Source organism: Malaya genurostris, chromosome 3 (genome assembly GCF_030247185.1).
Source record: "Malaya genurostris strain Urasoe2022 chromosome 3, Malgen_1.1, whole genome shotgun sequence".
Lineage (NCBI taxonomy): Eukaryota > Metazoa > Arthropoda > Insecta > Diptera > Culicidae > Malaya > Malaya genurostris.
In genome coordinates, this window is record NC_080572.1 from 510,667 (window position 1) to 799,024 (window position 288,358).

General features: G+C 38.0%; 6 protein-coding genes across 13 annotated transcripts; 4 read left to right on the plus strand and 2 right to left on the minus strand.

Moving 5' to 3' along the window:
• The first annotated feature begins 7,840 nt into the window (after positions 1–7,840).
• LOC131439265 (ecdysone-inducible protein E75) lies at positions 7,841–147,626 on the plus strand. Of its 4 annotated transcripts, none has more exons than XM_058610069.1 (6): positions 7,841–8,432; positions 11,382–13,610; positions 75,362–75,450; positions 116,415–116,559; positions 137,403–137,638; positions 143,009–147,626. In XM_058610069.1, exons 2-6 carry the CDS (start codon positions 12,845–12,847, stop codon positions 145,322–145,324), a joined length of 3,552 nt encoding a protein of 1,183 aa, XP_058466052.1. In that variant the 5' UTR covers positions 7,841–8,432; positions 11,382–12,844; the 3' UTR covers positions 145,325–147,626. The 4 variants fall into 4 exon arrangements, with proteins under 4 accessions (XP_058466052.1, XP_058466053.1, XP_058466055.1 ...); XM_058610070.1 differs by lacking the exon at positions 7,841–8,432 and adding an exon at positions 11,303–11,319; XM_058610072.1 differs by lacking the exons at positions 7,841–8,432; positions 11,382–13,610 and adding an exon at positions 56,626–57,536.
• A 3,608-nt stretch (positions 147,627–151,234) lies between these two features.
• Positions 151,235–152,128, plus strand: LOC131438143 (uncharacterized). The gene has a single exon (XM_058607974.1). The coding sequence runs from the start codon at positions 151,235–151,237 to the stop codon at positions 152,126–152,128; it is 894 nt and encodes a 297-aa protein (XP_058463957.1).
• A 9,665-nt stretch (positions 152,129–161,793) lies between these two features.
• LOC131434437 (roundabout homolog 1-like) lies at positions 161,794–200,180 on the minus strand. 3 transcript variants are annotated; one of them, XM_058601152.1, is made up of 7 exons: positions 200,002–200,180; positions 199,141–199,402; positions 181,747–181,933; positions 180,005–181,691; positions 179,808–179,949; positions 179,700–179,751; positions 161,794–167,621 (listed from the first exon to the last, which is right to left on the minus strand). In XM_058601152.1, the coding sequence occupies exons 2-7, from the start codon at positions 199,217–199,219 to the stop codon at positions 166,475–166,477; spliced, it is 3,294 nt and encodes a 1,097-aa protein (XP_058457135.1). In that variant the 5' UTR covers positions 199,220–199,402; positions 200,002–200,180; the 3' UTR covers positions 161,794–166,474. The 3 variants fall into 3 exon arrangements, with proteins under 3 accessions (XP_058457135.1, XP_058457134.1, XP_058457133.1); XM_058601151.1 differs by having other exon boundaries at positions 199,141–199,407; XM_058601150.1 differs by having other exon boundaries at positions 199,141–199,589.
• A 17,322-nt stretch (positions 200,181–217,502) lies between these two features.
• LOC131436110 (transmembrane protein 145-like) lies at positions 217,503–232,831 on the plus strand. The gene is made up of 7 exons (XM_058604605.1): positions 217,503–217,664; positions 217,763–217,912; positions 217,984–218,483; positions 218,546–218,670; positions 230,985–231,373; positions 231,443–231,891; positions 231,945–232,831. The coding sequence occupies exons 1-7, from the start codon at positions 217,578–217,580 to the stop codon at positions 232,687–232,689; spliced, it is 2,445 nt and encodes an 814-aa protein (XP_058460588.1). The 5' UTR covers positions 217,503–217,577; the 3' UTR covers positions 232,690–232,831.
• Positions 232,832–240,116: 7,285 nt separating this feature from the next.
• On the minus strand, positions 240,117–241,344 carry LOC131437971 (mitochondrial import receptor subunit TOM20 homolog). The gene is made up of 4 exons (XM_058607684.1): positions 241,060–241,344; positions 240,892–240,976; positions 240,515–240,635; positions 240,117–240,451 (listed from the first exon to the last, which is right to left on the minus strand). Exons 1-4 carry the CDS (start codon positions 241,184–241,186, stop codon positions 240,323–240,325), a joined length of 462 nt encoding a protein of 153 aa, XP_058463667.1. The 5' UTR covers positions 241,187–241,344; the 3' UTR covers positions 240,117–240,322.
• An 18,592-nt stretch (positions 241,345–259,936) lies between these two features.
• Positions 259,937–285,132, plus strand: LOC131435614 (mucin-2-like). Of its 3 annotated transcripts, none has more exons than XM_058603681.1 (2): positions 259,937–260,751; positions 283,433–285,132. In XM_058603681.1, the coding sequence occupies exons 1-2, from the start codon at positions 260,551–260,553 to the stop codon at positions 284,798–284,800; spliced, it is 1,569 nt and encodes a 522-aa protein (XP_058459664.1). In that variant the 5' UTR covers positions 259,937–260,550; the 3' UTR covers positions 284,801–285,132. The 3 variants fall into 3 exon arrangements, with proteins under 3 accessions (XP_058459664.1, XP_058459665.1, XP_058459666.1); XM_058603682.1 differs by lacking the exon at positions 259,937–260,751 and adding an exon at positions 260,803–261,032; XM_058603683.1 differs by lacking the exon at positions 259,937–260,751 and adding an exon at positions 277,859–278,320.
• Positions 285,133–288,358: the final 3,226 nt, after the last annotated feature.

A 288,358-nucleotide genomic window follows, 5' to 3' on the forward strand; every position in this document is an offset into this window, starting at 1 on the left:
GGAAAAACTTATTTATTTTTACAACTCGCACGAAATCTTTCGATAAAAACGTTTATCAGGCACATTTCATATACGAGTCGAAATAAAAACTAATTATCTAGAATTGTACGTTCTTAGAATTTCCGTTTTCTTCCCCGTTCTCTCGCAATTTTGAGTAAAGCGCGTTAAACCCCGGTTCAGGCAGCGAACTTCACCTGACCACGGCGATGTGCTACCTTAATTACCGATCTTTATAGTTCTTTAGATAAAATTTCGAACCATTAGAAGTTTTTACTGATGATGATGGGAGAACTTCACCTCGACATCCAGTTCCGTCTGAAGCACTAGAAGAAATGAACGATTTTCAATCAAAGTTTACCTTTTATACTCGCCCAGTGGATAATCGGAACTGATATGTGCTTGACTACCTCAAAACCGTCGTCCGGGTGCGAAAAAGGCAAGCAAGCGTGATGAATTTACCTCATTATTTCCAAAAGTTATAGAAAACGTTGTTTTTCAATTATTTATGGTTATCTCGCACTGTTGAAAATTTAATCACAAATTCCTGATCATATTTCTGGTAGCTTGTAGAAACAATTATGTTGATGGGTTAAGTATATCAAGGGATGTTTGCGATAAAGTTCTGCCCATTCTTGTACAGGGTAAATTTTGAAAAGGCGCCCCATAGTGAAGTAAGTCGTATTCACGACAAAAAACCGCGTAACTTCGGATATCCACGTAAAAAGAAACTGTTTAAAAAACGCGTAGAAAAGACCCTAGTGTATGTAGGATTAAATAGTTTGTATTCTCATTCGTAACCGAATGTTCGAAGTGAGCACACGCGTTTTTTTAACAATCGACATCGGTAAGACGAAGGTGCCTATCACAGCAGAGGCTGTAGTATAGGCATTAAATAAAAGTGATAAAAAGTAGCATCCCCGCAAGTGAGTTCTGTCTGTGCACCGGTTTTGTATCGGTATCAACAGTAGACGCTATTGTGCTATCCTCGGGCAGCAGTTATTTCTATTGTTTGCTACCCGCATCGCAGCAGCTAAATCCTGAGTCAAGGTCACGCTGAAGCACAACGAAGGAGTGAAGGAGCAACTCACCTAACAGCTTACCGTGACATACTGTTAAGTATTTTCTCAAACTTTTTCTTTCAACTTTTACTATTCATATATTTTCTTTTCATTTTATTTCTTTCTTTCTCATTTCAAGTGCGGGAGACGTCTTTACTCCCGCACTTTAAATATGAATATTGATGACAGTGGGGGTGTCTCGGAGGAGGGCGAAGCTGAACGAATGAACGAAGAACATTTAGAGGCTGAGTTTGCTTCCGAGATGCCATCTACCCCTCCTATACCATCTCCCCCTCCGATACCATCTCCCTCTCCAATGCCATCTCCCTCTCCGATGCCTCCATCTCCCTCTAAGATATTGCCTGCTCGCCAAAAAGTTTACCAAGACGATGGCTCGGGGGGTCCGTGGGTGGTATACTTCCGGCCCAAATTAAAATCTCTCAGAGTTTTAAATATTGCTCGGGACCTGGAAAAACATTTCTCGGCAATAAAAACAATAGATAAGGTTTCGCCAAACAAGTTACGCGTTGTTGTGTCCGACCTGAAGCAAGCAAACGAGATTGCTACCAGCGAGTTGTTCACGAAGGAGTACCGCGTGTACGTCCCGTCTCATGTGGTGGAGATCGACGGTGTGGTCCGTGACGAAAGTCTGACAATCGAAGATCTGATGAAGGACGGGGTAGGCCGTTTCAAAAACCCCGACCTTCAACCAGTGAAAATTTTGGAGTGCAAGCAATTGCACTCCAAATCGATAGATGGTAAATTTTACCAATCGGACTCATTTCGCGTGACTTTTGCCGGATCTGCACTTCCAAATTATTTGGTAGTGAGTGGAGTTCGTCTACCTGTTCGGCTGTATGTACCGCGGGTAATGCATTGTACAAGCTGCAAACAGCTAGGTCATACGGCAACCTATTGTTGCAACAAACTGCGATGCGGCAAATGCGGAGAGGCCCATGAGGACGATCTCTGCAGAAGAGCAGTGGAAAAGTGTTGCTACTGCGGGGAGAATCCTCATGATCTTTCGGTGTGCCCTACGTACATACAGCGTGCGGAGAAATTGAAGCGATCCGTGAAAGAACGTTCCAAACGTTCTTATGCGGAAATCTTAAAAAGAACCACTCCATCGACCCCTGAGAACCCGTTTGCAATCTTGCCAGTTGAAGAGGATACCTCTGACGACCCAGGCGAAGGACCTTCCTACACACAGGTTGAAGGAAGCAGGAAAAGACAAAATCTGGCTTCTCCCAAGCTTCCTCGTAAAGGCCTCAGACTGTCCTCTTCGTCACAAAAGAACCAAACGGAAACAAAAAGTGCTGACTCAAAACCGAAGCAAACACCTCCTGGGTTCAAAAAACTTAGGGATGATAAGGAGTACCCAGCACTTCCTGGGGCATCAAAAAACCCGAATGACCCCAAAGCACAACCAGAAAATCCAACAAACGCTGGATTATTGAAATTTTCTGATATCGTGGACTGGATATTAACAGCCTTCAATATTACTGATCCTCTGAAAAGCTTCCTAACTGCTCTACTGCCAACAGTAAGGACATTTTTAAAACAGTTGACTGAACAATGGCCCCTCCTTGCAGCGATCGTATCTTTTGATGGATAATTTACCACTGAGAATCGAAGATATGATCATTGTGCTTCAGTGGAATTGCAGAAGTATCATCCCAAAACTTGATTCTTTCAAACACTTAATACATACTCATAATTGCGATGTATTCTCCTTGAGTGAAACTTGGCTTACTTCTAACATCAACCTCGACTTCCATAATTTTAACATAATCCGCCTGGACCGAGAAGACTCTTATGGAGGGGTACTTTTAGGGATTAAAAAGTGCTATTCATTTTATCGTATTAACCTCCCCTCGACACCGGGAATTGAAGTTGTTGCTTGCCAAATTAATATTAAAGGCAAAGATCTATGTATAGCTTCTATCTACATTCCTCCCAGAGTCTCGATAGGGCATCGTCGGCTTGCAGACATCATAGAACTTCTTCCTTCACCGCGGCTGGTTTTAGGGGACTTTAACTCGCATGGTACAGGATGGGGCTGCTTATATGATGATAATCGTTCTTCGTTAATTCAAGATCTGTGTGACAACTTCAATTTGACAATTCTAAACACGGGAGAAATGACACGGAACCCTAGACCACCAGCACAACCAAGTGCGCTGGATTTATCCCTTTGCTCGACTTCGCTACAGTTAGATTGCAAGTGGAAGGTAATCTGTGATCCTCACGGTAGCGATCACTTGCCGATCATAGTTTCTATCACCAACCGTGGAAGACCATCGGAAACAATCAATGTTTCGTACGATTTCACACGAAACATTGATTGGAAACGTTACGCGAGCTCGATGTCTGAGAAACTGGAAACATCACAGGAGCTTCCTCCGGAGGAAGAGTATACATTTTTGGCTGGCTTGATTCTTGACACCGCAATTCAAGCTCAGACGAAACGAGTACCTAGCGCGCAAACTAGTATGCGTTCTCCCAACCCATGGTGGGACAAAGAGTGCTCAGAGCTGAAAACGAAAAAAGCTTCAGCCTTCATCTCGTTTAGAAGGAACGGAACTCCAGATAATTATCGGAAATACGCGGCGTTAGAATTTCAAATGAAAAGTCTGATTAAAGCTAAGAAACGCGGTTACTGGCGAAGGTTTGTTGACGGATTAACGAGAGAAACAGCAATGAGCACTCTTTGGAATACGGCCCGTCGCATGCGCAATCGAAATCACGCGAACGAAAGCGAGGAATATTCTAACCGCTGGATATTTGATTTCGCTAAGAAAGTATGTCCTGATTCTGTTCCGGAACAGAAGATATCCCGCGTCGCGACATTGAATACAAACGAAACACCGTTTTCGATGGTAGAGTTCTCACTTGCGCTCTTGTCGTGTAACAATAGAGCCCCGGGGTTAGACAGAATTAAATTCAACTTGTTGAAAAATCTGCCCGACTCTGCCAAAAGGCGCTTGCTGAATTTATTCAACAAGTTCCTCGAGGGTAATATTGTCCCACACGAATGGAGAGAAGTGAGAGTTATTACTATTCAAAAACCTGGAAAACCAGCCTCCGATCACAATTCGTATCGGCCGATTGCTATGCTTTCCTGTATTCGGAAATTGTTGGAGAAAATGATTCTCTTCCGTCTAGACAATTGGGTCGAAACAAATGGATTGCTTTCAGGTACACAATTTGGGTTCCGCAGGGGCAAAGGAACGAACGATTGTCTAGCGTTGCTCTCAACAGAAATTCAAATGGCATTTGCTCGTAAAGAACAAATGGCATCAGTTTTCCTCGACATCAAGGGGGCATTCGATTCAGTTTCCATTAACGTTCTATCTGAGAAGTTGCATCAGCATGGTCTTTCACCAGTTTTGAACAACTTTTTATATAATCTATTGTCCGAGAAACACATGCATTTTGAGCATGGTGATTTGACGACAAAGCGATTCAGTTACATGGGTCTTCCTCAGGGCTCATGCTTAAGCCCCCTTTTATACAACTTTTACGTAAATAACATTGATGAATGTATCAACACATCTTGCACGCTAAGACAACTTGCCGACGACAGTGTTGTGTCTATTATAGGACCCAAAGCTGCCGATCTCCAAGGACCATTGCAAGATACCCTCGACAACTTGTCGACATGGGCTTTTCAAATGGGTATCGAGTTCTCTACGGAGAAAACTGAGCTGGTTGTATTTTCAAGGAAGCGAGAACCTGCGCAATTACAGCTTCAACTAGGGGGTGAAACCATAGCTCAGGTTTTCACATTTAAATATCTCGGGGTCTGGTTCGATTCCAAAGGTACCTGGGGATGTCACATTAGGTATTTGAAACGAAAATGCCTACAGAGAATCAATTTCCTTCGTACAATAACCGGAACTTGGTGGGGCTCTCACCCAGGAGACCTGATCAGGTTGTACAAAACGACGATATTGTCAGTAATGGAATATGGATGTTTCTGTTTCCGCTCCGCTACGAATATTCATTTCATTAAACTGGAAAGAATTCAGTATCGTTGTTTACGTATTGCCTTGGGTTGCAAGCAATCAACCCATACGATGAGTCTTGAAGTGCTGGCGGGCGTCTTACCGTTGAAAAACAAGTTCTGGGATCTCTCATATCGACTGCTAATCCGATGCGACATTTTGAATCCGATGGTGATAGAAAACTTTGAAAAGCTCGTCGAGCTTAATTCACAAACCCGTTTTATGTCCTTGTATTTTGACTACATGGCTCAGAATATAAATCCTTCTTCGTTTGTTCCCAATCGTGTTCATTTTGTGGATACTTCTAATTCTACTGTGTTTTTCGACACATCCATGAAAGAGGAAATTCGTGGAATCCCGGATCCTGTACGCCCTCAAGAGATCCCAAAAATTTTTAATAATAAATTTAAAGAAGTCGACTGTAATAAAATGTTTTACACTGACGGATCATATCTAGACGGGTCCACTGGCTTCGGTATATTCAATGTAAATTTCACCGCTTCCTATAAACTCAGTGATCCAGCTTCAGTTTACGTCGCAGAACTAGCTGCAATTCAGTATACCCTTGAGATCATTGACACTCTGCCCACAGATCACTACTTCATTGTATCGGACAGTCTCAGTTCCATTGAGGCTCTCCGTTCAGTGAAGCCTGGAAAGCACTCACCGTATTTCCTGGGGAAAATACGGGAACAATTGAGTGCTTTATCTGCAAAATCATACCAGATTACCTTGGTTTGGGTCCCTTCACATTGTTCCATACGGGGCAATGAGAGGGCGGACTCACTAGCCAAGGTGGGCGCACTAGAAGGTGACATTTATGAAAGATCAATTTGCTTCAATGAATTTTTCAGTTGTTGTCGTCAGAAAACTTTAGTCAGCTGGCAATATACTTGGAATAGTGGAACTCTGGGACGATGGTTACACTCAATAATCCCACAGGTATCGACGAAAGCTTGGTTCCGGGGGTTGGACGTGAGCCGAGACTTTATTCATGTAATGTCAAGGCTCATGTCTAATCATTATATGTTCAGCGCGCATCTCCGTCGTGTGGGGCTCGCTGAGAGTGGTGTCTGCGTTTGCGGTGAGGGTTATCATGACATTGAACATGTTGTTTGGACATGTGTCGAGTATTGTGATGCCAGGTCCCAACTCATAGGTTCCCTTCGGGCCCGAGGTATACCACCCTTCGTACCAGTCCGCGACGTCTTGGCAACTCGAAATCTTCCTTATATGACTCTCATCTATAACTTCTTGAAAACTATCAATGCTCAAATTTAGTGCTCTCCCTATCTCTTTCTCGTCTACAGCTCTACCGCACTCTTCTTTACGTTGCTGGAAGTATGGCCTGTGTAAACGATGCTTCGGAGCATGCACCTGCCTTGAACTGACTGAGTTGCTGGAAGCTACCCAAAAACGTCACATCAACGTCAGAACACACCAACGAAGCATCCCAATCCAGAATAATCTCTTCATTGCTACAAGCTGAAAAACATGAAGATTCATCGAACGCAAAATGTGTCTAAAAGATGTATGCCACAAACCAATGATGTATTCAAATTTCAATTCAATACTGTGTAGGTCCCACCCTCCCTATGTCCCCTTACTAACTGGGGAGTATGCCGCCCCGTAATACGGCATCCCTTTCTCTCCCCCTAACAACAAGACAATCGGCCACGTTAAGCTAAAGCAAATGAGCCTAATAAAAATTTTATTTGAAAAAAAAAAAAAAAAAATAGTTTGTAAAAAAGCAATCAATAAAAGTGTCTGATTTCGTGAGAGGCCAGCGCCCCTCGGGCTCCGCTCTGGGTCATGGGACCTTTGCAATAAATGTAATGAATTAATTCCAATACCTAATATATCAGTATATTGATTTAAAAAAGCGCCGAATTCGAGAATAAACAAGCATCACAAAAATCGTTTATACCAATAATAGTAAAAGAGAATTGGGCAACAATTAGCCATGAAGTAAGTTGTCTAATTATCCACCGAATCAAATGACCTTGAATCGCATTTTGCGGAATCGCCCGGAGCGTTGCTTTATGCTAATCTAGTAACCGTAAGTTATTCGAATCATTTCGAAAATACTGCGCAATTCACACCTATCATACCCACCTAGACAGCGGCTAGAATGAATCGGCGCGGGCCAAAACATGAGAGCAATTCAATCTGCCGAATGTTTGTAAACAACTTCCGTCTCGAGACAATGCGTGCGAGCAGCACACTGTCAGAGATTGGCCCTCCGCATCAAAGTAGCCATGGACGCCAATCTCAACATGCGAAGTAGGCATAGACAAACGCGCAGCGTATTATCGGTCTGTAGTATGCTCGTAGTTATGCAACATCAATACAACAGGAATTACAACATTGTTCCCTTTCGCTTTCTCGACAAAAGAAAAGTAAATTTCACTCCACTACACGCTCGTGATGAGGAACGACTCTCGGACGGTGAGTTTCATGCCACTTTCCGTCTTCCTACCAGAACGGTTAAGTGGTGATAGTTGGATCGGGTGGATGTTAGTGCTCCCGAAACCCCCCTTACTAACAGTGGGGAATCATACCACCGTCACTCAACGGGTATGGGAATCGGTCTTATGTATTGTGACTGCTGAGAACGGGAGAGCCGAGAGAATACTTTCCGGAGTACTCTCCGTTTTCCTTGTACATACATATTGTTTTGCCGCCGTCATCTCCGAATAGTGCCGGGACCGGAATGTTTGTTAGGTCGGTCAGACTGTGTGGTGGTACATCACCTATTCATTCTCAATGAAAGCGACAGTAAAGGGAAATCTTTTGGGTGAATTGGATGGAATTTTGGTTAGTCCTGCCCTGATGACGGTACGCGGCTTAGCCCTACTCTGGAAAATTCTCACAGAAGCAGACTTCTTGACCGGCGTATGATGTTTGGTTTCGTGTGTTTGACGTGAGACAATCCGATACTAGGAACCCAGGATACAGTGATCATTGCTACCAGCAAGGACTGATTCGTTCCTTTCCCGGGGTGTACACAATTTCCCGGATATTCGGCAACGCTGACCGTGGTTTGGTGTTCCGTGCAGGAAGTGTGTGTCCTTGGACTTTTTATGGACTGTGCGTTGGAGGATTGAAATCAGTTCCTATCCCGCACACAAGCTTAGTTGTTCTGGAGGGTGCAGTGTGAAAAAAATCGACTGGTCAGATATGCTAATGAGGCAAGTGCGATTGTTATAGTTATACACACTAATCCGCGCATATGTCGACGTCAATTAGTGTAAACACACCGATAGTCGATAAAGTGTCCGACGGATCCATGGGGAGGAGAAGGGTCCGGAAAGTTCCTGCTTTGATCGTTTGCCAGTTTGCTCTATGAAGCGCCCATAGTAGAAAGGTGATGTGTGCTCGATGTTATTTTTTACATTACAATGTATGAGACACGGTGCGAGTGTAGGTGGGGCAGGAATGGAACGCGACCTGTGACAAAGTCAAATGCCAAAAAATGTTTCACTTTACGGTGCATAAGTTTGTCACCAGGGTCGTAGCTGAGTGCTGCGATTTCCGGGCTTTAACAGAATGATGAAACTGCATTTAAATTGTGGAAATATTTCTCGAACCAGAAAGTATACCATTTGAATAAGGATTACCAGGCAGAATACCATTTGAATTTGGATTTGGAACTCAAACTCAAAGTTTGAAACTGTTTGACTCAAGTTGCAAACGTAGCTAGTTTTATTGTAACTGTAAATAATTCTGAAAAATTAACTATGATATTAGAATTTATTTAGAAATGGACTATTCGGAGAAATAGACCTTGGTGTACACAAATATTGACATCATCAGATCTATTGGAATGTTTGTAAAATCTGATCGAATTAAAATCTGGATTATCAGATTTCACAGACATTTCAATAGGTTTGATAAATCAATTTTTCCTGTACAGATGTGGATTTTGAGGACGTTGCAAAGGTTGTTATAATCAGTGTAGTTTTCTTTCTATAGACAATTTCTTTCGGATCTACGGCTATTTCACTCGGGTTGATTCGTAAATACGCTCTATCAGCAAATAAGACTTATTTAAAGTAATTAGGTAGTTAGTGTTGTCAATATATGGTCATGATAGTTTTATAAGTTTAATTAGAGAATACTTGTAGATTCGAACACTGTCTTCGAAGTATACAATGGAATATGGAATCCTTCCTGGTCGGGGTTCGCACATATAACAACTGGCTTGTGAGATCAGCGCACTATGCATTAAACCGCTAACCCGGGCGAATAATGTCCAGTACTATTGAGTATAATGACGCTTACTTCAATTTCGTCCCGTTCATCTCAACTGCCAGTGCAATTTTTTTTTAAATCGCTTTGCTAACATTTATGTATTCTCATGCGATCGCTGTTTTTCATGCATCCATTGAACTGAACTGAACCGACTGAACTTTACCGACAATATTTACTGCTATTTCGATTGGCCCTCTGATTCCGACACTAAAGAGGTCTACAAGTAATAGACGAAATACGTATTTGTCCATAATATTTGGGACAAAGAATCTACTTTATAAAGCATTCTATTAGGAACAAACGAAATTATTCCAGCGGAAGCTATACTCAAATCAAGTTAAGGGTTACTTGATCAAGAAATAGATCAAATAGTTGACTAGGTACAAACTGTGTTTTGAGGAAATTTATGTGGAGTAATCTAAAATGAAAAACCTAAATAAAGTTGCATATTTACTCGATAAATCAAGGGTTGCGTCATCCAGACAGTACATATTTAAATGTTTAATAACTTCGTCACTTTTCTCAAAAATGTTGCTCGCTTTTTTCACAAACAAAAAACTGACATTTTGCTCGAAAATCCCACGAATGAAAAGCGTGATTACTGCTTTGGTGTATTGACTAATGCCTGATAAATTATGTGATTCTATTTACCATTTATAGGTTATTTAAAGGCCACGGGTTTAAGATTTCGATTTGCGTGTGAAAATTTACGTCTTTTTTCGAATAGCTTCTTTCGCATTTTCTATTCAGCACGTAAGATCGTCTTGTTGAATGGCAACACAAGTAGTACTATAAGACTAATAATTATTGATCAGAAGTATTGCACATTTTCATATCCTTTCTACTTTTTAAAAACTCATACATTGCCCCCGAATTCATCTTAATCTGTTAATTTTAGATCAAGTAGTCAAGTAGTCATCAAAAAAAAGTATGGATGTTTGAAAAAACGTTTGGGTTATTGTTTGTTAAAAGATTAAATGAGCCCATTAAATAAAACGTAGCTTTGGAGATGCGATAAAGTTTAAAGGCCTTTTGATAAAGCAAAACAGTCAATGGTTTCGTTTCATTTACATTTTCAAGTATGATATTTTTAATGAGTGCAAAGACCCACGAGTTATGCTGTTTTCTATACGCAGAATATAGTTTGTAAACGCCGTTAGATTAGCAGTACTTAGAAGCGAGACTTTGGTTCAAAATAATGCATTGGGTGATGTTCAAACTTAGATTTCATGCAATATAGGCTAAATTTTTTAAAACCTATATGAAAACAATAATTTCCATTTCCCGATAGTTGTTTACTACTAGCAGTGGTTAAAAAAATCTCCGATGATATCAATGAAATATCCAAAAGAGGGCTATGATTCTTTTAAAGTACCGGAACTTTTAAATAGAGTGACTAATAAAATAAGGAGCAATTTTTAAAATGAAGTTTGGAACTTCAGAATGGATCTTTTGAACTTCAGAATTCAAATTTAACTTTTTTTAAATCGCTTAAATTATGTTCAATGATAAAAAAGCAAAGCCTTGGTATTACATTCCTGTAGAGAAATTTGACCTTCTGTTTGAACAGACTTCGCAGCCGATTCATGGTGTACAGAACCATTGCATGGCTGGTGCTACGATCCTACTGACACTGTTCAATGATAAATTTTATTCAATTTTATCAAATATACGAACCGATATGTCTCGATCTCTTATAAAATCTGATCATGACATTATCTTGGGAGAAAATCTGTCGGTCTGGAACTCTCAGTGACGCACAGCTACATCCATACACTCCAACACAGCTGATTCGACTGCAACCCTAGTTCAACTCGTTCACTCATAGAGTGGACCTGCTACGGTAACACAGCAACACTATCGACGACGATACAGGCAAAGTAGGCTTTGGCTGAATGCCGTACCCACCTCAATGGCTAGGTATTGCTAGTTAGTTGACTGTGCCGAACTAATTCACCACGGCAGTGCCCCGTCTACTCTCGCACTCGCGAATCATAAAAGTAATAAACTTATTCAAGGTGAAATGCTGACCATGAAAATTATTTTCCGTGTCTTATTTTAGAATTTCGTGCCATATTGTGCCATCCCCTGTAGAGCAATGCATCAGCAGAAGTGAAGAGTAATGATCGAGTCGAGATTTTTGGCTGGTATTCGTGAATCTACAAACAGAAAAATATCACGAAGTGCAAAAAATAAAAACAAAAAATCCAACAACAAATCATAACAACACACATACCGAGACCAATCAGTCATCGTTTGTGTTAGGTACTGGTATATTCCTGAACAACATTCGATCAGTCAGTGGTGATTTTATTCAGCAGAGAATATTAATAAATCACAGTAATGTGAACTTAAAGAATTTAAGAATACGGCGTAATAGCAGTGGTTCTGAAAAATGTGTATGAAGAAACAGATTGATATTGGAAAAGAAGAAAAATTTAACTGACATTGAACGTGAAACGAAGGCCCAAGGACAGTAGTCCTACGTGTGAGCAATGTACAAGCAAGTAGCGGTGGATACACGAGGAAGGCAGTGTTTGAAGCGAGTGCACATTGGTATGCAGGTAGGCCTTGAAGCAGGGTCCCGCTAAAGGATACAAGTCCAAGGACTAACGACATAGCAACGATTGTGCTTGAGGTGAGAACCCTACCGCTCGCTCTCTTGCACGCTTTCTCTGGAGGTCACTCATGGCATGCTGCATGTGCCAGTAACCTACAGTGCACTGTGCAAGCTCGTCCTGTGCCATAATCGAACAAAATGTTGGGCGAGTCCTGATGCCTCAGTTTATAGCTAATGCCATTATATGCGATCGTATTGACTGAGCCGGTATGGGTGAGTGCTCGTCGTTCGCACACCAGCGGCATCTGACGAGTTGTTTTCGTTTTATGAGTGGCACTCTCTCCCCTAGTGTCAGTGACATATATACTCATGCGGTTTCGTTCTATATGTAAACGCTCCCCTTCGACCGAGTTCAACACAGTAGGCTGGGCGGCTCAGTGTGTTTATGTGCTGGTTTTATTTTGGTGTTAAAATGCGTGATTTACAAGCCAACAGCACTCGAACATCGGTGTCTATGTTTCGGTGAACATATACTAGAGACTGCAGATCTTATTTTTGAGTTTCCGAAAATATTGACCTTGAACTCGCGCGCTCGGTTCGCACATCGCAGCCAGTTTCGATCAGGAAGGGCATTGAAGGAAGGAAGAGAAAACAAGAGCGGTACAGAAAGTATAGTGAAAATATTCGATTTATCCGTGCTTGTTGAGATGTGGTGGTGAGTTGGGCGAAGAAAAACTCGTAATACTTCGGCAAGAGTGTGTTTGAATGTTGAATTATATTTGCCGAACCGAAACGGAGGCCAAGTTCAGCTCCATTTCATGCAATGCCTCTAGTTTATCAATAATAATATTCTTTCGTTTTCGTGGAAGTGACAGGAGAAAAGTAAAATGTAGAATAGTGTGTCGCTCGGTCAGAGCCAGTTTCGATGTTGTAATAGTCGAGGAAAAAGTTTAGGAAAACAGAAAATGCAGTGCTTGAACAAACTTGTCAAGGAAGAGAAGGATTCGCTGGAAGTCAGGACTTTTGTGATCGGTGACAATCAGCGTATTATGTATTCACCACGTAGTGTTGATACAAAGAAAACTGTCAAACTTGCTATCGCTGTTCCGCAGTCAGTATCTGCGACATCCAGTTCCTCTCCGGTGACCAGTCATCATCAATCTCAAGACCGCGCTCGGATACAAATTATTGCTAAACCTTCCAATAAGCCGTGTGAAAATGTAGTACCAATTCAGACCCAGGAAGTTCATGTAATTAGGGATGGGCGCTTTTATGACCTTCATCATAACCACGCTTCTCCATCCCACTCACATCAGCAGCCGGAGTCGTCCCCAAATAGAAGTAACCTAATCGTAACCGCTGCTAGCGGAGACGGTAGTTCCATTCAACATTCACTACACCAGCATTATTCTGCTGGAGCCTCCTCATCCAGTACTGTTCTGACAGATGGTTCTCACCATTCGGTAGTGTCATCTAGTAAACAGCTTTTACCGTCACCGTCACAGGCTACTATGATGGTAATTCAGCAACGGCAGCAACATCATTCACAGCAGCCGCAGCAGCAACATCAGCAACATCACCACGTGACCTCAATGCAACCACCGCCTCCTCCACCACCTACTGGTATGGTGAGTAGTGTCACCAGTGGCACTGGGAGCGGGGGAACTGCGATGATGTCTAAAATGATGAAAAATGGTCACGAGGAACCTTCCAGCTCAATGCCAGATTTAGGTAAGTAGATTTGGCTTTTTTTGTTTCGATTGTGATGGAGTGCTTAGGTGCTTCGTATGTAGCGTTCAAATTTTTTTGTGTTATTTGGAAAATATGAAAAACTTTTGTAAAAAGCGTCATTTTGGAATGTGCTGGGAGAAAATTATATTATTTTAATATCATGCTAACTGTAAAATAAAATTAATGAATTTTCATTAGCCTTTTTCGGGGGTTACGTGAGTTTTTCGTGTTTAAATAACTTTTATTAGTTCAAGAACGCGCTCGAGATCATTCAGCATAGTGAGGTGCATATATTTTGATAAATCTTTAACCTAGAGTTTTAAACTTTCAATGTATCTGCTTCCAACTCCAGCAAACGCTGATATTCAAGAGTTCTCTTAAGAAACAGAATGGCTTGGTTGACTGTTTGGAAGAAAAACCTTTGGATTTACAATTCACAGACGATCATTTCCCAATGAACTATGTTGAGTTTCACGATCTACAAAATTGATGATAATAAAACTGAAATTTTTCAAATAGATTATGACTATCTATCGCAATGCTCGATACACTTTCGAGTTTGTGCTATTTTACAAAAAGATCGAGGAGTTTTTGAAAGTTCCACTAGGGTTTTTTTTTTCTATTTCTAAGTCGTTACCGTACTGTCAAGGTCCGCATGAATCTTGTGCATACTTCATGTTGCCAAAAGTTTCACGTACACTTTTAAGCAACGAAAAAGGTTAAATTATTATCATTTTGAAGCCAATAATTCAGTTAGCATGAATCCGTAACTGCATATATCTCCATCGGGAGCTGAATTGATATGCCGTGAGTTTTGGTCTATATCTGCTCTGGTAGTCGTGCTAGAACTCTTGATTGCGGGGCTGTCATGATAACTCAGTAACAAATTGCAGAATCGTGCGAAACTGGTGACCTACTAATGTTGATCAAGAGGAAATCCGGGATTCTTCATTAAATATTTTTGTTGTGCCATTCGATGATGGGATGAATTTATCCGTGAACTACTTGTAGTGTATACAAACCAATGCAATTCCAAGCTAACGTAATTCAGGATTCTAAGAGTTTCTAAGCGTTGTACTTTTGATAATATTACATACAACATAGGGAGTTTGGAGTGCTTATTGATGAAGAAAACATTACATAAAATACAACTGAATCATCCTAGATGGTTCTCAGCCTTACTTGATTCTGACCACATCTCGAAATATCCCGATCAGAAGCAACAAGTTTATGAAAAAAAAATTTGTATGTATGTATGTATGTATGTGTGAAGCCAGCATCAGTTCAAGGCATTACCAGTGTGTGCGGGTAGACTTACAGTCAATCCGAATTTGATTATCAGATAGCTTTCATATAACTGCTGTTAAGAAGGCCAAAATGGGTTTTGAGCAGCCGGCGCCTTCCAGCAATAACATCCAGCCATATAATAAAGAATTTCGCTATACCAGCTTAAACCCGCCTGATGGTTTGTTTGTTAGAAGGGTGCGTCTTACTCATTTCAGGGAGAAACACAAAGCTTCCTCCACGTGACTCAGGTTGGCAATCCACTCCATCATCCAGTCATTCACTTGTAAGATACCCTGATGCACTCCCTGCCCCTCCCCGTTGTCGAAATAATTGAGCATAATACAATATAATATAGATTAATATAAAGAAACATAATATAATACAATACAATATAATAGAATATAATACAATATAATATAACATAATATAATTCAATATAACATGATATAATATAATATAACTACAGAGAACAGACATCCAAGCTAGTACAACCTTTTTAAGAAGCTGTGTAAAGCATACATGTGAAAATCCGTTAAAAATGACCGTTCCACACGACTTTGCACGCATGAATGTCTGTTGGATATCTGTTCTCTGTGATATAACATAATAAAAAATAATATAATATAATATAATATAATATAATATAATATAATATAATATAATATAATATAATATAAATTAATATAATATAATATAAGACGATAATTTATGAAGTCATATGCTATGATACAATATATAACAGTTGATGTCGCAGTGTAAGTTATGCTCTTCTTTCGTCGCAGTACTGCAGGAAGTGAATATTAATTATAGCAGTTTTTTAATAATAATAATAATAACAACAACAATATATAATACAATGTAATATAATTCAATTCAATATATAACAAATCATGCAATAAACAACAAAACCACATATTGCAATATACTATGATAAATATTGCACTTTAGGAAGGGCTTCAACCTACAAGCCATTTCACACCTCTCATTCTGCTACTAACGCAGAAGGCGATAGCACCCAGTCGACACCGTTCTATTGACCAAATGTCATCATAGACGCTCGGGGAGGCATGAGATAGGAACTTGTGAGGGCTTAGTTATCTCACCATTTGACGACCAATTTGAAGAAAGAAAATATTTTTTGTAACAAACGCTGTTATAAGTCTGGCGTCATTAATAGTAAAAATATCCAAAATTTCTAACAAGTATCAAAGAGAGAAACAATTAAAAAAGTCTGGTCAAAGCCTAGTTTCTCTTTCCAGATTTTAGTGTCACGCAAAATCGCAATCATCAAAATCATAGTTTCAGTATTGCATACTCAAACAGAAGCCCACAACCCCTGAACTCTGAACTTCGGCTGTGTTTGATTACCCCGGCGTGACAAGTTTCTATAACACTAAACCTTTCTCGCATTCGCCGGTTCGCTCACTCGCAACCTTCAACGCGGTCAATGGACAACGGTGGTAGCCTCTACAGTGAAAAAAAAAATGTTTTTTCGACAATGCCCGTTCTGCGTCGCACAATTGTTGTGACGTTGGCTGACTGGCTGGCTGGTTTGGTGTGCTCTGACAAACTTCTTCCCCCAAAACATAAGCCATGGTGCTGGTAGTGGTTTATAAACGGGCAATAAACACAGTCGAGCGTCGCACACCGTTGCTTATTTATTTGTTTGCTCCGTCACCTTCATTTCCATTTGCCATTTTTGGGTCCAGTTAGACCACCGCAAGTTGTCACCTCTTAGAATGTTATATTCGCGGTTTCACAGAACAGCTACATTGAACGTGTATTTTTATTTCTGTCGTCGTTGTTGCAGTCGGCCATGCCATGCGGAAACGTTTTCGGTTCAGCATCGATATTTGATCTCTGAAGCAGCAAAGCCTGCTTTTGTTGGGTTGACGTACGAACAACTGGTTATGGGATTTGTTGATAAAGGTTTTTTTTCTTTTTTCTGCAACGCTGCTATACAACGACGTATCTATCTCTCTCTCTCTCTCTCTGAATATGAAAGGCCCTGTGACCTTGTGACACAGACATAGAAAACGGGTCCCAGTTTACCGGTATAATCGACGCCGCCAGTTAGTTTATTTGTGAGTCTATATACAAATGCGTCTACTTTAACACTCTCTGCTGCTACTGAAATGTGGAGCAACTTTGGCTACAGACTATAGACTATACTATAGACTACAACACGTTACTCTCTAGAGGAAGGATTCGAACTAAAAATCTTCTTCAATCAGTGGAACAGCACTGTTATTGAGCTACTCAGAATTTTAGAGAATGCATATTCGAGAAAGCAACACACATACAGCATGAACGCGTAACGTACGCTAGCACTCTCTATACAATCGATGAAGATCTAATATAAATTTAATTAGAGGGACTGCTCCATTATTAAGCTTCTTTTGATACATTTCGATGCGGCATTTCATTTCCAACAAGTTGTTTCAATATTTGATCTGTTCCACCCTAGTACACCTTTCTCTGGTGTTAAACGAAACAAGACAGTCAGAGCTAGCACTAAAAAAATTATCACGAATGTACGTAAGTTTAAATTTGAAATAAATGCATCCAGTTTCGAGCATATTTAACTACTGAACTGAAATTTGAATAATTTAATATCTGGACACAGTATTTATTACTGAGGCGCTCCTATCAGTCGGATCGGGAATGTTTTGACAGTAGTTTGTATTGAAATGTTGGGAAATTCTTCACGATTCATTTTGTTGCAAAATTACTCTAAATGGAAACCGCAAAACAGTTTTGGGTACCAACTTTAACTGAAACACCGTCAGAAGCATTTTGAAATATGACACTAGAATAAAAGTTGTGCAATGAGGTTCCTAGGAAATACGAAGGATGATTCATCATGGACAACAAAATGTACGTGAAGATTGATTATGAGAGCTTCCCGGACAAAAGTTCTACAAATCCTTCGTGGTGTCCCTAACAAGTTCAAATACGCTTTTGAGTTATATTCGCAAATAGACCGTTTTGATAAAAAATGTGTTCACTTAAATTCCTCTATGAAGAATTTTAACTATTTCGTTATAATGCTAACGTAATAGTGACAGACAGTGGAATTTTTACGGGAACTTTCATATTTTCTCAAGAACGGGTTTGTTTCATTCCACTAAACCACTCATACCCCAAAAATTCGCAAATAATTTTTTTATTCGATAACGTATTTGCAGTTGCACGAGCATTAGAGATCGCCTGTGTGTTGCTACTCCGTCATTGCTCAGGATATAAAAACAATAAAAACACGAAAATATGCAGATATATGTAGAATAACTTTATGCATCTATAACAATGTTTATCTAGTATGTGAACGGTATACCATGGAAAAGTTTTCTATTTCTTTAACGAGGACGGTGCAAGCTAACAAAAGATAAGGCGAGATTCTATTAGATTAATACAAATCTATAACAGAGATGCATCACAATGTAGTCGATGGGATCAATATACAATTCGGGCGATGTAATGATGATCTGAAATACAATTTAACTATACCGAAAACCAAATCACTCGAAACTAAAGCGTTATTCGCAAAACTTTAACCAACTGCAAAACAAAGCAAAGTCTTGGCATTACATTCCTGTGAAATTTGGTTTTTCTGTTTCAACATACTTCGCAGCCGATTCATAGCGTATAGAATCTTTGCATGGCTAGTACTACGATACTACTGACACTAAGCATCCTTCCAGGTCGGAGCTCGAACATACGACAGTTGACTTGTAAGAGCAACATCCTATGCATTGAACCGCCAACCCGGGTTGACCAACTGCATAACTTTTTAATTATGACTAAATTAACGGAATATGCTAATTCTCGGTTAATTTTTCAAAAGGGCGTATAAGCAAGTGACAGTTTCTCTTTGTTTACTTTCTCTTCTATTAATTACCAAGCGGTTTCCACGTTTATCATCCAACTCTTTGCATGAAATGATACCCGAAACTTTCGACTTTCAAACAGAATAGTGATATCAAAGAAAATCTTTTTAATCACATCGCAATAATCTAAAAAGAGAGTGATTAAAGAGAAACTGTCACTTGCTTATACGCCCTATTGAAAAATCAACAGAGAATTTAGTCATAATTAAAGTCAAAGTCAAAGATTTGGTGTAAAAATGAAACGGATGATAGAGAACATGCAGATTTTGAATAGAGAATGTTGTCAGTGCTCCCAACTATAAATCTATTTCATAAAATCAAAAATCTTTCTACCATTTGAAATGAATAAAGTTATTTGTGGGTTTTTGTGCTTTGGAAACATAACTGATTTCACTATTCTTTACGTTTCGTTAACGTTAACGCTATTTGCGTTTTTTTTATATTGTGCCGAAGCACTGACGAGTCGAAGACGAAACGTAAAGAATAGTGAAATCGGTTATGTGCCCAAAGCACAAAAACGGCTTTTAGCCAAACCCCCAAATAACCAAAATCTGTGGTCGGCCAATTCAGTCGCTTATTCGTTTCGCTCGGGACGTCAGAAAAGACATTGCGCTTCGGCGCAATATAAAAAAGTGTTTCACAAATAGCGTTAGCTTTACGTCTGTTTATCGGTTCAAATTGAACTGTTTAAATTTTTGCAGTAAGCAGTTCAATTTGAACTGCTCTGCACTGATGAGTCGAAGACGAAACGTAAAAAATAATGAATAAAGTTAATAGAAATTTAAAAAAAGGCACTTAAAAAATTTTCTTAGTTTTACAGAAATATTCATTAAAGAGAGATCAGTCGGTGACTCAGAATATGTAACATTCGTGAATATGGTAATTCAGAACTCAACCTGTACTTATTGGATGTTGTTCTATATAATACAAGAGACCGACAAAAACAAATGGTGTTTTTTTACTACTTCGTTGTGGAATTCGTATTGTTGATCAAACTCTTAAATAAAATTTTACCAGGCTCCACTGACTGAAATTCCAATTCTTCATAAACAAACCTTTCTCATATTACTTATATTTTTTAAAATATCACTAGAAGATTCTGTAAAGAACCTTTTTTTCAATCTTGAATAAAATAAGAAACTTTCTTTGAGTATAAACTAACATAACCTTTTTAATTTGTAAATAGTAGTGTCGAGTTAATAAGAATTTTTCTTTATTTTGCATCGTCGCAATAATTAATTAAACACACTTTACCCTATAGTTCTGGAACCGGAAGTCGGACCCGGATGAAATTAAACAGTAACCTATGAGACTATAAGAACTTTTATTTGAACCTGTTTGTGGAAATCGATCAAATCATATCTGAGAAAATTGAGTGAGTCTCGTTTTAAACTTTTTGACTACTATTTCCGGTACTTCTGGAACCAGTATATCCGAACCAGTATATCCGAAGTCGATTCGTTTAGTATATGATATGACATATACTCAGACACATACACGCACAGACACATACATTGCTCAGCTTGATGAACTCTGTCGAATAATATAGAACACTTAGCCTTCTGGGCCAATTTTCACTAGTCAATTTTTCAGGTGATTGCATAAACTTTCTATATGAGAAAGGCAATAAGTGTACTTTTATAGAAAAGCATCGTTATCATGATCTTGTAATAACACTAACAAGTGGGTACAAATTGAATAAAAGAATTAAAAATTACCATTTTTTTAATGTGGCAACCCTGCACGCTATACAAAATTGAACATTGAACTCATTGTTTTTAAATATACTGTTCCGAATTTTGTGATCGCGACGAACTGTGTCGAATGGTATATGACATTCGGCCCTCCGGGCTTCGTTTGTAATGTCGGTTTTCACAGCGATTGCATAGCCTTTGTATATGAGAAAGTCAAAAAGTTGAATATAGTATGTCAGACTTTCCGTATTATGCGACGTATCGTGAGGAAAACGATTGAATCAATCTTGGAAGTAAATATTGAACACTCATGCTTTTTATTATAACTGATTAATATCTTTATTTTTAAATATTTCGCGTATCAGAAAAAAAACTGACGCAGTGTTGCCACTCATTCCTTTGTATATGGCAAAGTATTTGCAGTTACGGGCAAAAACTGGTTTTCGTGACACAAGATTATGTACAATCATTAGTTCCTGAAAAACGCTCAAGTTATCCCACAGAGTGCGATTACGCATCACACTTCCCCACACTAAAGCGTTTAATAATAATATAAATAATAACAAATTCGAAGTCAAATTCAAGTTCGTTTTGTTTTACTTCGCGAAGATCAAGTAATAAGGAGAAGTCACTTTGGCCGTTTGGTTGCGCAAGCTTCATCCTGATCCGACCCCTCTGCTTAGAGAAGAACTGTATTTATATTGCATTGTCAGTTTTGTGCAGTAGAAACCTCGTACTTTGTTTATGTTAAGGGCCAGAGATACCTGATAGTTGAATCTTATCTCCTACGCACATTCACTGTTTAACTTCGGATATGAATTATAGATTCGATAGTTGCATCAAACATGGCAAGGTTATTTAATAATTCGTTTCTTCTCAGAACCCAAAATCAATCCCAATGAACTGATCTTTAATTGAAATGTCAATGTCAGTATTAATGTTATTCGCACCGTGTGCAGTTCTGCGGTAGGGCATTTATTTTCTCACTATCGTTAGTTCAGCATTACTGACTAAACGCAGTATATAAAGAGAGCCCTTGAACTCAGTTAGTATAAGTATTGACTTTATTCGCACGTATGTAGGTCGGCAGCCGGCTAATTTACTTTCTTATGCTCCACCATGTTGTATTCTGTGGTTGAATATGGTCGACTTGAATAAGTTTAGTATAGGTACAATGCTGGAATTGAAATTCTCATAGATAACACAATTCACACAATCAATCAACTAGATGCCAGATTTTTGTGTATTTATGTAATCCTGTTTTTGCTCTGACATTACTCATCCATCTTTTTCTGAACGAAACGCGAGATAACCACGAGTATGATTTTATTTTTGAATGTATAACAATTTCAACGCGTTCGAAAAAACTTCAAAAAACCTATATAAATGATCATGGTAGGATTTTTTATGTCAGTTAGTGAGAGTTTACATGGGTCACATTTAGATTACCCTGTTGTATCCTTTTACAATTGTGAGTTTCGTGATCAAGTCTCATGATTAATTTTACTGATAGTTAAGTGTTATTTAAGTAACAGACCGAAAATTACAAAAACTTGTATTGCGAAAGGAGATTTAGTTCAATTTTTTGAGTCCTGAAACGTTATTATGATTACATAGTTACTCAAGCGGAAAATAGACATAACAAGTTTCAAATGTTTCTATTGAATGAACGATTGGAAAAGAATTTTTATGATATTTGTAGTTAAAGGACTGTGTAGACTTGGAACGACGCGCCCTCTCTCCTCTTGTAGACAAAACTTTTTCCTTTTCTCCAGGGGCGTCTCGTGACAAAATTTACGGTTGTGCGCTGATTATGTGGTGTGACATATGATGTAACAGTTCGTTTTAAGTGAAAAATAAAGATCGAAGAATGTCTACTCGATTGTGTTTTTCAATACAATGAAATAACGATATACTTTTGGATGGGATTTGTTGTTATTTTTGTCAATAATAATATTAATTAATAATCGATACAATTGAAGAAAAACTTCATCAAAAAATCGCTTCGACGTTACAACTGAAACAGCATTTTGTTTTCAACTGCCATAAGCATAAGCCACTGAAGCCTCTTCTGAAGGTGTGCAAACAAGTTCTCATAGAGTCAAACGTGACAGAGAACAACAAATCTCAGAGCTGAGCTGAGTAATTCCGTCTGTATTTGAATCCGTGCAGTAGCTCATCTGTACGGAGAAATAAAGATGCAGTTGGATGCAGTTAATATCTTCACTTTGACCGGTTGTGCAGTGCACGAGGTGCACATAAGGACGGGACGCAACTGCTTTTCTCTATAAGTCTAAGTGGTTTATTACAGATCCCTAATGCGAATCGATTTTGCTATAATACGGAGTTTCGTTATTGAATTCTAATGGAGTGTCTCGTACACGTTGATAACCACAAAACCTTAGTCAGAAAGCAATAATGGAATAATTCCTAGTTTTTATCATCAGCGTAATTAGAGGAATCACGGCAGCTAAAAATTTAATATTTTTTTGCTGAGTACTTATGAATCTAAATCTTTGTAGTTCAGACTCAATTTTAAAAATATGAATAGGAGCCATGGAAATTGATAGAATCTTTAGTGAGAGATTAAATTTTCATTCCAAATATATCGTAATTTATATACAAAAAATTATCACTGATGATAATTGCGAATGTTCAATAGAAATCATATTCTAAATATTTCAGCTGTGTCGTTGTTTGCTAATGACACAGAGCAGGTTCAGTATTCCAGTTCAAAGTTTTTATTTTCGTTAATTAATTAGTCAATGTGGCCATCAATAGAGGTGCCTGTTGATTGTTTTCATTTGTATTTTTACTTCTTCTTGTTATATCACACATAAAATGAAAAGGCAAGTCGAAACAATTAACAGGGATCTCCAAGATAACGACGGTGATTAACCCACTGACGTGTTTCATAAATCACCTGCTGTGTCATTACTGGATTCCGTCCTTGTGGATTTAATGTTGTTATTGCTTATTGTTAATTGCTAATTACTATTCAGTAGACATTTTTCTGCGAACTTTGCCCAAACCACAAATAGAAAATTAAATAAACTGCAAAAACGCTCACGTACCGTTTTGAATGACGTACTACTCCTTAAAAAAGTAAGAGCATTATAAAGCATTGTCCCTAACAGTTCTTCGGACCCGTTACAATAGTACAGAAAATAGTATCACCACCTAAATATTATGTCTAAATGAAACCCGTGAAATTTGTCTGCATGACATGATTAGCCAACAGTGAAAGAAAAATAAGTATTTAAACTCAGCCTTTCACCTCAGATGTCCTTGGGCGACAATGTCATTACTGAATCGCCGACCGTATAAAAACAGTCCACCAACAGTACAGCATGGGGCAGTCGTGTCAAAACTGTCAATATTTACCAGCAGGTTTCGTTTTCACTTAATTTATATGTCCATGCCAGGCCTAGCCAAAACGGCAAAGGCTTTTTCTTCCTAATAACAGTTCGCACCTTACCGGTAAGTAGAAATATAAAAAGTATAGTACTAATAAAAACAACATGTCTGAGCGGGTATTTTTGTGTGTATGTATGTGTGTCCGTTTAAAAAAGAGTAAAACAACAACAGCTTCACTTTTCTACGTATGAAAGTGTTCAAATGAAAACTTGAGCTGATTATCAGCAGCACGAGGTAGTGGTCGGTCGGTTGGCTGCGCAGTTCGAACTTTCTTCCAAATTTATGTACGTATTAATAAGCATTAAAATGCATCAATAATAATGATAATGAAGATAAAAACATGAAAATGAAAGAAACAGTGCGGGCTCACGTTCGGCTTTCATTTTCCATCAGCTAGTTTCCATCAGGAGATTTGCTCACTTTAGGTAGCAGCACATTGCTTGTTGTTAACATCGTAGCAGGCGGACCGATTGAGATAAGTGTATGTTTGCATGGCGGGTTCATTTCTAGTCAAAACTAGAGTGCCTTTAACCAGAGTGACTACAACTGTTCGTTTGGAAAGTCACTCTAGTCAATACCATCAATAACGGGGAAAATCCATGGCATCCATCAACAACAGTATGATTGTACACTGCCCTGCAACGTCGAAAATTCATTCGAGCTACCCGCTCTCAGCTGTCGTCGGAGTCGGAGGTGAAGTTGAATGAGCTTACTTTGATGCATAAATGTATTTTGTATCTCCGGTGGTAGCGATTTTACTCGAAGCTGGCATTTCTGTCGCCATCTTGCGCAGGTCCGTTGGATGCTTCCCCTTTGTGCCGGTGTCTGCTCTGATGCTATTTTCCATTAGATGGCTCCACCGGTTGCTACATTTAAGGGAACAACTCAGAAGGCATATTACTGGATCATCCTACGACTAACATAATACAAACTTTACGTTTTTCTTACCCATCCCGAGTGTGTGGTTCCTCCCATAAGCATCGCGATGACCCTGAACTGGCTCGTTTGACTCGCCGGAGTTTGTTTACAATGCTGCGTGCACGTAGAGCCGTACGACCTGGTCGGTGCACATATATATTAAAATTACAAGGAAATATATTAAAATGATTCCTCGAGTATCTGACAATCGTTATCATAGTCGTAATAATTCAAGTCTACTTTAAATGGGAAAACATTCCAACGTAGTCGTAAAGGAATTATTCCCAAAATATTTTTATGAACAGGAAAGAAATAACTAAAAATTATGGTTTACTTTGGAAAATATTTTAAATTGTGCTATCAGATCTTTTTTGACCGTAGTACCTTAGTTTTTTTTCTGCAAACAGTACCAAAACAACACTGTTAAACAAAAACTACACGATCTCGTCTGGAATCCGTGGAAAGAAACCTGCCGTTCTCGCAAACCAGGAACACAAAATTCTGAGAGGAGGGACTGATCCTCTCTCTCTCTCTCTCTCTTCCTCCCTTTTTCTCTCTTTTCCTCTGTTTTTCCGGTCACGATCAATTCTCACCAAGCTTACACCATGCGTGGTGTGTAAGTGTACGTATCAGAAAGCAGCTGCCTACCTGATTTTCCAGTACCGCCGAACACTTCACATTTATATTAATGCTACTCCATCCGTGGATACCCACGAACTTCGATCAGCCAGGATACAAACACCATCGGCGGCAGTGGCGATGGCATGGCTTACTTGGATTCTTCCTTTACCAGAAAGTTTGTAAAGAACAACACAACAAAAGTCAACGTTCTTCAACTACTGGTTGGTATGCCTTCTTTTGAACGGAGCTCTGAGGTGGATCAGAGGTTTATGACCTGAGAAAAAACGTGCAGAGAACACTGAGAGTGAGACCCTCGATATCAACGATATAACACAAAGGGGAGCATAAGTATAACGACATGAACTACTGAACGAAAAAGAGAAACTGATGTAAAATATGGTGAAAGAGGGTGAAACAATAATGTAGTTGATCATCATATTTTTCCTGGCATTCTTGGGATCGAATCTCTAAAATTTGGCCAGTATAAATTTGCATAAAAAATGTTCAGAATTTTTAGTTTACTTGATTCTGAGATACACATACGAATACACTCGCAGTCCAGTAGTCGAACACGAGCTTCGAACGGAAAAAAAACAAATCTCGCCTGCTTTGATGGACCGTGTTCCAATCTTGGAGCGGTGAGATTATAGTCGATGTAACTTTTTGTATCCTATTTGAATAAGGAGAGCGGGATTTAATTCACTTCATTTGGCAACCGGTTGGTAGTAATCCTTCTGAAAATCAGTTACTCAATGCGCGGGGTTAGTTCTACCTAACAAAGAATCAATGTATCGTGAGGTACAAGAGATGTAGTTGAAGTATGTGGCAACTCAAATCAATTCGTAATTGAATCTTGTGGTATGAAGATGAAATGTATTCTGAAAACATTATTCAAATTTTTTCCAGTAAACCAGTTAGCTTTTTGTCTTTCCCGTTAGACTGTAGGGTCGAGTGTCATTCGAGTCGGTTCGTCGAGTACGCAAAATGCCTGTGTGTGTAACATTTTTGTGCACTTGTGCAGATGGCTGAACCGATTTACTTAAACTCAGATTCAAACTTAGGTCTTCGGACGTCACAAAAAAATTCTGAACTTCATTTTGATTCAGCTTCTAGTTTCAAAATTACAGGATGATTAGCGTAAAATTTTCAGTTTCGACTTACTCACCTTCCTCCGAGATGGTGTGATTGATTTTCACAAGCTTGAATTCAAATGAGAGGTATTTTGGTACCATGCCAATTCTATCTTGATTCGACTTCCGGTTCCGGAACTACCGACTTCGGCTATAGCGAGGCTCGGAATCCGCTTTCGGATGTACTGAAAATAGTGGTTAAAAACTGCAAGAAGGAAACTTTCCTCCGGATCCATTCTGGAATTACAGAGTGTTTTTTTTCTAATTTACGTTCGAACAAACTCCTGTGTTTCTATTAAATGAACAGTTTTTACCTAAAATATCCACAGTAATATTCATGATGGTATGAGTAATATGAGAAGGGGATCATTGAAATGAAGCAGGTTTTTTATTTAACGTAAATCCATATTTCTTGATTTGCACATTTGACATAACATGAGTATTTCTTTGCTTTTTTGCCTCGCACAAATTTTTTTTTGTTCATTCTTACAAGACTTAAGATACTGAGCGCTAAATAGAGCCGTTTGGTCATATTACATTGTATGTCGATAAAACCATTAACAACGAATCACTTTGAGTGAATCGAGGGGTTGTTTGTTCGCAAATCGCATCTTCGTTCATCTTATCCTCATCAGTATTGTATTTTTGATGATTTCTCGATTAGATCCTGATTAGTTTTTTATTTCTTTCGTAAGAATACTAATACCTTAGTATATTTCGTGTCTGCACATTTGAAAGTCTCCAACTATTAATACCTACCAGAGTCACGTTTAAACGCTTTTTCATTATCAAGGCCATTCTAATTGCTGATTAGACACACGCACGTCACGAGCTTCTTGACTGTTTCTCTAGCAGGCACTCGTACCAGAATGTTCGTTATCGATTTTGTCGTTTGAAACAAATCCATACAAGCGTTCATAAACTGTTTCAGTATGTCATGGGAGCGTACGCATGTTCGAATATTTATATTTCCAGCATGGAAAAGTGGTTTCCCGAAAATGTTGTTTTCTAGTGACCTATTTCCCTCCCGCAAACTGATATAAATGAGCGTGTCGCGTTTCTCCGACTCCTGTTGTGTGAAGAATCGTTATATTTTCCATTATTTAATCGCCACGATCTAATTGCTGTGAATGTTACACATACATGCTGGCGTCAATCGAGTCAACAAGTCATATTTTTGGTGACCAACCGGGTAACCTTCCCAACCGCGTTTGACGTTCTTATGTGTGTTTTTTGCGCACTCTTCTCCTGATACCAAAACTAATGATGATGTTGATGGGTATCGCGCACTCCACACAGCACGAGCGTACAGTCAGTCAGTCAGCCTGTCAGTGTTGGGGTTGCCTTTATATAAATTCAAGGTTAGTCGGTCATTGACTTTACCTTCTCGGTGCGCGGCCTGAGTAGGCGGGTGGCACGGGCAAGCAGAAATGATCGAACGAACGAACCAGCTCTCGCACACGTTTATAAAACTTCTATACGCTGGGCGATGGTTGCTGAGTTTTGATAAGATTCCATGAATCTCTTGGGGCTGGTTTGGTGTGAGACGCTAAGGGAGAAGTTTATTGGGGAGGTCCACTCAACACAACAAAACACACACTGCCTGCTTGGATGCCGCTGAGGAGCATTTTTGTTCTACTCTACTTCTTTCAGAGATGTGTGTTTTTCGTCTCGGTTTGCATGTCTTCCTGGCTGACACCCAAACAAGATGGATTGGGGATTTGAGTTCCCTGACGATATTGTGTGAGTTGCTCGTGCTCGTGTGCGGGAAATGGGAAGCGGTATTTCATGGACCAGGATGTGTTACGCGAATTATCATATATACCCGTGTTTTTGCGTAATAAAAATTCGAGATGTTTTTAGCGCGTAGGAAGTCAGGGTAATTATCAGGGAAGCTCAAGGAGAATGACAGATCATAAATATAGTTTTTACTCGAATCATTTTAAAGCAATCACCAGACAGCTGGTTCTATTTCATCTATACGGTTCATACGAGTGTGTCATTCTTATATAATCACAAACAGCTTACGATGTCATCATTGTTTCCCTACTAAAATATTGAAGCTCGCATTATCTTTTAAAGTTAATGTGTATCAGTCAGGTGAGCATGAAACCGTTGAATAATATCGAAAAACATTTCATGAATCTCTTAAAAAAGACCATTTTCATTAAATTTTGTAAATTTTATATAAACGGAGAACCTCTCAATAACACACACGAGTAATAATTTCGACCGAACATGTATGTTCTTTCTGTAAATCTTCATTTTTGCCTTTCTCATATAGAAAGGCTATGCAATCACTGTGAAAATCGACTTTTCAACCGAGGCCCGGAGGGCCGAATGTCATATACCATTCGACTCAGCTCGACGAACTGAGCAAATGTCTGTGTGTGTATCCGTCCGTGTGTGTGTGTGTATGTGTGTGTGTATGTAACAAAAATATGCACTCACTTTTCTCAGAGATGGAAAAACCGATTTTCACAAACAAAGATTCAAATGAAAGGTCTCATAGTCCCATAGTCTGCTATTGAATTTCATTCCGATCCGACTTCCGGTTCCGGAGATATAGGATGATATGTACCAAAAAAGTGAAAAAAATATGCACTCACTTTTTTCAGAAATGGCTGAACCGATTTTCACAAACTAAGATTCAAATAAAAGGTATTATGGTCCCATAGCTTGCTATTGAATTTCGTTTGAATGTGACTTCCGGTTCCGGAGTTATATGTTAATATGTGAAAATTTGAGAAAAAGTTTACACTCAATTATCTCTGGAACAACTCAACCAAGTTTCGCAAACTTAGATTCAAATGAAAAGTCTTATAATATCCTAAAAAATTTTGGAACATTTTATCTGGATCAGACTTCCGGTTCCGGAACTAAAGCGTGATAAGTGGAAAATTACCAATTTTATTAGTATTTTTCCACGAACGATGGTTAAAAACAGGTACAAATCCCATAAAACTGTCTGATAAATTCTTCTAGTTTGCAGAGCTTGTTAGTTTGTGGGTATAAAAACTTAATTCGGCACTACTGGTCCCCTCTTTTCCTGTTCCGAGAGCACCAAAAGTGGAGAAGAAAAACTCCTAAAACTAAATTAACTTCGATTTCTCTGCAATGCTTGAACCGATTTTCACAAATCTTGATTTGAATTGAAGTTCATACTGTCTTCAAACCTACTGGGAAATTTCATCCGGATCCGACTACCGGTTCCGCAGTTACAGGGCGATGAGTGTCAAAGTTTTCAAATCGCCATATAGAGTGACAATATGTACAACACCGAAAGAAGAAGAAAACACAAAACGAACAAGGCGTGCTTACGTACACGTTGTGTAGTGATGTCAATAATAATAATAACAATCCTACTACATGTTTCATGCTGCTGATTCATGCTGTTTAGCACGCAGTAGTAACAGAAACGCAGGTTCGTTTCGTTAGATTTAGTTTAATTGGCTTATACGAAATAGAGCATGAGATAGTAAGTATAAGTTTAACTACGTTCAAAACTGTTCCAATTTGTAGGTCATATTTGTTGGTAGTAAACGAACCAACTTCGGCTATTCCGTTTATCTGAATCCGGTTTCGGAAGAATTGGAAATAGTGATCAAAAACTTCAAAAAGGATCTCACTCACTTTTCTTGGAGATGGCCGAATAGATTTTCACAAACTTATAGGTTCAAAAGAAAAGTCTTACAGTTTCATACGAAATTCCTTAATTTGTTGTGGATACTACTTTCGGTTCCGGAACTACAGGGAAAACAGGTTTTATAGAGTTTGTGAGATTAGATCCGAACAATTTATCCTATTTATATTCAATAAACAGTTGTTTTTGCGAATTTCACGATTATATTTATGATGTAATGAGTAATATGAGAAAGGCATCATTACACCACTAGGTGGATTAAAATAGGTTTTTCTTTTCTTTACACAGTTCGAAAAAATCTTGTGAGTTTAGATCTTATAAAATATTCGCAGCCTTATAACGCTGATTAAAGTTCAATTGAACGGACGATTTATGAGAATTGAGAATATGTTCCCTACTGTGCATAGTTGAACTTTAACTACGCGTGTTTTCACTCACAGCTAAATTTCGTTATGTTGGCCGAAGGACGTAATCATTTATCGTATTTCGGGCCTGGGGGAATGCAATGTTACGAGCCCCTTTACATGGGAAGTTTCATAACGATTTGCGGGCATGGAAATATGATCGAATTAAGATATTTTCAAATACTTTAACATAACAAAATAATTCTCATGTCAAATGTGGTTTTGATTTCAAAATTTACTTATTATTATTTTAATTGAAAGAATAAAAAACAATTTTAAATCTTCGAATTTCCGAGCCCCCTGAAAAAGTCCTTGTCCGGAGGGATTGCCTTCTTTCCCAAGCAAGCAGTCCTCTCATTTTTCCATAAATACGTTTATATCATAGGAAATATACATAAGTTTTTCTTCGCCGTGGCATCCACAATGCATAGTACTTCAAACCAAATACATTTCGAATATCATATTAGTATGTTGGTATTCATTCGTTAATCTAAACACTGTTTTTATCAAACGAGTTGCTATTATAAATTACATTAAATAAAATACATTTATTTTGTACATGATCTTATAACAATTTCATGTTTGTTTGAGTCAGTTCATCACTTTTATTCAATATCATATAGTTGGCTATTGGTTGAACTCATGGAAGAAAAAGCAGTCTAACGTAAAATAAAATTTAAATTGGAACTCCAATGGACTTAATGAAATGATAAAGAAGTTTCATGTAAAGAAGGTCACGACAAGCCAGAATGTCGCGAACTGGGACATTGGATAGTCTACCTTTGGTACGCAAGGAATTTATTAGTTGAGATCTGATATCACGATACTCCACGCATGTCCAAACGACATCATCAGTATCGCGATAACCTTCCCCACAAGCACAATGATTAGTCTCGGAAAGTCCAATTCGAAGGAGATGTGCATCTAACGTGTAGTGATTGAACATGAGTCTGGACATCACACGAATGAAGTCCCTACTCACATCCAGTCCTCTGAACTATGCCTTTGTCGATATTTTAGGAATAATTGAGTGCATCCACCGATCTAGATCATCTTTATCCCAAGAAGCTTGCCAGTTGACAAGTGTTCTTTGGCGAGACGTGCTATAGAATTCGTTGAAAGCAACCGGTCTCTCATAAATTTCACCCTCAATAGCACCACGTTTGGCTAAACTATCGGCTATAAAAACAGATGCAGGTTCTTCAAGCCTAAATGAAGCCGAAACATTATTGTTGAATATACCAAACCCTGTAGCCTCTTCAACTCACGATCCGTCCGTGTAAAATATTTTCTCAGAGTCAATGTGCCTGAACCTAATTGTAAATATTTTTGGGATTCCCATCGAGCGTAGGTGTTCCGGGATTACACGAACTTCGCGCTGCATGGACATTTTGCGTACTCGACGAACTGAGTCGAATGGTATATCGGTTTTCAAAGTGATTGCATAGCCTTTCTATACGAGAAAGGCAAAAATAGAACTCAGCAATGGCTGTCAACGACATTTTTGTTTGCCTTATGCTGAGATGGATTAATTCTGCCACAAAATTAATCGTTTTTTTTTCTATGCGAAGAACTACACTATAATTGAACTCCTAGAAAATGCGGAAAAATATCATATTCCGAAAGCCCAGTTCGATGAAGCACCGTTCGATTAACGGATGTGTAAAGTTTTAATTATATCCAGCCTACTAAGTCACCTCACCTCGCAAGCAACGTTTACAACTATATAAGTTTATTGATCGTCACTCACAGTGCAGAGATATTTGCGGTATATTGGAACGGTAATACGGCAAACTTCGATACTCGGATCAAATCCAAAAAACCGGTATTCGATTTTATTCTAAATTCAAAATACCTTACTACTCCGAAATAGTTGTGTTTTTGCCTTTCTCTGTTGAAAAGTAATAAAATTGCTGGAGAAATCGACTTCTGATCGAAGCCCTGGAGATCAAACGGCTGTCACTTGCGATTCCGGAGGTATGATCGTAGAAGTGATGTTACAGACAAACCGCACTTTTTTCTGGTGGTATTCTCGGAGATGGAATAACTGACTTCAATAGACTTAGGCTCTTTTGAAAGCTACTATTAGCCTATTTTTCAAGTTCGATGATCATATGACTAACACTTCCGATTTTGGAGATATAATCGTATGAGTGACGCAAGCGACAAATAGAACTTTTTTCTATGGACACAATTTTATTAGATTTAACCAATGATCAAGTTCAAAAACATTCGGTTTAGGGAATGTTGACGAATATGTGCCGTAAGCGCTGAAGCATGTTTTTGTGATCTACCCGAATCAATCATAATGAGCTAGGGACCCCTGAACTTTTCGTAGTGCAATAATATTAGATTAGATGTTAAAAGTTAAAACAAGTTTCATTCAATTTTAATGATTATAGACAAAAAGTTGTTGTAATGTTCTATAGTAGTGGTTCCCAACCTTTTTATATAACGGAAAACAGGTTGGGAATAGTTGCTCTATGATAAACATCTTCTTTCGTTGTTCCATTTCCGGTAAAAATATGATTAACATACAATTGTCAATGTAAAAAATACTCCAAATTCATTTCACAACTTGTACTCGTTCCTGCAGTTTATGTACTTGCTGCTGTATTTTCTGTATTCTTGGGGGAATGTAAATGGAAGCAATGCTAAGGTCTTTGCCTTTGATTGTAACATGACACGCGACAATTTCAATGTCTGGTGTCGAGGGAAGGTTAATTCGATAAAAAGAGTAGCACTTTTTGATTCCCAAAAGTACTCCTCCATAAGGATCATCTCGATCCAGACGAATAAAGTTAAAATCGTGGAAGTTTAAGAGTATTTCAGAAGTTAGCCCAGTTTCGCACAATGCGAATGCGTCACATTTTAGATTGTTTACTAATAGTTTGAAAGGGTCTATTTTTAGGATGATACTTCTGCAATTCCACTGTGATTGTATCCGTGACCTCGGTGGGTGACTCAACCATCGTATCCTTCGATCGCTGAAAGAAGGGGCCATTTTGCAGTCAACTGCTTGAAGAATGTTTTAACTGTAGGAATGAAAGCCATTAAATGGCTTTTAAGAGGTTCTGAAATATTGAAGGAAGTCATAATCCAGTCCACGATATATGAGAATTTAACAAACCCAATATTTGGTCAATTTTCTGATTGATTTTTAGGGACTTTCGGGAATTTTGAAGTCCCAGGAAGTGGTGGGTATTCTTGCACGGAATTTAATGTTCCAAGACCTAGAGCTTTTTTCTCCGGTTTTTTTTCACCACTTTTTGTTGCTGTAGTTTTAGGAGCCCCCTCTAAAGACATCTTCGAACCCTTACTAGGGAGCTTATGAGAGAGAGGATATATTTCTCCTATTTCTGATTGGTGAGCTATGAGGGACAGCCGAAGATGTACCTTCATCATATTTGCTTTCGTCAGTTTACAATTAAGCTTAAGGATTTTCGGTAGGTGGCGTAGCACATTTTAACATTTCCGCAAATGAGCGCTTGGAATGTTGCTTGAGTGAACGCTTCATTTTATCCTTACGCAATTTGTACACGGGACAATCAGAGAGGTCATGCGGCCCCTCCTTACAGTAGAGACACTTTTCAATGTCTCCACCGGAGAAGTTATCAGTCATGCGGACACTTTATACAACGGGATTTATTGCTACAATGGGATGCTGTATGTCCCAATTGTTTGCATTTAGTGCAGTTCATGACCCGCGGTACGAAAAGGCGAACAGGTTAAGCGGTTCAGAGGGGTTTTTACAGTCGCTTAGCAACGTATATTAAAACAGTAGAATTGTTGTATCTCTGAAAATTGTGATCCATTGTTTCCACCCCCTGGTTCTTTGTCTCCACTCAGTTACGCCTGATTTCAAGAAAATCGTAATTTGAGTAGGTTTAGGGAATTATACGCATTGAAATTATGTTTATTGAAAAACAATGTGTAGAATAATAATTCTATGGTAATAAAATTTATAAACTTTTTTTACGGTAGTACTAACAAAAGTGCGTTGTATTTGAAACCCATAGCTAGAAAAATATTGTTCAGCAAGTCTGTGGAAAAATTCAGGAAATTGGAGAGTTATCAAAATCGTCCAATTTGTAACAACAAATCTATTAACAGTCTTTTCATATACCGAGCCGAACTTGTACCGGGTGTGGAGAAGACAGACCCGCATCTATAAGCCCGGTACAAATTTGGGTACAAAAAATTAGTGCGTTACACAACCTGAAGTGTCAACAAGACAACTTCTGCTATACAGTAGTTGTCTTATTGACACTGTACATATCGTCAAAAATCGAGAAGAAACATACCATTAGGTAACCAAAACAAAAACAAAAGACCAAGAACCTTTGGAAAAATAACGTGAATTAACAATTAGCTTTTTATTTAACAACTAGCGGACCCCTGCACACTTCGTAGCGCAATAATATTAGATTGGATGTAGTAAATCAAAACTACTTATCAATTTTAATGATTATTGAAGAAAAAATTATTATAATGCTCTATGATAGTGGCCCCAACCTTTTTATATCGCGGACAACAGGACGAAATATATAAAACCGATGGTTTGCCGAAACGCGTACATACGGCAGCATACAATTTTCCATCTGAAAAAAACTCTAAATTCACGCTTCAGACTCATAACGATTGACCACGCTACAAACTCCTAACGATTATTGACGGTAACATAAAAGTTAAACGGAGAAAATTAGGAACAAACTGAAATGACATATCAGTGGGCATCATTAGAATGCGTGGAATGAAATCTTTTTCTTCTTCAAAACTGCCATTCAAAATTGTTGCCTCGACCACATTTGCGATTTATTTTTGAACTTTAAACTTTTTTCTGTGCATGTTCCTCTATTTTCTGCACATTATTTTGTGTTTTGTGTGCTTGTTCCTGTAATTTGTGTGTTTGTTCCTGTACTTTCTGTACTTGTTTCAGAATTTGTTCTTGTACTTTCTGTACCTGCTCCAGTATTTTCTGTATTTGATCCTGTAACTTCTGTACTTATATCTGTACCATCTGCACATTCTGTACCTTTTTCTGCACTCTATGCAATTGTGCCACTACTTCCTATACTTGTTTCTCTCATTTCTGTACTTGGTTTTGTACTTTCTGCACTTGTTCTTGTACCTTCTTTGTTTTTTCTCGAACTTACCATCTGTACTTGTTCATCTTATTTCTGTACTTGTAGCTGTCCCGGTGAACTTCTCACAGCTCAAAAATTATCTTTGGATGGAAATTATTTCGAATATTCTAAAGTCAGAATAATCGAACGAGCCTCATGTTTGCTCGCGATCAGTGAAGTTTTTCTCACACAGTGAGAAGTATGTTCCGTAAAAATGAATCATCTGACAATTGTTTTTTATTCGATCTCAACATTTTTTCCCCAAGACCCCCAGTTTTTTCCTGCTCTTGAACGTCCCAAATGACCCAAGCAAAATACAATCAAAATCAGTTTGACAGTTTCTGAGCAAAAGAGTGAATCGTTCGAATAGGTAACACATGTTGATGAGTTCCCAAATCTCGGTTCCATCGATGTAATTTAATAACATGGGAAATGCTTATGAAAAAACAGCAAACATCCCTTGAATTCGAATGGAATTGTTCCGAAAAGTAGAGAGCCGAACAATTTTGGTGTTTGAGTTAACGGTGTTAATTTGAAGTGGCAGCACACCTCAATCCTGTTGTCTCTGAATAAAATTTCAGCGCATTATGACAGCAATAATTATATCTATCGTGAAGATAGGATTCACATTTCTGGAGTTTTACGAAAACAACGAATCATAAAAAACGTTAATAAATTTCTTTTCTTATAGTCGTTCTATAATTTGACTTCACGGCATTGAACTCAAATTTATATATCGAAAAATGGAAACCTGTATGCTGTTCGTTTGGCGCCCTTACTTAATTGAACATGTGAATCGAAATAAAGAAACACGCGAATCAAGTAGGCTCAGTGAAAGTTTTGCACAAATCAGCTCGTTGGGCGCCAAACGATTTTATAATTAATCTAGTATTCATATTTTGCTCTCCAGCGGGCAAGCATTACACAACTCGATATGCGCCAAACAATCATCGAAGATCTAGCATGCATTGAGCGGAAAATTTCCAAGTTCATACAAAACATTTTTCAAGATTTTCTCCACTTTCCCGAAGGATTTTACTTATGTAATATAGCCTAAAACCTCCGCATAAACGTCACCTTTCGAACAAAAAAAATCATTTGTAAATCTTTCTACGCATATCAGAGAACATTAGCAACACACACTTTTTCCACTATTATATATATATATATATATATATATATATATAAAGGGTGATTTTTTAAGAGCTTGAGAACTTTTTTAAACAATAAAACGCATAAAATTTGCAAAATCTCATCGGTTCTTTATTTTAAACGTTAGATTGGTACATGACATTTACTTTTTGAAGATAATTTCATTTAAATGTTGACCGCGGCTACGTCTTAGGTGGTCCATTCGGAAAGTCCAATTTTGGGCAACTTTTTCGAGCATTTCGGCCGGAATAGCCCGAATTTCTTCGGAAATGTTGTCTTCCAAAGCTGGAATAGTTACTGGCTTATTTCTGTAGACTTTAGACTTGACGTAGCCCCACAAAAAATAGTCTAAAGGCGTCAAATCGCATGATCTTGGTGGCCAACTTACCGGTCCATTTCTTGAGATGAATTGTTCTCCGAAGTTTTCCCTCAAAATGGCCATAGAATCGCGAGCTGTGTGGCATGTAGCGCCATCTTGTTGAAACCACATGTCAACCAAGTTCAGTTCTTCCATTTTTGGCAACAAAAAGTTTGTTAGCATCGAACGATAGCGATCGCCATTCACTGTAACGTTGCGTACAACAGCATCTTTGAAAAAATACGGTCCAATGATTCCACCAGCGTACAAACCACACCAAACAGTGCATTTTTCGGGATGCATGGGCAGTTCTTGAACGGCTTCTGGTTGCTCTTCACTCCAAATGCGGCAATTTTGCTTATTTACGTAGCCATTCAACCAGAAATGAGCCTCATCGCTGAACAAAATTTGTCGATAAAAAAGCGGATTTTCCGAATGGACCACCTAAGACGCAGCCGCGGTCAACATTTAAATGAAATTATCTTCAAAAAGTAAATGTCATGTACCAATCTAACGTTTAAAATAAAGAACCGATGAGATTTTGCAAATTTTATGCGTTTTATTGTTTAAAAAAGTTCTCAAGCTCTTAAAAAATCACCCTTTATATATATATATATATATATATATATATATATATATATATATATATATATATATATATATATATATATATATATATATATATATATATGTATAGATAGATAGATAGATAGATAGATAGATAGATATATTAGCTACTAGATGACCCGTCGAACTTCGTCTCGTCAGAAGAATTGTCAAAAGACTATGTGGTCAACGTTTCTCTCCATTATTTTTCTGATTACTTAACCTACAATCAACGGAATTCGACACACACTCGCTTTAGCTCCAAAAGAAGAAACATCACCAAAGATTAATGTGAAAATATGAAATACTTCGGTTAATCGAAAATTGTACAAATGCACAGATTTCTATTCTGAACAGTCCGTTTTATGGAATTCCTCATACGTGAATGTTTACCCGACAAAACAAACTTTGAAGCAGTTTCTTATACACAAAAAATTTCTATTTTTGTGTTCAGTAATAATTTTTGCGGCAACGATCTGTAAAATATTATTTTTACTGAAAGATACGTAAAATTTATCCAACTCCTATGTAAAAGTTACGGTTATTTATTATTTACTGACACGGTCTGTGAACTCTGAAATGTCATTTCTCTTGACGAACTCAGTGAAAGTTCCACCAATATTCGGAAAATTAATAAAAAATAATGAAGAATTTCAGTAACCATCACTATACATTCAGCAGAAATACAGATCTGTCAAATAACATAATTTTCGGACGTAAAAATGTGAAAATTTCTAGATTTGTAGAGTAAAAATAGTGATGCGAATTGATTGCCTGCGAAAAATAGATAATGCTGATTCCTAGCGGTAATTTTTCATTTAGTGAATATATTCAAAAAACCTTCTACAACTTTTTATTTCAGCACTCTAAAAATATGATGGGTGATTCCATACTTTACTGAATTGCACCCGAAAGATATTTGATCATTTTATTTGAATAAATTATTTCTGGAGAGCAAATGTAATTCAATTCATTCATCACACGCGAATAAATTAATTAATCGGATGGAAATATATTTTGAAAACTAAATGGCTCCTTCCTTTCCCAGATCTCTAATACAATTTACCAGAAAACAGTAATACTTTACGGGTCAAGACGTTTACATATTTTTGGAATTGTTTTGTAAATTTCGCCGAACGTCGGTATTAAATGATAAAAAAGTCATTAGAATTATGACAGATCGAAGTTCAGTGGAACTGTACCGATCATTCAGCAAATAAAACTTTTACTGAACGGATTACCGAATGTACAGCTGTTTGAAAGTCAGTAAAACTGTACCGTCATCCGTAAAAATAATTTGGTGTGTACAGCTTTTAAGCAGCGAGAAATTTTTCTCAGAATCTGTTCTGTACGTTCAAATTATCAAAAAGTACCATGCGTACTTTAGAGCTTTAATAAAGTGGATATTTTCTATGGTACTATGGAACTTTTGATTGCTTGGAGACGACGCTTAAATTGTAATTTGATATTGATCTTACCAGTTTGAACATTCTTCACAGAATATGCAACATGAAATAACAGTCTCAATTCATTATGGTAATCATCTTGAACATTGATATCTAATAACCACTTAATGTGTGCGCTTAGTCTAATCTAAATCATTAGAAAGAAAAATGCAAGGAAAATCTTTTAGTTTGACCCTAGCGCTTCTACAGCACAATCTTTTCATTGACTCATTAAAAAAATTTCTGATTTGTTAATCGTGCCCCCGCAATGACCAATACTATTCATCTGACCCCATTGAACAACTGGTAAATGATATCAAAACTTTTTCTCCTGCCTACAACGGTTTTCTAGAACAGTCATTGAGTCATTTATGTCGTTTTCGCTTGATACCAAACCTAACCCAGTTTCCACTCTAACTGCTGTCAAACCGTTTGTTTGAAGTCAGTTTCGAACCTAGTTTCAACGTTGTTGAACTGAAAATCGAGTCAGTTTCGAACCTGGTTTTAAAGACAGTTTTTCTCAAACCCCCGTTGCTAAGTGCGAAATGAACACAGTTTCGTGAAAAGTGTTTGTTTGATGAAACTACCTTGGGTCAGTTTCAGTTTTTTCAAGCGAAAACGATATTAGTAAGCAATAATGTTGAAACCCGATTAAGAACGTGGCTCGGAATGACAAACCACATGAATCAAATATGCATGTGAAAACTTCACACAAAACAACTCGTTGCGCGCCAAACGATTTTTCCAACGATCTAGTATTCTTTTCTTCGACGGTCAAACACTTATGCAACTCGTTGCGCGCCAAACATCAATCGTAGATCTAGTAAGCATTGGTGACTTTTTCAACGGAAAATTCCATTGTCCATACAAAACAATTTTATGGATTTTTCCCACTTTTCCGGCAAGTTTGCATAATTTTTTTGATGTACAAACCCGGTGGGGGTAAAAACTGATCAAACAAAAAAAGAATCATGTAAATCCGTCCATCCGTACTTACGTGATGCGATTACAAAGAATGATCTCTGCATTTTTATATATATAGATACTAGCTGACCCGTTGAACTTCGTCTCGCCCAAAAAATTGTTCGAAATTATGTTTTCGTACATCAAAATTGTAAAACGACTAAGTGGTTAACGTTTCTCTTCATTATTTTTCTGATTACTTAACCTACAATCAACGGAATTCGACACACATTTGCTTTAGCCCGAAAAAAAATATCACAAAAAGTTAAAGTGAAAATGTAATACTTCTGTTAAGCAAAAATCGAGCAAATTCACAGATTCTCATCTCTAATTAAAGAGTTTCTATTCTAGAGTTGTTCATTCGGTAGAGTAAGATATATTTACAATTAGTATACAGCCCAAGTAACCAAAAGTTCGTAAAAAAGATTTGGCTTAAGCAACATACAAAGCATTCTGAAAACTCCGTTTTAAAGAAGTTGCTCATACTTGAATGTTCACCAGACGTGAAAAAAAACTTCACAGAACATGACACAGAAAATTGCAGTCTCAATCCTTTATTGTAATCATCTTGAACATTGATCTAATTGTAACTTATTATGTGCTTATCTATTTCATTCGAAAGCAAAATGAAAGAAAAATCTCTTAGTTTGCCTTTAGAGCTTCTACAGCTCAATCTTTTCAATGATTCATTAAACAAATTTCTGATTTACTAAACTCACGCTCACAATGGCCAATATTATTCATCTGACTTCATCACACAAAATCCTTCAACTGGTAAACGAGGGGCTGGGGTCCACTAGGAGATTGATAGTACCTATTAGCTCTCTCCGGACAGTACCAGCCTAGATGCCGTTTGGAATCCGGTGGAAAAAAAATGAACCAAGAATAGATCCACTGGGTTTCTGCTTCCATGTCGTAAAAGGCGACAATTGAAGGAGTTTCTCTTCCTTTCAGTTATCAGATATTTTCAATGTTTCACTTCTGATTACTCTATTTTACTAAATTATCTCTTTATTCAACCTATCAATTTCCGTCTAGCTTCGGAGAAAAGTTTTATTAGGAATGATTTCTTCTTCCATGTTATTGATTGTCTTTCAGGATTATAAAATGAATGATAAAATTCAACCATTGCGCAAATCCGTTTATATCACAAAGTTAATAACAGAGATAACATATATCGGTATATTGAATACATAATAAAAACACTTGATATTAATATTTCAAACAAATTAATAATTTTAATAAATAATTAAAATAATAAAGCGGAAATAATAAAGAAACAAGACGCATGTGAAATCTGTTGACCTTTGTTTGGTGATTTAAAATGATTTTATAATAACTGTTTAGAATATTGCAATGCAATGAATCAACTTTTTTGTCTAAATCCTATTCGCTCGTTTATTTTGTATCACGTAGTTTCATTCATAAAAAATATCATCTTGAAACTGGAACATACTGAGTCGCGCGCGAATAATACCAATACTGAAATTTTTACTAACAAATATCCTTCTCCCGTGACACTTGTGGAGTGCGCAGTAGTAACAACTACTGTTGGACTAACATCCCTTCCCATTCCTTAGACGATCTACGTTCGGGCCTGGCCGGTGCCGGTACTGATCAATTATATCTGGGATTACCAGAAGATGTACATTGAAGGATGATTTACCAGTCCCAGGTCGGATCATCTAAAAACTCCCTGTACAATTTCAGCTAATTCCGATCAGTAACGTAGAAGCAACCAGTGGTGGTCGCTCAAGCTCAAGCTCAAAATCCTTTAATTGGTAAACGATATAAGAACTTTTCCTTTTGCCTACACTGTCCATACTCGCATATCAGTCCCATATCGATTTTCGCCAATTTTAAGTTATTTTTAGAAATGCAATCTATCCTCAATATACTCTCAGAAATTGCAATGAAAGTTGAGGGTTTGTTCAGCAAAATGTGAAAAAATATTAACTCATATCAGTCCCATTCAGTGCAAATTTCAATAATTTCATTTGTTGCAATATTGGAATAGCAAAGTTGTATTACAGATATTTCATGTAATAATACCATGATTTAGCATTAGGTATCACAATAAATCAAAAACATTTTAAATAAAATTTTGATCGTCTTTTTCTCGACATGCCGATTTTCCATATGAGACTGATATGCAAGTATAGACAGTACAGCGGTCATACAGCCATATGCATTCCGATATTATTTCATTTATGTCGTATTCACTTGATTCTAAACCTAACCCAGTTTCCACTCCCAGTTTTGTAAAACCGTTTGTTTAAAGTCAGTTTCGAACCTAGTTTCAACGTTGCTGGACTGAAAATCGAGTCAGTTTCGAACCAGGTTTTTATATCTGGTTTGCTCAACCTCCGTTGCTAAGTGCGGACCCAACACAGTTTCGTGAAAAGTGTCTGTTTGATGAAACTCCCCTGAGTCAGTTAAAACAGTCATGTGTATTCCGCCATCCGGTAATCTTTCAAACAATAATTTCGATACCCAATTAAGCACGTGGATCGAAGTGACAAATCGCATGGATCAAGTATGCATCCACACAAAACTACTCCTACGCGCCAAACGATTTTTTTAACGATCTAGTATTCTTTTCTTCGACGACCAAACACTTGTGCAACTCGTTATGCGCCAACCATCTATCAATGATCTAGCAAGCATAGGCGACTTTTTCAACGGAAAATTCCATTCTCCATACAAAACAACTTTATGGATTTTTCCCACTTTTCCGGCAAATTTTCCTAATTTTTTTTATGTACGAACCCGGTGGGGGTAAAAACTGACCAAACAAAAAAAGAATCATGTAAATCCGTCCATCCGTTCTTACGTGATGCGATTACAAAGAATGACCTCTGCATTTTTATATATATAGACATAGATAGATAGATAAGATATCGAGGGTATTTCTTAACAGTACTTAAGACTAGGATAATTTCTTGAATTATAACATTGTTGTATTTGGGTCGTATTGTCGTATACTGATCACCACAACTCTGGGGGGAACAACCAGTTGACGGGGATAGCTCGAAGGCTACCATATTTCGATGATCTGCATATTGTAACACAGAACAATTTTTTTAATACCTATGATTTTCGGTAGTAAAAATAGAGAATAATTAATAAAGTATAATTATTGACGTTTTATGACCATAGAATTATCATTCTACACATAAAATTCAAAATTCATAATTTTCAAAATAAATGAATAAATAATGTCAATGCGTATATTTCCTCTTTAAACCTTTTCAAATTACTATTTTCTTGAAATCAAGTGTAAAAAAACTGGGTGGCGTCTAAGAACCACCATTTTCAGAGCGACCGTAAAAAACACTATAAATCGCTTCGAGTGGTCTAGAATCATAGGCAAAAGTTGCATTTTTTAACTCATGAACATTACTGTGGCGATTTGGGATAATCCCTCCCCTACGTGTATTTGTCAATACTTTAATAAATTCAATGACTGCTTGTGTTAATCTCAACACACACTAATTCATCAATTACGATCATAGTAAATCCTACGACTAAACCATTTACTGCTCCAGTTTGTCAGTAAAGATACAGTTGATCGTGAAGAATCGAATTTCGGTCGAATGTTCGAATTTTGTTCTCTGCCAGATGAGCATTCAAAGATTCTCACGCTGGAGTCAGCGACGCTCAAATAAATAAATTTATAGAATGAGAGAAGTAGTAAACAATCATCCACCGGGCTGACGTAATACATCGAAGTTGGCCCTGAAATCGGACACAAACCAGGCTACCTCTACACAAGAAATTCATCAGCTCCGCACATCGTTCGCGAGAATCGCGGAAGTAAACCAGCCTGCTGGTGTTATTGGTGAGTACGCGCGTGTCATACTAATGTGTGTCGTCATCGTTTGGTATTACGTTGCGTAGCAGCCAGAAGACCGCTTTTGCTTCCATAGGAGGCGAATATCGAGTATCGAGAGCCGTTAATAGATCGTGCCAACGATGCCACCGCATGGTTCAGAACAGTTTGTTCTGGTGGTCTCTCATGTTTGCTGCTTTAACTGGGCGACCTTCCCAGCGTTTGTTAACCCCATCAGCTAGCAAGTGAGCTGTCCGTGAAGAACACGTTAGTTGATTTGAGTCTTAGATTGTAAACCTTCAAGAATGGTCGTTAAATTGAGTTGTTCAAGTGATCAAGTGATACAGTACGGTTATCTTTGGAGTTCAAAGGCTGATACTTTGTAGAATGCTATTGTTGTTACTGTTATTTTATTTACTCGAATTGCAATAGAGCATAAAAATATTGGTTAAGGTTGTATTCAATTTCGTTCGACACAACGCTATCATAGTAGTTTAATTTGTAATCAATATTCAATAGATTGAAAAGGATAGATCACTGAAATTGCTCAAATTTAACATGCGAAAAATAGTCCCTCTAAAGCGGGGCACAAACCCACAAAGAAAAGACAAGCTTTGGTATTCTATTGCTTTTGTGGAATATGACCTGCTGTTTCAACAGACTTTGCAGTCAATTATTATCATACAGTACTATTGTATTGTCAGTTCTACGAATGTACTGATACCGAAATTCCTAGGGCATACAGTATTAAAATCTATGTTCCCTTTCCCAGTACTCTATTCGTATGATACCGTATACAAACTGATTGAATTGGTTCTTCTATCTGATATTTTATCTCCCCAAGGCGTACTGAATACACTCATGTTATGTGTATTTGTAATATTATAGAGAGTTCTATAATAATTATGAAAATCAAGCACACCCTTCGGTCGCCGTCGATATCGAAAATTGAGATTGATGGCACTATTGGTAAGCAAGTGAATTTTCGAGGTCAAAGAATTTTCGTTCTGATCATGTACATACTTTGAATGTTGATTGCACAAATACGTGTAATATTGATAAATAAATAATTCCAATAAAAGAAATAAAACAAATAGACTATATTTATTTTAGTTTTCGAATTTTTCAATCATTTGTGTCAATAATGAATGCAGCATGGATTTCTTAAATTACATATTCTTTGCATGTATACCTACTCTTCAGATTTAGTTATTTAGTCAGATTGTGAGCACCTCATTTTGGTCGGTTTAGCTCGCGAATCTTGGTTAAGAGATCAGTACCTCAATTCTTGGTCCCGAATCCAGGCTCAAAATTTATTTCCAGAATTCAGGTAAAAAAATAAAGTTTTAGGTCTACAAAGCACTTCTAGAATCTTGGTGTTGAATTCAGGTACCGATTCTATGTCCCAATATTCAATTTCAGAATTCAGGTCCCGAATCCAGTTTCAAAATTCAGATTCAGAGTTCTGTTCCTGGGCCAGAATTAATTTCAGAATCCAGGTTCAGAATTCAGTTTTAGGTCCAGAATCCAATTCCAGTTCCAGATCTCAGTTCCAGCATACTGCTCAAGAATTCAGGTTTAGTTCCAGAATCCAGCTGTAGAACTCAGTTTCTGGTCCAGATTTTAGTCCCAAGTTCAGAACTCAGTTCTAGAATTCAGAAGCAGAATTCAACTTTAGAATACATTTACAGTATCCAGGTCTAGAATTCAGTTTCCGAATTTAGAATACATTTACAGAATCCAGGTCTAGAGTTCAGTTTCCGAATTCATATTCAGACCAGCATTCAATTCCAGAATACAGGTTTAGAATTCAGTTTTAGAATTTATTTCTAGGGCCAGAATCGAGATTCAAATTTCAGATCCCGGACCAGAATCCAGTTCCATGTTCAGAGTTCAGTTTCAGAATCCAGGTGCTGAATACAGAATCCAAGAGCTGAATTCAGTTAGAAAATCCAGGTCCAGCATTCAGTCCCAGAATCCAGGTTCAATACCAGAACTCATATTCGCCATTCAGTTTCAGAATGTAGAATCAGTTTCAGAACCCAAGTACAGAAATCAGTTTCAGAAACTAGATGCAGAGATCAGTTGCTGGTTCAGATCTCACTTCTAGAATTCATGTGCAGAATTTGGTTCCAGGTCCACAACTTTCAGAATCCAGGCTCAGTCACATTAGTTTCAGGATCAATGTTCAGAATCCAGTTGGTCCCTAATCCACCAATGCGCGTTATAAGAAAATTCCATCAACATTGTGAAACATTAACCTCCCTACCTTGCTGCTAGAGTCCTGGGGTGTCCTTTACTGTATGAAATATACGTCTGGAACAAACTCTGTTTCCGACTGCTCGTCGCCAGCCACTCAATGCACGGAAAATTTGTAGATCGCCCTTCACTTGATACATAATATTCATGAAAATATGAGTAATATGAAAATGGTGTCAATGCACCAGTATGTGGATTACGTATTTGCGTTTAGCTACGCACCACTATTCGAAAAGCGTCCAGAAATGAGGCAGATTCGCTTCAATCGTATCTTGATTAAATATAATAATAATTTTAAGTTAGATTTTCACAAAATTTTGTCTCTGTGGAAACTCGATTAACAAATTGAAAATAGACTTCAATGTATTTTGTTACTCGTTTTCGAGCATCATATTTAAAAAAAGCATTGGTTAGCATATATATCAGATTCATAAAAAAATTATTACGTCGTAGGAACTTGCCGCGAAAAGCTATCGTCTTGATTGAAGTAAAAAAAAAACACTAGCTAACCGAGAATGAAACTTAAGAAAAGAATAAAAATGCTGGATCAGAACGCTATCGTTTCGTTTCAACGTGTATGTAGGCTAATGTGAGCCATTCTTCTGGTTCAATTTTATAGAATTTAACAGCGAAAAGTATATAAAAAAGTAAGCAAGTATTACAATAAACAACACAAGGTATATAGAACGCAGCGCTGAAGAAAACCATAACAAAGCCAACAGAAGGAAAAGCACGGCTGTAAGTGGAATAATTATTATGCCAAGTGAGCAGAGAGGAAACCCGACCGAGTCCAGAAGAACTATCGCACATACTTTTCCATTATTAATAAATGTACATACAAATGCAAACAATAAAAACAACCAAAGAATAACAACATTACACTCAAAGCAAGCGCTGAGCACAGACCGGCCAGTCAGTGAGTGAGCAAAGGAACGATCAAAGAGGGCTTTGCACTGCGCTGTCGTGAAACCTTGACTGGCGAAAGCCGATGTGGGGAACGTAAATAAACAAGCGCAATGTATAAAATGAACCAAGGTCATAGCCCTATCATGACTGGGTTCCTTCTATTGCTCCCTCCCTTTTCCATCCCTATTCGCGCACATACCCATTAGTGTCGATCGTAGTCATAAATACGAACGATGGTGTGGGCTTTCAGGGGGTGTACGGAAAACGTTCAACCGATTCAGGTGAAAGGATGGAAAATATTATATAGTGGACGAAGGTTTTCCCAACTTTGGCTCCATTCAATGCGAATTTTCCCAATCCTGATGTCTTATGTTATATTATTTGATAAAACATTTTGTCACTGCAGAGGGGATTAATTGAATCCGTCTTGTTTGTATGCCAGCGATGCGATCGACTGACAACGATAGTGATTTGCCACTGTACTTTTCGGTGTTTGTGTGTTCAAGATATTGTTGCTAATAGACATTGTGATGGTGTTAGTATCATCCATGAGTAAATTAAGGAATGCGTTTACTATCAAGCGCTGCGGCGCGGTCGGTCGATGGGTTAATGTACCACAGTTTATTTACTTTTCCTTTGCTTCTTTGGTATACTCTTCCCTTACTGCCGATCGTGGTGTGTATAGTGTTTTCACAGCAGTCTTTTGTTCATGAACCATTTCCCCGGCAACATATTTACAGCTGCGAATGAATGCACTTCGCAGCGCCTGCTATGATGCTGGTGTGATGAAAATGTGATTTCGTTTTTTAACCACATGAAGTTGGCAGCATTTTCCCTTTTGTCATCGTTGTCTTTTGGCAAAGTTGCTTCGAGTACATGTGTGTATATATATGTGCAGATCGCTCGATCAACTTAAATATGCAACAGATCGTCGTGCGGTGCGGCGAAAGCAAGCAAACTGCCAGTGAATCAGTCAATGGAGTGTTACCACCAGTATCCACGGCACGGGGAGAGTCAATGTCTCCTGTGACCGATCTGCGTACGTTCACATTTCGAGAAATTGTGCCCGAATCAGAGGTTGCTGACACTTGAAGCACTGCCGCTTACTGTGCGTACTCGTTGCTAGCAGCAGTAGGTAGTGGAATTTTGTTTCTTGCAATGGAACGGATGAGAGGTTTTGAAATGCTCTGCAGAAATGATGGAAAGTGAGGTGTGCTATCAAAGGATTGGTGGCGAACATCGTTATTGTTTGAAACGTTATTTTTATGCAGCTGCCATCAAATTCATCATGTCAATCCACTTAGTGGTGTAAAGATGCCTTTCTCATATCACATAAATTCTTATTTATACTACTGTGATATTCTTTAAAATACTTGTTTTTAGCTTTAAAAAAAAACAGAACAGTTTGTTCAAGCATAAACTTGCTTAATCTACAAATTGAAACATTGTCCAGGTCGGTTAGTTTCCAGGTTTAGAAATCGAAGTGAATTTTACTATTTCAGGTACATCCGGAACCGAAATCTGGTGAACGGTATAGTCGAGGTCGGCTCTTATGGTCATCATCTAACCGGGACCCGGTATACCCGAAGTCTGATCGTATGGCCATAAACTCTCGTAACCTACCGATTGGATTAGTTTTGATTTAGAAGTTTTTTTTTTACGTTTTTTACATAGTCACTTTAAATCACGGTTTTAAACTTAACCGATTTTCACAAACTTAGATTCAAATCAAAGGTTCTTTGGTCCTAAAAACAACTCCTGAATTCTGTTCGGTTCCGGCTTTGTGTTCCGAAATAACCTGGTGATGAATGTTTAAATTCCAAACCGTCATTTGGAGCGATAATGTAATAAACGTAAATTGGGATCAAAATGTCTACAAATTGAATTTGTAGGTTACGTGAGTTGATGGTCATACGAAACGAATTCGATTATTCTTGTTATATTGATTCCGAGTCCCGGAAGTTGGGTCCAGATAAAATGTAGAACGTACTTAAAGTACTATAAGACCTTTCATCTCTGAGAAAAGAAAGATAATTAAAGTTTAGAGTTTTTGATAATTTTTTCAGTTCTTCTGGAACCGGAAACGAAGAACCAGTACTACTGGAGTTATTTTGTCATCTGTTAGTGATATCCACAAACTAGATACTCGAGAGATTCTTGTTTGTCCCCTCCTTCTGTAAATGGAACTTCTTGATCATTTCATAAAAACAATTGGAATTTCAATTTGAAAATTGACCCTGTTCAGACTTATGTTTGACTTTCAATGCTTTCATGAGTTCAACCAATAGCTAAATTTGAATTAAAATTGTGTACTGATACAAACAAACTTGAGCTAGTTTATGAGATCATCCACAGAATATACAAAAACAACAGTTTCTTTTTATAATTTATAGCAGCTAACCGGTTGGTTAAAATAATATTCTTGAGTAAGTTTAATAATAAATGCCGAAAAACATAATGTGATATTTCTAATATAAGAGGAGCATGTTTTCATTCAAATCAAATCGTTGCGACTATATTGGAATTATATAAGGTTAAGAGTTCTATGCAAAAGTGATGCTACGGCGAAGGAAAACGTATATGCACATGAACAATTTTCAATTGTTATTCTCTTCGTGGTCATTTATGAAAAAACACTCTCGAAATCAAGATTTTTACACTTTAAATCCGGATTAGGCAGTCGAATCCAGAAAAAATTCTGGTATTTTGTATGGTATCTCAAGACCTTTAACTCGAAGTTTTTGAGTATCGATTTCACCGTCACGGAGAAAATTTAGTGCGCATATTTTTTTGCTCATTTTACACTGTAATTCCGGAACCGGAAGTCATATGCCAATAAAATTTAAGAGCTTTTTATAGAAGAACAAAACCTTTCAAATGAATTTAAGTTTGTGGAAATCAGTTCAGCGATCTCCGAGCAAAATAAGTGCACTATCCGCCTGAAAAGTTTTGTACAGTAACAGCATACATACAAAAGATATCGTGCTTAGCTTTTCTCTTGTCATTGAAACAGTCTCATTATAACATACTTTATTCATGAGTATAATTTCTGACACGAAGTTGGGTTTGTAATTTTGAATCGTATTAGGTTTGTAATTTTAAATACAGTGTTGTTTTTTTATTGTTTATTGCAAAGCATTTTGGATTTATTCAATGTTTACAACGTCGATTGTGGCTAAGTTTTAATTAGTTCAGCATGGCATTGAAACGCAACGATAATTTATTTTCAAGCGATTTCCAATACACTAATAAAAACTGCGCTTTTTTAATCACGCGAGTGGTTAGATGTTAATAACAATCACTCAAAATTCTGGTTGCAAACTAGCACTACAAAAATTTTTACTTGGGTTGTTGGTTCCGTTATTTATACAATTATATCTCCCAAACTGAAAGTATCTGCAATATGGTATTCAAACTTGATCGATGATCCAATAGCAGCTTTCGAATGAGTCTAGGATTGTTAAAGTCGGCTCGGCCATCTCCGAGAGAAATAAGCGAAAGAATAAATTTTGGAACACACAGCGTTTATTCAACTAAGTTTTCATTCAATAATTCGAAGTAGTTCAGCATGATCATTGCAGATAAGATTTTTAATGGTTTATGTTTGAAGAAATCATCGTTCTAATTGTTTTTAAAATAAATAGCTGATTCTCATAGATTGCACATACCTAGCAATAATTCTTAGCCTAATGAATTAAGAGCTTCATCTATCAATTACTGGAGTCCTCTGATACTTTAGTAGATGCGTTTTAAACCGAACATCAAAGGAAAAGCCAATTACAAATTAAAGACTAACATGATCAATGGAAGAATTTCATTTTTGAATTTATATATTTGTATTTTCAATGCAAATTTTGCACAAGCATTCTGCATAACCAAACATAACTATTTGCATTATCTATTCACTATTTTGACTCTGGTCTTACTTTTGAGGCAGGTCTAAGCAACGATTCAATTAAAATTTTGAAAAACGGTTTACTCCATTGATTTCGTGTTTTTGGCAATGTTTAAGTTGATAATGCTACAGGGTTATTGTTTCAAAAATCTTCTGATTAGTAGATTTTGCGGATTTTCGGATTTCGAATCAACGAATCTTGATAAGAAGTATCATGAAAAAATTAACTTCCCAAATATGTAATACTGCTGTTTTGGCTACTCGTAAACTCGAAGCAAAATTATTGAAATCAAAATATTTTTAAAAAAATCAAAACTTCTCTATTCAAATAAATTGCATTTTCATTTTTATTTTCAAAATAACAGAAAAATTAAACATTTGTTCACAGTGTATGCTTTTTCCATATAGGCTCAATAACTACCTAAAACAAAATCAAATCAATCGTACCAACCGTTTTAAACAAATATATCATAAAAATTTACTAGGAATTTTTGTTTGGGTCCTTCTCAAAACTAAGGGTTCGAATAGCATACCGATGATGAATATTTTCTTTCTTGTCCGTAAAGAATGCTTTAATGGATATTTAACTTCAGTTGTCGAGGACTAGACTAAGTAGGTTCGTGATCTAGCATCAGTTTGGAGTCGTACGGGCGACAACGAACCGAAAGTCATGCTTCTCTCGGAATCGCTGAACCTACCTAGTTATTGTAGACGTAGAAACAAGTCTGAATAACTGAAGTATTCCCTTTTCAAAACATAATGACGCCAGAATTATTGTGACTGACGTCATTCGAAAAAGCTCATTTCTGGGAACAAAATTCAGTATAAAAACAATTCTGTATAAAATGTTCAAAACGACGTATGTTACAATGAGAGATTCTCTTTGTTTACTTTCTCTTTCGATTATTACGGTACTCTTGGCAAACCTTCACTCCAATTATCTATCGATAATAACAACTAAAACTATCATCTTTTAATCTGCACTGAAGACATGACCGGAAAATGCAGGAATATTTCGCAATAATCGAAAGAGAAAGTAAACAAAGAGAATCTCTCATTGTAACATACGTCGTTTTGAGCATTTTATACAGAATTAATAAATAATTAGCGGGAAAAGGTGGTATTCTACATGAAAGGCATGAAGCATGAGATAATCAAAGTGATTTTGTTTTTCGTCTTCGAAACTGTTGACCAACTGATCTTGCTAACCAATAACGATAAAACTTCTGTTTAGTGGAAGAGAAGCTCTTTGTGGGGTCATTATTAAGTCTATCTGTGACTTATTATCTTTCCTCATAAGCCAAGAGCTTCTTTTCCCAAACCAAACAATAATCACGTTATAAAATTCAATGGCATGGTCTGATCAAGCAAAATGCTTAGGTTTAACGTATGACAAAAACGCACTTTCAAGGATCATATTGAAGGAATCCAGGCAAAGTGTAATAAATATATTAAATGTTTATATCCTCTTATAAACACTTATAAGCTCTATCTAAAGAACAAAATATTAATTTACAAACAATTTTCCGACCAGCCAAGCTTTATGCAGTAGCAATTTGGTCAAGTTGTTGTTCCACCAGGAAGAAAACGCTTCAAAGGATTCAGAATAAAATTCTGAAAATTATTTTGAAGCGTCCTCCCTGGTTTAGTACAAATGAGTTACACAGACTCACAAATATAGAACCATTAGATGTAATGTCACATAATTTTATAAGCAAATTCCAACCAAAATCGATGCAATCTTCATTTGAATCGATTCGCTCTCTGTATTAGTTAGTAAGTACACAACACAAGTAGGTTTACAATTTTCCCTACACAAAAATTACAGAATTGCGGAAGCAAATGATGTCTTCATGGTAATAACGAAATCATGTATATAATAAATATTTTTAAAATAGTCCATCTGTGAAAATCCTCTTCACTTGTTGAAACTGATATGGTGAGTTGATGAAGAGAGTTAAATTTCTGGGCACATTATTTTGTAGAAAAAATGAAATCGCTTGGTCGTATGCTGACAGGGAGGGAGGAAGGGGGGAGGGGGAGGGTGGCTTGCTTTCTTTCGAACGGTAACCTTCGAACGTGAGATGATCGACAGGTGGAAGCAGTACTATGACGAGCATCTGGATGGCGAAGCACAAGATACAGAGAACGACGCATGAATCAATCTGGGTGCGCGGTCAGCTGACGACAGATTCCCAGCCCCTCATCTGACGGAGATAAGTAAGGAGATCGGCAAGCTGAGGAACAACAAAGCGGCGGGCAATGACCAGTTGCCAGGCGAGCTGCTCAAACATGGAGGAGAGGCACTGGCTAGAGCGCTGCACTGGATGATTTCTACGATTTGGGAGAAGGAGATCCTACCGCAGGAATGGATGGAAGGAGTTGTATGTCCCGTCTACAAAAAGGGTGATAAGCTAGATTGTAGCAATTACCGCGCAATCACATTGCTGAACGCCGCCTACAAGGTACTCCCCCAAATCTTTTGCCGTCGTCTATCATCAATAGCTAAGGAAGTCGTAGGACCGTACCAAGCGGGATTTACTGGAGCCCGTGCCACTACGGATCACATATTCGCGATAAGACAAGTACTCCAGAAGTGTCTTGAATACAATTCATTGACTTCAAAGCGGCATACGACATAATCGATCGAAAACTGACGCGATTGGTCAAATCAACGATGGACAGAGTGATGTGCTACGCCCGAGTATTTGGGACGCTATCGAGTCCTCTTTCGAATCTCGTAGAGGGCTACGGCAAGGTGATGGACTCTCTTGTATCTTGTTCAATATTGCTTTGGAAGGTGTGATTCGTAGAGCGAGGGTCGACACGAGCGGCACGATCTTCCGAAAGTCCGTACAACTTTCTGGCTTCGCTGACGATATTGATATTGTGACACGTAACCTTGAGAAGATGATGGAAACATACATTGAACTGAAAGCTGAAGCTAGGCGTATCGGACTGGCCATAAATGCGTCAAAAACAAAATACATGAGAGGATAAGGCTCTAGAGAAGAAACGCTACGCCTTCCACCACGAATATTGATAGACGGTGACGATATCGAGGTTGACGAGTTCATGTATTTAAGCTCACTGGTGACCGCCGATAATGACACCAGCAGTGAAATTCAGAGACGTATTTTGACAAGAAATCGTTCGAACTTTGAACTTAGAAAAACCCTTCGATCGAGAAAAGTAAGCCACCACACGACTTCGATCGAGAAAAGTACGCCACCACACGAAATTGACCATCTACAAAACGCTCATTCGACCGGTTGTTCTCTATGGCCACGAAACCTGGACTATGTTGGCAGAGGACCAACGTGCCCTTAGTGTTTTCGAACGAAAGGACTGAGGACCATCTACGGCGGAGTGCAGATGGTAGACGGAACAAGGAGACGGCGTATGAATCACGAATTGCAACAGCTGCTAGGAGAACCACCCATTGTACGGATAGTTAAAAGCGGACGTCTACGACGGGCTGGGCATGTCGGACGACAGCACAGTGAAAATGGTTCTAAAATCCAATCCGACAGGATGGTACAGGAAGAAGAGAGACGTAGCGAGCAAGGTGGATCGATCAAGTGGAGTGTGATCTGCGAAGCATCCGTGTCTTGAGTGGCTGGCGACGAGCAGCTATGGACCGAGTTATGTGAAGACGTATTTTTGATACAGCAAAGGACACCCCAGGACTATAGATGTTAGGTAAGGTAAGTAAGGTGATAAGTTTTAAAATTTTAAAACACTCAAATAAGCGTTGGCTTAAAAAGGTAACGAAATTTTCAAATCTCCTCTTAGTACTCTTTCGAAATTCAGGTCTTGTAAGTTGTAGGTTGATGGAAGTTAAAGATTTGGTTATGCAAAAACAGGAACGATGCCATCAAAATTAGTATCATCATTATCCCGATTTTCTGTTCTGGTTAGTTGACGACCAAACTCATTTACAGATTGATAAATACGGTGATAGTTCCTATCCCGATTAAAAATAAAAGTGTTGACCTAAACCAAACCGAACCCACATTCAATTAAAAATAAAAACCTCCTCCTGAGCTCGTCCAGAACTTGAACTGATCCCGTCGGGTTGAGTTTCGGGTAGTTGAACCCGAATCTTTGAATGTAAATTCCTGAGTCCGAACCCGTGCCCAACCAAAATAATCCGATCCAAACCTAAACGAAGCGGTCGGGTTCGGGTCAAGTTATGTGTTCAAATATCCGAAACCCGACCTGAATTAATCATAAAATAGAAAGACAATCAAGTCATCGCCAGGGTACTTGACCTTTCAAATTAGTGAAAATTTATTCGCCAGTGAGAATACTCAAATTTATCATCAATATATACAACTATATATCAGAGTACAAGTTGTTGGTTCCTGAAGTCAGTGTTCGTATGTTCGAGCCTGGACCTGACACAATTCTTAGAGTCAGTAGAATTTATATACCAGCCATATCATTGTTTAGTATATTCACTGGTATGTTAGGTAATTCGAGTCTAAGTAATCTGTCACTCATTTCTGAATGATATATGAACATCAGTAAATTCAATACTGTGCAACACAAACAATAGAACCATGATGTTCGCAAAATCCTTCTCTAGTCTTCTCTGATTGGTTTATCTATCACAGCTATTCAACTCGAGCAGATCCCCACGCGACCATCAAGTCAACAGATCTATTCTGGCCCAAGTACCTTATAGGAGCCTACAAATTTCTAATGCCATTTGGGCGAAACAAGTTTTTTTTTAATTTTTAAACATTTCCTTTCCTATTTGCCCATGACCGTGAGTGCTCATGATCAGTTAACCCGTTCGTTCCTCTGTCGCCACCGCTGAGAATTTTTTTTTATGCAAACCTGTCATGTTACTTGTGGGGGACGTCGACCATGAAGTTAACGTGCAGTTGGCAATGTTACAAAAGCAGAACGATCGGTTCTTCTGCTGTGATTTTTCTGTGTGAGCGAAAGAGAATGTGAGTTCCCACCCTTCCTGTGGATTTCTCCGGGAAGTGAAAGAAGAAAATTTTGAAAATGAAAACGATTGTTCACTCGCCTACTGCGGCCCGAATAGGCAGTGTCTCTCACTCTTTTTAGAAATGAGCGCTGCGATTACGCGAGAGAAAGATCGCTCGACTTTTGCGACTGTTTATTTACACTCTTTCCGCCGTTCATTCAACGGCCCCCTCCATATGACCTTCAATTTCTGGTGTGAGCGCGCGCGGTGTGCTGTTGATGTTTTACGTTACATCGCGACCGTAGGCTCGACCAGTACAAATTTTCCTTTCGTTGGTCTTAGGCTGAAAGCCACGCAGGCAGTGTATATACCTAAACTGCTTGGCGTAGAGCCGTCCGGTTGGTGTATTTTGTATCTCACCAAACCTCTCTCACGGCGCTTGCTTTCGTCGTCTCCTTTGCGCGATTCCGCGAGCCGCGGTGGGTCGGCATTTCGGTGTGTGGTTTTATTTGAAGATATCGCTCGAATATCGGCGGTCGATGTTTTTTGGGTTCGCGCTGTTCCTTCGCGAGTTGTTCCGCTGGCGCGTGCGAATGCGATTTTTCATTTATCCTAATTTTCAATAGTGCGCAGATTAGTTTGGTTTGTTGATTATTTGTGGTGCTTGTATGAGGCGGCCTGCTGCGATTTGCAAAACGAGGATTAATGTGATTACCGTATTTGAATAAATAGTGAATAAAAGCATATCATTTGAAGTAGTGTGTTATTTTGTTTGGTGTACTGCAAGGAGGTATATACTTGTGATATTCAGTTGTGAATGGAAAATTTGGAAATATGTTGTCAGACGTATCGTACCAGAACTCAGTGATTAAGGAGAATACGATGAGTGTGGTACAAGTGCAGAAGTGTTCTCAATCGCAGACACCGGTTATTAACTACCGATCGGCGTCCGGGGAACCCTGTATCCCGAACAGTACCACGGTGGGACGAATCGAGGAGGTTCGCCCGCCTAAGGAGTTTACTGTTGTGCAATCATCTTATACCAACCATCCTAAAATTACTAACAGTATAAAAAGTATATTGTTAGAAAGTCCTGCCATGCGTAAACCAATACACGTGGGAGAATATCCTGGATCACACCACTCTCACCATCAACAACAACAACAACAACAACAACAGCAACATACGAACCATCATCATCAGTTCTCTAAAGGGCCGATACTATTAGTCCAAAAGACTGAGGATTGTGTCCGATATTCGCATCCGACACCGTCTTCGATGACTCAACAATCGCAGCAGGCTCATCACCACATGCTTCCAGGAGGATCTCCGGTTCCCCATATGCATCATCAGACAGCGACTGCTTCTCCGGAGAAATCGCAAGTCATTATGGATAACAGTGTAGCAAGCAGCTCCAAGGGAGAACCAGATCTTAATATAGGTAAAAAATTATCTGTACTCAAATCTCCTAGTAAACCATAACTTTCCCTTTCTTCCGATGTCAAATACCCGGTGTAGGATGACATCTACCATATCTACCATCGGCAACGATTATCAATCTATCGATCGGAACCCGCGAGAGGTTACAAGAAATCGGATAAAGAAAAAATGTAGCTGAAAATTTCACCTCGCCGAAATGAACGAAAATAAAAAAAACACTAAATGAAAGATTCCACTCTTCAGATTCAGCCAACAGCAGCAGGCACGGAACATCGCGAGCTACACGGTCGCCAGTGCATTGCCCTTCCATTCATTTGCGAGTGAGCAAACGACGGCTAAGGCAATGCCCTCGTAGCCGTGAGTCGTTGACCTTTCTCTTCCAATTCCATCCATCCGTCCAACGTGCGATCTACACACCACCAGAGTGAACGAAGCAGCAAAGCAAGCCAGCAATACGAACTGCTCACTACTCACAGCCTGCTTTGCTCTGCCTCCTTCTTTTGCTAGTTGCTTCACTGTTTTCCGACAGTGGGTGAATGGGCCTTAATTGATAGTTTAATGTATTGTTTTGGAAAATTACATTTCTGACTGGTAGTCGTCACTATTTTGTACTGTACTTTCTCCTCAGCTCGCATACTCCTAATCAATTTGTGAGAGAATTCCGATTGCTTCCTTCTGCTAGAACTAAACCGATTTGAACTCTGTGGATTAATGTCAGCCAGAGTTTTCTGATCGATGAACTTGAACTTTGTATCTCCACTTCAGCTTTCAACTGCTTTCATCAGCCCACAGTGATCGCAGCACGGAACAAGCCAAGAAGAACCCTTCCAATTGTAAGAACATTCTCCCTCTTTTTGATTGCATTTTTTATATACGTCAATATATGCACAACAGCAAACCATCAGAGCGAGACGCATGCGCGGGTGAAGGCAGGCTGCCCTTGATTTTCCCTTCCTTATGCACGCGGTGCATTTAACTCTTTATGCTACATAACTACGAGCATAATAGCAGCAAATTTAACCTCGCTAACTTAAAATGTAACGGCGGAGGAACGATTGAGAAAGAGAGAATGAGAATGAAGGTAAAAACGCCTGTATGGCGGCATTTTTCATAGCACCGGTCGACCGTCGAAATAAGTTGGCCTTGGTTTTCCACTCGTATGTAGCCATATGTGAGGTGTGATGCTATGTCCAACTGTTCAGCCATGAGACGAGATTATGAGTGAGAAGGTCAATCCCCGATCGAGAGTGGGTTGAAATATTGCGAGTAAATACTAGCAAGAAATGATCTGATAGGCAATTTTACCGAGTTCTTATGTCAGTTTCTGTTTAAGATGGGTTCAGGAATAGGCGGAAGCACACGTGAATTCTGGTCGGTCGGAGATTGTGTCGTGAACGTGAGCGAACGGTCAGAAGTGAGCGAGTTCGGCACTCGCCGGCACTCACCCGGAATGACTCAAGTGAGAGAGGAAACAATGAAGAGATGAAAAAGCTCGGAGCGAACACAATGAACTCGTTCTCTCACTTTGCCGTGGGTGACATATCGTAGCAAACAACCCGGTTTCAAGTGCACCCGCTGAACTTGAAACGGGACGTTGACGCGGCTGGGGCTGTTGAACGCGCTCGCGCGAGCTCGCGGCACGGATGATGGTGTGTGCAATTTGGATGTGTTCCTTCTTTTCCTATCGCGGCAATTGGCCGCTTCGAACGCCTTGGCATTCACGAGACGTTCACCTTTGTGCGTTCTTCCTGAAACGATGGTTACGCGTATGACAACGGTTTTTCGTGTGGCCGGGCGTATGTCTGTATGTGTTGGTGGGTTAGCGTTGATAACGATTCGTCAGGCGCGATTCAAGTGTTGAAACTTTTGACACCAAGGTATTTGAATTTGTTGAAGGTCCTGTGCGCTTCGATCCATTTTGGCAGCTAGATAAGAATCAAGGTGAGCAGTGCATTGGTACTGTCCGGAAGTTGATTGACATAAGCTTCTCAATCGACAAATTTCGTGTAACCTTGGTGGTCACTCCTATTTGAGCAAATCGTTCGTTCCCCTTCGAGATCGTTGTTTTGCTCAGTATCATTGGCATTGACATTATGTCATGAACAATGACTTTAGTTTCGGTTTGACGATTGCTGCGATTTGTGTTTCGTTTTGGTTTTAAAGTATTTTTATTTACTTGTATTTGCTTGTATTCCTACGATAGCCATACCGTAGTAGGCTGTTCCTTAAGCACAAACCGTTTGTGATATGTTTCAATCAAGCCAACTACTTATTTTTCATTTTGCTGACCCAATAGTTTTTTCCAAATGAAATCAACTTAAATCAATTTGAATCAAACGACAATGCTTGGAACCTTTGTGTTTAAGTTGTAAATGTTCTCAATCAGTTTTTATTTAGTCAATCTAATGCCTAGTCGGTTGGAACTTAGGCTTTGATTTCTTGTGTTATTCACTAATACGATAATTATATCTTATCGAAGATTTTCTGAGCTAGGGAACTACGAAACCTTATTTCCTTTCAAACATTCACTTTCAAATGACAGATTTTTCCACATTTTGTCGTCTCCTTACTAGAGAAAATTGTCATCTAGATGATGAAATTTTTATGTCCGATTCATTTTATATTCATTTCTGTTCACAATTTGTTTAACTACAAACTTAAGTTTTTTTGATCAAGTGTGATTTTAAACAGCTTGTATAGATTTATTCGGATTCTTCTGATATGAAATTTTGTGTGTGTTAATCTATAAGACGCGAATAATAAATAAATGTTTCTTTCTGAAGGTTTGTTTTGATATTTATTATTGAGAATGGAATGCATATTTTATGCATTGTATGTGGTAATCCCGAACATGTATCCCTAGAAACAGAACGAAAATTCAAATCCAATTTGGTTCTATAGATAACTTAATAGCATATTAGTACTCGTTTGATCATGTTCATCATACCGTTTTCGGCGGTTCATTGCTTCGCGCTCTGGTCTCGTACCTGTTTTGGGAGAGCTTCAAGGCACTTATTTAAATTTCATGCTGCTTCATATTTTAACCGACTCTTTTCCTAGTAGGTTTTATTAGATTTAATGTATTCAGAGTGACTAGGTAATACTTCATATGTTGTCTCCTCCGAATCTTCAAGTACACGCAATTTTATTTGAAGCAAGAAGGAATTCCATTGAAAAGGTATGTCTGATGAAATGAAAAACAGACATATAATTATTTAGAAGGTCTAAGACATGGTTTGCAGAAATAACAAGACAGTAAACGTAAAGAAATGTAATACAATAACAGTTCCAGTGGAAAAGTTTAAAGTGTCTGTTAAAAACACCCGTAAAAGACACACCGAGAATTAGGTATATAAGCCATCTTCAGTAACATTATTTTTTTATCTCTGGGCCCCTCCCGAAACGAAATCCTGGGTACGGGCCTGGATGAAAGAATGAAGAAATCCAGAGGACGGGAATGGCGTGATGCCTTTCGCGCAGCCCACATGGGTCTATTCTTCTGGTTTGAAGATGCGAATGGCCTTAAGGTTAAAATGTCTATTAACAAAAAAAATGAAGAAATTCTAAATTTCAAGTAAACTTTTTCTCCCCATTTGATTAAAGAAACCGGATTTACTGAGGAAAAGTTTCCAAAATCTATATTTTCTGCCCAATTTAGTTTCAAGTTCGACAAACTCTTCGCCGTCTGGTCATAGTTTGGAAACTAGGTGAAAGTGAACCCATTTGTACGAACCCTCGAGGCGGCAAGATATTATAGCGCGTAGCTTACTACCCCGTAAAGGCCATTAAACTCTCGAGAGCATCGTAGTAGGCTGGGGTCTGGTAATAAAAAACCGCCACTTTCACAAAGGCGAAAGACCTCATCGGAGAGTTTTTCATCGTGTACTATGATTGTACTGTTTCACTTCACCTTACCCAAAGCAACCTACTACGCAGCCAGTTCAATAGACCTGGTTGCATCTAATCTTGTTTTTCCCTCCCTTCGTTTCGCTCATCATCGCCTCTAGCAGTATTCGTTTTACTATTTGTCTCGAATTTTCTTTTCTTTTTGTCTGCCACCACTATTAGGTGCTCATTAGGATCGGATGCCAGTAGCACTGTGTGCCCTGGTGAAAATGTTACAAGTCAATGACCTTCTTTTTAACTGCGCCATGTACCACTACCACCCTTCGGAATCACTCTCACTCTCGTTTTTAGTTCAGCCCGTATCGTACACTTCGTTTAAGGCTTCCCTCCCCTTTTTTCCATTGCTTGTCGAGCACTTTACACGACATCCGCGCTCTGCGGTGTTATTGTCGTGTTTATGTTTGTATCAAATCGCCTAGCTACTATCCGTCGTGTCATTTGCACAGCCTCCTCCGATGAGTCACGTGTGCCGGGATGTTGTTGTCACGAAAAAAATCAGGAGGAAAGTGTTTTATTGCTCTGGCTGTCAGTTCTTAACGATCCAGTAAATGAACGATTTGGGATAAGGAACGGAAATAAGGCCAAATTCTTTTGTGAGAAGACGATTGGTTGGACGGAACCTTGTTGGTTACTGTGTCAAGCAGTGAGAGAAAGCGGTCATTACCCTGTTGAAGGAACGACTTTTCCGAAAGACGGCAAAATACATTTGATTGCAATTGAAATAGGGAAAAAACGAGCAAGGGCTCACGTGTTTATATTTTTTTCTGCATACTTCACCCCACTTTCATTGAATTGTGGGATGTTTTGAACGGGATGAAAATTAACGAATTATCCTGGGTAATTCCAATTCAATTCTCTTCCCTTTCTTTCTTTTCAATCCACATTTTACTCCTAGTGATATCAGGAATAAATCCATTTTATGTTTTTAGAAAACTTAACAAAAACACAATCAGAGACAATAACTTTTGGGGGACGGGTATAGCGTGATGGGTAAGTCGATGCCTTTCACGCCGCCCGCCTGGGTTCGATTCCCAACCCCGCACATAGGGTCAGAAAGTTTTTCTGGCCCGAAGAGGCGAATGACATTAATGTTAAAGCCTCTATAATTGAAACAAAAAACAATCAGAGACAAATACCACGTTCGGCTTGTTTTAAGTCAACTTTAAGTCACCTGAATGGAACTCAAGATCAAAAGAGCATTTTAGAAAATCTTGGAACAACACAAGAAACAAGTTTTATTAAGGCAACATAATCCTAACTAGTTTGTCACAAAATATACCCGTATTCAATGTTGCAAACTAGTTGCTTTAACATAATTTGCTACTTGTGAACGAAACAGATTGAGAAAACAATGTTCAAGCTAGTCTGCTGTAAAAAGAATCATGGTTTTTCGTCGAAGATTCCTAATCATTTTTTTAAACGATCCTTGGCATAACCTAATAAGCTGCATTGCAAATTGTTTGTAAAACCATAGAATGCCTTTTTCTCTGATTTTCTAATGAGAGAAACATAATTGCTTCCTCTAGTCTTTGTGTATTTTTGGTTTCGATAGACATTATAGATACTTCCAAGTGCTTTGTAGTAGGTACTGTTAATCTTATTTGGAAATTACGACACATTCGTTTGTATACTCGTTAGGAATAGTTTAAAATATTTTCGCAACGTATCAAATTTATTTCTCTCTTAAGTTGTTCAATTCCTAACTGGACTGAGTATATCACTTTGGTTTCCAGTAACCAATTCACTTTCATCCACTGTCCAATTGTAGCTGCGTACCTTGAGTTATGGGTAATTTGGTTTCGTTCTACGAAGTCACTCACTTCACTTTCTTTTTCTGGATGAGACAATTGATCCTTGGATGTAACAAGTTTTGTCAACATGAAAAGAAACGGCTTTGGTGAAACTTTTGACCGTTTTCTATGATTTGATTGAAGCAAAGTGGATTCCTGACACTTGGACCCTACGGTTCTAAATTTTTATTGTTTTCCGCTCTTGAGACCAGAGATGCCAGGTAAAAATTTCAAATATATTCAGACAGGGTCGGAAAAGTCTGCATATACGAAAAAAAAATGTGCAGTCAGCAAGGATGTCTTGCTGGCAGCCATTTCTCTATAAAGTTTTCTAGGCTAAAGTGATTTGGCGAGCAAAGTCTGTAAATTTTGACAAAAGTACTATGTACGAAATCTGCAAATTTACAGACAAATCTGCGAATCTGGCTTCTCTGTTTGAGACTTAGAAAACATTTACTTTTCTTCAACGTGTTGAAGATTTCAGTGCATCAGTATTTCTATGTCAAAATGGCAATCCCAATGCAAAATACCATTAATAATAAACCGAAAGAAGTTCAACATTCGTTAGATTTGAACCGGAATTTGTCAACATTCTCTTCAACATTGGACGATAGTGTAATTGCCCTTTTTTCTGTCTCTCTCTCTCATCACTAATGACAACGCGCATACATAGGCTACTGCGACAACGATCTTCAATTTTCAATAGAGCAGAGCGACGGCGTCTGCGGTGATCATGATGGTGTCGTTGCCGCAATAATGATGATGAAGAGCAGCGAGCAACCCGCAAACGAAAGTGAAAAGTAAAAGTTTTGCTTTCCGAATTGTTTTCACGAGTAGTGTGTACCACCGGCCCCTTCCTCTACTACCACCCACCGAATGTTCATTTCATGTTGGCTTTCGCTTTCCTCTGGTTGCTTTAATTCAAAAGTCTTACCAACAATAGTCGATGGGGTCATTGACACTGGCCGGTATGGCAACTGGGCCTCCAAACCAAAGCATGCTGTGCATATCGAAATTTGATCAATCGTAGCCGTGCCTAACCGGATCAGCTGGATACTGTTTTCGATTCCCGGGTTGCTTCGTTTTTACTCTTTCGATGGGCTCGAGTCATGAAAGCGAAAGTTTTGCATTTATGCAGGGTTTGAGTTCGGAGCATACCATTCCACTGTTACAAGGTGGTGTACGGTTCAAATTGAAGCTTCATGCGCATTTCCAAAGGAAATTGTTATTCCTGAGTAAATCTGATGTTAGAGGTATTTTATATAATCAATGTGTTGAAGAATGCTAGAATTTTATATTCTAGGGAGTAAACAGTTATTCAAATTATAAAATAGAACTTTTTTAGAACTTTTCTGTTGGGACATCTTTTCTATATAACTTGGAAAATAATTTCCAAAATAAACGTAACTCTGTTTATTCATTTTTGCGATTCGCATTCCGCTCATCAGTGCATTAGCAGATTATGTGGATCTGCTAATGCCACGTCGCGGATCAACATAATCCGCTAAGCAGACGTAAAGTACTTGCTATTTACAAGCCACTTGCTCTGTTTAAAAACCGATTTCAGCTATGTCGGTTGCAAGTTTCCGGTTCCGAAAGTCTTGGAAAACTTTTCATTTTCTCAGAGACGTCTAAAAGGTTTTTATAAATTTAGACTCAAATGGAAGGATTATTTTTTTATTCATAAAACTTTTATTTCGGCTCAATCGTTGCTCTTCGGCTTAACGTGGCCGTATAATAAAAAAAAGGAAATTATTTTTTTCATTGCTGGATCTCGTTGTCATCTTCTTTCTTTGCGGAGAGGCGTTTCCATTGCTATCCAGCGAATGAGGAGAAGACAGTGGTTCGCTATTCACGCTCTCGTCCATTGGTTCGGTTTCACTGTTGTTGGCGGAACGATCGTTATTTGCTTATATTTGTCTGGGGGTTGGGTGCGTTGTAAGCTGTAGCTGGCGTACCTTATTCTGCATATTTAACAACTTGTTTCGTTGAAGAGCAAGCTTCATAGCTATTGATGGCTGTCTCCGAAGTACTGGTTTTTTTGGGAGGGATGTCCTTTGGTGCAGACGTCTCCTTGTCCAGTTTTTCACATGGCTTACCATAGTGAACAGCTTTTTGGAAACACTGACATGTGGCCATCAGATTGTCATAGGTAACAAGTGATTTGCACGGGATTATTGTATCCTGACCGAGAATCACATAAGAAGGTAAAGGCCTCTTCAAGCGCATGTGAAACAAACGTACGCCATTTAGAATACCAGGGAAAAAAGTTCTTCAACTTTTCTTTTTCGATGGAGAGAATATCTCCGTACTGGGACATAGTTTTGCGAATATAATGATCGATGACGCTTGATGGGAGATCATGCACACGCACTTCTATAGTACTATCTATCATATATACTGGTATTTAATAATTAGAATAATTCTTTACACTTTAATTAATTTGGATTCCGAAAAATATTTTAATAAACATATATTATCGAACTTAATCCGTCAAGATAAAAATATATTGATTTCTATACAATTAGATTAAATTCATCATCAGTATTCAGTATTCAAACATCTTTTAGATCTAAAACAACTTGTAGATTAAATAGTATGTTGCATGCGCATACGTTCAATTATTACAGCAACTGACTTTGAATCTGTTAGATAAAATACATAACATTCAATATGTGGAATAAATCCCGCAGCCGAGGGAAACGCGTAGAAAGTTTTCATGCAAAAAATAATACATTTGCTCTGAAAGTACCGGTTAAGATGTTATGCGGTTATTCCAATTCAAATTACCTTCTATGTCGAATATACAAAAAAAAAACAGGAATATGTTCATTTGATAGAACGTATTGCTGAGAATCTACGAATAGTTTAGGCTTCATTTTTCCAAATTTTTGCATCTAATAGGAAACCGATACCCATACGTACAAGATCCTGTAGTTGAATTCTTGAACATTAAAGGCAGTGAAACTGTTGACTTCGAAGTAACTCTGGAATCAGGGTAGGAAAAATAGAGATCTCAACTGATCTAATCTTTTTAAGTTCAATTGTTCAGTAATCTTTGAATCACATCGATCAAAATCAATACTGATACGTGCATGCACTATTTAGATTAAACCCAGTAAAACGCTATTTGACATGAATTTGATTTATAGAAGTAACAGGAGCGAATGGTGCGTTGGATTTGGCGCAGCAAAATACTGCACTCCTGTTTCTTCAGTGTATGCTATTTAAGCTAAATAGAATATTGATCAGCTGCGTAGCACGCTTTGTGATTGGACATGTTTTTCTTATCCTTATAATTAATTATTATTTATCGCAGCATGTATGTTAATATTATTAGCTGTTGTACTCCATCACGGCGGTATTACTGAATGAAATAAACTCACCTAACGAGCCTCGAATTATTGATATCGAATAATCCATATCCGAGAAATTGAGTGGTTATCAGTTTTGACGTTTACATCACTTATGCCATTATATCACCGGAACCGTAAAGGACAGATATTTGAACTTCAAACCTGTTTAATGAACACAAAGTAGCATTGAAATTAGCCTAACTTTGTTGAAATGTTGATTCCAAATCAGACAGTGACACTGATAACGATGAAGACATTTTTAAATTCCAAGTAAAACTAAAATTTATATTATCATAAATCATTCGTTCTAAAATTCATTCTAATATCTACAATAAATATGTGATATGAAAAGAAAATACTGACTATTTTGATTTGCTGTGAATAAAAAAATGCTTATTTCCACCCCTGCTATGAAGTATACTTCTAGGAGTGTTTATGGAAATGATTTCTACCCATGATTCAAGGCCGTAAGGATCCTACTGTCTTCTGATCAAATCTTGTGTCTGGTAGAATTGTTTACCACTAAAAATGTTACTTTCGTTCGTATAAAATTTTTTCCCCGCAAATTCGAGCGATTGAAGAATTTTGGGCATTGACGACATGCCTTGGTAGCTGAAATCATTTTACAGTTTGCTGAAGATTGTACAAATAGTCCAAATTTATGTTCAACAAGTCAGTGCTAAATCTAATGAAAGAACGTTCGCGGGAAAGTGCGCCATCTCACCATCGTTTGATAGCAAATGTCGAGAAAAGCCAATCGGTTGTGCCAGTCTAATATTAACAAAATACCCGCTTAAAAATAAATATCTAACACTTTTGTATTGTTTCCACTGAAAACTAAGACAGCCTTTATGTTATCGAAATAACGAAAACTTCCATGTTAAAGCCCTGGAGCCAAATTGTTCAGTTTTGAAACGGATATTTCGGTAGAAACAGGAATCATTTGCTTTCAAACACATAATTATATGGATGGTCACATCTATAAGAAAGATGTTTTTCGTTTCTGTTTTTTTTTTATTGTTTCTGATAATTTTCCTAATTAGAAAAGGATAAAAACGATGGTGTGTGGATTTGTATAGTGGACAAGTTGGGAAACCATCACATAATGAATTTTCCCCAAAAGAATGCCGTCAAAATGCCCATTTTACAATACCTACAACCCATTTAATGAATTCAGAGCTTTTACAAAAGCGGTCCAAATAACCATCTCCGGGATACCGGGAATGACTCACTATTTCTATGATGAGAAGTGAATTCAATTTAGCTGTTTGTCATTTAGAGAAAAACTTCAGCCGAAAAGCAGAAGTGCAATCCAATTGCTTTTTTTCTGCTAGAGTGCAAATATTGCTCATACCTTTAATCTCTGCGTTAAAATTATAATTTGAAAACGATAATACCGTTCCGCTTGTGAATACACCTAGACCAAACAAAACTATGCAGTACAATTAACTAGTCTAATTACTACCAGTTTCCAAAATAAAAGTCACTTTCCTTCGAATTGTTCGCCCGAAACGAACTGCTCACAAACTCGTGGTTTACTTTTTCCGCTCCCGACCAGCTACGATGAGCCGTTTGAGCAGCTATTTTTATTATTATCTGAGCTTTGAAGCGTGGTCGAGCGTGCGAAAAAAAATCTTCAATAATATCAATCCAAGAGGCTGCGTAAAAAAAAAGCGAAAGCCAACGACTTAGTTCACGTTCGGTCGACGGTTGCCGGCCATTGTTTATCACTTACATTTGTGCGAACCGACAATCGATCGTCTCTCGTCACTCCAAATCGAGTAGAAGTGACCACAGGGAAACCCAGAAGAAGATGGAGCATATCCAAACCCGGAGAAAGTTGTTTATCGGACGGGGATTCGTTATATAATGTTTATATAACTCACACTCCAGCTCTGGCGCAATCCGTAATGGAAGACAAATCGAAGCGAGAAATGGAAAGATTATGTAAAAGAAATACGAAATAGTGAAGCGAGCGGATGCTTGCAAAGTGAAGACGTCAGGCGGCTAGCCAAGCGCAGGAAGAGGTGATTTGAGGAGAAAGTTGAAAGCAGAGGCTGTAGAAAAGCCTACGGCAGATCGTAGAGGAAAAACTACAAATCCGTCTGTGAAGTTTGATACGGATACCAGTCGGGGTAGTGTGCAGCGTGGCGCAACACGAATCGCACAAAAACAAAACACCTAACAGGCATTGATTGCAATGGTTGATTGCTTTGTCTGCGGGTGGGAGAAGAAGAGGGATTTCTCTACTTTCTTTTCGTTTTTATTTAACTTTCACTGTTTATTTTTTAATCGGGCCAACTACACCACTGAGGATTTCGAGTGAGTGAGTGGCTTTTACTGAATAAGCGCTAATCGCTAGGCTAGGTACCAGGCGATATAGGTTTAGGAAACGCATCGACCCTATCAAACATCAAAGAAGGGCAAAAAGATTGCTGCGAAGTGAACCGCAATTTTAAGAACTTGTTTCAATTGATTCATTGATTCATTGATTGATGATTAATGCGGTATCGATTAATGTGATTGATTTCTATTCGGAACGTGGGAGATTGCTATTGTATTTGTGTAAGTGACTTTTCGCCTTATTCCAGTAGTAGATGTTTTGTGCATTGTATGACAAAGCAATGCTTGGGAGCAACGTGAAACACGATTTTTTGTATCGTGTACAGCATCCTTGTTCATGACATTCTGGCTCGGACCGATTTTAGCACGGTTCGTTTTTGGCAACATAATCGTTCGAATATGCCATATGTAAACCAGATGATGGCAGAATTTTCGAGTTGAAAGCAATTCCATAATTATATTGTTTTAAACTACTTACAGAAATAAATCCTGGAAGAACATAACACCCATATACCATTCCAATCAGTTCGTCGAGATAAGCAAATGCGTGTGTGACAAATAGCTTGACTCAATTTTTTTCGGAGATGACTCAACCGTTTTCTACGAACTCAGATTCATATGAAAAGTCGTATGCTCCCAAACAAGGTTCCTGAAATATGTTTGGTTCCGACCTCTGGTTCCGGAACTACAGGATGATATGTGAAACGAAATTAAAATTGTGTAACTCATTTTTCTCGTAGTTGGCTGAACCGTTCTATAATTCAAATGAAATCGAAGAATTATTTAAGATTCAAATGAAAAGTTTTAAGATTCTATAAAACATTTTGCTTTTCAGTCAGATCCAACTTCCGGTTTCGGGGATATAGGGTGATTAGTATAAAAATGTCTATTTCACATAAATTAATCAGGTTTATCGGGTTAGCAGATTTGAATAGTCGATAACCAAATAAACTTATTTCAGTTTTAGTGGTATTCAGTTTTCGAATCGGAAGGTACCCAAAAATTTAATTCGCGCTACGATTTCTCAAAGATGTCTAACCTGTTTTTTAAATATTTTGAAACAAATGTAAACTAACAGCTACTCAGGTGAATTTATCTGACTTCAAAGATTCAAATTAAAATAAACATATAGTCCCATACAAAATTAATTATTTTAGCCAATTCTGACTTCCGATTCTGGAATTACAGGATGATGAATTTTTAAAATTCAAACCGATATAGAAGATGACAATCCCGAAATGCTTTAAAGTTGGACTCAAACCTATTGCAATTTATTCGTCATATGGCCATACGAATCGGTTTTGGTTATGCTGGTTCGTGAATACCGGCTCTGTAAGTACCTCAAATTATCGTAAACTCTAAAGTGGAACTTACTTCGACATATCATGGAATCTTTAATCGATTGTCACACTTTTTCGATTCAAATTCGATCCGATTTGCAGTTTGGACATTACAGAGTAATGAGTGATTAAAATTTCAAATTGCCGCCTAAACACATGCGGATTGATAAAAAAAAGGTATTATCTCACTGCTAGGTGGATTAAGCACGTTTTTTTCAATAGCGCTGATTATACTTTGCAATTATTACTGCATTGCAAGTAATAATTGCAAAGTATCACTATCTGCAAAATCAACGATGATTATGATCACCCGAAGAGAGTTGCACAAAATCTCATCCCGTTCAATATCACTATATGGTATTGTTCCATGAACTCACACATGATAATGAAATCATTCAAAATCATCTTCACAAATCTCAGCCCTGCTGCGGATTGCCCTGGAAATGGTGATACACAAACAAGCATTCAAATCAGCCTGGTGGAAGGGCGTTTTACCAAGCGCAATCGTAGCCAAAATAGCTTCTCAGTTTAAACGCTGCACAGTGGTTCGAATCTATAAAAACGTGGACATAAATCAGTAGCTGCCAAACCGTTCCTTTAATGCATATAGTTGCTTTTAAGAAATTATTTACAAACATATACCGCGTAATTTGATTGTATCCCTAATTGTTCATGGCCTACTTTGACAAAAAATATAACCATAATTTTTTTTCTGAAGAGATAGAAAATTTTTTTTTTCGACAAACTTTTAAAACTATTAAAAATAATTTACTTTGTCAAATATATCCAAAGTCTAGGTCGCACCGTTTCGGACATACAAAGCGTTTTTGTGGCAACCCACTTAAAATCAATTTTTTATTCATAACTTGTTTCAAGTTATTTTTTATGCATACTTTGTTTGGAATAATTGAAGAAAATTAAAAATACCATATTTTTGTTGAAGGTAGTGCATAGGTTTGTTGTTTCCTGGCAAAGTTATACAACATTTTACCTTTTTTTTACCTATGATAAAATCTTGCACCGAAGCGAAATATGCAACTTTATGCAGCCGATTTTTACAAAATTTATCGGAAAAGATATGCCCAATACTATAAAAAAAATTCTAAGTGGAACTCGATGGAACTTTTTTTAGGGCATTCCAAAGTTAGTTTTAGTTATTGAATTATGACAACCCTTTTAAAACTAGTTTTCTAATCATAACTTGTTTCAAGTTATTTTTTTACATATTTTGTTTGGAATAATAGTAGAAAATATAAAATCCCATAATTTTGTAGAAGGTAATGCATAGGTTTATTCTTTTCTGGAAAAGTTATACATCATTTTACCTATTTTTACCTAGGAAACCTTGTACCGAAGCGAAATATGCAACTTAATGCAGCAAACTTTTACAATACTTTTAGTAAATTATATTCCCAATCCAATTTCTTTTATAATAAGAATATCCTGAGTACTATTCGTGTGACCGATTTTCACTATGGCCGTGCTGAAACCATGCATGATTAAGAAACGGAGGGTGTCACGCAATTGCTATTTCTGTAACTCACTTTTGCAGTGAGCGTAGAGATGGCAATTCGTTCCTGAGCTATTCCAGTGAATCGAATCTTTAAAAAGAGCTGATAGCTCACAGCTCTTTTTAAAAGAACCGCAGCTCACCAGTTCACCGCACTGGTAAGCAGGGATGCCAGGTTCACAGGTTAATCTGTGTTCCACAGATTTTCAACCTTTTGCACAGATTTAAAAAATGGCACAGATTTTCACTGATTTCTGAAAATGGTCACATATTTACACAGATTCTGAAATCGATCACAGATTTTTGAAATTGATCACAGTTTAGCACCAAAAATTACAGAGCGTTAGGAAATAGTGAGACCTTTTTCTTGTGCTTACCAAAATGATTTCTTTTAGTTATTATGGAAACGGGGAAACGTACACAGATTTTTGGCTTGATCGCATATTTTTTAAAAAATGACCTCGCATCCCTGCTGGTAAGGTGGAAACAAGCTACAAGCTGAACGGATTTTCGGCTCTTGAAGAGCGAGTTATAAACGAGAAGAAATGTGTGCATGAGCTTTTGTTCGTTTTTCCAAATGTGTATTTATCCTTCTTTAACAGATTGAATGAGCCGTTGTCAATAAGAAATCTTACGTCTCACTCAGTAGGCTAAGGTACATTCAGGGATGCCACTTTTGCAGATATTCTCAAATATGACATAATAATAATTCGCACACAAGTTAGTTCGCATAGTAAAAACGGCGCTCAAAACAAACCTTCAGTTCCATTTAAATGAGCTGATGAGCTGATACATTGAATCGATTCCCATCAGTGAGCTGATCGATTCGGAGCTGCTCACCAGTATGAGCTGCTTCGCACATCTCTAAGTGAGCGTTGAACGATTAATATATCATCTTAAAAAACTTGTTGCTTCGCGATAACTCAATTTATTTACCCGTTTAAAAATGAAATCTCTTCGTAAAGGTTTGTACTTTTGTAATACTTTTTCATATTTTGTTTGGAAAACATTTTTCCATTTTTTTAATATGTGTTGTACTTTTGATAATTTTTCGGATTTTCAATATTTAAAACCCACTTTAAAAAAGCCTAAAAAAATTGCATCAAGTTCCACTTAGATTTTTTAGAATATTGTTAATTGTCAAAAAGTAAACAAAATGAAAATCCCAACAATTTGCTTAAGTTGCGCGTGCAAGCATAAGCATGTTTATGCATGTTTACGCGCACTTTGTAGTAGATACTTAGGTAATAGAGGTAGATTCTACGTAGATAAATCCAAAAAAATTGTTTATAAAATAAAGTGAATATATCTCGAAAAATAATTTTTTTACACTATTTATATCTTCAGCAAAAATACTTCGAATGTTTTTTTCTTCAAAATGAGATAGAAAAAAAAATTTTTTTTGGGGAAAAAAAATATTTTTATTCGAAATCGGTGCTACCCCCTTATCAAAAATTAAGGTGCCATTTTCAAAAGAAGCGTAATATAATCTTGTAAAACTTCTTCGAAGACACGTTAGCTTTTAAAAATCAGTGAAAGTCAGTATAGACTTTTGACCGTCTTTTTCCAGTTTTTGACCACTGTGCGCTGGGCAAAACCCTGCACTATTTCTATAAATTAAATTCATGCCAAATAGCTTTCAATTGGGTTTAATCTAAATAGACCATGAGTATAAATCAATTCTGGAAATGAAACAAAGTTTTTTTTGTATTTAAAAGCGACATTCTTACATACTCCTTACTGTCTGTACTTATCCATTTATAAACTATTTTATTTTGAGTTTTACGCTTTGCGAAATAATTACGGATTACATACTGTACTCGTATATTAGCTGCTGGTATATTTTCACTACATTGAAAGGTGTATTGAATTCCTAAATTCTTCACAACTTCTCAAAAATCTGAAACATCCCGAAAATTATTATCCGAGTTTCCGAGGTAAGGAGTGTATCGAAATTAAGCTATCCACAAATTTTTCTTTCAAATTCTGATAAAAAACGATATTTTATTCAAACTAAAAATTGAGCATTTATTGTACGAGGTTAAACTTGATAATAATGAAAACCGGATGAAATTTAAGTTATTCCTTCATAAATTTTCGAAGTTTTGATCGAACGCTCTTCATCAAGTCCCGGACAAGTGTTGCATCGCATTTTTTGGACACTTGAGCCCAAATTTTGTTGAACTCCCGCATGTTCCCAGCAGCCTTACCAGTCTTCTTAAAGACCCTCTTCACGATTGTCCAGTAACGTTCGATGGGTCAAAGCTGAGGGCAATTTGGTGGATTGATATTTTTCTCAACGAAATTTATACCCTTTTCCGCAAGCCAATTGAGAATGGTTTTGGCATAGTGAGCCGACGCTAAATTCGGCCAAAACATTAGAGATCTACTATGCTTTTTATATAAAGGCAGCAATCTCTTCTGGAGACACTCAGATCGATAGATTTCTGCAAAAGACTTAAACACAATTTCCGGGCCCTTGTTGTTGCTCGCTTCTTCTGTTCTACACTTTGTTTCGAGATTTTCTGCTTCATGTAGGTCTTCAGGTGATTTCGCCTCTTGATACACTGTATCATTCCGACACTCGTTCCTGCTTTTTTGGCCAAAGCACGTATTGACATTGATTTGTTCTTCGTGATTAGAGATACCACTTTCTGGTCCAGTTTCGGGTTGGAAGAACCGGGTTTTCTGCCTCTTCCTGGTAGCTCATCCAAAGAATAGTTAATGATGGTTTTAACACTAACATGATGAATTCCATACCGCTTCGTCAATTTTCGCATAGTAATACCCTTCTCACTTAGCCATGTGTCCTGAACCTTAATTTTCATTTCCTGTTCAATACGCGACATTTTGAATACGCAGAATTTCAACCGCACAAACAAGTAAACAAACAAAAGCTGACCGCCAAACGCACAGCATGTTGTGATCTGAGCATTAAAAACCATCACAAATACATGCGTACAATACAAATGTATGTGGATAGCTTATTTTCGATACACTCCTTAGTATCACAATATGTGCTTATCAACTAACTAAACTAACAAGACTATAATTAGTTATATGCATTTTCCACGGAAAAGTTTTGATCTCTCTGCGGTTTCGCTCATTTATAAATTCATTATCAATGCATGTATAAAAAAAACTGCAGTCTTATCGGATCGCGCTATAAAATTATTTCTATTATTATTATTATTGTTTTAATTATTATTATTATTATTATTATTATTATTATTATTATTATTATTATTATTATTATTATTATTATTATTATTATTATTATTATTATTATTATTATTATTATATCGTTTATTTTACCCCGGTTTCGACTTCTTAGTCGTTCAACGGGGAAGCCGGTATAAAATCATTACAGGGAATTGCTTGATCAATTTTCTAAATACCAAACAAAAGGGAACAATTTTGTCTTCAAACATACAGAACTCTAAATTATCTCCTACGATACATCGACCCGAAAACAGTCTAAAACATTACTCCTCTTTTTTGACTGCTCAATGCCCAGGGTCTTTGAACTGCTGAATTGCAATAAAATTCAACTTGTTTTCTCTCTATCTGTTTTTTTCCAGAGTTTGATGGAACCACCGTTCTATGTCGTGTGTGTGGTGATAAAGCTTCCGGTTTCCATTACGGTGTGCATTCCTGTGAGGGATGCAAGGTAAGTATTGTTGTTGTTTCTAGTCAATTTGTCACCTATGCTGTCGAAGAGAAGGCATGAAGAGCGAAACTCAAAAATCGAAAGATTAATGACCTCTCGTAACCCCGTTTACTATCTGACCTTTGTTGAACCGCTAGAATATAAGCTCGCATACAGACATACATAGCAGTATAGTAGGCGCGCATGAAGTTGAAGAAAAATTAAGCACATTGACCGACTGATGCGCGATGATGCAGTGGCCTGCTTGGATGCATGCATGCATGCATGCATAGTGTGCGTTGACTTACTGCACGGGGTAACGACGGTGTCGATGGTGGTGCTGATGACTATATGCAGGCTGAAGTGACGCTTCGGAAGGGGCGTAGAGCGCATTCTGCCTGCTAAACGGTCGTCAAACTGTACCGTTTTACTGCCTCGTCATCACAGACAACAGTGCCAGCAGCGGACAGACGAGTTGCTGGTTAACTTACTACTGACGACTACTGATGGCATGCGAAAAGTTATTAATACACAAAGCGATGATGGCAATGATGTTGAAGCACGGGGTGAATGGATGGAAATACCCTTGAATGAATCACATTGCTGGTGTTGTTTTGAAACTGGCCTTTAGTGGAATGCTTCTCGTTTTTCTTTCCTTCATTTGGTAGTTTGTTTACTGTTAAAGTTCTATAGACGACGATGACTGTGTACGGCATAGGAAGAAGACGACGACGTGTGTGTGCTAGAAGAAAAATCGAGGTTAAAACGACTGGTGTATTTTTTCCTAGCCGGCCGTTGGATGAAACCCGCACAGTGTGTATGTAGTTTCTCCTACTTTGTTTAATCACAGTTTATTGACTTTTGTACGTAGGTTAGTGACCGGCCCCGGGCCGCAGTCGTTTCCAGAAGTGAACGTCTCCGCTTTTCTTTCCTCATCGATCGGCTCCGTATTAGTTGGCTGCTTCACCGAGTGGCAAGTGATACTACGGTGACGTTCACTTGTTCACGATTGTGAGGAGTGGAAAAGCGGAAAGGCAAGGGTTGTTGGCCTGTCAAGGAAGCTTCGAAAATATCGAATAGCAGCTGATTTCATTAGGTAGGATCAGCTTCGCAATGTTGCAAAGAGCAATAGCAGGCATAATTTTGAAAACAATGCAACAATTTTCATAGTTACAGATGAATTTATTTTATATCTAATCAAGTCTCAGTTATCAGAACTTACTTTGATGACTTCCAAAGCATGCTTTGGTTAATGAGTTCAGTGTTTGATTGTTTAGTCCCTGATAACTATTACAATTTGATTTTAAAAATGTTGAAACTTGTCTCAATAGTTTTGAAAATTTCGACACAAATATTCCGTTGTATTGCATTGTCCTCACGTATTAACAAAACAAAGCAAATACAAAACGTTTTCATTATTTTTAAAAACTATACGTTTCGTTTCTACGCAAGTTCATCTCCATTAGTTTATACGTCTTCACACTCACACTGTGTATTCCGCTAGGCATAGAGCTACTATGTTAACAATTTCATCTTCCAAACAACCGGCTAATGTTACTCGCTGAACTGTCGTTTAAGAAAAACTGCATTACAAACCCATTACCAAACCCTCATCGATCTCTGCTTTTGGCCGATCTATCGCCAAATAGCCCGTCTAATGTTGTTGACCGTCGAAGTTGCGATTATTTATCGACCCACCTAAGAAATATTCCATTCTAGTGGAGTTTTCCACAGTTCAATGACTACACACAGAACGAGTTAAGGTGCTGTAGAACCTCAACATCTTTTCCAACCCTCTAGCCACGAAACCTTGCCCCAACCGCTGCACCAATATTACAGCATATCTATCACAACAACCGGACCTGACCATATTCTCCCGTGCGGTTCGACTTGAACCTCGACGCGTTTGCTACTCCACTCTGCCAACTAACGAAGCCAAACGAGGAGAAACTCAAAGGCCGATAAACTACATTGATCGGTCATTGACTGCAGTGCTGGAAACTCTTGTATGCTGGCATTATACCACCGACCGCGACCGCACCAGCATTACTCGTCTGGTCTTGGCTCACCAACACCAGGCAGTAGGCCCTTAGGTTGCTTAGACTATTAAGAAGAAGTAAAAAAAAAACAAGTTTCTACCAACGTACGAGTCGAGTGTCGCGCGCGCAAATTAGTAGCAGCATAACCAAGCGCACGTTATTTTTCCTTCCTTCGCGCACTTCAACATATCTCTAGGTGCCGTCCTGCGATCGCGCTTGCTGCGATCGTTGCATATTTTTAGCTCAACCAATCCTGCGCTGTCCCAGAAAACCGAATTGATCTGAGCCATGTGGCTTCCCATCGTTGCCTGCTGCGTACTGTTTTGATTTATTATTATCAGTGCACTAGTCTAGGGATGCGATTGGTTTATTTTATATGTTCATCTAAGTTTTGCATTTCAACGAGACTTGACAAAATTACATCAAAATATTAGAACTATTTTATACCACACATAATGCATAGTATTGATCTCGGCAACAGAATTATCATCTGTTGCTATCTAAATGATTCTTCTTCGGCTATAGTACGAGAAATAATAAAATCAAGTTGCTTGCGAAACGCGCGGCCGGCTAGAGTTTGGCATTGTCTAGTTCACCGACCCGGCCGGGCTCGGGCCCGGACCGTTTGACCAGTGGCGGGGTAGCAGCTCACTTTTAGCACAACTTATCGAGTCAAGAACTGTCAATGTTCTCTGTGTCGCTGGTTGAATGCCTTGCAATACTTTGCACATGTGAGACTGACGCTAAACTACCAACTAAAAAGACTAGAAAGAAGTGCGCAGTGTATTCGCAATTCGCGTGGTTTGATGCGAACCGGTTTTTCTTCGTGCGAGGTTAAAAATTGACGAAACTAAACAGTAGCGTTTGGAAAACCTAGCTGCGAACTGCACGCTTCGGATGTCCTTGAAGGCATTTCTAATTGAACAGTTTTCCTTAGCTGCTACTGCGATTGCCACGATAACCGGTATGGCATGATCAATTTTTTTACCCTTCAAATGGTTATTCGCATTAGCACGACTGTGTTTTGTTCGGCACGAGTTCGATTTCGGAGAGGTAAACGTTCTGAAAAACAAATGATTTTTTTTTCATCGAACAAGGATGATTTGGAAAGTTTGTGTAGGAGGATCGTTTGGGCTATACCATCTTAGAAAACATATTTTCGTGCAAAAATAATGATGTTTCACATCAATTTGTCTTGAAAAATCCTTTTATAATCCGCTTATTGTTGTGGTGATGTCTATACCATATTTAGAAGATTAAAACCAATTGCACCCAGCAAATCCGAAGTTGGAAGTCTGATCTAGGTAGAAGTCAGCAGCAATCTATGGATCATAGTACAGTTCATTTGAATCTAAGTTTGTGAAAATCGGTTCAGTAGTCTCTGAGAAATCGAAATGAGTATTATTTTGGAGTTCTGATCACTATTTTCGGTATTTTCGGAACCGGAAACCGGGACTTGACATTGCCGATGTGCGCTTATTTGGCCATCAACTAATAAAATCTGCAAACTAAACGAATTCACTAATCAGTTTGATGAGATTTGCTGCTTTTCAAGCTCCCATCTTAAGACGCCATTCAATAAATTAACTAGCTGACCCGTCGAACTTCGTCTCGCCCGAAATTATTGTTTTGAATTTATGTTTTCTAATAGAAAAATTGTCAAACGTCCTAAGCGGTTAATGTATCCATTATTTGACTGATTACTTGGATGCGGCGAATTCATCTAAATATATTGTCAATATGTTAAAAGCTCTTGTTACGCAAAAATTGAGCAAATGCATCGATCGCCATGTCATCTTTTGAGTCCAGTGCATCAAACAGCGATGGTTTCTCAAACTGATGGTTTCATATGGGATAAAAAGTAAAGCAAACATAAAGCAAATCTCTACTCTTCCTTGAGTACTATGACTCTACAATTTGCATCCTCTCACGATCTCTAGTTAGTTTGATATTGTAAAAAAACCGAAAGATAAAATGAGTAATTCTGGGACATTCGAAAATTCAAGTTACCATTGTGTTATCAAATTTATTAAATATTGTGTCCATTAACTTTTACATGAACACTGCATTCGTTTATTAGTTGTATCAATAATCGTCTCATTAGTCGACACCACATTATTCTGCTTAGTTCTCCACCTACAATTAACGAATGGTGGAGTTCGGTCTTGAGAATGCACATCAGAAAATTCCATATCCATATCAGAAAGTTTTACGGTATACCTAGAACATTCATATGCGTTCCATCATTAATCATTTGGCAAGCAATTATGTTGATACCCAATTTAGCACGTGGCTCGGAATGACGAATCACATGAAACAAGTATGCATTTGAAAACTTCACACAAAACAACTCGTTGCGCGCCAAAAGATTCTTTCAGCGATCTAGTATTCCTTTCTTCGACGGCCAAAAACCTTATGCAACTCGTTATGCGCCAAAAACCTATCGATGATCTAGCAAACATAGGCGACTTTTTCAACGGAAAATTCCATCGTCCGTACAAAACAACTTTATGGATTTTTCCCACTTTTCCGGTGGATTTCCCTAAATTTTTGGATGTACGAACATGAATCATGTAAATCAGTCCATCCGTTCTTAAGTGACCTCTTCATTTCTATGTATATACATATATATATATATATATATATATATATATATATATATATATATATATATATATATATATATATATATATATATATATATATATATATTTATAGTTTGATTAGTTTGTACTTAACACCCTGGACCATTTAAATCTAAAATTGAAGAAATCGGTTCACCCGTCTAGGTGAAGAAATGAGTGATATTGAAGAGAAACAGCGAACAGCGAGCCTTTAAAGTCAATCTATCGAACAGAGAAAACAGACTCTAACTGATTTTCTTATACGAGATGACTACTGATGCTGAGATGAACGGGGGTACCGCCATATCAGTTCCCCTGCTAAACTTGACGAGATAAAAGTGGTCATAGCTTAACAAAACGTTGCTATCCAAACCAAATGCGTGAAAACAATTCCAAACGTAGTTCAACTTTTTCTATCTCTTTTTGAAGAAAAAAATATTTGAAGTATTTTTGCTGAATATATGAATAGTGTAAAAAAATTATTTTTTGAGATATATTCACTTTATTTAAAAAACATTTTTTTTGGATTTATCTACGTAGAATCTACCTCTATTACCTAAGCATCTACTACAAAGTGCGCTTAAACACGCATAAACATGCTCATGCTTGCACGCGCAACTTAAGCATATTGTTGGGATTTTTAACCTGTTTTAATAACCTATAAGTTTGTGTAAATCGATTTAGTCATCTTGAAGAAAGTTTGTTGATTTGCAGTTTCTAATCACCATTTCATATTCTTTCGAAAACGGATTCAGATGACCGGAAAAGCCGAAGCTGGTTCGTTTGCCAGCAAACAATATGAAACGACTTTGACATTGTTTTTTATATCATTTGTTTTACCCCAGCTTTATATTCTTTTATTGCCATACGTAACCGTTTCTTTTTCTTTATAGCTTGTACGAAATAGAACAAAGCACGCATCGTTCGTTTTGTGTTTTCTTTTTCCACCGTATCACGACGTACCGGTGTTGTACATATTGTCATTCTACATGGCGATTTGAAAACTTTGACACTCATCGTCTTGTAACTGCGGAAATCGGAGATAGGATCTGGATGAAATTTCCATGTAACCATGTAACTCCGGAACCGGAACTAGGATCCAAGTGAAATTCAATAGCATGCCTTGGGACCATAATACCTTTTATTTGTATCTTAGTTTGTGAAAATCGGTTCAGCCATCTCTTTGCTAACGAAGAAATTCAACGATTGGGCCCTTTTTGGACCAACAAATCCGTCAATGACTGTTTTGAGCTATTTTCACCTTATGAAATAATCAAATTTACAATAACCAATCACAACGTTCTGTTTGTTCTATATCTCCTCTCGTTAGCTCCGCCTTATATAATGTACTCGTATGATGACGGAAATATTTGAAGAGAGCCCTTCTACGCAATTAGTGTTATTATTTGTTTCACTCGCACCGTGTGCAGAACATTTTCTCTAAGGAATGTACGGTGCACCAAACAAGCGACAATTGTTTCCATCGAAATTCAGCAGCTGGTAAAAAAGGCATTCTTCATTGTATGACTTTTTCAAGACCAAAAAAATGATCTCCAGAGTGCTTTCATCAAAATATCCACCTTTTTCTATTCCTGGCATTGTCCATCGATATCTACAATCTTTGCTGTAAGCTTCTAAATTTAAGTCCAGAAACATTTGCATCTTGATCCCACCATATTAAGTCGCGTGAATATTTTTCTTGGGGCGGCAGTCATAACACAGTACGAAACCCACTTTTATTAAAACTGGAAGCAGGATTCCCCACAGTAGATCGCCGTTACCCCAATGCGACATCACCACAATAGTTGAAATTATACTAGTTTTGAGTAAACAGTTATTTAAAATAAGGAAATGTCCTTCGGCATCCTAGAGCTTAAGCAGTGTATTTTCAAATTTATACTATTGAATAAAAAAAACTCCTTCTTAACTCACCTAGTGGTGTGATAATGCCTTTCTCTTGCCATTCAAATAGTCTCATTAGAACTATCATAAGATCCTATCCTTAGCCATTAGTATTGTGAGCTTATCTAATAGTATCTTTAAAACGAGTTTAATTCTTTTCCGGAACCAGCAATCACAGTCATTTGATCTTTGAACTTGATCAATGGCCCAACAGAAGCTTTCAAACAAGCCTAAGCTTGTTGAAATCGGCTTAGCCGTTTCCGAGAAAATTGAGCTGTAAAAAACAACTTGTTTTGTCGGTTACGTCACTTACACCATCCATTCTCCGGAACCAGAAGTAACAGCAATTTGATCTTTGAACTTGACCAATAGTAGCTTTCAAACGAGCCTAAGCTTGTTAAAATCGGTTCAACCCTCTCTGCGAAAATTGCGCGTTAGAAGGTGCACGCACATACACACACAGACATTTTCCGATCTCGTCGAGCTGAGTCGATTGGTATATATCACTATGGGTCTCCGAGGCTTTGTTCTGTAGTCGGTTTTTCTAGCAATTCTAATGCCTTTATATAGATAAAGGCAAAACGGTTATTAAGCCACTTGCAACATTTCCGTGCGCTCGGTTTCATCTTGTGCGGTACCAAATTTCTATCTTGTTGGATGATACGCAATGCTTGGAAAGGCAGAGAAATGAGCTTGCGTTTACACTTATTTGATTCGAAACTTCAACGTGACACTTAAAATCTGGTAGCACCATCTTTTGTGAAACGTTGCTAACGTATTCCCAGATCAAAGAGTACTAAAAAAGATGTCAAGATGTCCAAAGTGAGAAAGAATCCAGCCCAGTGATTCTAAAGTACAATACAATGCAATTCAATGGATGATTGAAAATCAGGCGATTAAAAAAATCCAATCGAAATTTGTTTTATTTTTGTAAGAAGATGCTGAATAGAACAAATTATATCAAAAGATACTTCAATAAAGTAATTAGTGAACTAAAAATTGTTTAACAGAAGGTTTTCCGTGTTGGATATTGATCTCTAAAGAGAGTATAAATGAGGTGGGAATATTAGAATAGGTCAGAATTGTCTTGAACAAGTCACTCTGTAGAGATCAGAAACAAATTTAATACCGATACATTTCAAACTAAGCAAGTGCACGCTCAAATACATGTTTTTTTTTAAATATCAAAGACATACGATCATAAATTCTTTAAATCTGCCAAATTACTTTGACAGTATTAGAACTGATTTTCTTTTCGGTGATGTTTAAAACCGTTCGCTGTCATCTCTTGTGGCAGTTAAAACTTTTACTAAAAAGCTTACTTATTGAATTCAAGTATTCATTTTCACAATGATTTGAATATTTCCGAACACAACAACAAAAATTTCCTTAGCAGTGACGACAAAAGAAGAATACGAGTGTGTGATTAGTGAACCAACTGTCCTCAGATTCATTTCATTAGAAAACGATAAGTGAAATTAGAGTTTTTTTTAATAATATAAATTTGAACATTTGAGTTTGTTTGCTATCTCGTCAAATCATTAAAAAGTTGGATAGAATATCAACCTCAATGAATCCCTAAATGGAGATTTATAGATCTAATTTTTCAGACTAATTCATGATACTCAGAACGGAACTTCCAAGACTATTAGTTGACTTTATCAAGCTTATTAAATAATTTATTATTTTTCGTTAACTGACTGCAAATGAATAAATATCGAAAGCGGCTTCGCCACATCGTTTTGATTAGTACGCTGTCCAGTCGCTACCGCTCATTATAATCTAACTAATGCCCCGTTTACACTTCTGCTGGCTGCCAGCATGCTGGTGTCAGTGTACTGCCCTCTTAGGAAAAAAACGTTCAACGGTGGTCCTTCGTTGGTCTAATACTTTGGATCATTGGACCACAGTTGAACGTTTTTTCCTAAGAGGGCAGTACACTGACACCAGCATGCTGGCAGCCAGCAGAAGTGTAAACGGGGCATAAAGCAAAGAAACCTAGCTTTGAGTACACCGGGCGAACGAGGCGGCTACATGGTTGTATGCGTGAGCTACCGGCATTAATTAATAATATGATGTATTCGAAATTATCCTTTCGACGATATTAGTCTTATGGCGAAATTACTCTTTCGTAGAAATGATTCATTCGCTGAAACGACTTTCGGTTAAAAGGCATTCGGCGAAATGTCATTATGCGAATTGTCATTCGGCGAAATGACCCGCTGGTACTCTTATTTGAATTGTCAAAAGGGTGAACACTCACACAAAAATGTTCAAGACGTCTTTTGGTCATTGAAATCGAAATAATTTTGACCGATTGAATCGATTCACCGAAAGTGAATTCTCCGAGTTCAATAGTTTTATCGGAAGCAGCGAGAATATTTAGTTGTCATGATAGGTCGAACAATTTTTTTTCGTTTGGCATGTCAGTTGGGACACTGCACTTCGATACCAAACTAAAAAGTGTCCTGCAAGTATCTTTACGATTGCTTAGCGATATATGTTGAACTGCGAGATGACAGAACAGTTCAGATGAATCAGTTATTAATTTAAGAAAAGATAATTGATAACAGCTGGAACAGAACTAGGTTCATCATACGACTTAAAAGCCGGAAAAACTTAGCTTTATGAGAAAATCTACATTCCAATCGTGCGGCACATTCTAAGAGGGCGATGATAGGTTTATTGCCCTATGTTACCATGGTTTGGTTAAGCTTATTGCATTACCTTGCACTCTGTTTTGTTCTCTCTGTATTTCCATTTTTGTTTTGCCTGACTTAAACTAGTACACCGACACGTTCGTCATGTGGACCGTGGGGAAAGCAAGCAACAGCAGGCAATTACCGACAACGACTAGGTTAGCAGCAATGGAGCTGTTGGGTGGGTGGTAGGGTTTTGGTACACCCAAGAACTTATCAAGAATAGTAGGTATCTTGCTTGCGATGCGACTCGGTCTCACTCTGATTTACGTTCGTTGCCGATAAAAAGAGTGGAAGAGAGACGTTGCAATTGTATGAGTAGTAGTAGCATCGGCCGCCATTCACTTTGTGAGAGGCCATACCATCGTAGTTAGCCTTGTACGCGTTTCGCCATACGACCCGAGTGTGCAAGTGAGATGCAAATGCACGAACGATTGCGTAGTAGGCCATGCTACACTGTCTTGAACCGATGGTGTCGGCTGGTTAACGATGGCGAGTTGTTCTGGTTTGGAGTGGCGGTGGTGAACACTGAGAGTTCTAGCGCAAAGAGGACGACTGCAGATCAAGAAATAATTTGGGTCATCAACCTTACATTTAGGTTAAAGATGTCAGTAAACTGATCTGCGGTTTAAAACACATTTTCATCATTTTAAGATGATATTGGTAGGTCTTTTTGATGCTTTGATGCAACACGATGAATGTTTGATATTGAGCGATGAAGAGATTTTAAAATTCCATGCGTTTTTAGATTTCGGAAAGCAAAGCAAAAAGTAAGACCACCACGACTGCGAGGGTTCTCTCAAAGGTCTATGAGCTGTTAATATGTCAATGCTATCGGTTGTATACATCAACAGATATAAACATTCGGGCAGTGCGACCCTTTCTATAAAAGTAGTTACTTTATACCATTAGGCGAGCTCTGTTCTGCCAGAGACGTGCGTCATTCGCATTGACTACTCGTCTAGTACGATTGGTTAGAGCGGGACGACCGGTGAGCACTCTGCGAGGGCACCAACACCAGTTCCGTCACTACACACACGCACACTGGCAAAAAAGGGGGTGGAATTCGCTGTCCTGCTTACCCACTGGTTTGTTTGGTTTGGTGGAATGAGTGTGTGTGCGAGTATGTATCTAGTTCGAAGGTGCAATGAACCTTCAATGAGGTTTCGCAAGCAAAGCAGCGAACTATGGCTCAGTGGTAACATAGTCCACACGAAGCTGGTGCACTTTGTTTTTTTTTCGTACGTTTTTCGGTTTGCTTTTGTTTGATTGAGCTACTGGGAAACGTGATGATGGTATGGGGTAGTCAAGCGAGGAAAGGTAGTTATACTAGGTTATAGTAGAGATATTGACTTTTCCAGATTTGATGGGTGGTTTGAGTTTGTGGCGGGAGATAGGATCGAGTGGTTTTGAAATCTTTGTCGTATGGGTCACGTGGGCAATGCTGACTAGATTGATTGTTGGTGGAAAACGCGGAATGCCAGAACGAACGGATCGCCGCCTTCTACTTATGTGGTAGAAGCTGTCAGCTGGTCGGTTAAGCAGGTTAACGTAGTGGGCTGTGGGTTAGTTGTGTCGATCAGGGAGAATGAGTAGTTGGCATAAATGAGCATACATATGCGTGTGCGACAGAGAAGGGGACATTCCTAGGCGGTCAGAGTTAGAGGCTATTGACTTGTAACTGTTGTGTCACTTGGCTAGCAATGAATTCATATTAAAGGCAAATTCACTGGCCGAAATGGGTGAAACTGATACAAACAGTATAAACGGTTTCGTAATGTTCAATCCGGTGCAGCTGAGAAATTAAAAATAAGCTGCTAAATCGACTAACGAATGGAATGCTGATTTGAAATCGCGTTCTCTGGTCGCAGTATAAGTGTTCACAGGATGATGACAATTGTTCTGTTCAGTCAATATTTTCTGGGATTCGGCAAGTTTAGAATTCGTCCTATAAAGGACATAGAAACGGAACTGATTAGTAGTTCTAAATGGATTTGCTTTAATTCATTCAATTAAAATTTGCAATCTTTATTTCCAGTTTGGTCGGCGGGCGCTTTTCTTTTTAAACCCTCAAGAATTGAAGCTATGAAAATTAATGCGACTTAAAACTAATTATCTTTTGCTCCATACAAAGGAAATATAGAATACATAGAATATAGTAAATAGATCGGTTGTATCGTTCCAAGTGTGTATTTAATGAGAAATATTCAGTCTTTCTGAAAACAGCAAAAATGACGTTGCAATTTGGATATATTTCGGAAGTATGATTCTTGATTCAAAACTCTAGAAGCTTAACCTTTCTGGAGAAGGTGAAACGGGTTTGTATTAGTTGATCTTGGAGTTACCAATCTCAGCACCGCACGGTTATATTGTCCGAATAAATTATTCAACATCAGAGGGACACCAACAAATGCACCATCAAACCAAACTAACCGGGCAATCTTTTCATTTGAATCGCAGATATCGACTTCCAATCAACCAGAGCTTCGTTCGATAAGGCGATGCCTTTCACACAACCCACCTGGGTTCGATTCCCAACCCCGCACATAAGGTCAGAAAGTTTTTCTGACCCGAAGAGGTGAATGACCTTAAGGTTAAAACCTCTATAAGTGAACCAAAAAAAGTTGTACAGTATTTTCCCACTAAAATGGACTGTACTTTTTATGCCATGGTAATTTTTCTGAAAGCCATTCCGCCGCAAGCGGTTTCACCGCAAGCCATTTCGCCGAAAGGGTCATTTCGCCGAATGGGTCATTTTGTCGAATGACGTTTCGCTGAATACTATTTTACCAAATCGTTCAATTGTATTAATATTGTAATTAGAATTGTTTAAAGGGGAAATGGAGGGGGGAGGGGATAGTTAATGTCTTACGGTTGAAAAAAATACACTATTTCTGCAAATTTTCTTAGAGCTATCGTTCAACAAAATAAATTTAAATGTTTTACATAATACAAAGCATCATTCGAACAATATTACGTAATTTTTTCGTAGAAAAATAAGGAGCAATAAGACAGTGAAGAAGTATTCTGAGGACGTTTCTTAGAAATCATAATTTTCGGTGTCCGCTGTATCTCAGCGCAGACTCATCAGAAGTAAACAAATCAAAATAATATACATAAAGTAGAGGTTTTTCTAGACCCCAAAGTTTTTATTTGAATTTTTAATTTTTTTTTTCAATTTTTGGTGGTCTTTTAACCCTCCGTCTGACTGATGGGTCCAGTCAGCCCTTTTTCGTTTCCTACCATCAATTTTATATATTGATAATACATAAATAAATAAATATTTGTAATACATACATGAATACACTTCTAATTTACACCGACATACGTAAAAAATACCAGTAAATGAATAGGGATCTGGCCAGATCCATCAGTCAGACCGAAGTATAAATATATCTGTCAGACGGAGGGATAAAGTCAAAAATGCGATTGTTGAAATGACCTCCCCAAAGTAACAAAAAAAAACGAAAAGAAAAACGTTAGAGTTTAGAATATGACATGTAGAAAGTGCGTGTAAAATTTTAAAAAATGGTGAAGTAGTTTTCGAATGACGATGGAAACTGAACCCTGCTTTCGAGAAAACCGCATTTAAAGTTTACCGTCTATAAAATCGAAGGAAGCAATTTATTTTTCTGGAGAGCCCGTAGGATCAAACACTTGAAAAATATATTTTTTTAAATATTTTATCATAATAAAAAAATTCAAGAATATCAAAGTCAATCGAAACAGATCTCTTGGGCCTTGCTCTTGCTTTTTCTCAGCACAGAGAACAGACATCCAAGCTAGTACAAACTTTTTCAAAAAAGCTGTGTAAAGCATACAAGTAAAAATCCGTTAAAAATTTTGCACGCATGAATTACCATTGTATGAAAGCTCGAACGCAAGAGTCCCCAAGGGATTACTGGTCTGCTCGAAGCGCCTCTACAGGAGAATTGCTACTTGGTGATTGCTTTTTAAAACATCCGTTAAATTTCTTACACAAATTGAAATCTCTACTTCGATGTCTGTTCTCTGTATTTGCAGCTTGAGGTAAGCAATAGTAAAGGCTTAACTTGGTGATTTTATTAGCTACTAAGCATCGAAGCATTTGCTTAGGTGTATCTACCAGGCAAATGTTTGCGGCATTTTCCGTTTACTGAGTGCAAATGAGACAGTATGACAATACGACTTCGCCAAATCGTTTTTGTTCGTGTGTTATCCGAGCTCTCATTATTCATGTTTTGTTTAGAGCGTGTCACGACAACTTTGCTAAATTTTGTTGATTTAAAACTTAAACTGATTTAAAATTTAAATTGTCTCCATCAAAACCAAAGAATATACTAAATCAAAATCATCATCAAATATATCCGTTCTTACAAAAAAAAAACAACTGAATTTTTATGCGAAAAATGTTCGATGATTAATTCGTGCATTTTTTAGTTCATATTGAACTTAAAAATAACTTAGAAAAAGGGATATAAAAAGAAAAACTATTGAGATTGTGAAAATAAATCATCTGATAATTATTTACTTTTGTTTTTTATTAACTATTGTTAGATAAAAAGCGTATTGAAAAATGTACTGTGCTTTATGTTTTCGATTTAAACGCAAAATGCACTGTTTTTCGTATAAAAAATATACGAGAGTTAGCAATAACAGATCACGGGTGTTGAAACCGATACCGAAGATTAACACTAAGAAAACTCAAAACTTATAATATACCTATATTGCTCAAAAGCAGTCAAAATGGTTGCATCGTGAACAAATAACTGATGCGTAAAGAAATATATTTCAAATATAATTTTAATATTTTTCCTTTTTTTAACAGTTTTTCAACTACAATTCCTAATAATCGCATTTATATGTTGTACAAAACGTCACAAATTAGGGAAATTGCATATTACGAATTTCTGGGGGATCGGGTATCGTTTTCCCCTTATAATTGCTATATATATTAACAAGCAGTCAAAGTGACTTCGTTGGACAATTTCGTGGTAATCACATGACTGGAAATTTTTCCTGTCTCATAAAGAAAAGTTATGTTATCACTGTGAAATCTAACTTTTGTATGTGTGTATGCAGTGCCTTCTGCACAATTTTTGTACTCCTGTTTTGTGGAGTAAATATTGAAGGACAAAATAATAGCTGAACTTTAATTTAGGATTTATTGTAATCAAATAGAAACTTTAGTTGACAATATACGTATTAAACTCTTAAGCAGCTTCTAAAGTTCAATCAAATATTTCTCATACATCTTTTCGCGTTAGCTGCTTGGGTCCACGTCAGAATGTTGATGTTTTATTAACCACGAATCCACATACCTCATAGGAGCAAAATATTTAGTGGTAGCAATGAAACTTTTTTCAGTAGCGGAGAAGCTCATGATTAAGTTCGCATGCGAAAATCCTCTCTTGCATTCGCTCGTCGAAACTGCAACGAAGACCTAACACACTTTTCTACAAGATGGCTAAACCGATATTCACAATAGTTTGTTTTGTTTATTTATGATGGTATGTGGAAAATCAATAGTTTTAAGAAGGTATTTTTTCTGTAGTAAGGCTTTTTTCAGCATATGTTACACAATTCGTTGACGTTACACAATTCCTTAACCAGTTAACATTAACAGCAAAAACAAAGAGAAAATCAGGATAGATTTTATCTGCTTTGAATAAAACTTTGCTCACATCTTCAGTAAGGCAAATCATTTGTTTTGTACATGGAGCGGACTGATTAAAAAAGAGTGAATGTATGTATGCATGTACTTTCTTCAAATCACTGTTACTCGGAAATTGTTCATTGTACATAAATACTGTCAAGGAGATGTTGTAGAAAATCGATTTGACGCTCAAAAATTATTTTCGTTCTAAATCTGATATTAAAACCAACACTTGACGCTAATGCATTTCCGAAAAGGAAAAAGTTACAGCTAAAATATTGTACATACATTTGCTAAACATTATGTTCTCGAAGAACAATAATCATTTAAACACTAGAAAATTATTTTCAAATCGAAAACAGTAAATTTGTTCATAATTGGTCGTAATTATGATATTCAGACGTATTATTTAAAGAACTCAGATGTTTTGTTTAACTATCCAGTTTTAAAGCAGTTCACAATACTAATTTTCAATTCACGTGAAATGTTACGTGCATTCTTTTTTCTCGTAACAAACTGACACGAACAGATTGACGCAAAATTTATGATTAGTTTAAAGCTATGAAATGACCTCACAACCATTGCGTCAATTCAGTAGAAATAATCCTTAAGACTGATTCTGAAAGATGAGTCTAAATTAGGAGGTGTATTGCAAAGAAATAACTTCAAAATCAGATTACAATGCCATTTAACATTCACTTTTTAATCATGTCTAATAGATTTGTTTATTTGTTGTACCGTTAAAAGCATTCGTATTTGATTTTTCCAAGCATTGTTTCCGGGAGACGCTGAGTTGACCAAGCTAACTCCATTACGATTACACTTCTAGTGAATCATAGCTCTGTTTAAACAAAGTGAAATTCTGTGAAAATAATAACTGCCTATCCGAACTTGTAAACAACCAAAGCAAAACAGACAACCGAAAAGAGAAAAATAAAACAATGCAACGTAAAATCGCAGAGTTCAATCACCTGAGGCGCCCAGCACACACAGTGTGAATCACCTCCCACATGCCGCCCGAGACATCGTACCTTCAACCGACAGTGAACCTACATACCTATATGAGATTGTCAGATAGCAAGCTGTGCAATTAAGCCTGGCGAAAAGCAATGAAAAATGATTTAACAACAGTGCGATACCCAAGCAACCCAAATAATCAAATGCGATATGACTCAATCAGAAAAAAATGGAGTCCTGAACAATGCGCGAACCGAATAAAGTGTACTCCACTTACAAGTCCCAGAGTTTGCTCTCGCACACGTTTACCACACATTTATATCGCATCCTTCTTTTTCACGCAACCACAATTCTACTCGTATCCTCTTCCCTTCGCCTTCCTCGTCTGTGGATGACTGCGCGGAAATGTTTTGCCCAAAAATAAACCACTTTGAAATAGGTGAAACAAACAATTATAGGTTGAAACCCGCCATCGTCGTTTCTCACTCGCGGCAGGCGTGCGCGTGTCCGTTCTTTCGTATCGTCGCGGCATGCTTCGATCGTTTTGTTACAGTGCCCCAGAAGAATCTGGAAAGAAAGACGAACCAGATCTCGTTGCCTCATTCAGCCCGTTTGCTACGCACTCCATTCATCGCTTCCCGTTTCCTCTCATCAGCCGGGTGTGGTTTGCCCTGGATTGCCCGGGGTTTGGCATTCGATGTCAGGAGAGTGCAATGACTTTTCTCGATTCCGGCCTTAGCTCCCCAGTTTCGTAAACGTGCTACTCGCGCGCGTACAATGATCTTTCGTGGTATGGCTGATACACGATACCAGCAACCAGTCCGTACCCCAATCACCGCCACCGACCGAATGGTGCAAGAAGGTGAGAGATGTGATCGTACACTCACTACATCATTACTATAAGGGCCTATTCCTCTTTCGTAGCTCTGCCAACAGCCCACTTTCACCTCTCACCATCAATAGGCTCTGTGAACTGTGAAAGCCGAATGCTCGTAGCATGTTGCAACCACACACACACCCACATCCACACATTCTTTCTCTTTCTGGCCTAGTTGGATCCATACTCTTGTTGGAAGAGAAGGTGGTTCGGGGTGACCAGAAAAACTGTGCGCATGTGTCACTGAACTCGGCTCGGTTGGTTTTATCATTCCTTCATTGGCCCTCCTCGACTGTCTCGTTCTCACGCTTGTATACCTAGGGAAGTCCTCAAACCACTCGTCAGTAAGGAAGCAGGCGGTAAAAGCGCTGGTTACTGGATGGTTTGGCTGTGCAATCGTTCATCATACCGACCGGGGACAGAGATGGTGATTGTGAGGATAATGACGGCGACGTCGACGATAGCAATGATGACGCTGTTGGGTACTGATGGTGATGGTATTCCAATGTTCCGGGTCTTTGAACTCTCTGCGTGCTGTGTTTTGGTTTGTCTTGACAGAAGGGTGTTGGATGGCAGTTCCCTGGAAGAGAAGTTGACCTAGATTCTGGTGTGTAGCTTGCGGTTCGTTCTAAGAAGAGACTCTGTATCTGTATGTGTTTTTTAGCTTCGAATGACTGACGTGTACCGAAAAACAGGGAACTTGCTCGGAAGGGTGACGTAAATTTTTGCTTTCGAAGATAGCACGAAGGTTAAATATTGGCACTGGGAAAGTTGCGAAAGATGAAGGCTTTTGTCAGCTCCTCTCTATTATCATCGATGTTCTGGAAAGCGTATTCCGCTTCGGAAAGGGCATTGACATCGGTTGAATTCCGGGATTTTACCAGGCGTAGTAATTGAACCGATTTGCCCTGGACTATGAGAGAGGGAAAACACAGGCGCATGGTAGCTAGTTGCACTGATAGTTTTGTAATGTAACATTTAGTTTCAACGCACACAACATTCTTTTAATATAATTGTTATACGGTTTTTGCAGTTTGATTCATTTCAATTACTATTGCTATCAACTTTTTTTTCCTCAAAAAAGTTTATTTCATTGGCAATATACATAAGTTTTTCTTCGCCGTGAACTCCACAATACATAGTACTTTAAACCTAATACATTTCGAATATCATATTAGTTGTTATGTTGGTATTCATTAGTTAATCTAAACACTGTTTTTATCAAGCGATTTGCTATTATAAATTACATTAAATAAAATACATTTAGTTTGTTCATGATCTTATAACTATTTAGGTTTGTTTGCATCAGGCTGTTGGCTATTGGTTGAACTCATGGAAGAGAGAGGTGTCTAACATAAAATGAAATTTAAATTGGAACTCCAATGAAATGATAAAGAAGTTTCGTGTAAGTAAGGTCACGACAAGCAAGAATGTCTACCTTGGGCTATCAACCTTTTCCTATAGAAATTTATTTGCGTTTTATTGTAGTTTTCTACCGGGTTCACTGTTCAATGCATAGGGCACTGGTTTTACAAACCAGTTGTCGTATGTTCGAGCCCCGACCAGGAAGGATTCGTAGTGTCAGTAGAATCGTAGCACCAGCCATGCAATGGTTCTGTACACTCTGAATCGGCTGCGAAGTCTGTTGAAACGGAAGGTCAAATACCACTACAGGGAATATAATACCAACACGGATATAAATCTATTGCCGGTACCATGATTGAGACATTATGGAAATCATGAAACATATCTTCTTATGGGATCATGCCTATTACTGATGATTCTATAAGCAAAATTATTTATATCATGAGCAATAACTCATCAGGAATAGGCATGATCCCGTAAGAAGACATGTTTCCTGATTTTCATAATAGCTTAGGCATGGTACCGGTAATGGATGTTTAATCGTGAAGGCTTTGGTTTTTTTTTGTAGTTTTCTCATATCTCATTTATAAGTCATGTCTGACTGATGCTTTAACGATTGAAACTATTTATACATAAACTCTCCCTAAATGATTTATAATTCAAATTGACACAACAAAATTCATGTGGTATCTTTCCGCATTTATTGAAATTCACTGACCATTGACATGTTTCCAAAAGTTATTTTTCATCTACAACCATCCTGATAGAAAAAAAGGAATTTTTACTCCTAAAAATGAATTGAAATGTGTTATATTCAATTCGCTTGAAAGCAGCAAAATATTTCCATATCAACAATGTTTTCATTTTAAAATTGATAACTTCTTAGTTTCTTCGGTCGCTATTCTCCACGTCTCATACCAGAAAGAATGTTTCAACGAGTTCACAGAGGAATGTATCGCTAATTTAGATTCTCAAGCAGCTCCAAGAAATGCAATTGAATTTTTTTTATAAACACTAGAAATGAATTCTTGAAACAGAAAACGTTAACTTGATTTACTAAATGTGTTCATGTATTATCGCAGACCATTATCGCAATATTTCGATTGATATTCGAAAAGAATATATCAGATTCGAGATTCAGCATACATAATAAGTGTCCAATGCGACTAGATAGAAACAGGAACTATCATATCTCGAGCAATGCTGGTCATTGGCCTTTGGATGAATACATCGTAGTCGTGACCACATTGAACAATTTGTTGATGAAGAGGAGGAGACGGAGACGGAGCTAGTGGAGACTGCTCTTAGTTGATGATGATGATGATGATGACCCAACACACAACACTGAAATGTAAAACTCGCAAGTGGAGAGAAGAGAAAATAAAACGAAACACAATGTGACGTCACTGTGATTTCCTGGTTAGCGCTCTGTACGTGTGTGTATGTTTGACTGTGATCGCCATTCTTCGCGAGGTCATTGAACCACGAGAGATATGGCAAACGAACCACCATACCTACCCTCAGCCCCCCCAGCACAGAGTGAGCCTGTTAAACAACAACCTAACCCAGTCTGAGACCCCCGCCTCATTCCGCTTGACTGTATTTTTTACGTGTGTTTCTTTCTTCATTTTTATCCGGCATTTCGCCTTTCTCCGTGCTCTTTCTTCGCAAATTTTTCCAATTCTGATGTTTGTTTTGGAAGAGTTATAAAACTATGCTTAATCATAACCCGGTTAGGTATGGTGAAAATGTGGATTTTTTTCTGCTCCAATCCCCAGCTCGAATTGGGTCACAATGCTGATGGAAGTAGGTTCAGTTTTTAGTTCTAGTGTCCGTTGTAAAATGACGTAAGAGGTTTTTATTTCACTAACGAAAAATTGCACTTTTTCGCATTATTTTTCCTGGAGATGTCAAACCGTAGCCAGGGTTTTGTGTTCTTATGTCGTTTTCGCTTGAGAACACTGAAACTGACCCAGGGTAGTTTTATCAAACAAACACTTTTCACGAAACTGTGTTGTTTTCGCTCTTAGCAACGGCGGTTTGAGCAAACCTGATATAACAACCAGGTTCGAAACTGACTCGATTTTCAGTTCAACAACGTTAAAACTAGGTTCAAAACTAGCTTCAAACAAACGGTTTGACAGCAGTTAGGGTGGAAACTGGGTTAGGTTTGGTATCAAGCGAAAACGACATTAGACAACAGTACGACCATTGGAAATGCGACGGTTTCCTGAGCTCACGGAATTGATCACAGCAAGCTAAGAGTCTAAAGAAGAAAACTTGCACGCAAACAACATCATACTCGGGTTAATGAACCTCTATTAAACACAAACAGAAAACTTTTCTCGCTCTTGTAGCGCGCATCCCCATACGAACGTGTGACTTGGCTACCAGCTTAATCCAGTCGTACTCAAGTAATAATCATGCGGCCTGGTTGGATCGGGTAGAGCGGGTGGTTGGCAGCAGGTAGCCGCGAAGAAGGTGTTGCATAATGCTGAAATAATACTGTTTGGAATTGGACGACTGACACCGCCGACGATATTCACTGGAGGCGACCGTCGACTGGTTCGTGAGTGAGTTGTACAACGAGACTGATCACCGCATCTCACCACCAAATAGTGCGAATTGACCACCACGGAAGACGGAGAATGGGATTGAATGATTTATGCTGCAATGAAAGATGTAAGGGAATTTTTACTGGCTCAGCCAGAAAAGGGCGGGCACTTTTAGATCGATAGCTCACAAATTTAGTGAAATTGAAAATAAGTTATAATTGGTTTACTGTCTGGTACAAATTCACTACGGAAAAACTTACTCATTTGCTCGGATAAGTTATGATAACTACTACAATGTTGGTTGATTACCACTGGCAACCGAAAAAGAGCCAGATTGCAGAGCTTGCTGCGATGCATTAAGGATGACAATACGGAGAAAAATATATCAGTAACTTTCTTCAGTCCACTAGTTAGCTCAATCACATTCGAAGAATTCCGTATTTCACATTCCGTAATATCAATGCATGCAATTATGAATATAAAAAAAGTGAGTTCGAGTAATAATGGCAAGCATTCGCATTATTTAACACGTGGATCAAAAAGTCTTGGGATTACTTAAGAACTTTTTTTGGCAAAGCTTCACTTTAGTAGTTTTTTTTTTGTATTCGAGGATATATGTAATAAGGCACACTGCCTTACTTTATTAGTTATCAATATTGTCTCCTTCAGGGGTAACATAATCAGTCCAGTGCTAGTCAAACATTTCGATACTTTTGTTTATCTAGAATTCGCACATACAAACACAATTTGAATTAAAATGCAGTGCTTAATTACTCCCGGGTTGTAGACTCAATGCGTGGCGCTGAACTTACAAGCGTAAGTTGTCATAAGATGGTGCCTCGACCTGGAAGAATTCTTAGTTTTCTTTGTATTCTTAGTTGAGTTGTTTGGGTAGATTGAATCAGTTTTTTTAGCTTTTCATTAAAACCAACGAATGGCATTAATGCGATTAGTGCTTTTTAGCTTCTCTTATGAATATAAAAAATAGGTATAGAAATCGTTCGAACTTTAGCAAAAAAGCGAGCGAGAGTCGAGAGTCATATACCAATCGACTCAGCTCGCCAAAATGACCTAATTTTCGTATGCGTGTAGATATATGTGAATGTGTATGTATGTGTGTTATTAACGAAGAGGTCGAGATCTCAGAGATGACTGGACCGAATTTGATGAAACTAGTCGCTAATGAAAGGTCTCCTCGTTGGCTTGAACGCTATTGAATGTTTTTAAGAACGGATGTTTACTTTTCAAGTTGTACGACGTTTTGTGTAAAAACTTTAACATAACTTCTTACATTCCTATACTATTCTAATAAGATCGTCGTGATCAGCAAATGTATGTGTGTGACAAAAAAAAATCTTTCAACTTTATTGCAGATGCCCTTACCAATTTCTTCAAACATAGTTTCATATGAAAAGTCCTATGCTCCCATACAAGGTCCTCAATTGCAATTGAGTCCAATTTCTGAGTCCGCTGCTACAGGATGATATGTGTAACGAAAATAAAACAACTTCACTAATGTTTCTTATAGAACCGATTTCCTTCATCAAAAATGAAAAGTCTTGAGATACCATAAAATTTCTTGTTTTTTAATCAGATCCTACTTCCTGTTCAGAAGATACAGGGTGATTAATGTAAAAATGTCAACTTCACATAAATTAATCGAGGTTATCGGGTTTGCAGTTCGATGTACCTAAAAAAAATTAATTTGGACCCACTACGATTTCTTCAAGGTGACTACACTGATTTTCAAAAATTTCGAATCAAATGAAATGGCTAACAATCACCGAATTCCGAGTCCAAAAGTATCGAGAATAGAGGAGCTCAATCGTTTTCACAAAGAAGGCAAAAAAAACGAATTTCATACACAAAAATTCAAATTAAAAAACTTATGAACCCTCACAAAATTGGTGAATTTCATCCGAACTCAACCTCAGATTCTAGAATTACAGGGTGTCGTTTCTTAATATCGGTTCTGAAAGTACCGTAAATAATAACCATCAACTCCAAAATGGAACTCTCTTCGACATCTCATGGCATGCTTGATCAATTGTCACACTTTAGATTCAAAGGAATTATTAGATGGTGTCATACAATTCTCTTTTTGTACCAACTTGCATTTCCGAAATTTCAAGGTAATAAGGGATTGAAATTTCCAATTGTCATTTAAACGAATAAACTTATAAAACCGATACACTGAAGAAGGATGCAAATAGCATTCCGAAATACGTATCTGTATTATAACGTTTGATACACTTTCGAAAAATAGTGACTGTGAAAATAGTGACTTTGTGAGAGTGTAATGACGTGATATAACATAGTGGAATTCAACGGTACAACAACAGTACTATTAGTGACAACATTCTACTAACAGCTCAAACAGAAATTTAGTGATTTAAAACGATGTTCATTAAAATAATTTTATGAAAACTAAGAATACCGAAGAATATTCATGCAGAAACACATGCGGATAGATAAAAAAAGGTAGCATCTCACTGCTAGGCGGACTAAGCACGTTTTTTATAATGAAGAAGTTGCTATTACATTCCTGTAGTGGAATTTGACCTTCTGTTTCAACAGACTTCGCAGCCGATTCAGAGTCTACAGAGCCATTATTGCATGGCTGGTGCTACGATTATACTGACAGTACGAATCCTACCAGGTTTCAGCAAAATTAAACCGGTGATTGGAATTACTTCTTTATAATCAAAAGAGACAATTTACATCACCAGTTTGCCATTTTAAATCTAATTTCACTTTTAAGAAGGGACTAACAAAGAATCCCTTGAAAATTTTCAATAATATATATTTTTGAAACGGTGGTTCCGATCAATTTGATATCTTCTGCAATGTTTTAGGTAATAATAAGGAGTATGTTAAAAATAGTACTGCTATTTTTTTTTATTACAAAAATAGCACTTGAAATTCAAATGTTTCAAAATTTTAGTACTTTTGAAATAATTCATTTTTTGATATATTGTAGCTGTAGTCTAAAATAAAATACTGTCAAATTTTTAGAATGGAGAAATAATATTTGAAAATGTTACATATTTGCAAAATAATATAAATTTTTGAAAATGAAGAATTTTTTTTATATATTTTTCAACCAATTTTTATAAAAGAACGCTAAATTTCCAATAAAAAGATGATGAGCGAGATACAGCGGTTTGAAAAAAAATCTGGAAATTTTTATTTTTGTAACGTTTTATTTCATTTGTATCATTTATTTATACCTGGCCTTAACCTAGATTTTTGTAATGATTTTCGGATGGTTCTTTGAGTTTATTAAAATAAAGTTTTTTACCCGAAAATAATTTTATTAAAGATTTCTTATTGTTTATTAATATCTACAAACTTTATACTAGCATTACAATATGAAAATCGTGAAATTTCTATTTATCTACAGAAACTGGAATGAATGAATGCTATATTTGTGTTTCTTGAAAAGTAATTGCCTTTGAATATTGTTCATTAAGATGTTGCTTGGTATTTATACTTTATTGTACTTGCATAGGAAAATAAAATTTGTGTTAACAGTCCTCTCTTTCGCTTTTGAGCCCAAACAAATAGTTCCTTTGCATTTTTAATAGGATGTTCACGTTCCTTAGCAAGACTTGCCCTTGTAGCCATGCGTTTTATTGTTCTTCCTCAGACATCACATGGTTACTTACCATGCAATGTTGCGAAAAAGTGCCATTCAACATCAATATCAGACAAAACGAGAACATATTATATACGCGTTTCGCCTACGGCTATATTATTCAAGGGTTGCATAAATAGTGCAAACTTTGCGTCTGCTTAGCGGTTTAAGTTGAACTGCTAGGCACGAGATGGCAGTTCAATTTGAACTGCTTTAAGCATCAATATCATAGTTATTCTTATATTGGCAAAGACTGGAAAAGTTCTTTCTATTTTTATTTTAAGCTGCAGCTCCATCGGACACGAAATATATTTTTTTCACATGTAACTGTGTTTCTTATCGTATAAAATCAATCATTTTTTAGATGAATACCGTGACTCAAATCTTCGGAAATTTCGAAATGAAGTGGTCATTAGCCTTTTTGAACAGCTTAGCGTTTTCCGTCCTTCCTAATTGTTACTCGATGACGTTGATCAGACATTGGTCGGTTGGTTTTATCATTCTCGTAAAATTGCATAACGGTGTCCTTAACATTTTCATCTAGTCCACTGGTTACCCTCGATCTAATAGTAAAATGCACGCCGCTCTCATTCAGTAATCTTTATGCTTCCATTACCGTATATATTGTCGTATTAAATGTTTTATTTATTTTCTCGGCTGTCCATGACTTAGGCAGTACAGTTACGAGTTGGAATTGTTCAGACCTTGTTGAACCTTCACTGGAAAACTTTTCTTTGAGCTACTATATGTCTGCTAATGCTGTTCATTATCTCGTGATATTTCTCCATAATATATTTAACAGAACTAATTTTTGTTTTATTAATTTGGACAACGGCAATATTCGAGATTGATTCATTTAAAATATCAATGTTAACTTTTTGGTGTATTCAGAAACCTTTGAGTCTGTTGTCTCTATTGATGTTGCTGACGTCGCTTCTAATGTTTCCATACTGAGAACAATCATGATGGAATTGGTTGATTCTATGTGTTTCTGTTGTTGCTTGTATTGTTTCCTGAAATCTGAACATCCATACAAGCATCAAACACTGGGAAATATATTTTCTGATTCTTTACGAAAAATATAAATTGCCTTTCTTATATATTTCATGCATTCAAATATTAGCGAAAAAGATATCACAGAATGAATACTAGCTTTTGCTTAACAATTTATCAACTGTTTCAAGTAAATTTGCTTCTATGTTTAAAAGTTTCAAAAATCATTAAAAATAGTTACAAAATAAAAGTTTTCCGAAATTTTTTTCAAACTACTGTATCTCGAGAATTATAGCATATAGGAAAATTTTTATTAACATCTTTTTTACACTTAGCGTTCCTTAATAAAAAGTTTTTGAAAAATATAAAACAACATGTCAAAAAAATACATCTATTGAGATATTTAAATTTTAAGTGTTATTAAAAAAAGCAAAACAATGTTTTCAACAGTACACATTTTTTTACATAATTCTTATATAAACATTGCAGTAGATACCAAATCTATTGCACCCACCGCTTCTGGGATATATATTATCGAAAACTTTCATGGGATTTTTTTTTAGTTTAAAAAAAATCTGAGCAAATCAAGTCAGTAGTTCGCACAAGAAGCTGATAAAGAGTACCTGGCTGTAATAGTTAAATATGTTTCCTGAACAGGAACATTTTAGGGTTACTGAAAGAGAGATTTGAGCTATCGAAGTTCGCGAAAAAATATTTCGAGTAACGAGTTATCTCTTACAATGACTTGAATAGCGACATTTAAATCGAAACTGCAATCTCCTTTTCTAAAGCAGTAAAAGTGTTCACTCTTTAAGTTTTTATCTGCTGATTCTCTATTCACATCTAATAGATTGGATTGATCCTTTATTGTATTTAGCAATGATTTATTGAAAAGTTTTCCACACGTCCCGGGTTAGCGGTTCAATGCACAGGACGCTAGCCTCACTAGTAGCTAGTTGTCGTATGTTCGAGCCCCGACCTGGAAGGATTCTTAGTGTCAGTAGGATCCATAGTACTAGCCATGCATTGATTCAGTACACTAAGAATCGGCTGCGAAGTCTGTTGAAACAGAAAAGCCAAATTCCACAAAAGGAATGTAATGCCAAGACTTTGCTTTTCCACACGTCTATATAAACTTGTGATGAATACATTTGCTCTGAACTATTCTCAGATAGATTTTTAAATGGTATTAGATTTTTTAATATGCGACTCACATTTTCGACCTATTGAAAATGTTGATCTTACTGCCCACTAAAAATGAGCTAATGCTCATTGGTGGGTTGTATGAACCATTTTAGGAATCACTGATTAAGATTTTTGCTTTTTTCTATAAAATTGCTTTAGAATTGCTGAAAAACTGCCTTCAGATAGGAGCCTCGGAGAACCTGATGTTTAATTCCATTCAACTCAGCTCGACTATATCGGGAAATGCATGTGAAGTTTTATTTTTTCTCAAGAAGGCTGAAACCCGATTTCGACAATCTCAAGCTTGCTTGAAAGTTACTATCGAGTTTGAAGGGCAATTGGTAAACAAATCGATTTTTTTCTATCCGCACAATTTTCTTAAAAATGGCTCAATAGATCTCGACATAATTGGTCTCATTTGAAAGCTACAAAAAAAATCGAGTTTCGATGGATAATTAATGATACTTGTTCCGAAAATATTACAGAATAAAAGATATTGAAGAGCACTTTTGTGAAGTACACGAATCATTTTTTTATATCCCCGCACGAGTTGTTTTTTTTTTTATTGATGCTTAGGATTCGAGCATAGGTAACAGTCCGAGGGAGCCAAATCGAATTTATAGGGTGGTTAGGGAAGCAATTGGAACTTTGATTCGTTGATTTTAGTCTTAAATGTGATGAGGCGACTCATTGACTTGTAAAAACAAACTTAATTCGCTTATCTCAACATAAATGCATACCATGGTAAATTTGGCAAAGCAATGCCATCGAAAGCTTCCCCTAAGCCGTTTCAGTCCATTTCATGGTATTCATCCTGTTCTATGGCTTGACCTCTAGTTGAACCGATTTCAACAAGCTTAGACTCGTTTGAAAGCGTTTGATCAAGTTCGAAGATCTAATGACTGTCATTTCCGTTTCCTGTCACTTCCTCGTATATGGATGAACCAATTACTTCAGTAAGTGACCAATGGTCAAGTTCAAATGTATTATTTGTTTGAATAACTATTTATTGAAATATGAGTTAAAATTAAATGATTAAGATTTAAATTGGGTGTTCAGCCACAAGTGGTGACTTTTCAGCCCTATTATATACATGATTTGGTTATTACCATGAAGACATCATTTCTTCCGCAATTCTGAGATTTTTGTGTAGGGAAAATACTAAACCTACTTGTATTGCGTAATGGGGAAAAGGAACTTATATACTAACTTACTAACTAATACAGAGAGCGAATCGATTCAATTGAAAATTGCATCGATTTTTGTCGGAATTTGCTTATAATATTACATCCAATGGTTCTATAATTCTGAGTCTGTGTAACTCATTTGTACTAAACTAAAATAATTTCATGATTCACATGATTTGCAATGTGAGATCTGTATTCAAACCAATTAGCTCTATGATAGTTGAATACAGAACTAATTGAATTAATTATAGCTTCGTTGGAAAGTCTGAATGTTACAGGAAGATGATCTGAGTCAAAGTCAGCATGCGTAATCGGTTCACTACTAATGTGACTATGATCTGTTAGAACCAGATCAATTGTAGAAGGATTTTTCACGGAAGAGTAGCAAGTCGGATTACTGGGATAAAGAACTGTGAAGTAACCAGCTGAGAGTTGATTATGAAGCATTTTACCATTACTGTTATTTTGCCTACAATTCCACTGGACATGCTTAGCATTTAAGTCCCCTATTACGAAAAATTTCGGTCGATATCTTGTGAGTTTTTGCAAATCGCCTTTAAAGAAATTTAATTGTTCGCCGGTGCATTGGAATGGCAAATATGCTCCAGCGATGAAATAAATTCCATGAATGGTTTCAACTCCCAAGCTTTTAATAACTTTAGTATTGAAAGAAGGTAACATTTGATGTTTAAATTGCCGTTGGACAAAAATGGCAACTCCCATGATAACCCATTCCAGTAAACCTGTCAAATCGATGAACCACATAATGTGGATTGCTTTTCAATTTGACATTTGGTTTAAGAAATATTTCTGTCACAATGGCAATATGAATTTTGTGAACTTTGAGAAAATTATGAAATTCATCTTCACTCGATTTTAAAGGTCGAGCATTCCAATTTAAAATATTCAAATAATTATTTAACATCACCGTTAAATTCTAAATTTCTTGTTATATCATTTGCGAATTGCTATCCAACTTGAAATGCTTCAAAAAGTGATAAAATCGAATTGATTCGGATGATCATTTGAAAAAGTTGATCTTATAGGTAGATCATTTTATTTTCCGTTATATCGCCTAAATCGACTTCGTTTAAAGAAGCGAATGGCATTGAAGGAATATTGGTAGGTAGATGTCTACCTGTCACGCTAGTGTAACTGTCATTTGAAGAAGATGACGTGGCCGATCTAGCTATTAATAAATTATTTTCGTTAAAAGGCGAACTGGAAGGCGTTACTTTTTTTTGTTTGTTAGAAGAATTAAATGAATCAGGAAGAACTGTTACAAAAGCGTAACTGTCTTTAGAAGAAGATGATGACGTGGTCGATCTACCTGTCAATAAATTGTTTTCGTTAGAAGACGAATTGGAAGGCGTATCTGTTTTTTGTTTTACATTTGAAGAAATAAGCGCCTTAGAAGACTTAGGCGTGGCATTTGTGTCTTTTTTTTTATGTTCTGTAAATTTAATGTCGTTGATTTGACTTGTTGTTGTATAAGTAAACGAGCGTTCAATTTTTTTTACCTGACAGTACATTTCAAATAGTTGGATTTATGATTTCCATTATAATTAGAACATGAAAATCTATCAGTGGTTTCATTAATTGGACAGACGTCTTTCGAATGCGATTCACCACAATTCAAACACCGTATATCCATATCAAAAATATCACTAGAAGATTCTTCCAAATTGGACCTTTGATATAGGATTCTGCCAACTTCGTACTTTGGAATGGAATGATATTCGGATCAAATCCCAGTCGCTACCCACGTTTCCAATCGAACCTAGGACATTATATTAGCTGATTCGATGAAATTTTGTAGATATTTCATCTAACTTACTCGAGTACTTCTTTTAGAAAATATTTAGAAGCTAGATTCGTCACAAATTTACGTCAACTTACGTAATTTAAGACGAATTAGAGAGCGTCAGAAATGATACAATTTGGCAATTGATTTAACGCATGATTTCAGCATTCTAATATATTTTGAGGGTCGAAATATGTAAGTTTACGTGCCTGTATGGAACATTGTAAATAAATGAATACCGCGTTTATGATTTGTATCACATGTAAATTTCCTAATTTTTTACTGTGTGGGTATAATTTCGGTTTGGGTTGACGACAACTTTCGCACCATGCAACCTTCTAGCTCTGAATCATTTTCCTCTGGATTTTTGGTGGAACATGTGTATAACATCGATCCAACGCTGATTTGATCTTGTTTGGTCGATGTTGATTTAAATTCCACAATTGAATATTAGTCCGAAACCAGCGTCAAGCGACAAACCGATGTTGGCCGAAAATGATCGTTTTTTTACATTTTATAGAGCCTGGACCTGAAGTGAGTCTTTCCAAAAATATTTGTTCACATGTGGGCTCAATATTTCAGCTCAACTGAACAAAATCAGTAATATTGTATACATCCAATCCTTTAAGGAGTGTATATAATTAGTTTCGACAACAAAAATGTGTACTATGTGGAACACAAGGCAGAAAGTACAATAATTTTGTCCGACGAAGCATTTCGCAGTACGGAATTTTCAACATGAACGAACCCATCAGGTGCCTCAAATTCGTATCACCAGATATGCTCCCTTCAGATAAAATGGAACAGAAACATCGATATTTGTACCAGCTACAGTGACGGTCAAGGACGATGGCGTGAATAGTGGATCATTACCCCCCTTGTATACACCGGATAACATCGAGAGTAGGTTTTCCTGATGTATAGGATAACCTCAAGATTCAATAATAATACAAAAAAAAACAAAGACTTCTATCGAGAATGTGTTTTCGGTTACGTGAAGTTTACGTAAATGAGCCGCAATAAAAAAAAATAAATGACAAAAAGAGATCACAAACAAATTATAAAATACGAGTCTGAAGATACTGGTGTTGAGAATAGAAATGGGCAGTTTGCTCGCGATTGGTCCAAGAAAAAGAAAATTATTCATAGAACAGGTTTTTGTTTTTAAAGAATGGTAATATTTATTCTGTTTCAATGGAAAATATTTGACAAAATCGACAAACAAATCTACACAAAAGTTAGGTGAAGCTGTTTTCAACATATCGGGGTAGATTTATCTTAGAATTAAATAGATCGTGAAAACATGTCCTAGAACAGTATGATAGCCAGTAGTTATTTGTATATAATTAAGTAAATAAAATTTATAGGTATATAATTAATGAAATACAAATATAATTTAAATAAATTTATATAATAAAATTTTATTAAAAAAATATGTAGGGGGTAATTTTGATTATGGGGAGGAAAGTAATATGTTTATGAATTCAATAATTAAATTATTCATTATTTTATTTATATGTATATAATTAATAGTTAGCCAGTAGTTATTCTTATCCATACGGCTAATGTTTGAACTTTTTTGTTGTTGTACTAAAGTCTGAGTCATTCGAGGAAATCATTGGGTATTCGCGTAAGCATTGGATGTGTTATTGACAAATAATTTCAAAGCATGGTTTTCGTGATACAATCGCACCAAAATGCAAATGATAAAAAAAACACAGTTTGTCGAACGAAATTTCTGGTTAAAAACTCGATACGATTCGACTGGGTGCGACAAAGTAGGCGCCGATATTCGATGGTACTCGTTTACTTAGAAGATCTGGTCTGCTTATATCAGAGGTCTGGTCTGCTTATATCAGAGCACGTAGCAAATATTGGAGCAAATAAAAACCTTGGTATTACATTTCCTGTGTGCATCACATGTCTGGTGCTACGATTCTTCTGACACTAAGAATCCTTCCAGGCCGGGACTCGAACATACAACACATGACTTGTAAGAGCATTGCCTCTTATATGTTTCATGCGCTTCTGGGAATAACGCTATTCTGTTTCACTGAGCGATTTCAGTTTGTTTTCCTGCAGAACAATGTATATTTGGGGTAGTTAAGTAAGTTGTTTCTTCTTTAATTTAAATAAAGAAAAAAATAGTTTTTTATATGCCCCACATTGACAGTAGAAGAAATATCACAGTCTTTGACTTTTATGTTAGGACTACTTAAAACCGCCTACTACACCATCATCACGGTAAACTAGTTGTCTGACATAACGAAACCCCAGACGAGCCATTTTCATAATTTTGACTCCAATTCGTCATCGTCCAATTTACGATCGCATCGAGCGCACACAGTTGTCTTATTTTCTATGCTCGCGACATCCATAATAGGATGACGAAGTTTATGCGTGTGTGTCTGTGTTTGAGTTTGAGTTTGAGTGCGATTTAGGTCTTGGACGGACAATCGCAAACTAGCCCAAGCATAGTTTGCGCCAATCGAAAGATTGTGCGCGAGTGGTACTTTTTCGTCACTCGCATTTTTGACTCGATAGTCTCAACCCCAACGTTGTAGGTTGTTTTTTTTTTCGTTTCTCCGTTTGTTTCTTCATCATCATCATCATCATCATCTTAGGTTGATCTCCTTCGAACTGTCCGCGGTTCATCATTGCCGCTGCTGATTGCTGTTTTTTTTTGTGAATTCCTCTCACTTTCCTCACGCTGCACGGTCTAACCGAACAACGCGCGTTCCCTATTCTGTGAACAAATTCACTGTGAGAGCAACGCATAGGCTCTACCCTCTCTGTTTCTCCCATCAAACAGCGAGCAACTGGCCGTGCTGAATCATACTGACTAGCAGCCGCCGCCAGTCAACCAGCCAAACCAAGTCAGTCGATTCAGCTCCCCGCCGACCAAGCAACCGACCGACCTACCGAACTCACCCAGAGTCTCTTGGTCTCTCGAACGGAGCCGGGGTAGATGACCAAAAATTAGGTCACGAAAAAACCTACCAACACTGTGGTACATTCCGAGGGCATACCCACACACCATCATAATAGAAGACCAGCGTCAAACTAAACAAGCAAACGCCAAGCATGGCACGAGGTCTGATGGTTGTTTTTTTTTCTCTCTTTTCGAAACGTGCAACCCCGTTCCGTTTTCGAACGATGATGGCCGCGCGTTAATGTTTTTGAATTGCATTGTATCTGTGAAAGTCATAGCATAGCAAACCATGGCAACACCGTTGTCGTCGTTGTGATCGTCGTCGTCGTCGTGTGTGTGAGAGAAGTGTTGCGCCGTTTCATTGGATGTCGAGGTATAGCTACTTGGATTCGGATCGGTTGATGGGTGGGTGGTTGGTTGGCTGGTTGGCTGGGTTGTCTTGGATGGTTGCTTACAACTGGGTAGTTGGTACCCTATAAAACTCAGAACCGATACTGTCGTAGTGCGAGCAATATACGGTCTACGGTGGTAAACAGCGTCGAGGGCTTCAAATGTGGAGCAGTGGGTGGATGGGTGTAAGGTTGGTAGTTGAGTGCTGGGTTGGTGAGGCGACTCGGCAACGGCGACGGCAATGACAGGTCGTTGAACTGTGCGCCTTGCTTTTGCATCGCAGTAGCCTTTATTGGAGGGTAGATAGGAGAATAAAAAGCGTGAACCGCAGTCGGAGTAGCAGCGCAGAGTTTACTAGAAAGGATGAGGTTTGGGCTCTGTAGATCGAAATATATGGCGAGAATCGAAGGTCGAAACGGGGATAGCGTGATGAGCAGCATCGAGTTGCATAACTAGGGCACGCATCTTCAACGCATTGTTATGGGACGATTGGTAGTTTGGACGAAAGTTTTACCTGGTTTTAACGAAAATCTTACATCCTTAACAGCATGTGATTTAGAATTATGTTTGTGGTCATTGTTGGTTGGTTTTTAATTAATTTATTCATTCAAGGTAGTGAAATTTTTATTCTCCAGAATGTGTTAAATAGTTAGATAAGTATAATCTTTTGGAAAAGCTATCTGATTGCATAGATGAGAATGTATACGTAGTTGTATTCGCATGTCATATTTTCAATCGGATTTCCGCGTTAGATACTGATCAATTTTTATAAAAAAATAACTCTCATCGTATCATATCATAAATCGTATTCCCAAAGTTCAAAACAAAAGTAGGGGAACAGAGGAAGCAAAAACGAAATTTTTAAAAACAAAATCTATCGGGAGGAATGTAACGGGGACACAATGTCTTAGTCATTCGTGATTAATGTTGTCTCCTTTATTGATTGAGTATTACTACTTTTGACTATTTATTCTCACACTAGTTTCATTATTTTTTAGTTATAGGCATAATTTGTAAAGCTATTCATCTTTTTCTGCCTTTTTTCTTCAACTCAAAGTAGTCTTTACTGTTTTATCTTTTGATTTAATTTACGCAAACCAGAAAAATATTTTGTATCGTTGTTTGTCAAACTTCACTTCAATAATACACACAAAAGAAAACTACGAAGATAAAAGTTAAAACTGAGTACTTCTTTCTAATTGGAAAAATAAAAATCTTTCAAATGGGATGAAAGCAGCGAAGTTTAAAAAAATGGGGAGATTTTAAATAAAGCCTGTTTTAATCCACGTAATAATGTAATGATGCCTTTCTCATAATACTCATAACAACTGTGGAATTGGCAAAAACAACTGTTCATAGAATAGAAATATGAATGTTTTTTCTTACTTATTCTAACAAACTCTACGAATCCCGTTCACTGACTGGGAGTACGATGCGGTGTATAAGTGCTGCTCTAAAAAACGTCTAATTTCAATATGCTGTTTGATACGTATAGTTAAAAGTTTGGTCGAAACAGTTATTTTGAGTGATAGTGCAAGTGTGGCGCCCCGAAATTCAACGATATTAACCGATCGAAGCGCCCTCTTCATATCATTGTCGGTGTTATCAGATTTCTATGGAATGTGTGATGATTTGCAGGTTAATCGTGCACGGTTAAAAATCCATTGCCGGTACCATGAATATAAACCATGAAATCATGAATAATGTCTATCATGAATAATAAGGCATGATTTCATGACATGTTAACAGCAATACGAATAGGAGAAGAAGGATACTGGTGAGATCGTTCCTTAGAGATATTTTATATTTTTCTTACTTATAGTGCCTTATTATATTTCTCCTGAGTATCGAAAATCAGCTTTTGTTGAGATCATATTGTTTACCAAAACATATCCGGATCTCTTCCCCTCCCTACTAACACATCTCCTACCCCGTGATGGTCGTGTAGATACAGTGGACCACGCGGTCTCAAGAAACAACGAGTATCGGACTAACATTCCTTCCTTTTCCTCAGTAAACAGCCTTTGATCGTAGCCGGCGTCGTTATTGATCATTTAATGAAAAGTTAGGAGTGAGTGGCGATCTACTTAAGCTCAGCTCAAACTCTACAAATCCTGTTTACCCTGTAGTTCCGGAACCGGAAGTAGTAACAAATTCAGGAATTCCGTATGAAACTGTAGGACTTTTCCTTTGAACCTATAAGTTTGTGAAAATCGATTTGGCCATATTTAGGAAAAGTTTTTTTTTTGCAGTTCCAATTCTTCCGAAACCGGATTTGTATAACAGGAGTAGCCGACGTTGTTTGTTTGCCAGCACCAAATATGACCTCCAAATTGGAACGGTTTTGAACCTAGTTAAACCTATACCTACTATCTCGTACTCTATTTCGATTGAACCAATTTAACGAAATCTAACAAACCAAGCGAACCTACGTTTCTGTTACTTCTGCATATGCAAGTTAAGGTCATCAGCATGAATCAGCAGCACAGAACCACTGCACTGTATCGTTCTTCGTGTTATGCTGGTTAATGCACAAACAATCCAAATCAAAGAGAAACATTTTGAATAGAATACCACAGTATAATATATGAGAACGGCATCATTATACCACTAGGTGGATTAAAACAGGTTTTCAAATAAATTTCAATACATTGACATTCTCTTATTCTTTCGGTCACACTTATCATAAAATAGCTATAATTTTCATCAACCGCAGCACCGTCTTTTACCACTATCACACACTAGTAGCAGACATCCGTAGCCGTTCCATTCTTTATAGCGTGTACGAAATAGAACAAAGCACGCATCATTCGTTTTGTGTTTGCTTCTTCCACATTGCACGTACCGGTGTTTTATTGTCATTCTATACGGCGATTTGAAAACTTTGACACTCATCGCTCTGTAACTGCGGAACCGGAGGTCGGATCCGGATGAAATTTCAAAGTAGATTTAAAGATAATATGGGCTTTAATTCAAATCAAGATTTGTGAAAATCGAAGTGAGTTCTATTTTTGAGTTTATATTTACCACTTTCGGTGCTTCCGGAAAAGGAAAATGGTACCAGTATGGCCAAATTAAGTTTTTATGCCCAAAAACTAACAAGCTCTGCAAACTAGAAGAATTCATCAGACAGTTTTATGGGATTTGTAACTGTTTTTGGCCATTGTTCGTGAAAAGCAGTAAACAAACAAGAGAAAAAGCTTATAAGAGCAAATAAGCAAACTCAGGGCCAAATCTCGAATTTTCCATCTTTTTCAGTCCAATCCACACTATTAATGAAACAAGAGGATTTGTTGACGTGAATTCGTCTTTCTTTTCAAAATCCACTCTGTACAAGAATAGGCAGAGCTTGATCATCAATATCTCTTTTTGTGTTTAACGCAGCAACATAACTTTTTCTCCATAGCATCGAGAATATGTTCAGTAATTTATGATAAAATTTTTAGTAGCAAGGATAACCACAAATAACACAAAATTTAACTTTAATCAGTATTTATCTATTACGTTTCTCTAAACCGGGAACTCAAACATGAAATGTAATCAACTCATCTCCTTGAATGATCCTATAATTAATTTAATTGTTGAAAACAATATCCGAAAAAGAGTGAAACCAAAGATTTTCTTTTCGGATGAGAGCGAATGAAGAGAAACACTTGTAGTCTGATGGGACTCGATCCCGTAGTTAGCTCCTATCCGGGGAAATCGTTTTGCCGGGGAAATTTTCTACGCTGCATATGAAAACTAGGTTATACAGTTACAATTCCGCAAATGAAGCATTGTAAGTTTGCAAAGATCACACAATCAATCAACTAACAGGTCGGCTGAAAAGTTCGTATCGTTTCTATGAGAGGGCGTCACTAGAATTAAATCCATACTATTTTCAGTTAGTACCAACCTTCAAAAGATACGTGTATAAATTTGACAGCTGTCTGATTATTAGTTTGTGAGATATTGCATTTTGAGTGTAGCTACTTTTGTTATTGTGAAAAAAATGGAAAAAAGGAATTTCGTGTGTTGATGAAACACTACTTTTTGATGAAAAAAGTGGCTTGATGAGTGTTATCCAGACTCTGCACCGGGCGAAGCAACAATTCGTAAGTGGTTTGCAAAATTTCGTACTGGTCATATGAGCACCGAAGACGATGAACGCAGTGGACGTCCAAAAGAGGCTGTTACCGATGAAAACGTGAAAAAAATCCACAAAATGATTTTCAATGACCGTAAAGTGAAGTTGATCGAGATAGCTCACATCCTAAAGATATCAAAGGAACGTGTTGGACATATTATTCACGAATATTTGGATATGAGAAAGCTTTGTGCAAAATGGGTGCCGCGTGAGCTCACAATCGATCAAAAACAACAACGAGTTGATGATTCTGAGCAGTGTTTGGAGCTGTTATATCGAAATAAAACCGATTTTTTTCGTCGATATATAACAATGGACGAAACATGGCTTCATCACTTCACTCCGAAATTCCCACTTAACACATGAAATTCCTTTTTTTTCCAGTTTTTTTCACAATAACAAAAGTAGCTACACTCAAAATGCAATATCTCACAAACTAATAATCAGACAGCTGTCAAATTTATACACGTATCTTTTGAAGGTTGGTACTAACTGAAAATGGTATGGATTTAATTCTAGTGGCGCCCTCTCATAGAAACGATACGAACTTTTCAGCCGAACTGTTAGTATATACGATTATCGATTTTCGGAAGTGTGAGACGATTGGACCGATTTTGATCAAACTAGTTTGCAAATCAAAGGTGTTCTCGTGAGTCTGAACGCTATTGAATGTTTTTAATGTAGGTTACGGTCACAATTGACCTACTAAATAAAATATGAACTAGATGCCAAACTGTAATAGCTATCCAACAAGCCATAGATTGTTAAAATCCGTCCATTTTCAACGGATATATCGATAGTTTTGTGTAAGCGACTTTCTTCCCTATTCTAGGAGATTTTAGCGCTGCATGATCAAGCGATGTATGGAAGCAAAGTGAAACAAGATTCTCAATACTTTTGTATGCAATTGTTTCTACTCACCTAAACGACTGTGTACAGCACCCTTTTTCATGACATTTTGCCTCATTTCGATTTAGAACGGTTTTACATTTCTTTGGTAACATAATCGTATGAATATGACATATTAGTAAGATGACAGTATTTTCAAATTCAAAATAATTTCATGATTATATTGATTTGAACTGCTTACAGCAATAATTACTTTAAAAACAAAACTTCTTACACCCATATACCATTCGAATTTTATTTTGCTGCGACTTCTGGTGTCGGAGTTACAAGATAATATAAGTGAAAATAATGTCACTCTTTTTACTCGTAGATGGCTGAGCCGATTTCCTCCGTCTTAGATTCAAATGCAAAGTCTTATTTCCTGCTTTTTCATCACATCCGACTTCCAGTTCCGGTTGTATCTCCGTTAAAATGTCAATTTCACAAAATTTATCATAACCAAATAGGCTTATTTCAGGTATACCGGTATACGGTTTTCGATCCCGGAAGTTACACGTTCCGAAATTACTGAAATTAGTGAGCTAACAATTATTGATTGGGAAAAAAATGTTTCGAATAATGAATTGAAGATATCGAATGGGTGAATAATAGGCATTGATCTGGAGTGTGGAAATTTTCCATCAATGATCAAACGAATGAATCAAATAAAACACTTCGAAACGGGTACATTTGTCTAATTATTTGATTCGTTGTTCTTATGTTACTCGAACGAAACTTTGACTGAGTTAGGTTTAAGTTCGGAGTGAGTTGATCTGAGCTCAAAATTGATACGTTTTATTATGCTAATCTACAACTGTACGGATCAAGGACTATTTTATAGAAAAATATAGCAGTTTTTGGGTTTTTTCTTGTTTTATAAATACTAGCGAAATCTATGGTTAGTCTATCTAACTAAACCGATAAAATTCAAAACTTACGAATGATCAAACATTCAAAACTTACGAATGATCAAACACATAGATTTTTATTTTCCATAATTACAATTCGTTTGTTTGTTTTTAAATTAGACGACAGTTATGCAATTTTGATTCCACTCAAATAATCACTTCACAACTTTCAACGATTTCGCACTAGCTTCTCAATCGAATTAGGATTTGAATCGATCATAGCAATCGTCGGCCCAGAAGCAAATTGGAAAATACATTTTTACAACTTTCGGTTCTCTGGTGCGTACCCGAAAAGGTATGAAAATTAGTTTCGATAGAAACTCAATCAACCCCGTGTCTTTTTCTGCACCGTTCGCATGGAAACGCATAGTGATTAGTCAGGTCACTTCGAAGGGCACGCATGGTGTTTTTCTCTTTTTCCGTACCCAATTTATTCGCAACAGTGCTTAAGATATCGGCGGCTGTTTTCGGTTGCCGGTATCCGATGCCTCCTAAGTCGCGTGCCCTGGACCAGCAGCTGGTGTTCGAGCTATGTCTTGATCCGGTTAGGTATCGGAGTGGGACACCAAGCTGCTGCTGGCGCTACAGACCTGAGAGGTGGGCCGGGCTGGCTCTGGTAGTTGGCGGTCGTGCGGAGAAATAGCATAACAACTCAACGAGCAGAAATAACGGTGGTAGGGCATTACTTTGCTATACTCTGACCGAAGTGTGCGAACCAGTCAGTCAGTCAGCCAGTCAGCCAACCAGCCAGACAGAGACCATGCGAACGAAAGAGATAGGATATTACTCGCACACACCAGCAGTAGAAGCAGCAGCTTTTGAATCACACAACACACAAGTTGGCGCGCGGGCCTCATACCAATGCAAGAGTGAGTTGTTTGGTACATTATTTTCCTCAAGTTTCATTCGCAAATTGAACTCTGGAATGTAAGCATCCACTCTGCCGATAGGTCCGTCAAGTTGAGCAAGCGTGTGCTTGAAGCAACCGTCATCGTCGTCGTCGCAGCAGGCTGATCATCGTCGCCGTCGTCGTCGTTGTGTTGCCGCTTCCAGTGCGTCGTCTGTGCGTCTAAGATTTTATTTTCCAAAGTGCAAAGTGTTGTGTGCGAAAATCATGGCCCACTAGATGCGTTGAAGTAGTGCAATTAGTCTGTGATCCGCAAGGTTCTGCATCTGTTGGGACGGGTGTCAATCAGCAAGAAGTGTTTCAATTTTGTTTGGCGCTATTACCTCCAGAAGAGACACTAAAGGAAAGGAAACGGTGTGGCCAGAAAAATGGGATGTGCAGTGCAGCAACAGCAGGAGCCCGCCACTAGCGAGAAGTCGTCGGCCGCGCTCAGGACTGAAACAAGTGAAAAAGTTCCAAGCAGTCAGTGTGTTAGTCTAAAAAATCCTAACGATAGCAATAGTACTAGTAACAATGATAACAACAACGGCCACAGTCAGAACCTTAAAAAGGCTCATAGTGCACTAGTTAAAATTCTTGAATCCGCTCCGCTGAAAAGTTCAAATTTGAATAGGATTAACCTCTTCTCGAACGGGGAGGCAGATGATAGTAATAGTCAAATAGTAGTGGTTCCCAAAGTGGAACCGAAATGTGATGTTCTGGCAAATGCTGCCATGGACAGCAGTTCCACTAGTAGTCAAAAGGAAGATCCTCCCGCGGTGGTGAAACTAAAAACTACGCCGAAGATTGATCTTTGCCCGTGGAAAAAAACCACGATTGCCAAAGAGTGGATTAGTGCATGTGAACAGGAACTGCGGAAGCAACAGGAACAAGCAGCTGTTGAAACAGCATTAGAAACATCAACCGACCAGAATCAACCTCAATCGCAGCTGCAACCGCAGCAGCAACAACTACAACAACTAGAAGGCTGTAGTCCGTGTGCCATAATTCTCAACGGCCAACATCAGCAACACTCCGGAAGTTGCCGAAGTCGAGAGTCGTCTCAAAGTTCCGATCATTCATCACTGTCAGCTTCGCCCGAGCCTACCAGTGATGACTGTTGCAGTAACAGCAGCTCCAACAGTGACTGCTGTTCCGATTATCTGATCAATGATCTCTGCAAGCAGTTCGAGGAAAATCTCTGCGAAGACCATGTATGTTCAGCCATTGGGACCTCAACTCCTTTATATTCAGATTTTTTTTCGATTCGCTCTCCATGCCGCTCTTTTTAAGTCATACTTATCTATTCAATATACCGAGTAGCTGGTGGTCAACCTTCAAATTAATTCGTTCTCCTTTTTCACTCTATTTTTTTTTCTTTCTCACTCATTCACAGGGCTTCTTCAGGCGCTCGATTCAGCAGAAAATTCAGTATCGCCCTTGTACTAAAAACCAGCAGTGTAGCATATTACGAATAAACCGTAATCGTTGTCAGTATTGTAGGCTGAAAAAATGCATAGCTGTTGGAATGAGTCGCGATGGTGAGTAATCATATATACTAGACTACGATTTTTTTCCATTTCCTTTCAACTGCTGAAGTTGACTATTTTTCGATAGCTCAAATTTTTTTCGGGAGGAGGGTTCGGTATGGTATGCATGAATCGTGCAGAACTAGTGTTGCCAGATTACTTGAACGCCCACCTTGAACATTCTTCGAGCGTTTGTTTGTTGTTATGCCAAAATTCCGTTATTTGAACCACATCACACATGTAGAAGTTAGCAACCCTGCCGCCGCAAGCAAGTTAACACACCAATAAGCAAACCTGGTCGCCATTGTCAACGTGCCGTTGTTTCGTTCTTTCGCGCTATAGCGCCTTCTTTTTCGCACACACAAATCACCTATCGCTGGGTGCGAGTGTGCGCAATAGAAAGTGATATAGCGACATCGCCACCATGATCATCACACTATCATCAACCTTAAAACCAGGCTGATGGCAATGAGCAAGAAAGAGAGAAACATACAAAGAAAAAAGAGAGAGAAGAGTCGTCGAGGCTAAAGCGAAGTTCATTGACCGTCTAACTAGGCCATAATCATTTTGAACTCTATTTAGGTCAGAAAAATATTCGCCTGCTTTGCTAGTTCGTTCGTTCGTTAGCTGTTTGGTTTCTAAAGGTTGCTTACTATTACTATGCGAGGCAGACCAGACCAGGCCTGGCCAGGCCGCGTGCGAACTGTGCTGTGCATATTTTTTTGTTTCTGTCTTGTTTTCGGGGTGAGCGCGCGCGATTATCTTCTCTTTGTGTGTGATCCGAGGAGGCCCTGACACGTCGGTTTCATGAGGTTGTGCTCTGCCAGTGAGTCGCTGGTGGGATATAGGGCGGACTTCGTGGGGTGAGTTTTTGGAGCCTCTCGTCGATAGGAGGAGGGTCGTTGATATAGCACTGATAAGCCACCACGTGCCTGTTTTGATGGTTTTCGAAGAGGACAGCTGAATGGCTAGGGTGCAGGGTTGGTGATATGATAGATTATTATCTGTTGTGCGTCAATCCGTAATTGACGATAACTGGATTGTTCTCTAAGGTCGTTGTTTTCAGGGTAATTCGAGTTTCTTATTTTTCGGTCAGAAGGATATAAGCTTCAAACATGCTTGTTTGCACCATCGACTTGAATTTTCTCTTACGTGTTATGTTTGCTTGAATTCAGCAACCTTTGAAATAAAATTGTTCAATCTATCTATCGATTTTTTTTAAAATTTATTTCTTCTTTCCTCAATTCAATTCGCACCTTATATTATACAGTTAAATTTCGAAGAAGTTCTCATTTCTTGACATATTTCACGTCATGGAAATGATGTGGATGGACCTGCATAATACATTGTCGTTTGCTACGGATACGATGAGTATTTTCGAGAAATGATAGTTTTCTTATTCATAAAGGCTAACTTTTCAATCTGAGGATATAATCCTTCATATTAGTTCACAAGCAGAAGCGCAAATCGTTCATTATTCAAATCACTACTAAAACTGTAGATGGTTACAAAAGTATCAAAATACCTTGCGTTTCCATCGATTGCGATTGTGATGGAGCAACCACAACTCGTTACCTAACAAAACGCTGTATTTTCCTAGTTGATAAAAACTAACTAAACTCGATAACTGAACGTGATTACCATTATTTATGGTACATCCTGCCGGTACACTCGCGCTAGACCTATGCACCGATCAAAATTGTCAACATCGCCGACTAAAGCGTCTTTTCGGCCAGCGACGGCGGCGAATCGGCCTTGACGCCATTTCCTGAAAATATAGGCGGCGGAGGCGGCGCCATTCGGTGTAATCAATAATAAACATATTATTAATGTTAATATTGATTCACACAGAACAATTTTTCTATTTTATTATTTACTCGACCTGCAATCAACGATCCTAATGTTTATGGATACTTAAGCCAACGTAGCGAATACAGATGGTGAATGGTTTCGAAGGCAGCGAATTAGAGGAGAAATTGAGATGAATATGAGTGTGATTATTTGGAAATCAATCATAAATAGTATTGACTATTTCAATGAATTTTCATGAAAACTAAACAATTTTCCAAATTGATAAGATCATTTTTTCGGCTGATGTAAGTAATATAATCGGCGGCGTGATTAAAATATGACAACCGTCGCGCCGATCATCTTTTTCTTAAATAGGCGGCGTGTCGAAATTATCGGCGGCGGCGCATAGGTCTAACTCGCGCTAACTAACTTACCATGCCGGTCAAGGACTTCACTCGTAGCAAGCGCTGATCGTCGTCAAATAATTTGTTTACCTTGTCGATTCAAGGTAAATAATTTGCACCATCAACTGGATTGAGCAAACAAGTAGTAGGCCTCGACCATTGTTTCCGAAATTTGCACCATTAGATGCCGCGCAACGCGGTGCTGTTTCTTTTGTCAGCTCGATCTCTTCCTAATCTCACCAGACAATCGTGAGTGCAATGAATTGTTGTAGTCGTCTTTGGTAGTCCTCATTCTTGGTTTTTGGTTATTGAAGTCAGGCCTTGGGTTCGATTTTCTATGAGGATGATGATGGTGATAATGATGATGCTGTAGTAACTCTACACCACTCAAAACAGGCAGTGGAATAGCCTCGGCGGGAAAGCTGAGACACGAAAACACGTTCTCTCACGCTCACACCGAAAGGGATTTGGCCGGTTCGCCTTTGAAGAGCGAATAAGCTTTCGATCGTCGCGATTATGAAATATGTGCGCATCGCACTCTATTCCGTACAGTTGTGTTGGTTTGTTGCCGCAGCCGAGTCTCATCGGTGCGTGTGAAATCGGAAAATTTCACTTTCTCTTGTTTCGTAATCGTCCGGTGGCCGTCTTCGAGAAGAAAGAGGTGTGTAAAGATAGACCGAGAAAGGTCAATCACCTTTTGATTACCCGGGCTCTACTCGGAACGTGAAATGGCAAACTAGTAGCATTGGGAGGGGATTACAGAGTGACGAATGCAAATTTTCACTATGTTGTGTACATTTTTTGACTTGGTTCAGAAACAGTGACCAACCGGAAACGAGCCGTTTTGTATTCACGTAACACACTATAATGGGGTGTCCATTTGGGTTTGGGTTTCACCGCACAACGACTGCTATTATTCAAATGAGAGATATAATATCAAAATCCCCCACCCGCGCGGCACGATAGAAAAAATTTACGAAAAACAAACTTTTAATTTCAAAAACATCGAAACAGTCATTTCACAAACAGGGTTGTCGGTGTCATTGTTGTGGAGCAAATTTAAATTACTCCGCTGTAGCGCTCTGTCAGTCGCTAAACTGTTGCTAGGTTCGAAAAACACTTCAACCTGATGCTGGCATGAGACAGTTTTCCACTTACTGCACAGCAGCCTTCGACTTTTTTGAAAGTAACATTGAAGCAGACATGGTAGTCTGTGCCTACTCACACCATCCAAGTATGCGCTGCTTACATAAAACACCGCGTCGAGAAACAAATAAGACGGAGCTAGCAAACAACGAATCGCGGTTGTAAGAACGAGACTTTGCTGCACTACTTCATTCCTACTACACGTTGAGCATCTCGCATATTCGATTCTCAGCTGTGGCTCATGCGAGCAAGCAAGCCAGTGAGTAAATGTGTGCGCATAGTTTAGTGTATGGAAAAGGAGGCGAGTCGTTGACTCTTAACTCGGTCATGCACGGTCGTTGACTTGTTTTACAAGTCATGAAAAAAGATTATACATTAGTGTGCTACCACTCGGTTCGCCCTAGCTCTATTGGAAGACACCGTGACTCTTTCAAGACTTCTAAACGGTATACCAGAGTTGTTTCGATTAGTGAAAACTCAATCCAAAACTCAACTAGACTCATCGATGACTGGCGGCAACTTGTTCGCATTCGTTAATTTTTTGGAATTAGGGCTAAACCCCAAATTTAGCATTTTCCACGCATCAGTACGCTTTCACAAGACGAAGTATGCTGTTTCTGTTGCGAAAACTGACCTCAAAATTTTAAACCAGTACACACACACACACACACACACACATATGTGCGTTGCTTGTCTCTCTCCACTCTGTGCGTTCGTTCCGCGTTCCCATTTCGGGACTACTGTTGTTTCGTTGTGCCATTTTCTATGGGTTAAGAAAATAAGTGAGGTGCTTTTTTGCCGCATTCATTCGCAAACAAACGCCCAACCGAAAGAATGAAGACAACTTAATCGGCGATAAAGAGGGCGACAGTATCACGAGTATCTTTTTTTCTTTGTTGCACCAGGACGGATTCCGAAATTTGGTACGACCAACGGCTACTTGGATGATACGAGGTGCGATATTTCGATCCTCTGGTCTGCCATCCCGCAGTATCGGATATATTTCAATGTTTACTAGATCAATTTTCGGAGGGGCCAATTTCACTTTCAGCATCACGGAAGGAAGTCGGAATAAAAACTTTCACTTCGTTTGATTGAGTATTTTCTCGATAACTTCTACAAGATGTCCGCAATTGGAAGGGCCTCCATTTGACAGAGGTCGATAACCGCAAACCCATCGACAAGAGCCCATCAGGGACCTCACGAAACGAGTAGTCCACAAAAACGGAAAGAAGAAGAGAGACCGACATAGTGAGGTGAACGAACTTAACTAATTACCTATTCGATAAGCCCCCCCCCCCCCTTGAATCACCATGAAAGCTAAACTGCTAGCCAGTATAACCTCTACTGCCAGTTGATGGCGGCGGCCGTTTTCACTTTTCATTTCGCCCCAGTCTCTAAAAGCATGCTACAGTGCGAGCTCCTGGTGTTGCCACTGAGCACTACTGCTGCTACTGGTTGCAAAGGTTATTCACCTAGCTCATCAATTGTAGGTCAACGAGCGTTTGTGAGTGTATATGTCTGTGAGCTCGCGCAATCTATCGACCGCACCAGGCATGGTGTGCGCTCTTATCTCATATGAAAGGAGGAAAATTTAAATTGGGTTCAGAATCGAATACTCCCGCACGCAAATACACACAGATACGTGCGCCGTATTGGAACATTGCGGGAAAGGAACAAGGAATACAATGAAGGTTTTCGATGACGATGATGATAGTGATGATGGCAGCAACGATGACTACGATTTTCAGCGAGTATGGGGAGTGTGAACAGTATGGCATTAGAGCATACTTGAGCGATGCTTCAATTTTACTTCCGGACTACACAGGATTCAGTGACCTTTTGGCACAGTTATTTTGCAGTAAGTTTTTGTCCTGGAGATGGACAACCGTTTCAATATATTTTTTTAAAGTTTGGATTAAATTGCTTTTGATACTAGCGTAGGTGAAATGGGGTCGTCTTACTCATAAGCGATTTTATATTTGATTTGATACAACTGTCCTAGTCAAACTTTCTATCTAAAATTGTAAAATCGAACGTATTCAAAGGAATCATAATTGACAATGTGATTAGAAATGGCCGCAATTCCATCTCAATCTCATCTCAATCTCATCTCAATCTCATCTCAATCTCATCTCAATCTCATCTCAATCTCATCTCAATCTCATCTCAATCTCATCTCAATCTCATCTCAATCTCATCTCAATCTCATCTCAATCTCATCTCAATCTCATCTCAATCTCATCTCAATCTCATCTCAATCTCATCTCAATCTCATCTCAATCTCATCTCAATCTCATCTCAATCTCATCTCAATCTCATCTCAATCTCATCTTAATCTCATCTCAATCTCATCTCAATCTCATCTCATCTCAATCTCATCTCAATCTCATCTCATCTCAATTTCATCTCAATCTCATCTCAATCTCATCTCAATCTCATCTCAATCTCATCTCAATCTCATCTCAATCTCATCTCAATCTCATCTCAATCTCATCTCAATCTCATCTCAATCTCATCTCAATCTCATCTCAATCTCATCTCAATCTCATTTCATTCTCATCTCATTCTCATCTCATTCTCATCTCAATCTCATCTCAATCTCAGCTCAGCTTAACTCGCCTTGCACCATATTGAGAATTGATTCACATTCCTTGGAAATTAAAATAATTTTCAAAAAATCAACTAAAAGCACTTCTGATATGTTCACTACCCTGCTCCTAATTTCATCTCAAAGGATTTATTCATCCTATTAATTAGCAATGGTGACAGCAATCACAACAAAACATTACACTATTACACTCTCTGGTTCAAAATATCAGAATTCTTCTAAAAAAGGGCCTAATGTCAATTATAAGAGAACACACGATATTTTTAGAACCCGTTTCGTTTCGTTTCGACGTTTAGAAATTTTTGAATCAATTTCGTTTTAAGTTTACCCCACATCAAACCAGATTAAACCGATTCGTTTTAAATTTAAAACTTTACTGTGCAGTTGATTTGGTAAACTTAAAATAAAACAAAAAAAAGAAATTGTTAATATTTATACATTAACCCTTCTAATAACAGAGCCAGAGATGATATTTATACAGATTTTTCTGTATTTTATTAACTTTTGCGTTCGCATACTGATTTGAATCAGAGTACAGATTTTATGCAGATTTCCTAAATTTAATACAGATTTGTACAGGTTCGTAAAAAGTTAGAAAAAAATAGACTTTACTCTCTGAGTATCTATTAGTATTTGACTTACGGAAAGATGAAGAATTATCTTTTAACATCATTTTGTTAATGAAAACAGATAGAGCAGATATAGAATTATAGAATAGACTATAGAATTTTTATGCAAAGCAATACATATTTTCTATGAACATGTCTGGCATCTCTGAGCACAGTCAGTAAAACACACAAACTTAACAGCGTTATGTTGACATATAGCGGAAAAAACCAGTGCTACTAGATTTGCCACAATGGTTATTTCATTAGTATTTAACACGCACTTTCTGGTAATATTCGAAACCAAAACACTTTTATTGAAATATAAATATCAACAATATAATTAAACTAATGTCATGGATACCAAAAAAATACTTGTTGATGATAATTTTAAGAAGAAACACGTTTTTTTGTAAGATTATGAGAAAACTTGGCAATTTTGCGAAACCAAATGAGATGAAAACAAAGCGCAATCAAGTTTGCTATGTGAAAAACTTTCATCTCGCATTTTTTTAAGACTTTTATTTCTTGTCGGGTAATTTTTAAAGTTTTTAATCGTTAATTAAGTAGGTAAGTGAAAATTACTAATTATGAAGTCATCCAGCATTCAATAATAGTGTAATTGTGCGAAATAGTGATCATGTTTTAAGACGAATCGATTAGTAGATATTCAGAAACATGACGAACTGTAAATCTTGAGACGAAAATGTGTCCTAAATTGAAAACTTAGTTTGTTTCAGATGAAAAAAAAAAACGTTCACCGAAAAATTTAAAAACCATTTCTTCCAATCGGAAAGTGTGACAATAGCGTAAATAATCACTTTAAAACATTTCACAGTTTGGTTCAGGTACGTTGTTAGATATTATTCATGTTCAAAGTAATGAGGTGAAAGGATGAGATGGAAATAGGAGCTCAGATGGAATAGGGAGCCGTTACCCTATGTGGGTGTATGTTAATAACATTTTTTCGAACTCTCTTTCTCGGAGATGGCTGAACCAATTTTTTATGAGTTTATATTTAAATGAAAGGTCTTGTAACCCCATACAAAGTACCTGCATTTTATTTGAATCCGACTTCCGATTACGGAATTACAGTGTGGTACGTGCAAAAAATATGAAAATAAGTGCACTAACTTTTCTCAGAGCTCGCCGATTCTCACAAACTTAGAACTTCAAAACATTAAATGAAAGGTATAATTATCCCATATAAAGTTGCTGAATTTTATTTCGATCCGAGCTCCGGTTCCGTAATAACAGAGTGATTAGTGTAAAAATTCCTATTTCCAATTACTTCCTCACTTTTCTCTAAGAGGGCGTGACAGATTTTAAATGATAGGTCTCATGGTCCCATACAAAACTTCACAATTTAATCTGGATCTGACTTCCGGTTCCGGAAATATTGGGTAAAATGTGTTAAAAATTTGGTACATAACAAATTCTAAACTCGAAACATCTCCAATCGGTAGCCATTATCAGTAGACAACCAACCAAAGCGATTCCAGCTATCCTGGTTCCCGGTTTCCGATTCCGCAAGCACCGGAAATAGTGGTCATATGTTCCAAAATGGATCTCACTAACTTTCCTCAGCGATGGCTTGGCCGATTTTCACATACTTAGGTTCAAATGAAAAGTTTTTTCCCGAACTTCATCCGGATCCGACATCCGGTTTCGGAATTACAGTGTGAAGATTGTTCAAATATTCATACCGTCACTAAAAGCGATGAAGTAAAAGGTTTCCTACAGGCGGTTGAAATAACATATAGTCGAGATTAAAACAAGTGATGAGATTTGTTTCTTAACATAGAATATTGGACTATAATCGAACAAATTAAGTAACGGTGTTTAACAATTTCATTTGGTAAGATGATGATTGATTGTTTAACTGTATAATGTGAAATATTTATTAATATCCTAAACGATGCTGACTAAATATTATTGAATGACAAATCATTAAACCATAATCTATTAAATTAATAATTTGAAAGTAAAGATTATTAAATGATGATGATTAAATATCACTTCGTGCACAGCTCAATTTTGAGCTAGAAATATCGTTACCTAAATAATTAATTGAGCGATCATTGTGATTGTAATCTCAACCAAAATTTTCTTCTCCAAATATTCGTTCAAAGCGAGTTTGTCATCAATAAGTTACAGAAAATCTTCAATACAATAATCCGGACTAAAACTCTTCTAGTCCCGGGCTACGAGAGGTTGGCGCTTCATTCACTCACGGTTAAGCGATTTTATTTGATTCGTTTAAAACCCCAATGCAGGATGTTTCTACAGAGTGAAAGTATATGACAAACAAACGAAACTTGCCGAAACATCGTTCGTTTACTGGTCATCGTTAACTGGGTGTTGCCCTTTGTTGATTCGTTCGGTTTTCACTCGTCGAACAATGTCTACTGCTGTAATATGCACCAATTCCACGGAACCAGTCACGTACTCAGAGGGGGGGGGGGGGGGGGGGATGAGGGGCCCTGGCCCCATCCGAAATCAAAAACAGATACATAATTATTTAGAAGGTCTCAGACATGTGTTACAGAAATAACAAAACAGTAAACGTAAAGAAATGTAATACAATAACAGTTCCAGTGGAAAAGTTTAAAGTGTCTGTTGAAAACAGCCGTAAAAGTCACACCGAGAATTAGGTACATAAGCAATCTTCAGTAACATTATTTTTTATCTTTGGGCCCCTCTCGAAACGAAATTCTGGGTACGGGCCTGCACGGTACACTCACGATCGTTACATGATTTCGCGTCATTTCACTCTGCTGCCGTCTGCTTCGTACGACAAATGGGAAATCACGGGTTACCATGGTCCCGTCCTGTCTTACTCAACGGTTTGTATGTGCTGTTTGTTGGTTGTTCAAAGCAACGAAGAACTGGTTGCTGAGATTACGACACATCTACGGTTGCATTTCGCCAACAAATCACGGCACATGAATATCCAATTGGATATCTGCTGCCGTCCCGACCAGCCAACAGGCCAGCAAGAGTGAGAGTAATGGTTCCGGCTCGAACCTGCTGCCTGGCGTAATGGCGTTAAAGTAGGGCGCTTTTTTCGACATCGCTGACTTTGCCGTCTCTGTCGCCGCAGTGAGGAAGATTTTGGAAAGTCTCCAAGTTTCGAATTCGTTTGATGGGGAGGAGAAAAATTGTGTCTATGACCCCTGGCAAACCCGGGCAACCGTTTTCCATTTCGTCGTGTGTATAAAATTCAAATCTCCGCATATCCACGGTTTTTCAAAGCAGCAGCAGTTTACATAAACGGTGTGCATTGTGGAAGAGTTCATTTACCTCTCGCGCGCTGTGTTTTACATTCGGTGGGGGTGCCGCTAGGTTTTTGAAACGAAATCGAAACTGGATACTTTCACCGGTGTTATCGTTCGTACGCGCGCATGATTTGATATTTTTTCTCACTCTCTCTCTCTCTCTCTCTCTCTCTCTCTCTCTCTCTCTCGCACCGACCGTCGATTCATAATGCACTCGATTTTAACGATGGAAAATAAATAAAAACCAGGCCAATCATAATAACAACGAACAAGCGAGGCAGCGCTAATTGAGTGTAGGAAAGTGTTATCTGATTTCACTATCGCGCCTACTTGGATGGAGTAGTACGTTCCGATTCAGACCATTGAGACCATAGTAGTTATGAAGTCGGCAAAAAAAGGTTTAGCTACAGAGCTTCATTTCATTTGTCCTGCTAGGAGATTTCTGTTTGGCTAATTTTCCGATATATACGATTTTAGCAGGTTCTTTGTCGAAATTGTTCAGTTTGGACGTTTTCGTCTATTCCAAACGAACAGTGCTCAGTAAATCGTTTCAACTGACCCAACAAACACTGCTCCATAATAAAACAAGTAGTACTTCCGTACAGCCCACACAACAGATCTAAGCAGTGAACCGGTCAAGCAATACGTCAATACGTGCTTGCAAAAGCATAACACTATTTATAGCCTGTCAGCCCTTCTCTTCCGGTGCTGCTCATTCTCACCCGTCAGCACTCTAACAAAAGCCTGCTTGGTGAGAACCCTATCAATGATCATCACCCAACAAGTCATCGAACTCGCCTATTGTACAATGCGTGCACAGAAGGTAGAAAGAGAAAAAAGAGCGTACGAGTTCGGGCTTACTTGAGTTCAGCCGAGCAGAACGTTCTACTTTCCAGCCAACCGTGAAACGGTGAAAAAGTTCAAACAATCGAGCTCGAATTCGCGACCTTAGCTTGTTTCGTTAGCTACTGCTCGAACCAAGCTTCTCGGAAGCTTTCAATTACACGAAGCTTTCGATACGAGCTTTGTATATTTGCCATAATTTCTGCAACCAGCGTGACTCGTTTTTACTGGCTAGTTGTAGCGCAACATTTCGAACGTTCGAGGTAGCTCAGCACTCAACAATCGGCACTCATTCTCCGAGCGAAAGTTCGCCGATTGTTTTGCCAGCCAGCCTTTTGCTTCTGTGTATGTACATAAGAAAACAACGCGAGCGCAAGCATGAAATAAATATAGGGGGTGAATCAAGGTTATCACGAGTCAAGGACAACGTTTTTTCTTTCGGTTCCTTCTCCTCCTCTATGACGTTCCCGTTGTCGTTGGCGGGTTGCACCGTACCGACAAGCGGATTCAACCCGACCGGTGAAGTCGCAGGATGTACATTGCGATAAAATGTTTTGGATTTCACAACATTCCATTTCAGTGCTAGAGTTGAAAGCGCGTGGGTGGAGGGGTGAGTTAGACTGGAACCGGGAGAATCCGATTCTATCATTCAACTGCCGGGATCAAGCTATGGATTCCAGAAATTTGAACAAGAAATCGAGGATATTTTTCATGTTTTAGTTCAATGTGATATGGAAATTTTCAATTATTATACAATAGATTCCGGAAGCGCAATTTACCGAAGGTCGAGCGAAACTGGTGGCGCAATTTCCAAGCTAAATTTGTAACCAACATGACGTAGTTGTTTGCTCCCGGTAAACGAAGCAGGCGACGCGATTCGTGTGCAGGCATGGGTAGTGATGCCAGGAATCACGTTGCCTAAGCCCAATTAGTAATTCAAATTGTATTTAAATTCAAAAACAAATTAGTAGGATACAATTTTTTTTCGCAGTTTATTCTTGTTTCTCAAATTCATAGTTAACTGAACGGAAATAAAGTTTAAATAATTTTGTGAGGATATGTTTTGCTGAAAAAGATTATTGGGAAATTGTTGTTGGTTCAACAAACCTGCCTTTTCTGTGTTTTGTATCTGGGTATGAAGTTGCCCTTATACTTATTCAGCAAATATTTCTTGACAATTTCATGAAGTGGTACCTTTCGGAAGACAATCAGTTATATCTAGGTAACCACCAAATCTTATGCAAGCTGTATAACATGCATTTACGCATTTCTTTTAACGGTCCTAAAGGGTGATTTTTTAAGAGCTTGAGAACTTTTTTAAACAATAAAACGCATAAAATTTGCAAAATCTCATCGGTTCTTTATTTTAAAAGTTAGATTGGTACATGACATTTACTTTTTGAAGATAATTTCATTTAAATGTTGACCGCGGCTGCGTCTTAGGTGGTCCATTCGGAAAGTCCAATTTTGGGCAACTTTTTCGAGCATTTCGGCCGGAATAGCCCGAATTTCTTCGGAAATGTTGTCTTCCAAAGCTGGAATAGTTACTGGCTTATTTCTGTAGACTTTAGACTTGACGTAGCCCCACAAAAAATAGTCTAAAGGCGTCAAATCGCATGATCTTGGTGGCCAACTTACCGGTCCATTTCTTGAGATGAATTGTTCTCCGAAGTTTTCCCTCAAAATGGCCATAGAATCGTGAGCTGTGTGGCATGTAGCGCCATCTTGTTGAAACCACATGTCAACCAAGTTCAGTTCTTCCATTTTTGGCAACAAAAAGTTTGTTAGCATCGAACGATAGCGATCGCCATTCACTGTAACGTTGCGTCCAACAGCATCTTTGAAAAAATACGGTCCAATGATTCCACCAGCGTACAAACCACACCAAACAGTGCATTTTTCGGGATGCATGGGCAGTTCTTGAACGGCTTCTGGTTGCTCTTCACTCCAAATGCGGCAATTTTGCTTATTTACGTAGCCATTCAACCAGAAATGAGCCTCATCGCTGAACAAAATTTGTCGATAAAAAAGCGGATTTTCCGAATGGACCACCTAAGACGCAGCCGCGGTCAACATTTAAATGAAATTATCTTCAAAAAGTAAATGTCATGTACCAATCTAACGTTTAAAATAAAGAACCGATAAGATTTTGCAAATTTTATGCGTTTTATTGTTTAAAAAAGTTCTCAAGCTCTTAAAAAATCACCCTTTATATATACTGATGCTGAGCTTGCTGATTGGTTGGGTTAAGTGCGAAAGTTGGAATTTCAACCCGAACAAGCTACTTTACTTAGTTTTCAAAGATATTGTAAAGGATATCCGTATTTCTCATTTCAATTTAGCTTATGCACACTATGGAATGGTTCTATAGGATAATCTAGAGATAAAAATCTTATATTGACAGCAAGATTTTATATTGCGGTAATAATTTCTATTGACATCAAAACGATGGGGTCGAATGATTAAATTGTCAACGCGTAATGTGTACTTTTGAAATATTTTTGAGATCCATACAAAAACGAAGGCATTTCAAGCTTGTTGGATATATATCGTGAGTATTTTTATTTTTTAACACACACATATATATATATATATATATATATATATATATATATATATATATATATATATATATATATATATATATATATATATATATATATATATATATATATATATATATATATATATATATATATAAATTTCACCTTGCTTTCATGCAACAATGTTATTGCTTTCATGTAATAGCACGGTATAGTGGTTTAATAAGTAGGGCACTTGTTTCACAAGCCACTTATCGTATATTCTAATATAACTAATAGTACTAATACTTAAACTTATAAAACCTATACACTGAAGAAGGATGTAAATAACATTCCGAAATACGTATCTGTATTATAACGTTTGATACACTTTCGGAAAAATAGTGACTTTGTGAGAGTGTAATGACGTGACATAGTCAACAGTACAACAACAGTACTATTAGTGGGAATATTCTACTAACAGCGCAAACAGAAATTTAGTGAGGTTTGATAGATTTGTTTTCCTATTTAAGGGGGGCATTCTATGAATCCCAAGAAAAACGGTTAGTTATCCACTTTACTGTGCAGGAACATAAAAAGGCAGGAATATTTTTTTTAATGTATCTGAAGATGTGAGTTTGAGATTTAAAAGAAAATAGAGAGAAGAATTGATATATTCAACATAGCTTGAATAATTGGCATCTTTCAGGGCTAGCTGTAAAAAATAGCTCTTCTACTCTTCATTACAAAACATATATCAAATTTAATCAGAACACTGCAACTTGGTTTGTGAATCTCAAAAACTAAAAAAATAGAAATCGAGCAACATATGAACATATATGCATATATCTTCTGTTTTTTTTTAATTTTTATTTAACACAATAATAGAATTTTTTTATATAGTGAATTGAAAGAACTACATCTCCGAATGTGTACGACTTTAAAACGTAGTAAATATGTTCCCAGAAATTATATCGATCGATTAAAGTTAGCAGCAGCAGAGTGCCTCCCTTGAAGTATAACGTAGAAAATCAAACCAGTACTCAGACGGAATTGAATTTCACCTATGACAAAATTCCACATGATTTTTTCTTTTCAAAAAGCAAATTATTCTCGATTTTTAGATTTATTATTTTTAGAAAGGAAATAGAGTTTTATTAAATTTAAGTGAATAAGTATTCTTTCATGTTGCGATGGCATACGCATTATTTTCTTTTGCTTTAACGATCTCTCTGTATAGGGGACGGGTAGTCTGATGTTTTTTCTATATGGGTTAGTCGATGTCCCGAATATTGGTTCAGATAGTTTTTCTGGTCCAAGAACCTCTATAGTCGAAACTAAAAAAAAATCTTTATAATCTTCTCAATAAATTAACGTGATGGAAATACTTTGTGTAGCAAAACCACGAACTTTTTTAATTGAAAATAAATCTAGATGAAACTATATCGTTGGCAGCACTGATTGTCGCTATGTACGTGTATATACGGGATAGATAGGGAACACTAGCAGCAGTAGCAGTCATCAACAAGGTCCATCATCAAAGTAGCCCGGTGTGTGCGCCATGTGTATAAAAATAAACCACTTGGCGAAGCGTATGTACATATAAGTAGGTATAAGCGGGGCCCTCCTATCTACGTGGGTTGGCTGGCTGGTCATGATAATGATGGTGGTGTGGTGTGTAGCATTCAATTCGGATAAGTTCAAGGCCAACTATAACGATGCCTCTCTGATACCGCGCGGAAACTCCAGATGCGCAAAAATGTATGCGCGTCGTCATTGTCGCCGTCACCTGTTTGGTAGTGTGTGTGTGCGTTTGTGAGTGGTTCAAAGAATCATCGGCACGCAGCATGACTAGACAACAGTTCAGTGGCATAAACGATCTTCCTGATCTACTCCACACGGTACAGGCGAGTAGCGCTGCATAGACATCAAGCTAGACGATCCACGGTCGGATCGAGGTCGTAGTAGCCTGTCTGGTAAAAGTTAGTTGCACATATTTTATTTGTTGTCTTCGTTTCGAACGAGTCCCGGTGAGAGCTTTTTGGTGGCATGGCCTGCTTGATGGGAGGCTCTTTTTTCCGCATGCTGTTATATCGTACCGTACCGAGAGTACCCAGCTGAGAGTGTATCGGTGAGTGAGTATCGTTGCGAGGGCTCCATGGGTGTCCGAAGCACAACAGACCAGAGCTTTACAGTTAGTTCGTTGATGTCGGTGGTCGCATTTCAGCAGTCACTCTGGCTGATAGTAGTGCGATTTTGCAAATTAATCGGAATCAAAAACGCGTGATCGCATCGCACTCGATCAATCGGTTCGATATTTATCTCTCCTTGTTTCTCGAGGACAACACAGGGAAATCTAAACTCAATGGTACAAATTTTGAAGCCAAAAACGACAAGTGCTACGCTGAAAAGGAAGTGCTGGTGTGATCTCTGAACGACTACGGGTGAGGATTGTGTGAATAGTTCTGTTTGCTGTAGATAAGCAGGAAATCTGTACGATATCGTTCGGAAAGTGTGACGAAAAAAAAATAAAACAGAAAATTTTCTGGCGTACATTGATTAGTTAGTGAAGTTGGAAATGAAAACAAGCTGCTACTACTAAAAGCCGCCTTTGCACGAAGTGAAAAGATATACGACTAGTGCCCGAGGAGAGAGTAGTGTGTGCACGAGGAAAAAGCAGAGCGGTGAAAACAAGTAGGCTTTTGCAGTGCGGCTAGTGAAAGTGTGCTGTCGGCTGGGTATGGGTATGGGTTACTGCGACTAGAGAGTGTGCCGCATCAATCTCCCCCATCCACATAGCCTTATTGCCTGCCGCTGGTCGGCTGGATGGATTGGAATTGGAAACGCAATTCAACGTGGTGTACGGCAACGACGACGACGACGACGTCGGTGAAAATCAATTTCCAAGTGAAGCAATATGAGAAGCATAAAATTACGGAAATTGACATAATCTAGTTCAGCACAAATATACGTGGAAGGAAAAAGATTTAGAAGCATACTTAGAAAAATACGAATCAGTGAAATTAGTACCAAAGAAGAAATAGTTGCACCTTAAGACCCATACGAAAAAACCACCAAATCGACGAATAAAATGAGCGAGGAATTGCCGATATTGAAAGGAATCCTGAAGGGTGTTGTCTCGTATCACAATGCACGTAGGTTGAAGAATACATTTATTCCTCGTTTTTTCATTCAGTTGCTGGTACAACTCAAGCTCTTGGTTGTGTAGAATGCGTGGGTGTTCGGTGTAAATTAGCAACCTTCAAAAATAAATCTCAGGCACAGGAATCAACACAAAATTAGGATCTTTATCCTAAATCTTCAAGCGGGACAGTATTTGAATAGGCAGAAACAAGATGAAAACCTTTCACTTTGTCCGCCGGTGTACGTCGTCCTCTGTTGCCTAGCACTTGACCTTTCACGATGGGTTGTTCCTCGTGTTCATGAAAGTATGGGTAGGAATGGTGATCTTTGACCTTGATTCTGCAAAACTCTCCGTCGAAGCAGGCAGTTTCGCCGGATCAACAACAGAGCGGAAGAGAAAGAGAGCACGAAAGAGTGTCCCGTCGTTGATAATTAGCTGAACCGTTCCGTGGAGAGAAAGCGAAATCGTAAAACGTTATCGATTTGTATTTTCCGCACGGCAATCTGCAAGGATCCGGCCAGGCGCATCGTTATAAGCATTGAAAGTGTGGAAACTTTATCCGACGATTCAACTAGTTTCAACATATTAATGCGCACGTGTTTGTCCCCCTGTCCCATCACCTGTTTCGTTTCCACCGCCTATCAACCCGATAACTTTTTCTTGCTTTTGCGTTTCTCACGCCTCGGCTACCGGATTACTACGACCAGCCTGCCACGATTCAGTCCCACCAACGATGCACAGATGAAAGTGAAATGAGGAAATGTACCCACTGCTCTCACCTTCATTTCTCACCTCTATCCACACACCTTGAGCTCACTCTATTTTCTATTCATTCCACGATCCGATGGTTCACTGAGCGAGGGTTTCGCACGGTGCAATCGAGACCTTCCACCTCACAGTCAAAATAAGAGCAAAACCAAAAGCGCCGGATCTCTTCGTGTTTTCGTCGTTCCTTTCCAAATCGTTCATATCACATTTCATTGGGCTGTTGTTTGTAATTTCTCTACTAATCGTATGCCGTACAGTGCCAGTCGGAACTACACTTTTGAACTCCTTCTTTCATCTTGCATCGTCTACCTTGTTTTCGTTTTCTCGTGTTCCGATCTGCATCGTGCGCCGCACCTCAGCTGCACACGCGGCCCAGGTGCGCGCGTGAAAGTAACACACTTTTTCTTTATTTATCATCAGGTCTCTTTCTTTCGTATACCCCTTTACCCCCCCCTTTCTACTAAAATGCGGCTAGCTACTACCGGCTTGTTTTGGGCTAGTATCTCTTTTCACTTTTCACTTGCACCCTCGTTCGTTCGTTTACTCACTCGATCGTCGTTCAGCTTTAAAGAGGCTATGGCGCATAACGCGACGCTTCGATAAAAGAAAGTGAATTTCGAGACTCCTCTGTCTACATAGCAAAGGGGTCGAAAATTCCACCGAGTGTTGGTGCTACCGAAAAAAAAAAGTGAAAAGGATTGATCGCCGTGTAGAAGGTCATTAACCAGACTGCGCTTTCGTTTTTTTTTTGTTAGTACTGTCCGAATTTCCACGTTTAAGTATGGTTTCGGCGGGGGTCATTCAACCTCCGCCATGGCCGTGTACCCAGGCTTGCTCAGTAGGTCATAGTAGACTTTCGCTTTGCGCGATTGACACGGAACTGACTGACTTAACTAGGTTATAAAGCCGACCGGTGTCGACCTCATGGCTTGAATATGCGTATATTTTTTTTTGTTGGTTTCGTACACTCAAAGTACACCGATGACCATCTCTCGTTGTCTGTCGAATTGGTCGCATTGTTGCTGCAGCAAGAGCAACAACACTAAGAAAAAAAAACAACAACCACCACAGATACGGCAAGTTCAATGGAAGGCCGCACTGGATCCTTCAATTCTACAGCCGGCTTGACGGGCTTCGGATTGATTTCGTTTGCTCGACAAAACAAAGCTAAATCGAGACAGCAAAGAAGAAAAAAAACCTTCCCATGTGGAAGTTGATCGCTCTCGGGGTCATTTCCGAGCATAAAGCTAAACCTGAGCACGGTCAACCCTTTCGACCGTTTTGCTGATGTCCTCAAAAGTGAGTCTTCCTAGTTCTATGCGCCTACGGAGTGAGTCATGATCAGCGGTACAGAAGTTTATCGTTTTAACTTAATAGTTTCAAATTATAAATTTCAATATCATGCATCGTGAATCCATTGTAGTTCACAGTAATGACTTTAATCACATAGAATAATTAGAGTTTGATACACGGACGTGCAATTGTCAGCCCCAGAATACATTAGCTGAATAATTAATGAGTTACAAAACTATTTTTCACATCCGCTTAAGTAATGGCTAATTTCACACGAATTTTTCTTTTAATCCATTAAACCAATTTTTTACATATCGACATTTGTCTCTGATACATCTCGATCCATATGTCCATATGAATAGTGTCTACGTAAGCTGCAAATTCCTTGCCAAGCCAACAGGTTTTCTGCGAACATCTTGTGGTTTCATTAGAACTCAATTAAATTACCGCCGAAATCGATAGTTTTTACGTTACTGAATTACAACACAATAGCTAATAAACATACTGTTAGAGTTGTTTTAACAAGGATGATTTCTCAAGATTTTTCCCAGAATGATTTAATTTTATTTTAATTTTTTTTTAAATCGATTATAAAACCAAAAGTTTCAAAGTTGCACTGATTTAAATAAACTCGAAAACATTCATGGCGTGGTAGCGCTCGCCATTGACCGTGGCGGCGGTTCCAGCCTCATTTTCGAAGAAAAATGGCCCAATGATGCCGCCAGACCAAAATCTGCACCAAACCGTCACTCTCTGAGGATACATCGGCTTCTCCATGATAACGTGCTGGTTTTCCGTCCCCCAGATGCGACAATTTTGCTTATTAACATACCCGCCGAGATGAAAATGTGCCTCATCCGAGAAGATGATTTTTTGGCAAAAATCGGCGTCGTCTTCAAGCTGATTTTCAAAGTAAAACTGCACTATTTTTTACGCGTTCCTCAAGCGTATACGCAACCATTTTCGTTCAGCGGAAGCATAAAACTAAGTTTCTGTCAAATCAGAAGTGACATTAAGGTTACCAATGTCGAAATAACCGCTAGTTCAAAAAAAAAAGTTAGATGGCGGACCCTGTATACTCCGTAATACAATCGTTAAAACGTTGAAAGCTTGGAATCGGTGTAGCAAAAGTTTTATCACGGGACATTGTAATTCACTCATTTAAATCTAAGACTTGGGGCTTTCTGATTTTCCCATGATTTTGTCAATGCCGGATCAAATCATAGTTTTCTTAGTAATCAACTCGATTATTCTGCGTCGCTCGTCGCTTTTGTTCAAGAATTTCGAGAAACTTGTGAATTAATCAATGTGCAACGGTGTTGTTAAGGGTAGGGTAGGGTCTAACACTTATGAAAAATCATTAATTATTTTCTTTATATTTTCATATAGTAAAACATTTCAAGAAAATTATGTGAAATTTTCATGCCTATTGGAACAAAACTCCGGCAGTTATAGTCCTTTATCTATGGCTATTTCATTCTACGAAGAAGCAAGAACTCGGCGCACAGGCCCAAGATTTTTACTTAGATTGACTTCAAAACTTGCCAAAACATTCTTGAAATGTTACATTATAATAAATTATAAAAGACAAAGTATGATTTTTTGGAAATGTTAGACCCTGCGGGCTCCCTGGGGTGATGAATTGTTTCCATTGATTTGTTAGACAAAAAACTTTAAACGCGTTTTTCTCGAAAGCAGGTTTTGAAAGTCCGTGTCCATCGTCATTCAAAAACTACTGCACCAATTTTGTTCAAATTTTGCACGCACTTTCTACATATAAAAAAAACAGACCCCAACTTTTCCTTTTCGTTGTTTGTTACTTTGGGAAGGTTTAACAACTACAAAATGGCGGATTTTTTCGTGAATAATCGTAGTTTTCACTTTGAAAAAACACCAAAAATAAAAAAAATAAAAAAAAAGTAACCAAAAGTTCCACAGCATCCATTCATAATCATGTTTATAGAAAATATAATATTAGGTTCTTGTAAATTTGTTCGTTGCTGCAAAATATACGTGACATTTTTGGAAACTTGAAAGTGTGATTGATTTTCCGGGTGAATAATTGCTTGAAAAACACTAGCAAATTTCATTTCGCATTCCATAAAAATATGATCAAGTCCATATTTTTCAAAACAACTTAATAGTGAAACAATATGTTAGTGTTGACTTGAAATCCAAGAAAAAACATACTTAACTACATTAAGAATAATGGCATTGACAGCATACGGTGCAAAAAAAACTGCGTCTGAAATTACGATGCCTACTGCGATGCATCTGTTGGTTTGAAGGCTTTCAGATTTTTGTGTTCGGAACTGTCTGATTTCATTTTGGGTTTTTCATCAATTCTTTGGAATTTTTCGATTTTATTCTATAATAATTTTCCAGCATAGAAAAAAATAATCAACCTGCAAATACTGAGCACCATTTCTTCTTTTCTACTCATTTTCAGCGGTCAGATTTGGTCGGGTGCCGAAACGCGAGAAGGCCCGTATTCTGGCGGCCATGCAGCAGAGCACTCAGAACCGGGGGAACCAGCGAGCCCTTGCCAGCGAGCTGGATGACCAACCACGCCTGTTGGCCGCCGTACTACGAGCGCACATGGACACGTGTGAGTTCACCCGCGAGAAGGTTACTGCGATGCGGCAACGGGCTCGCGATTGTCCCTCCTACTCGATGCCCACTTTGGTAAGTGACGTTTAACATCTTGACGTGATTCATTCCAACCTCCGGGGTATCTAATGACATAAGACTATTACTAACAGCAACAACCGGTGTAAAAAAAAAACTTTTTCCGCAACGCAATTAAATTCCTCCGGCGCATTTATGATACCGGATAATATTTATCGGAAACCGAAATGCCATTGCGATCTCGTTGACACAGACATCAGACGCTTGGCTTTGGTGTGTTTCTTCTTTTTTTTTTGTTGGTTGCTGAGGGCGCAGCCGCCGCCAGCCATTTGCGAAAAAATTGCTTTTCAAGGTCATCGTTCGCAGTGACAAGTTCAGCAGAATTCGCTCACACACCATCACGGTACATAGGCAAGCAGTCCAATCAGCACAAGTATATACAAATTTCTGCTGTGCTCTACTATCGTTCGTTTCTCCACTGCTGATGGTGGTGGTAGCCCCAACGCTGCTCAATACATAGCATTTGCCATTGACCTTGAAGACGAGCAGGGTATAGCAACAGAGGCGAACAAACTTTTCTGTTTTCTGGTCTCGGCTTGATGCTCTCAGATCGTATCAAGTGTACGGAAGTAGGCTGTGTTTGATAGCAAACATAATCACCCGAGCAACCTCTGGAGTTGAGATCTATCGCGCTGGAAATGACGATGATGTTTGATTAACGTGCGTCATGGCCTACCCTGGCGCGTGTGGTTTTTAACGAGAAACAATCGTAAGCTCTACTGGGAAGCGCACTCGTTTTCCAATTGAGAATGCCCCACGTGCGCTCGCCTAGGCTTTAGAAGCAGCTGCGGTTTGCGCCGGTTGTTGAATGTTTTGTTTTTTTTTTTTATTGTATTACACTACATGCTAGTACGACTAACAGCAAACAGCACCTCCTCCATCGAACGATAAATGCGGAAATGAATACTAGCTAGAATATACGGTTATAAGACCTTGAAGTGCATGTTGAATGGATTGCCGCTAGTTTTAAAAATATCGACTTCGTCGTCGCCATTCGCCGGCCACGCTGCCTGATTCACTACGACTGCTACAGTCGCGTAATCGTTTGATCGGTGAGTGACGCGTATTTGTGGTTGTTACTTTTTCGAATGTCAGCTTGAGGGTTTAAGCCTTCATATGGCGGTACGCGGTTCATGATCGGTCGAATGACCAATCGAATGTCGCATTTAGCGTAGCGATTAGGATAATGGGTTTATATTGGGGAAGGAAAAAAAACAAGGCAGAAGAGGAAGGACAAAACAAAAGGGAGATGACCACTTTGCATACGTATTTTTTTCCGAACGTATCGTGTATGTGTGCGAGTCTGTCTAGCCGAATACTTCCCGTGATCGAATTTCGTCTCGGGGTTCTGCCGTCTCACGATCTGGCATGGGTTCGTTGGATAAACATGACGCGTCAACGATCAAGGTTGGCCTTGGTCGGAGCTAACGGTCGGTAGGTTGTGCTCTATGACTATTATGATCAGTGTTGCCATATGAAACGATATTTCCAACAGTTTTCACTAATCCTTCGTTTAATGAGCAAAGACAACTGAGCACAACATTATGAATCGGAATAATTTGCGAGTATTACACAACAAAATCTGCTCTGAATAAATGTACCTAATTTCTAATTATTAGATTGATTGCAGATTTGCCTAATTTTCGGAAATCGATTTGTCAAAAAATCAAAGCATCTATTATAGCGGATTTCAGAAATTTGGAAATTCCAGATTCGGAGCGTTTTTCGAAGTAATTCACTATCAACTGAGTACAAAATGTTTTCTTACCATATTCAAACACTCTTCTTCGTAAGCTGAGTATTCGTCTTAACTTTCTGTCAACTAGGCTTTCTAATCAATCTATCAACATTTACTTTTACCGCGATTGTAGCGAAGCTTGACGAAATATGCAAGCGTTCAGAGATCATTGCATAAATTAAACAGGGATATTAATTAATTAATTAAGGAAGGTCGCTTATTTTATAAGCATGTAAGCCCTGGCATGCGATACACAAATGTGTAACCTACGAAACGCAAGTACTTTTTCTCCCACGTGTTTTCGTCTGAGAAGAAAAAATAAAACTGGAGGGTTTTTACATGATTTACTTCTCGTCGCATGACTGCAAAAGCAGTCCGTCAAATCCATTAGGATGAAATTTTTAGTAGTCTAACAATCACAGTGCTACAATTTTCCGCAAGTTTATACTCAATCAAGCCACGCAACACACCAACGAATGTCAGCACACATTAAAAAAAATGCCCAACGGGGCTCCCAAAATGCCGATACGACGAAGTACGCCTTACCAAAACCTTGAACCCAGTTCGTCGACCTTGGCGTGCGGTGGTACTCAGAGTAAATCAGGAGCACTCGCGCGTCGCTTCGGTTGAGCGCAATAAAGGGCAAGCAAGTAAAGGAAGAGAATCGAATATAGGAGTTTGCCGTACGCGATAAGTGAAGAATATTTCGCTCGACGGCGCGCGTCCGTGATTTGTTTGCCTGCCTACATGCGTGACGAAAACGACGTCATATCGATCCGCTACCACAGACAAAGTGTTCGCACAAACACGCATGCTGCGCTCAGATACCACTCACCACCAGCAGAACAAACGACATGCTACTCGGCACTCAGCAGAGACCAGCGCGCGCTTTTTGTCTGCCTTTTCCTGCCAGTGTGAGAGATAATGATATTGACGCCTTTGATAACAAAATACCAAGCCTACTCTATCACCAAGGGAATCCAGGGAACATTTCTGCTTCCAGTAATTTTAAATGGCTAAACAAAAAGGTCACTTGGATCAATTTGATTCTCTCACACCTTTTAACGCAATAGCATCTGTCAACGGTAAAAAAATTGGACAAGTTTATACCCTTTCGGTGCCTAGTTCTGTGTTCTGCTTTACTGTTGGTGGTCGAATTAATGTCGGCGTCGTCGAAAGATACAAGTCGTTGGCCTTGGCGTGACCGAAAATAATTTTGCGAATATAATTCCTATCCCGTGTAGAATAGCTCTAGCTATAGAGTGACACGGTCATACATATATCAATAAATTTTCAAGGTCAACAAGGGGGAATCGTTTTCCTGTTCTCGCTCTCTCGAACTCAAATCGCGACTCGAGAGCTTCGCATGGGTACCACATCTTGTTGGTAGTGGTAGTGCCCGCGCTGAGCACGGTTCTCACCTGCCGTGCACGGAGGGAAATATGTGGTGACGTAATTGAGTTCGCTTCATGATTTATTTCCGTCTGGTTCTGTGCGATTTGGACAAAGGTCAAACGGGGCGCAATCGGAACGGTACCTGGGAGATTGTGTTCGATTTGTGTTTCGCGCGCTTGATTGATCACACGCAACTACGCAACAGCAGCTGCACTAACAGCCCCCGGAAGCAACACGAAGTAGTCATCGATGTTGGTTGAATCGGCCGGTGAAAAAGAGGGCGCTTCCGGGTAGGTAAAGAGCGTGATAGCAGCGACAGTTGCAGTAAAGCACTAAAACTGTTTGCTGAGCTGATCTATCGACTCGCTCGGTAGATACTTCCGCATTTTTTGTTTCAACTGTCCATTAGAGAAGGAGAGAGAGGTGACGGTTGATCACAATGGTTTACGGCAATATTTTTAGAGTATAACAAAACAGTTCCTATGGTCACTTATTTGATAATGGAAATTGGATATGTAAAAGTAAACTGCATGAGATGAAAACGTAACGTAAACATGATTTTCATTTAATGCCAATACTACATGTGACTACGAGAAATAGTTCCTGCATCGCAGAACCATGTCTGCAATCGATGTCTAATCCCACACTTATAGGATTAGAAAATTTATCTGTCCCGAGAGGCGAATGATCTTTACAATAAAATAGCTTAACATTGGTCTACTTTAGAACAACTTTAAGATATCAAGATTTCCTTAGAATTATAATATACTCAACATTTAAAAACAAGTATTTCAAATTAATGAGACCATAAGATATTTGAATTTTGTGAAAATAGATCATTTTGTCTCTAAGAATTCGATGAGAATTCCATTTTTTGAGTTTCTGACTGGCAACGAAAATCAGAGATCAACATAGCCGAAGTGAGTTTGTTTGGTAAAATCAACTTACAATAACTGCAAACTAAAAGAATTATGTGACTGGTTCTAAAGAATTCGCTTCTTCGTACATTGTCACTTATAATACTACGCCCATGAAATTGAAAAGTTTTACACTCATCGTCCTCTTTTTCCGGAATTGAAATTCGGGTTCTATGTGACCATGAAAACTGTCTGAGAAAGTACGGATGAACCTAATTTTCAGTGGAAATAATACAAAAGTCGGTATTAACATTTGATTAGGGCATATCGTACGATAGGCCCTTGCCCTAATGCTCACTGTTCGGCCCTACAACTTCCATATACACAATAGTCGATATACTCTCGTAGATGGAAGCCCAATCTACAAAATTATGCACAATAACATATGCTTGATCTCTATGTCTATCTCTATCTCGAGTAATCAGCATTATTTTTCCTAACTTTAAAAGGGCCTATCGCACGATATGTTAGTACCAAAGTGCTGAATATTTATTTTTTATTTGATAGGACAATCATAGGGTAGTAGGTGCACCTACAAACGTTCTTTATTAGATACAGTACGAACTTTTTGGCAACAAGTTTGGATTCTTTTTCAAATGGTGGAATGGTTTCGTCTACCAATATATTCTAAATATGTGCCGAAATTCCTAACACAACCATTTTGCGATCTCGACGAACTGATCCGAATGGACCTCAAATCATTCTTAGTGACTCAAAGCAATATATGAGAAATATCTGGTAACTGAAATCAGGAAAAAAATTATTCCGTCTCTTACGACACGGTAGGAGGAACTCAGTTCATTACTTACTATATTTGTTTACCGCCAGATGGTCCTGTCCGAAGCAAAAGAAAGGTGTTATTAAGCTACATCTAATTTTATATCGAAAATATTATAGGATATAATTTATTATATTTAAAATATTGTTTCACAATTAACTGAATAACAGTAATCCGAAAATACCAGAAATTAAACAGTATATATTCACCCTTGATTTCCAATTCAGTTTCCTTAGCAAACGAAATGAAAATTGAATACTGAAAGTTTCACATATGAAGCAAAAATAATATTTATTGAACCCCCCGTTAGAAAAATTCATAATCACATATTTCACTGCTAGCCTCTAAATACGGATCTTAAACGGTGGAATTTACGGGGATGACGTTTTCTCGACGACATCATCTAAGTAGGCGGTAATAGCGGTATCCAAGTTATTTCAATTATTTCGATCCCATGCTTCATTCGAAGTTTTTTTTTTGCAAAACTCTTCCTGCGATCACCGTGCTGATTATTTTTTCCGTATTTTCTTTCATTGCAGGCATGCCCTCTGAACCCGGCACCGGAGCTACAATCGGAGCAGGAGTTTAGCCAGCGCTTTGCTCACGTCATCCGCGGTGTGATTGACTTTGCCGGTATGATTCCCGGTTTTCAACTGCTGACCCAGGACGACAAGTTTACCTTGCTGAAAGCGGGACTATTCGATGCGCTATTCGTGCGCCTAATTTGCATGTTTGATTCGCAAATCAACTCGATTATCTGCTTGAATGGACAGGTGATGCGTCGAGACACCATTCAGAACGGAGCTAATGCACGGTTTTTGGTTGATTCGACATTCAATTTCGCGGAACGGATGAACTCGATGAACCTAACCGATGCGGAAATTGGTCTGTTCTGTGCCATTGTGTTGATTACCCCGGATCGGCCCGGTTTGCGGAATGTGGAGTTGATTGAGCGGATGTACTCGAAGCTGAAGGCTTGCCTGCAGTCGATTGTATCTCAGAACCGGCCAGATAAACCGGAGTTTATGCAAGAGTTGCTGAGAACGATGCCGGATTTAAGAACGTTGAGTACATTGCACACGGAGAAACTAGTGGTGTTCCGAACGGAGCATAAAGAGATGTTGCGACAGCAAATGTGGAGTGCAGAAGAAGAGCTTGCCAAGAGTCCTAGCTCGAACGGTACTTGGAGCTGCGATGGAAACATTGTAGAAGATGTGGCAAAAAGTCCGATGGGTTCGGTTTCCAGTACGGAATCAACCGAAACGACGCTGGACTATTCACATGCGGCTTCGTCGTTGAGTGCCTCGGCACCACTGCTGGCTGCAACATTATCCGGACAGTGTCCAATACGCCATCGAGCCAGTTCCGGCTCATCAGCCGAAGATGATATTATTGGTGGAGCGGCGCATTTGGCGCAAAACGGCCTAACGATTACTCCTGTAATCCGTTCGGTAGGAACACATCACGTACGATACAGGAAGTTGGACTCACCCACCGATTCTGGAATTGAGTCTGGCAACGAGAAGCATGATCATAAACCGGTCAGTAGCGGGTCATCATCCTGTTCAAGTCCGCGTTCTTCATTGGAGGATCAATCGGACGATAAACGGCACATCGTGGAAAACATGCCTGTTTTGAAACGTGTTCTCCAGGCACCGCCGCTTTATGACACGAACAGTTTAATGGACGAGGCATACAAGCCTCACAAAAAGTTCCGAGCGATGCGTCAACGGGAAAGTGAAGCAGAACCAGCTCCTTGTTCATCTTCATCCTCATCTACAATCACAATTTCATCACATTCACCTAAACCGTCATCGTCCTCTGGATCCTGTTCCAGTGCGTCAACGAATTCAGTGGTTTCAGCGCACAGCAGCAGCAGCAGCAACAGCAGCAGCAATTCACATGGAGGGCTACAGTCTCCTCCTCAGCAATCGCAATCCCAGCTTCATATGCATTTAACGCGTCCACTGCATCAGTCACCACACCAAAGCCTCCACAACAACAATCATCATCATCACCATCATCAGCTTTCTGCCACTCCTCCGGCAAGCCATCAGTCGTCTTCCTTGTCCAGTACCCACTCGGTACTGGCTAAATCGTTGATGGAACAACCGACGATGACACCGGAACAGATGAAACGTTCCGACATAATCCACAACTACATTATGCGAGAATCGCACCAACAGGCTCAGCACCATCCAACAGATCATCAAGGGCCACCCTACCGAGGTGGCTTACAGGTATGCAGTCCACGATCTTCATCGGTCTCACCACTGATGTCTAGCAGTAGTAATGGCAGTTCATCGTCTGCTTCATCGGCCACCGGAGGCTGTCCATTTTCCTCCTCGTCAGCGAGTACTAACGGTAGCAGTACCAGATGGCAAGGTGGACCTACGAGTGTAATTACAACCACCCGCCAACAAACACCTTCCCCGTCGCTCAATTCCACCGTAAGTGCTGATACTTCCTCTTCCAGCAGCAGTAGCATTCGCTACTTCCAGTCACCACATTCGACATCGATCTCGCCACCGGTTGCTTCTATGGCACCGGCTAGCACCACCATCGGTCCCATTGGATCTCCCCAGTTGTCGTCATCGATGGCAACAGCACCATCGCCGTCACCGCGCCTATTGGAACTGCAAGTTGACATTGCTGGTCACGGTTCCGGGGCGGTTGATGCTCCACTAAACCTCTCGAAAAAATCTCCCTCCCCAGCACCCAACCGTAGTATTGCGCTCGCTTCATCCTCCTCTTCTACCACCGCATCATTATCAATGAATGCTACAACCACAACCAACGGTGCGAATCCCGGAGGTCCCGTAACCACCATCCACAAGGTGCTACTGGAAGCATAAATCCTACACCGCGCTACACTATGATTGCAGTGAAACACATACAGAATACAAAATCAGAGGCAGATCGCAAGCTGTACAAAGTTTAAACTGTAAGAGAAACTATTCTGGTAGGATAGTATTTTATAACAAAACGGAAGAGCAAAATGAAAATATAAATTGGGTGAAGTCTGCTACTATTATTACTAGTACTACTACTATAACTACTACTACGACTACTACTACAACAACAACAAATACTACTATTAATAACTGTACATTGGAGAATCAGACATACTAAACAAAATGAAAACAAAAGCAAAATGTTGATATTTTATAAAGCATGCATGATAATATGAGGATCTCTATTTTTCCCCAAACTTCCAATTACAGGAAACGTAACACAGAAAACATGCGTGTGGAATACGAAAAAAAAAAGAATATGAATACACATCAAAAGATTCGTAAGTAAGGAGAGCAAACTGAGATAGAGATGAGCTAGGCTGGCTGGCTGGCTGGCCAGCAAAAAGCAAGCAAAGAGTTGTTGGTAAACCCGTGAGAAAGCAGCACTAGGAAAAAAAAGAAATAACAAGCCAAACACTAGAAGACAACCAGACGGAATGAAAAACAAACAAAACAATTAAAAATAAACAGTGTTTTCTTTAGACATTAGAACACAATAAGAGATAAAGATTGTTCCATACCGAAAATTAAAAACTCAACGATAAAGTGAAAATGAATTTGCAAAAGAGTGAAAACAGAAGATGAATCAACGCATCATCGAACTGTAAATACTGACGGAATTTAATCCCCCTCCGGTCCAACGTTTGAAACAAAACGAATGAAATGAAGCAGGAAGAATTCAAATATTCCAAATTTTACCAATTTTTTCTGGGTGTGTGCGCCCGAATAAAATGAAATAATATAAAATAAAGGAGTGAAAAATCATGAATCAAAGTTTTTAAGCAAATGGAGATGATATGAATTAGCTGATAGGAGATAAAACGATAAAGAAAATAAAAATCCGTACTCTAATGTAATACGAAATATGGAAGGGAAAAAATCCGTGAAATTATCAATTCGTTTTAATTCATTTCACTGCAGAAAAAAAAAGATTATTTAAAACTACTTTTTAATGAACGAAATTTGAGAATAGAGAGGAAACTCGAGCTGCAGCTTTTGCAGAAAACCAATTTAAACATGTTGTAAATAGTGTAATTAGAATTATTATTATAATTTTTAAAAATGAATGCACGCAGATTTTTATTTATTGAAACAATTGCTTATTTTCTAATTCTTTCATATTTTGTCCTTTATGTTTCCCAACAGCATTAAAACTGTTGTAAATAGCAATCGAAATGAAAGTGTTATGATTAAATTTAAACACACACACACATAGACGCAACACAACACACACACGTACGTGACCAAAATTTAATTTAATACGGTCGTTCTTTTAATTGTCGCAATTTGTTCGTTTCCTTTACTATTATGACTTTTTTTTAACAAGAGAAGCAGAAAACTGTATCAATACTAAGACAAAAAGGATCAATGTTTTTTTTAAGTAAAGAAGAGAACTAAGTTTAAAAAACTTGAAAGCAAGAAGGAACGCAAGCGGGAGTGATGCTATCAAATGAGAATACTATTAGTACTACTACTACGACTGCTGTCCCTAGTAGCCAGAGTGACTCAACAAGTGAGATGAAATTAAACAAGCGAAATGGATGGAAAAAGCAAACAAAACAAATGAATCACATCCAAACTACTGCAGATGGAAGAAAATAAGACGAAAAAAAAACAGGTGGCGAAAAAATGTGCAACAGAAAACAACCCTACACGCGTAAGCAAGAAGATTTAGTGTTAGAAATATAGCTGTGTAACATTTAAAACAAGAATAAAAGTTTAGTGTGAGCGTGGATTGAGCGAACGAAGCAAAAAGAGTAAGAAACAATCTGAAATTAGACATAACCAGAAAATACACACCGCCCCCTCCCAACAAACAAAAACACTCACTCACAAATGCATGCAAAATGCAAACAAAAAAAAAAACAAACTCCCTTATACCATTGTATGGAAAGTTAATCTATGGAGATAATGAAACATAGTAAAATACAAGATAATGAGCATCGGAGCGTGCAAAAAATCGAAGAACAACAATTGAATCGTAGAGATGCGAAAAAAATTGAACAAAAACCATTTTTGGAAGAACAGAAAATCAAGCAAACCGACAAACAAAACTTAAAAAAAACAGTTGAATTGAGGAATGATTGAATGAAATAAAGTATTAAATATTGCTTCATTGTTGCAATTATAATGAAAATAAAAATCTACTGGTTGTTATTTCCACTGACGAAAGAAATGCCCGTCCTCAAGTGCAGTGAACTGTGGCCGATTGAAACTTAAATTAATAAATCGTACTTAAAACTGGATTTCAATTGTATTTTATTTAGTAGCTGGCAAAGCGAACTGATTTTGGCTTGACCGGTTCCTAGTTTCCGTTTTTGTAAGTATCGGAAATAGTTATCAAAACCTCTGAACTGACTTTGTTCGTATATTTATTCCAGCTTCAATTAAAACACGGCTTACCAGTGATTTACAAGATGCTTCCTGCCCTGACCGAAAATCACGGAATATGGAATCGCGTTATATGATCAAATACGAATACCGGAAAACCGATGGAAAGAATTTCTCCGTACTGAGACTTGTCTCCTCGGATGTTATGTTCATTGGACATAACACATACAGAATCATACACAACACTGTGCATCTCGTTAGCCAAAGCGAATGCGGTATAGGTTTGCATGATGATATAAACTGAGTTACAAGCCCTTTTTTCATAAATACGTTTATTTCATAGGCAATATACATAAGTTTTTCTTCGCCGTGTCATTCACAATACATAGTACTTTAAACCTAACACATTTCGATTATCATATTAGTATTTTGGTATTCATTAGTTAATCTAAACACTGTTATCTTGCTTTGCTATTATAAACTACTGTTTTTTCGCTTTACGCTACGGTAATCCCGAATTCGGAGCGTTTCCGATTTGGATTCGGTCGCAAGTGTCAGTACCCGATCCAAGTTCGTTCCTCCTCTCTCATATCCAAACATTTTGGTCCTTCGCGTCCGGATACAATGGAGAAAAGTGAACTGGAAAAGTTGTGTGCGAAAAGAGAGGTTATGTTTGTCAAAGTAAAATGGGAGCTATCCGTTGCAGAATCGCTCAACATTCGGAATCCGTCCTACGAAGAGGTTTGCGAACGGAAGGACAAGCTCACGGAACTTGCCGGTAACTTCGATACAGTACCCAAGTAGCAATCCGCCACTAGTCTAGCCCAACTATGTTGCAACAAGAACACGAACATGTTTTTTTTATGTTATACTGGTTAAAACAAGGTGATAGCAGTCTTTCTTTATAACAGAAACGTTGCACTAGCTATCATTTGTAAGTTATCGTTACTTGATTCTAACATATCTTTAATCGAAGTTTTGGTTTTAGCTACTAGTTGAAAAAAGGTTGCGAAACCATTATAAATACATAAGCGTTTATGTAAATCGTTACTATGTGAATTGATGTAGTAATAACTTAGATATTATGAGATTATAACATATAATTTCTTCATTGATTCAGAACCTTTGTTGGCTTGAATATGGCAAACACAAAATGGAGTCTCAAGAAGTGTATGAAACATAAATAAAACCAGGATATTACTTTTTTTAAAAACTATTTTTTGCCGAAAATTTTGAAAGGCAGAATAGTCATTTTTGTTCTATGCACTGTCATAAACACGAAGAAAATAATGTAGGAATTGAACATCGATTGTGATAATTCTATAATTCTCATGATATATGAATTTAAAATGATGAGAAATCACTCTACTTGGAATAATTTTGAGCATTCTGAACATAGCGTTATTTTGTTGTTTATTTTTTATATCTTTATAAACAGATTTTGATTGAAGGCGCATAAAAAACAGTTAAGTAAAATTGAATTCCGCTCGACAGTTTTAAAATCGTTGTGAAATTTGTACCTTGTATCAAGTTTGTGATTTAAAGTACTCTTCTGCTTTTTTATTGATGATAGAAAAGTATTCTGGATTCATTCAATCTTTATAATGTCGATGGTGCCTAAGTTTCAACTAGTTTACTTGAAAACAAGTTATGAAAAGATAAGTTATTTCAGTATGGCATTACAACGTAACGACAACTTATTTTTAGCCGACTTAACAACTAGTAGAAATTGCGCTTTTTGAGTCATGCAAGTGGTTAGATGTTAGTAACAATCACTCAAATATCTGGTTGCAAACTAGTCACAAACAAGCTAGCGTAACAAAAATTGTTACTTGGGTACAGACCACGATAGCAGAAACTACCAGCAATCTAATTGATGTGGCGTCGGTGTTCAACTACCGATTGCAGATCGACGAAATTTACTTCAAAGCAAAGGGATTGTATACGGAAGAGAATCAAGATCGAATATCTAATTACAGCAGCGAATCAAGACAATCTATCAACGACTTACGGGATGCAATCAGAGCGCTTGTAAAAACTCAACGAACTTTGATTAGGCATCAAATTCAACCAAACTCTACATCCGCTGGCAGTCAAATGTCGTAAAGCTTCCTCAGCTGAATATTGCGGTATTTAAAGGAGATCGGACAAATTGGCATTCCTTCAAGGATTTATTTGTCAGAACAATACATAGCAGAACAGACCTGAAAGATTCACTGAAGATTCAGTATCAATTGTCGTAGTTGGACAGCGATGCGAAGAGAATGGTTAATTCGTTTCCTACCAGTGACGCCAACTACAAAGAAGCCTGTGATACACTGGAAGCGCATTACGATAAAAAGAAGTATACGGTGTTCGCCCTAGTTCGCGAGTTCATTGATCAACCGTCAACAACAACAGTAACTCAAAGCTCTTGGAAATGAGTTCGAATCACGAGACCCGTGGTTCATTCATATTCTACTGGAAAAAGTCGACAGAGAAACACGGTTTTTGTGGGCTCAAAAGATAATCGATGTAGACACTCCAACATTCGTCGATTTCTTGGAATTCTTGCACAAACGCTGCGATACACTAGAGACGTGCACAGCTTTCACGAAACGAGTAAACCGAGGTGGTATGAAGAAAGAATATTTGAAAACACATGACAGTGAAAGGGTGCGATCATTACACGCAAATGTATCATCATCATCAATCTGTGTCAAATGTTCGAAGGACCATCCGATCTACCATTGTGAACGATTCAAGGAAATGAACGTGGTTGCGCGTAGAGAGTTAGCACAATCATCGAGGTTATGCGCTTCAACTGCTTGCGCCCTTCTCATACAGCGAAGAAATGCTCAAGGTCGCTTCATCGTTCGTTTACCTATGGATGATTCGAAGCTCACATTGGGAAATTCTCTGATAGCCGATACCAGGCGATTAAGATGTATCGAACGCAATTTTGATAGTGACAGTAATTTCAAGAAGCAGTTCCTATCATTTATGCAGGAATACCAGGATTTAGGTCACATGGAAATTGTACCTGCAACGAAGATTGATTAGGACTGCTCGAAGAGTTACTAACATACCTACCTCACCATGGGGTCATCAAAGAGGACAGTATCACTACCAAATTACTGATAAACCCGTACAGCGCTTTCGTGTTTTGACAGTTACTTACGGTTTAAAGAACTCAGGATTCCTTGCGATGGCAGTCCGGTGCCGACTCAGTCAATGAGGCAAAACAGCTCATTAAACAGATCAACGAAATTCTCAGTGAGGCTGGTTCTACCCTCCGTAAATGGTGCTCTAACTCAGCAGCAGTCTTAGAGTCATTATCAGATACAATTACCAGTTCGATGCCAACCCAATAGTAACATAGTGAAAGCTCTTGGAACGCACTGGCTTCCAAAGGAAGATGTGTTCACGTTTAAGGTTACTATGCCAATCGATAGACCGAATACGAAACATCAACTATTATCCGATTCAGCCAAATTATTCGACCCATTCGGATGGTTTGCACCGGTGATTGTACGAGTCAAAATCCTTTATCAAAAATGTTGGCTCTACGATTTCAATTGGCACGATTTACTGCCACCCACCATCGAAGAGGAGTGGATCGAAGTTAAGAAAACACTACACCAGCTAGAACAGATCAAAATACCGAGATGGGCATCAAACTACAATAGCAATGTGCAGCTACACGGTTTTTCGGATGCTTCTGAAGAGGCGTATGCGGCTGTAGTATATTTACGATCAGTAGATTACAACAACGAGGTTCATGTCACCCTACTAGCAGCAAAAACGAAAGTTGCTCCAGTTAGACAAAATTCTATACCACGGTTGGAGCTTAAAGCAGCTGAACTGTTGGCGAAACTTATGAAGCAAGTTGCAGGACCACTGAAGAGATTCAATATCGAGCGGTATGCCTGGACAGACTCTACTATAGTCTTGCAGTGGCTATCCGGTCACCCCTGCAAATGGGATACGTATGTAGCGAACAGAACTTCTTTGATTTTGGACGTCTTGCCGAGAAAGCACTGGTCGCACGTCACATCAAAGAATAATCCAGCAGATTGTGCTTCGCGGGGCATATCCCCGTCCGATCTAGTCAACCACCCACTCTGGTGGACAGGGCCTGATTCATCTACGTGGAATCGTGAAGTACCTGATTATAATAACAGTGAAGATACACTGGAGGTACGTAAGCGATATAAAACACTAAATATTACCGTTAGTCTTCCAGTAACAACCAATGTCATCGAAAAACAAATAATAAAACAACGATCCAGTCTCATCGCGCAACTCAACCTATCCCGGATCGACGGTTCATAGCATAGGACGCTGGTCTATTAATTCAGATCTTAGTGTTCGTATGATCGTAGCACTGTCCATGCAACAGTCCTGTACACTTACGAGTCGGCTGCAAAGTCTGCTGAGAGAAAAGATCAAAATCCGCATTATTGCTCTGCTTTTGAGTCGAACTTTGTACATTTTTCACGGTTTTTGGTATCGTCATTTATGCGTCATTTGATGATTTGAATTTTTAAGATTTAACACCCTGTAGGTCTCCAGATGCTGTGGAGACGTATTGTTGATACAGCAAAGAACACCCCAGGCCTATAGCTGTTAGGTAAGGTAAGTAAGATCCAGATGCGGAAGTCAGTATCGGAAAACCGAATCTGCAAATCCGAGAAATTTATTATCCAATTTCAAAGAATTTGTTACTCATCACATGGTAACATATGAAAAAAAAATCTTGCAATTATCTTTCAACATTCATCATCCTGTATCTCCGGATCTGCAAGTCGAATCTGATTGACATGGGTGTAAGAAGTTCTGTTCTTCCAGCAAATCCCTTGAGTTCGAAAATACTTACCCCGATTCTACAATCCGACGGATTTCTGGTACGAACGACATGACATACACTTTCGTTCGAGTTCGAATTTCGCATTCTTTATTTCGATCGACTTGTATGATTCGATCGACTCTCGTTCGGGAACACTTGAAATTTCGAACACTAACCATCAAAGCTGTCGACACTATTAACACGTTCCATATTATTTATATTATTCATTTCTTAGTAAACGAAACCGTCACACTTGTCACCGTCAAATTAGAACGATTCTAAACCGAGCAGAAGTAATACGTACGCAAGTCGATCGAGTAATGTTTGAAAATTGAACAACTCAAACGAATGATATTCGAGTTCATACCTGACTCGAACGGAATGCAGAATGGAAGTTGCATATTCGATCCGAATATTTCGAATCGATACAATACAATTATATTGCAAAAACGAACCATGCTAAACTTGAAATTTTGCAAAATGTCCTGAAAAGGATTGCTGTGCACAGTCTTTTAAGTTTTAAGCTTTATGATGAAGCGCTCAAAATTCTTTTGAAGGAGGAAAAGTTGCTTCCAGGAAAACATCAATATCTCCGTTAAAAATGGACGGATTTCAACAAACTATGGCTTGTTTGATAGGTATTACAGCGATGTATCTAGATTTTGGAATCTATTTTGTTTTTGATGTCAATTAAGCTAGATATTGTCAAAAAACAAAAATTCAAAAATTTTGATATAAAACTTTATATAACTAAAAAGTGAACAACCTTGAGTGTGAACAACCACCGCTGGTTGCTACTCCGTTACTGATCGGGATTAGCTGAAATTGCACAGGGAGTTTCTAGATGATCCGACCTGGGACTGGTAAATCATCCTTCAATGTACATCTTCTTGGATCCCAGAATTTATTGATCAGTACCGGCGCCGGCCAGGCCCGAACGTAGATCGTCTAAGGAATGGGAAGGGATGTTACTAGAGGCCGTATATACTACTGCGCACTCCACAAGTGTCACGGGAGGAGGATATTTGTTAGTAAGAGTTTCAGTATTAGTATTATTCGCGCGACTCAGTATGTTCCGGTTTCAAGATGCTCGGATTCACCACTAAACTCACTGACTTCCCGAGTGAACGTTTCAACAATATCCTATATTGAAGTCCCGGGAAGTCTTGATTCACAGCTTTTTTTCGAGGAAACTAAAGAAAAATTTGCTATACTATCGCGTAAAGAATAAAAACTTCCCTATTTTTTATAAATGAAGTTATGAATAGGATTTAGAAAAAATAGTTGATTCATTGCATTGACATATTCTAAACAGTTGTTATAGAATCAATTTAAATCACCAAATAAAGGTCAATAGATTTCAAGCGCGTCTTGATTCTTTATTATTTCCGCTTTATTATTTTAATTATTTATTTAAATTATTAATTGGTTATATTGGTTGATCAGGGCAGCCGGCTATCTAGAAAAATATTAATTTATTGTTTGAAATATTAATATCAAGTGTTTTTTACAATGTATTCCATATACCGATATATGTTATCTCTGCTATTAACTTTGTAATATCAACGGATTTGCCCAATAGTTGATTTTTATCATTCAATTTATAATCCTGAAAGACAATCAATAACATGGAAAAAGAAAATATTCCAAATAAAACTTTTCTCCGAAGCTAGACGGAAATTGATAGGTTGAATGAAGAGATAATTTAGTAAAATAGAGTAATAGAGTGAAACATTGAAAATATCTGATAACTGAAAGGAAAAAAACTCCTGCAATTGTCGCCTTTTACGACATGGCAGCAGGAACCCAGTGGATTTATTCTTGATCCATTTTTTCTGCCGGATTCCCCACGGCATCTAGGCTGGTACTGTCCGGAGAGAGCTAATAGGTACTATCAATCTCCTAGTGGACCCCAACCCGTATTACTAAAAATGTGAACAACCTATCGAAGAACTAAAAACGAAAGCGTTTTTTGCTGACAAAAAGACCTTTCATTTGCAGCTAGTCCGGTCCGGGTTGACGGCTTAGTGCAAACTTGAACGTAAAGTTAATGCTATTTGCAAAACACTGTTTAATTGGCACTGAAGCGCCATGGCTTTGCTGACATGCCGAACGAAAGCATTTTTAATTGAATACCACAGTATTAGGGGTAGATGGGGTAAAACGTACCCCCTAAGGAAATGTAGCTATATCTTAACTATAGACAATCATCCCTATTCTGTACGTCGATCGATTCGAAATATTCCGATCGAATGTGCAATTTCCATTCTGCATTCCGTTCGAGTTGGGTATGAACTCGAATATCATTCGTTCGAGTTGTTCAATTTTCGAACATTACTCGATCGACTTGCGTACGAATTACTTCTGTTCGGTTTATAATCGTTCTAATTTGTTTATACAAGTGTGATGGCTTCGTTTACTAAGAAATGAATAATATAAATAATATAGAACGTGTAAATGTTGACAGCTTTGATGGTTAGTGTTCGAAATTTCAAGTGTTCCCGAACGAGAGTCGTTCGAATCATACAAGTCGAACGGAATAAAGAATGCAAAATTCTAACTCGAACGAAAGTGTAGATTCGTTCGTATCACAAATCCGTCGGATTGCAGAATCGGGGTGAATAGCACGAAAGAGTTGCATGCATGACCGTAATCATTACTTCTCAAAATTACATACAAATACTCGCTGAATGCATTGAAAAATAGATGAAATATCTTATTTTCCAAAACCCTTAAAAATTGTTTATTGAAATATATACGGGGCATGACGCCCGGTCGCGGAAAATATGAAAAATATACATTCTAAATTACGCGAAGTGACGATTATCTGAACATAGAGGCAGGATGATCTTAAACATCCATCAAAACAATGGATTAAAGCTCATGACAACTACGGGGCAATATGCACTCTCATAAATCTTCTCCTTCTGATTTAAAGAAAGCTTTAGACTTTTCGTTGACAAAATATTTGCCAGGTGGAAGATTGTTCACTATTATTCATTAAATTGACAACTCATGGATAATATTTGTAAGCGAAGTCTTGAGCATTTTGCCTCACACAATTCGGGTCGTTTTACCCCCCAAAAATATGAAACGATATATTTGACGATTTTTCTATCAAATTGCAAATACATCGTCTGTATTAGAACTAATTTTAGAAACCCGAATTCTTGGCAAAGAAGTTCTGTGGTTACATAATTAAAATCGTCTTCCTAACCCCAATAAATTACTATGGAACGAACATAAAAAATTGCTTATAATAGAGACATAATTGGTTTTTTTTTTTTAATTTTTCCAGATATGATTAAACCATCGCTACCAAAATTTTATAGTAATCTGTTGTTATGACGGAATTTCAGTGTAAAAAATTGGTAACTTTTGAGGTGCATTATGCCAGGAAGTTACGTTTTACCCCAACTTCCCCTATATCTGAGAATATGATTCATATGAGAAAAACATCATGATACCACTATAGATATAAGGGGCTGTCCATAAAAGACGTCACGCCGCAAGGGGGAGGGGGGTGTTTCATAAAACGTGACTTTTTGTGACAGGGAGGAGGGGGGGAGGTTTTTGGAATGTGACGTCCAATATTTTCAATGAGCGCATTTTTGAAATACCTAATTATATTACTGCTTTGCCCTATTTCCTGAAAAAATCTCCACAATAAACGTTTACATTCTATAGAAAAACGTGTTGATGTAAAAGCTTCTTCTTGTAAATTCGGAAATGAGTGATGCAGGAAATCATTTCTGTTGTGATCAGCAAAAGTGCACGGAGGAGCGAGTAAATTAGCGAAATTAATAAATTTTGCTAAATATGAGTAAAAAAGAAAAAGATGCCTTCGAACGGTTTAACTTAAGTTATGCACTGACAATTTTTTCAGTAATTTGATTTTCTAGCATTGATAATAGTATATCATAAGAATTTCTCTTATCTGATTCTGATGCACTTTATTCAATTGTACTCCATTTGAAAAAGGGCGGGAGATCAACGATTTCAGACGTAGATCATGTCATGTCTTATCCTGATCATATGTGATTTTCCTCCACCAACATCAAAGCTTATCGAATCATCCAATGATTGAACTTACATAAATCAAGAATCATTTTAGCTCAAAATCACTACCCATTGTGTGACGGAAGATCAGTACCGATATTGATCGATGTGATTTAAATTTCACTGATCAACTGATAATGAAAAGATTCTCCGTCAGTGATCTCGTTTTGATGAGGTTTTGGTCATTATTTTCTCAGCCCTGTATGCTACATTAAGGAAATATTATTCTTTACCTAAAACAATAATATATCTGTGTACCCCTAGGAGGAATAAAACATATGATTTAAATGTTTCATCAATTCCAACCAAATACTTTTGTTAATTTATATAATTGATATTAATAAAATAATTCCGATGATTTTGTAGTTTTAGGGATATTTTTTAATCTAATGACAGCATGTAATAAATCGATTTTTCCCTCATATTTGTATGGTTTGTCATACATATTGAGAATATATTGAGATGAATTTTGTTTATTTTGAATTCGTGACATGTGACATAGGGGTGGTGGGGGGTCTTTGCTTCTGTGACAATTTGTGACAAAGGGGGGAGGGGGAGAAAAAAATCGTCAAAAAAAGTGTGACGTCTTTTATGGACAGCCCCTAAAGGTAAAAAGGTAACAACAAAAGTTGTGGCAGCACTGTAGAGTCAAACCATAAGTTTGTGCAAATCGGTTTAATATTCCCAGATCGTGGTGAGATCCGTTTGTTTTGGCGGTGTTGACCACTACTTCTGGTACTTCTGGAACCGGAAACTGAGATGGCCAAAACCTCTTCGTTTTGCCATCAACTAATAAGTCGTACATGTTGGAATAGTTTTCAGTACAGTTACGCATAGTTTTTAACGTTCTTTGTCGTCACTCAAATAATGGTTGGAAATTTGTAATCTCTTTCACCACATAATTTCGAAACCATAAGTCGGACTCGAATAATCCATGGGATGATACGATTTTTTATTTAAATCTAAGTTTGTTAAAATCGATCTCTGAAAAATCGAAATAAGTCCTATTTTTGAGTTTTAGAATAGGTCCAGCCACCTCCTAGAAAATCGCGTGTGCATTTTTGTTACATACATACATCTTGCGTACTCGACGAACTGAGCCGAATGGTATATACACTCGGTCCTCCGGGCCTCGGTTCAAAAGTTGGGTTTCACAGTGGTTGCATAGCCTGTTTATGCAGATTTTCGGACACTTAACTTGAAAGTACTGAAACTGCACTTTAACTAATTAACACGGTTTTATTGAACCTAAAAAAAGGCGTCTGAACTGGACTTTTGAACTGAACTTATTTGTGTCTACTACACATGCGATTGATCGATCTGATTTGAAAGGCCTTTTCGATTAGGAGATTGTGAAACAAGTAGAAATCTGAGATGTGTGCAAACGGGATAGATCTAATATTGATCAATACAAACCAAAACCAAACGACTTGCCTGAATCGGAGGCCCCATGGCCTCCGATGACGCCGGTTGGCATCTGGATGAATATCAACTGAAGGAAAGGACGTTCTTACGTGACATTTCATTGTAGGTATGCTCGATGACTACTATGAATCACGAGATTCGAATACCGATGTAAGCTGGTCATGCTCTTCAACAATCGTTTCGCAGTATCATGGATTAGGATAGCGCTCTCCTCCTCCAATGCGACCATGGATACCTCGAGCGTTGCAACTGAACGAAAACGAACCAGACATGTTCTAGCTGAACTGCATATGTACCACACATGCAACATTTACTGAAACCATCACCGGACACCACAGAATAACCTCAAACTGGCAGATATTAGCTGTAGGCATCTCTGGTTGAACTGTTCCAAGAGAGCCGTCAAGGGTCAAAAGTAGTAATGACTGAGAAAAAAATGACCGATTATCTTTTTGAATAATCAACATATACATAATTTAACTGGTGTGCGGAGGCCTCTCAGCCTCCGCCGTTGGAGGGATACTAGACCTCCTCTGAGATCCCTCTGGTATAAATACCATCCTTTGTACGAACGTGTACTATCCGTATATTGCCATCTGGTCCATGATGTTCTTCAGTAATTCGTCCCAGCAACCATTTCAGAGGAGGTAAATTTTCTTCTTTCAGAACCACCATTGTTCCGACTGCTACGTTGAAATTTCGCGTTTTCAAAACAGAGCCCTTTTCAACAGCTTATACTGTAAAATCTAATACAGATACAGATTTCATTAGTTTTTAAATAAGCGATTCCATAATACAACCTTTATAGTTTATTTAATGAAAAAAGTTAAAAAGTAATGAACAAATTAAAAAATTTCAAACTTTTGCCTAACTTTTTTTTCTTCTTTTAGTTGTTAAAAGAATCCTTAGGGGTTTAACTCAATGTTGATAAATTTTCAGAGTGGAAAGATTAATTCTTTCGGAGCAGTGAATTTTTTAAACTCGACTCGCACGCGCGGTGTGTACCGCAGCGCAACTCGCTTGAACACGGGCTTAGCTTGTCGACACATGTCGCGCCACTGATTGAATCCTAACTTTGACAGTTTATTGTAAGCAACGTTACAGTTAAGATCGCGGTGTAAAAATGAAGTCAAAACACAATCAATCGTTGCGTCGGGTTTCTTTTTCTCTTCTTGAGAAATTCGATTCCTTGCAAGCAAATGATGTTTTATGTGCACCGTGTAGGCAGAAAACGAGTAAAATTGAATTCTGGTTATCTTACCGAATTGAAACAAAAATTTCATGCAAAAGATGCAACTAAATCCGAGAGAATGAGAATTTCAACTGTTTTGCCAAAAAACTAGAGTATTCGTAAGACAGTGCACACGATAAACACATCAAGTTATTTAGTTACGAAAGTAGGGAATCTTGTGAGAAAAACGGATTATTGAGATTCCGAGAACAAAAAGTAGAAACTATTTTTTTCATCAAACTTTTGATGTCTTTATATTAAAAATCATGAATTTTTATATTTACGCTTTTCCCCTGAAATAATAATTAAACTCAAACAATTTTACACGGTGCTCACAAAACAACATTTGCTTGCAAAGAATCGAATTTTTCAAGAAGGGAAGAAAAAACCCGACGCAACGAATGTTCTTGATTTTTCAAATTCATTTTTACACCGCGATCTTAACTGAAACGTTGCTGACGATGAACTGTCAAAGTTAGGATTCAATCAGTGGCGCGACATGTATCGACAAGTTAAGCCCGTATTCGAGCGAGTTGCGCTGTGGTACGCCCGCGCGTGCGGGTCGTTATTGAATAATTCACGGCTTCGAAAGTATTAATCTTTCCACTCTGAAACTTTTTCAAGATTAAGCAAAGCCCCTAACGCTTCTTTTTCAACTAAAAAATGAAAAAAAATTATTCCTAGGTTGGAGCTTTTTTTATTTGTTTATTATTTTTTAATTTTTTTTAATATATAAACTATAAAGATTGTATTATGGAATCGCTTATTTGAAAGTTAAGGAAAAGACGCACATTCATGGCTTGGGCGAATTTTAGTATCTTTATTAGATTTCACATTATAGGCTGTTGGAAAAAGGCTCTTTTTAGTGAACGCGAAACTTAAAAAAATCATATCTGGAAAATTTAACTGTTTCTTATGAATTTCAATAGCTTTTTTTGCATCCGTGTACGAGAAAGGCAAAAACAATTGGTTTCGCAAAGCTCATGGAATTCTTCAACTTCTTCGTCTCAGTCACGATCAGAGAATCAATGGAAAACTGCTAACCTTCTCATTTTTATTTCTAGTTTGTTTTCTGTTTCATTTCAATGTAAATTTTTTTTCGTCACTTCTTGTTCTGCATGATTTTTCCTTTTTTAAAAACTAGTCTCTAAAATTTTTCAAACACAAAATCAAAAGTAAAATATGGCCAAAAACTCTCTAGCGTTCACGTGTATCAGTTTTCGTCTCGTTTTTTTCTTCTACCTTGTTTATCGGAGTTACCTTCATTCACGTTTCCACTACTTATCTAGAACTATACGAGTTTCCTCTATATTTGTCTGCTTTTATTTTTCAATAGAGATAGCGTTTCAAGCGAAAAATGCGAATAATATGGCTGCATCGAAATACATACGAGCGTATTGTTTGTTAATTTGTTTTTTCTCATTGTTTTCTTTTTTTACTTTTGTTTCTTCATCTGTTCGAAAACCGGAAGCGTATAGCTAATATATCCCGTGCCGACTTTACTTTTCTGCGAGTCTAAGTGTAAATCTAAACCGATCAGATGATGTCCGCCGAATCGATCTTTGGTGAATTTGTTTCCTTGCTTGTCATTTTTTTTCTGGCAAAACGGCAAATCTGGAATACCGGAATGGAATTATTGTAAACTGTTGGTTCCGGCTGTTGACTAATTTTCCGTCACGAGACGTCTGCATCACTAAGAATGATAAATCTACAGAATAATACGCTATTTTTGAGAATGAAGAGAGAAATGCTTGTTTTTGTTTTTTTTTCATTCTCAGCATTTTATGAATGTTTGAGTATTTAACTATATCATAGGAGATGTTGATGATGGCATTGTATGCTTTACTATCGTCGGGAGGGGAGTATATATGAATAGTTTATTTTTGGTTTTCTAGTTGAATCTGTTCTTGCTGTTGTCACCGTTCTTGGATAATAAAATTGAATGGTTTATTAGTTTAGTTTTGTATTGTTTTGTTTTCTTGTTTGTTTGTTCATCGTCTAAGAATCTAATATCGCTAATGATATCCGCTAATAATAATGTAAAATAAGTCTTCTCGTGTTTATTCTTCTCTGTTCTATACTTTTCTTATACGTTATTTTGTTTGTTGTATGCTATAATTAATAAGTTGATTATGCTTGGATTATTGCGTTTAATACATTAAATTTACTGCTTTGTATTCTGTCTTCCCACTGTTCTGACTCCGTCCTGTTAATGTATCGTAATAACTACTGTTAAGGCAATAAATTAATTAATATAATTATAATGCATTCTTCTGCCATTCAATATATATATATATATATATATATATATATATATATATATATATATATATATATATATATATATATATATATATATATATATATATATATATATATATATATATATATATATATATATATATATATATATATATATATATATATATATATATATATTATATACATAATTATTTACCATATTTGTTGTTCTTACTTGTAATATTCTTCAATGATGTGCAATAAAAATCTGTCTGAAGTGAGATCAGAGTTTCGAGTGGCATCAAACTTTCCATTCTTATTCTCTGCTGTATGGTGTGTGGATGTGTGGGTGTAAGATGTATATTGTTTGTTTGTATGTATGTGTGTGCTGTTGATGTTCACGTTCATGTGCATATTTTTTTTTAATCAGCTTGGTTCTGTCTCTCTTCATTATTATTAAAGTTAGATATAGTTACTCAATTATTTGTGTTTTTTTTTTCATTATTTTAGTTTGGTTTATCACAGTTGATATTTTCGCGTCATTTGTGTCATATGTTTTGATTTTTCTTTGTTCTCTTGTGTCAAAATTTCGAATGTTGATCAATATTCAGCCACATCAGCTTGTTTGGTTGTAAACATCAAACTCGGAACTGAAGAAAACGACTGCTTAAACGGAACAATATTTCCTTTTTTCTTCAACTGTACAAAAACACGAAAATAAGAGCACATTTGTCTTTTTGCTTTATTTAACGCCCTTTGACTCATTCGTTAATATGCCATCAATTTATTGCAGTAGAAAATAAATATGCGTTATCTTGCGTTTGTTTTGTTTCATTTAGTTGAAATTCAATTTATACTACCAACAACGATATCTTTCTTTACTCCACTGTGTAACTTTCCTGTTTGTGTGTTTTGCTTGCCTTATCCCAATGGCATTGCATCACTGACTTGTTTCTTGATTTGTGTTTTTGAGTATTTGTATTATTCACTATGTGTTGACCGTCCAGCTCACGTGATTTTTATGGCACAATTCGACTGCTTACTCTTCTGAATAGGATAGCTTGCTTTCGTTCGGATTTCGAGTTTTTTTATGTTTAATAGATTTCTGTTATGTAAGATATTAATTTTACTACGGTTTAGCTACAGCATCGGTGAGAGAACAGTTTTGATGGAAGCAGGAACATGTCTGCACTTAGTGCGATGCTCACTTTTGATCGGGTAATTACGTGACGAGACAACTGCTGAAAGTGATGAAGACTCGAACGCCACGGAGTTATTAACAGCAATCCTAGCAACCCGGCAGCACAAGACACAAAATGCCGTGCTTCTGTCTCGTTGGACAGCGAGTGCTCATCTTCGTTAAACTGAAACTTAAATCAAAGTGTGCACTGATCGCTACTGGTTATGCTTCACAACCGTCTTTGTATTGTTATTGGCCAGGAATGTACTATAATTTCACCGTGGACTACACGAAGCCGCGTCAATTGTTCTAAGAAATACAGAGAAAAGTTACGAAGCGAATTTGACAGTACATAGAATTCACCATTCGATAACGACAAATAAACCATCCGTGAAGATGAATAACCCGCTATTAATCCTAGAACGCTGACATTTAGTATTTCCTTTACACTGACCCGTCTAAGCTATGACCGTTTAAAGTTGGTCTGGGGTTCGGAAATGCTGTAGTTATAGCAAAATAAAGGTAAAAACAGGTTTTCCGTAATTTGGGGTTAAGTTTTACATAAATTTCAAATTTCATAGTAAAATTGACCTAACTCAATATAATTATTATGCATGCGAAACGTTTTGGCTTAAAACTATACCGTTTATTTGTAAATACATTGAAACTTAGCGATATAGAGATAATACATTTGTACCCCAGAGAGCGTTTATATATAGCATACGAAAGCGTTCTAGTGATAATTTATAAGCGACCATAGAATAAGATTCGCTATTTATTAAAGTAACAAACGTTGAACAGTGATATTTTCAGCTATCATCCAGCAGAATAAAATCTCCATAATCTTGATATAAACTATCGAAAATTTTAAGCCACATTGAAAAGAGTAATACAAAACGCTTTACGCTCGTTCGAACTCCGAGAGCGGTCTTTGGAAACACAACTTAAATATCTACTCCATTTACACGAACACTACTGAACGAAAAATAAATTCTCAAGCCATTTCGGATATATATCCGAGAATAAATTATTCGTAAAACAAGTATTGAAGAATCACTCTGTCACGAGAATTACTCTCATCAAGTTTTGACTAAGCTTGAACCAATAATAATTTCAATAAAGTTCAAAATTGTCGCATTAACTTTGACCCATAACCATAGCTACTGTAGCATTAGAAACTTTGAAAGTATACTACGGAGATTTATGAGTATGGTTAGGGTTCCATAAATCTTCTCTGTAAGAGTATTTTAGGAGTTTAGTTATAAATAATCTCGGCTAGTGTTCATAAAAAAAACCGTGAACCAATCATAAAAGTACGTCATATGCGAGAAGTATTCAACAAGTGAGCAAAGCATGCTGTGGTAGGATTTTGATATGAAAGTATTTTTACGTTCGTTGATTATGTTTTTATGAAACTGATTATACACCCAAACCTCCGTTTACAAACACTTTTTATACGTAACCTCTTTTTACGTACCTCTTTTTACGAATCAAATTCCAAATAACGTAAACTTTTTTTACGAACCAAATCCCAAATAAAGTAAACTTTTTTTACGAACCTACTTCGTAAAAAGAGGTTTTGTCATTCATCGAAAGCGACTTCCGACTCCATGGAAACTACTGCAATATAGGTATTTTTGGAACGGGTTTAAAGAGTAGATTCCGGAAAATGATGTTTGAGGTATTTTGGAAATCCAAGATGGCGACTTCCGGTTGATTGATATTCCTTGAAAACCCATACAATATGGGTATTTTCGGAACGGAATTGATGAGTAGATGTCAGAAAACGATGTTTGAGGTAGTTTTGAAATTCAAGATGGCGACTTCCGGTTTGTTGATATTCTTTGAAAACCTATATAATATGGGTATTTCCGGAACGGGGTTAATGAGTAGATGTCGGAAAATGATGTTTGAGGTGGTTCTGAAATCCAAGATGTCGACTTCCGGTTTATCGATATTCCTTGAAAACCCTTGCAATATGGGTATTTTCGGAACGGAATTGATGAGAAGATGTCGGAAAATTATGTTTGAAGTGGTTCTCATATCCAAGATGGCGACCCGTTCCGAAAATACCCATATTGCAAGGGTTTTCAAGGAATATCAATAAACCGGAAGTCGCCATCTTGAATTTCAAAACTACCTCAAACATCGTTTTCTGACATCTACTTATCAATTCCGTTCCGAAAATATCCATATTGTAAGGGTTTTCAAGGAATATCAAGAAACCGGAAGTCGCCATCTTGGATTTCAGAACCACTTCAAACATCGTTTTCCGACATCTACTCATCAATTCCGTTCCGAAGATACCCATATTGTTAGGGGTTTTAGGCAATCTCAATAAACCGGAAGCCGCCATCTTGGATTTTGAAACGAACCCAAACATCATTTTCTTGCACTTACTCTTCACATCCGTTCCGAAAATAAATATATGATGCGCGGTTTCCACAATAATCACACAAAACTTTTTTTACGAACCAAATCCCAAATAACGTAAACTTTTTTTGCGAACTACCTCTTTTTACGAACCCCCGTTTAGTTCGTAAATGGAGGTTTCGGTGTATTGAGGTTCTACTTACAGTCAATGTTGAAAAGCCCAAAAGCAGTTTTCTCCGCTACTGCGTGATGGATCTTTAAGAAAAAAAATCAGTTTATTCAAAAAGATAAACAATAAGATAAGATAATTTAGTTTTAATTTCTGCGCAAAGACAGTGAGAGGAACTACTTTTGCGTTTTTGCAACAACGACTGCTATCTTTAATAATAAAAGTGCGATTTAATAATTTAAATGCGATTTTTGAGTTTCGTACAATAGCACTACGGATCAGTAGAGAAAAAAGAATTTATTTTTACATCCTAATTGATGTAATATTGTGTCACCGCCGAAGAAATTACGGAATGTTTGAATTTACGTCAAGCGTAAATGTATTTTTTTCTAAGAGCCAAAAAAAAAATCGGAAAATTTTATCTGCTGGTAGAACAGAACTGGAAAGCAGCTGAAAAATGTTTTTATTAACTTTAAAAATAATCGGTATCTATGGAGCGAACTCGACAGACTTACCAATTGCAGCGTTACGTTCAATGATCCAGTGAACCTCATCATATAACAACAGCGTGTCTTTCATCATCGTTAACCTTCATCTGAAGAACCTCAGCACCCAGGTTGGCAAAAAATAACATACTACAACTATATAATCGCTTAACCTACTACTTTGAGCCTCATTACGCTTGTGAAAGATACTGACGAGTATCAAATAGCAATTTCTGTTTAATTCACTAGCTTCCACCTCCAATGTTCGCACTCACCAAATTATATTTGCTTGAAAGTAAAGTACTAGTGGTTAAATGTCCTTCCTCGTCGTTTTCGGATTTCTCTCCCAAAAAATTTACACTAGAGATTGTGAGACAGAAAGAGGGAGACCTAGTGAGCAGTTCAGATAGTGGGTGAAAGATATTTCATAACTCTAATAGGGATTCCTTTACTTTTGTTATTCGCTTCCGTTCTGTTATAGGTAAAAGGTATTGATGCTGATGCTACTAAGAAAGATAGGGTTGTTTTCTTTTACTTGTTTGCTTTCGATCGGCTACTTGTTTAGTTACTTACTTAGAGAAAGATGAAATTTTTTGTTACCCTAATATTAATATGTATAATAGAGAGTTTAGCGGTACGTTTCGGTATGGCATAGCGTCGTGACAACTTTTATCGAATAAGTGTCCGATTGTATTTCCTATCGCTACTTTTTGACCTACTTCTACTACGTTTCGTTCGAGCTGGGGCCCACCGGTTATCACTGTCACTTTCAGAACTCTGACCAGCGCTGTGTTGACTGCTGCTGTAATTGTTGCTATTGTTGGAAACACTATTTTGCAGGTGTCCTCTGGGATTCGTGTTAACACCTATTTTTCGCGAAATAACCGGACTATCCGATGCGCCACCAGTCAAATACTTACTATTGAACGGAGTTTCAGGACAGGGTGCTGGAGGGCTGGCCGGTTCAAAGCCCATATCTTGGGCGAATTCCATGTTCATGTGACGATAGAACTCCTCTGTCGGTTCACCAGCATGGCTGAAAAAATGACTGTTATTGCTAGGCGGCGGTACCACCGGAGGCATCTGATCCGGTCGATAGCACTGCTCGTACAGGACGGATCCGCTTTCGTAATCGTTCTCGGAATACATCTCAGCATTGTTCATCGTCATAGCCGGGTTCATGTGATGCGGACGAATCCAGTTTTGTGGAAAACTGGGGATAGGAGGAGGCATTGTATCCCACCGATTCTGCATTGGAGGAGGGCCATGATTCTTGCGCATCATCTGGGGTGACAGCGCAGCCGGATTGGTTCGTATTGTCATGCTGGTCGGTGGCCGATAAGTACCATACGGGTGATCCGGTGGAGGTGGCAGTACATCTGATATGTTGATTGGCTCCCTCATTGGGGCGTTGTATTCACTGGACACCGGACTGTTGGCACATTTCATGCAAGGCTCTTCTGGGACGGTTCCACCACGCTGCAGAGTGACTGTTGCGTACGGTTCTGGTGGAATGCAATTGTTGCTTTTTATGCCTTGCGTGTTGTTGGTCAGTTCTGCGTATTCCGAAGTGCTGGGTGGATCCAAAGAATGCGACGGTTTTACCAACGTATTTCCGTGTAGCCACAGTGTGTGCTGTTTGTCCGGTATGATCGTCGTTACGGACGGTCCTGGATACGATGCCTTGACGCTCTGCTTTTTCCGTATAGTCCAGAAAATGGCAAAAACTGCCCCTCCGATTAATCCCACAAAAAGTATCACTAGTGCCGTGCCAGACATCCACGAGGACATCCAGTAACTGGGTGTTGGGTCCGTCCTGAAAGATGAGATTTATTAGTGTTGGAGAAAAACAATGTTATTGAAACTGAAGTATCGGTCGGTGTTGGACAATCGTGTTGATTTTTTTTCAGAATCGGATATCATTGTGACATGGAAGAAAACTCTTGTAAAACAAAAAAAAAGTCCTGAAATAGTCGTTCTGGGAAAAAGCTTTGAACTTTAGTGATTGATAGAAAAAACAATTGAAATTGCATAATACCTGAGGGTAGCAGACCGTGTTCTTTGTGTAAGCTAAACTGACTTAGAAACCAATGCAGGTCACTGTTGGAAATCCAACATTTGTTACCATTAGTGGCCGAGGAATTGTCAACATTACAACAAGACAGAACCGGTTTTAGTCGGGAAATTAATGATCAGGATTTATCTTGGTAGACAATCAGGTTGAATTTTAAAAGAGCTGACCACAACAGTATGGTTGAATTTCTTACAAGCATTGACTGGAGTGAAATTCTTGACAACGGTGATGTTAATCTTGTAGCTCAAACATTTTCCAACGCCAGAATTTCGACGTTTGAAAAGTTTAAAAAGGACAGCACTAAAGAAGTACAACCATGATCAAGAAGTTCCTGGAATCATCACCTTGTGGCGCTCTCAGTCCCCGATTAAATATTTTTTTAGGTTGTCACATTTGTCATTGATATTCTATAAAATTTTCAGCTTAATACCTGGACATTTGTAAAAGTGGATATACTTCAAGGTTACGCAAAAAGGAACGAAGGATTAAATCATCCAACAGCTCATCGTGCCATACTAGTTAAGTACCTTTAAAACTTTTTTATTCTTTCTACTACTTTCTACATTTTTTCACTTCTATTTTTTCTATTACCTTCAAAAGTGTGAGAGATTCCACTGCTCCCACACACAAAATATGACTACCAATGGCGATGGAGATGGACCAGAGGAGGATTCCTCGTATGTGGGTGAAGAAATAGAGCATTTAGACTCTGAATACGAGATGTCACAACTGGATGATTCCGTTCCCTCCTCTGAGAAACCAACTCCTCGTCGTAATGTTTATCATGACGATGGCTCGGGGGGTCCGTGGGTGGTATACTTCCGGCCCATATTAAAATCTCTTCGAGTTATGAATATTGCTCGAGATCTGACAAAGCATTACTCAGAAATAAAATCTATGCACAAAGTGTCGCCTAACAAGTTGCGCGTCGTCGTGTCCGACCTGAAGCAAGAAAATCAGATTGCTGCTAGTGAGCTTTTCACGAGGGAGTACCGCGTGTACATCCCGTCTCGTGTTGTGGAGATCGACGGTGTGGTCCGTAATGAGAGCCTGACAATCGAAGATCTGATGAAGGACGGAGTAGGTCGTTTCAAAAACCCCGACCTTCAGTCAGTGAAAATACTGGAATGCAAACAATTGCACTCCAAATCGATAGACGGTAAATTCTGCCCATCAGACTCATTTCGCGTGACCTTCGCCGGATCTGTGCTCCCAAATTATTTGGTAGTGGGAGGGGTTCGTCTACCTGTACGCATGTATGTACCACGGGCGATGCACTGTTCCAATTGCAAACAGTTTGGACATACGGCCACCTTCTGTTGCAATAAACCGCGATGAGGTAAATGTGGAGAGGCCCATGAAGACGATACCTGCAGGAAGACTGCTGAAAAATGCATTTACTGTGGCGGAGGTCTTCATGATCTCTCGGCGTGCCCAACGTACATACAGCGGGAAGAAAAACTAAAGGTCTCCATGAAGCAGCGTTCGAAGCGGTCTTACGCGGAAATATTAAAAGAACAGCTTCATCGCACCCTAAAAACCCGTTTTCTCTCTTGCCAGTTGATGAAGGTAGCTCTGACGACCCCGGCGAAGGAACATTTTACCCATTGCCTGGAGGAAGCAGGAAAAGACCAAACTGGGTCTCTCCCAAGCTTCCTCGTAAAGGCGTTAGACTGTCTTCGTCGCAGAATAATCAAAAAGAAACGAAAAGTGCTGACTCTGAACCGAAGCAAATTCCACCAGGTTTAGGAAACTATAATAAGGAGTATCCAGTACTTCCAGGGGCATCAAAACACCCTAATAATCCCAAATCACAGCAAGAAAATCAGAAAAAATCTGGATTGCTGAGATTCTCTGATATCGTGGACTGGATACTAACAGCCTTCAATATTATTGATCCTCTTAGAAATCTTTTAACTGCTTTGATACCAACAGTAAGAACATTTTTAAAACAGTTATCTGAACAATGGCCCATCCTCTCAGCGATCGTATCATTCGATGGCTAATTCATCATTAGAAATCGAGGATATTATCACTGTACTCCAGTGGAATTGAAGAAGTATCATCCCAAAACTTGATTCTTTCAAATACCTGCTAAATACTCGTAACTGCGATACATTTTGCTGTGTGAAACATGGCTTACTTCTAACATTACCTTAGACTTCCACAATTACAATATTATTCGCCTGGATCGGGACGACTCTTATAGAGGGGTACTTTTAGGAATCAAAAAGTGCTATTCATTTTATGGGCTCTTCAACTGGGTATCGAATTCTCTACGGAGAAAACTGAGCTAGTTGTATTTTCGAGGAAGCGAGATGGTGCGACGACATTGCAAATGTTAGAAGAGTGTTTCGACAACGATACTCTGAAGAAAACAGTCGTTTAGTGCACGAACGTTTCAGAAGTGGCCGTAAGTGTGTGAATGATGATGAGAGAAAACGAAGGTGATACTCCCAGTGTTCATTGATTACAAGGGTGTTCTGTATTATGAAATCCTTTCACAAGGCCAGACCGTCAACAAGGAGTATTATTTGGGCGTTATGAGACGTTTGCGTGAAGCAATTCGGTTAGGCCATCCATGATAACATGAAGAGAGTGCCACTATTGTAACATATGGATCAATTAGTCTCCTTTCTAGAGTACTAACCTTTGCTTGAAACGGGTCAAAATTTTAAGTCGATCCGACCAGAAACAGCTGAGTTATCGAGGTTGGAGTAAAGTCGTTTTGTAGTTTGTTTAAAAAATGGAAAAACCGAGTTTCGTGTTTTGATAAAACATTGTTTTTTAATGGGTAAAACCTCCGTGCAGGCGAATCAATGGATTGAAAAATGTTATCCGGACTCTTGTCCATCAAAAGCAACGAGTTGTCGGTGGTTCGCCGAGTTTAAACGTGGTCGTACCGACACAAATGACGCGGAACGCTCGGGTAGACCTGTGGAAGCCGTTACACCGGAAAATGTGAGTGATGTGACAAAAATTATAATGAAAGATCGTAAAGTGAAGCTCCGTGAGATTGCTGAGATGACACAGATATCATATGGAAGTGTATTTACTATCCTTCATGAAAAATTGAGCATGAAAAAGGTTTTTTCCAAGTGGGTGCCGCGATTGCTTTCGATGGAACAAAAACAGCAACGAGTCGATGATTCGAAATTGAACGAATTGGGCTTTGATCTGCTTCCCCACCCCCCATACTCGCCAGATTTAGCCCCCAGTGACTACGTTGGAAAAACGTTGGAACCATTGTATCACCCTAAAAGGTGATTATGTTGATGAATAAAAAAAAAATTTTGCAAAAAAAATGTTGTTTCCATTGTTAGTCTCGGGACTTATTGATCCATGTGTTAGGTACTTCCCGCACTGAAACACGAGAAGCGGTATAATCGAAGTCGGTTCATATGGCCGTCAACCAACATGACGTACAAACTCTACTTGTTTTTATGCAAATTTTGATGATTTTATACGATTTTGATATCGTACTTTAAACGACGGTGTTAGTTTTTGTTAAATCTGAAGATTATGCTTAATTTTTGGCAGGAGCATAAGATCTTTCATTTGAACCTAAGATTGCGAATATCGGTTCTTCCATCTCTGAGGAAAGAAAGTGTGATCCTTTTTCGAGTATATGACTATTATCTCCCGTCGTTACTTGAAAATCGGGAGCCAGGATAGCCGGAATCGGTTTGTATAGCTGCCTACTGATAATGACTTCAGTAGCGCATCAGGAATCAGAACATAATGGCTCAGATGGCACGTTCCCCACGTTTATCGGAGATTTGTGCCGTGCCTTTGTATATGTCTTCTCATCATTTTCCTAATGTGACGGGATATGGGAGAGGAGAGTTTAGGAGGGGCTACAAAGCTTTTCTACACTCCCAGAGGGATGCGGTATGCTCTGCTGATTAGAAAGCAGATTGAGACAACCAAATCCTAAAGGAAATTGGTGTTTCATATTTGCTCGTAAAACACTAAGCTTTCCAGAAGGAATGCTGAATGCTTTAAAAGTGCCTATTGGCACGAAAATAAAACTTTGTATCTCCGTAAAGATTTAAAGTTTTACTTTATCAGATGACAGTTTGTGTCTTACGACACGCGCTGTCACCTTGTGAAATCCATAATTCATTCTGAATTCGAGCTTCTTCAGAACATCCAGAGACTCATCATCAATGCTGCAGATAATCAACTGACTACCTGCAACACTGGAGTTGGACTTCAGGATTCTCCATCGAAGCGCCGGAATCGTCGGGTTATGGAAATTTAACCTTTTCAAAACATCGATCGCCTTCAAGCTTACTTGCTATTCCAAGGAATACTAAACGAGATCATTTCCAACCTCTGAATGAGCCATACGCGACTGTCCTCGTTCTCAGGAGAGAACCAAACATCACCGTATCGTAGCCCACAACCTGTGAAGCTGGGAATGAATGAGGAGGGCGGGGTTGAATAAAGGAGACCATTAAGATCACTCAGTAAATCGTCCTTCAAGTCCGAAGTAAACATTCCGTCCACTATTCGTACTCGCTTTTCTCAGAGATGACATAACCGATTTCGACAAACTTTGATTCAAATGAACGGTCTTGTGGTCCCATATAAAACTTCTAAATTTTATTTGGATCAGACTTCCGGTTCCGGAATTATAGGGTAAAGTGGGTAAACACTTTTTTACCAGCACTTAGAGGTGCGAAACAAATAACAAAAATAAATCTAAACTGAATCCAAAACTACTCCATTCGATAGTCATTATCAGTAGATGGCCAAACAAACTGATTTTGGCTATCCTTGTTCCCAGTTTCCGATTCTGAAGGCACAAGTAGTGGTGGTCATATTTTCTCAAATGGATCTCACTCAATTTTCTCAGCGATGGTGTGACCAATAAATAAATTAATAAACGTATACATTTCTTATCTGCCAATCGATGTCGTATATCGCATGTATTTCAATGTCGTTTTAGTATTTCAATAGTAACCAATGAAAAATCGGTTTGAAATGACCTATGTTTTCACGAGCCAATCACAGCATGTCATAATGATACCATCCTCTTGATTTCTCTAACAATGTCAACGGTTTTGATCGTTTTTTTTTTTCATAAATACGTTTATTTCTTAAGGCAGTTTACATAAGTTTTTCTTCGCCGTAGCATCACTTTTACATAATATTCTTATCCTAATTTAATTCTAACATAGTCACAACGTTTTGCATTTATTAAAACATATTCTCTTATTACTTAAATATCATCTTAGGTAACTCGTCATTAATTATGAAATCTACTCGGAAATATTATTTGAACTAAACGATTAACTTCTATAAATTATAAAATAAGCTGTTATTTTCAGACATTTTGTTAATAATTTCATAAACTGTTTCGAGTTTGTTTGTATCATTACATTATTTTTATTCTAATTTAGCTATTGGTTGAACTCATGGACGCAGCTGGGATCAGAACTAAGTCTTGAAAGGGGCCTTTATTAAATTGAAACTCCAGTTTTCTTTATGAAATGATAAATAAGTTTCATGTATGAAAGGTCACGACAAGCAAGAATGTCTCGAACTGGGATATTGGATAGTCTACCTTGGGTACGCAAAGAATTTATTAGTTGAGATCTGACATCACGATACTCCACGCATGTCCAAACGACATGATCAATATCTCGATAACCTTCGCCACAAGCACAATGATTAGTCTCGGAGAGCCCAATTCGAAGGAGATGTGCATCTAACGTGTAGTGATTGGACATGAGTCTGGACATCACACGAATGAAATCTCTACTCACATCCAGTCCCCTGAACCATGCCTTTGTCGATATTTTCGGAATAATTGAGTGCATCCACCGACCCAGATCATCTTTATCCCAAGAAGCTTGCCAGCTGGCAAGTGTTCTTTGGCGAGACGAGCTATAGAATTCGTTGAAAGCAATTGGTCTCTCATAAATTTCACCCTCAATAGCACCACGTTTGGCTAAAATATCGGCTCTTTCATTGCCAGGAATGGAGCAATGAGCCGGGACCCAGACTATAGTGATTAGATAATTATTGTTCAATATGTCGTTCAGGCACTGTTTTATTTTGCCCAGGAAAAACGGTTCAGTCTTGCCAGTCATGTTTGAGCGAATGGCTTCAATTGCACTCAGACTATCTGTGAAGAGGAAATAATGGTTTGGAGATAATGTGACGATTACACTCAAACTATAATGAACTGCTGCTAACTCTGCTATATAAACAGATGCAGGTTCTTGAAGCCTAAATGAGACCGAAACATTATTGTTGAACATACCAAACCCTGTCGCTTCTTCAATTCGCGATCCGTCCGTGTAAAACATTTTCTCAGAGTCAATATGCCTGAACTTACTTGAAAATATTTTTGGGATTTCCGTCGAACGTAGATGATCCGGGATTCCACGCACTTCGCGCTGCATGGATGTATCGAAAAATAAAGTTGAGTCAGGGACATTTAGGAGGCTGACACGGATAGGAATATATCTTGAAGGGTTGATTTCCTGTGACATATGGTTAAAATATACTGTCATGAATTTTGTTTGAGATCGAAGCTCGACTAGTCGTTCGAAATTATTAATTACCATGGGATTCAGCACCTCACATCTTATTAGCAGGCGTGATGAAAGCTCCCAGAATCGATCTTTTAATGGAAGAACTCCCGCCAGAACTTCAAGACTCATTGTATGTGTCGAATGCATGCACCCTAAAGCAATTCGCAAACAACGATACTGAATTCGCTCCAGTTTGATAATATGAGAGTTTGCAGCGGAACGAAAGCAAACGCATCCATATTCCATCACTGAAAGTATCGTTGTCTGATACAATTTTATTAGATCTTCCGGATGAGCACCCCACCAAGATCCTGTTATTGTTCGAAGAAAATTTACTCTTTGTTGGCATTTTGTTATCAGAAACCTAATGTGTCCTCCCCACGTGCATTTGGAATCGAACCACACCCCGAGGTATTTAAAAGTTAAAACCTGTTGGATCATTCTTCCCATCATATGGAGCTGAAGCTGCGCGGGATCATGCTTTCTTGAAAAGACGACTAACTCTGTTTTCTCCGCAGAGAATTCGATACCAAGATGAACAGCCCAATCGGACAAGTTATCTAAGGTATCTTGCAATGGTTTATGCAGATCAATAGCTTTGGGTCCAGTAACTGAAACCACGCCATCATCTGCCAATTGTCTTAGTGTACATGGGGTTACTAGACAGCTGTCAATGTCATTTACGTAAAAATTATAGAGGAGCGGACTGAGGCATGAGCCTTGCGGGAGACCCATGTAACTATTTCTGAGTGTTGCCAAATCGCCATGTGAAAAATGCATGTGTTTCTCTGACAAAAGGTTGTGCAAATAATTATTTATAACCGCTGGGAGTCCATTTTGGTGAAGCTTGTCTGAAAGAACATCAATGGAAACTGAATCAAATGCTCCTTTAATGTCTAAAAATACAGATGCCATTTGTTGCTTTTGAGCGAAGGCAATTTGGATGTCAGACGAAAGTAATGCAAGGCAATCATTCGTCCCTTTATTTCTACGGAAGCCAAACTGAGTATCTGACAACAAACCGTTCGTCTCGACCCAAGTGTCGAGACGTCGTAGAATAATTTTTTCGAACAATTTTCTGATGCAGGACAACATCGCAATGGGTCTATATGAGTTGTGATTGGAAGCTGGTTTCCCCGGTTTTTGAATGGCGATAACTTTCACTTGTCTCCAGTCAGGTGGAACAATATTTTGCTCAAGAAACTTGTTGAACAATTCCAACAAACGTCTTTTTGCGAGGTTGGGCAGATTCTTCACCAAGTTGAATTTAATTCTGTCCAACCCTGGAGCGTTATTGTTACAAGACAAGAGTGCTATAGAAAATTCCATCATTGAAAATGGGTTATTAATAAAACCATTATTTGGAGGAGATTCCCGTATAATGCTCTGCGTAGGAACAGAATCTGGGCAAACTTTCCTAGCAAAGTCAAATATCCATCGGTTCGAGTATTCATCACTCTCATTGCCCACGGTACGATTCCTCATTCGTCTGGCCGTGTTCCAAAGAGTGCTCATTGAGGTATCTCTTGACAAACCTTCGACAAAATGTCTCCAATAGCTACATTTTTTGGCTCGAAGTATGCTCTTGTACTTGTTTTCTAAAACCATAAGTTTTTCAAAATTCTGAGGAGTTCCTCCTCCCCGTTTTAGAAACGTCTTGCAAGCATTTTGTTTTGCGAGTTTAGCCTCTGAGCACTCTTTGTCCCACCAGGGGTTGGGAGGCCTTCTGTTAGTCGTTGGCCCAGGAAAGCGTTTAGTTTGGGATTGTTCTGCTGCCTCCAGAATCGAACGAATGAGGAAGTAATATTCTTCAAGTGGAGGGAGCTCTTCCATTGAATTCAAAATACTAGAGATACTACTTTGGTATTTAATCCAGTCGATATTTTTTGTCAAATCATATGGAATACTAGCGGAAGTAGCAATGCAATTGCTACTGCTAATTGAGATGATGATTGGTAAATGATCGCTACCGTGTAAATCAGGCAGTATTTTCCAGGTGCAATCTAGTCGAATTGATGTTGAGCAAAGAGATAGATCTAATGCACTTGGGCGTGCCGGAGGTCTTGGGATCCGTGTCATGCTACCCATATTTAATACCGTCATGCTAAAATTGTCACAAATGTTTTGTATTAAAGATGATCTGCTATCATTGTAAACGGAACCCCACATAATACCGTGCGAATTTAAATCCCCCAGAATCAATCGTGGTGCAGGAAGGGCTTCAACCATTTCATTAAGCTGTTGCTGTCCAACTTGTGCTTTTGGAGGAATATAAACCGAAGCTATGCAAATATCTTTGCCTTTAATGTTTATTTGGCAAGCAACAACTTCTATACTAGAAGTTGAAGGGATGTTTAATCTATAAAAGGAATAGCATTTCTTAATTCCCAAAAGCACTCCACCATACGGAGAGTCTCTATCGAGACGTATAATGTTAAAATCATTAAAATTTAAAGCTATGTTTGAAGTAAGCCATGTTTCGCATAAAGCAAATACATCACATTTTTGACTATGCAATAATATTTTAAATGAATCAAGTTTTGGCATGATGCTTCGACAATTCCACTGCAGGACAGTGATTGTATCATTTGCGACGGGTGATAAATTATCCATCAAAAGATACAAAACCTGAGACAATTGGCCATTGAGCTGATAACTGCTTCAAAAAGGTTCTAGCTATTGGAAGGAATACCATTATGAGGGTCTTTAAGGGTTCAGTTATATTGAATGCTGAGAAAATCCATTCAACAATTTCCGAAAACTTCAGTAATCCTGTTGGTGGCTGTGAAATGGAGCCCACTGGATTATTATCTTTTTCTGTACTAGATCCTGGATTGGTTTGTGAATTTGACAAACCAGGAGGCACAGTCTTTGGTTTTGACTTTTTTTGTTTAACACGGGGATCTTTTTTTGAAGATGAAATTTTAGGTGTCTTTTTTGGTAATTTGGAGGAAGACTTCTTTCTCTTAACTGACCCTTGGGTAGTGATAAACGAATTACCTTCACTATTTTCGTCAGAGTCAGAGTCCTCTGGTTCCTCTAGATTTGAAAACCCGTTTTCGGTTTCCAAAGGGGGGACATCAATGACCGTTTTAAGCATTTCTGCATATGTGCGCTTAGACCGTGCTTTTAAAGAAAGCTTAATTTTGTCTTTGTGCACTTTAAATGCAGTGCATACTGAAATATCATCATGAGGACTATTCCCACAATAAATACATTTTTCAATTTCCTTGTTGCAATCATTATCTTTATGAGGCCCTTCACACTTAATACATTTTGGTTTATTACTACAGTAAGTAGCTGTGTGGCCGAATTTTTTGCAGTTCGTACAATTCATTACATTTGGAACAAAAAGCCGAACAGGGAGGCGAATTTTATCGACATAGACATGGGACGGCAACGCAGACCCGGCAAATGTCACTCGAAATGAGTCTGATGGGCGATAAACTTTCTTTCCCTCTTCATGAACTACTGAGTACAGTTGTTTGCACTCCAGTATTTTCACACCCTCAAGCATAGAGTTCTTGAAACGACCAACACCATGCTTGAGTAAATCATCTACCGAAAGACTCGCTTCGGTAACAACACCGTCAATTTCGACATCTTTGGAGGGTATGTAAACTTTATACTCTTTATTGAAATGTTCCGAAGAGACAATATCATTCGCGTGTTTCAAATTATTTACCACAACACGAATTTTATCGTTATTTACTTTTATGATCTCTTTGATTAAAGAGTATCGTGATGTCAAACCTTTATTAATTTGAAAAATGTTTAATGGCTTTGATATACGTCTAAAAAAGACTATCCAAGGCCCAGAAGAGCTCTCCTGATATTTTTTCGTTCGTGGGGGTATCGGATTCATGCTAGGATTTACGTCCATGGATTCATCCATCACATTAAAATTTTTAATCAAACTTTAAATAAAAAATGAAACCGACACTACACAGTACTCAATCAAAAGGAAAAGAAAAAACTTCTACCTTGAAATTGTTGTCTATCTCCGTTGCACTGCCGTGTAGGTTCTCGTTGCTCTAGATGTTCTTGTTGGCTGCTGATTGTTGGATGTGATGCTACTGCTACCTGACATCCAGCACCACACGATTTCCGATTCTCTTTTGTCTTCGCCAGCTGTAACCAGCGCAGGTCACCGGTGTATACCTGCGTGTTGTATGGCAGTGGAAAGACCGAGTTGTCTTGTCTCCTTCTTCCTTGTGCTCCGCACCGATATGTTTCTGCACCGAAGTGCCTTCGCACCGGTGTGCCTTTGCACTCTCCTGCTTCTATGTGCCTTTGCACTCTTCCTCTTCGATGTGCCTTTGCACTCTCCTGCTCAGCACTTGTGGCTGTATATTGCGGCCTGGGTAGAGTTTGGGAAACGCCCTTTGTTGTTTCCTTCACCAGCTTGGCCCAGCACTAGGGCTCTCTTATGCAGCACGACTATACGTTTTAACGGCTGCTGCCAACAGGTTTCTACCTGTAGTTCAACCGTTGTCGTATTTAACGCGTGTAAACCAACCAGCGTTATTAAACTGTACGCTTCTATACACAACCTTCTCGGTTGAACGGCTATTACTGAATGACACGGTTTTGATCGTTGCTTCATACCTCGCTTTGCTATCAATAGCAGTTCGGCTTCGATCGGTATAGGGATGCTTCGCGTTATGCATGAAACAGTCGGGTGGGTAATGTCGGAAACATGACTGACACGCTGCCTTCGAACTTCGTAAATTTTTGAACACATGATCTTTATTGAATGAAAAAAATTTTAAATACATTAACTTAACAGGAAGGGAGACGGTTCTGCAACTGTATGCAAGTTCGAACGCAAGTGCCTAAGAACGATTACTGGACTGCACAAAGCGCCATGCGAATTGCTACTTGGTGATTACTTTGCCAAACAGTTGAATTTATTTCACACGTTGAAATCTCTACATGGAAGGATTTTTTTAATGTTTAAAACATCTCCCGAGTAGGAAAGAAACGAAACGTCCACTGTGCCAAAGCTTTGTTGAGCACAATAAGGGCAATGGCTCCTGTAGCCATTCAGTCAACGGCACAGAAGATGCAACTGAGAGCTTCTGTTTTTGTGACTTTTTACGACATGAAACAGCAAACGTACAATATTCCCATTGAATGTTCAACGGTCGAAGAAGTTATTTTTAATAATCTTATCTTGTCAAATCTAGTTCTGCGTCTGTTACAGTGCGTTTATCGTTAAACCTATCTTTGAAATTTTAGAGATTATACTTGAGCATGAATGCCAAATTACCTGACAATGTTCTGCGGATCCATGTGCAATGGCGTAGGCGAACTATAAGGACCTGAAATAAGATGGATAGTGTACTTAATGTTTTTTTTTTCACTATTTATCACAGACCTATTCCACCGGCTGTTAGGCTGGCCACCTTTGCCACGTACATCGCCCCTGGTGTCAAGCTATTAATCACCACCGATTGTGTCGTGGAGTTTAGAACCATTTGTCCTAGCACCTTGTTCGTGACGTTTGATTTTATTTGAATCTACAGATCGATCAGTTATTACTTAAGTAGAAAAATCATTACAATAGACACGCACCTTATAACCGGTCAATTCTCCGTTGAGTAGATGAACTGGTGGTGGAGACCAGCGGACAAATGCAGCCGTCGTGTTAATGACCCCAACTCGAACGTCGGTTGGTGCCGCGGATGGAGCTCCATCTAGCGTTTTCCCCCGTCGGATATTCGAAACCGATCCGGATAGTCCCTCAGGGATACTGGCGAAAATTTCGTACTCCGTGAATGGGCGCAGATCGTTCAGGGTATATTCCTTCAGATTGCTTGTCGTGACTTGGCTTTCGAAGGTAGAATTGTACAGGAAGTTGACCATCGGTTCGCTGGCAATGCGATAATACATTCTAAGCGGCATCTTCGTTGCGCTATCTGTTACATCCCACGATATACCAATCGAACTAGCGGAGATGGTGAACACGTTGTTTAACACGATAAACTGTTCGCTAACCCATCGACTTTGATCGTAGGTGTGAATTTGCTCCTTTCGAGCTTCCAGCGTTTCGTCCTTGTCCAAGACTTTAATGAATATTTTTTTTACAATGCTGCCAGCTTCGTTGATGGCCGCGCATGCATACCATCCTTCATCTGCTTTACTGATAGCTTTCAACGTTAATCCACCATTATCTTCGAACAGAACAATACTATTACTTACTAAGGAAGGGATTGTGCTCGAAATCGCTTCAAGCTCTATGCTACTTTCGACAGATTCTCGTTTGTTTCGAATCAGCTGAGTTCGGGAAGCATGTGGCAGCTGGAAAAGTTGTTTCTCCGAAACCGGCTCTATCTTAATTGACCAATTTCCGATTGTTTCCGGTGCAAATGACCGTACGTGATTCTCCGTTGCTCTCAGAGGAACACTGCGCTTGGATTTTTCCGTTGGTTTTTGAGTTGTCGGCGCTTGACTGGGCGATTTGCTAGAGTTATTGTTCACGTGCAGCTTATCAATTCGATCCCAGTATACTCGCACCGTTGGTCGACCCTTCGCCCGACACGGTAAGGTAACTCCCTCCCCTTCCCTAATCACAACGTCAACAGGTGCTTCCATAAATGTCGGTGCCTCGTATACGTACAAATAAACGGAAATTGTCACATTCCCACCTTCATTGTGCCCCTCGCAGATATATTTTCCCTCGTCATCCTGTCGAGCATCTTCTATCCTCAACGTATTGTCTAACAATTTACGAGATCTTCCTTCGGGCAGACGACCGCTTTCTTTTCGCCAGGTTACCACTGGTTTTGGATCTCCGGCCAGTTCGCATGGAAGATCGAATCCCTCCCCTTCCAACACTTCTGTGTCATGGGGACTTTTAACAATGGTTGGTGGAGCTAACACTTTCAAATACGCCGGTGGTGTAGTTTTCGTTCCGGCCATGCTTTGGGCCGAACATTCATACTTTCCAGTGTCGTTGGGTTGAATCTCGGAAATCATCAAACTACCGGAGTCTACCATGGAAAGCCGTTTTCCACTGATGTCCAACAATTTACCGTCTTTTATCCACAGTACCGATGGCTCCGGAATTCCGCGTGGTGGTGTACAATTTAGAATCACCGGACCACCAACCAGCGCAACGGTATCCTTTGGCATCGCTCGAAAATCGTCTTTCAGCATGGCGATCTGCAGTGTCGCATTCCTACTGGACGCCACTCCGGCCGAATTCTGCGCCTCGCAGTGATATACTCCGGCATCCTGCTCTCGTTTGTTCTGCATTACTCTGAAACGTCAAACAGAGACATTAGACTGTCGAAAAAAATGCTCCGAGAACATACTTAAGGAAGAACAGTGATCCCTCGGGAAGAATAACACGCCGATCGGATGGCCCAAGAGGTGTTCCATTGTGGTACCAGGTGATTTCCGGTGGCGGTCGTCCGGCCGCTTTACAGTTCAATGTCAAGGGTTCCTCTTTGGCCGCAACGGCATCTGCCGGGTGTTCCAAAATTCGTGGTCGCAGTTGAGCTGGAATTGTCGTAAATCAACTATGTTAGTCATTCAGTAAAAACCATTCAAGCGAAGAGGTTGTGTTTCGATTGTACTGGCTCGTGAGTTAACGGCTGCTACCGAGACAATTCTAAGCTTCAGGTAGTTAAACTGCCCATAGCAAACGCAATATTCGGGGCGTTTCCCGACTGGAAAGCTAGCAACGAAGGCCATCCCGTTCATACGCACAGAGGTGTAGAGACACAGAGGTGCGAGAGCATAGAAGTGACGAGTCACAGAGGTGCCATCGCATAAAGGTGCGAAGACGAAGGGGTGCAAAGGCACAGAGGTGCTAAAGCAACCCAGTGCTGATCTACCAGGTACCAGAATTTGTACGCTGCGTAGGATCAAAAGAGACGGCATATATCGCGAGGTGCTACACTGCAAGCATCGCATTTGATCGCCACCAAGAGCAAAAGCACTGTACCTGGGGTCAGGTACAGCAAGTGCAGTGGTGTTCACAACGACGGCAGAGCAACTGAGATAGCAGTAAACGACAGAAGACTGCCAATTGGAAACAGCAAAAGACTGCCAATTGGAAATCGTTGGAAGAGCTTCACGTCGTTCTTCACGATAAAGGAACAGAGACATCAGCTACAAGGTAGATTTAATTTAATTTATTTTTTATTTCTTATATCTGAAATTTTACTAAACATAAGTTTTTATTTTGGTATTATTAATTTACAAAATAAATTTAATGTAATGGATGATCTCATGGAAGATCATCCGAATCCGATTCCGGATACTAGTAAAAGTTTAAATACTCCGAGGGCTAAACATTATCCACAGGGTACCACTGGGCCATGGATAGTCTATCTTCGAAAAAAAGAAAAGATTTTAAACTTGATGCAAATTACAAAGGATTTGACATCACATTTCTCTGAAGTTAAAGAAATCTGTAAGGTTAATAGAGATAAAATTCGAGTTGTAGTTAACGACTTGAAACAGGCAAACGATATTGTAACCTGTAAATTATTTGCTATTGAATATCGAGTTTACATTCCATCGAAGGAGGTAGAAATTGACGGTGTTGTGACTGAAGCAAGTCTGACAGCAGATGATTTACTTAAAAATGGAGTTGGCCGTTTTAAAAACTCCATGCTTGAGGGAGTTAAGATACTCGAGTGCAAACAATTGTACTCAGCATCTATTGTCGATGGAAAAAAGTCTTATCGTCCCTCAGATTCGTTTCGCGTAACATTTGCCGGATCTGCATTGCCTAGCCATGTCTATATCGATAAAATTCGTCTTCCTGTTCGGCTTTTCGTACCGCATGTTATGAATTGCACGAACTGTAAAAAATTCGGACATACAGCTACTTACTGTAGTAATAAGTCCAAATGTATCAAATGTCAAGGGCCTCATAAGGATAATCTTTGCGATAAAGATGTTGAAAAATGTGTTTATTGTGGGGAAAGCCCTCATGATGATCTTTCAGTGTGCGCTGCATTTAAGCTGCGTAAAGACAAAATGAAGCTTTCTTTAAAAGCACGGTCTAAGCGCACATATGCAGAAATGCTCAAAACGGTCATACATGTCTCCCCTTTGGAAACCGAAAACGGTTTTTCAAATCTTGCGGAGCCAGAGGAATCTGACTCTGACGGAAATAGTGAAGATACCTCGTTTGTCACTCCTCAAGGGTCTGTTAAGAGGAGATTAACAAACCACAAAATACCAAAAAAGACACCTAAAATTATACCTTCAAAAAAAGATCCCCGTGTTAAAGCTAAAAAGCCAAATTTAAAACCAAAAACTGTGCCTCCTGGTTTGTCAAATTCACAAACCAATCCAGGAACTAGCTCAAGAAAAGACAATAATCCAGTGGGCTCCATTTCACATTCACCAACAGGATTACTGAAATTTTCGGAAATTGTAGAATGGATTTTCGCTGCATTCAATATTTCTGAACCTCTAAAGACCATCATAACAGCATTCCTTCCAATAGCTAGAACTTTTTTGAAACAGTTATCAGCTCAATGGCCAGCTCTTTCAGGTTTTGTATCATTTGATGGATAATTTATCATCCGCCGCAAATGATTCAATCACTGTCCTGCAGTGGAATTGTCGAAGCATCATGCCAAAACTTGATTCATTTAAAGTTTTGTTGCATAGTCAAAAATGTGATGTATTTGCTTTGTGCGAAACATGGCTTACATCAAACATAGCCTTAAATTTTAATGACTTTAACATTATACGTCTCGACAGAGACTCCCCGTATGGTGGAGTGCTTTTAGGAATTAAGAAATGTTATTCCTTTTATAGATTAAACATTCCTTCGACTTCTAGTATAGAAGTTGTTGCTTGTCAAATAAACATTAAAGGAAAGGACATTTGCATTGCTTCGGTATATATTCCTCCAAGAGCTCAAGTTGGACAACGACAGCTTAATGAAATTGTCGAAGCCCTTCCTGCTCCACGTTTGATTTTAGGAGATTTCAATTCGCACGGAATGATGTGGGGTTCCGTTTACAATGATAGCAGATCATCTCTAATATATAATATTTGCGACAATTTTAGCATGACGGTACTAAATATGGGTAGCATGACACGGATCCCAAGACCTCCTGCACGTCCAAGTGCATTAGATTTATCTCTTTGTTCGACTTCAATTCGACTAGATTGCACCTGGAAAGTATTTCCTGATTTACATGGTAGCGATCATTTACCAATCATCATCTCAATTAGCAGTAACAAAGGCATTGCTAATTCAGTTAATATTCCATATGATTTGACAAAAAATATTGACTGGATTAAATACCAAAGTAATATTTCAAGTGTCTTAACTTCAATGGAAGAGCTTCCCCCACTTGAAGAATATGACTTCCTCGTTTGTTCGATTCTGGAGGCCGCAGAACAAGCCCAAACCAAACGATTTCTTGGTCCATCGTCTAACAGAAGACCTCCAAATCCTTGGTGGGACAAAGAGTGCTCAGATGCTAAACACGCGAAACAAAATGCTTTCAAGACGTTTTTAAAACGAGGAGGAGGAACTCCTCAGAATTTTGAAAAATTCTTGGTTTTAGAAACCAAGTACAAGAACATACTTCGGGTTAAGAAATGCAGCTATTGGAGACATTTTGTGGAAGGTTTGTCAAGAGAAACCTCAATGAGCACTCTTTGGAATACGGCCAGACGAATGAGGAATCGTAACGTAGGAAATGAGAGTGAGGAGTACTCGAATCGATGGATATTTGATTTTGCGAGGAAAGTTTGTCCAGATTCCGTTCCTACGCATAGCATTGTTAGGGAGTCTTCTTCAAATGATGATTCCATTGATAGCCCCTTTTCAATGATGGAATTTTCCATAGCACTCATGTCTTGTAACAATAACGCTCCTGGATTGGACAGAATTAAATTCAACTTGGTGAAGAATCTGCCCGACCTCGCAAAAAGACGTTTGTTGGAATTGTTCATCAAGTTTCTTGAGCAAAATATTGTTCCACCTGACTGGAGACAAGTGAAAGTTATCGCCATTCAAAAGCCGGGGAAACCAGCTTCCAATCACAACTCATATAGACCCATTGCGATGTTGTCCTGCATCAGAAAATTGTTCGAAAAAATTATTCTACGACGTCTCGACACTTGGGTCGAGACGAACGGTTTGTTGTCAGATACTCAGTTTGGCTTCCGTAGAAATAAAGGGACGAATGATTGCCTTGCACTACTTTCGTCTGACATCCAAATTGCCTTCGCTCAAAAGCAACAAATGGCATCTGTATTTTTAGACATTAAAGGAGCATTTGATTCAGTTTCCATTGATGTTCTTTCAGACAAGCTCCACCAACATGGACTCCCAGCGGTTATAAATAATTATTTGCACAACCTTTTGTCAGAGAAACGCATGCATTTTTCACATGGCGATTTGGCAACAATCAGAATTAGCTACATGGGTCTCCCGCAAGGCTCATGCCTCAGTCCGCTCCTCTATAATTTTTACGTGAATGACATTGACAGCTGTCTAGTAACCCCATGTACACTAAGACAATTGGCAGATGATGGCGTGGTTTCAGTTACTGGATCCAAAGCTATTGATCTGCAAAAACCATTGCAAGATACCTTAGATAAATTGTCCGTTTGGGCTGTTCATCTTGGTATCGAATTCTCTGCGGAGAAAACAGAGCTGGTCGTCTTTTCAAAAAAGCATGATCCCGCGCAGCTTCAGCTTCATATGATGGGAAGAATGATCCAACAGGTTTTGACTTTCAAATACCCCGAGGTGTGGTTTGATTCCAAATGCACAGTGGGAAGGACATACCTAATCTGATGACAAAATACCAACAAAGAGCAAATTTTCTTCGAACAATAACAGGATCTTGGTGGGGTGCTCATCCGGAAGATCTAATAAAATTGTATCAGACAACGATACTTTCAGTGATGGAATATGGATGCGTTTGTTTTCGTTCCGCTGCAAATTCTCATATTATCAAACTTGAGCGAATTCAGTACCGTTGTTTGCGAATTGCTTTAGGCTGCATGCATTCGACACATACAATGAGTCTTGAAGTTCTGGCGGGAGTTCTTCCATTAAAAGATCGATTTTGGGAGCTTTCATCACGCCTGCTAATAAGATGTGATGTGCTGAATCCCATGGTAATTAATAATTTCGAACGACTAGTCGAGCTTCGATCTCAAACAAAATTCATGACAGTATATTTTAACCATATGTCACAGGAAATCAACCCTTCAAGATATATTCCTATCCGTGTCAGCCTCCTAAATGTACCTGACTCAACTTTATTTTTCGACACATCCATGCAGCGCGAAGTGCGTGGAATCCCGGACCACCTACGCTCTATGGAAATCCCAAAAATATTTTCAAGTAAGTTCAGGCATATTAACTCTGAGAAAATGTTTTACACGGACGGATCGCGAATGGAAGAAGCGACAGGGTTTGGTATGTTCAACAATAATGTTTCGGCCTCATTCAAGCTTCAAGAACCTGCATCTGTTTATATAGCAGAGTTAGCAGCAGTTCATTATAGCTTGAATGTAATCGTCACATTATCTCCAAACCATTATTTCCTCTTCACAGATAGTCTGAGTGCAATTGAAGCCATTCGCTCAAACGCTGCTGGCAAAAATGAACCGTTTTTCTTGGGTAAAATAAAACAGTGTCTGAACGACATATTGAATAATAATTATCTAATCACAATAGTTTGGGTTCCGGCTCATTGCTCCATTCCAGGCAATGAAAGAGCCGATATTTTAGCCAAACGTGGTGCTATTGAGGGTGAAATTTATGAGAGACCGATTGCTTTCAACGAATTCTATAGCGCGTCTCGCCAAAGAACACTTGCCAGCTGGCAAGCTTCTTGGGATAAAGATGATCTGGGTCGGTGGATGCACTCAATTATTCCTAAAATATCGACAAAGGCATGGTTCAGGGGACTGGATGTGAGTAGAGATTTCATTCGTGTGATGTCCAGACTCATGTCCAATCACTACACGTTAGATGCACATCTCCTTCGAATTGGACTTTCCGAGACTAATCATTGTGCTTGCGGCGAAGGTTACCGCGATATTGACCATGTTGTTTGGACATGCGTGGAGTTTCGTGATGTCAGATCTCAACTAATAAATTCCTTGCGTACCCAAGGTAGACTATCCAATGTCCCAGTTCGCGACATTCTTGCTTGTCGTGACCTTCCATACATGAAACTTCTTTATCATTTCATTAAATCCATTGGAGTTCCAATTTAAATTTTATTTTATGTTAAACTGTTTTCTCTTCCATGAGTTCAACCAATAGCCAACTATAGGATATTGAATATAAGTGGTGAACTGATACAAACAATCCTGAAATAGTTATAAGATCATGTACAAAATAAATGTATTTTATTTAATGTAATTTAAAATAGCAACTCGCTTGATAAAAACAGTGTTTAGATTAACTAATGAGTACCAACATACTAATATGATATTCGAAATGTATTAGGTTTAAACTACTATGTATTGTGGATGCCACGGCGAAGAAAAACTTATGTATATTGCCTATGAAATAAACGTATTTATGAAAAAAAAAAAAAACTATGTTAGTTCAAGTTTTAAATAAATATTTGAATAGCAAATGATTAGATTTTTATGATTGAATACGTGAAAAGTCTCGTACTGTACAAAAAACAAGTCGACTATTATTCGTATCGATGAATGTCAGTCGAGCTTTTCGTTGAACAAATTCAAATCTCGTAATCTCGATGACGATTAATTACCGTATCACCCGGCGAACGACCGAAAAGATTAAAACCAGGTATTGCCATTCCCTAAATTTAGATTGAAATCACTAGAATCGATCAAACATGTACGGGATGCTCTGATCGAAATATATATAAACGAGTTTAGAGTAAGTCGATCGCATTTTGGACAGCCTTTCTGGGTCGTTTATAAATCTTGCATTCAAGTACGGCATGTTTTCCTAATCTGAGAAGCGAAAGTAATTCTTATGAACATTCATATTCATATTTCCAAGGAACAATATTTCAGAAAAAATAAAGAGCGAAATGAGCGATTCTTTTATTATAGTGACACGAAAACTCGATGCAATTGCATCTATTTCCATCTTATCCTTCGAGTCAATGTATTGAACAGAGATGACATATCTTACATTAACTATAAGCATGTCCAGTGGAATAACAGTAATGGTAAAATACTTCATAATCATCTCTCAGCTGGTTCTTTCACAGTTCTTCATCCCAGTAATCCGACATGTTTCTCTTCCGTGAAAAATCCTTCTACAACTGATCTGGTTCTAACAGATCAAAGTCACATTTGTAGTGAACCGATTACGCATGCTGACTTAGCCTCAGATCATCTTCCTGTAACATTCAGACTTTCCAACGAAGCTTTAATTAATCCAATTAGTTCTATTTTCAACTATCATAGAGCTAATTGGTTGGATTACAGATCTCGCATTAAAAATCATGTGGATCATGAAACTATTTTAGAAAATTCTGCGGACATCGACACAACAATTGATAATTTGAATCATTACATTATCGAAGCTAGAAATCTTTCAGTTCCCAAAGCTCAAACTAAATTAAATTCTCCTATCATCGATGACAATCTTCAACTGCTCATTCGATTGAAGAATGTTCGTCGACGACAATATCAACGTTCTCGTGGTCCTGCTATGAAAAACATAGTTAAGGATTTACAAAAAGAAATTAAACATAGATTTACTCTTTTGCGAAATGAAAATTTCGCTAAAGAAGTTGAACAAATTAAACCATATTCTAAACCTTTCTGGAAACTTTCTAAGGTTCTTAAGAAACCTCGGAAACCAATTCCCGCTCTCAAGGAAGGAAATCAAATACTTCTTACAAATGACGAAAAAGCTCAAAAACTTGCTCAGCGTTTCGAGAGTGTCCACAATTTTAATTTGAACGTTGTGGGTCCTATTGAAAATGAAGTCTCACTGAAATACGATCATATTTCAACTCAAGTGTTATTACCAAATAAAATTATTGAGCCGAATTTTGATGAAATTAAGTCAATCATTAGGAAACTTAAAAACATGAAGGCTCTTATTCTTATTAAAAATCTTCCCGATGTTGCCTTGAGACTCTTGGATAAGATTTTCAACAAGTGTTTTTCATTAGCTTGCTTCCCAAAAAGATGGAAAAACGCTACAGTAATTTCCATCCTCAAACCTGATAAAAACCCAGCAGAAACATCAGGTTATCGACCAATTAGTTTACTTTCTTCTATCAGTAAACTTTTTGAAAACAATATCTTGTCGAGAATGATTTTTTCGCTCCAATCTTTTTATAATATTTTCACTTCTGATCTTCCAAATCAGTCGTCTACAAAGAAGTTTAAATATTTTCAGTGATTATCTGTCAAAATTAAAAATTGCAGCAAAAACGTAATTAATTATCTTTCGTCATAAGCCAAGAGCTTCTTTTCTTAAACTAAACAATAATCACATTCTCAAATTGAATGGCTTGGAATTGACGTGGTCTGATCAAGCTAAATACTTAGATTTAACGTATGACAAAAAACTCACTTTCAGGGATCACTTTGAAGGAATCCAGTCAAAGTGTAATAAATATATTAAATGTTTATACCCTCTTATAAACAGAAATTCTACGCTCTGTCTAAAAAACAAATTGTTAATTTATAAACAAATTTTCCGCCCAACCATGCTTTATGCAGTACCAATTTGGCCAAGTTGTTGTTCCATCAGGAAGAAAACGCTTCAAATGATTCAGAATAGAATTCTGAAAATGATCTTGGAGCGTCCTCCCTGGTTTAGTACAAATGAGTTACGCAGACTCACAAATATAGAACCATTAGATGTAATGTCACATAATATTATAAGCAAATTCCGACAAAAATCGATGCAATCTTCAATTGAATAGATTCGCTCTCTGTATTGGTTAGTAAGTTAGTATATACAAAACAAGTAGGTTTAGAATTTTACCTACACAGAAATCACAGAATTGCGGAAGCAAATGATGTCTTCATGGTACTAACCAAATCATGTATATAATAGGGCTGAAAAGTCACCACTTGTGGCTGAACACCCAATTTAAATTTTAATAATTTAATTTTAACTCATATTCCAATCGAATAAAAATATCAATTTAAATAAAAAAATTAAGAAATAAATTTCATCTACTGCAAAAATTATTTGTGAATTTACAAGAATAATCAGAATCAATTTTTAAATTCATTGGCATTCTGAAAAATTTACCACCCCCACCACGGAGAAAAAGCTATTGATCCTTAGCATGATCCAATTCATCCCATTCATTTTTACTGTCAAGTGCTAATGATCTGGGAAAGTATTTGCAGCTGCGAGTAAAAAAAAAACTCAGGTTGTGGATTGTTACTTGGATAACGTGTTGGACTTCTTAAAAAGGTACATCACTGGAACACATACGACGATCTGTCGACTATTTATCAATACTGCCAGGAAGTAGTTAGGTCAGCTGTGCGCAAAACTTTCAGTGGTGTCTCATTCTTGTGTGCATCGAGTATTTTTTTTTTTCAAACTAATCTATTATCTGAGTTATAAATCGATTACTCGATTAATTATTCGATTATTATTATGGGATTTTTCGAATTATTCGATTAACTCAATAATAGAATATTGATATCAAACTAATCGATTAAATTAAATGAGTAACATTCAGTTATTTTTTAGGTTCTCTATTTTTTCGATGAAAGCAGTAAAGCAGGATTTAAATTCATTGGCATTCTGAAAAATTTGGTTGGTGGTTATAACTATAACTGGGTCACAAAGTGGTGATGTTAAATATAATTGAATTGCTTATTTTTGTTTCAATTATTGAGGTTTTAACCTTAAGGTCATTCATCTGAGCTTTCTGACCCTATGTGCGGGTTTAGGGATCGAACTCAGATAGGCTGCGTGAAAGGTATCGACTAACCCATCACTCCGTCCTCCAGATTGGGTTAGGTGTATGTTAATTCAGGAATATTTTTGTGTTTAAAATTCAACGGGACTTGAATGAACGAGTTTTCAAATTAATATAATAAAAATAAATTTCATTCCTGTAACGTTTGGTTATACGACCAAAAACCGAGTCAAATAATATCGGTTTCTGGTCGCTATTAGAAATCTCCAAGAAACACGAACGATCGATCTAGCTGTGACCTGACTGGTTTTAACTTTTCCACGTTGTTAAAAGCGTAATTTTCTTTCAGCCAAAGCTCAGGTACCAAATTAAAGTAATAATAATAGTTTCGAATGATTGTTGAGGATCTTGCCTGCCAACAACGATTTAAATTTTATCGATGAACCATGAACGTAAGTTCTCGATATTTGATACCAAGGACAGGCCATTCTACACACGAATAACAAATCGATACCAACATGTGATTACGATAGGACAATGCGAATATTACAAAACATATTTCACATTTCTCGACTCTACAACTTTTATGTACACAATAATCGATACGATTTCGTAATTGAAAAACCATCCTACGAAATTGTATATAATAAGCTTAAATTTAATTCTTAACATACGGATATTGAGCAATAAATTTTGTAACTTTCGAAAGGGCCTATCGTTCGATATGCCCTAATCACGTGTTGGTACTAAAAACAGCACAGATGGAAACATGTGGGCATACTACCAACTGTAAAAGATGTGCTTCAATTTCAGTTCTCCCTCGTGATCAATATTTGCAGTAGAAGTGTTTTTTTTAGAACACATTTAGTACAGCACTAGAATCCGAGAGACCACAGCCGAGAAAAAGCAGTATGTGTCAGAAAGGAACCTAAACAGCTAGTCACTGCTGCTAGACTAGCTCGTGTAGCGACATGCGGTTCGATGAAGAGGCAACATTAGCCAAAGGGTCTCAATTCTTTACTCGAATGGAACCGAAAAGAAACGATGTGAGCCAAATCCGTGCGGCGAATGATACACACCATACATCATAGATGGTGGCATTATTTTCGGCAGTGCAATGTACATAATGCATGAATATCACCCACTTCACTTTCTTTTCTCGATGCTCTACGCGCAGTTTGTTAGGTTTGTTAGCTGACTATCAGCGTCATTCCTTGGTATTCTTCCTGGTGCTGTTCGGATGCATGACTTTGCGGTGTCTGGTTTGGTCTGGCAGGGCACAAGTGCCTTTGATCGCATGCTTGCGTATAACAAATTGCTTCTGATGTTGTGTGTTTATGATATGATGAGGAAATTTCAATATTATGAATATAAGTGCTTCATCTAGTCTTGGTTCTTTTAACGAAGATAGTTCATAATGCTGTGTAGCTACGGTTAAGACAAATTGAGGCAAGTTGAGAAAAAATGTTCGACTAAATAGTAAGACATTTCATAACCATAGATTTTCCGAAGGGAGGTAGGTCAAGGCTTATGGTGATTTCATGAAATTCTGTCGATTTATAGAATTTCCATGCAACCTGGATACTCATTTTGTTGTATTCACTCCGTTAGTTTATCATTAATTTATTGTTAATTCTCAATCTTCGATCAATAAGTTAGAATCTCTAGCATAAGCATTCTCAAAAATTAAACAAATGGTAGAATAGATCAATTAACTTGAATTCCTGGATTGTACTCGACGAACATAAAAAAATCATTAATAGACTTTCATCTGGATCCGACGTTCGGTTCCACAATAGTAATGTGATATACACCAGAAGCAAATGAAAATAATGTCACGCACTTTTATTTATTTATTTATTTATTTGATCTTCGAAAATTTACATCGCACAGACAGTTAATTAAACAATCGGCAACATACATTAAGAGGGTTGTTTTGTCCATATTATGTGCGATGATTAGGCAGCTGAAACAGTTCCATACGCCGGGTCCGTCTCAACGGGGCACGAAATTGTAGTTTTCTTAGTAATTCCGCACTCTCGATATTATTACCAACAATGTCGAAGATTAGAAGACGTTGCAAGGTTTTCCTTCTGCTCTCTAATATTGGAAGATGGATAAGTCGACAGCGATCCTCATAGGAGGGGAGGTGAACGGGATCGGACCAAGGCAGCAGACGTAGAACGTAACGTATGAAACTTTTTTGCACGCTTTCGATTCTGCTAATATGTACGCTGTGGTACGGTGCCCAGACTGGAGCAGCATATTCCGAATTGCTGCGAACAATTGAACAGTACAATGTTCTTAGACTGTATACATCTTCGAAAGCCTGAGTATTTCGACGAATGAAACCAAGCATTGAAAAGGCCTTAGCAGTGGTCAGTGCTACGTGTTCTGAAAATTTTAGCTTGTGGTCTAATAATACACCAAGATCCTTTATAACAGCGACTCTTTCAATGCTTAGTGATGAAATTTTGTAGTCGAAAGTAGTGGAGCCACGTAAACGAGAGAAAGATATTACGTTGCATTTGCGTACGTTTACTTCTATTCCGTTGATTTTGCACCAGTCAACAAGTGCATCGATGTCGGATTGAAGTGCGTTGCAGTCCAATAATGAATTTATACAGCGAAAGAACTTCAGGTCATCCGCGAACAATAGCTTGGGAGATTTTATAGCTCTGCAGAGGTCGTTGATGAACAATACAAAAAGCAGTGGACCCAAATGGCTTCCTTGGGGAACACCTGATGATATTGCAAACGAAGAAGATTGTATGTTACCAATGCGTACAAAAGCACTGCGTCCAGTCAAGTATGTCCTAATCCATTGTGTCAGCTACTCCGGAAAGCCAAGTCTGCTTAATTTTTCAACAGCAAGTCGATGAGGAACATTGTCGAATGCCTTGGACAGGTCATCGTAAATTGCGTCCACTTGTTTTTTGCGCTCCATTTGATCGATTAAATCAGATTTGTTATAGTAAAACGTTTCCTCATGAAACCATGCTGTTCATCTGCGATGATGTGATGCACAGTCTCATATAAAGCATCGTGTAGCATGCTCTCTAGCAATTTAGGTAAGCAACTAAGAATCGAAATGGATCGATAGTTATCTACGTCATGAATGCTGCCACTCTTATGTATTGGAATTACGGTTGAATATTACAGGGTCCGGCACTCGAAGTGTAACCAACTTCAGACCTTCGAGCCTGGCGTCAAGGTAAATGCGACATATTATCGGGAAAGTATTCTGGAGGTTGCTTTGAAGCCGTGTGCAGACAAACATTTCGGTGGCAGACCATGGACGTTTCAGCAGGACTCGGCACCGTCTCACAAAGCTCGAGTGAACCAAGAATGGCTGAAAAACAACGTTCCGAACTTCATCACGTCCACACAATGGCTCTCGAATTCACCAGATGCGAATCCAATGGATTATTCTCTTTGGGCCATTTTGGAGAGCAAAGTCCGAACTGAAAGATACACCAGTCTCGAGGCGCTAAAAAAAGTTATTGCCCGCGAGTGGGCCAAAATACCTGCAAGTCACATTCGGGCAGCTTGCGATTCGTTTTTTGACCGTCTCAAGGCCATAGTCAAGACAAAAGGTGGTCATATCGAGCAAAAGTGAATTGATTCTGAATTTTGTATTATTTTTACACATTTTGTACTTTGAATTAAGTAAAAGTAATTTTCCAAACTGAATTTATGGCCTTTTTAATTGGTTACACTTCGAGTGACCACCGTATAGAAACGGGAAATGCGAGTGCAGCTGCACAGTTTTTGATGAAAACAGGTGGTAAACCGTGCGGCCCTGAACCTTTCGAACCATCGATAGTTAACATCTTTCGGAGGATGTCTTGTTGGCTAAAAAATATGCGTGGAATAACATCCAGATGATAATTAGGCAAGCCGCTCAAGTACGATTCTGACAAGAGTGGTGAGTTATTACTTAGCACACTTTGAAAGAACGACGGGAACAGGTTCGCCGTGCCCAACGATGTTTCGGCTGGAATTCCTTTGTAACGAACGTTAATAGGAATGCCTTTAGATTTGTTACGGCTGGCGATGTAATTCCAAAAAGAAGTTGGGTTGTCTTTCACATTGCTCTCAATACGCTGCACATAATTCCGAAAACAAGTTGCGTTCAAAGAGTTGTACTGGCGTTCTAATTCTCGTGACTCTGCTTTATGCCATGTGGACTTGGTTTTGAAGTACCAATTCTTTGCCTTTCGCAAACGATTTCGTAGACGCTGCAGTTCGACGTTCCGCCAGGTCTGTTTGAATTTCTTCTGAAGAGAACGTTGTTTGATTGGTACGTTATTCTGAATAATTTCATACAGTTTGGTGTAAAAAGATGAGACAGCGTCATCAATTGTGTCAATATCTCTTGAACACAAGACGAGTGTGTATCATACAGGGCCACATCCGAATTAGGTGGAAGATAGACAGCGCAAATGAACAAAGAAAAGAGTCGAAGATGATGGAACCGATTGTCACCATCTTAGATTCAACTGGAAGATCTTAAGATGTCTTCTGGAAAATTTTCTGGCTACCAAGAGTTGAATCGATTCGAGGCTTCAGATTGTTTTCAAGGCTACCTGAATCACTAACAGTGTTTTTAAAGACTAATAGTTAGACAGTCTTTTCACGGCTATTTTTCAACCTTTCTCAAGATTCATTCAAATTAATCCATTTAGTAGTGTGATAATGCCTTTCTCTTGACATTCAAATACCCTGAAGTCTTTTTTTCTATGCGAGTTTACGTACCGCATAAAAAAAACATCATAACTCTGAAAATTTGCATAAAAATGTCGCATAAAAAAACCGCATAAAAAAGATCGCATAAAAAGACCTTAGTGTAGTCTCAATAAAATATGTACACGGAAAGACCGAAATCAGCATTTTGGCGAAAAAATTAGTTGATTTTCTGATTTCAGTTAGTTATTTTTTGAGACAACTAAAAAAATCTTACTTTTGCTGATTTAGATTTTCTAATTCTAGTTCCCCTAATAATAATAAAATATTTGTTGATATGGCTATTTTTTTAGTTGAATTCACCAATTAAACGTGCTGTCATTTCTTAGCTAAGGCACACTTCATATCCATTCAACTAATTTTTTAGTTGAATTAAAGAAATAAAACGTTGTTTTCAACCAACATAAATGGTTGAATTGGTTTCTGCAATTCGCAGCTATATGGCGCTCTGTCACCGAAAAAACGTTAGCACCGTAATGACTACTAGCCACTAGATGGCACACTTCTACCGAAAAAAATTTCAGTCGCGGTTATCTTTTCTATATTGGCAGGTATAAATACGATGTTGTATTGGAGAAAAAGACATAAGCGAAACATAAACTTCTTTTTGAAAATGTTACTTCTAAATCGCTGTTTTCTTCATTCGACTTCGCGAAATCGACTCTCTCACTGAAAACTTTGAGCACTCGGAAAACAAAAATTGAATACAAGTAATACACCGGACGGCGTAGCCCGGAATATTAGAAGATACAAAAAAACATCATTTGACGTGTACAATTAGAGTGCAACATTCGAAACTCACTTCACTGTTTCGCGTAAAAAAATTATTACCCACAATCGCTTCAAATGCGCTCAAATTCTGAATAAATACACTTTCCACTAACAGTTTACGTCATTTTCACATATCGGTTTAGAAATTTATATATGGATATATCGTAACACATGCGTAAAACGTGTAAACAATTTGCGAGCAGTTTCAACAAGACTGTTCCTTTTAGCTTTTTAATGGATTGTTTTGTTTGACACTTCTCATGAGTTTTTGACTAATAAACTTGTTAATAAAACCAATTTCATTTTTGTTTTTTTGTGCTGTCCTTCAGTAATGACGGTGATAGATAAATAGAAACAAATTTTCTGATTTTAATCACGAAATTAGTTGTCAATGAGAATTTCGTGTTGGATTGAAATATTGCTGGTTTGTGTCCAGAATATTCGCCAACTGAACACATTCTCTAAAAATAACAGTTTTTTTTTGCAAAGTAAATTCTCAATTTTAACTAATTTTATGGTTATTTTGGAAATTTTGTTGTTAAAATCAACTAATTCAAAAACAGTAATACGAATTAGGCGCAGAGCTAATTTCGGTCGTTCCGTGTACAAGATCATATCATCCATTGGTATTGTTAGCCTATCAAATAACCTAATAGTAGCTTTAAAACGCATACAAGACAACAATTTTGACGCATTGAAGATAGAACAATAAAAAATCCATTTTTTCGATTACGTCACTTGAACCGGAATTAGAAGTGACAGTCACTTGAACTTCAAACTTGAACAATGGCGCAATAGCAACTTTGAAAGGAACCTAAGCATGTTGAAATCGGTTCTACCATTGTGCGACTACAAACAAAACCTAGTGTTAATCCACCTAGTGTTATGATAATGCCTTGCAATAGTCTCATTCAAACATTTTTTGTTTATTAGGATAAATTCTAACACGAATTTGGGCAGCGCTTACGTCAATAAAAATTTGCTGAATTTATTCCAGTCCGACCTCCGGCACTGCTATAACAGGGAATTTCAAACCAACGATAAGAAAAACTGTAAAAAATCTTCTAAGTTGGAATCAAAACTGTTCCAATTTATAGATAATGTTAGTTGATTGGCATACGATTCTTGTATGGCTAACTGGTCGCTGGATTCCGAAAGCCCGGAAATAATGATCTCACAGAGCTCACTTCGAAATCTTATTGAATGCCTCACCGATTTCTGATTTTTTCTTTTAGATTCGACTTCCAGATCCGGAATTGTTGGGTAATGATTGGTGGAAAAAAACTTAAAAATTGTCATTTGTGCTTTAGCAGTTAGCGCGACCTGGCAGTCGTGAAGCAAAGCAAAGTCCTGGCATTACATTCCTTTTGTGGAATTTGGCCTTTCTGTTTCAACAGACTTCGCAGCCGATTCTTAGTGTACAGAATCATTGCATGGCTAGTACTATGGATCCTACTGACACTAAGAATCCTTCCAGATCGGGGCTCGAACATACGACAACTGGCTTGTAAGACCAGCGTCCTATGCATTGAACCGCCAACCCGGGAGCAGCCGTGAAGGTAATGCTATTTTAAAAACGCTTTGCATGTTTGCACCTAAAGAAACAAATCGGAATTATTTATGGTATGGATCTTGTACTTGAGGTATTGGAATTCGAAACTCGAGTCAATATTATTAGCTGAACTGATATTAGCTCGATAGAGTGCGAGAATATTAATTGAATTCAAATACTTCAAGTTTCCAAAGACTATTGCTATTGTTTCGCTCTTGGTTGTTTCGATTGAAGTACACAATTTTTAAATTTAAGATTTCCAAACCACGTCGAATAATTTAACTACTTGTGATGGCCATAATGAATTCTGCTGTAAAATTTATAATATTTTTAACAAGAGCACTATAAACGCTTGCAATACGAATGTCGACAATTGGTTCAGCATACCAAATGTTGTCAAACAGTAGTTTTTTAAACACAACGCAGTTTAATACGTTACTTTTGTTATAGCTCAACAGATATACTATACTGCATCAGACATTTTCAAATAACATTCCGGTCGCTGTCCGAAAGAGCCGGCCATCTCAATTTGGCTAATTGCACTCAGATAACTCATCCTTTGTTAGTCCCTACAATGGCCTCAGTGGACAAAACTTATGTCGCTATGTGTTATTTTTTGTTGTTGTCCTTTTGTCATATTATGTTATATCAAAGTATGTAGAAAGAATATCGATTTTCACCATGCGACTGAAGCTGTGACTTTCTGATTTTCATCTTGTCAGTCGAAATTTTTGAACAAAGTGAGATTTTTGTACACTATCCAATAATCTAACAAGGCTATATTAAAGTGTGTCATTTACCTGCAACTGGATTATATAAACCGCTAAAGATTATCGTGCTGAGCAGGACAGACACCAGCAAACTTGAACATTGATCCATATTTTTCCGATGATGCCTTAGTGCTGTGCTCCTTTGGGTGTCCTTTGACGTGTTGTTTTCTTTCTTACTTTTAATCACGCAATTTTTATGGTTATAAAATGCACGGATTTTTTTACGGTCTTTAGTTTTTTCTATATTTTGTTTTCATTTAGGATATGTAGGATACACTATTTTTGCATTCTTCTATTCTAGTTGCAAGGATGTAGTAAAGGAAACAACAAATAAACAATTGATTCTGATTCCGCTTTTCAATAAATCACATTTCTTTCATCTTCGGAACTTATCACTTCCAATTCCAACATAAGGAAATTGGGAAAAACTGATCGATAGAAACGCCCGGAAAGCAGTCACACAGAGCAAAAAAGGAATCCTGATGAGGAGGGGCCGTTAAGTAGAGAGAGAGAGAGAGGTTGATAGAGAGCGACTCAGGATAAATCCAGCGAACAGTTCGGTAGCAGCTTTGAAGGGGATAAATCCTTCTAGTCGTACATGCACAACAAATTAGATTTTCACTGTTGCCCCTTGAAAACTCATGCGTTTAACATGGGAAAACCCCAAATTAAAATTAGTACGCATTATTCTAACTATCATGTGAAAAGACACCCTAGTAATATGCTTTTCGTGTGCTGCTGCCGAATAACATTTTCTGTTTTCCTCACATGTACCCTGTACTCTATTTCCCTGTGCACTTCTTCGTGATGTCGTCCTATGCGACTGTATGTGATCAAAAAAATTTCTATCTCGAAATTTTTCTTATCCGAAAATATTCCAGTTTTACGCACTTTCGCAATCGAATTCACTCGCGTCAACCCGTTCAGGTTGTGGCGCACTTGAAGCCACTTCTAATGACCACTTTGTGGTAACAATTGAGGATGGAAAAGTGAAAAATCATCTTTTGAAAAAAACACTCCCAGAACAACATGAACACTCTTTTTCGTAGTCAAAATTATTCTACGAATAGAACGAAACATCACAGCCGTGGAGGGTTGCCCCTTTTGATTGTGTTAGTGTGATTCGTATGCTGACGAGAAACGGCGCAGCATACTATAGGTAAAGACACAGCAGTCATGGCCTGCTGTACAGACAGCGAAGGGTGGGTGGGTTTGTGTTCGTGCAATGAATTTAGTATGATGTTCGCCTTATGCTTGACAGTTGTTCTTTCTCCACTGTTTGTAGAAACAGGGTGGCACAATAAATAGACCATGGGTTTTCGCAGATAAGGTTGGCTGAGTTTTAGTAGTTCTTAATTTTGGTTCGGCTACTTGAAAATAAAGTATTTTCGATGCATATCAATCGAATGTTCATCAATTTTTTCGTCGTCGTAGTGGTTTTTGGTGTTTTCGGAGTTTTTTTTGGGTCGTCTCATAATCATCCGTTGTATTGTTCAATGCGCTCGAATTTATTTGTAAATCGTATCTGCGAATACAACCAAAATCATGTTACGTGAATAGTTGTATGAGTGTGAAAAATCGATTTGAAAACTAAATAAAAATAAAATCCTCAAGCAGTTGCATCTCCTTCTTAAAATATGACTTTAACTTTAACTTTAACTTCAACCAAAATTTTTGCATCGATCATACATCAAATGCAGCAATAAAAATAGCAAAAACATGTTTGTAATACTTACAAAAGGAATGAGGTCTTTAAAAAAGAAAAATTTGACTAAAGTATATACAACCGAATTGGTATTTGAAAAATTTCGAAATTATTTTTCAAGTCTATTGCTCGTTTCATAAACATAAATTAATAAAAATATTCGAGCAATTCAAGGAAATAAGATTTAGTCCGATTTGGAATTCATTGCACACGTCTTTAACAGTAATGACTGATTTAAGAAACAAATTGAATGCATTTCGAGTATGCACTTCCTTCAATTCATTTAAACTCGGCAACACTCGAAAAAATATACACTGAAAAACGAATTATAAGTTACCATGTAGTCCCGTCTGTGTAAATATGAAATAAAACTTTGTTTTTGGTTATAGCATCTGGACGGGATTCGACGGATGATCCTGAAACGCTCGATGATGTGGATTTTAGTCAGTCTGTCAAGATCACTCGACGTGACTAAAAAATTGAAACTCTGATTCTGATACTTTTGGTTCCGAGAATGTTATCGAATATGAGACGTAAGCGTACAGTCACATTTTTGTAAACTAACCGATCAACCTGTATGATTTTTTATTAAAAAACAGCCGGAGTTTCGTGGCAACAGAGTCGCCGAGAGAAAATACGAGCACGGGGGGATTGCAATGTTACGGGTATGAGAATAAAGTAAAATACCACTTTTGAATGTGTTATGTTTATTATAAAATCACGAAATTTTCTCTTTTTTTAATGACTAAAGAATGTTGACTGACTATAAATTGTATGGAAACCATATAAGGAAAAGTTGAATGACTGAATTATTTTTATATTTGCTGTATTATACTCTATCCGATATATTTAATGCAAATAAAAATTTTGAATGAAATTTCACTTCAATCGTTACATAGCTAAACTAAACGAAAAGAAAACATATCTAGTGAAGTAAACGTTTGATTTTGGCACAATTTTCGATTTTCATTGAAAACTCCTGGGTCGGGGATGCACTAATCTTCGTTCCAATGCTCAACAGTAGACTACGCTTGCTTTTGTACTTTGTTTTCAACATTTCTAGCGCTTTTCCTCGTGGATTAAAACGAAAACAAACAATCATTTCTCGTCATGCCGAATTTCCAGTGCTGCCATGGTTCTTTGAATATCCTTAATGCAGGCTTCAACTGCTTTATCACTGCTTTCAACCTTGGGCCATTCTGGCTTCAAATTCACTGCCTGCTGCTCGTCGTCATGTGTTACGGCTGGAATTCGATCTACCGACTGGAAGGTATGGTCAAAATGCTGCCCTGAGGTACAATTTTCACAAAATAGTTCCTGACAATGACAGCAGAATAATTGTCTCACACAGCACAAGTTTACATTATTCCTGATTGCCGAAAGATGCGATCGTTTCCTATGTTGTTTACCCATCGTATTGCACATTAGATGGTCACTAAATATAATTCTAGAAGACAGTTTTTATTTATGCTTTTCAGAAGGTAGGTTCGTTTAACAAAATTTACCTACCTGGGAGTTTCAGGTGTATTACTTCTTGCATTAGGTATTCTTTGATATCGCTACCTACCTAGTTAATGCGATCGCGCTAAACACTCACACTCACGTTGTTTCCTATAAAGGGGTGCAAATTAAAAAAAAACGTGTAGAAATTTATTTATTTATTTATTTACTATTATTGTTCGGATACAAAATCTAAATGAACAATTGGAGTGGGATAAAGTTGAACAGTACGTTATATATGATGATGGTCCCAACTCATACCCATACAAAGGTGTTAGCTGAACGAGTTATCTAAGTGATAATTAATATTATTACATGCTTTAACCAGTAATCAAAAATTGAAACGAGCTGGTTAACTTAGCAGGCATAGATATTCCTTCGATAGAGCAGCTGAACAAAAAGATATTACTATACTACATTATATATTACAATTACTATCCAGGGTTGATCAAGAAAATTTCCAACCCGGGAAGATCCTTGAACATATTAGGAATCGAACCCAATATCTCGACCAGTATCAGACAATAATTCACCAGGCCCTTCCCGCCGGACCAGTTCATCGTTATCACCACCAGCTACGATGGAATAACGAGACTGCGAATGAGCAGAGCCAAGCCCAATTTCATCAACAACTGTAGATCCCAGTATAACTCTAGAAAATCGTAATTGGTCTCAAACAATAACATCTCTTAATTCAGCCTTATTCCATTTCTAGATTGTCTTTGACTGCTTTACGCGCGCGGGCTCAAACTTTTGTAGACAACTCATTTACTTTTTATCTATATCAACTCTAAAATACTAATAACAAAAATATAATCCATCATCATCATACAGATCATAATAACTTCTAACATCTACAAAAAATAGTGATAAGTCAAAATACATTCTTCTTCATTTTACATCATTTTAAAGAAATCAAATTATAATATATATTTTAAAATCGGTTCATAAGACAGATTTTACATGTGAAATACATAATTGTTTGAACTCATTTAGAGTTGTAGCACGTTTAATTTGTCTGGGCATCGAATTGAAAAAAATTATTCCTTTGTACAGTAGCGAATTCTGTGATCTGCCTAATAGAAAGTTTGGTGTTCTTACATCTGATGCATTTCTGGTATTATATCTATGTAAATCACTTCCTCTCTCAACTCGATCACACAAATATCGAGGCAGCATACCATTTATTAATTTAAAAATTAACACCATTGTTAAGTAATAAATTCTTTGTTTGACCGAAGCCATTATAATGCACTCAGCAGAAAAGTAGAGGAAGTGTATCTATTACATTTAAGTATCAATCGCATGACTTTATTTTGCAGTCGCTGTAATTGCATGATTTGTGTACTATTAGCAAGAAACTGAATGGATGGACAGAAGTCAATGTGTGGTGAAATGATTGATTTATACAGAAGAATTTTACTACTGATCGTTAAATCATCTTTCAAACGACACAATACTCCGTACTTTTTGGCAATCTTCCTGATTACGTTATTAATGTGAGATTTGAATGTTAACTTTTCATCAATTACGACTCCAAGGTACTTCATCTCTCTAATGCGTTCAATAATCTCACCATTAATTTCAACGTTGGCATCATGTCTAGTGCTCGCAGAAGAAATAACCATGTATTTCGTCTTTGCGACATTCAATTTCAATTGCTTGAATTTTAACCAATGTGCTAGAGAATGTAGGTCTTCGTTTAAGTGTGCAACAGCTTCATTATAATCCTTAGATGCAATAAACAGAACCGTGTCGTTAGCAAATAAATTGATATCACAAAACCGTAAAACTGGTTTCATATCATTAATATACATAATAAATTAAATTGGTCCTAGGACACTGCCTTGAGGCACTCCAAGTGAATTATCTAGAGAACTGGACACAAAATCGTTAAATACAGTCTTTTGTTTTCTATCATATAAATAGCTTTCAAACCATTTGTATGCTACTCCTTCAATGCCAAAGCGTTGTAGAGTTTGTAACAATTTGCTAATACCAGATTCAAAGCGGTTTCGCAAGAGTGTCCCTCTCGGTATCCAGATTGTTCCGGCATTAGCAAATTATTACCGTTCAAATAGTTCATCAACTGGTCCTTGACTACATGTTCCAATATTTTCTCCAGCGTGTGCAACATGTTGATGGGACGGTACTCTTCGGCTTTATCCGTTCCAGCAACTTTGATTCTTTCCAAACTTTCGGTACGTGCCCAGTTTGTATCGATTCATTTATCAAGTTTAGAAGATCGTGTCCGATAACATGAAAGGAATCTTGTATCACCTTTGCGTTGACATTATCGATACCTGTCGATCTTTCCAAATTAAAACAAATATCTCTTAACTGTCCAAAAGTGATTGGGTGAAACCCTTCAAATCTGCAATTGTTATTTATCGACTGTGTTATTTCACTAGGTTCACTGACCTGATCAATACTCTGATTGATCAGTTGAACACTGTTTATGAAATAACTGTTCAATTTTTCAACTATGGTTTGCTCACACCGTTCTTCTATCCCATTAAAACTCATGCTTTTCGAAGAACTATGTGTTGGCTTAATCATTTGTTTAAGGATTTTCCACAACTCCTTGCTATACGTTTGTCATTCTTAAATGACGAAAATCACATTATTTTCAAAAACGTCAACGAAAATCATCAATAATACTTACAATGCAACTTAAAGTTAGACTCACAAAAAAACCAATTTTAAAAATTCAAAGCACAGAAGACCGTTCCAGTTTTTTCGTGAAATTACTTAACGATTTACCAACCTTGAAAAGATCCTCAACAGTTCAGATGGTAGCAATTATCGGATCATTAAATCAAAATCTCTGTTGAAGTATAGTTGTATTCCGCAGTGTCCTATTCCGAAAATTTACTTCAAAGCGCAACTCAGGAGTGAAGTCCAAAGTACTGAAGCATACTTCAGAATAGGCCGAATAATAGCTGACATAATTTATTGCGCATCGAATGTCGTACATACAAGTAGGTGAGAGAAATGTCAATGCGTAAAGAGATTCTATAACATTGCCCCGAAAACCATTTCCTAGAAACCTTTTCGTCGGAAAATTACTTGCAGAATAAACCATTCCCCAGAAAAGCACTTCCCAGAGTGTACATTATTCCAGAATACTGTTTCCCAGAAAAGCATTCTCCAGAATATAAAAAGTCAAAACTTTTTCCTCAGAAATTTATTGCCCATGAACGGGGCGTCCACGTTTGGCATAACGCCATTCGGTATAATGGTTATTTGGTTTGTCTTAAAATTTGTATGCCAGTGGAAGTAGAGCCAGATTAGAATAGTCATTGTGTGACTAAGAATAAGTGGAAATTGTGTCTTAGAAAGTTCGTTTGTTAGTGGTTTAGTAACCAGGTGATGATACCTGAATAATTCGCGAAGGAAAACCTTTAGCAAGAGTGTAGCTTTATCATCTCAACTAGTGGCGAAGCAGAGAATTTTTGAACTCATGATTGTGTTACTGGTAAATGTGAGATATTTGTATAGTAAAGCATTGCATCAGAATCGCAAGAGTAGTGATAGCAATAATAGAACAAAAGAAACACCTCTCCGCTTCTCCCCCGCACGCCACTCGGACTTTGCGGTCTTACAGTTGTGTTTATATTTCGTCTTTATCTAGTTAAAAGCCAAGATCCATCTAGATTTCAGGGGATTCAGTTCGGCGTAAGTTTCCATCATTATCTCAAAGATGCGTGCTACAGGCCAAAGTCACGAAAATCTTTTAAATTGGTATTTTTTTTTTCAATATAACGGAAGTGCCTAATTAAATATACTATCAATGCGTTTAAGTTCACCTGAGCAAGAATCCCAGTTTTGATGCCTAGAAAATTATATTAAAAAAACGTCAGAATAACTATTAAAAACATTTTATCAATGTTTAACGAAGAAAACAGTTTGTAAAAACCTATTTTAATTCAACTTTTTCATAGTACCCATATTCTCATACATAATATTATGGTATTCTTCGTAATAATTATCTCTGATTCTCGAAAAAAAGGCGGGTGGGTAATGTCAGAGACATAACTGGATGTCGTGAATACGAAAACAACTGACATGCTCCTTAACACTTCCGAATATCAATTGTATGAATCATGCACGCATTCCCCTTTTTTCACATTTTTCGCAAAAACAAAGAAAGCTTCACTTGATCTCGATTACTGTGAATTTCACACAGCGAAAAGTGCACAAATCTAAGCAAACTATTCTTGATTTGCAGTAAACTGAGGATATTTCCCTACGATTTGCAAACAACAAATCCTAATAGTTCTTTAGAAAACTTTTAGAGCCATTAGAACGGCTGATATTGTGCAATGCTCTCCACCGATGTTTTTTTTCCCAATGCTAATGACTGGCAGCTGTGACGTAATCACTCTTGTCGAAAGCGTGCAGACGACACAAAACACATCTGCTCGCAGTGGCGATTAGAGATGGGCAATTCGCTCCTGAGCTGTTCCAGTGAATCGAATCATTGAAGTGAGCTGACAGCTCACAGCTCTTTTCAAAAGAACCGCAGCTCATCAGCTCACTCATTTGCTACCCAGTTCACTGCATTATGACGAAGGGAACACGCTACGAGCTGATCGGATCTTCGGCTCTTTAAGAGATTCAATTTAGTCGACATCAATTAAAGATAAACTAATTCGCATTGCATTCATTGCATCATTGCAAATCAATGATTCAATTTCTATCATGCATATGAAAGAAAACCGGTGCATAAGAAAAACGGCGCACAAAATGAACTTTAAGTTCAAACTAAAAGAGCTGATGAGCTGATACATCGAATCGATTCACTTTGGTGAGCTGATCGGTTCGGAGCTGTTCACCAAAATGAGCTGTTTTGCACGCCTCTAGTGGCGATACAATCCAAACTGATTCAAGTTTTGTTGAGAGGCTTGTTTCTACCTGATTTCGTTTGTAGCTTTTTCACTAATGGGCGGTCCTAACGGCTATAAAAATAGCCGCATACAGAATTTTAATGTCGATTATTTCATTTCGGATTTGCATATTTTATTGAAAGAAACTATCAATATGCTGTAGGGATTCGTTTCCAGCATTCAGAAGAGTCAAATTGCGTAATTCTCTACGACATTAAACTCTGGAACATTTTTCGCAAAAAAAGGCTTCACTTGATCTCGATTACTGTGAATTTCACACAGCGAAAAGTGCACAAATCTAAGCAAACTGTTCTTGATTTGCAGTAAACTGAGGATATTTCCCTACGATTTGCGAACAACAAATCCTAATAGTTCTTTAGAAAACTTTTAGAGCCATTAGAACGGCTGATATTGTGCAATGCTCTCCACCGTTGTTTTTTTTCCCAATGCTAATGACTGGCAGCTGTGACGTAATCGCTCTTGTCGAAAGCGTGCAGACGACACAAAACACCTCTGCTCGCAGTGGCGATTGAATCCAAACTGATTGAATTTTTGTTAAGAGATTTCCTTTTATGTGATTTCGTTTGTAGCTTTTTCTAGCATTCACAAGGACCAAATTGAGGAACTCAATTTGGTCCGTCGCTGCTGGTTGATGATTCCACTCCCACGACGTCTGCTTCCATCGAACGCACGAAAAGAAATGATCGATTTTTGCATAATTTTTTTTTTTTTGCATAAATATCTGTTTATTAATCTTATTTTTGTGTATTACATCAACATTTTACAGTACAAGTGTTTTGACCCTTTGGCCTTTCATCTTTGTTGTTCATACGATTCGTTATTAATATTAGGTGTTTTAGTTACTCTTGTTTTACATACTAATGTTTAATCATAATATTTATTTTAATTATTTATAAAATGTCTACCTACTTATAACTATCCTTAACCTAATACGTACAAATTTTGAATTATTTGTATTTCAGAGATTGAGCACCTCTCTTCAAATTTCGTGCAGTATTGTTCGAATTTTTGTTCTAGTATATCCAGTGAGGCCATCTCATGTACTTCACTAGTTCTTGTCCAAGGGGGTAGATTTAGAATCATCTTTAAGATCTTACTTTGAATGCGCTGAAGCCTAAGTTTGTGTGTTCGTGCACAGCCCCGCCAAACAGGGATTGCGTATTCAATTGCGGGGTAGATGATTTGTTTATAGACAGCCATCTGATTCTTCAGGCATAGTTTAGATGTTCTACAAATCAGCGGATACAGAGACCTAATGAGTATGCTGCATTTTTGCACGATTTTGTCAACATGTGACCTGAATATCAGATGTCTGTCAAAGGTGAGTCCTAGATAGATAACTTCATCGGACCATTGAATGACCTCATCACCGAATCGTATTCTGCATTCGTCTGATGGAACAAGTTTTGGAGATCTTGAATGTGGAAACAAGATGACCTGAGTTTTTGCTGCATTGATCACAATTTTCCAGCTTGTAAAATATTCCGTTAAAGCGTCCAGACCTGTCTGTAGTTTATTTTTCAGAGCATTAATGACACGACCTTTGTAAAGGATGGCAGTATCATCAGCAAATTGTGATAGAACACCACCACCTGGAAGAGGTGGGATGTCTGATGTGAAAATGTTGTATAGAATGGGACCTAGGATACTTCCCTGGGGTACACCAGCAGGGATAGTAAATCTTTCTGAAAGTGCATTATTCAGAGAAACCTGGAATGCTCTATCTGCAAGATAATTTTTGATAATTTTAATAAGATACATGGGAAAATTATACCGATGCAGTTTAAACACCAGGCCATCGTGCCACACATTATCGAATGCCTTTTCAATATCCAATATTGCCATGGCAGTCGTTTTGGACACTGATTTGTTTTGCTGGATGACGTTGTTAACCCTTGTGAGCTGGTGGATGGTGGATCTTCCTTTCCGGAACCCAAACTGTTCTTCCAGAAATATATCCTGTTCATCTGCAAAAGCAAGAATTCGCCTTTGTATTGACTTTTTAAACAGCTTGGATAGGGCAGAGAGTAAGCTGATGGGCCGATAGCTCTTGGAAAAGGAAGGATCTTTCCCCGGTTTCAAAACTGGGATAACTTTAGCTAACTTCCACATTGAAGGGAAGTAACCAAGCTCCCAGCACCTGTTAAAAAGTTTAGCTAAGAAGACAAATGAGCGAATACTCAAATGTTTCAGCTCAATGTTGAATGTGTTGTCGAAACCGGGGGCCTTCATATTTTTGGATTTTTTCACAAAAGCCATCAGCTCATTCGCAGTGACTCTACTTTCCTCAGGAACCAAGCTGTCTGATTGGTCAACCTCAGCTACGCTATCAGCAACGGCTCTTTCATATGGACTAACAATGTTAAGTCCTAAATTGTGAGAACACACAAACTGCTGGCCTAGCGCATTTGCCTTCTCTACTGGTGTGATTAAAGGTATTTCTTCAGCTGCGTCCTGGGGTGACATCAGAGGAGGAATAGGCTTCGGTTTTTTCTTAAGCACCTTCGTTAAGGACCAGAAGGGCTTTGAATATGGGAGAATTACTCGAAGCTTTTGCTGGAAGTTCCTGTTGCGAAGCTCAGATATCCTTTCCTGGATTATCCTAGTTAAGTTGTTATAAGTAGTCTTCCTATCTAGAATGCCAGTTCGTTGATACTGCCTCCGGTAGATATTCCGAAGTCGGATGAGTTTCTTGGTGACACTGTCGATTTGAAGAGAGGAACTCGGCATGTGTTGTACTGGAACCGTCCTATCACGAGCGACTGTGATTGAATGCTGGAAGGAAGATAGGGCTGCATCGATTTCCATCGGGGAATCAAGTGGCAAATCGATATTAATAAGTTGGTCGGCGATATGTTGAAATTGGACCCAATCGGTGCGATAATAGTTCCTCCGAGGTTGAATAGGCACTGTTTCTGGTGAAGATCCCAACGTCAATATTACTGGAAAGTGGTCGGAAGAGAGCTCGTTGAAGACAACCGGAGAGCTGTCTATGGCGATGTTGCTGATGAATATATCCAAAATGGAATGAACTCCCGATCTGGAAAGTCGCGTTGGTTGATCCGGAGCGAAGATGTTGTATTGTCCAGCTTCGTAATCTTCGGCAAGTACGAATCCGTTTCGATTCTGTCTTCTGTTTCCCCACAGCTCATGCCGTGCGTTCAGGTCCCCAGCAATGATGAATTTGTTCTGTCGTCGAGTGAGCATAGCCAGATCTCGCTTCAATGATGCACACGTACCATCTCGAAGATTGGTTTGTTTGGGGCAGTACGCTGCAATGATGATGATGGGTCCCATCGTCGTTGTAATCTCAATTCCGATGGCTTCTATGAGTTGCAATTTAAAGGCTGACAGAAGCCTGTGCTGAATGGATCGTTTAACGGCAATGGCAACTCCCCCTCCTCTGGTAGTTGTCCTGTCGAGCCTGTGAATCCTGTAATTGGAAATAAAAATAGAAATTTCAGGTTTAAGATGAGTTTCAGTTAAAATAGCAATATCGGCATTCTTCTCTTGAAGAAAGTCGGACAATTCAGCAGTTTTGCTCCTGAGTGAGCAAGCATTCCAATTTACTATAACCAACTCATTATATTGCATATTCGATGATGAATTTGCCTAAGGCGTTGATTTGATCTAACCGCGTTCTGCAGTTTCGTAGTTTTGTTGTCATTGTTTCAAAAATGACGATCAGTTGTTCAGCAGAGAATAAATCACCAGAGTCATCCTTTGCTTGTGGTTGATTATTGCCCCATCCAGGAGGGATTCTTGAGGAAGATTCTTTTTGGGATCCAGAGGCTGAAGTCTTTGGATTGCTGCGAGGAAGTGGCGGCAAATTCGGAATATCCCTCTTCGGTGGGAGCCGTGGGAAATTAATTTCATCCTTCTGTGGAACATTCTTGTGCGTTGATTGTTTACGGGATGCCTGTTGTCGAATTTTTGTGAACTCAGCACGTTTGGGACACGATTTGCTAGTAGATGGATGGTCGCCATCACAGTTCACACATTTTACAGCGATGTCATCTAGTAGGCAATCGTTGGTATTGTGTGGTTCGGCACATTTCCCGCACCGACTTTTCATGTGGCAATTCCTCGCTCCATGGCCGTAGTTCAAACAGTTCGTGCACTGTGTGACATCCCGATGTACCGGTTTATACTTTTGCCATTCGATGATTATGTGAAATAACGATTTAATCGTTTTCAGTTGACTCATGGTGATGGAGCCCTTCTCCAGATGAATCAGGTACAGTTGATCTCTAAACTTTTTGTCCGTATTATGTCGTTTCATTTTAAATACCATCAAAGGCTTTAGTCCAGCCTCCGACAGTGCCTGCTTTAGTTCGGCTTCCATCATGTCGGGTAGTCCTCGAATTACAACCTTCATAGGTTTGTTGGCGGCAATATCGTGTGTGAAGTATTCCGCTTTTGTCTGCTTCAGATAGCATTCCACTCCTTTGTAGTGGTTCAAAGCCGGAACAGTTATTTTGTAGCCTTCAGTACATAAACGGATTGTTGCCTGTAGTCCTTTGCTGATCAGTGTGTTGAAATCCGAGCGTAGAGTTGGTGGGAAGCCCTTCAGGTAGAAAGGCGGCATTTTTTCCTTCTTCTGCAGTTCCTCTTCGACATCTACTGGCAGATCAGCATATTGGTTTTTACTCAGCAAACGGTCGTTTACCTGTACGTCACTTGGCTTCAGACGCTTAGCATCCTTTGGATCCTTCTCGGATCTATGGCGGTTTTTACCCATAGCTTGGGTAGGTAGACAACTGCGAATAAAAAATAAAACAAAATCGAAATTAGTCGTAGTAGGTTATTCGTCTATCCACATCGAGTGTTAGATGACGAATGATCGATTTTTGACCACGGTTCCCCTTTTATACGCATTCAGTTGAAGATATGTGCCTGACTACCTCAAAATCGTCGTTCTTGCGCGAAAAACCCAAGCGGAAGTAAGGTGTTTTCCGCGTTGTTTTCAAATTTTAAGAAAACTTAATTTTTGAGTTGTTTGTGGTTATCGCACACTGTTCAAAATATTATCCTGAATTCCTGATCATATTTTTGATGAAATGGTGAAAGAATTATGTTGCTACCATTAATACAAGTCGAGATATTCACGATTAAGTTCTGCCCATTCTTCCATATGGCTAATTTTGAAAAGGCGCCCCATAGTAAAGTAAGTCGTATTCACGACAAAAACGAAAAAGTGTGTGCATCAACTAGTACAACCTAGGGCGAAATGAAATTATTACAGAAATAACAAGACAGTAATCAGTTCCAGTGGAAATGTTTAAAGTGTATGCCCGTAAAAGGCACACCGAGAATTAGGTACATAAGCAATCTTAAGTAACATTATTTTTTAATCTTTGGGCCCCTCCCGGAATGAAATCTTGGGTATGGGCCTGAATAGTGATGTATATATGTGTAAGAGAAGAGCTCTCGTTGAAGTTGAAGTAGTTGAAGTAATTTGAACCTATGTTCAACATCAGTCAATCCTTCTCTGAGAGAAGTGTCTGAGATCCATTTTTGAGTATATGAACACATTCTAGTGCTGTCGGAATCGGAAACCGGAAGCCAAGAAAGTCTGAATCAGCATAAACGGTATAAAATTCTGAATCCGGAATCCTATCGATAAGTTGATTCGAAAGGCATATGACACTTTGCCGGGTTCAATAGTCGGTTTTCATGGTGATTGTATAACCTTTCTTTATGAGAAAAGCAAAAAGACATTCAAATACAACTATGAAATGAAAACTGCGAGAAAGTTGCCGCAGAGGCGTATCCGAATCGTAGCTTTCTCCTATCCGAATGTTATTTTGTAATCTGTTTCCTCGTTACTGATAGTGATAAAAATTAAAACTAACCCAAGGCGGCTCAACTTCTAACAATACTAAAACAAATCATTATTAAATAATAAATTCTGTTTTGCTATTTTACGCTAACGGCTCCAGTAGTCATCTCATATACGAAAACCTTTGTCTCGGTTCGATGAATTGGCCTTAAGGCTGTGAACCATTTCGCGGTTCATTTTAACTTTTGGTTAAAATCTGACACGCGAGCGCCTATTTTTGACAGATCGATGGTTATTTTCCGACACTGATAAAAATTTTGCTATGTAAATTCTAGTATTAATTCTTTAGTTGAAATTATTTCCAGTGGAAAATAAACCCAAATAACTTTCCGTCCGTCAAATTTTGAAATGGGCCGCAGTTTTCATTAAATTTAACAACTCGACACAAAACAACCGCTCAAGTGTCAGATTTCAGCCAAAAGTTAAAATTAACCGCAAAATGGTTCACAGCCTAACAGTAAAATGGTAATAGGCAGCGCCGTAGTGAGGGTGAGGCGAGTGAGGCGACCGTCTCGGGCGCCAAAACATGATGGAATTGGTAAAAATTAGTTGTATAATTAGTTAATGAAAACTTTAATTTCTTGCGTTTTTTTCGGGAGAACTATTTACATTAAATATTGCCACTATTTATTTACCATTTAATTCCACTATTTCACTGTCACGTTATTACACTTTCACAAAGTCACTATACTTTAATGAAGCATAACAAACGTTACAATACAGATACGCGTATTTCGGAATGTTATTTACATCCTTCTTCAGTGATCGAATACACTGTGACACTATTGAATATATTCCGCTAACAGCTCCAAGTGAAAAATAGTATTTACATTAGATTAGGTTTCAGATCAATATTATACAACACGGAATGAAAAAGCTTATCACAGAAAAGAAGTGAAAAAAATGTTTGAGGACCGATGGATCAAGTGTATCGCTCTAGATGAAGATTATACTGAGAAGAGAAAAGTTTTTATGGTAAAAATCGACTTTTTCTTTGTTAGGCCCGGGACTTCTCATTCCATGTAGTACTACTACAAAAATCCGATGAGATGTCACCAATGTAACAATTATTTTTCTTGAGCAAGAGATGCTAGACTTGGACCTACCAAAAATCTATTTCTCAGAGAGCAAACCTGCGAACCTCATAAAGAGCAAAAATTAGATTTTCGAAAAGTCACTGGGAAGGTTTCCCTTCCTCTTTGAAATTTCTGAAAATTGGCTAATTGGAGTTTCAAATTTAATAAAATGTGCAAGTGCGTATATATCTATACTACTATTCATGGCACTGATATCGCACGTTTTAAGGATTACTCCTTGAATTCTATATAGAAATGCGAATTCAAAATAAGAAAAAAAGTGTAAAAACAGTGGTCAGGTCGCATCGATTCGAATAGATAAAACTTTGAGATAGTTAGTGGCCGAAACATTTATAAATAACGAACAATGTAAAATTTTTCATGTTTACCAAGCCGTACTCCTAGCTTCCTCTAACGTTTACATTAAATCTCTTCGAATTTCGCATAGAATGAACGTGACTGTCTAAACGGAGCCTCTTCACACAATAGAAATTAGTATTGAATCGACTTGCATTATGTGCGGCTCGTTTGTGCCGTGGAAGAGGATTCTATGTTCATTAGCTTTCTGTGAAATTTTATGCGCCGTTCGCCTTGCACGAGAGGCAATGATTTTTGTCGGAGTTCGACTGATTTTCCGCATTTAAGATTTTGAACGACCTCGATCATCGAGTGCTGGATAATTTTTATCAGGGGTGACATTATGCGTCCAAATAAAATCGACTTGTCCGTACAAAACGGTACTTTTCAGGAAATTCAAAACTATGAAAAAATATCGAAAGTACATTTCACCGTGATACTAATAAGGAAATGAGGAACATAAAAGATAACTGCTTCCTAAATGTTTAAAACAGAAACTAACATTGTTTTTTTTCTCATTAGCTGTGTAGACCTACGTCAACAGCTCAAACAACCCAAATGCTATTCCTTCTAGTGCTTCATGTTATGTACATTAGGGTACCAATATTTTGGGGTCATCTCAAATTTATTTTTGATTTTTGATGCCAAATACCTTAAAATTGCCTTAAATGGTGAAATAACACCAGATCTCGACATTTTATGCAAATCTAAGACATTTGGAATCGAAAAAAGAATTTTCGATTTGAAAGTTCTTGAGTAGATTTTCTTTCGAAAAAAGTTTTGTTTGAGATGACAATAGATCTCGACAACTAAGGTAATATACTGAAACATATTCCTTAAAGAAATATTTGTTTTTTTTTTATAAATCCACAATCACATTTTTTTCGAGATAGCACTAGATCTCGATTTTTCGTGCATTTCTATTACATTTGGCTTTCTAAAGTCGAGTTTAAAAAGAATATATTATTTGAAATTTAAGATCTGGATTTAAGAAAAAAATGGTTTTTGAAATTTTAGATCCCGAAGTTTCAAATTCTAAGACATTCGGCATAATGAAATATTCGTTTCGGAAATCTCAAAATTTTTCCAAGTTCCAGAGTAAACAAAAAATATTTTTTTATTTCAGATCTTGAAGTTTCAGGTATTTCTAAGACATTTGACATCAATTTTTTTATCGATTTCGGAAATTTCATGAACCCCCTGGTATGGTTTCATGACAACAATTAAACATTGTTAATGCGATTCTCTCACAAAACTACTCTCGTGTCAATGTGTGGTTTAAAGTATACCTATGACACATTTTATGGCAGCTGTAGGGTTGCATTTATTTACATCAAATAAATTTCCAAATAAAAAAAAGAAGAAAATACGTATACGATTGACTTTCATGTTTTACTTTCACAACGCTTGCAGTAGTTTTGACGCAACGTAGCTGATTTATATTAAAATGTCGATAAACCACAAAAAATATGTTTTATCAGTTATAATTCTTCTTCATATCTATGCATTCACGATAAAAATGAAAGCGCATTTTTTACTTCTGAAAAAACTAAAAGTCGTAATTAAGATCTACACAGAAAAAAAATTATGAATTTTACAGGTGACAGAATTCTACAAATGGTAACGGATGCAATATTCCACTCGCACAGAGTTTTTCACGCTCCAAATGTAATTTGCACTCGGCTACCAAGTGCCGCTGTATGGATTTATATGTATCAATTATTAAATGAACAGATATGAACTCTGTGGTTCAGTCGAATAACCGATGTGCTTGTGATCTAATGTTGCTTGGTTCAAATCGCGCTGCTGCTAACGATCTTTTGTTTTTTTTATTTCGTTCGTATTTAAGCCATGTATTCAAATCACACATTTTTACATGTTCTTGAGTGAACATTTGTGTGAAATACGACGCTCCATTTATGTGCTTCTTGTAAGATGTGAAATCACAAGATTTTTTCGAACTGTGTACTATATTCTTACTATGGAATGCATACGAGCAATTTTAATGTTGATCGTAAAGCAGGTTTTAAATTTTTCTTGAATGCTGAATCATTTCGAAACAGGTTCAACGCAGGGGTATGCTGGTTCTTCATTTTTATTTATAAACCTTATGAAAAGCTGTTCACTTGGTTGCAAAATGATCTTATATGGTTTTCAGGAGGCTTTTGTGGAGTTTTCAGTTTCTATGCGGGAATTGTGATGTAACACTCAAGAAACCTACAAGTTTTTACTAAAATTGAAAATATTACTTGAGATAACCTATCAGGAAAATAAAACAATGTGTGTTCGTCTTCATGGTGTTTGTTAAAAATTGACGAGGCGACTATTTTTGAGTTAGCCTCGGGCGTCAGAAATGCTCACTACGGCTCTGGTAATAAGTGCATTCGTTTCTTGTTTTATCGTCGCTATAACAGCAACATTGTACAAATTTCGAACTATTCTTTCTGCGGTATTGCTTTTTAGAACCGAAGCAAATATATATCAGATTTTATCAAAATTCGTTGATTGAAAGCTGAGTAATCGGAAAAATAATATTGCGACTTTACTAATGATGTGACTATTAGTACATTAGTCCTATACGAAACTTTGTCAGTTCAATGCTACAAAGGAAACTCGAGTGAAACAAATAAACAAATAAAATCGAATTATTTTTCTTCCTATCACTAACAGAATGTACACGTAATGTTTACCTTTGAGTATCAGTTGCAGAAATCTCCCGATTTTTGTTACCCTATTTTGCAACAGATACTTATGTGCAGCTTAGATTTTCGTACTAGATCATTTTCAAAGTTTGGATGGCTTTCGATAGCTGCACGGAAAGGATTGAATCATTGATCGGTAGCCAATATAAATAGAAACGCGCATTTACACATACTAAACCGGGGGGTCAGTGCCATCATCCTTCAAATTGATGCAAGGATAACTACAGCAACGTTCCCCTAACAACGGTGGCGCCGTAACACGCAAACAAATCATCTCCAAGTTCAAAAGGAGGGCTTTGCAGTGGTGCGAAAACACGGAATTTCAAAAACCAAGATTTATTGATAGAATTTTTTAGTTATACACGTAGGAATAGTATGTTAATTTTGAACATCATAGGCATATTCTGGCTAATCAATGCAGGCGAAACAAAATATGTCGAGGGTCACCTGAAAACGAGCGCAGTGAGTAGACTGATAATTATGGTTGCTAGAGGCAAAACCAAAGTCAAGGGTTTGCTTTGAACAGTGTGAACTCCAGTTCTGATTCTAATACTTTATAGGATTTTGCATTCCTGGCTAGATTCTGCTTTCTGTCCAACCACGGTCGTTATCAGTACGAAATCGAGTATGAAAAAATGATTGGTGAGTTAAAGTTACTGCTCTACTATGATGATAAATCACAGTGGCCTGCTGTATATAAAACCGATAAGGTAGGGGTAGTTGATATGGAAGATCGATATTGAAAATTATTTTGTTTGTCATGACCCATTTCACTTTGCAGACATGCACTGAAAAACTTTCTGTTCTAAGCGCGATTGATAATCAAATTGTGCCTTTAACGTATAGAAACCATCTTTACTCTGGTTGTAGTCTGGTAACTCCAAATACCAAGGATGCCGGAAACAACGTTATTAAGCGACCTACACCCGATTTGAATCCTGAAAAGAATCCATCAAAAGAGGACGATTCGTTTTCGTATGATCATTTCCTGAAATCAAGCACTACCGAATCAAGCATCGGCACTGAAAGTTCTGAATTTAATTTTGCGGACATAGACTTGACAGTTGCAAATACTACCGAAATGTTTGTCGGCGATCTTTCATTTCAAACCGTTGGCTATAATGGCCTGGAAAATACTACTGATTATAAGGTGCTTGTCGAAGAATTGTTCCAAGGAAGTGGTGATAATGGGCATACAAATAGAATTAGACGCGCTGCAAAGTTGGATAAACTAATTATTAGTTGTTCCAATCATGGAACTTTTACTAGTTCTAGACAGAGGTCAGTATCGATCGAGTTATATGACAGGATGATCTATCCTATTGGGCGATTTCTATTTCTAGGTGGTGGTACATAGCTGTAGCAAATTGTGGTAGTAATAAAGGTTTGGATGTTTGGTACCGATTCCGAATGACCAACGGTGCACTAGGAGATTTTTGGCATGAACATTTCTCTGCTGATGAAATGTGTAAGTATTATTTAGAGAATTTCATTTTTTTTAATGTTTCACTTTTGCCAGTCCACCCTTTGAAGTTCCTTCTTCGATTGATCTGGACAAATTGTACTGTAAAACTAACGCTTTGAACATTTTTATCAATAACTGTTTTTGTGCGCTTAACCGATTATTATTATTTCCGATTGTCAATTGCTAGTGTATTTAGCTGTAACAAGTATTGCAGTCTAATCAATAAGAAAAATGAAATGTATTTTTACGGAAATTAATTGGAAATTCGTCATATGAAACATCAACTACAATTGTTTTAGTGCTGCTTCAGATGGAAGTGGAAATTTTCAGTCCATACTATGACTATACATTAAAATAAAGTTATTTTGCTGATAAACTGATTAGTTCAACTAGATTATATCTGTGGAATATTCTCCTTTCAAGAAGAATTTAAAAAAGGATGTTACAAATTGTCCAAAGGTTTAGAAGTTTTCACCCCCACCGCGTTCGTACATCAAAAAAATTAGGAAAACTTGCCGGAAAAGTGTGAAAAATTAATAAAATTATTTTGTATGGACAATGGAATTTCCGGCTGAAAAAGTCGTCTATGCTTGCTAGATCTACGATTGATGTTTGGTGCGCAACAAAATGCTCAGTATTTCGCTGTTGAAGAAAAGAATACTAGATCGTTGAGAAATTGTTTGGCGCGCAACGAGCAGTTTTGAGTGGAGACTTTACATGCATGTTTGATCTATGCGATTCGTCATTTCGAGCCGCGTGCTTAAAGGACTATTCACACATTTCAGTTCCGTGACGGTTCAGTGAAAGTGCCTTCAGTGCGCCGTCAGTGTTATTTTTTTATCGAAACCCTTCCGTTCCGTTTCCATGCTGTTTCCGTTCCGGCACAGCCAATGCAATGACATACCGACTTCAGTGAAAATAAAAAATATCGGTGACGACGAATTTGAGTTTGCCGGACGGACGCTACACTGACGGCGAGCTGCACTGAAACGGCACGGTGACGGATAAATGTGAATGCGCGCATAGAAAACGAATGAAATAATATCAGTATCCGTGCACGGTGTCGTGCCAGCACTGAACCGGACCGGATATATGTGAATAGTCCTTAATTGGATACCAAAATTATTATTTGCCAAATGACTTAATCGTGGAACGCATATGACTGTTCTTGCTATACCGTAAGCAAGATAAAAAGTTCTGATATCGTTTACCAGTAGATTCATTGTGTGCAATTTAATCAGTTATATGAATAATGTTGGCCATCGTGGGCTTGAGTTGAACAAATCAAATTATAGAACGATTTATACTACGAATCAATGATAGGATTCTGCTGTTGAAATAATGAGATAAATATAGAGATTTTTTATTCATTTAGCATGCTACAGTTCGTTCAGTCGCTTCGGGTACATTTTCAAGGATGGATTACTTAAAAGCGGACTGCTTAGGATGCTATTCATTACATTTGTAAGCTGCTTAAGAAAAATCATTCCATTTTCAGAACATTGCATTACTTGACCAATTACCTTTACATGGAGAAGAAACGTTTTATTCATTGGCTTGAACGATAAGAAGAATACTCCTCATGTTCACTCCGCTAGAACAGAAAAATTGCACATATTTTCATAAAATTTTTTCTGTTATTGTTCCACAGGACCGAACTCAACCATTCGTTAATTGTAGATAGAGTACTAGGAACAATAATGTGGTGACTCGACTAATGAGACAACTATTGATACAATCATTAAACGAATTCAGTGTTAATGTAAAAGTTAATGGACACAAGAATGGACAGTAGAATGTTTAATTTTATCGGTAAATTGTTTATTGAAAATTAATCCTGTAATTTGATCTAACTGTTTTGAACACTGGAGAGATCATCAGAATAGCCTGCCCTTCGAGGAGAAATTGCCGACTGGACATATCTTTGTGTTCGGCCAACCTTGCTCTGAATTGTGGGTGGAGAGTGGTGCAAGACACAGCGTTGAGTAAATTATGGTCGACAGCACGGAAAATGCGAAACTGTGACGTCGGAACCACCAACGTAGATAAATATTCGGAAGACTGGGTACAAGATTTTTCTCGGAAAGTTTGCCCAGATTTTGTACCAAGAGCTAAAGTCGATTTTAAAACCAACAATTCAATGTGTAGCGCAATAACTGGTAAATTTTCGATTAACGAGCTTGAATCAGCACTTATGCTAGCGGGGAACAACGCACCAGGTATCGACAACATGAAATTCGCGCTATTGAAACATCTACCCCTGAATGCAAAACTACTATTATTGGAGTTATCCAATGACTTCCTCACAAAAAAATGTATGTCCCCCCCTATGGCACGAGATCAAAATGGTAGCGATCTTGAAACCTGGGAAAAATGCAACAGATGCAAATTCGTATCGTCCTTTCTCACTTATAGTGTGCGATAGGAAAATATTTTTAAAAAATGTTACTCACTCGCCTTAACATATGGGCGGAAGATAATTCGATTCTATCTTCATCTCAGCATGGATTTAGAGAAGGCATGGGTACTCGTGATTGCATTGCCAAACTAGAAAGTTGGTCGACGGAAAACCGACTAAGCTTTTTCACCGACTAAAACTAAAATGATGATCTTCTCAAAAAAATATAAAAAGCCGACAGTGAATTATGGACATGAATTTGAAACAGTTGAAGTCTATAAATATCTCGGGATTTGAATCGATTTAAAATGTTTAGAGGGAGTACAAATTAGAAACCTAGTTCGAAAATGTCAAAAACGAATTAACTTCCTAACAGCTATACGTGGAACCTGGTGGGGAGCACATCCAACAGACATGATAAATTTGTACAAAACAACAGTCTTATCTGTAATGGAATATGGGTGCATCGCATTTAGAAAGAATACAGTATAGAGTCATCAGATTGTGCCTGGGAGGCAGAGGTAATATCCGGAGTTAAGCCGTTGAAACTTCGATTCGGGGAACTCAATCTAAGATTTCTATAACCCAACATTCTAATCGTGATCCCAATTTGTTAATTTCCCTAAACACACTGGCAAACATGGTCTCAAAGTCTCATCTAACTGAAATTTATGAGATTTTTCAATCATTAGATATTGTACAGATAGCTAGATCGCAAGAAACCGAACTAGAAATTGAGTCTTACTTGTACGTACCAAACATTGACTTGTCAATACACACAGAACTTGAAAATGTCCCAGTGATACAATGGAGGCGAATGGCACCTTTATCGTGCACAAATAAAGTTCATGTCTATCCTCAGCAAAACGTGTTCTATACAGATGGATCGAAACAAGGAGAAAGTGTCGGATTTGGTATATACTCCACAAACATCCAAGAGCAACGAAAGTTAGATTCATTAGCTTCAGTTTACGCTGCAGAAGCATCCGCTTTATATCGCACATGTCATATTATACAATCACTTCCGTGTGCATCGTATGTGATATGTACTGATAGCTTCAGCTTCCTGTTAGCCTTGAAATCCAAACAGGTGTCCAAAACTATAGGTCCCATTATCCTACAAATCAAGCAAAGCTTGAAAGAGTTAGAAGAAAAGCAGTATAGTATACACTCTTAGAAAAAATGAAATTTACGCTCGACGTAAATTCAAGTATGCCGTAATTTCTTCGGCGATGACACAATATTACATCTACTAACATGTAAACATAAATTTTGCGTCTGTATCGATGTGAGTTTCAGCTAAAACAACTGTGAAGTTAATGATATGACTTATCTTTAAATGCTTTGTATTGTGAATGTAAGTAAATCGCGACGCTACTTTTATGTGCATCTATAGAGATGTAACATTTTTTAAGTGTGTAGTAGTATTTACAGGAAAAGGATGTTCTAAGCAGCATCAATTTCCAAGATGGCGACTTCCGGGCGGTTTATTGATATTCCTTGAAAACTCTTACAATATGGGTATTTTTGGAACGGGTTTGATGAGTAGATATCGTCAAACGTTGTTTGAGGTGGTTGTGAATTCCAAGATGTCGACTTCCGGTTTATTGATATTCCTTGAAAAACCTCATAATATGGGTATTTTTGAAACGGTTATGATGAGTAGATGTCGAAAATGATGTTTAAAGTCATTTCAAAATCCAAGATGGTTTTTTCTCGAAACCAGTAGCAAAACGAATGTTTTCGGAACGAGTTTAAAGAACAGTTCTTAGTAAACGTTGTTTGAGTAATCATGACTTACTGTCGAATACTTTATAATATTGTTACTTTCGGAATGGATTTTACGAGTCAATATTAGGAAGAAAGTTTTTTCAAATAAACTTCAGGAACTTTATTCCAAATTCAACATAATATTAGCTTGACACTTACAATCGAATTGTCAATAAATACATAAATTGATGAAAATGCTTCGATGTAAATATTTCAAGGTTCATTCTTTGGTGAAAGAAATGTTAATATTTAATTTTCAGTATTGTACTAAATATGAATTAATTGAATAGATTCAAGTTTTGAACTGCTGTTAAAACTGTTATTTTCGTTTTCGTTGACTGATTTCAATCCCTGAACTGTTATGCACAAATCGATCCATATCAGCATGGCCACGCTTAAGATTCAAAGATAATGACACTCGCTAATGGCATTTGGCGACGCACTTTCATACGGAAACATTTGAAACAAAAATTGTGTGCACATTTTTTTGACACACTTTACCCTATTATTTTGGAACTGGAAGTCGGATCCAGATGAAATTGAAAAAGTTTGTAATGGACTATTAGACCATTTGAATCAGTTTGTGGAAATCGGTCGCGCCATCTCTGAGAAAAGTTAGTACAAAACTTTTATTTTTTTGCACATGTATCCCATAACTCCGGAACCAGTTGTCAGATCCAAACAAAATTCAGGAATTTGTATAAGACCTGAAGAGCTTTCTTAACTGATCCAAGTGTGTTAAAATCGGTTTATTCAACTCCGGAAAAAGTTGGTGTACTTATTTTCACATTTTGTATGAAACCTCAAGACCTTTCAGTGTGTGAAAATCGGTGCAGCCATCTCCTATAAAATTTAGAATAATAAAACGTTACATACACATGCGCACATACACAAACAGACAATTTGCGTACTCGACGAACTCAGTCGAATGGCATATAACACTCGGCCCTCCGGGCCTCGGTTAGAAAGTCGGTTTTCACAGTGATTTCATAACCTTTTTGTACGAGAAAGGCAAAACACATTCAAAAAAACTGTTTTCAATTCTAAAGTTTTCTAGTTTTTAGCTGCATATTTTAATCAACCGGCAGGTTTTTTGCAAATGTTTCAATCTTCTTTACGGATTTAATAGTACACAAAAAATGATTTTTTTTTCAAAATCCTGACTCGAATTCCTGTTATAAAGGCGGTGAGGCATAAAACAATCTCACAAGAACATTTTCTACGCTTAAGGATCAAGAGTAAACCAAGTTAACTTGTGTTGGTAATTTGTGTATGTATGCCAAAGATCTGTGTATTCATATATGCAGTGCACCGAGTTTTTCAAAGTGGATTTGCACGATTGAGTTTCAAACAATCTTTTTTAACAATAATTTATTCTCAAATGAATGTTAAGCCTGACATCTTGGATGAAATATAACTTTTGATCAATTTTTCACCATCGTTTAACGGAAAATTGCTTATATTTTATGAATGTAGATTTTAATTCCCTAATAAAAAAGTTAGCAACACTGCTTCAATGCATTCGTATTAGATTGCGCTACACAAAATAAACAAAATTAAATATTTTCTGTTACAAAAGCAGTTTGCCGGAAAAATAAATTGTTTTAGGACAACATTCCATGTCCAGTGTCTTTCGCGTGTTAAATTAAAGGTTGCTTTTTTGCGGGTTTACTTATAGTAAATCTTTATATCGCAATAATGTCTGCAAGAGGAAATCTATATGGGAATGTGTATGTTGCTAATCAAATGTGTCAGTGGAAGTAAGCTGAAACTGAAAAAAAATTTCTTGAGCCGTTTTAAGGAAAACGGAAGAGTTTTAGACTAAGATTTTCGCTTTTCTTGAATTGCAATTTTAAGCAGTATGGACCGATTGGTTTATTTTTCAACCATATGGAAGATTTATTGAGTAAAATCAGGAAAAGAAGCGCCGGAATTTGTTTTTACGCACACATTGTTGGCATTACTCATACGCTTGCAAAGAGTCTTGCTCCTTAAACAATAAAGTTCCGGTTTAGACTGACCGATTTAAGAAAACGTACATCATATGGTTTGGCACTGTTTTGCAACACGCTTAGTTTTATCTCAAGATAGTTGAGATCACTTTTTCTATATCACATGACACAAATATGTTTGGAAGCAAAATCTACACGTCACTTATGAATGCATATAGTCTTATTTAATTCATTGAATGCAATTCAATTCAACATCTATTTCGATTTTGATCACTGTTGAGTCGTGTAAATTCCATTATTTTTGCATTTCTGTATAGAAAGATAGAATATAGATTTGAATGAAAATAAAAATTTGTTTAAAGCTCGGAGACACTTATCGTTAAATATCATTCAACTCAGCTCGATGAATGATGAACTAAGACATTTTAGTTCTATTTTTAAATAACCACAGTTTTCTATCCAAAAGCGTTCAGTATATGTTTGAAACGTCGACGACCGTATTAGAGAGTAAACACAATAATCAAATTGATTTTGGCAAAAACTCATTGAGGATGATTTTCGGACCTACACTCAGAAAAATCCTCACTTCAATGCTACGTGAAAACGTATGTGATTTTTATCCATAGAACTTTTCTTGTAATACTCATGTGAAGTATAGATAGCACAGAATGGACTCATGAACTCTTAGTCCACATTTGTATCACGTAATATCTACGTAACTTTTTTCGTAGATTCTATAGAATACTTTTGTGAAATTTATACGAAGTTCATTTAAATTGTGCTGTAAAATTTATTTCATCTGAACTTACTTTTTACCAGAATTTTACTTAATAGTAAAGTTCTATATTGAATCTTAATAATGTATATTGGTACTAACAACTAATATATTACATAGTCTGTTGGACATAACATTGCGATAAATTTTGTTCCCACGCAGATATTCTGAACATTTTACTTTTAAAATCGTTTCTGTTGAATCACTGGTGAAAATAATCAAAAATACAGAATGCATTGTTCTAAATCCTTTCTCCGAAGCAGCTAAACTGAAGCAAACATTGTTCCCTTTAAGGAATGCATTCAGCTGGAATTAGTAGTTAAAGATGTGATTGATGTGCTGGAATACAATCTAGAGGTTTTGCCTTTAGAACACCGCTGTAGAAAAAAAAAAACAAAATTGAATTGTGTTTCAGTTTCGTATTTTTGGAGCAGTTTTTGTGTTCCAGTTTCGTATTTTATTCACCCTAAAATCACTGTGATAAATACTTTAGAAGGGTCAAAAGGGTTTTGGCCTATGTTGTTTGCTCTAGGTTTTTCAACTGACGCCATATTGCGAGCACAAAATGAACATGACAAACTGAATTCAAGTAAGTGCGTGACACATAAAATATATGTGACAACAGCAATAATTCTGACATATGGTTCATTTCATGTTCAATCATGATCCGCTGGTTGTTAAGAAGATCACGTAAACTCCGATGACAAAGCCATTTTGGAATTTACGTGGTTTTTCACATAAGGTTAACGTGTGGATTTTTTTGAGTGTACCTTCCTGTACAAATTTTGGATCAGGGTCATTTCGCCGAAAGCCGTTTCGCCGAAAGGGTTATTTCGCCGAATGGATCACTTCGCCGAAAAGGTCATTTCGCCGAATCCTGAAATCGTAATTAAAATTGATTTAAATTAAAGACAAACGAAAGATGATAGCGTTAACGCCCGTTTTGTTAACCTACCATTGTACTTCTTGAATAATGATTGATTGTTGTACTCTTGAATAAAGATTGATTCATGAACCTCAGAAAGTAGTTCCCAAGAAAACTTGTTGACTATTAGCTAGTAAGCATCAAAGCAACCCAAGTAGCAATCCGCAACTAGTTCTGATACGACAAAGTCCAAACTATGTTGCAAGAAGAGCACGAATATGTGTTTTATGTTATACTGGTTAAAACATGGTGACAGCAATGTTTCTTCATTACATAACTAGTTACGAAATAGTTATTTATTTTTCAAATCACCACATCTTTTTGTCATATTGAATTAAATATAATTTATAAGCTATCGTTACATAATCCAAACATATTTTTAATCACAACAATGCTTCTACCCACTAGTTGAAAATAAGTTTATTTGACTTCAATAGTAGCAACCCATAACTAGTTTTGATACCACTTAACCCAACTGTGTTGCAACAAGAGCACGAACATGTTTTTTATGTTATATTGGTTAAAACAAGGTGGCAGCAGTGTTTCTTTATAACGTAAACATTAAACTAACTATCATTTGTAAGTTATCGTTACTTTTTTCGGTATTTTAACGATATCAAACTAACTAGAGATTATAAGAGGAGAAAGAATATGAAATCATAGAGCCATAGTACTCAAGGAAGAGCAAGGATGTGAAGAATAAAGTGCGGAAAAGTGCGACGTGACAAGGGTCATTTAAGTAAGCAGAAGGCTTCTCGTATCTAAACTTTTACCTTCTACCAGAGGAGTCGAACTTAGGCATCTTAAAGATACGAGTCATCCGAGTCTCTGATATGTCAGAAAGTAAAGGCAAAGGTCGTTTGCCATTTACTGTCCGAACCGGTTCGCCTTTACTTTCTGACATATCAGAGACTCGGATGACTCGTATCTTTAAGTTGCCTAAGTTCGACTCCTCTGGTAGAAGGTAAAAGTTTAGATACGAGAAGCCTTCTGCTTACTTAAATGACCCTTGTCACGTCTCACTTTTCCGCACTTTATTCTTCACATCCTTGCTCTTCCTTGAATACTATGGCTCTGTGATTTCATATTCTTTCTCCTCTTATAATCTCTAGTTAGTTTGATATCGTTAAAATACCGAAAAAGTAAAAATTACTGACTGACCAGAAGTCATAAATAAAAAAGTAAAAAGTTATCGTTACTTGATTCTAACATATCTTTAATCACAGCTATGTTTTTAGCTACTAGTTGAAAAAAGGTTTATTTTCCGTTGCGAAACCATTATAAATACGTTAACGTATAAGTGAATCGTTACTGTGAATTGATATAGCAATAACTTAGATTGGGTTGAATATGGCGAACACAATATGGAGTCTCAAGAAGTGTATGAAACGTAAATTAAACCAGGATATTACTTTCTTCAAAACTACTTTTTGCCGAAAATAGTGAAAGGCAGAATAGTCATTTTTGTTCTATGCACTGTCATAAACACGAAGAAAATAATATAGGGATTGAACATCGAATGTGATAATATTATAGTTATGAGATATGAATTTAAAACGATGAGAAATCACTCTACTTGGAATAAATTTGAGCATTCTGAACATAGGGTTATTTTGTTGTTTGTTTTTTATATCTTCATAAACAGATTTTGATTGAAGGCGCATAAAAAACAGTTAAGTAAAATTGAATTCCGCTCGACAATTTTTGGATCGTTGTGAAATTTGTACCTTGTATCAAGTTTGTGACTTAAAGTACTCTTCTGCTTTTTTATTGATGATAGAAAAGTATTTTGGATTCATTCAATGTTTATAATGTTTATACTAATGCGGCTACGCCACATCGTTTTAGTCCATGTGCTGTCCGACCTCGCTACCGCTCGTTCGGACCTAACTAAAGCAAAGAAACCTAGCTTTGAGTAGACCGGGCAAACGAGGCGGTTACAGGTTTGTATGCAAGAGGCCGCCGCTTCCGACGGCGGGTCGGCGGCCGACTCAGCTGGCGTCGGCTCGACGGCTTTGTGCCGCCGAGCCATCTTGGCTTCGGTTATGTGGCTGCGCCACATCAGTTGTTCAGAAGACATAACATGCAGGAGATATGACCCTTACGGCGAAATGACCCTTTCGGCGAGATGATCCTTTCGGCGAAATGACCCTTTCGGCGAAACGACTTTCGGCGAAATGGCTTTCGGCGATATGACCCGCTCCCCAAATTTTGGCTATATAAATGGTTTACTATCACCTTCTTTCGGGTGTAACACCTATTACTAGTCACTATGTGTTACATATATAGATAGTGGAAGGTATCAATGGAGGACTATGACTTAAACAATGAAAACCTTAGTTACTCAATAAATTGAGATATAAATCAAATAATATTTGCAAAATATAGTCAATATAATTTTACATTACATAAAACATTGGACGGATTACAATAAATTTTTTGTTCATCTTTTGTGAAAGTACTGGAGTACAGAGTGAAACACTTGGACTCACAGTATATCACGTGATTTTTAGAGGCACAACATAGTTTGTTTTAAGCGACTCTTCCCATTTTGAAAATATTAATACTATATAGGATACGATCAGCAATCCACTAATATTCAAACATTATTTTCTATGCAATATGCACTAAACTAAGCTCCGAAAATACCCATATTGTAAGGGGTTTCAAGGAATATCAATAAACCGGAAGTCGCCATCTTGGAATTCAGAACCACCTCAAACATCGTTTTTCGACATCTACTTACATGAAATTTCCGAAATCGAAAAAAAATTTTTGATCCCAAAAGGCTTAGAATTGCATGAAACGTCGAGTGTCATCTCGAAAAAAAATTTTTTTGAATAAATCTACTTTTTGGGACTTAGAAAAAATATCAAAATTTTTTTTTAAGTCCCAGAAAGATTTTTTTTAGATGACACTAAATCTCGACGTTTCATGCAGTTTTAAGAGTTTCGGCATCAAAAAAATGTTTCGATTTTGGAAATTTCTATGGTGTTTTTTCAAGATCGAAAATTTTCAAACCTTAACCGCCGGGCAGCACCTCTTACGCATGTCTGATTTAGCTCAAATTTTGCATGAGGACATTTTTCGAGGTGCTTAAACTTTTGAGGACTGAAGCTTTACGAAATTAGAGGTGTTCCCAAAATATTGGTACCCTTATATATAAGAGCGGTAAAAATCAACGTGTTTTGTCGGTTCCGTCACTTATACCATCATATCTCTGGAACCAAAAGTCACAGCCTTTTGATCTTTGAACTTGATCAATGGCCCGACAGTAGCTTTCAAACGAGCCCAAGTTTGTTAAAATCGGATCAGCCATCTCTGAGAAAATTGAGCGCGTTCAAATATCTTCGAAAAGTGCACACACACAGACATTTTCCGATCTCGTCGAACTGAGTCGAATGGTATATAACACTATGGGTCTCCGAGGCTCCGTTCGAAAGTTGATTTTTCCAACAATTCTAATACCATTCTATAGAGAAAGGCAAAAAGATTACGTTATTTGGGATTTTTGTCGTAAAAAGAGGCAACGTAAAAAAAGTTTACGTAAACGGAGGTTTGGGTGTTAAAGGCAACGAATTGGCAGATGAGCTCGCTAAACGGGGTGCTCTGGAAGGGGTACCATTCGGAAGAGAAAGGAAGCACACTGATTTTTATCCAATAATCAACGAATTCGTTAGACAGGAATGGCAAAAAAATGGAATGATGACGAGACTTTGTTTCTCCATAAGACCAGTCGTAGATAACAATTCTTGGTTTCACAGAAAGGGCCTCAGCAGAGCCGTAATAAAAAATATGAGTAGACTAATGTCAAATCACTATCTCTTGAATGCACATATGTTCCGTATAAACATTGTGCCATCCAATTTGTGCGCATGTGGCGAAGGGTTTGCTGATTTTGACCGTGTTCTGTGGAGCTGCGGTAATAATCAAGAACCTAGGGACCAATTGTTGAAAGAGCTTCGGAAACAAGGAAAACTTATCAACACACCGATTAAAGATATATTGGGAATTATGGATATTGAATATATGAAATGAATTAACAAGTTTATTGTGAATTGTAACATTCTTCAGTAATTTCAGAGAGAAAAGCTGGTGCTGGCGGATATAGAGAACAAGTGAAATAAATAATATGATAAACAAGGAAATCATGATACCTAACATTAGGTCTGGTTAGGGAAACCACATATTATATATTATATTTTTATTTTATTATCATTATTATTATTATTATTAATTTAATTTGTAAAAGATACTCGGCAACGTTATACTGTAATGGTTCTGTGACTAATAAAAAAAAAATTAGAACCATTGAAATATTCTCAAAGGATTATGAGAAGAGTACGTGTACTAAATATCTAAATATTCAAAAAAAACTTGTTCCGTGTTATTAAATTGTATGGTAGAATATGTTTGTCGTCAATAAGTCGTACTTTAGTTACAATTCTGGAAACAAAGTTATACAATTTGCAAAATATACTTGTTGTATACTTTCAGATATCCCGCCTATGCTGCTGATTGAGTCTATCTCCTACTCACTTTTGCTATTGGCAGTGTTTTTGTGTGCCGTTGAGCTTAAAACTCGCCACTTGTACCACTGCACCTACCGATTGTTCGCGCTGAGTGTCCTGCTGCAGTGGTTCGGTATTCTGCTGTTGAGTGTAACCTGGGCCAAATATGCTGTCTCTGGAATTGGTCCGTTTACCAGCTTTGGAGGCTTTTTTACTAGTGCAAGTGAGATCACATTTCTGCTGCTGCTACTACTGATGGCCAAGGGATATACAATCACTCGAGCGAGATTGAAAACTTGTGCTACAGTGAAAATAACCGTTTTCACCAATCTGTATGCGATCGTATATATCACGTTATTCATCTATCAGTCAGAGGTTAACTTTCATGTTAAAAGCAAATTTGATGATTCAACATTCAGAAAAAAAAACTTACTTATTTTTCAGGCGTTTGATCCAGGAGAAGTTCTGAATCTTTACGAATCGCCCGCTGGTTTCGGATTGGCAGGACTCCGTTGCGTAAGTTGGGGTTTCTTCATCTACTCATGCGCGGCCACCATCCGGAAGTTCTCTGAGAAAGGTCCTTTCTATTATCCATTCACTTTACTTGGTTCAATGTGGATCATGAGCGGTCCAATTCTGACTGTGGTGGGAGTTAACGTACTTGATCCGTGGGTCAGAGAAAGTGTAATGCATGGTGCCCTCGGTTTTGTAGCATTAATGGGACATGTGGCATTTCTTTGGCTAACTTGGCCGTCAAGGGCCAACAAAAGTTTTCCGTATCATGTCCGAACGAATCACGTTGGAATTTCTACCGTCGACGACGAAGTCACCTATCCGAGACATACTTATGAACCGGCTCCACCGGAAACAGGAGTTATCATTCCATTGTCCAGGTAAATCTAGAATCTAGAAAACCCACAGTGTAAACTTTCCTGTACAATTTCAGCAATGCGGCCACTTTGAATGGAATTTACGATCAATATCTTCGGGAAAGGAACGTCTATCATAGTGCGTCGACTCCAATCAGCTACTTGTCATTTCCAGCAGCTCCGAAACCTGACACTAGTAATCATCACCAGCAACACAATCTCAGCCGCATGCTTTCAAGGCCTCAACAATCCACAAGCAGTGATTCTGTGGTAGATGACAATCCGTCGTCCCATCTCTATATTCTCCCGGAAAGTGCCCCACAAAGTTTGATTATAAGCAACAACACTCACAACAGTGGCCATCACGATGACAACAATAATAACAGTAATAACAACAATAATCAGAACAATTACATAAATGACACTCTGGTTGACTCCGGTCATCCCTCGTTGGACATGTCAATCTCAACAAGCCCTCCGAAGCATGAAGAGAGCTCATTGAACAGCGATAACAACGAAAATAACAATAACAATAGCAACTCCGCTCAAGATCAACGCCAGCCGTCAACGGATGTGAACGTTGCGGTTCCGTCTGCGCCAACACTTCCGAATGATCGGGATACCAACAAGCCGAAGATCGATCCTGCAAGATCATTTGATCCTTTCATTGTCGGAGCTGGCTCATCAACACCCGCGGAGGAGCGTCCAAGGTTACCGAACAAAATTCTACTACCCAGTCTCGAGGGAGGACACAGCATGGAAGCCGTAGCTTCTGTACCAAAGCACCTGTTTGCTGCCAAGCGTGAGGGACGGAGTAGTTAAGAGGAGAGATGGTGCTCTTTGGTTCACGTTCGGCATTACATGTGTGACATGGAAATAAATTGTAAGAAGAGTTAGTATTTTTTTATGAAACAGCACTTGTATCTATGATTAATAATATAACAGTAGTAGAACGCAAGTCCATCAGAAAGTTCTTTTTTCAGGATGATTAATCGGAAGTCCAATGCATTTTAAACAATGTGAAAGGTTTAGGGTGCAGCTAGAAAAAATTGATGCATTTGTTAGCAGAACTAAGCAGTTCTCACGCGACTAAGCCAAACTGCCTGCACTGCTCGTCTGTATACCGCATTATCAATTATATTACAACATCTTATCATATTCATTATCACTACTAATACACTCAGATGTGAAGTGACAGGTAGGTCTATCGAACGGTAAGATAGAGAAGCATGGAGAATCTTTACCCATCAGCATCGTGTAGTGAGTGATTATAGTTTTACTACTTATTACTAATGGCGTTTTCGTTTTTAATTTGCACTACACCGGTGCAGTGCTACACTGAGGCATGCATAAACGAACAAAACTGACGAAAACATAAACAGTAACCATTGACTACAATAAACGATTCCATTGCACAGAGCTACACCAAACTTTTGATGAGTGCTACACCAGTGGTATCGGTGCAGAAAAAGTGTAGCACTGGTGTAGTGCAATTGGCAAAAACGTACGGTTTCAGTGCAGCTTTCGCTACACCGGTGTAGTGCAATTTAAAAACGAAAACGACATAAGATTGAGATAATATCAACGCCGTTAATTGAAGTTCAATACAGTGTACACTCTGAAAGACTGGTAAGATTTTACCAGTCAACTGATCTAAATCATATTAATTCCTAAAGCTTAACCTACATCACACAAGTGAACTGACCTGTTAAAACAAGACCGTTAGCTCGATAAAGGAGAATAAATATATGCATAGGTTTAATTGAATTTGTAGTTGGTAAGTGATTGAAACAGATAAATTTGATATGAAAAGTGAGGTTTAAATCAATGAATCTGTCGTTCTTATACGATCATTAGGCACGTCAGGGTTATTAATTATTCTACCGTCAGATAACGGATTACCGTCTGCGTAGCAAGATTAGTAAACGTAAGTTAACAAAATAATTAAATATTAATGTCACGATGGCACGATTTAGTAAAAATTAGATTTAGGCTGATGTAATAGCACATCTGAACCTAATTGAGGAAATGAGCTTTTTGCTTTCTGAATGATGCGCCTTCTTATGTCACAGCTAATATCATAATCACATGTAACTTGTGTTCCAAGATAACACATGAATCAATAAGTCCCGAGACTAAAGCAGAGATGGCGCTCGTAGTAAACCAGTAACCACGTCTTTCTAGAGTACTAACCTTTGCTTGAAACGGGTCAAAATTTTAAGTCGATCCGACCAGAAACAGCTGAGTTGTCGAGGTTGGAGTAAAGTCGTTTTGTAGTTTGTTTAAAAAAATGGAAAAAACCGAGATTCGTGTTTTGATAAAACATTGTATTTTTTATGGGTAAAAACACCGTGCAAGCGAAACAATGGATTGAAAACTGTTATCCGGACTCTTGTCCATCAAAAGCAACGATTTGTCGGTGGTTCGCCGAGTTTAAACGTGGTCGTACCGACACAAATGACGCGGAACGCTCGGGTAGACCTGTGGAAGCCGTTACACCGGAAAATGTGAGTGAAGTGACAAAAATTATAATGAAAGATCGTAAAGTGAAGCTCCGTGAGATTGCTGAGATGACACAGATATCATATGGAAGTGTATTTACTATCCTTCATGAAAAATTGAGCATGAAAAAGGTTTTTTTCCAAGTGGGTGCCGCGATTGCTTTCGATGGAACAAAAACAGCAACGAGTCGATGATTCAGAAAGCAGTTTATCGCTATTTACTCGCAACAAAAAAGATTTCTTGCGTCGTTACTTGACCATGGACGAAACATGGATACATCACTACACTCCAGAGTCGAAGCGGCAGTCATCTGAGTGGCGCACAGCTGGCGAAAGCCGTCCGAAGCGTCCGAAAACGCTGCAGTCAGCTGGCAAAGTCATGGCGTCAGTTTTTTGGGATACGCATGGCGTGATTTTCATTGACTACCACGAAAAAGGTAAATCGATCAACAGTGATTATTATATTGACTTACTGGTGTGTTTAAAGGAGGAAATCGCAAAAAAAAAACGACCGCACATGCAGAGAAAAAAATACTTTTTCATCAAGACAATGCACCCTGCCACAAGTCGATGAAAACAATGGCGAAATTGAACGAATTGGGCTTTGAGTTGCTTCCCCACCCCCCATACTCGCCAAATTTAGCCCCCAGTGACTACTGGCTCTTTGCTGATCTTAAAAAAATGCTCCAGGGAAAAAGATTTGGCTCAAATGAGGAGGTCATCGCTGAAACTGAAGTTTATTTTGAAGCGAAAGATAATTTTTTTTATAAACATGGTATTGAAAAATTGGAAAAACGTTGGAACCATTGTATCATCCTAAAAGGTGATTATGTTGATGAATAAAAAATTTTTTTGCAAAAAAAAATGTTGTTTCTATTGTTAGTCTCGGGACTTATTGATCCATGTATTACAGACATGAGAGAAACAGATACTGGAACAAGTGCTGAAAGGACAGGAACATACAGAGAAGGCACAGGGACAAATACAAAGTACTAAAACAGGTACAGGAAGTACAGATATAAATACAGAAAGTACAGAAGCAAGCTAATTCTCAACCTGTGGTCCGCGATATAAAAAGGCTCCGTCTTTTTTACATGACCCATTAAAAATTTTTGAAAGAAATATTGATTTATTTACATCTAATCTAATATTATTTCGCTACGAAGTGTGCAGGGGTCCGCTAATATTATATCATATTGTATTATGTTATGTTATGTTATATATATTTTATTATATTAAATTATATTATATTCTATTATTTTATATTATATTTTATTCTATTGTATTATCAGCCTCATTCTTGTTTACGGCCGTATGCGATACGTTCGAAAGTATAGCAAATTCGTATTCCCGTTTACGTTCGAATCAATCACACTTTTAAACATCGTACATGCATAAAAACAACGCCCATCCAACTTTAAACTATCAGTTCTGGTACAGATTTGAGTTGTAAATAAAAATCTTTGATATCATTTGTTATTTGACTTGTTTTTTTCACTGATTTTGTATCATCATGCTTGCTTACGTTCGTATCGACCATACGACGAACACATGCTTTCGAACGAATGCGAACAAGCAATTCTTGTTTTCACTCGAACGTGTACGTACGCGACTCCTGTGCAAAAGAAGGATCTGCAGCGCAGGTAGTTTTTTTTAGGAAAATTCCAAGCATCAAGGAAGTGACGAATGCTACATAATAAATAAATATCGTACTCAGGAACAATTTTATTCAAGTCGGTAAATGAAATTTTCAAATTAAACTTCGTGCAAAGTAAAAAAAATCATTTGAAATAGCAGTCCGATCAGTAGTATCTGCGAAAAATATGTTGCATTTTTCTTGCAATTTTGTCATGTTTTCGATAGCCTACATATTTGTTTCATTGGTAAAATCATGCATTTGATATAAAATAAAGCATGTTTACCCATGGCGTATTTTCCATAAAGTACTTAATAGATGCAAAATTGATGCGTAAAAACTTTGAACCTCGCATATATTCAAAGGCTCCCCAGAAAAAAACAGCATTTTACTATACTGCTATGCTTTCTAAATGATTTATGCAAAACACAAATTTATGATTTGATTACAAATCACCTTTAGATTCGAAAATAATTTTGTTAGAGATCGGTTAAACTTTTTTCAATGTGTTCGAACGGTTGATTCGCAACATTAAACTGACGAATCGAAACCACGGCATTTCGCCTAATCGTCCGTAAACGGGAATTGGACATTTCGTTCGTACGAATGATGTTCGAATACACGTTTCGTTTGAAACTAAAATGGCATACATTCTAGCGTTTCGCATATGGTTAATCACATGAATTGGACTGATTACATCAAGGCTTAGCATTTATTTTAAGAAGTTTACTGATATTTGAATATTTTGCGGCAAACGATTCGCGTTCGAATTCATTCGAGTGAAAACAAGATTGGCATATTCGTATTCGTTCGAAAGTACCCGTTCGTCGTATTGCGGATACGGACGTAAACAAGAATGAGGGTGTATATTACATTATATTGTATTATGTTCAATTACATCGACAATGGGGAGGGACAGGGAGTGCATCAGGGTATCTTACGAGTGAATGACTGAATGATGGATTGGATTGCCAACCTGAGTCACGTGGGGGAAGCTTCGTGTTTCTCCCTGAAGGTCTGAAATGAGTAAGACGCACCCTTCTAACAAACAAACCATCAGGCGGGTTTAACCTGGTATAGCGAAATTATTATATGCCTGGATGTTATTGCTGGAAGGCGCCGGCTGCTCAAAACCCATTTTGGCCTTCTTAACAGCAGTTATTTTTTTAAACATCCAATAAAACAGAAACGGTTCATCCGATTTCAAAATTTATTTTTTCATATTAAAGTACAATCCTTCCGGTTAATTGTGGAATATAATTTCATTCAAATGGCTGTCTCGGCTGACCTTGCAGTACGTCATATGGTCGGTCCAGGTTTTTAGTACATTTTCGATTGCATGCAACTTTAATTCAGCTATTGCTGCACGAATGTTGTCCTTCAAGGCTTGAATTGTCTCTGGTTGGTCCACACAACACTTATCTTTGACAGCCCCCCAAATACAATAGTCTAACGGCGTCAAATCACAGCTCCGAGGCGGCCAAACGACATCCGAATTTCGACTGATAATTCGATCTTCGAAGACTGTGCGCAGAAGATCGTTCGTAGCGTTGGCTGTGTGGCACGGAGCGCCGTCTTGTTGGAACCAAATGGTGTCCAAGTCCTAATCTTTAAGTAACGGGAAGAACCAATTACTAATCATGGCGCGGTAGCGTTCGCCATTGACCGTGGTGGCGGTTCCAGCCTCATTTTCGAAAAAAATGGCCCAATGATGCCGCCAAACTAAAATCCGCACCAAACCGTCTCTCTCTGAGGATATATCGGCTTCTCCATGATAACGTGCGAGTTTTCCGTCCTCCAGATGCGAGAATTTTGCTTAACATACCCGCCGAGATGAAAATGTGCCTCATCCGAGAAGATGATTTTTTGGCAAAAATCGGCGTCTTCTTCAAGCTGATCGCAAGCCTAGTTGGCGAAGCGATAACGCATCGGATGGAAAAAAACGCATACACAGCTTGGTTGCATTTGTTTCTCTTTTAACTTTTATTTTATCGTGTAGAGCGCCAATCGCTGTTTCCGTAGTTCGTATACGAATCGTACCCATGTTACACACCAAGGCCCGTTTATGAAATGAAGGCCCATCACTGGCAAAATATATCGCACATCTTAATCCATCGCTTAGCTGGAGTGTGTCCTGATTGTGCTGATTTTATCCAAACTGGGCGATATCAGACCCTGTCAGCTTGGAGCGAAATCAATCTTCAGTCCAGCAACGCCATCGCACAGCATCACATTGAACAATTGTATTGGAGCGCCACCGGATGTGAAAATTGACTGTGAAATCGAAGTGAGTTCTATTTTTAAAGTTTTTCTGTCCCACTTTCGGTGCTTCTGGAACAGGAAAAGAGGGGACCAGTAGGGCCGAATTAAGCTTTTGTGCCCACAAACTAACAAGTTCTGCAAGCTAGAAGAATTTATAAGACAGTTTTTTGGGATTTATACCTGTTTTTGAACATCGTTTGTAAAAAAATACCAATGAAATGGGTAATTTTCCACTTATCACGCTTTAGCTACGGAACCGGAAGTCAGATTTGGATAAAATATTCTATAAATTTTCAGGAAACTATAACAACTTTCTTTTGAATCTTAGTTTGTGAAAATTGGTTGAGCAGTTTCAGAGAAAATAGAATGCACACTTTTTCTCTAATTTTCACATATTATCATGTAATCAGATCCAAATGAAATTCAATGGCAGGCTATGGGACCCCAAGACCTTTTATTTGAATTTCTGAAAAAATTGAGTGCATATTTTTCCATTATTTTGGTGCATATCATTCTATATCTTCGGAACCGGAAGTCAGATCGGGATGAAATTCAATAGCAGGCTATGGGATCATGAGACCTTTCATTTGAATCTTAGTTTGTGAAAATCGGTTCAGCCATCTCCAAGAAAAGTGACTGCATATTTTTGTTACATACATACACACACAGAGAGATTTGCTCAGTTCGTCGAGCTGAGTCGATGGTATATGACATTCGGCCCTCCGGGCCTCGGTTAAAATGTCGGTTTTCACAGTGATTGCATAGCCTTTCTCTAAGAGAAAGGCAAAAACAACATCAAACCGATCCAGCAAACTGGACGAATATTTCGTGCAGTATGTCAAGCGCTCAACGACCAACAAAATAGAACCGCCTACTGAGAGGGTATCATATGAACCAGGCGCGTATACAGGGGGGTGTTTTAGGGGTTCAAACCCCCTCCGAAACTCAAAAAAGTATGATATTATGTAAACTCTTTTTTCAAATAAGTAAAAAATAAAATGAATAATTTTCAACAAACGACTCCACAATAAAAAAAATTCAAATAATTATATAAAAAGTTCCATTTGTATGGAAATTGATCAACATGTTCTGAAACACCCCCCGAAATTTTTTTCTGGGTACGCGCCTGATATGAACCAAAAATTATTTCGCTCTATTCTAACTTTGTGAACGCGTTTTCATGAAACAGGCCGACGTCAGTTAACTGGATGACGCTGAGTCAATACAGTTTGGCGACAAATGTCAAAACGGGCACGTTTTAAACTGCAATTTGTTTCTGAAATTTCTGATTTTTTTGGTACATCTGATTTCGAAGCGACAGTCCTGTTTTTTTTATTGAATTCAATGATTGCTGAGTTTTTTATGCAAAGTTTTATAATCTGATTTAGCCTCGCGGTTTCTGAAATTTTGGATTGGTCTCAAAGGCAGTGTTTCTGTTGTTTCAACGCCTAACGATATGCTAATGGATACACTCAGCAATAGATGAAAATTTGGTTCAAAATGGCGCTATGTTCTCACGACTATCCGGGAACAGTTAAATGATTTTTTCCAAACACATGCTTCAACATTTCATTCAAATAGTTTACACTGGGCTCTCTTTTTACGCAGATTTCCGAAGTTGCGCGGTACGTATGCCCCGCGTAAAAAGAGACCTCAGTGAATTCAGCATGCGAATATAAATAGATCAGTTCAACTAGCGAAAAAAATTTATTTCTGATCCAGGAAACATCCATTTTAGTAGCACCAACTGGCAACTTCACGTTGCCTCGATGAATAACAGAATATAACGGCGTTATGATTAAATGTAATACCGTGCAAGGGAAATTTCAATCAGAATGAATAAAAAACAATTTCAAACAATAGCCGTATCTATGCTGTTGTGTTCCTAAAGCTCTTCTTCGGAGTGGGTAAATGTTCTAAAGCACTTCATATTTGTAGGTGGCTTGACAATGTTCTCTACTATTCGGAAAAAATGATCAAACTGTGTGACCGTCGAACACAGCCATACACAATATTTGGTACAAACTTCCAACCGTTTTTCTGAAGCCCTCACGCCCTACTCCAAATCGTCGTTCATGTCCTGTAGTTTAGTTCGCTCGCTTTTCGCAGCATTTTGGCTTCCGTACTGCTGCATGCGGCTGATCAGCAAGGTGAACACTTGGGCTGGCAGAGTTTGCTGGAGGACCTGAAATGATCACATATGATTGAGGATATTGATTAGTGCAATCAACAATTATGAAGCTCATACTTGTAATAGTTGTGCTGGCTGACCACACACAATCACCGCGTTGGCCAAATGCTCTACTCCGGTCTCGATTTCTCCGGATGAGATGAGAGCTTCTCCCATCTGAATTTCTTGAAGGAAAAATCTGTAGAAGGTAAACAATAAACACTAATTTATAAACTCAGGTGATTTTAAAATTTATCCGGAGTATAATTTTCAAAAAACATAGAATATCTAGCAACCTTGAACTGATAACTCACAATAGCAGAAGTTATATTTCCAAGATTCGATTACATAAACACCATAACAGGGAAAGAGTTGTGTTCGGAAAATCGATACATGTATCGCACATCCTTTGTAACTTTTATCTCATAATCAGGAATGTAAAACAAAACTCTTACCTCTGCACTTCTTCATGATCAGCCATGTTGGGCATATTCGATCGTGGTCCTCCTGCAGCGGAGGCTGCTTTTTTTGCTTTCCGTCCTGCAGAAACAATTCAAGGTCAGAACCCATTATTCGAAAGAAGCAGTAGTCCCACACCCTTACCAATAGTGGACACTACTTACTTTCACGCAGTTTTTTCTTGAAGTCCGGATCCTTTCGCCGCTTTTGATCAAAATAAATGCAATAACCAAGAAACAGAGTTCCAGCCACACCGGCCGCAATTCCGATCGTTGTTTTGCTTATCTCCATTCTTCCCGCTTGGATTCGAGATTGGTATGAACGGGGAAATTAGTTAGACGACGGAGTCGGTTGCAAGCAAAATTTTCTTTTCCTTCGCAACCGAACCAGCTCTCACTCGCGTACCAGCTCACAAAACAATTTTCTCGCGTTTTTCTTTCGTTGCTTTTGACAACAGTGAACCGACAGATGCGGCCTCGTGTAGCTAGCTGTCACTTTTCAACTCCGACAAACCTCGAACGACACTGTCTATAAGCGGCCCTTACACGAGAATTATTTTTGTAATTTTTAATGATGACTAAGTAATGATATTTCAAATTTGCATAGAAATCTCGTCATTATTGCACGATACACGTTCATTAAAATGATATTATTTTTTGAGGATGACACTTTTAACGATCGTGTAAGATCCGCTATATCCCGCATTGGCTTGGCATCCAGACGGCTGGCTAACGGCTGCCAGCGGGCAAAATATGGCTGGCAGCCTTCCTGGTGTCCGGCTCAGCGATGCCAGATAGTAGTAGTGTCATCTCCGTAGATTGGTAATTTTCTCGGAAGCTCTCGCGGTGAAAAGCTTTTTTTTTGCTCGTCAGACAAAACTAGTTTCCGTAGTTCTCCGTTGATAAATTTAAATTTCCGTGGATTTCCGTAGAAACAATCCAATTTCCGTAGATTTTGTCTACGGATCCGTAGATCCGTAGAAAATGTTCGAAACCGTAGATCTACGGAGATTTCCGTAGATCTGACATCGCTGGTCCGGCTGCCTCAACGCTGCCAGATATACACCTCAAACGATACAACCGTTTTCACCAGGATTTCGTCTTATCGGTTCTGAGGGAGACATGGTTGCCAGGTGTTTGTCATACTGCTGGCAGGCAGAGTGAAGATAACCGCAAGAAAACCGATTCATTCTTCTTCTCCTTCTTCCCTGTTTATTTAGATTTTGTATTCATCGTAAACTTATATATTTACTTTACATTATTTTTATTTTTTAAATTTAATTTTAGTATTAAATTAAGTCACTCAGGTATAATGAGTTGCGCGAAATCGCTTCGAAGTAGGTTTGACATTCCTCCAACAGTAACCGCTCGTCGGCAGCCGGGATTATCAGTGTGCTCACCTCGGCTTGGTTCTTCGATCCTGGAAGTGATAATCTGATCTGATAATCTGATTAGATAATGCATTTTCGTGTGGGAAAACACCATGATTATACTTAGATCTTTTGCGTCCTGCAAAGCATTTGATACACTAGACATAACAATTTCTGGGGTGGCCGGACGTGCCTCTGTGAGGCATGTGCGAACAGGTATGTTGCGTTGAACCGTCGAAATAGTATCCAAATCTAGAAACGAAAGCAAATCACCTGAGTGACAAATCATGATAATTTAAACATCGAGTACTATTGCTTTTGTTTTTTTTTATTATCGAACGGGCTTCTGAAAAAAAAACTATTTCAATAAATAGATGCCCATTAGCCAACAATACAGAAGATAATATATCACCTTGTTAGCGTTCGATTGGATCGGTAAAGATGGCATGCTTCTTTTTTGACGGAGGATTTTCGCTGGTGATAAATGTTTTGGGAATCACATCCCCCGTTTACAGCGCGGCCGGTCTCGAAGTATAGTCGGAAGAGTTTCGAATTCCAGATACGCGTAATTTTTAAACTTGAATCTGTACTGTACATAGCATCAGGGTAGCACAAGACGCTAGTAGTGCTTTATTGACTGGAATCAAGTTAGATAGATTGTTCCGATCGATTGTGAAATTTCTGTATTCTGTATTTCATGCGAATAATGTATTTCTATAAAAGTGAATATGGAACAAATTCAAAAATGAAAATTTCATATTCTATCGAAATATTCTGAATGGAGATGAAAAAATATAAACTCTTGGAAAACTAAGATACAGGCGGCTATGTTTTGCAAATTAGATTTGACAGCCGTCACTGAATCGGTCCTGGCAGCCTTTTAGTGCCCATGGCTGCCCAGGTAGCCAAAACGCCATGCGGGATGGAACGACTCGGTCTGTGCCAAAACCCACTTAGAAAAAAAAACGTTCAACGGTGGTCTTTCATTGGTCCAATACGTTGGATCATTGGTCCAATGAAAGTCCAATCAATCGTTCAACGGGAGGCCAACACGGGACCTTCGTTTGCCGATTTTGAAACAGACCGTTGAACCGAATGCCTTTTTTTCGTTCAACGAACCCGGCAGATAGAGGTCCATTGTTGAGCCATTTTTAACATGAGGAGATGGATCCCCGTTAGACTAGTTTTACTGCAGAATTTCTGAAGTTTTTCTACTTATTTGTTTAAACTAACAATACATATCTGCACAATACTTCTACTTCAAGTAGAATAACAACAAATTTTCTTTCTATGTAAATGTAGGACTTAATTTTCACACTATTTTTGCAATACAAAAAAAACAACAAACCGTTCCAGCAAATTGAACGAATATTTCGTGCAATATGTCGTTGAACAAGCGCTCAAAAATCAACAAAATTGAACGGCCTGCTGAGAGGGAAGGAAGAGAAGAACGACACCACCCTGTGAGAAAAAAAACACTTACAGTTAAATCAGCCCCGTTGAATTTTGTCGAGCGGCATCGGCCCGATTATCAGACCGATTTAGCACAATATCGGTCCAGTGGAGGCGCTGTGATCAAGCTGTTATTAGGCAATTCTGCACCATTTGAAACAACCGCGTCATACTAAAATATCGCGCAATATAGCGTATAACTCCGTTGCGAAAAACATTGACGTTTACAAGGCGTACCACTAGTGCAAAAGAGTGAATAATGTTATATGGATACCATACTAGGCTGCAATATTCCAAAATGGGTCTGACATATGTACTATATAGCAATTTTATAGTATATGGGTCTTGGAAATTATGACTGAAGCGTTTGATAAAGCCCAGCATACTGTTTGCTTTATTGATTATTGTGTTGTAATGTTCCATAAATGTTAGTTTGGAGTCCAAGATTACACCTAAATCTCGTAAAAATTAACTTTTTTCTACTATTTGATTTCCTAAAAAAATGTCTATAGAATGCGTTTCGTTTTTCCTACTGAAAGTTATGGAGTTGCATTTTTTACATTGAGGTGGAGTAGACTTTTGCAGCACTAAATGTGGAATAGATTGATTTCGTTCTGGAATATTACAGCGTCGTTGATATTTAATATCCTTGAAGAGTTTCATGTCGTCTGCATATCAGGGCTGGCAAAATCACGATCAAAAAATCATCAAATCACGATCACTACTGATCATGAATCACTTGTGATCTTTCCTTTAAAGATCACTACTGATCTGATCTTTTTACGATCAGTTGATCAGTCATCTCCAAATCACATCTAGGACGATCGGCAATGATCTTCCGTTACACAAAATCACTGCTGATTTTGAAACACAGCTGATCTAGATTTTTGTAAGATCAATCATTGGATGATTTGATCTGTTTTGAGCATTGTGACAAAAATCAAACGTGATCGTGATCAGACATGAATGCAAATTGATTTACTTTTTAAATCGTTGATGTTGTGTTTCATCTGGTGAGGGGTGCGAAAATTGATGACAATAGAAAATTATGCATCCAACAAAAGATTAGCGGTACGTAATAGGGCGTGTCAATGGGACTTCAAAATCAATAAATTTTGATGTTTCGAATGCGTGGAGGTGTTCAAATCGGAGAAAATTTTCTGTTTTGTCGCTTTTGGGAATCTAATGATGGGTGAAAGAGCGTGTCAATGGGGTTTAAAAATCAATAAGTTTTGATGTTTCGAATGCGTGGAGGTGTTCAAATCGGAGAAAATATTCTGTTTTGTCGCTTTTGGGAATCTAATGATGGGTGAAAGAGCGTGTCAATGGGGTTTAAAAATCAATAAGTTTTGATGTTTCGAATGCGTGGAGGTGTTCAAATCGGAGAAAATTTTCTGTTTTGTCGCTTTTGGGAATCTAATGATGGGTGAAGGAGCGTGTCAATGGGGCTTCAAAATCAATAAGTTTTGATGTTTCGAATGCGTGGAGGTGTTCAAATCGGAGAAAATTTTCTGTTTTGTCGCTTTTGGGAATCTAATGATGGGTGAAAGAGCGTGTCAATGGGGCTTCAAAATCAATAAGTTTTGATGTTTCGAATGCGTGGAGGTGTTCAAATCGGAGAAAATTTTCTGTTTTGTCGCTTTTGGGAATCTAATGATGGGTGAAAGAGCGTGTCAATGGGGTTTAAAAATCAATAAGTTTTGATGTTTCGAATGCGTGGAGGTGTGCAAATCGGAGAAAATTTTCTGTTTTGTCGCTTTTGGGAATCTAATGATGGGTGAAAGAGCGTGTCAATGGGGCTTCAAAATCAATAAGTTTTGATGTTTCGAATGCGCGGAGGTGTTCAAATCGGAGAAAATTTTCTGTTTTGTCGCTTTTGGGAATCTAATGATGGGTGAAAGAGCGTGTCAATGGGGTTTAAAAATCAATAAGTTTTGATGTTTCGAATGCGTGGAGGTGTTCAAATCGGAGAAAATTTTCTGTTTTGTCGCTTTTGGGAATCTAATGATGGGTGAAAGAGTGTGTCAATGGGGTTTGAAAATCAATAAGTTTTGATGTTTCGAATGCGTGGAGGTGTTCAAATCGGAGAAAATTTTCTGTTTTGTCGCTTTTGGGAATCTAATGATGGGTGAAAGAGCGTGTCAATGGGGTTTGAAAATCAATAAGTTTTGATGTTTCGAATGCGTGGAGGTGTTCAAATCGGAGAAAATTTTCTGTTTTGTCGCTTTTGGGAATCTAATGATGGGTGAAAGAGCGTGTCAATGGGGTTTAAAAATCAATAAGTTTTGATGTTTCGAATGCGTGGAGGTGTTCAAATCGGAGAAAATATTCTGTTTTGTCGCTTTTGGGAATCTAATGATGGGTGAAAGAGCGTGTCAATGGGGTTTAAAAATCAATAAGTTTTGATGTTTCGAATGCGTGGAGGTGTTCAAATCGGAGAAAATTTTCTGTTTTGTCGCTTTTGGGAATCTAATGATGGGTGAAAGAGCGTGTCAATGGGACTTCAAAATCAATAAGTTTTGATGTTTCGAATGCGTGGAGGTGTTCAAATCGGAGAAAATTTTCTGTTTTGTCGCTTTTGGGAATCTAATGATGGGTGAAAGAGCGTGTCAATGGGGTTTAAAAATCAATAAGTTTTGATGTTTCGAATGCGTGGAGGTGTTCAAATCGGAGAAAATATTCTGTTTTGTCGCTTTTGGGAATCTAATGATGGGTGAAAGAGCGTGTCAATGGGGCTTCAAAATCAATAAGTTTTGATGTTTCGAATGCGTGGAGGTGTTCAAATCGGAGAAAATTTTCTGTTTTGTCGCTTTTGGGAATCTAATGATGGGTGAAAGAGCGTGTCAATGGGGCTTCAAAATCAATAAGTTTTGATGTTTCGAATGCGTGGAGGTGTTCAAATCGGAGAAAATATTCTGTTTTGTCGCTTTTGGGAATCTAATGATGGGTGAAAGAGCGTGTCAATGGGGTTTAAAAATCAATAAGTTTTGATGTTTCGAATGCGTGGAGGTGTTCAAATCGGAGAAAATTTTCTGTTTTGTCGCTTTTGGGAATCTAATGATGGGTGAAAGAGCGTGTCAATGGGACTTCAAAATCAATAAGTTTTGATGTTTCGAATGCGTGGAGGTGTTCAAATCGGAGAAAATTTTCTGTTTTGTCGCTTTTGGGAATCTAATGATGGGTGAAAGAGCGTGTCAATGGGGTTTAAAAATCAATAAGTTTTGATGTTTCGAATGCGTGGAGGTGTTCAAATCGGAGAAAATATTCTGTTTTGTCGCTTTTGGGAATCTAATGATGGGTGAAAGAGCGTGTCAATGGGGCTTCAAAATCAATAAGTTTTGATGTTTCGAATGCGTGGAGGTGTTCAAATCGGAGAAAATATTCTGTTTTGTCGCTTTTGGGAATCTAATGATGGGTGAAAGAGCGTGTCAATGGGGTTTAAAAATCAATAAGTTTTGATGTTTCGAATGCGTGGAGGTGTTCAAATCGGAGAAAATTTTCTGTTTTGTCGCTTTTGGGAATCTAATGATGGGTGAAAGAGCGTGTCAATGGGACTTCAAAATCAATAAGTTTTGATGTTTCGAATGCGTGGAGGTGTTCAAATCGGAGAAAATTTTCTGTTTTGTCGCTTTTGGGAATCTAATGATGGGTGAAAGAGCGTGTCAATGGGGTTTAAAAATCAATAAGTTTTGATGTTTCGAATGCGTGGAGGTGTTCAAATCGGAGAAAATTTTCTGTTTTGTCGCTTTTGGGAATCTAATGATGGGTGAAAGAGCGTGTCAATGGGGCTTCAAAATCAATAAGTTTTGATGTTTCGAATGCGTGGAGGTGTTCAAATCGGAGAAAATTTTCTGTTTTGTCGCTTTTGGGAATCTAATGATGGGTGAAAGAGCGTGTCAATGGGGCTTCAAAATCAATAAGTTTTGATGTTTCGAATGCGTGGAGGTGTTCAAATCGGAGAAAATTTTCTGTTTTGTCGCTTTTGGGAATCTAATGATGGGTGAAAGAGCGTGTCAATGGGGCTTCAAAATCAATAAGTTTTGATGTTTCGAATGCGTGGAGGTGTTCAAATCGGAGAAAATTTTCTGTTTTGTCGCTTTTGGGAATCTAATGATGGGTGAAAGAGCGTGTCAATGGGGCTTCAAAATCAATAAGTTTTGATGTTTCGAATGCGTGGAGGTGTTCAAATCGGAGAAAATTTTCTGTTTTGTCGCTTTTGGGAATCTAATGATGGGTGAAAGAGCGTGTCAATGGGGCTTCAAAATCAATAAGTTTTGATGTTTCGAATGCGTGGAGGTGTTCAAATCGGAGAAAATTTTCTGTTTTGTCGCTTTTGGGAATCTAATGATGGGTGAAAGAGCGTGTCAATGGGGCTTCAAAATCAATAAGTTTTGATGTTTCGAATGCGTGGAGGTGTTCAAATCGGAGAAAATTTTCTGTTTTGTCGCTTTTGGGAATCTAATGATGGGTGAAAGAGCGTGTCAATGGGGTTTAAAAATCAATAAGTTTTGATGTTTCGAATGCGTGGAGGTGTTCAAATCGGAGAAAATTTTCTGTTTTGTCGCTTTTGGGAATCTAATGATGGGTGAAAGAGTGTGTCAATGGGGTTTGAAAATCAATAAGTTTTGATGTTTCGAATGCGTGGAGGTGTTCAAATCGGAGAAAATTTTCTGTTTTGTCGCTTTTGGGAATCTAATGATGGGTGAAAGAGCGTGTCAATGGGGCTTCAAAATCAATAAGTTTTGATGTTTCGAATGCGCGGAGGTGTTCAAATCGGAGAAAATTTTCTGTTTTGTCGCTTTTGGGAATCTAATGATGGGTGAAAGAGCGTGTCAATGGGGCTTCAAAATCAATAAGTTTTGATGTTTCGAATGCGTGGAGGTGTTCAAATCGGAGAAAATTTTCTGTTTTGTCGCTTTTGGGAATCTAATGATGGGTGAAAGAGTGTGTCAATGGGGTTTGAAAATCAATAAGTTTTGATGTTTCGAATGCGTGGAGGTGTTCAAATCGGAGAAAATTTTCTGTTTTGTCGCTTTTGGGAATCTAATGATGGGTGAAAGAGCGTGTCAATGGGGCTTCAAAATCAATAAGTTTTGATGTTTCGAATGCGTGGAGGTGTTCAAATCGGAGAAAATATTCTGTTTTGTCGCTTTTGGGAATCTAATGATGGGTGATAGAGCCTGTCAATAGGATTATCAATCAAAAATCAAATCGAATCAAACGAGGTTTCTAAGGTTTCTTTTTTTTAATTTCGTGATACTACTTTTAAACTTGTCAAGCGATATTCAATTTTTTCTCGCACTTTCGATTACCATATGTTTGTAATGTTCGAAAATAAGCCGTGTAGAATTAATTCATATTCATTATGATTCTAAATTCTACAATAACGACCATGTTTATGTTAATGTAATCGAATTTTGAATGCATTTATAGTGTAATGCTTGCAAGGTTATGCTCAGAATAAAAATTATTGTTTATCCATTGTTGGTGTTAGAACGTGTGTTGAAAATAAAGCATTTTTTTGGTTCCAAGAATAGTAAATACATTTTCATACATATACATATACATTTGATGTAACGTTCAAGCCATTTAGCATATATATATATTATTCGATGGCAAACGATTTTGTTATCAATAGTCACATAAATTATGTTATGGCAATACTTAGTATGCTATATGTTTGATGTTACATATTTTCAACCAAAGCAACAAAAACTGTTTACGCTCCTAAGTTAACATAAGCCTGACTTTTTAAGAATTTCTATTTGCTGCAAGGGTAGCCTAGTATTGTAATGATGACTTTTTTATGGACATATTTAAGAAAACAATATAAGTTTCATTTAGAAGATTTTTGACAACTATTACCGAAAACCGGATTATAGTGACTTTGTTTTGCCATCAATTAAAAACACTTACAAATTGAAATATTTTTTGCGACAGTTTTGAAGTTTTCGCACCTTTTTTGCGCCGTCACTAATACGACCATTGCAACACTCCCCAGGTTTCCAATCTGGACAGCATAATATCACTAATTGGCATTATAGTCGCTCTAGAGACTGCTTTAATACCGGCTTTAGCAAAATACATACAAAAGATACAAATTAGAGTTCTAAATTTAAATTTTATAACTGCATTACAATTCATGTTATTACATTTCATAAAGTAGAAATCTATATTCAGTTTCATAATTATTTTCTATCAAATATATAAATTTGTTTGATTTTGATTTGATTTTGATTTGATTTTGATTTGATTTTGATTTGATTTTGATTTGATTTTGATTTGATTTTGATTTGATTTTGATTTGATTTTGATTTGATTTTGATTTGATTTTGATTTGATTTTGATTTGATTTTGATTTGATTTTGATTTGATTTTGATTTGATTTTGATTTGATTTTGATTTGATTTTGATTTGATTTTGATTTGATTTTGGTTTGATTTTGATTTGATTTTGATTTGATTTTGATTTGATTTTGGTTTGATTTTGATTTGATTTTGATTTGATTTTGATTTGATTTTGATTTGATTTTGATTTGATTTTGATTTGATTTTGATTTGATTTTGATTTGATTTTGATTTGATTTTGATTTGATTTTGATTTGATTTTGATTTGATTTTGATTTGATTTTGATTTGATTTTGATTTGATTTTGATTTGATTTTGATTTGATTTTGATTTGATTTTGATTTGATTTTGATTTGATTTTGATTTGATTTTGATTTGATTTTGATTTGATTTTGATTTGATTTTGATTTGATTTTGATTTGATTTTGATTTGATTTTGATTTGATTTTGATTTGATTTTGATTTGATTTTGATTTGATTTTGATTTGATTTTGATTTGATTTTGATTTGATTTTGATTTGATTTTGATTTGATTTTGATTTGATTTTGATTTGATTTTGATTTGATTTTGATTTGATTTTGATTTGATTTTGATTTGATTTTGATTTGATTTTGATTTGATTTTGATTTGATTTTGATTTGATTTTGATTTGATTTTGATTTGATTTTGATTTGATTTTGATTTGATTTTGATTTGATTTTGATTTGATTTTGATTTGATTTTGATTTGATTTTGATTTGATTTTGATTTGATTTTGATTTGATTTTGATTTGATTTTGATTTGATTTTGATTTGATTTTGATTTGATTTTGATTTGATTTTGATTTGATTTTGATTTGATTTTGATTTGATTTTGATTTGATTTTGATTTGATTTTGATTTGATTTTGATTTGATTTTGATTTGATTTTGATTTGATTTTGATTTGATTTTGATTTGATTTTGATTTGATTTTGATTTGATTTTGATTTGATTTTGATTTGATTTTGATTTGATTTTGATTTGATTTTGATTTGATTTTGATTTGATTTTGATTTGATTTTGATTTGATTTTGATTTGATTTTGATTTGATTTTGATTTGATTTTGATTTGATTTTGATTTGATTTTGATTTGATTTTGATTTGATTTTGATTTGATTTTGATTTGATTTTGATTTGATTTTGATTTGATTTTGATTTGATTTTGATTTGATTTTGATTTGATTTTGATTTGATTTTGATTTGATTTTGATTTGATTTTGATTTGATTTTGATTTGATTTTGATTTGATTTTGATTTGATTTTGATTTGATTTTGATTTGATTTTGATTTGATTTTGATTTGATTTTGATTTGATTTTGATTTGATTTTGATTTGATTTTGATTTGATTTTGATTTGATTTTGATTTGATTTTGATTTGATTTTGATTTGATTTTGATTTGATTTTGATTTGATTTTGATTTGATTTTGATTTGATTTTGATTTGATTTTGATTTGATTTTGATTTGATTTTGATTTGATTTTGATTTGATTTTGATTTGATTTTGATTTGATTTTGATTTGATTTTGATTTGATTTTGATTTGATTTTGATTTGATTTTGATTTGATTTTGATTTGATTTTGATTTGATTTTGATTTGATTTTGATTTGATTTTGATTTGATTTTGATTTGATTTTGATTTGATTTTGATTTGATTTTGATTTGATTTTGATTTGATTTTGATTTGATTTTGATTTGATTTTGATTTGATTTTGATTTGATTTTGATTTGATTTTGATTTGATTTTGATTTGATTTTGATTTGATTTTGATTTGATTTTGATTTGATTTTGATTTGATTTTGATTTGATTTTGATTTGATTTTGATTTGATTTTGATTTGATTTTGATTTGATTTTGATTTGATTTTGATTTGATTTTGATTTGATTTTGATTTGATTTTGATTTGATTTTGATTTGATTTTGATTTGATTTTGATTTGATTTTGATTTGATTTTGATTTGATTTTGATTTGACACGCTCTTTCACCCATCATTAGATTCCCAAAAGCGACAAAATAGAAAATTTTCTCCGATTTGAACACCTCCACGCATTCGAAACATCAAAACTTATTGATTTTCAAACCCCATTGACACGCTCTTTCACCCATCATTAGATTCCCAAAAGCGACAAAACAGAAAATTTTCTCCGATTTGAACACCTCCACGCATTCGAAACATCAAAACTTATTGATTTTGAAGCCCCATTGACACGCTCTTTCACCCATCATTAGATTCCCAAAAGCGACAAAACTGAAAATTTTCTCCGATTTGAACACCTCCACGCATTCGAATCATCAAAACTTATTGATTTTGAAGCCCCATCGACACGCTCTTTCACCCATCATTAGATTCCCAAAAGCGACAAAACAGAAAATTTTCTCCGATTTGAACACCTCCACGCATTCGAAACATCAAAACTTATTGATTTTGAAGCCCCATTGACACGCTCTTTCACCCATCATTAGATTCCCAAAAGCGACAAAACAGAAAATTTTCTCCGATTTGAACACCTCCACGCATTCGAAACATCAAAACTTATTGATTTTGAAGCCCCATTGACACGCTCTTTCACCCATCATTAGATTCCCAAAAGCGACAAAATAGAAAATTTTCTCCGATTTGAACACCTCCACGCATTCGAAACATCAAAACTTATTGATTTTGAAGCCCCATTGACACGCTCTTTCACCCATCATTAGATTCCCAAAAGCGACAAAACAGAAAATTTTCACTGATTTGAACACTCGCACGCATATCACCTGCATTATGCAAAATTTATACAATTGTATCATTTGCTCACCCCTTTGTACAATTTTTGCTGATCCTCATCAAAAACGATTTTCTGCTCAAATCATTTCTGATCGCATCAGTAGTGATTTTTTGGAATTAAAATCTTCTCTGATTTCCTAATTCCATAATCATGATCTTACACGAAATCAAATCACATAAGGATCAGATGAGTGCGATTATGTAACGACGATTTTTCTTTAGGCTAGGATCAGTAGTGATCAAATCAGTAGTGATTTTTTAAAGTTCAAGATCAGTGATCTTAAGATCAGCAGTGATCGTCGATCACTGGTGATTTTTGATTTTTGGTGATTTTTCCAGCTCTGCTGCATATATAAGCACTTTTAGTTTTTTCAGTATGAATGAAATGTCGTTTATATTTAAAATGAAAAGAAGAGGCCCTAGATGAGAGCCCTGAGGTACGCCAAATGTTACATTAATTGGTTCAGAGTTTATGTTTTGGAAGCGAACTACTTGTATACGATTCGTTAAGTATGATTCAAGCCACTCCCGAAGGCTATGTTCTATGCCATATTTTTATTGTTTGTATAGAAGTAATGGTGTGTCAGTACGGTCGAAAGCTTTACTAAAGTCGGTGTAAAGAGTTTCTACGTAGTTGCAGCGTCCATTGCGTTCAGAGTGAATGTCACAAATTCAACGAGATTTGTTTTAGTTGAGCGGCCATTGAAAAAGCCATGCTGCTAGTTAGTTATTACGTCCTTCAGTTGTTGAAAAAGTTTTTCGTTTACAATTTTTTCAAATAATTTTGGAATGCATGAGATAATTGCTATTCAACGATAGTTTCGAATGTTAGATTTTGAACCAGATTCAAATATTGGTACAAAAAAAGAAGATTTCCATGCTTTAGGAAAAGTGCATTTAATAAGTGACAAGTTAAAAAGTAGTTGTAGTGGTAGTGTGAGTTCTTCAGTAAGATTTTTTAAGAATATTGGTGGTATACTGTCAGGTCCAGACCCTTTTAAGGCGTCTAAGTTTTTCAGTGCTGTCGAAATGTCATGTTCTGATAGATAGTTTACAGAGATGGAGTTGGAAAATGCAGGTATGAAAGAAAAGTATTCACGGTCACGGTCAGTTTCTGAATACGATGTATATACTTTTTGAAAAAAGTTTTCGAATTGTTTGCAGATTTCTGTACTAATTTTTCCTACATGTCCGTCGAGATGCATTTAAGATGGAAAATTGTTGATTTTTAGTTTAGTTTTCATGTAGTTAAAAAAATTCTTAGGACAAGTTTTTATTTCGTTTTCAATTTTGCGTTTATATTCTTCATTTGCTGGATTTATGGCTATTTTGAGTTGATTGCAAAGGTCTTTGTAATTTTGGAGATGAGTGCCACTTTTTTCTTATTTGTAAATTTTGTGTGCTTTTTGCTTTCTATTTTTCAGATGTTTCAGTTGTGAATTAAACCATACAGGTAATTTGCTATTATATTTCTCTCTTCTTATTTTCTTCGGTAATGTTTCTGCTAATACAGGGTCCGCCATCTAACTTTTTTTTGAACTAGCGGTTATTTCGACATTGGTAACCTTAATGTCACTTCTGATATGACAGAAACTTAGTTTTATCCTTCCGCTGGACGAAAATGGTGATCCGATGCGTTATCGCTTCGCCAACTAGGCTTGCGATCAGCTTGAAGAAGACGCCGATTTTTACCTAAAAATCATCTCGGATGAGGCACATTTTCATCTCGGCGGGTATAGCCGATGCATCTTCAGAGAGTGACGGTTTGATGCGGATTTTGGTCTGGTGGCATCATTGGGCCATTTTTCTTCGAAAATGAGGCAGGAACCGCCGCCACGGTCAATGGCGAGCGCTACCGCACCATGATTAGCGATTGGTTCTTCCCGTTGCTTAAAGAGGAAGACTTGGACACCATTTGGTTCCAACAAGACGGCGCTCCGTACCACACAGCCAACGCTACGATCGATCTTCTGCGCACAGTCTTCGAAGATCGAATTATCATTTAAAATTCGGATGTCGTTTGGCCGCCTCGGAGCTGTGATTTGACGACGTTAGGCTATTATCTTTGGAGGGCTGTCAAAGATAAGTGTTATGTGGACAAGCCAGAGACCATTCAAGCCTCGAAGGACTACATTCATGCAGCCATAGCTGAAACAAAGCTACATACAATCGAAAATGTACTAAAAAACTCTATCGACCGTACGCCTGCATGGCCAGTCGAGGCAGCCATTTGAATGAAATTATATTCCACAATTAACCGGAAGGATTGTATTTTAATATGAAAAAATAAATTTTGAAATCCGATGAACCGTTTCTGTTTTATTGCATGTTTTAAAAAAAAAGTTACATAGCGGACCATACATATTTTTTACAATTTGACAAAATTTGTCTACTTCGTCGTCGACATTTCCTTCTATACTCAATACATTTCGCCAATTAATTATACTACGCTTGACTTCTTCAAAGTCAATTTTATTGTATTCCGGCATTTCCTCATGCTCCCAGTCGTAGGGAAGGGATGCATTGTGTGAAAATAATGAATATTCAATTGCGGTGTGAAATGTTTCATTTCTCCATAATGGCAGGTTTGATGCATTCACACAAAAGTCTTCTGTGCAATTTGTGAAAAGAATATCTAAATATGCATTTTATCGATTTTTAACGGAGTTTACTTGATGCAGGCCAAAATTAGAAATTTTGTCGAGAAAGTAATGCAATGTTGCGTTTTCTCCTACGACTGGAAGTAAGATGGATTCATTTTCAATGTCAGAAATGAAGTCCGCATGACGTTGGTTGAAGTCGCCGAAAATATGAAGCTTTACTTCAGGTTCCATATTCGAAATGACTGTGTCTAAAGATTGAAAGAATAATTCAAAAGATGATTTGTTTGAATTTTCGGGGGGAAGTAGAGACGGAACAGAAAATATTAACTTCACCCGATATTGAGGCTTTTGCCCATACATGTTCAAATTCTTTATATTTAGGAGTAATAATTTCTGCAGAAGTAAATCAAGACTTAATGGCTATGAGGACTCCACCTCCAGATTTTATTGTGACAAAGAGATAAATTTCGATCGTGCCGAGCAAGTTTTAATGAATGTTGCAAAGTCTTCAACTTGGCCCATGAATTTGTTTCATATAAGTTACCGTCATTGAAGTGTAATAACGTGGTTTGTTGATTTGTACCTCAGCACCATATTCAACAAAAATCACACACTGGTAACAGACATTCGTGCCAGGGCCGTAACTATGTTTTCTTCAAAACGGTTGAAACTCGGGCTCATGTGTGTTTTCAACATCGAGCATCGGTGTTGGTTTTCGTTTTTCTTACCGCGCATACGCGAAATCGTACACCACACACAGCGTGCTTCGTTCGTAGAGGCGGTGTTGTGCTTTCTTTTCCGTACCAGCGCATTTACGTACCGGTACACATTAAAAGACGGTTTGAAATTTTGGACACTCATCACCTTATAATTCCGAAACCAATAGTCAGATCCGTATAAAATTCAGGAGTCATGCATGGAATCATAAGACTTTTCTTGTTAAAATCGGCCAAGTCATCGAAAAATGAGCTCGTTCCATTTTAGAGTTTGTGATTACTATTTCCGTTTTTTTCAAAATCGGAAGCTAGGGACTGGTATAGCCGGAACGGATATGTTCGATCGTCAATTGACAAGGCCTATCCATTAGACCTAACGCATTTTTTTCGTGTTTGGTATCCCTGCTCTGTATAATTGCTAGACGAAGTTTCCAGAAGTTTTGTATAAAACTTTAAAACCATTCATTTAAATCTATGTTTGTAAAATTCAGAAATTTTGTAAGGGAACCACAAGACCTTTCATTTGAATCTAAGTTTGTGAAAATCAATTTTGCCATTTCTGTAAAAAGTTAGTGCTAATAACGTTACATACACAAATACACACACAGACATTTAGCATACTCGACAAACTGAGTCGAATGGTATATGACAATCGGTCTTCTGGGCGAGGGCCGGTGAAAGAGGTGGTTACGGTGGGTAGTACTACCCACCCGAATATTTCAAAGGTGGGTTATTACCCACCTGAAATTTCGATCGATAAACAATGTTAATATTAGTGTTATTCATAATTACAATATTTGTAACTCAGAATAATAAAGGAAGAATGTGAAGATATACAACAGAGAGGTGAGACGTGATAAGGGTCACTTGAGCAAGCAGAAATCCTTTAGTAACTTAACTTTTACCTTCCGCCATAGGAGTCGAGCTTACGCAACTCATCAATACAAATTACTCGAGTCTCTGGTATGCCGGAAAGTACCGATAAAGGTATTTTACCATTTGCTATTCGAACCGGTAAAGTTACCAGAAGTTGGCACTTTCTACTCTTCTGAAAGAATGTAAAAGCTATGTTACTTGAAGATTTCTGTTTGCTCAAATGAACCTTCACATCTCACCTTTCCGTTCTATATCTTCACATAAATAAAAAAAAAAGTTTGTCGTAGAATTGCGTTTTTGTTTTTTATACTGGGGGTCAAATTCAAAATACAGAAAATAAGAAAGCGGTCAGGCTTTGAACGTCTACTTCTTTAACTGATATTCGATATCATATCACATATTTTAGATAATTGATGATCGAATCTTCAATTAGTAACGAACTATTTCTAATTTTCCCAGTTTCTCGAACCATTGTCATGATTTCCTCCAACAGATACGACAGTTTCGCATACATACGTTCGTGGTTTCTATAATATTTCTGCTCTTGAATGAGCGCGTTCGCATTTAGGAGAGTATTGAATCGACTTGCATTCGGTGCGGTCCGATCCTGCCATAGAGAAGATTGCTAACACATCGTTCAAAAAGTCAATTTTGATGGTACTTTCCTTTTCAAAACAGTTGATGTTAATGTACCTTTTTCCGTTTGAGTGTTGTTATGACTCCGGAGAAAAAAGGTAGATCCATGTTTCGTCCACTGTTTCATACCAACGCAAGAAATCCATTTTATTGCGACTAAACAGTGCCGCTCTTTGGATCGTTGATGCGTTGTTGCTTTTTCCGATTGTGAGCGAACGAGGCACCCATTTTTGCCTAAGATCGTAACAGCACTTCCAGTTGATATGCTAACTTTCTTAGCACATCTTATATCACGAACTATGATCTTGCGTCCATCCATCACGATTGTCAAAACTTGCTTATTTTTTTTGACCACCTTAAAAATCAGAATACCACGAATCGTTGTTATTAATCCTAGTACGGATAACACTTCTCAAACTTGTTAGGCTTGCGCGGTTTTATTTCTTTAAAAAGCAATGTTTTATCTATAAACGAAATTTCATTTCATTTTCAGTTTTTCATAAGTGAATAAGTAACGTCTTTTATATGTCGGTAGGATTAGTGTTTGTAGTCCGGATGACGTGAAAGTTTGACACCTGTCATCTTAACTTTGGGACTTTCGAAAAATGAGGTTAGTTTGACACTTCAAACGTCATTTTTGGATCAGTCCCGGGACCTTTTTTGTGGTGTGCACATCAGCGGCTGGACCTTTTGTGGATTTATTTTGTGCACCGTTCGATTCGCACGAGACACATTTTGATCGAAATTCGGAAGTTTCTTCATATTCGAGGATATTTTTGTAGGATGACCTCAATCATGGACTACTAGATAAACGAGTTCAGCACCTTACATCATCAACCCCAACAAACTGAACGTTCAAGGTAACCAAAATTATCAAAAAGTTAGTTGCGAAAATTCACAGACATTATTAAGTTTATACGCAACACAAAATAGACTGCTGCCTCAATATTCAACACAAATGTTGGCAGTATTTTTGATATAGTTGAGTAGTCCTACGTCAACAATTCGAACAACCCCATAGTAGTTTTATGTTGTATTTAACGCTTAAATAAGCATTTTTGTTTAGAAACAAAAAATCCAAAACGTTTCAAACTTTACGCGTTTTATGCAAAGTTATATCGAAATTAAATATTTAAAAAAATCGATTTTGCTTTTTTAAGGGATAAATAACATTTCCATTAGAATTAAGGTAGACTTGGAAATGGTCGGTTGTTTCCCCCGGTACGAAAAATTACCCCCCTGGGCTTAACATGTTTCACCGGCCCTCGGTTCAAAAATCGGTTTTCACAGTGATTGCAGGGCAACCAAAAATATTTACGATAAAATGCAGAGTATTTATCTATTCATGCGTGAAAAAGCAAAATATTGATCATAGCCAAGTAATGTTTATGATCAAATGAAGGTAAATTTTACGTTTTTGAACATTTGTTAACATTTTCGACTCCTAAACAAAGTTGTTACAGAGAATGATCACATGTTTTGCTAAGTTCTCAATCATAAATGAACGTCGGTTGTCGCATAAAACATTTTTGTATCTAGAAAATGACAGATATTTTGGGACTGCATCCTTTCTATATGAGAAAGACAAGAAGGTTTGAAACACAGATTCTGAAATTTTCCTAGGGGACGAGTACAACGTGATAGGATAGTCGATGTCTTTCACTTAGCCCACCTGGGTTCGATTCCCAACTCCGCACATAGGGTCAGAAAGATTTTCTGGTCCGAAGAGACGAATGACCTAAGGTGTTAAAAACTTTATAATTGAAACAAACAAAAAATGTCCGAGTTATACTGAGGTTAATGCTATAATTCAGATGAAAAACAAAATCGTCTATATGCCAATAACAAAGCTGAATCATTCATATTTCTCGAATCGAAAAAAAAACACAAACATCTTTTATCTGAACCGATAGTCTGTGGTCAGAAAGGCTTCAATGTCACGCACGTACATACCGATACGTGTAGAGCTTACAGAATCCGCTAACTATGTGATGATGCCGTCATCGACTGTTTAATGTTAGAACTCAGCCTTTGCATTCGATTGAGTTAGGTTCATAGCTAAACTCGATCCAACTAGTTAGAAGCCAGCCTGTTCACTCAAATGTAATTAAGCTTTAAATTGCTGTTCGCGTGCAAGTTTTCGTTTCATCTTTATGCCAGTGTTGCCGAATACTCATCAACTCAACACATTAACTGAATCGATAGACTATATCGCCTAATCACCATGTTGCAACAACTGGCAACTCTTCGCCTGATTCCGTCGCTCTCTCGCAAAACATTTAACAATTTATCTCACGCCTATTTCTGTGGTCACATTTCCCCCTAAACCCTACAGTGACCTGTTTGTTCATTCGGTCGTTCGTCAGCAGATTCATCGCTAAGTCGCGATTGTGAGTCATTGAAGCGATAGAGAAGTGAAAAGTTACACTAAAAGATAGCGAAGCAAGCGAACAAAAAAAAGATAAGTTGAGTCATATTTTTTGCACCTCCGATTACTAGATTGATGGAGCCACGCATCAACGGAGACCAGTAGCAATCGCGCGCCTGTGTCATTTGGAGTAGCACGTGCTTTGTGGTAAACTATTTTTCTATTCGAGAACTAGTAGAGTTCGATGCCGACGTTCAATCTGTGAACGATCTAGAATCTAGGAATAATCAAGGGCAGCAGATAACAAACAAATGCAAAGGAATTCGCGAGTGTATATATGCTGATAAGATAAGAGAAGCCGTACAAACCAACTTGGGGTTTAGCCTGTTGTATCGAAGCAAAACTCATCAGTTGAAATCGTTTATCGTCAGTCAGCCGAGCCAGGTGAATCGTTTGAATTTGAAGAACCGACCAGAAGTAGTGGATTCCTCATCGGAATGATAGTTCAATGTCCCGGCGAGGTAGGCGTTCCATCTCCTCCTCCTCCTCCCCCGCCTTCAATTTCGGATCCACCAGCGTCATCACATGGTAAACAACCGGATACGAATTTGCTACTCCAGGATATTCGCAGTGGAATCACTCTGAAACCGACTAAAACCAAAGATAAAAGCACACCGGCATTTATCAACACTACTAATGTAAGTTACAGTAGAAACAAGTTTCATACGAAGTGCATACGTCATACCAATGTTTTTTTTATCGTTAGCTCATCTTTGCTGGTTTAGCAATACAAAAGTTTCCTCTTACCTCCACATATTAATAAATTCAATGTCATTCATTAATGCGACACGGGTGGTTTTTTCCCTGTTGTTATTTCCTACCGTGTCTTGTTGGTATTTACTTCCAACAGGTGTATTCCAGTCAGTGAATCTATATGCTATCTCTTGCCCAAATGGATGATCCTACGAATATAGTCTGTGTAAGTTAACGAGCTTTGAGATTGAGAGACGTAATTATTATACAATAATCAATGGCTTATGTACTATTTTCTTTACATTTTCTGAACACCGGAATTCTGGATTTGAAATAGTTTCAAATGAAAGCAGTTCGTTTGACCGAACATGAGAATGATGCAGTTTGATGAATATTACATACTGCATTCCCACGCTAGGTGCTAATCTATCCCTTTGTTTAGCAAAAATTGGCGCAGTTCTAATTAATTCAAAACGACAAGCCATTAAAAGTGTGAGTGCATTTTTGAATGCCACGTGCACCAAAAAAGTTCATTGAAAGTCTGTGTATTGCTATGGCTGTAGTCTATGTTTTGTTCTAAATTTTAAGTGTATTTATATTAATGTATTGAAAGATTCACGAGAAAGATTTCAACCGCATTGCATGTGCTTGCTACTGCAGGAATTTACCATTAGAGAACCTATTATTTAATGCCACTTTCGCTTAAAACCGTTTATAGACGCTATAATAACTAAAACATCACAGCGATTATTTGAATTATACCGTGCTGGAACAAAACATTCTAGCTTCGGCAAACTTCACAGTGACTTACACTAAGAGTTCACCGCAATCGGAATAAACCAGTGCTGTTTTGTGCGAATAGTGCTATTTCCATGGAACTAGGCACGGACCTCAGCCGGTAGTGTCGGGCCCAAAAGTAGCAACCGGACTGACATGTTATGTTATCATTAACTTAGCTTCACTATCAATCAAAGTCCAAGCAGAGAAGGTTGAATTATGCTCAGAGTTTTGCAGAATGGATTCTAGTTTGCCTATAACTTTATACAACTGATGGAATTTTAGGACATAAATCATGAAAGAATTTCCGTTAGCTTTCGTTTATGAGCTACCATATTTTTTTCCAAACTTAAAATTGAGAAAAAAAAAACACGTCCCTCGGTAGCATAAAACCAACTCCGAATTTTTAGCTGTTGTTGTTAAATCCCAAAGGGTTTTGCAATATACCAATCACAATGAGAACCAATATTGAAATTTTATCGTGCTAATAAGAGCGATAAAATGGCGAATACACTTTGAGAGTTGCTCAATCGAAAATAAATTATCAATTTGATTAGATTTGAATAAAAATGAGATGACGCTTCACAGATAGTTTTTAAGATTTTATGCTGAAAGTCTTAAAAGCAAGATGACTTAAACAAGATTTACAAATTCACTAATAAGCACTCACAGACTGAAACATTATTGTTAACCCAACGAATCAGCCCGCTTGAACAAAGCAATGCGCATATCCAACGCTTAGTCGAGTTTCCGGTAATTAGATCCACAGTTAGTTCTATACACTTTGAATAATTTGAGAAAAATAATATACTATATGGCACATATAAGTCGTGAATAGTTTCGAGCCGTGCATATTCTTGTTGAGAGCAAGCCTTTAGATGGTCCAATACCAACTTTCATGACAATCTATCCACTAGTGTTTGAATAACAACTGATCGTATCAGACGAGTTCTGGTTCTCATCAAGTTATGGAAAAAGACGCACCAGCGCATTTATGCATAAAAGCAACGGTGAAATTGAATGATTAGCGATACGAAAAAGGTTTTCCAGGGTAAGAAATTTTCGTCGAATGCCGAGGTCATTGCAAAAACGGAAGCCTATTCGGAAGGCATTGGGGGCCGATGGGTCAAGTGTATCGTTCTAGATGGAGATTGTACAGAAGAATTAAAAAGTTTTCACGGTAAAAAAATCGACTTTTTCTTTGTTAGGCCTGGGACTTCTCATTCTATGTAGCCCACCTGACGCGATCCGTCCCAGCAGCGCATATAGGATCAGAAAGTTTCCCTGACCCGAGGAGAAGAATGATTTGAAATCGAAACAAAAAAGGTAAAACTTGGTGCATCAGGTTTTACTATACAATTTATATGATTTGAAATGCCGAAAAGCTAAATGCAGGATCTTTTTCCCCAAATTAAAGTGTTGTCGGACGAGGGATGCATCCGAGGTGGTGATCCTACAAGCAACCAATAATCTGCCGTTTCCATAGGAAACATGAATTGATTCGCTTTTTTATATGAACGATATGTCAAAGGGTTTGCATAGATAAAAGGATGATAGATGGAGGATTACAATTGTATATTCTGCGGTAGTATAAAAATCACGAATCAAATGCTGATTCATTCTTACCTTCAACAGTGATAACCAGAAACCACTAAAAAGTAAAGCCTTGGTATTACATTCCTGTAGTGGAATTCGACCTTCTGTTTCAACAGACTTCGCATCCGCGCATTGCATGGCTGGTGCTACGATTCTACTGACACTACGAATCCTTCCAGGTCGGGGCTCGAACCACTGAAAAGAAAACTACCGAATCATCAATTTGACTTCCATTAGTTCGACAGTTTCTCTTATTTTCTGATAGACAATATTATGGTGTTCGACTTTTATTCATTTACTCAGCATAGCGGTGGCGACCGCTTATCGCCCAGGTATATTCAAACCTTTCTGGTATGGTTCAGTTCACGGACGCAAATATTCTTCCACACGTTTCAATGTGTGATTCACACTTGTCCGGCACAGTACAGACATGAAACGATGTTGGACAAGTGTGAATATAGTGGGCATTGAATTGTGTGGAAGCATATCTGCATCTGTAAACGGAGCTGTGCTGACACTGAACCGGAACGGAAATGTGTGAATAGTCCTCAAATCGTTTTTGGTTACGATTGTTCGAAAAGTGACAGCTTGCCAAGTCTCATGAAAATACGCTACCAAGCTGATTCAGTAGCACTTGCAAGCTCACCTGAAAATATTTCAGATGGAATATTTCATGATTGTTTCAAGTTAAGGTTCCAGGAGTTCCAGTTTCCAACATTACGATGCTTTAATTTTTCCAATCGAAGTTACAAATTATTTACTAGATGAGAAATTTTCCAATGTAATGACAAGTTTTGAGGGAGGCTGATGAACAGATTTTCTCATGTGACAATATAAAGGAGGGTCTTGTGGTCCCATACAAAGTGTGGGAACACGGGTTCCCCACGTACAGGTTAAAACAGAGGAAATGCTTCCCAAGAACAGAACAACCGGGAATTGCGTAAGTTAAAGGAAATGAAAAATTTACACGGGACCGATTAATGTACACGTCTTTATTCGTCGCCTTTCTATTGGACAGTAACGGGTAATTTTGTTCACAGTTTTTGTTTCTTTTGCTTGTGTAGCCAGCAATGCTTCCAGAGACAGCGTTAGCTAAAACATCGCTCCCACTTTATTATAGCTGACACTCCTCCTCGATGTTTTCTCCCTTCGCAACCAACATCTCCTTGCCGTTCGTTATTACCAAATCCATCGCATTCGCAAAAACGTTCTGCTTAACCGAACCCAGAGGCTTAGTCAAGACATCTGCGGTCATATTTTCAGTTGCACAGTATTGTAACGTTACTACTCCTTTATCCACAAGATCCTTAGTGTAATAGAGCCTGGTGTCTACATGCTTAGACCTTCTGGACTTGCGGACTGTTTCGACGAAATCGATACAACTACGGTTGTCCTACATTATGACCGTTGCTTCACTTTGTTGTTCACCCATTTTCTCAAGAAGTTGTCTCAGCCTGACCAACTCACGGCACGCTTCCAATAAAGCCATGTATTCGGCTTCCATACTGGATAGTGAAACACTGCTTTGTTAGCGGCTTGCCCAGCAAATCGTAGCGTTTCCTAGTAGAAACAGATAACCTGAATTAGACTTACGGTCAGAAGGATCACTACTCCAATCAGCATCGCAACATCCGCTAAGAATCAACATCTTCTTCCGCTCAGCCTTCAACATTAACTTACACCCGGAAATTTTCAGTAGGTATCGTACCACTCGTTTCAATTAGACCCAATCCGTTTCGGCAGGTTTGCTTACTTGTCTGCTTAGAATCGACACGTTTGCCGCAATATCTGGGCGTGTATTAACTGCCACATATAAGAGCGCACCCACTAGACTGTGATATTTTTCATTCGTGTTCATTACCTTACCTTACCTAACAGCTATAGGCCTGGGATGTCCTTTGCTGTATCAAGCATCCGTCTGCACATAACTCGGTCCATGGCTGCTCGTCGCCAGCCACTCAAGGCACGGACGCTTCTGAGATCACCCTCCACTTGATCGATCCACCTTGCTTGCTCTTCTTCTTGTACCAGTTGGATTAGATTCAAGAACCATTTTCACTGGGCTGTCGTCCGACATCCTTATGACATGCCCAGCCCATCGTAGACGTCCGATTTTAGCTGTCCGTACGATAGGTGGTTCTCCTAGCAGCTGTTGCAATTCGCGATTCATACGCCGTCTCCACGTTCCATCTTCCATCTGCACTCCGCCATAAATGGTCCTCAGTACCTTTCTTTCGAAAACACTGAGGGCGCGTTGGTCCTCTGCCAACATAGTCCAGGTCTCGTGGCCATAAAGAACAACCGGTCTAATTAGCGTTTTGTAGATGGTCAATTTCGTGCGTTGGCGTACGTTTCTCGATCGAAGGGTTTTTCTGAGTCCAAAGTACGCACGATTCTCTGCCAAAATACGTCTGAATTCCTCTGCTGGTGTCATTATCGACGGTCATCAGTGAGCCCAAATACACGAACTCGTCAACCACCTCGATATCGTCACCGTCTATCAATATTCGTGGTGGAAGGCGTTATGTTTCTTCTCTAGAGCCTCTTCCTCTCATGTATTTTGTTTTTGACGCATTTATGGCCAGTCCGATACGCCTAGCTTCAGCTTTCAGTCCGATGTAGGTTTCCGCCACCTTCTCAAGGTTACATGTCACAATATCAATATCGTCAGCGAAGCCAAAAAGTTGTACGAACTTTCGGAAGATCGTGCCACTCGTGTCGATCCTCGCTCTTTGAATCACACCTTCCAAAGCAACATTGAACAAGATACAAGAGAGTCTATCACCTTGCCGTAGTCTTCTCCGAGATTCGGAAGGACTCGAGAGCGTCCCAGATACTTGGACGTAGCACATCACTCTATCCATCGTTGCTTTGACCAATCGCGTCAGTTTATCCGGAAAACCGTTTTCATGCATGATCTGTTATAGCTGTTCTCGGTCGATTGTGTCGTATGCCGCTTTGAAATCAATGAATAGGTGATGCGTGGGTACGTTGTATTCATAACACTTCTGGAGTACTTGTCTTATCGCGAATATGTGATCTGAGGTGGCGCGGGCTCCAGTAAATCCCGCTTGGTACGGCCCTACGAATTCCTTAGCTATTGGTGATAGACGCCGGCAAAGGATTTGGGAGAGTACCTTGTAGGCGGCGATCAGCAATGTGATTGTGCGACAATTGCAACAATCTTGCTTATCGCCCTTTTTGTTGAAGGACATACCACTCCATTCCTGCGGTAGAATCTCCTCCTCCCAAATCCTAGAAATCATCCAGTGCAGCGCTCTAGCCAGTGCCTCTCCTCCATGTTTGAGCAGCTCGCCTGGCAACTGGTCATTGCCCGCGGCTTTGTTGTTCCTCAGCTTGCCGATCTCCTCACTTATCTCCGACAGATCAGGGGCAGGGAATCTATCGTCGGCTGAGCGTGCACCCAGATTGATTCCTGTGCCGTTCTCTGTATCATGTGCTTCGCCATTCAGATGCTCGTCATAGTACTGCTTCCACCTGTCGATCACCTCACGTTCGTTCGTGAGAAGGTTACCACTGGTATCTCTGCACATTTCGGCCTGTGGCGTGTAGCCTCTATGTTCAGCGCGCATCTCCGTCGTGTGGGGCTCGCCGAGAGTGGTGTCTGCGTTTGCGGTGAGGGCTATCATGACATCGAGCATGTTGTTTGGATATGTGTCGAGTATTGTGATGCCAGGTCCCAACTCATAGGTTCCCTCCGGGCCCGAGGTATACCACCCTTCGTACCAGTGCAGCAGCGACGTCTTGCCAACTCGGAATCTTCCTTATATGACTCTCATCTACAACTTCTTGAAAACTATCAATGCTCAAATTTAGTGCTCTCCCTATTTCTTTCTCGTCTACAGCTCTATCGCACTCTTCTTTACGCTGATGAAAGTATGACCTGTATAAACGATGATTCGGAGCATGCACCTGCCTTGAACTGACTGAGTTGCTGGAAGCTACCCAAAAACGTGACACCAACAAAGCATCCCAATCCAGAATAATCTCTTCATTGCTACAAGCTGAAGAACATGAAAATTCTTTGAACGCAAAGAGTGTCTAAAAGATGTATGCCACAAACAAATGATGTATTTAAATTTCAATTCAATACTGTGTAGGTCCCACCCTCCCTATGTCCCCTTACTAACTCTAGGGGAGTATGCCGCCCTGTAATACGGCATCCCTTTCTCTCTCCCTAACAACCAGACAATCGGCCACGTTAATCTAAAGCAAATGAGCTCAATAAAATTTTATTTAAAAAAAACCTCGTACCTAGAACGGTTGTAGCAGTGCTACTCACGGCGGATATTATGTTCCTCCAGCCGTCTTCAAAAGTCATCGCGCCAAGCTGCTCTTTCGTTGGTAGCACTAGCTCCAGTTGTTGCGCGTTTTCCTCTGCAGTACGAATGCTACGTAGCTGCTCGAGATTGAGTCCCGGCGTTCCTGTGCGACGAGTATTGTGCACCATCGATAGTTTTGAGCGCATACAAACACCGACAAGGTAGTGGTCAGAATCAATATTGGCACTGCGGTATGTGCGGATATTGATGACGTCGGAGAAAAATCGCCCGTCGATGAGAACGTGGTCGATTTGATTTTCCGTATGTTCATCAGGTGATCTCCATGTGGCTTTGTGGATATCTTTGCGAGGGAAAAAGGTGCTTCGAACTACCATTCCTCGGGAGGCTGTAAAGTTTACGCATCGTTGACCGTTGTCGTTTGTTACCGCGTGCAGGCTCTCCAGCCCGATCACGGGCCTGTACATTGCCTCCCGGCCTACCTGAGCATTCATGTCGCCGATGACGAGTTTTACATCCCGCCGTGGACAGCTGTCGTAGGTTCGTTCCAGCTGCGCGTAGAATGCTTCCTTCTCGTTATCGGGTCTCGTTTCATGTGGGCAGTGCACGTTGATGATGCTGTAATTGAAGAAACGGCCCTTGATCTTCAATACGCACATTCTATCACTGATTGACTGCCACCCAATCACGCGCTGGCGCATCTTGCCCATCACTACAAATCCCGTTCCCAGAACGTTGGTTGTGCCACAGCTCTGGTAGAAGGTAGCCGCTCGATGCCCACTTTTCCACACCTTCTGTCCCGTCAAACAAAGTTCCTGCAGTTCTACGACATCGAAGCCGCGGATTTGAAGCTAATCATGCAGCATTCGATCGTATCCTGGGAAGCCAAGCGATTTGCAATTCCATGCGCCAAGCTTCTAATCGTAGTCCTTTATTCGTTGCGTAGGTCTTTGCCGATTATTCCGAGTCGTATTTCGTTCTTGATCGTCTCGCCGGAGGGCCATCGTGACTAGACTAGGACTAGACTAGGACTAGACTAGGACTAGACTAGGACTAGACTAGGACTAGACTAGGACTAGACTAGGACTAGACTAGGACTAGACTAGGACTAGACTAGGACTAGACTAGGACTAGTTTAAGAGTCAATGGCGTTCCTTCGTTCTTTCGTTCTTTTGTTCTTTCGTTCTTTCGTTCTTTCGTTCTTTCGTTCTTTCGTTCTTTCGTTCTTTCGTTCTTTCGTTCTTTCGTTCTTTCGTTCTTTCGTTCTTTCGTTCTTTCGTTCTTTCGTTCTTTCGTTCTTTCGTTCTTTCGTTCTTTCGTTCTTTCGTTCTTTCGTTCTTTCGTTCTTTCGTTCTTTCGTTCTTTCGTTCTTTCGTTCTTTCGTTCTTTCGTTCTTTCGTTCTTTCGTTCTTTCGTTCTTTCGTTCTTTCGTTCTTTCGTCCCACCGGGGTTGGTTACCCGATCTTTCCTATGATTACTCGTGCCCCAGCCGGTGCCGCGGGGAGGTAGGGATAGGAGTTACTAGACAAAAGGCTAAGAACCACATTGGGGCCTAAATTGCGCATTGTCCAGACGTTTACCAACCGATTCGTGTTCATTGGTGAACTATTAACTCCGTTCGAGCAAACATACAAGTTTCTCTCTCCCAAGAACAATAAAACCCTTTAGCTGTTGCATATACACTACTTCCTTGAGCTTTCCGTGTAGATAAGCACTTTTCACGTTCCAATGGTGTACAAAATACTTCTTCTGACCAGCGATCGTTATGAGAATGCGCAATGTTGTTTGAGTTGCAACCGGAGCAAAGACAGTGTCGAAATCCACACCATACTTTGTATCGATTAACGTTCCCATGACTATCATGTTTTTTTCTTATACACCCATTTGCACTGATTGGTGTATGGCCTACAGGTAGATCGAATAGTTTCCAAGTTTGATTTTTCATCAACGACTGGTATTCTTCTATCATTGCTTCAATCCACATGGGTAATGGTTTTCATGGCTGCTCGGCCATCCATGGAAGTTGACCATCAATGTCAATTTCCCTCTCTGAGCAGCCTAGATAGCCGTGTAGTGTCGGTAGCGGTTTCCCAACTGGCTAAGAATAACGCTACGGTCCACCTGTACCGGTGGTATAAGTCCACCAAACAGGTAAGCCGTGTGGCATCCGGCGGAATTATTTTTTACCAAGAATTGATCCACTGGTTTCCTGTTCCATGTCGTAAAAGGCCACAAAAATAGGAACTCCTAAGTCAAGGTGTATTTCCGTGCCGATGGCTGAATGGCTGCAGGAGGTTAAACAATGCAGTCGTGAACGGAATATCTTGGGATTTTCCCTTACTGTGTTAAGCGAAGCTCTGGCACAGTGGACGACTTCTTTCTTCGCAACTCGTGGGATTTTAATGATTAAAACATTTAAAAAAATCCTTACATGGTTCGCTATAGGCGATTATAAGCCAATATATTTGGTTTCTTGTAGTTGTTGTACGGTAAGTGCTGGAGGTGGAGTGTTTGTTACTTTAATTGATAATGGTTAGAGTAGCACAAATCAATCTCCAGCATAAACGTACAGCAACTATGAATCTATCCAGACTTCTGCAAGAAGGTAAAGCTTCTTTAGCTTTGGTTCAAGAACCATATTTCCAAAAGGGAAACTTCTACGTTGGAAAATTGTTAAACCCAGTCTTTGTTGCCTTTAACAAGACCGGAATGACTAATCCACGTGAAATGCCTCGAGCATGCATACTTGCAAATAGTGCTCTCGATGTCTCTCTCATATCGGAGCTCACAACTCGGGATATTTGTGCTGTCACAGTTGGTATGACTACTGATGGCATAGACAGGAAATATGTCTATTGTTCGGCATATTTGCCGCATAACCAACCTTCGCCAAGCGATGACTTCAAAAAGGTTGTATCATACTGCTGCAAAAGTGATTTACCGCTTGTAATCGGCAGTGACATAAATGCTCACCATATCATTTGGGGCAGCACAGATATAAATTCGAGAGGCTCTGATATGATGGAATTTGTGAGCAGTACAAACCTGCACATAGTCAATGCAGGAAACCGTCCAACTTTTGCGAGATCTGGCAGAGAGGAGGTTTTGGACGTAACTCTCTGCTCTGATAGAATTGCGCATGAGTTGGTGAATTGGCTCGTCTCCGATGAGCTCGAACCTTCGTTGTCTGATCATAAGTACATATTCTTTGATCATTCAAACGTTAAATTTGATATTATCACATATCGTAATCCCAAATCTACAAACTGGGACCTCTATGAAGAGGGCTTGGCGACTAGATTTTACGGGTACCAACCAACAATTGAAACCCCAATTGATTTGGAAAATGTTGTCGACGAGACAAACTCACTCATAGTTGCAGCATATGAAGAGGCTTGTCCACTTCGTATTGTGCGAGCTACTAGAGGAACTCCTTGGTGGAATGCTGAACTTGCTAGACTAAGGAAACTATGCAGAAGAGCTTGGAACCACCGTCGCAGAAATGGGTCGGAGGCATTCGTGTTGGCTCGAAGGGCTTACAAAAATGCTCTTCGATCGTCTGAGCGAAGTGGTTGGAAAAGCCTCTGCACAAATGTCTCTAGTCTCAACGAGGCTAGCAGATTAAATAAGTTACTTTCGAAGTCTAAGGACTTTAATGTCAGTTTCTTAAGAACTTCAGATGGTGAACACTTGTCTGATGAAGGTGATGTACTTCACTATCTTTTTAACACTCACTTTCCAGGATGTATGGATCCATCACCGACAGCTCTTCCCGAGACTTTTTCAGGTAGTTACGATTCTTGGGCCCTTGCTCGAAGCGTTGTGACGATTGAATCGGTCAAATGGGCAGTTGAGAGTTTTGCTCCGTACAAGTCTCCTGGAAAGGATGGAGTTTTCCCAGTGTTACTGCAGAAAGGGTATGAACATTTCAAACATGTTTTGAAGAAAATACTTACTTTTAGTCTTGCGACAGGATATATTCCAAGAGCCTGGCAGGAAATAATTGTCAAATTTATTCCCAAAGGCGGCCGCGGCACTTATGAGGAAGCGAAGAGTTTCAGGCCTATCAGTCTAAGCTCATTTCTTCTTAAAACAGTGGAACGCATAGTCGATCACTATATCAGAGATGTTAGTTTGGGCCTGCATCCGCTACATGGAAAGCAACATGCTTACCAGCGTGGAAAGTCCACTACAACCCTGTTACATGATGTTGTATACAACATTGAAAAAGCTTTCTCACAAAAGCAATCTTGCTTGGGAGTTTTCCTAGATATTGAAGGTGCCTTTGATAACGTGTCTTTCAATTCAATTCTGGAAGCAGCCCGTGGTCATGGCATACCTTCAAGTATCACAAATTGGATACACGCAATGCTTAGCAATCGACTTCTTTGTTCATCGCTTCGGCAAGCAGAGATTAGAAAGCTAAGTGTCTGTGGGTGTCCTCAAGGTGGTGTACTATCCCCACTTTTATGGAACCTTGTCGCTGATGGTTTGTTAAGGAAACTTAATAACCTTGGATTTCCGACTTATGGTTTTGCCGACGATTATCATATATTGATGACCGGTATAAGCATTAACACTCTCTTTGATTTAATGCAGCAAGCCCTGCGATCTGTTGAACAATGGTGTTGTCAGGTTGGATTATCTGTAAATCCGGGCAAAACATCAATGGTGCTTTTAACTCATCGTAGGATAATCACAGAAGCTCGTCCGTTGCAGTTCTTTGGTTCAGAGGTCACTGTGGTCGAACAAGTTAAATACGTCGGGGTTATTCTTGACTCAAAACTGAATTGGTCTGCTCACATTGACTTCAGAATTAAAAGAGCTTGCATGGCTTTCGGCCAATGTAGACGAGCTTTTGGAAAATCATGGGGACTCAAACCCAGATATATTAATTGGATCTACACAACTATTGTTAGACCAATTTTAGCATATGGATGTCTTGTATGGTGGCAGAAAGGAGAAGTCGCGACAGTTCAGTCAAAGCTAAATCATCTCCAAAGGATGGTCCTAATGGCGATGACAGGAGCATTCACGACAACTCCTACTGCTGCTCTAGAGGCGCTACTGTGCATTAAACCACTACATGTGTTCCTAAAACAAGAAGCATTATCTTGTGCATACCGTCTTAAGGTTACAGGGCTTTGGAACAGTAACCCATTAGATTATGCTACCAGCCACACTCGCTTGTGGTCTCAAATGGTTACGTGGGATGAGTATTTACTCGCTCCTAGTGACCTAACTCTCACATGCAGTTTTCCTTTCAAAACATTCAATGTGAGCTATCCTTTTCGTGAGGAATGGTTGTCTGGTTGTCTGGAACGACAACTTGATGAACACATAGTTTGTTATACGGACGGTTCTCTGTTGAATGGTCGTGCTGGTGCTGGTGTCTACTGTCGTGAAATGAGGCTGGAGCAGTCTCATTCACTTGGTAGATACTGTACTGTGTTTCAAGCAGAAATCTACGCGATTCTGTGTGGAGTACAATCGGCACTTCAGCAGAGGATCTGTGGTAAGCGAATTTATTTTTGTTCCGACAGTCAGGCAGCCTTAAAAGCACTCAGTTCGAATGACTCACGGTCGAATCTAGTGATCGCATGTCGAACTCAAATTGAAGACCTCAGCATTTCAAATGCTGTTTACTTCTTATGGGTACCCGGCCATTCTGGTATTACTGGAAATGAATGGGCTGATGAGTTGGCTAGAGCTGGTGCAACGAATGATTTCGTTGGTCCTGAACCAGCTTTACCACTTTCAACTAGTTGGATAAAGCACAAGATTCGTTCTTGGGCTGTATCCAAACATGCCAGCTACTGGCGCAGCTTGCAAACTTGCGCTCAGGCAAAAGCATTTCTACCAGATTTAAATCTGAAAATGTCAAAGTGTCTACTGCATTTCTCCAAGCATCATTGCAGTATTCTGGTCAGAGCTCTGACTGGACATTGCAAACTCAATTATCACATGGCTACTATTCAACGTGCTGAGTATTATTCGTGTGATTTGTGTGAATGCGATTATGGTACTTCATATCATCTGATATGTAACTGTCCCGCATTGACGCAGCTACGTATCCGGGTTTTTGGTTCTCCATACATGGTTGAGTCTGTGTATGCGGAGCTAAAATTGAAGGATATTCTCTCGTTTCTTACCCAATGTGGTAAGGAGCTATAGTCAGAAGGGTTCATCGTTCTTCCTGGAGTGAATGAATCCCTTCTGTATTTACCTTAAATTGGGTTTAGCAGATTGTTTGGCATCTTTTAGGGGGTGCCGAATTTACTTCTGCTCGTACATACTGCGAATCGTTCTGCCTTCTTCCGGGAGTGCAGAATGGTGTCGCTTTTGTAAGATCTTCAAATCCTCTCGGGAGTTGGAGGTTTTATTAACAGCGGACTGTTCGGGACCTCGTAGAGGTTCAGAATTTACTTCTGCTTCCACTAAATGTGATCCTCAGCAGATTGTTCGGCATCCCTTAGGGGTGCAGAATTTACTTCTGCTTTTATGTGTTTTTGTGTCGTCAATTTTTCCCATCCTCCTAGTCCAACCCTTACCATTTCCTTTCAATCCTTCCCTCTTATATATCGGGAAAATGATGCTAAAAACAAATTGATGGCAAGGCACAAATCTCCAAATATCAAGGGGAACGTGCCATTTGAGCCAATTTGTTCTGATTCCTGATTGAGCTTTCCGTGTAGATAAGCACTTTTCACGTTCCAATGGTGTACAAAATACTTCTTCTGACCAGCGATCGTTATGAGAATGCGCAATGTTGTTTGAGTTGCAACCGGAGCAAAGACAGTGTCGAAATCCACACCATACTTTGTATCGATTAACGTTCCCATGACTATCATGTTTTTTTCTTATACACCCATTTGCACTGATTGGTGTATGGCCTACAGGTAGATCGAATAGTTTCCAAGTTTGATTTTTCATCAACGACTGGTATTCTTCTATCATTGCTTCAATCCACATTTCATGATTATGGTTCAGGTTACAAATTGAGCTTCTTCATATGACGTAGGATCCTCCTGTGTCAACAGTGCAGTATTGTTTCGTTTGATTGGTCTGCTCTTGTTCGTTATTCCAGCCGAGGAAATTCTCTTCATCCGAATCGTCCTGATCTCTAGGATGAATAGAACCAGCTTGCTTTTGATCCTTCGTTTTATCGGTCGTGATCTCAACGTTAGTTTCTTCCTTCACATGAGGCAGTTTACTAGGTTTCAGTGACTCCTCATGAATCTCTACAAATTGAGCATCTCGACTTATGGTGATTTCATCTGTATTTGTGTTTAAGAATCTATACGCCTTCCTATCGCTGCAGTAACCCACGAATAACGAATAACAATAATAAGGACAACCAAAAACTATCAAATGTGTTAGCGTTGGTTTCTTACCAAATCAGCTTTCGGGAGGATCCAAAGTACGGAATGGCAATCTGTTCTGTAAATACGCAGCAGTAGCCACGGCTTCTCCCCAGTACTTTTTATCCAGCCCGGCATCGAGTAACATGCAAGTAGCCATTTCTTGAAGAGAACGATTTTCCGCTCGGCTACTCCGCTCTGTTAAGGAGATTAAGGTAACTGTGAATTGTGCAGCAATGCCTTCTTGCTCGTAAAACTTCTTCAGTTTATGACAAGTATACTCGCCACCGCTGTCTGATCTAATTACGCACGGAGCCCGGCCGGATAAGTTTTTAACATGCGTCTACTATAATCATCAATAATCGTCATCAAATAGCGAGCGAATTTTTACGAATTTAACTGTTTAAAGAAGGTTTGACAGAATCGTGTTCACTTATTAATAAACGCTCTTTCGAAAATTTACATTTACATTCGATTAACCTTTTCAACTATGTTTCTCGTGTCGTGATGTAAGTACCCCAAAATCATAATCATTTTACCTAATTCATCGTTAATGCTTCCTGAAGCATGCTATGATTCTAGATAAAACGTTGCGTTATCTTAGAACGGTATGGTATTTTTATGCAAAATGTCTTAGAATTTAAAACTTCGGGAACTAAAATTCCAAAAAAAATTTCTTTCCTGAATCGAGATCTAAAATTTCAAAACTGACTCTAAAACTCAGGAAAATGTTGAGGTTGAAGTAGTTAGTTAGTTAGTTTTCTTTATTAAAGAGAGTTTTTTTATTAAAGATATATAGGTTGAAGTTGAAGTATTTATTTTCCTGTCAAATGTTATAAAATTGCATGAAACATCGAGATCTAGTGTCATCTCGAAAATAATTTGAAAAAATTGACAATGAAAGTTTTGAGATTTCCAAAATCGAAAATTCTCTTTTTTGGTGCCAATGTCTTTAAAATATCATCTTCGAGAATTAGTGTTACTTCAAAAAAGTTTGTTGGAAAAAAAATAGACTCTGGAACTCCGGAATCGATTTTTTCCCGAATGTCTTAGAATTGCATAAAATGTCAAGATCTGGTGTTACCTCGACGTTTAAGGCAGTTTTAAGATATTCAGCATCCAAAATAAATTTACGATCTCGGAGATCTCAAAATACCCAGCGTTCAGCATCTCGAATGGAAAGAAAAATCAGCAGAACTCATACAAAAATCATTGCCTCTCATGAAAGACAAAAAGCGCATTAAAACCCACAAAAACCGGATGAGCACAGAATCCTTTTTCACGGCACAACCGAACCGCACAGAATGCAAGTCGATTCAATACTAATTTCGATTGTGAGAAGACTCTCAGTTTAAATGATCGCGTCAATTCTACGCGAACTGCAGAGATTTAATGCATACGAAATTGTCGTCCTATTTAGGGGAAGCTATGACTACGGCTTGGTAAAGATGGAAAATTATACATTGATCGTTATTTATTAAAATTTCGACAACCAATTATCTCAAATATATAGTTTTATCTCTTAGATTCGATACGATCTTATCACTGTTTCGCATTCCTATATTGAATTCAAAGAGTAGTCCTACGTCAAAACGTGCGATATCAGTTCAGTGAACTGTAGTTCAGATATCTACGCACTTGCACATTTGATTAATAGTCAATTTTCGGGAATGTTAATCACTTTCAGGGAATCTTTCAGAAAATCTAATTTTTGCTTTTTAAGGGGTTCGCAGGTTTGCTCTCTGAGAATTAGACCTTTGGTAGGTCCAAGTCCACAACCACAATCAAGAAGAGAGCGTCTCTTGCTCATGAAAAATAATTGTTACGGTCGTCGCTGAATGGCGGTTCTGTATTCCAAATGACTGTAGATTGCATTTTCATATTTATGAATGATAATGATTATGGTCGGAAACTAGTTTAAATAGTTTTCCAGGAAAAAACCTTATGAAATTCATAAAATAATTGTACGTTTTTTTCGCAATTCCATCATGATTTAGCGCCCCCCGGCTGTTGGCGCTCGAGGCGGTCGCCTCACTCGCCTCACCCTCACTACGGTACTGCCTCCACCGAAGACAGCTCAAACAATGACTTTGTAGGTTTCAATGCCATCGAAAGCAATATTCTAAAATACGTTCGAGATAATTCCAATTTGAAATATTCGCATATGCCTACATTTGTTTTTGGTCAAAGTTATGGCAAAAGAGCAGAATCCTTTCCTAAAGTTGTTGCTTCGGAAGATGAAATTGTGAGTATAAATGGGAGAAATACGTTTGATTCTGAAGGAAGCTATTTTGGTAATAAACTGAGATTGAAATGCAAAATATCCAAGAAGAATTATCGTACTGGCTATATACCAAGATCGATTCAAATATAGTTTATTTCATATTATCTAACGTACATAAAAAGTTATGGGTAAACTTTGCTCGCTTTCGAACAAGGAGCTGTTTCAAAGTTTGTTCTGCTGCGTTGAGTGACCGTTTAAGTGTGGATAACTTCTTAAAACACGGGCTGTTCAAAGTGCTATTCATTATGCCCCGTTTACACTTCTGCTGGCTGCCAGCATGCTGGTGTCAGTGTACTGCCCTCTGAGGAAAAAAACGTTCAACGGTGGTCCTTCGTTGTCTAATACTTTGGATCATTGGACCACAGTTGAACGTTTTTTCCTAAGAGGGCAGTACACTGACACCAGCATGCTGGCAGCCAGCAGAAGTGTAAACGGGGCATTAGCTTTGTATGTTACTTAAGCCAAGTAATTTTTACGAACTTTTGGTTACTTGGATTACAACAGATTGTAAATATTTCTTAGTCTACCGAACAAGCAACTCTAGAAAAGAAACTCTCCAACATTATGTTAATTTTTTCAATACAAAATTCTGGTTCAATACAAAATGCTGACTTTTTTATTTATTTATTTAAATAACGCTTGCAATCATGAGCAAACGTGGCTCTTTATATTGATTAGGTCGAAAGCATTTGAAAGGGTTCTCTGTTCAGTGCATTGACTTAAAGGATGAGATGACAGTATGTGCATTCGATTCATTTTTGCGTAGTATTGCACATTCTCATAATTATTTTTTCGAGCCAAAGTGAATACGTGTCACATTCCATTGATTGTACACACTTAGAAAAATTTACATCTCTATGGATGCACATAAAAGGAACGTCGTGATTCACTTATATTCACAATTGAAAGCATGTTAAGATAAGTCATATCACTAACTTTATAGTAAATGTAGCTGAAGCTTACATCGATACAGACGCCAAGTTTATTTTTACATGTTAGAAGATGTAATATTGTGTCATCACCGAAGAAATTACGGCACATTTGGATTTTCGTCAAGCGTAAATTTCACTGTAGGTTGAGTAATCAGAATAATAGTGAAGAGAAACGTTCGACGGTTAAGCTAGTATACAAATAATTATGAACAATCGATTATATTCAGTAGCTTTTCTACGTTAAAAAGTGGATCTTGAAAAAGGTAATGTTATCGCTTTTTGTGTTATTCAGCTTGTAAAACAGTAATCACGAAAAAAGCCAAATATAGCTGAAATCGCTCTGGTTTTCCACTGGTTCCACGTCATACAATTGATTTCACCTGTGGTATCGATCGTGCTAGATGGAAGTACCAAATCTTAGTCGATGCTGTTATGCCATAAAATCACAATCCACTGAGTGTGTGCCTCGAAGCAAAATAACACCTAATCAGCGACGAAACGTTTCAATATAAATTAATTTTCATTTGTTTTGAGTTAATCTGTATGACTATTTACGTCTGCCTTACAACACATAAAGCACCTGTTCCGATATTGTATACATTGTGGTTACGGCTATTCGATTTTATTTTGCTGCATTTTATCAAACTATAAATACACTTTAATGAACCTACATTTCGGTATGCAACATTTAAAGCGAACCATTGACTCATTGTAAACCGTTTATTCTATTATTTGTTGTTTTTTCAGCAATGATTTTTTTGTGGAAATTGGGTTTCTGTTCAGAATGGAGGTGAGAAACACGCCAGCAAAACTGTTATGTATTGTTTTGATGCAGTTTGCTTGGGATTGGGACTGTACATGCAATAGTACAGCTCGATAGCCTCTAACAGGGGAAAAAGTAGGAGAGAACGAGACAAAAATGACTACTTGCAATAATTCGGACACTACCCGCAATGACTTATCTGCCATACGGCTGGTAAGGGCTGAGGACAGTACCGTAAAGTGGTAGGTTGTTTGATATTTTCCCGTTTCAAATTAAATTTTCTTGGAAACGGTGCAGCATATAGAAAAACCCACCTGACAATGTCTTCGAAATTTAGTTGAGAATATTCTGTGAAAATTTCAGAATGATTCATTGAGTTTAGCGGTCGCACAGTGGTCCAAAACTGGAAAAAGACGGTCAAAAGTCTGTATTGACTTTCACTGATTTATAAGAGCTAACGTGTCTTCGTAGAAGTTGTACAAGATTATATTACGCTTCTTTTGAAAGTGGCACCTTAATTTTTGTTAATTTTTTTACTTTATTTATATCTTCAGCAAAAATACTTCAAATGTTTTTTTTTCTTCAAAATAAGATAGAAAAAAAAAATTTTTTTTGTGAAAAAAAAAAATATTTTTATTCGAAATTGGTGTAGCACCAATTTTGAATAAAAATAATTTTTTTTCACGAAATGAAATTTCTTTTTGAAGATATAAATAGTGTAAAAAAATTATTTTTCGGGATATATTCACTTTATTTTAAAAACAATTTTTTTGAATTTATCTACGTAGAATCTACCTCTATTATCTAAGTATCTACTACAAACTGCGCGTAAACACGCATAAACATGCTTATGCTTGCACGCGCAACTTAAGCAAATTGTTGGGATTTTTATTTTGTTTACTTTTTGACAATTAACAATATTATAAAAAATCTAAGTGGAACTGGATGCAATTTTTTTAGGCCTTTTCAAAGTGGGTTTTAAATATTGAAAATCCAAAAAATTATCAAAAGTTCAACACATATTAAAAAAATGGAAAAATGTTTTTCAATCAAAATATGAAAAAGTATTGCAAAAGTACAAACCTTTACGAAGAGATTTCATTTTTAAATGTGTAAATAAATTGAGTTATCGCGAAGCAACACGTTTTTTAAGATGATATATTGATCGTGCGACGCTTCTTTAGAGATGTGGAGAGCAGCTCATACCGGTGAGCAGCTCCGAACCGTACAGCTCACTAAAGGGAACCGATTCAATGTATCAGCTCATCAGATCATTTAAATTGAACTGAAGGTTTGTTTTGAGCGCCGTTTTTCTTTCATATGCATGATCGAAATCATTGATACACAAAGAACAATGCTATGCGAACTAACTTGTCTGCGAATTATTATTATGTCATATTTGAGAATATCTGCAAAAGTGGCATCCCTGAATGTACCTTAGCCTACTGAGTGAGAGGTAAGATTTCTTATTGACAACGGCTCATTCAATCTGTTAAAGAAGGATAAATACACATTTGGAAAAACGAACAAAAGCTCATGCACACATTTCTTCTCATTTATAACTCGCTCTTCAAGAGCCGAAAATCCGTTCAGCTTGTAGCTTGTTTCCACCTTACCAGCAGGGATGCGAGGTCATTTTTTAAAAAATCTATGATCAAGCCAAAAACCCCCGTTTCCATAACTAATCGGAATCATTTTGGTAAGCACAAAAAAAGGTCTCACTATTTCCTAACGCTCTGTAATTTTTGGTGCTAAACTGTGATCAATTTCAAAAATCTGTGATCGATTTCAGAATCTGTGTAAATATGTGACCATTTTCAGAAATCTGTGAAAATCTGTGCCATTTTTTAAATCTGTGCAAAAGGTTGAAAATCTGTGGAACACAGATTAACCTGTGAACCTGGCATCCCTGCTTACCAGTGCGGTGAACTGGTGAGCTGCGGTTCTTTTAAAAAGAGCTGTGAGCTATCAGCTCTTTTTAAAGATTCGATTCACTGGAATAGCTCAGGAACGAATTGCGCAACTCTACGCTCACTGCAAAAGTGAGTTACAGAAATAGCAGACGCGTGACACCCTTCGTTTCTCAATCATGCATGGTTTCAGCACGGCCATAGTGAAAATGAGTCACACGAATAGTACTCAGGATATTCGTATTATAAAATAAATTGGATTAGGAATATAATTTTCTAAAAGTATTGTAAAAGTTTGCTGCATTAAGTTGCATATTTCGCTTCGGTACAAGGTTTCCTAGGTAAAAATAGGTAAAATGATGTGTAACTTTTTCAGAAAAGAATAAACCTATGCATTACCTTCTACAAAATTATGGGATTTTATATTTTCTACTATTATTCCAAACAAAATATGTAAAAAAATAACTTGAAACAAGTTATGATTAGAAAACTAGTTTTAAGGGGGTTGTCATAATTCAATAACTAAAACTAACTTTGGAATGGCCTAAAAAAAAGTAGTATTGGGCATATCTTTTCCTAAAAATTTTGTAAAAATCAACTGCATAAAGTTGCATATTTCGCTTCGGTGTAAGGTTTTGTCATAGGCAAAAAAAAGGTAAAATGTTGTATAACTTTGCCAGGAAACAACAAACCTATGCACTATCTTCAACAAAAATATGGGATTTTTAATTTTCTTCAATTATTCCAAACAAAGTATGTATAAAAAAATCACTTGAAGCAAGTTATGAATAAAACATTGATTTTAAGGGGGTTGCCACAAAAACGCTTCGTAGGCTTTGAAGGCGCGTATCATAAATCTACCGTAACAAAGTCTTGATAATTTAGTTTAGATGCGATTAGTACATAAAAAATAAGAAACTTAGCGTCTGATCAGCGGTTTATGTTTTACTGCTAGGTGCACTGACATATTCCTTACATGGTACAAAGTGTAAATTGACTCAAACTTTCGTCCGCCAATCGGGAGCTTCGATTTTATAATAAGAATCATTCCAAACGGTTTGACAAAATGATATTGATGATATCTAGTATTTCAGTCAAAATGAAAAATACACGAACGAGATAACCGTTTACCACATGTTATGACGTATTCATATTTGGAGAACTGGTGGGTGTAAATATCGTTCGATAATGAAAATTTATATGATTGATAAGAAATAATTTGTATACCGTTTATCACTATGCTTTCAATATGTATGTATGTATCAGGCCCGTGCGCAGGAATCATCCATGGGGGGGGGGGGGGGGGGGTGGTTCAAGGGGAGAGGTGGCTGTCCACTATATTGACAATGTAAAACGAATTCTGACAGGCTCGTGCGCAGAAATCATCAAGGGGGGGGGCTATTTTGTCGAACATTTTTTAGCGAAAACGATAAAAGAAATAGTTCCCCTGCATGTAAGTATTGGGCTTTACTCTAGAGAAAAGATGCGCGTTATTGAAAGCGGTGGTAGTCGGTACTTCGGGCACGTACTATACAAATGCGTAACATCGATCACTGCATTTCCAGTAACACTTGACAGAAAGTGGGAAAGGCGCCAAAATTTGAAAAAGAAAGTTGCGTCATCCACAATATTGAAACTGTAAAAAAAGTTCTGAAAACGTAGTATGAATTGTCAAGTTATTTGCACTTTAATATAATAAGTACTCTATTGTTCATGAAACTTAATTTAAAAAAAAATCTTCATGGGGGGGGGGGGGTCTTAAAACCCCCAAACCCCCCACCCCCAGCGAACGGGCCTGGTATGTATGTATGTGTGAAGCCACCATTAGTTCAAGGCATTTTCAGTGTATGCGGGTAGACTTACAGTAGATCCGAATTTGATTATCAGATAGCTTTCATATAGCTGCTGTTAAGAAGGCTAAAATGGGTTTTGAGGACCCGGCGCATTCCAGCAAGAACATCCGGTCATATAATAAAGAATTTTGCTCTACCAGCCTAAACCCGCCTGATGGTTTGTTTGTTGGAAGGGTGCGTCTCACTCATTTCAGACCTTCAGGGAGAAACACAAAGCTTCCCCCACGTGACTTGGCAGATTGGCAATCCAATCCATCATTCAGTCATTCACTCGTAAGATACCCTGATGCACTCCCTGCCCCTCCCCATTGTCGATGTAATTGGACATAATACAATATAATGTAATATAATACAATATAATAAAATATAATATAAAATAATAGAATATAATATAATTTAATATAATAAAATATATATAACATAACATAACATAACATAACATAATACAATATGATATAATATTAGCGGACCCCTGCACACTTCGTAGCGAAATAATATTAGATTAGATGTAAATAAATCAATATTTCTTTCAACAATTTTTAATGGGTCATGTCAAAAAGACGGAGCCTTTTTATATCGCGCACCACAGGTTAAGAATTAGCTTGCTTCTGTACTTTCTGCATTTATATCTGTACTTTCTGTACCTGTTTCAGTACTCTGTATTTGTTCCTGTGCCTTCTCTGTATGTTCCTGTCCTCTCTGCACTTGTTCCAGTATCTGTTTCTCTCAAGTCTGTACTTGTTTTTTTTGTACTTTTTGTAGTTTTTGCACTTTCTGTACCTGTTCCTAACTATCGCTATGCTTTCAATATGCGTAATAAACTAAAAGATCTTTCTTTTTTCTTTGCAGTATTTGATTGCAACTCCTTGTAATTCACAACACATGAATGGTATAAACGGACCGAATACGATTGTGCTAGATGAGATGAAAGATGCCCTTCAAGAGGAACTACGGAACACGCTCAAACGAAAGGTCAAAAAGCACGATGTGGAACAGGGCAACGGCGAGAAGAATAATCAGATCGAAAAATCGATGACAATCAACCGAACCGAAGTACAGCTGAAGGTAAACACTTCAGTTGATAGTATGCCGGTTCTGACTGAGCACAATGTCATTGATAATGTAGCTATGAAAAGCCTTCTTTCAAAACGAGCACCTGTACGGAATGATACGACGGGCAATGACAAGGTTGAAAAACCTACAAAATCCCTTGAGTATACGGCGAATCCCGTTCTTGAGAAGCCTCCAACAAAACCAGAAACAGCCATAATCACAAACAACGCACAAATATCACAAGCAACGTTTAAAGTATCAAACTGTCCGGCGTGGAGAGAAACTCCGAAACAATTGCCCCCAACAAAAATTACCACCAAACCCAAAGACAACTTCGACATGATAAAACATGAGTCTTGGAAGAAAACAGACACCCACCAGCAACTCCAGATTGAAATAAATCCGATCCTGCCGGATGACTGCTTGAAAAATTCAATTTTATCGTCAGAGGTAAAAAGTGGAAACGCTTCGATAAAACCTTCACAGATAAGGACGCTGACCAAGCAGGGAAGCCACGTTTCGCACACTGATATCGTGGAATCTCCGAAACAGCTCGCCAAATGCCCCATATCGCTATTGGAATCCCCAACGCCGTTTTACTCACCACCAACATCGCAGTACTCAAGTCCTTCAAGTAGCGGACCATCTTCACCTCGAACTCCTACTCGCACAACCATACTGGACACAAAAATCAGTTACAGTCAAAAAACTTCTTCGATCCCATCCAGAAGGGATCCAAATGTACCCATGAAAAAGCTTATGATATCCCATCCAAAGGCAAGCTTCACTCTTCCGCGAACCTACAAACGCCAGACAAGACCGAGTATTGCTTCACCGAATGAGCACCAGGAATCGAAACCCGTTTTCAAAATCCTAACAAATCTGGAGCAAACCGAACGACGAGAGGAAACAGCAGCAAAATCGGTAGCAGGAAAACAACAAAATCCCATAAACGGAGATTCTGCGGGGGCGGAACCGGTTCTTACATCGTACGTCAGCTTCGCAAAAGATTTGGGCAATGCTGCCAATAACTTCCCGGATACTGCGAAGAAAACGACCACGGTTGGGGTGGTGAAACAGGATCTGTTCTACGAAAACAGGAACCTGCGGAACGTTAAATTCGATATCGTAGAAAACGGACAACTCAGGGTTGTGGATAAATAGACGCAAAGCTAGCAATTAAGTAATGAAAGCATTTTTCGGTACTTCAGATTTAGTAGCCGAAGAAGAATGCACCTATTGTTCGTAGACTGAGAAGCTGTTTCGTGTGCAAAGTAGTCATTAGCTGGTCGGGTTTCAACACGCAAGCAGCATTCGGCTTTGTATTGTATAGTTTTCTGTGGGAATGTGATGGGATCAGCTTAGCCGGAAGCAACGACTTGACTCTGCTGACCGAATGAAATGTAATAGTCACTCATTATGAAAAAGGAATACAATTACTGCTTTTTAGAAGTCACCCGTGTTTCTACTAATATATGGTTTCATTAGATTTTAAATGTGGAATTATTTAAAATATCACAACCGGATGACTGATTGTCTTGATAAGTTCGTCCTGTGGTTGAAATGTTTATCACTATCTGAATCAATATGTTAAAAGGCCATTATGATATCTAAACAATATTTCAAATTTAAGAAATCCACGGCCAAAAAAAAAATTTACCTTATGATACTTTTTTATTAACTAATTGAACATTGTTATGGTAAGAAATGATATTGCTGTCACCATAATTTTTTTTCTATCGTAAAGAAAATCGTTAATTAATGAAAGTAATATTAAAGCAAGTACGAAATCGTTTCTGGTAGACTACACTTCAATTTTAGATAGGCTTTCTATCTTATGCCTCCCCGTAGCGCTGCGTAGATTTGAAATAGGTCAAGTACCTATTGCTAAACTCTATTATGATTGTAATTAATCAACGCACATCCTGGCAGGACACCCGCCCATCTGCTCGAACGGGGTTCACTTCAAGCTGGTTGTAAGTTGACCGTTGATATGCACTAGACCATCACCCCGATGCTTTTGTATGGAAAACTCGACTCGATCGAGATACAAAATAAAAAGATTCGTAATCTGACTCGACTGAAATTCAGAATCTAGGTGATAGAATAGGGGTGCATATAGCACACCAGCTTCCTTTGCCAGCATGAGCAGCTTTGAGTCAGTTCCACTGGTTTCATATACATTGAGCAGTCCCGTATCCAGAGGTGGGGTCCAAGAGGCTCTGGCCTATTGTTCCTGTAGATCACACCGTGAGATAGAAGATTCGAGAGTTTCGTGCCGATAAAGTAGTTACACAGAACAGAGTCAAAATCACATAAAATGGAGGACAAAACCGAGGCAAAATAAACGACAATAATTATAACGTAAAAAAGACCCGAAAGACAAAATATTCTAAATAAACTTAAAAAACAATTATACATAAAATTGTATTGGACGATTGGAAAGAGAAAGTGCGCGAGTAGGCCTTAGTTAAGCAAGATCCTGCAGATAGGAAAGATATTTTGCCGCTGGATCCCGCACATACTTTTCAAGGGCTAAAAAGACGAACGCAAGCGCACTTCGAGTAGGGCAGATCGGGACTAGTTGGCCGAGTTTCGCTTTCGGAATTTCTGTACTCTTTCTGGTTAGACTTTTTGATAAACGGTTAGCTCTGTCATGTAGATACACATTTCGAGCACATGTGTGATTTTTGTCATTCCTGAATTTAAATCAGGAAAATACCCCAGAGCTGGGGTAGGTTGTCCGAGTTTGGAAAAATATGCGAAACACATCAAATATATCAATAAAAGTTTTCGTTTATTAAAATAAAATTAGTATGCATCATTTTTTGTTATGTGGGTACGTGAAAAAAAACTACCCTTCTTGGTTTTTGATTCTTTTTTACTATTTTGAACTTAGTTTCGGCAGCATTAGTGAACTTCTACCTTTTCCTTCACCAGCGTTCGCGCTTTCGCTTGGTTTCATTTTTCTACTCCTTCAATGCTACTTGTTAATTTTGGATCAATTCGCGATTTATGACCTTGACGCTCCTCCGAATCAGTTCGCATACTCGCCTCGGGAAGAGGTCTGACATTTTCAGGACCGCTTACATCTGCAGCAGATTCTATTCTGATTGACGAGTTTCGTTTGGGGTTGGGTAAATCTGCAACAAATCCTGTCAGGAATTCTAATTGTTAAAGGTTTTGATGGCATTTGATTCATAAAATATTTTAATCATCTTTTCTATCGAGAATCTCCAACTTTTAATCATTCTAATCTCTTATTTCTATTTGTCAATCATTTTAATTTATTTCTCATATATATTTTTCCCTATAATTATGAATATAAGCAAAACATCCGATTTCGTTCAAAAAAGGATAACATTTCACGAATATCCAAGTGCGCTTTGTTCAAAGCTAAAATTACAACTCGACCAACGTACCCCGCACAAAATTCGGCCACCCTGCCAACTTGAGCATTCACCCCGGGGGCAACGTTTTTAGGAGGGCGGCAAACCAATCCTTTGACTTTTTTTTTTGCTCGTCTAAGTCATCTTTTCAGAGATGAATTTTTTTTGTCACTAACCCAACAATGGGGGCGGCAAATCTTATTTTGTCCCGGGCGTCAAATTTCCTTGGCACGCCACTGGCTCCAATGAATGTTTTCGTGAACAATCACGATTAACAAAAATAAAAGTAATGTTATGTACCACGTTTTTGGAAATCGAATATAAATTGATCCGCATTACACGTATTTCTTTACAAAAACACAAATTTACTCACCAGTGCCCAAAAGAGGAAAAAAAAGCGTGAGAGACCAAATTATTCACAAAAATCATTATAGATGCCTCCATTTCGGCCAACCAGCCCCGGTCTCCCCTACATGTTTGGCTGAATCTGTGGTAACCTGTAATTATGTGGACGAAATATGTTACTCAAGTAAGATACAACCAATCTGTCTGATATCCGGAAGTAGACTGCCAACTCAAGGAGCTAATGTGCAATTACACGCTAACACTAAAATATACTTGTAGGTGTTATTGAGAACGAGTATCACAGGATCCATTATCATACGCCAGAGAACAGAATAATTACCCGGTAATGAACTAAAGTCGGCACGAAAGTTTCGAATTGGCACGGTGTTTCGAAGTTTTCTGGGATAGGCATAGTACACTGTCGGATCACTGATTGCAATCAGAAAAAATCTGTTTTAATCCACCTAGTGGTGTAATGATGCCTTTCTCATTTTAATTTTCTCCTGTATATTACAGCAGAAATTCCCCGAAATACTACAATTTAAAAAAGTTTAGAAAATAGTTTTGAAGATTTCTGTTGCATAATACAGCTACATTCATATACTACATTTGAATTTAAGTTAGTGAAAAACTATTCAATCATATTTGAGAAAGTGAAGTGAGCTACATTTTAGAGTAACAGAGGTATTTAGGCCCACTCTAGGATTGATTTTATTTTCGTCCACTTTGTAAAAATATCCATCAGTCTTCGAGAAACCCTTCCGCAAAAGGTAATTTAATGTGGTTAGCTTCAAATTGATGCAGCATGGGTTACTTAACATCGATTAAATCCATAAAGTTTGTTAGGTGGCCCAAAATATATGAAGTGGCCAAAATATCTGTTACTCTATTACATTTTATTACTATTGTTTGTACTTCCGCAACCAAAAGCTGAATATCGGCATAGAGACATTCGGTTCATTCAACCATACACTAATATAACCTACAA

Coding starts and splice junctions, on each gene's coding strand:
- LOC131439265 (XM_058610069.1), top strand. CDS start 12,845: ATGCAGTGCTTGAACAAACTTGTCAAGGAAGAGAAGGATTCGCTGGAA. Junction 13,611..75,361: donor CAGCTCAATGCCAGATTTAG/GTAAGTAGATTT, acceptor GTTTTTTTCCAG/AGTTTGATGGAACCACCGTT. Junction 75,451..116,414: donor ATTCCTGTGAGGGATGCAAG/GTAAGTATTGTT, acceptor ACTCATTCACAG/GGCTTCTTCAGGCGCTCGAT.
- LOC131438143 (XM_058607974.1), top strand. CDS start 151,235: ATGCCAATCGATAGACCGAATACGAAACATCAACTATTATCCGATTCA.
- LOC131434437 (XM_058601152.1), bottom strand. CDS start 199,219: ATGGATCAATGTTCAAGTTTGCTGGTGTCTGTCCTGCTCAGCACGATA. Junction 181,934..199,140: donor TTTATATAATCCAGTTGCAG/GTAAATGACACA, acceptor CGACAATTCCAG/CTCAACTGCGACCACGAATT. Junction 179,950..180,004: donor GAGAATTGACCGGTTATAAG/GTGCGTGTCTAT, acceptor ATCGATCTGTAG/ATTCAAATAAAATCAAACGT.
- LOC131436110 (XM_058604605.1), top strand. CDS start 217,578: ATGTTAATTTTGAACATCATAGGCATATTCTGGCTAATCAATGCAGGC. Junction 217,913..217,983: donor CTGTATATAAAACCGATAAG/GTAGGGGTAGTT, acceptor TTCACTTTGCAG/ACATGCACTGAAAAACTTTC. Junction 231,374..231,442: donor TATTCATCTATCAGTCAGAG/GTTAACTTTCAT, acceptor CTTATTTTTCAG/GCGTTTGATCCAGGAGAAGT.
- LOC131437971 (XM_058607684.1), bottom strand. CDS start 241,186: ATGGAGATAAGCAAAACAACGATCGGAATTGCGGCCGGTGTGGCTGGA. Junction 240,977..241,059: donor CAAGAAAAAACTGCGTGAAA/GTAAGTAGTGTC, acceptor TTGTTTCTGCAG/GACGGAAAGCAAAAAAAGCA. Junction 240,636..240,891: donor GATCATGAAGAAGTGCAGAG/GTAAGAGTTTTG, acceptor TACCTTCTACAG/ATTTTTCCTTCAAGAAATTC.
- LOC131435614 (XM_058603681.1), top strand. CDS start 260,551: ATGATAGTTCAATGTCCCGGCGAGGTAGGCGTTCCATCTCCTCCTCCT. Junction 260,752..283,432: donor CATTTATCAACACTACTAAT/GTAAGTTACAGT, acceptor TTTTCTTTGCAG/TATTTGATTGCAACTCCTTG.